The 288,358-nt window shown below is 49.0% G+C and overlaps 1 protein-coding gene across 5 annotated transcripts; it reads right to left on the bottom strand.

Annotated features, from left to right (window-relative positions):
- Nucleotides 1-50,978: 50,978 nt before the first annotated feature.
- LOC141167088 (NXPE family member 3-like) lies at nucleotides 50,979-210,354 on the bottom strand. Of its 5 annotated transcripts, XM_073654430.1 has the most exons (8): nucleotides 210,018-210,354; nucleotides 96,148-96,657; nucleotides 79,952-80,172; nucleotides 79,242-79,322; nucleotides 72,572-72,642; nucleotides 62,471-62,686; nucleotides 61,491-61,694; nucleotides 50,979-51,567 (listed from the first exon to the last, which is right to left on the bottom strand). In XM_073654430.1, exons 1-8 carry the CDS (start codon nucleotides 210,072-210,074, stop codon nucleotides 51,035-51,037), a joined length of 1,893 nt encoding a protein of 630 aa, XP_073510531.1. In that variant the 5' UTR covers nucleotides 210,075-210,354; the 3' UTR covers nucleotides 50,979-51,034. The 5 variants fall into 5 exon arrangements, with proteins under 5 accessions (XP_073510531.1, XP_073510532.1, XP_073510533.1 ...); XM_073654431.1 differs by lacking the exon at nucleotides 79,242-79,322; XM_073654432.1 differs by lacking the exon at nucleotides 61,491-61,694 and having other exon boundaries at nucleotides 50,981-51,567.
- Nucleotides 210,355-288,358: the final 78,004 nt, after the last annotated feature.

Genomic DNA, 288,358 nt, shown 5'->3' with positions numbered 1-288,358 from the left:
GCCCAGCCGTGACTCCTGCCCACTATTAAAACCCATGAATATTCACTAAAACCCACTCCCATGGGAGTGGGGAGTAGTGACTATTCATGCTCTTTAATATCGGGCACCCGCGACCGCCGAATCACAGCAGGAGCCGCGGCTGGGCTCACACTGTCCGCGCTATTAAGGAGAGTGAATATTCACTGCTCCCCATGTCCATAGTGCAGGGGGAGCAGTGACTATTCCAGCAGCTTATCTGACCGTGTGAGGGCGCACGGCAGTGACATCATGCGCGGCTCACACGTTGAGATCAGTGCTGGCAGCGGAGCAGGATACAGCACTGGAGCAGAGGGAAGGAAGGTGAGTAGAATTGTTTATTTTTTTGCGTGCAGCGTAATGGGGATGGAGGTGCCAAGCATACCAGGAAGAAGGATGAGTGGTGCCATGCATACCAGGATGAGGGGTACCAAGCATACCAGGTAGAGGGATGAGGGGTGCCATGCATACCAGGAAGAGGGATGAGGGGTGCCATGCAAAACAGGATGAGGGCTGCCATGTATACCAGGAAGAGGGATGAGGGGTGTCATGCATACCAGAATGAGGGCTGCCATGCATACCAGGATGACTGATGAGGGGTTCCATGCATTCCTTGAAAAGGGATGAGGGAGGCCATGCATACAAGGATGAGGGGTGCCATGCATACCAGGATGAGGGATGAGGGGGGGCATGCATACCAGGATGAGGGGATGCCATGCATACCAGAATGAAGGGGGGCCATGCATACCAGGATGAGGAGAGCAATGCATACCAGGATGAGAGGGCCATGCATACCAGGAAAAGGGATAATGGGTGCCATGCATACCAGAATGAGGGGTGCCATGCATACCAGGATGAGGGGTGCCATGCATACCAGGATGAGGAAAGAGGTGGCCATGCATACCAGGATGAGGAATACTCTGACAACATTGTTCACAGCAGTGACCTGGGAGTCAGAGATGCTTCCAAGGGTCTTCCTCATGCTGTTCCCATGTCATTTGAGCACTGTCTCCATTGATTTGACCAATTTTTAGGCCCTCTGCAGACCGCCGGTGGGGCCGCCGGAAAAATGCTCCAGTTTCCCATAGACTTACATTGGACTCGTTGCTCAGGTTGAGCACCCAAGCTGCTAAAGAAAATGAATATTCACTGCTCCCCACTCCCATGGGCATGTGGAGCAGTGAATATTCATTTTACTTAATAGAGCGTACAGTGTCAGCCCAGCCGCGGCTACTGTCCACTATTAAAACCCATGAATATGGGAATATGGGAGTGGGGAGTAGTGACTATTCATGCTCTTTAATATCGGGCACCTGCGACCGCCGAACCGCAGCAGGAGCCGTGACTGGGTTGACACTGTCAACGGTATTAAGGAGAGTGAATATTCACTGCTCCCCATGTCCATAGTCCGGGGGAGCAGTGACTATTCCGGCAGTTCATCTCACCGTGTGAGGGCGCATGGCAGTGATGTCATGCGCGGCTTACACGTTGAGATCAGTGCTGGCAGCAGATCAGGACATAGTGCTGGAGCAGAGGGAAGGAAGGTGAGTAGAATCGTTTATTTTTTGTGTGCAGCGTAATGGGGATGGAGGTGCCAAGCATACCAGAAAGAGGGATGAGGGGTGCCATGCATACCAGGATGAGGGGTACCAAGCATACCAGGAAGAAGGATGAGGGGTGCCATGCATACCAGGAAGAGGGATGAGGGGTGCCATGCATATCAGGATGAGGGCTGATATGCATACCAGGAAGAGGGATGAGGGGTGCCATGCATACCAGGAAGAGGGATGAGGGGTGCCATGCATACCAGGATGAGGGCTGCCATGAATACCAGGAAGAGGGATGAGGGAGGCCATGCATACAAGGATGAGGGCTGCCATGCATACCAGGATGAGGGATGAGGTGGGCCATGCATACCAGGATGAGGGGTGCCATGCATACCAAGATGAGGGGTGCCATGCATACCAGGATGAGGGATGAGTGATGCCATGCATACCAGGATGAGGGGTGCCATGCATAACAAGATGAGGGATGCCATGCACACCAGGATGAGCGAAGAGGGGGCCATGCATACCAGGATGAGGGATACTCTGACAACATTGTTCACAGCAGTGATCTGGGAGTCAGAGATGATTCCAGGGGTCTTTCCCATGCTGTTCCCATGTCATTTGAGCACTGTCTCCATTGATTTGACCAATTTTTAGGCCCTCTACAGACCGCCGGGGGGAGTTGACGGAAAAATGCTCGAGTTTCCCATAGACTTACATTGGGCACGTTACTTGGGTCGAGCACCCGAGCATTACGATTTGCTCGACTCGAGCAACGAGCACCCGAGCATTTTAGTGCTCGCTCGTCACTAGTGGCAAGTCAAAAACAGCAAATTTTGTCGTTTTGAATTTTTTCCGGGTTAATCAGTGCAATATTTCAGTAGATCCGACTTTTCTGCAAGCGGCGATGCCACATGTGTATTTCTTACATTTTTTAAATATCTTTATTTTTATCGGAGGAAAATCTGGTAATTCGAACTTTTATGGGTTTTTTTATTTTTACTTTTTATTTTTTGTGTTTTTAAAATCTTTTTTTTTACTTACTTACTTAATAAGTAAGGCTTAAGAATCCCAATCCGAGGTAGATTTTTTTGGTAAAGTTGCACGGGGTTTGGAATGTTACTAAGCATTTTTATGGTAAGACAAAAGGTAAAAGGTTGGAAGAAGGAGAGAGCAGTCCCCGACTTCAGAGGCTCCATAAGCTTACTCTTGCAGTTACGTCTGTAAGATAATCAGGAGGTGGTTTGTATGGATTTTTGGGAAGTCGGTTTGCTCAGAGTAGCCTTTTAGTCACTTTCTTTGGGGTATTGCACTTGATATCAAGTGAAGCAGAGGTTAATGTTAAGGGATTTGGTAGTTTTGGAGGATTCCATAAAGATCTGCATATGAAAATCCAAGACAGATATATTCGGCAGAGGTACGTGATTTGCGATACAAGCTTTGGGGTCACTGTGGTGCCTGGTATTTCTAGTGATGTATTTTGGATGGTTGAGAGGAGTATATGGCCCTACTTTGGTAAAACAAAATCAGGGTTATCTTGGACTGTTTGCTCTGAAAGCCTGCATAAGAGAGCGAGGGCTGAATGAGTCAGAATTAGCGCCCCGTTCTTTCCTCGTTGGTGCAGCTACTATGGCGGATATTTGTGAGATGTGGTTAATGTGGTTAAGAGGTTAGGGCGTTAGAGAACTGATTGCTACAAATGTTATAGTAGGCCAGATATTCTGACCAGTTAATATACATTGACCCTCTTTAGGTCATGACCTCCACGGTATCCAATACAATACTAAAAATGTTCCTACCATGCCATCCCCCAAATATGCTAAAACCATGACACTTTCCGTCCTAATGAATTATAACCACCACTCCTTCTTCATTTATGAACTATGATCTCCATGCTGCCCCCACTTCACTCTGTCCCCCTCACACTACCCCCTTTCTATACTTAGCCCCACATGCTAACCTTCTCTATAATGAGCCCCCTATGCTGTCTCTTCTCTATACTGGATCCCCAAAATTACCCTTCCTGTATACTGAGCCCCTCAAACTACCACTCTACATATTGGGCCAACATGCCGCTCTTTCTCCATACAGAGCCCCCTGCTGTCCCTTCTTTATACTAAGCATCCCATGCTTCTCCTTGTCCATACTGACCCCACCAGGCTGTCAATTTTCCATACTAAGCCCGTTATGTTACTCTCTCTCTATACTGCGCCTCATGCTGCCCACTCTCCAAACTGAACCCCCATTCTAACCATTTTCCATACTGAGTGCCTCATTCTGCCCCTTCTCCATACTGAGCCCCTCATGCTTCCCTCTCTCCATACTGAATCCCCATGCTGCATCTTTTACATACTGAGCCCCTCATAATGATTCTTCTCCTTACCGAGCCCCTATGCTGCCCCTTCTTCATAATGAGCTCCGCATACTGCCCTCTCGCTATACTGAGCCCCCATGTTGTTCCATCTCCATACTGAGCCCCTTCTATGCTGGCCATTCTCCATACTGACCCCCCTATGCTGTCCTTTCTCCGCAATGAGTCCCAAAAGCTACACCTTCTCCATAGTGATCCCCCATGCTGCCCTCTCTTCATACTGAATCCCCTATGTTGCCCCTTCTCTATACTGAGCCCCCCATAATTACCTTTCTCCATATTAAGCCCCCATGCTGTTCCTTCTCCATACTGAGCCCTCCAAGCTTCCCTCTCTCCATATTGAATACCCCATGCTGCCCATTCCCCATACTGAGCCCCCAATAATGCCCCTGTTGCATACTGAGCTTCCATGCTGCCCATTCTCCATACTGAGCCCCATGCTGCACTTTCTCTATTATCAACCCCCATGCTGCCCTCTCTACATACTTAGCCTTCCAAGCTATCTTCTCTCCATATTGAGCCCGCCATGCTGACCATTCTCCATATTGAGCCCCCATATAGCCCTCTTTCCATACTGAGACCCCATGCTGCCTTCTTACCATACGTAGCCTCCATATTGAACTCTCTCCATGCTAAGTCCTCATACTGCCTCCATTTCATAATGAGCCCAATATACTAGACTCTCTCCATACTGAGCGCCACATGCTGCCCTTTCTTCATAATGAGCCCCTCATGATGCCCCTTCTCTATACTAAGCCCTACCTAATAACCCTTCTCCATACTGAGCCCCATATATTGCCTTCTCACCATACTGAGCACCCATGTTGTTCCATCTCCATACTGAGCCCTCCATGCCTCACTTTGTCCATACTGAATCCTCTATTCTTCCTATTCTCCATACTGAGCTGCCTATGTTGTCCTCTCTCCATATTGAGTTCCCCATGCTCCAGCTTATCCATAATGAGCGCCCATGCTTCACTATCTCCATACTGAGAAGCCATACTGCTTCCCTTCATATTGAGTCCCCCAAACTGCCCTCCTCTCCATATTGAACCCACAATGTTGTCCTCTTTCCATACTGAGCCTCCTATTCTGCCCTCTCTCCATACTGAACCCTCCATGCAGCTCCTCCATACTAAGCCACCCAAGCTACCCATTCTTCCTACTGAGCCCCCAATGCTTCCCCTTCTCCATAATGTCACCTATGTTAACCACTCTCCATACTGAGCCCCCCATGATCCCCCTTCCCCATACTGGGGACAATTTTTATTTTTACTTAAATGAATATCTTTGCAGCTAAAAATTGGGTTTCATTAAAAATGTTATACCATTTTGTTTTTACATATTTTTTTTGTTTTCCTGCATGTTCTACTTTGATGTGGTATGTGGTCATAAATCTGCTGAGAGGAGCTCAGAAAAGACAGAAAAAAAAGTTACAAACTCGCCATGAGATGTCATAGCATGTGACTGATTTTCAGCTTTCTGGTAACCTGAAAGGAGGACTTTGTTCTCAGAAACCCAATGTTTTATTGTAAAATTAAAAAACAACAATTGACTCCACAAGACTGGAGGATTTCTACTATCTATGAATGAGTACACCACTGAGGATTTGCAAGTGTTGTGTTATCTGCAGCACAATCGATCAAGGTGATCACCGGGGATAAAAGCTACCGCCTTATTTATCGCATATTACACACTGACCTGATGTGGTGCCTTTCTTCTCCTTCCTTCCTTTTTTTTCACTGACCGCGTCCTCCGGTGTAGTCTCGTACTAAACAAGGAATGGGCTGCGGACTGCGAGGGAGGTTTCAAAAAAGGGGAGGGTTAAATATGGAGGGACTCTTTAAAAGGGGAGATTAGATGGGGTTTAAAAGGAGAAACGAGGTGAAGACATTCACCTTTGGCCATTCTGGTTTCAAGTTTAGATAACAACGTGTCTATGGTCCAGGAGTTGGATGCACAATCGTCGTCATCCTTATCGATCTTGTCGGTCCTTAGACATTTGATGTTACATTGTTTCCAGAATAACATATGGTTTAATGCTAAGTTCTTGTGCCATGTAGCCAGGACCCAGAAGCCGTTTACACTTTCTGCAGATTTGGTAGCTTCGCGAACGTAGAGAGTGAGGGAACCGGTTACCTGGTGATCTTATGGGATCCGGTAGAGAAGAGCATCAGAAATCGTTGTGGTGGTTAGTTAGCACCAGGGAACAGTTATCATCAGCAATGAAGGAACTTTATTGTGAGCCGGTTTAGATTTCTTGGTCTGGTTTTGTCCCCAAGGTGCTTCAGAGAGAAAAGTTCAACTTTTTTGGTAAAGTTATACTGGGTTAAAGATGTCATTAAGCATTTTTGCTAAGACAGGGTTGAAAGAAAGAAAAAGCAGTCCTAGAAGCTATATACCCCTACAATTGCGCGAGGACGGGGGTGAAGGGTTAGGGCATTGGAGACCCAATTGATACCTGCTTCACATTAGGCTGGATTTGCTGACACAGAGGCAAAGGCCATTCTGTTTGCCATTTGTTCGGTTTGGTCTCTACAGGTGCCGTCTCATCACCGCAGGGGGTTGACTGTATCATGGGGCATTATTTTATTTATTTTTTATTTTTTGCTGAAAAGAGAGCAGGAGTGCGCCCAGGGCAGCTTAACTTGAGTATGCCAACTGTGCAAGTCCGTTGGAAAGGGGTGAGAGGCGTGCGCTGGGTGTGGGTTCTAGATAGTTAAAACTAGCAAGTGCTACAGTGAAGTCCTTCTTATCGTAAATTCTTTGGAGAACGAATTGGGTAAGGGGAAAGTTGGGAGTTGATGACACTGATGAGACAAAACTTTAGCCAAGTTTTTTTGATAGAATTATGTTGGTGTGGTGTGAGATGATCCCAAGAAGAGAGTGGAGAGAAATAAGTAAAGTCATGGCAATCGAGAGGGCGGGGAGGGTGTTAAACGTTCAGGTATAGAAACATGTACAGTCCCTGGGTGGTATTTTGATCAGGCACTAGGAGCTTCAAGCTGATCGCTCTCTTTTCCTGGGGGGACAGTGTTCACCTCAGCCCTATAGGTTTAGATATCCTTTATGTTAGGTTTGCAGGAGGGTCAGTAACGAGTGCTGATGGTGACCGGTGGGGTTGAACGCAGGTCCACCTGTGGACAACAGTCCTGTTGTCGATCAATGGGGGGTCTTCTCAGACTGCTGGGATTTAGCAGATAAGCATCGACATATCAAGAATAAAATTGCCGGTTCCAACCTTCTTGAAATAAAAGCATATCTCTTCGGTTTTTATCAGTTAGGATTGGCTTGGTGTTGCTCAGAGGTGGAGTGTTGTTCTTGGAGTGGTCCATCCGGCGGTATAGGTTAACATGTAGCAATGTCCTACCCTGTAGTGCAGATTCAGAACAGGCCGGCGTGAGGAGAACGGACAGGTCTGGTAGTGACAATGGGGTCTTCTGAGAAGGGTCTAGATTGGCGGGAGAGGCGGATTACTGGGGGGATCACATCTGTACAGTGTTGTACAGGTCCTGGAGACACAAATGATTTTGGTGAGTCCTCCACACAAATTCTCCCACAATCAGCTGCTGTTACTCAAGGGAAATGTATGTAATATCTACAGAAGAGTAAATGACCTTCTACAGCTGTCAGTAATACAGGGGTCCTGGTAGAAGATCCCTGTCTTATTACCTTTATTTTTTTCCAATATGGTAGGAATAAAAGGGTCATCCAAATTTTAGTATTTACCTTGGTGGCTTTCTCTCACCTCTGCTGCTTCTGCTGCTAGGGAAAGATAAGAACACAGATAAATAGGATCTTTCTTTCTGTCGCCACTAGATGGAGCTCACCACAGACTGGTTTCTATACAGTGCAATGGAAGGAGTATAGAGGGTCAGGGACATCCCCATGATCAGTATTGCTTGTTATCACAGGGAGATTATCAGCGTATTATACTTTATATAATATGGGGGAAACAAAAATAGTGCAAAATGAACAACATGACTGCTGCTCTTATTAATATAAAGTCACATGGAAAATTGTTCAAATTAATGTCTAAAATGTTACATTGATATACAAATAAATACATACAAATATTGCTGATGAGTTTTATTGTCTATTTGTTCTTCATCTTCTGTCTTTGTCTCCTCCAATGTCTTCTGGTCTTTGACATTGATCTCTTCCACATTCTCCTCCTTAGTTTTCTCCTTCTTATTCTACTCCTCAATGTTATTCTCCACTTTCTCCACCACTTCCTCCTTCTCCTCCTCATTGTTATCCACCTCCTCTTTCTCCACCACCTCCTCTTCATTGATGTTATCCGCCTCTTTCTTCACCACCCCCTTTACCTCCTCAGTGTTATCCTCCTCTCTCACCACCACCCCCTCCTCGATGTTATTCTCCTTTCTCTCCACCACCTCCTTCTCCTCCTCTGTTATCCTTCTCCACTACCTCCTCCTTGATGTTATCCTCCTCTCTCTCCGCCACCTCCTTCTCTTCCTCGATATGATCTTCCTCTCTCTCCACCACCTCATTCTCCTCCTTGATGTTATCCTGTTTCTCCACCAGTCATCATCTCCTACTCAATGTTTTCCTCCCTAGAAGTAGATAAGACAGAGATGGCTAATCGCCCAGGGCTCCCACTTTCATAAGGGCCCCCAGCATTTCTATTCAAAGGTTAAATCCAAGGTGACATCAAAAGTCTATTAACTGCAGAATTCTATAGGAACTAAATAGGAGACAGGCTAGTATGCAGGGCCATCATTAAGGGGAGGGAGAACTGGGCACCCACAGAGAGGAGGTAACGACAATCTTAGGAAGCTGACAGCCCATTGAGGTACGTGACCAGGTGACCAGACGGTCCTAACCTTGCTTCTCCGAATGTCTCTCATGGCAGCGACTGTCCTTCGGTACTCAGTCCCCAGCCACCACTATTTCTCCTGGTGTGCTGTCCCCGCCTTACACAAGCATGTGTTCCAGAACATTAGCCATGCCCTCAACAACCCAGCTACTGGGAAGGTCCACGTAACCACAGATAAGTGGACAAATGCTTGTGGCCAGGGATGGTACATCTCGCTGACAGCATGCTGGGTTAATATTGTGGAAGCCGAAACCCAGTCGGACCCTGGGCCAGACACGTCCCCCCGATGCCGAGGGTTGCGGTCCCTGGGTCAATCAGGTTTGCCACCACATTCTACAGCTCCTGCACCTCCTCCTCCTCCTCAGCCTCCATCTCCGAAATTACCACATCAGTCCGAAGCTGGAAGCACTGCAGCACTGCCTCAAGCGGCAACAGGCTGTGCTGAAGCTAATATGCTTAGGTGGCAAACAGCACACCACTGCAGACTGGTTGTAAGCTGTAACAGAGTAGGCAGATCTGTGGCTCTCACCGCTGAACCTACAGCCAGGTATGGTTGTGTGTGACATTGGACCGGAATCTGGTGGCTGTGACGCACCCCCAGGGCAGTGGGGTACTCGGTGGCCAGGCCTATGGATGCTGGGGGAGAATATCTCACAGTGGCTGGCCCAGTCCGTGGCCCAGGGTGGTCAACAAAAAGGGGATAGTTTATATGGGATTTGTAGTTTGATCGTAACGCCACCTGTGGTTTCTGGTAATTTGTACCAGCGCTGCTGCAGACCTCTGAGGCAGTTGATAGGCAGCTAGGATGGAAAAGCTCCCCACAGGTGGAGCGGGCCTCAGGGCAGTGTAGAGTGTGATGGTGGGTGGTGATGCTGGGACTTGTGGTGCAGGAGAGATGGCGCAGCTGAAATAACTGACGGAGGCAGTGCAGTGCAGTCATCCTAGTTTTACTCACAGTTCTTGTTCAAAGTTCTCAGGTACACTGTACGGGTGTCCGCCTCCACGTCGCACTGCGTCTACCAGACCAGGGGTTCAGCTCTTCCTCAGATGTGTCAGGAGCGCTTGACAGAACCCCGCATTCTTTATGTTCCTTACTAGACCGACTTCTCACGCTGGGTCTTCTCCCTCCTGCCCTGCGCTTCCCACACTCAGTCCCGCTCGGGTGCTCTGAAGTCCCTCTGGGCAACCTGGAGTTCCCAGACCTGCTTGACCCTCACGGTGAGTAGGATGAGACTGTGGCGACTGCACCATGGAAGTGCAGAAGCCTCCGGTTTTTCCAGCCGAGACCTAGAGTAACCTGGCCAGTCCCCTTCTTGCGGCCTGATCCCTCTGACACCAGGCAGATTCGGGGCATACGGGTGCCGTCCTGCACTCACAGTACCCCCTGGGATCCCTTCTATAGAACGGAGCCTTCCTCCTCTGCTCCCCTCCTGGGCCTCTATCAGTAGGCCCCACTTGTGGAGCAGAGCTCCTGAAGGCACTCTGCTCCCCTCCTTACTGCTCACTGACTGACTAGCCTCTCCTGCCACCCTAAGATGGCTTCCCTTTATATACCTCCTACAATGGTGCTCCCCTACTCTACATCCTCCACCCACACCCACTATTGGTTCCCCCTACCTTTGGTTCCCCCCACTCCAGCCACGGACAGGGCTCAACAGGAAACATAGTGCATCTTGCCCTTCCAGCCGGCCTGGAGTAGTGTAGTGATGAATGCGGGTGTTGGGGTTCCGGGCGGCACTCCCTCCTTACCTGAGAGAAGGAGACACCACACCTCTGAGTGAGGTGCAGTACCTCTGTGGCGACTGAACCCTCTGGAGTGCCACAGCTGCTCTGAAGCTAAGCAACCTCACACACATATCATGTCTGGCCCATGTGCTCAACCTAGTGGTTCTCAAAACCTACCCGGATCTGCCTGAGCTGCTTGTGAAAGTACACCACGTGTGTGCCCATTTTAGAAAGTCAGCTACAACTTCCACCGCCCTCGCCGTGCTTCAGCAGCATTTGCAGCTTTCAGCTCACTGACTAGTGCCTAATGTCACTGTAACGCCCCGAGGGTTCAGTTGCTACAGGGGTATTGCACCTCAACCAGAGGTGTGATATTCCACTCCCAGGTAAGGATGGAGTATGGACCAGGGCTCAGGTAGCTGCATGCAGCACACATACCCCATTTCTGGGGGACAGCTCTACGGTGCTCCCATTTATATATATATATACAGGCACATCTGACCATGTCCCTGGCTGGAGTGGGGAGGGGGGGAGAGAACCCAGTGGTGTAGGAGCAGAAGGGGACGGTTTCTGGAGCATAGGAAGGAGCTCATTGGTTGCAGGTCACCTGAGCTCAGACACAGTGAAGCAGATGGTGGGGGCCATCTTAGGAGGGAGTTCAGTGTTCTGTGAGAAGAGAAGGCAGAGAGTAGAGCTGCTGCATGGGCTCTGCTCCCTGGGCAGGCCTAGCACAGAGGCCGGAGCCTGAGGGAAGAGAGAAGAAGGAGAAGGAAGGAAAGAGGACAGACAGAGGAGTAGAAAGGCTCCAGAAACAAGAAGGCAGAAGGAACCCTAAGAACCCACGAGATAACGGGTGAAGGGTCGGGCAGAATAAGGGTACCGGATTCCCAAGTTGGTGGAGGTAAATTATCCCTCAGCCAAAGACCGGAGGGCGTGATCATCTATTGGTGCGACCCCCTGCTACACCCACTAGGAAGGCACCACATAGGGTCAGGGAAACCGGCGATAGGTTTCACCAAGAGAAGGCCCGAGGCAGCTGGACAGAAGTGTGGTCACTGGTGGGGCACGAGAGGCCGGAGAAAGGACAGAAGGGGGTCCTGTGCCATACTCCTCAATTGCCTGGGGGTCGACCGAGCTCCTCACCTGGTGGACGCAGCACGGCTTGGGCAGTCATTCACTGCAGAAGTGACTTGGATAACAACTGTGAGTAAAAGACCCTGGACTGCAACACGTTGTCTCTGTGTTTCTTACCGCGCCAGCACTAACGGTACTGGGACGCCCTGCACCACAACCCCCACCATTTTCGTTCACTGCCCTGAGGCTACACTCCTCCCGTGGGGAGTTATACTATTCTCTGCTGCACCCACAACACCAGCCTTAGCGGTCTGCCTTGTAGCGGCGGTTCACTCTGACCGCAATCCACGGGTGGCGTAGTCGGACATTCATAACTATACTAATAGACTGCCACAGCATTTGGTCTGACCACCCTGAGCCACGGGACCAGGTTGCCACTACTATCCCCATCAGCACCGTACACTAGAAGGCCCGGTTCCAAGTACCCCACGGCCCAGGGGGCGAGTCATCACCACGCATTGGAACTCAATGTTGCATTTGTTGGGAAGGATTTGTGAGCAGCAGAGGGCATTTGTTGAGTACCAGATTCAACATACCCATTGGTATTCAGTTCAGACTCCACACATAGGACCTCAGGAGTGGGCATGAATGTCTGACATCTGTGCTATCTGTTAGAACCCTCCTGTTTGTTTTTTTCCATCTTGTGTTTTGCGGTCACGTGACCACCTGCCTTTACATTCCAGCTCCGCCCTTTTGGCTGTGCTGGACTTCAGTGTTTGACTGTTTCTCTGGCCAGGTGCTTCTGTGCCTATCTCTGTCAGTTCGCTTGGTCCTTTTGGGACCTCTAGTACCTTTTTGTCAGTTTGTCTTTTTGTGTTCTGCAACAACTTTCTCTGTTTTGGAGGTGTCCCATTTTTATTCCAGTCCTTAGTTCTTTTAGGGACTCCTTTCTTTATGCTATAGGTCTTCGTTCAGACTAGCCGAGGACTAAGGCGGGTCTGTTCGCTAGGAACAGGCAGCCCTCTATATCGTAGGGATTCAGCTTAGTCTTACTGTAGGGACAGCTTTCCTCTTTCTTTTCTTAGTACATGTTGCAGATCATAACACTATCCTCCAAAACTTTGAGGACTCCACCAAGATGGTGAGCGGCGATGACGTCATAATTAGTGTCACCATCCTGCTTCTCTGTTTACTGAAACGCTCGCTGCTCACAATTAAAGAGGAGGCATTGCAGGTGGAGCACGATGAGATGGAGCAAGGAACTCTACAGGGTGATGCTACACAGCGCAGCCTTATCTCATTTCAACGTGGATTGGGTGATAACGAGGAAGAGGAGAAGGAACAGGAGCTGGTTTCCTGCGCTACAGACGGTACTACCCACACAACATTCATATCGTCTGTTCAGCTTGGATGGCCTGAGTAGAGGGTGAACTAGGAGGAGGACGAGGAGGAAGATGAGTAGGAGGAAAGCATAGACAGTCATCCTCTTGGTCAGAACAGGGAAGTCTTGGCTGTTGGCAGTCAGGCACAGACAGCTGACATTATATTCCGCTGCCTTTCCCATAACCCTTGCAATGTACGCATTTTGGGCGACAGTAATTAGTAGTTGATCACACTTCTAGACCCATGCTGCAAGGAGCACTTTCTAGCTCACCTTCCCATGGTGGAGAGGTCTAATAAAATGTTGCAGTTCCAGAAGGCCCTTGTTGCGGAATTATTAAAAAAATCCGCAGCTGACAATGCTGGCGGCAGAGGTCACAGTTCGTTGGACAACCAAGGAGTACAGGCGAGGGAGGCACAAACCAGATGCAGTAGAGGCAGAGGAACACTGTCAAAGGTCTGGGACAGTTTTCTCAGCCACTACTAGCGCCCAGGCCATGGGGTACTCTGACAAGGAGGGAAGAGTTTTGGAAGATGCTGAAGGAGTACCTCGCCGACTGTACCAGTGATGCCGGGGGTATTATAACTGATAGGCGCATCCGCCTGTCAACTGACTGTTATCAAAATGAACAAGGGCTGGATTGGGACAGACTTCTCAACACCACTGTATGATAGCAGCAGAACATAAAGTCAAATATAGTGGTTATTTTTGGTGGGTCTATTCCCATGCACCTCTTCACACCCAGACATGGGTATATGTAGCACCCCGAGGGCTCGGCTGCTACAGGGGTATTGCACCTCAAACCAGAGGTGTGGTATTCCACTCCCGGGTAAGGATGGAGTGTGGACCAGGACTCAGTAGCTGCATGCACCACACACACCCCATTTCCGAGGGACAGCTCAATGGTGCTCCCACAAGATAGAAGTGCAGGCACGACAGTTACTGTCCCTGTCTGGAGTGGGGAGGGGAAAGTACACCCAGTGGTGTAGGAGCAGATAGGGGTGGGTCTCTGGGCAGAGGCAGGAGCCCATTGGTTGCTAGTCACCTGGGCTCGGGTGTCAGAAGGAGGTATATAAGGTGGGCACCATCTTAGAAGTTCAGTAAGAGTGAGAGGAGAAGACAGGAAGCAGAGCCTCTGCATGGGCTCTGCTCCGCAGGCAGGCGTTGTCAGAAGGCTGGAGCCTGAGAGAGAGAAGAAAGAACAGAAAGGAAAGTAAGAAAGGAACTGGAACAGAGGAGAAAGGAAGCAAGGAACACAGAGAAAGGCCCAGAGACACGAGGACAGAAGGAACCCCATATGCCCAGGAGATACAGGGTGAAGGGTTGGCAGAACAGGGTACCGGAACCCAAATTGGTGGAGGCAACAGATTCCTCAGCCAAAGACCGGAGGTTGTTACCACATCTTGGTGCGACCCCTCACTACATCCACCAGGAAGGCATACCATATAGAGTCAGGGACGCAGAGATCAGCGTGCCCAGAGAAGGCCCGAGGGAGCTGGACAAAGGTGGGTCACTGGTGGGGACGGCCAGAGAAAGGAAAGGAAGGGAGCCCTGTGCCACGCACTGGAATTGCCTGGGAGTTGGTCGAGTCCCTTGCCTGGTGAATGCAGCACGGCTCAGGCGGTCCCTCAATTGCACAAGTGACCAGAATAACAACTGTGAGTAAAGCTTTGGAAACTGCAATTACAAGTCTCTGTGTTTCATCGCCGCACCAGCACCGTCAGTACTGGGACGCTCACACCATCACTGCCATCATCCACATTAGCTGCCCTGAGGCAATACTTCTCCAGTGGGGAGTTATCCCATACTCGGCTGCGCAAACAACATCAGCCTCAGCGGTCGGCAGCGCAGCGGCGGTCCCCACTGACCGCAATCCACGGGTGGCGTAGTCGGACATTGTTAGTACTTAAGACTGCCACTGGTTTGACCGCCCTGGGCACGGACCGGGTCACCGCCACGGAGAACTACAACCCCCAGTGATCCGGCTCCGGGTATCCCCCTGCACAGCACAGGCCCAGGGGGCGCGTCAACTTTGGCGTAGTCGGCAGGATCATTACCAACCCGCCACAAGCGGGTATTGCGTGCCTGAAGAAAACTGCACATGTACCTTAAAAAGAAGTCTCCTGCCATTTCCAGAAGTTTCCCGCCGTCCGGAGTCGTTTCCCGCCATCCGGAGCCGATTCCCGCCATCAGACGCCATCTTGGACCGTTTCCCGCCATCTTCATCAGTTTTTCCCGCCCTGGCAGAGCGGACGCCATTATGTGCGCACCAAAGGACAGCAGGAGGCCACCTCCCATCGTGGGCCAGGTCGCAGAGTGGCGCCAAAGAAGGAGCCCGCCCCCACCAGCCATGAATGCAGCAGTGGAGATGTCCATCAGCGTGGGGGGGCTGCCCCTGAAGGTGATTGTCAGCAGATGCCCCCAAGACCCACCCCCATGGGGGCGGATAGGAAAGAAAACTGAGGGGCTGGGTGCGGTCTGGATCAGTCTGGACAGACCGCACCCGGAAATGGAGGAAGCGTCCAGCAGTGCCAACACCTTGGTCCGGAGCCTGCTGCAAGCCGCACCGCCATACAGCCTGGTGGAGATCCTGGCGCAGCTCCCCAGAGACCCGGAGCGTGCACAGGCTGCGCTGGAGGACTTGGACGGGAGGATGGTCCGGGCGCAGCAGAATGCGCTGGCCGAGTGGAGAAGAGAGATGGCCCGGCAGGCTGGAACCCGCCAGCAGGAGGCGCCACCCGCAACCTGGAGCACGCCTGCCTCTGAGGATGGTGCAGGAGGGACGAAGGCCGGAGACGACGCCGCGGAGGGAGCCGCGAGGACTGAGGCAGGTAATGGGGACGTCACCACCCCGAGCCCAGCAGCTGTAAGTCTGCCTCAGCCTCCCGTCGCAGAGCCCGAAGCCCTACTCACCACACCCGTTGCCGCGCCGCCACTGCTCTCAACTAGGCCTCAAGCGGCAGGAGCCGCGGTCACGCCCCATTCCGCGCCACGCCCCTCGACCCCGGGCGCGGCAAAAGAGGAAGTACCACCGGCCTGGTCGCAAGGCCTGGTGAACCCGGGCGCCGCTGCCCCTCCAGCGCCCTCTTCCTCAACAGTGCCACCCCCAGGCCCAACCGGAAATTCCCCGGCCTGGTCGCAAGGCCGAGTGCCCCCGGGCGCTGCTCCCCGACCGAGGCCTGTGGTGCCAGCCCTGGGCACTGACCTCTTTGCGCAACATACCAGCCCGGACGGGCTGCCCTTCGTGTGGCCACCGGAGTATGTCAACACCCGTTTCCGGAGAGAACAACCCCTGCGTGAGCCTCTGATCCCGGCTCCGGAGCCCGCCAAAATCACTCCGCTCCCGCTGGAGGACACTCAATTTGCATGGGATCCCACCGGTGAGAATCTCATGGGGTTCACCCAGGAGACCCGGGCGGACACAGCCCGGTGTGAGGAGAGCTGCCGTCAACAGCTGGAGGTATTTGAGAGGGAACGGCGGGAGAGGCGGATCCGAGAGGAACAGCTGCAGGCCCGGAGCGCGGAGCAGAAGCGCAGGGCCCGACAAGACCCCCGAGCCGCCCGCGGTCCCCGAGTCAACGGGACCGTAATAAAGTTCCAGCTGGAGCATGGCTGGGGCTTTATCCGAGACCATAGAACCCCCGGCTACGTCTTTGTCACCCGCAGGGACATAGAGAGCCACCTGCCGGAGGGACACCGCGGACGCGATCTCTACCCGGGTGATGTGGTCACCTTCACCCGGCACAAGGGTGCAAAGGGACCATACGCCCTCCACGTTCACCGGCTCACGGAGGAGGAACTGCAGTACCGCCCAGACACTGAGTACACTGAGGGTCCGGACGGACCAGAAGATTACCCGGAAGAGCAAGGAGCATCAGGAGGACACCGTTACCAGTGAACGGTAAAGTGGAACTGTATATAGTTACCCGTCAGGTAACTTGCTGAAACTGTTAAATGATTGAAGTGTGGTCCCCGTTGGGACTAGTGTGGAGTTATTAAAGGGACTGTTACCTGTGTGCCCCTAATCCCTAACCAGGCTGAGGACTGTGAGCAGCCATTCCCCTATCCCCACTGGCCGAGGACTGAGAGCGGCCACCCCTGTAAATAGTTGCGCTTCCTAAAGCGCCCCCTACTGGTTTTATACAAAAACCGCAACGTCTACCTCAAGGCAGATTAAATGGACTGTTGCACCTTTTCCTGGTCGCAAGTTGCACAGCGGCCAGAGTTCAAGAATCTGCTTGAAAATGTTTTACTTGAAAATGTTTTTGTTTAAGAATGTCTTATACTGAAAAAGTTTCATATGCTGCTAAAGGAGTTTATAGTATTCTATATGTGTGTGAAGAAAGTCTTATAATGTTTTACGATGTTTATACCAGTAACGTTTAAAGGGAAAAGAGTACCTCCCATAAAGGGATGGGTTAATTGTTATATGTCTTATATGCGAATGCATTCTAAAAATTTTGTATGTCGAAAATTGTTTTATTCTTTTCCAGCCCGAGGACGTGCTGTGATTTACCAGGGGGGAATGTAGCACCCCGAGGGCTCGGCTGCTACAGGGGTATTGCACCTCAAACCAGAGGTGTGGTATTCCACTCCCGGGTAAGGATGGAGTGTGGACCAGGACTCAGTAGCTGCATGCACCACACACACCCCATTTCCGAGGGACAGCTCAACGGTGCTCCCACAAGATAGAAGTGCAGGCAAGACAGCATCTGTCCCTGTCTGGAGTGGGGAGGGGGAGGAAAACCCAGGGTGTAGGAGCAGATAGGGGTGGGTCTCTGGGCAGAGGCAGGAGCCCATTGGTTGCTAGTCACCTGGGCTCGGGTGTCAGACGGAGGTATATAAGGTGGGCACCATCTTAGAAGTTCAGTAAGAGTGAGAGGAGAAGACAGGAAGCAGAGCCTCTGCATGGGCGGCCTTGTCAGAAGGCTGGAGCCTGAGAGAGAGAAGAAAGAACAGAAAGGAAAGTAAGAAAGGAACTGGAACAGAGGAGAAAGGAAGCAAGGAACACAGAGAAAGGCCCAGAGACACGAGGACAGAAGGAACCCCATATGCCCAGGAGATACAGGGTGAAGGGTTGGAAGAACAGGGTACCGGAACCCAAATTGGTGGAGGCAACAGATTCCTCAGCCAAAGACCGGAGGTTGTTACCACATCTTGGTGCGACCCCTCACTACATCCACCAGGAAGGCATACCATATAGAGTCAGGGACGCAGAGATCAGCGTGCCAGAGAAGGCCCGAGGGAGCTGGACAAAGGTGGGTCACTGGTGGGGACGGCCAGAGAAAGGAAAGGAAGGGAGCCCTGTGCCACGCTCTGGAATTGCCTGGGAGTTGGTCGAGTCCCTTGCCTGGTGAACGCAGCACGGCTCAGGCGGTCCCTCAAGTGCACAAGTGACCAGAATAACAACTGTGAGTAAAGCATTGGAAACTGCAATTACAAGTCTCTGTGTTTCATCGCCGCACCAGCACCATCAGTACTGGGACGCTCACACCATCACTGCCATCATCCACATTAGCTGCCCTGAGGCAATACTTCTCCCGTGGGGAGTTATCCCATACTCGGCTGCACAAACAACATCAGCCTCAGCGGTCGGCAGCGCAGCGGTGGTTCCCACTGACCGCAATCCACGGGTGGCGTAGTCGGACATTGTTAGTACTTAAGACTGCCACTGGTTTGACCGCCCTGGGCACGGACCGGGTCACCGCCACGGAGAACTACAACCCCCAGCGATCCGGCTCCGGGTATCCCCCTGCACAGCACAGGCCCAGGGGGCGCGTCATATACACGTCATGATTTTGTCTATTTTATGTCACCCTCCTCCTTCTCCTTCTCCTCATCCTCCACCACCATATCAACAGGGTGACCATCATACAACACATAATTTTTTTAAGGGTTTTTATGATGCCTGTAGGAACTATTTTTGAGGCCTACTTCTAACATTTGGTATGTTATACAGTATGTTCATATATACAGTATGTTCATGTATACCCACCAGGGGTAAATGTTTTTCAGCCCATGCACTTGGTGCATGGGCATTACCAGTATGGGAGACCCACTCCTTAATAATGGGAACAATTTTTATAATGAGGCCGCCTCTATGTCTCTTCAAAGGGGTATTGAAGTACATCCTAATTTTTGCCAGCCCTTGCAGTCACTGCATATACAATAACAATATAGGAGACCCACTCCTTTAAAATGGGAACATTTTTTAATGAGGCCCTCCACTATGTGTTTTCAAAGGGGTATTGGAGCGCGTCCTACTTTTTGGCAGCCCTTGAATTTGTTGCATACGTAATAACAGTATAGGAGACCCACTCCTTAAGAAGGGGAAAAAAAAAGTACTGGGGCACTTCACTACGTCTATTCAAAGTGGTATTGGAGTGCATCCTAATTTTGAGCAGCCCTTGAACTTGCTGCATATGCAATAACCGTATAGGAGAGCCACTCATATGTTGTATGTTGCTGTACGAGATAGCCCTTGTTGAAGAATTATTAAAAAAAATCCCATCTGACAATGCTGGCGGCAGTGGTCACATTTTCTTGGACAATCAAGGAGTACAGGCGAGGGAGAAACAAACCAGATGCAGCAGAGGCAGGGGAACGCTGTCAAAGGTCTGGGACAGTTTTCTCAGCCCCTCCCAGCGCCCAGGCCCTGATGCGCGGGTTACTGTGGCAAGGAGAGAAAAGGTTTGGAAGATGCTGAAGGACTACCTTGGCGACTGTACCAGAGTCCTCCATGATTCTTCTGTGCCTTACAACTATTGGCTATCCAAGCTGGACACGTGGCATGAACTGTCTGTCTTTTCCAAATGGTCAGATGCCTCCCTGTCGGCTTTTTCCTGATGCGTTGGAGGTGGGGGTTGGTGCTGTGTTGTCTTAGGGTCCGTCCCCTGGTAAATGTCATCCATGCGCCTTCTTTTCTAAGATATTGTCTTTGGCTGAGAGATATTATGACGTGGGTAATAGGCAACTTTTGGCGATCAAATTGGCGTTCGATGAATGGTGACATAGGTTGGAGGGGGCTGCCTATCCTCTTATTACTGACCATAAGAACCTGTCATATCTTCAATCAGCTAAATGTCTCAACCCTAGGCAAGCTAGATGGTCCCTGTTTTTTACTAGGTTCAATTTTGTTGTCCCTTTTCCTCCAGGAGTCAAAAATATCAAGGTTGATGCTTTGTCCTGAAGCTTTCCTGGTGGTGGTGACGATGAGAACCCTGTCCCGATATTACAGATGAGGGTAGACATTTCGGCATTGTCCCCTTAACTGGAGGGTGAGGTGTTGGAGGCCCAGGGGGACGTCCCTGCCTCCTGCCCTTCAGAAAGGTTATTTGTACCATCTAATCTGTGCCGCAAAGTAATTAAGAAACATCACAACTCTGTGTTTGTTGGTCATCGAGGTGGTAAGGCAACCACGGACCTCCTCTCTCTTAGTTTTTGGTGGCCGGGGTTGCATCGGGATGTGGTTGAACACGTAGCTGCTTGTAGTATTTGCGCGCGTTCTAAGGTTTCACATACCCGTCCGTCTAGTACTCTTCTTCTGCTACCTATCACTAGCAGGCCATGGACACACTTGTTCATGGATTTTATTACTGACCTGCCAGTTTCCACAGGAAAAACTGTGGTTTTGGAGGATGTACATAGGTTCAGTAAAATGGTTCACTTCGTCACATTACCGGCACTTCCAAATGCCAAGACTCTTGCTCGGGTATTTACAAATGAGATCATGAAGCTTCACGGGGTTCCCTCCAATGTGGTGTCATATTGGGGGATCCAGTTTGTTTCCAAGTTCTGGAAAGTATTCTGTTATCGACCACGGGTGCAGCTGTCCCTTTCCTCTGCCTTCCATCCTTAGTCAAATGGACAGACCAAGCGAGTTAATCAGAATTTGGAGACCTACCTCAGGTGTTTTGTCTCCGAAAATCAGAAGGATTGGGCATCGTACTTACCGCTGGCAGAATTTGGTATTAATAATCATCGTTAAGAATCTACTGGCAGGTCACAGTTCTTTGGTGCATATGGTTACCATCCACAGTTTTGTACCTTTAGTGAGGGAGGAGCTTCGGGAGATCCTGAGGAGGAGCGTTTTGCTTCGTTGCTCTCTTCGGTGTGGCGGGGGGTTCTGAGTAATTTGAAGATCATGGGAGAAAGGTACAAACGTATGTCTGTCCGAACCTGAATGTGAATAACTTTGTGTGGATGTCTACCAGGAATATCAAGTTGAAGGTTCCTTCTTGGAAGATGAGACCTAGGTTTATTGGTCCCTATAAAATAACCACCATCATTAACCCAGCAGCGTTTCGTCTTGAGCTACTTTAGGCCCTTAAGATCCACAATGTCTTTCACAGATCTCTACTCAAGAAATATGTGAAGTCCTCACTAGAGATGAGCGAATGTTTCAATATTTGATTAGGATTACGATTGCCGAATATTCGCCGATTTATTCGTCGAATGATCGCCGAATGTTACCGAACGCCATAAGATTCAATGGGGGGGACACAACTGAGCAGATTAACCCATGCTCCGATTAATATGAAAGCGTAAGGCTTCTTTTTAATGACTGCAGGAGTGGGAGGAATCAGACTCTGCGGTTTTCTGGCTCCTCTCTGTCACGGTAAACCTTGCAAGCTTCAACACAATGTTTACAAGGTAGACAGCAGCAGTGGTCGGTCTCCTAGATAACGAGCTAACTCCTTTATGATGATAGAGGACAACATCTGCAAGTAGTTTGTATGTTCTCCCCGTGTTTGTGGGGATTTCCTTCAGGTTCTCCAGTTACCTCCTCAGTAAAAAAGCAGCCATACAGGAGTGTTAATAAATCAAAAAATTAGGGCCTGACACCACCATTTCCGTGGCCAACAGATTGGAGATGGTGGATTTCCACCTCTTAGCTTTGTCGTGTGTGGGAGGAAACAATTTTTTTGCGTGACCACAAATGCGGGACCCAGGGCTGGCTGCGGTGCTGAGAGAGGGCGGAGTACGGTGAAATGGACAAACTGCTGCTCGATGAAACAAGCACAGCATGCATGTCCGCTTCCATTACAGCTGACGGGCTCTCACTCAGCCTGACTGGAGCAGGTAGAGAAGCAGAGGTTCTTCAGTGGGAGAGGCGGATGAGGTTGATGGGGCAGCTGATGGTTGTTGTGGTCTGCTGGTCCGCATTTTATCACAGTGAGATTGCCAGAGTAACGCATGTTGATTCTGCATGTGAATGCTCATGCATGTAGTAGTCAAATTATTGCACTTTTTCCCTCTACTGAGTTTTTTATCTCCAAGTTTTCAGATAACGTGAGTTGGCTCATCCTCTGCGGTCTCAAGGTAACCCTTGCCACCCCTGCAAGCTGCTGACCCGCGACCACTGCTGGTCACTACCACAGTTGTGGCTAAGGATGCAGTGCTTGCATCACTCCGTGTCTGCGCTATAAGAAGCAACGTAACCTCCTCATCTTCCTCCTCCTCCTCCTCAGATGAGCTACTCAGCTAAGTGCCTCTGGGTTGGATGGGCAACCTCGTTGGATGGGCAACTTCGTCATCATCCTATGTGATATCCCATTCCTCGCCCTCAGAGTCACCATCCTTTTGTTTGTGTCCTGACAGCACAGTACAGTCGAGGGTCAGGAAGCTACTCGGACCCAACCTTTTTTCCCCCCTCTGTGGAGAAGAATATCTGCCCCAAACAATTTTAAGCTGATATTCAGTCTGCTTTGTATACCCATGTTGAGTTTATCAGGTCTCTCCTGTGTGGAGATCAATATCTGCACTAAAAAATTATTTTCACTAGCGTATAACTATTGTAAAGGAGATCAAAACCTCTTCCACTGCAGCCAATCCAGCACATGGAGACCCAATCAGGAATGTTCACATTTTCCAAATTAGGTCCTAATACCACCGAAGTGGCATCAATTTCAGTACAGTAGAAATTGTACAATTAGGAATGACACCTCTTCCCCTACAGCCAACCCAGTAGATGGAGACCCAATCATGACTGTTCCCATTGGAAAACATTTGGGCCTAAAGCCACCAAAGTGGCATTAATTTCACTAGAGTATAAGTAGTATAATGGGGACCGACACCTCTTCCACTACAGCCAGCCCAATAGATGGAGACCCAATCAGGATTCCCCACATTTCCAAAAATTACTGGCAGAGACCAACAAAGTGGCATAAATTTCAGTACAGTAGCAATTGTACAATTAGGAATGACACCTCTTCCACTACAGCCAGCCCAATAGATGGAGACCCAATCAGGATTCCTCACATTTCCAAAAATTAGGGCCTAAAACCTGCAGCCGCAGCAAGCGCAGGCACACAAGCCATATCACAGACTGCAATTCCGCAAGATCAATGCAGCTCACTAAAAACTACAACATCACCTACTGTGTATAGTCTGCAATTGGGGTGCAAAAGTCGTTTGAGATCCATGACTTATTCATCTTGATGAAATCTAGGCGGTCAACACTTTCATGGGACAGCCGGGTGAGCTTATCTGTCACCACCAGCAAAGCTGAACACATGTTCTGAGAGAACGCTGGCTGCCGGAAATGATAACACCTTCAAGGTGTGACAGGCGAGCTCAGGCCATTCATCCATTTTTGAAGACCAAAATGTAAAAGGGTCAAAATCCTCACTGATGGTATTCAAATTGAGCTCTAGATAGTCCTCCACCATCCTCTCCAGTCATTCTTCACGTGTAAGACTTGCACTCTGCTGTGCTGGTGCATGAGTTGGTCTAAAAAATGTGTGAAAGGACTCACAGAAATAGCTTCTGACACTTTCTCTGCTGCTGCTAATGTTTTGGCATTGACAAACTGACGTACCAGAGGTTGAAAGACTACAGCTGCTATGCACTGTGTGCTTCACTCATATTTTGGGTAAAAGCTCTGTTAAGATTGCATAAAAGATTGTTTCGATACTCCAACATGAGGGTGTCCCTTTCCAGGGCGGAAGCATTCGGCAAAATTTACTCTTATAACGTGGATCTAACAGAGTGGCAACCCAGTAGTCAGCATTATTTTGAATACTAACTATACGGGGATCATGTTGCAGAAAGTGTCGGGCTCTTCCAGGTGGTCCAAAGCCAGACTCTATTGTTGGCTGCGTAACACTGATGCATGTTTCCTCCGTCCCCTCCTGCCAACCACGTTCAACAGAGAAGGGATGATTATCCTCTTCACATCTTCTGACTGTTGCTCGCCCATCACCTCTTCCTCCTCTATTTGTTTCTCGGCTCTTGCACCTTCACTAACAGTATGTCTGGTATCACCAAACCCCCTTGATCGCAGGAAGCCATCGTCTCTTGGCATCTGCCTGTGTGACGACAGTCTGGAACTTTGAGACATTCTTATCCCTTCCACATCCTCCTCTTCTTCTGGGACAGCCACCTCCTGCCGCACGCTATTCAAAGTCTTCTCCAGCATGTAGATGACTGAAATAGTGATGCTGATGACGGCATTATCAGTGCTAACTAGTTTAGTAGCCATTTCAAAACTGTGCAGAAGGGTGCAGAGGTCCTTAATCTTTTCCCACTCCGTAAACGTGATATGCCCCACGTCCTTACTGCGTTTGTTTAGACTATACGATATGACATACTGCGTCAGGGCTCATTGCTGCTGACACAGTCTCTGCAACATGTGCAGAGTGGAATTCCACCTCGTCGGCACATCGAATATCAACCTGTTAACTGGCACAGAGAAAGACCTCTGTATCGATGCAAGTCGATGACATGAGGGATGCGAATGGCGGATGTGAGCACAGATCTTCCGTACTTTCGGAAGCAGCTCATGCAGGCCGGTATAGTGGTGGAGAAATCGCTGTACCACCAGCTTGAGGACATGAGCCATACAAGGCACGTGTGTGAGTTCGCCTCAGCATAGGGCCGCCAACAGGTTCGCACCGTTATCGCACTCGGCCTTCACTGTCAGTGGAGACAGCCATTGCTGAAACTGTGCCTGGAGAGCTGTCCACAATTCTTCAGCTATATGACTGCGATCTCCAATACATATTAATTTGAAGACTGCCTGATTGCAGTGAGCCCTGGCTGCGCAGTACAGAGGTGGTGTTGATTTCTTTCTGCACTGTTGGAACGCGTGTCTTGTTAAGGCAGAGGTTGAGAGCGCAGGTGGAGTTCCTAGAGGAGGTGGAGGACACAGAAGCAGTGGAGGAAGTGTGAAATACAGAGGTTTTTTCTGCAAGCCTTGGGGATCCCAAGATTTGTGGAGCAGCCCCTTCCCCACCTGTCCCCACAGCCACCAGAGTCACCAAGTGCCCTGTCAGCGAGACGTAACGCCCTTGGCCATGCTTACTCATCCAGGTGTCTGTGGTGAAATGCACCCTGGCAGATATAGATTTAGTCAAGGAGCGGGTGATGTTGTCTATGACATGCTGGTGTAGTGCAGGCACAGCTTTCTTAGAGAAGTAATGGTGACTGGGCAACTGGTACTGGCAGACTGCGACGGCCATCAGCTTTCGGAAACTGTCTGTATCTACCAGGTTTAAAGGCAGCATTTACGCTACCAACAGATTTGAGATGGTGGAGTTCAACCTCTTAGCTTTGTCATGCTACTTCATCCTTTGGACTTACTCAGTGGTCCTCCTCAGCCACCCACAAAGATGGACACACACTAGACGTGATCTTCACCCGACTCTGCTCCCTATCTAACCTCACAACCTCCCCCCTACCCCTATCTGACCACCATCTACTCACATTCTCATCCCTGTCCTCCTCACCTGTCACCCATGTCCGGCAACTAGCACACCCCCGCAGAAACCTTGCACATCTAGACACTCACACACTCTCTGACTCTGTTCTACCCCTGACATCCATATCCTCACTCCATGACACAGACAGCGCCACCGCTTTATACAATGCCACTCTTGCATCAGCTATTGACTCGGTCGCCCCTCTTGTGCATGACAGAGTGTGACGAGTCAACAGGCAACCCTGGCACAACAACCTCACTAAACAGCTTTGACAAGCGTCCAGGGTTGCGGAGCGGCGTTGGAAGAAAACACATTCGCGAGATGACTTCACTGCATTCAAACAAGCAACACTCGCATTCAAATCAGCACTCACCTCTGCTAAACAGGCCTACTTCACAACCCTCATATTCTCCCTATCCTACAAACCCCAAACAGCTATTCAACACTTTTAACTCTCTCCTCCGCCCTCCACTGCCCCCTCCGACCTCCGTCATCTCTGCTGAGGAGCTTGCCACACATTTCAAAAACAAAATTGACCAAACACGGCAAGTCTTTACTGTCCGACTACCACAACCCCTTTGTTTTCCACACCATTTCCCTACCCCCATAACTTCCCTTCCCAACATCATGGAAAGAGACCTTACTCGTCTCCTCTCTAAATCACACCTCACCACATGTGCACTCGACCCCATCCCATCCCACCTCCTCCCCAACCTCACCCCCACACTCATCCCATTCCTAACCCATCTCTTCAACCTATCACTATCTTCTGGTACTTTCCCCGCTGCCTTCAAATGTGGCGCCCCTAAGGGTTCGACCGCCACAGGGATGCTGCACTTCTCTAAGGGAGTGTAGTGTTCCTCCTCTGAGGTAAGAACAGTGTGATGGTCAGGACCCTTCCTTTACATCCAACACCACTCTTCTCCCACCAGAGGGGGCTAGAATGCACTAGGTGCTGCCCTCCTGGTTATCGGGAGACTGGGGAACCAAGAGATAGGGGAACCATTTAGTGGGTGAGGGTGGTGGACTCACATTTTAGTGACACTGTAAATTTCATATTTAATACACAGCCATTTTGGTTCTTGGTTTTTTGGATTGTGATCTCCCACGCTGAACGTGGATCCTGTGTGGGCCTGCAGCGGAGGGAGACACGGCCTTCGTACCCTGGCCTTGGGTCGAGGGGCAGGTTGCAGATAATGGATGTCTCAACCCGGTCAAGGACCATGACCAAGAAGGACTGGAGCTTAAGAGTGTAGCTCCACCGCAAATGGATCCCAGGGAGGATGCAGACGGAGTGGTATACTCCACCTGTCCTCGCCAACCTGATATATTCAGAGGGATTCTGGCTGCAAGAGGGGTATGGGCCCCCGACACCCGACCTTGCTACTCCACGTCCTGGTCGGGAAAGCCCGGTAGGCCCTTAGGATCCCACCGGGTAACGGAAGGAGCGGAGCTGCCACCCGTACCCTTTTTCTGAGAGGAGTTCAGAGGGAGACCCGGCCTATTTACACACACAGACAGGAAAGGTACCCGGTCTGAAGTCTAGGAACACTCGGGTCCTGATTGAACACTGGACTTACTCGGAGGTTGTCGGACCCCCCCGTCTCTGGTGACCGCAGAACTCCGCGAGGAGCAGGGAGAAGCTTTGCAGCTGTACTCTACAACGTGAGTAAAAAAAATCCCTGGAAGTTAACCCCTATGGCCTCCGGACTCTTTATTCTGCATTACACCACACTACGCAGCACCAGACAACCTAGACTACTACCCCCCTCCATCCTGTCCCTCTGCCCTGAGGCCCTGCTCCGCCTGTGAGGAGTAGTAACAATGACGGCTGCCATAACACCATGCCTCGGCGGACTGCAGCAGTGCTGGTGGCCTTCACCAGGTGCCACAGGTAGCGTAGTTGAGATCAGCCACTCAACCCGGATAAGCCCGTACCATCTCTTTTGTGTTAGTGTGACGACCCTGGGCACGGGTCGGGACCGGGCCACGGCTGCACCCCATCTCTACTAGTGTTGAGCCACCCCCGTAGTGTTCGAGTTCGGTTCGGTTCGGCGAACACCCGTGTGTTCGCCGAACTGTTCGTCGAACTGTTCGTCGAACACCTTCGAACACCGTTAAAACCAAAGGCAGGCAAACAAAAACACATAGAAACACATAGAAAACACCTTCAAAGGTGTCCAAAAGCTGACAAACTGCTCAGAAGACACAACTAACACATGGAAAAGTGACAAGTACATATAGTCATGAGAAAAGAAAAGAGGTGGAGGAGTAAAAGGAGGGGGAGACACAGATATAGGCATGTCATGCCCTTCTAAAATCCAAAAAGTGAGAAGCCGACAAGTTCAGTCCGCTCCTGCCCGTGCCACCTCCGTGTCGCCGGGTTTGTGCCAGAGCCGCGGTGAACCCTGACGGCCAGCCCCCCTCTCCCAATACTGGTGCCTGTCCGCTGGTGGGTCGAGCTAGCCCCCCTGCGGTGGAGGCAGCTCTAAGCTTTTTAATTTAAATTGTCTCTCTAATTTGAATGAATACACTTTAAATCCATTTACAAGGATCTAATGGAGGGCAAGTCTGATGCCAGCAGCCGCGTAATTCCAGCTCCAGTAGCGTCCACTAAAGCTGCTGCAGTTAAAAAGCTTTTATAAGGATCGAGCTCGGCTGTCCACCGCAAGGCATCCTACTGCCAGTCCCAGCCCCTATGCCTTGGGGTGCCTCTTGATGCTCTTCACTGAGTATCCCATGGTCCCGAAGCATTTCCTTTGAAAAAATTAAGTGTCCAAACTACAGGTGGTGTAGCTTGCTTAACAGCCGGGATAATCCGCTGACTAGCAGACACTGCTACTAGGCACAAAGTATTTCCTGGGCTAGATGCAGTTAAAAATTTGTAACTAGATACTCTCGTTGGATGCTGAGAAAGCATTCCATAGAGTCTCCTGGCACGCCATATATTATTCTCTTAAAAAGTTTGGGGTAGGGGTCTAGGGGACCCTTTTATAGCCCAAATCACGGCCCTGTATCGCAATACGTCACCTAGGCTGAAGATAAATGGAACTGTAGCACCCTGAGGGCTCGGTTGCTACAGAGGTATTGCACCTCACCCAGAGGTGTGATATCTCACTCTCAGGTAAGGATGGAGTGTGGATCAGGACCCGACACCTGCATGCATTACACCACATTGCTGTGCGGCAGGGTGACCAATATGCCCCTGAGATGGGCACGACAGTCCCTGTCCCTGGCTGGAGTGGGGGGAGGGAACACTGAGGAAGGGGAACCCTGTAGTGCAGGAGCAGGGAGGAAGCAGTTCCTGGGTGCATTGAGAAGGGAGTATAAAAGGTGGGCACCATCTTAGTTCAGTGCAGAGAAGTCTGAGCAGAAGTGACAGGGAGCAGGGGCTCTGCATGAGCTCTGCTCCGGAGGCGGGCCTAGTAACAGAGGCCCAGGCCTGGAAGAGGGAGAAGGAAGGAAGAGGAGCGGAGAAGGCTCCAGGAACGAGGAACGAAGTGATCCCAGGGGTGCGGACGGGCGAGTCGCCACCGCACGCCCGAATCCACCTGCGTGGAGGGGTCAGGCCAAAGGGGGAGACCGGTCCCCGAAACTAGTGGAGGCGGGAAACGACCCTCAGCTAGAAACCGGAGGCTGTGACATTTTATGTGGCGCAGCCCCTCGCTACACCCGCTAGGAAGGCACCACATAGGGTCAGGGAAACTGGCGCCAAGTTTACCAAGAGGAGGCCCGAGGCAGCCGGACAGAAGGGTTGATAAGAAAGGCCAGACAAAGGACACACAAAGGGGGTCCTGTGAAGCGCTCCAAAGTTATCTGGGAGTTGTCTGAGCCCCTCACCTGGTGAGCACAGTACGACGTGGGCAGCCGTTACCTGCAGACGTGGTCTGGATAATAAGAACTGTGAGTAAAGGCCCTGGACTGCATCACTGACTCCGTGTCGTTACTGCTGCTGCCCTGCACCATCACCCCCATCCTCCGCATACACTGCCCTGAGGCTATACTCCTCCCGTGGGGAGTTATGCTACGCTCTGCTGCACCCACAACATCAGCCTCAGCGGTCTGCCCTGGAGCGGCGGTTCACTCTGACCGCAATCCACGGGTGGCGTAGTCGGACATTTAAACATCAAAACCACATAAATAGTTCCGCCACTGGTTTGACCGCCCTGAGCCATGGAACCGGGTCGCCGCCATGGAGACTACAACCACCAGCACCCACCAAAAAGGGTCCGGCTCCAGGTGTCCCAAGGCCCAGGGGGCGCGTCAGAACATTTTCATCACCTTTCATAATCACCAATGGGACAAGGCAGGGATGTTCTCTGTCCCCTCTCTTATACATCCTAGTGACGGAGCACCTGCTCTCATCAATTCGCCATAACCCCAATATTAGGTGGATTGAGGTGGGAGGCACCGAGTACAAGTGCTCTCTATTTGCTGATGATGTCCTAGTATATATCACTCAATCACATATATCCATCCCTGATGTTATGGCTGAAATAAATCACTTTGTTACATGGTCAAATTTTAAAATCAATGCAGCGAAGTCTGAGGCCCTCGATGTCTCCCTCCCCAAATCCATACAGGATTCCATCCAGTCCAACTTTCCCTTTGCCTGGCCCTCACAGGGTATCAAATACTTAGGAATTCCTATTCATAGAGACCTCTCCCGTCTATGTTATCTTAATTTTGGGCCCTTTATTGAACAACTCCATACAGACCATGGTTGGCAAGCTAGAACTGTAAGATTCACTACGTGAACCACTGGTGTTTTGTGGAAAAGCACATGTACACTGTGTTCCAAATTATTATGCAAAAAGTGTTTAGGAGTGATAAGGGAAGAATTTGTTTGTTTGTCAGTTAAACTCATTGATGGTGATGTGTGTCAGGGCTCTTTATATCACTGTAAGCAATTGCAGACACCTGTGCTAATTAGTTTGGCAGGTGTGTCCAATGAAAGGCAAGACTACTTAAGAAGGCTGTCCCACATTATTAAGCAGCCTACATTTTCTGCCAAAATGGGAAAGAAAAAGGATGTGTCGGATGCTGAGAAGCAACAAATTGTGGAGTGTTTAGGTCAAGGCATGACTACAATCAACATTGTGCGATGATCAGGATGAAGTGTCTTGGCAATCAAGAAGTATGTAGCTGATTCACAGTACACACGTGTGCGTGCTGATAAGGACAATTGAGGACTCTTTCCTACAGGCAATTACGTCAGGTTAAAAGAGCAGCGGCAAAAAAGCCTTGTCATAGCAGCAGACAAGTTTTTGAAGCTGCTGTTGCCTCCAACGTCCCCCTAAGAACAAGATGCAGGGTCCTTCAGAGGTTTGCAGCTGTGCATACGCCATCCTGTCGACCTCCTCTATCCACTTCACACAAGCAGAAACGGCTCCAGTGGGCCAAACATTACATGAAGACTGATTTCAAAACTGTTTTGTTCACGGATGAGTGCCGTGCAACGCTCGATGGTCCAGATGGATGGAGTGGAGGATGGCTGGTTGATGGACACCCCACGCAAACACGGCTACAGCATCAACAAGGAGGAGGTGGAGTAATGTTTTGGGCTGGAATCATGGGGAGAGAGATTGTCGGCCCCTTTAGGATCCCTGAAGGGGTAAAGATGAACTCCATAATGTATGTGGAGTTTCTCAAACAGCACTTCCTGCCATGGTTCAAGAAGAAGAACCGTGTATTCCACAGCAAGATCATTTTTATGCATGATAATGCACCGTCTCATGCTGCACATAACACATCTGCATCTCTGGCTGATATGGGCATAAAAGGGGACAAACTTATGCTGTGACCCCCATGCTCCCCTGACCTCTACCCCATTCAGAACCTCTGGAGCATCATCAAAAGGAGTGTCTATGATGGCGGGAGGCAGTTCACATCTAAGCAACAGCTCTGGGAGGGTATTCTGTCCTCATGCAAAACAATTGAAGCAGAAACCATCCAAAACCTGACAAATTCAATGGACGAGAGAGTTCAGAAGCTCCTTTCGAACAAGGGGTCCTATGTGCAAATGTAACATCACCTAGAATAAAGTTTTGAGTTGAAAACTGTTTGATTTCAGTTTATAATAACCTGCTAATGCTTATAATTTCAAAAATGACCATTTTTTTGGTCTTTATTAAAATGAAAAGGTTGATCGAAGAGTGTGGGGTATCTAAGAGTGTGGCAACCCAGTAGTCATGATTACTTCGAATTCTGACAATATGAGGGTCATGCTGCAGGTAGTGCAGCAAGAAGGCACTTATGTGTCTTGCGCATCTCGGAGCCCCAAAATTATTTTCCGGGCTAGATGCAGCTAAAAATTATTATTAATTTTAAATCTGGTGGAGCTTAGTATAGATGGCCTAATAGAATCAGTGCTGCACACTGCTACAAAGCCCAAATTATTTTCCAGCCAAGATACAGATAAACATGATTAGTAATTTTAAATCTGGTGGAGCTTAGTATAGATGGCCTAATAGAATCAGTACTGCACACTGCTACAAAGCCCAAATAATTTTCCAGCCAAGATACAGATAAACATGATTAGTAATTTGAAAGCTTAAAATGGTTGGTGAGGTGATTTTAACCAATCATCAAGCTTTTACTCTCCCCAGGATGACACAGGGGTAGAAAAGTCATTTTGGATCCATGATTTGTTCATCTTTATGAACGTGAGTCTGTCTACATTATCAGTGGAGAGCCGCGTGCGCTTATCTGTCAGCACACCACCAGCAGCGCTGAACACACGTTCAGACAGAACGCTGGCTGCGGGGCATGACAAGATCTCCAAGGCGTAAGTGGCTAGCTCCGGCCATTTATCCAGATTGGAAGCCCAAAAAGAACAAGGGTCCAGTGACACAGTCATGGCTTCAATGTTTACTTGGAGATACTCCTGTACCATCGTCTCTAGGCGTTGACTATGTGTCAGACTTCTTGTCTCCTGTGGCCTTGCAAAGGATGGGCTAAAAAAGTGGTGAAATGATTCCGCAAAATTGATGTTACCAGCAGATACTGTGTTTCTGTTACGGTTTGAGTGCTGAACACTCGACGGTCCCACGGTTGGCAAGTTGGAACTGTGAGATTCAGTACGTGCACCACTGGTGTTTTGTGGAAAAGCACATGTAAGATTCTGCAACAGTCTCTGCTGATACTCCTGCATGCGTGCATCCCTTTCTATGGCAGGAATAATTTCTGCAAATTTACTTTTGTACCGGGGATCTAACAGTGAGGCAACCTAGTAGTCAGGATTATTTCTAATTCTCACAATTCGAGGGTCATGTTGCAGGTAGTGCAGCAAGAAGGCACTCATGTGTGTTGCGCATCCAGGAGCACCAAGTCCCTGTTGTGTTGGTGGCGAGGTAACAATCATGCTTCCTTCCTCTGTCCTCTAACCCCAACCTCGCACAACAGAAATGTGATCAAGGTCTCCCTCATCTGATGAGTCTTCCATCAGTTCGTCCTCCACTTCTTCCTGGGCTCCTGCACCTTCCTCACTAGTTTGGCTGCTACCATGCGCCCTGGTAAAACCATCTCCCCCACCCTCACATGCCTGCCGCCTTGGTGCTGCCGACCGTCTGGACCTTGCAGATGTTAGCCCTTCCGCATACAACTCCTCCTCCTCTACTTCCTCCACCTCCTCTTGTGCCACCACCTGACTCCGAATTCTGTTTAACATGTGCTCCAGCATGTAAATCACCGGAATAGTCATGCTGATAATGGCATCGTCAGCACTAAACATCTTCGTCGCCATTTCAAAACTGTGCAGAAGGGTGCATAGGTCCCTGATCTGAGACCACTCCTCCAGCGTGATTTGCCCCACCTCTGGATCTCGTTGGCCCAGGCTATACGTCAGAACGTATTCCACCTGGGCTTATCGGTGCTGCCACAGTCGCTGCAACATGTGCAGAGTTGAATTCCACCGGGTAGGCACATCGCATTTTAGCCGGTGAAGTGGCAGGCCCAACGACTTCTGTAGAGATGTAAGCTGCGGGATGCGAACGGCGGAAGTGAGCACACAGCGACCGTGCCCTCTGCAGAAGGCCATCTAGTCTGGGATAGTGGGCTAAAAATTGCTGGACAACCAGGTTCAACACGTGAGCCATACAAGGCATGTGTGTGACATTGCCCCGGCGAAGGGCCGCACCCAGGTTTGCAGCATTGTCGCACACGGCCTTCCCTGGTTTCAGGTCCAGTGGAGACAACCATTCATGAAATTGGTTCTCCAGAGCTGACCACAACTCCTCAGCTGTGTGACTCACATTTCCCAGACATTTCAAAGTAAAAACCGCCTGATGACGTTGAGCCCTACTGCCAGCATAGTAAGGAGGTGTGCAGGATCCCTTCTGCGCAGTTAGAAAGCTTGTGGCATGACCAGACAGGCTTTGGGTGCAGGTGGAGGACCGAGAGGAGGTTGAGGAGGCAGAAGCAGTGGAGGAACTTTGAGATAAAGAGGATTGACGCACAACTCGTGGGGACGGCAAGACTTGGACAGCAGCCCCTTGTCCTGCTGTCACCATAGTTACCCAGTGCCCAGTCAGCGACATGTAACGCCCCTGTCCATGCCTACTCGTCCAAGTGTCTGTGGTGAAATGCACCCTGTCACACACAGAGTTTCTCAAAGAAGCGGTGATGTTGTGTGCGACATGCTGGTGGAGCGCAGGCACACCTTTCTTTGAGAAGTAGTGCCGACTGGGCATCTGGTACTGGGGCACTGCGACGGACATAAGGTCTCGAAAATCCTCTGTGTCCACCAGGCGGAAAGGCAGCATTTCTGTAGCCAAGAGCTTGCAGATGGTGAAATTCAACCTCTTAGCTTTCTCATGGCTAGGAGGAAATGGTCTTTTACTTGTCCACATCTGAGGGACCGAGGGCTGGCTATTGTGCTTAGATGGGGTTGATAAGGGTGTCCCCGGCAAACTGCCGGTCTGTGAGGAAGATGCAGGCGGACATGTTAGGTTGCCTTGATCCAAAGGTGGTGCTATCGATGTCGGACAGCGCTCAACACCAGCTGGTGTTACCACCTCCAAAGAAAATGATGACCTGCCAATCACGCTGGCTGTTGCGGGTAAAGAGGTGGCAGGTCTGCGCCCCAAAACAGGTGTGACTGCTGTCCCCCCAGTCACAGAGGATGAAGAGGCCACGGATGCACAAGATATGGCAGACGGTGGTTGGCCCGGCCGGCTAGGCCGCATTGTAGCACAGAGAGCTTCCCACTGCAACTTATGCTTCATGTCCATGTGCCGGTTCATGCATGAAGTACTCAAACTATGTATTTTTTGGCCTCTACTTAGCTTTTGCTGACAAATGTTACAGATAACACGAGTTGGGTCATCTTTATCGATCTGAAAAAATGCCCAGGCTATGCAAGGCTTAGCACCCATGCGACCTGAAGAGCCACCATGACTTGTGGTGAGAGGCAGAGTTGTGTTTGAGGATGCAGTTGTTGACGTGCTTCCAGTACTACGTCTCTGTCCAGGAAGGCGCAACCTGACCTCATCGTCACTAGCATTCTCCTCCACCTCCTCTGCTGACCTCATCTCTTGGCTGACTGTGGGTTGACAGTAAGTATGATCTCCAACCTCATCATCATCACCCTGTGCGTTATCACACCCGTCGTCCTCAGAGCCAACCTGTTCCTGCCCTGACAAAAAACTAAAGTTGTCGCTCCAATCCGGTATTTGAGTCTCATCATCGTCTTCCTCATTGTCTCCACCAACAGGAGTTACAGTTTGGGAATGAGGGTCTACATTATGGTCAGAACCTTCAGCGTCTGGTCCTGGATCCGACTCATAAAGATTCTGGGCATCAGTGCAGATCATTTCCTCGTCTGGATTCACAGAAGCGCTGGAGTCGACCTCTGATTCCCAGGCTATAGTATGAGTAAACAGCTCTGCAGACTCAACCATCTGTTCTACCTCATACTCAGACTTGCAGCTGGAGATTTGGGAGCTGTGAGGAAGCAAGTGCGATTGGGGTGACACCTTTGAGGACTGGAGTATTTGTGATGTTGAAGTTGATGTGGAGGAGAGCCCACTTAAAGGAACATTTGATATCCGTTGAAGCACCTGCTGTTTTTGTGCCTCATCTGGAATTTGTAGCGATTGGCGTGGCCGTAAGAAATGGATCTTACCACATTGTCCGCTAAAAGAAGTAGACATTTTAGTTTGGCTGGAAGATGGTCTTTCTTCTGCAGATGTTACTGTTGCTTTAACACCTACCCCACGGACACAACCTTTTTTCCCCTTCCCAACACGCCTATTCCCCTTTCCACCAGCAGCAGGCCTTTTTCCACTCATTTTGGTGGTTAACTAATTCACAACTCTGGAGTTGTTTGCACAAAAAAACAATGGATGGGAACCGAGCAGAACTGAGTGGCCAAACTGTGGTATTAGGCCAAAACTATTGGCTGGGTTAGATGCAGAAAAAAATTATATTGAATTTGCAACCTGATGGAGGTCAGTATAGATGGACTAATAGAACAAGTCCCACACACAGCTAGAAGCCCAATATTTTTTCAGAGCTAGATGCAGAAAAAAATTATATTGAGTTTGCAACCTGATGGAGGTCAGTATAGATGGACTAATAGAACAAGTCCCACACACAGCTAGAAGCCCAAATATTTTTTCAGAGCTAGATGCAGAAAAAGATTATATTCAATTTGCAACCTGATGGAGGTCAGTATAGATGGACTATTAGAACAAGTCCCACACACTGCTAGAAGCCCAATATTTTTTCAGAGGTAGATGCAGAAAAAAATTATATTCAGTTTGCAACCTGATGGAGGTCAGTATAGATGGACTAATAGAACAAGTCCCACACACTGCTAGAAGGCCAAATATTTTTTCAGAGGTAGATGCAGAAAAAAATTATATTCAGTTTGCAACCTGATGGAGGTCAGTATAGATGGACTAATAGAATGATGCTATGCCCAAAATGTTTTACTTCACTAGGTGCAGTAAAAAAATTGGTATTCTATACACAGGTGGTATATCTTGCAACACAGATAGGCTACTCCACTGACTAACACACTCTGCAATAGGCCAAAAAGGATTAGCTTTGCTAGATTCAGCCAAATGCTGTGAAAAAAACTTGCACAGCACTGGCACAGACCTGCATGGCAAAAACTGATAGGAACTGATGTAACTTAGTCCTGAAAAGGACTGCAATTACAATTAGTCTTTACTTCCAAGCTATCTGTAGATTTGTGCGAAAATTGGCTTGAAATTAACAAGGTATAGCGCACACAGCAACAGCGGTGCCGTCTAACACGCAGCTGCAGCAGTGAGAAAATGGTGGCGACGGGGAAAATGGCTGGGTGTTATAGGGCAAGGACATGTGACATACACTGCCAATGACACATGCCCTTGCTTGTGTGAAAAAAAGCACTTCGCTCCGTGTGTGCGCTGCTGATAGGCTGACAGATTGCACCTCCCCACTGTAAATGCGGGAAAGAGAAAAAAAAATGGAGATCTTCATTATTCCTGCAGAGATCCATCCCCTGCCCCTCCCCCCGCTCCGCTGTACACTCAAACTGCGTATTAACATTAATTTTCATCATTACTGAGAAAAAATCCAGTTATGATTTTGGTGCACGAACAGTTATCGAACATAACCTCGAACAGCCGAATTTTTCTCAAATCGTTCGTGTTCGCCGAGCGGCTCGAACACCGCCCAAAACAGCTCGAATTTTAGATTGGCGAACAGTTTGAGTCGAACAACGCTCATCTCTAATCTCTACATCAAAGGACCCGACTCCGAGTCCCCCATCTCCCAGGGTAGGGCTTGCAGAAGACGAGTGTCGTCTGGGGTCACACAAAACTTGGCGTAGTCGGCAGGATCGCGTGCCCACAGCAAAGGAAGGAATTACCCATTGCTACCGGGTACTGTGTGCCTTACACCTTGGACTGTCGTTTTCACTTAAAATGGCGCCTGCCCAAGAAGAACAGGCACCATAACGCTGTGGAAAGATGGCCTTCCAATACCTCCCATCGTGGGCTGGGCTCCCGCGTGGCGCCAAAAGTGCGGACCGCCCCTTCCATCAGAGACTGTCCGCGGGGTAATGCCCGTCAGCCCGAATGGGCTGAAAGAAGGCGGGCCTGTCAGCATACCGCCCAGGAACCGCTCCGAAAGAGGAGGAAGAAGAAAAACAACAAGGTGCGGCCATTGCAGTTGGAGTTTGGCGACCTTCAGGAGCGGACATGGACGCTGCTGGAGCGCTACAAACGGAGCCTTCCGAACCCGGTCCAGGTCCTTCCCCCAGCAGGGAGCGAAGCGGCACCAGACTCACAGCGGGAGATATAGCATTTCTCCATCAGGAAGCCCCGGGTCTTGCACGGAGACTGGATGAGGCCCAGAAGGCGGCGTCTGCTGCGTGGCGCGAAGACATGCTGCTGCGCATCCGGACCCGCCGCCAAGGAGCTGGAGCTCAGGGAGAAGCGGTGACAGAGGTCGCGAGTGGCCCAGAGGTGGGTGAGTGTACTGCCCCTGCCCTGGCTGATGAGCCTACCGTACTCATACTGGACCTCATAGCCGAATATCTCCTGCCCGGCGCGGTCACCTGGGAGCAGGTCTTTGCCCCAGAGCTGCAAACTTCAGCCATAGGCGGAGACCTACACTGCCGCCCAACTCCCGAATCGGAAGCGCCTGAGGCTGCTGGGGTGTCCACCGACCCCAACCCGGACTGGTCCACTCTTACAGAGGGCCCGCAGCAACCCCTTATGATACCGCTACCCGCACCGACAGTCACCTGGCCGGAGGCTGAGTAGTGGGCCTGGGACAACCGGGGGGGGGGGTCTGATGGGCTTCCCTCGGGAGACCCGGGCTGAAGCGCAGAGGAGGAGCGAGCGGTGGCGTGAGCAGATTCTCCAACTCACTCGGGAGCAACGCCAGAGGGAGATCCGCTGCGAGCGCCTCGAGGTGCGGGCCAAGGCTGCCAAGTCCCGGGCCCGACAGGAAGAGGCAACCCGTCCAAGTCCCCGTTTGGAAGGGCAAGTCGTCCACTTCCTCCATGAGGTGGGGTGGGGGTTCAGAAGGAGTCCCCAGTACCAGGACGACGTCTTTGTCAGCAGGCGGGACGTCGAGCCGCGTCTAAAGAAGTGACACCCTGGCCGGAACCTCTTCCCGGGTGACGTAGTTACTTACACCCGCCACCATGGGGTGCGGGGGTGGTACGCCCTGGATGTCCACAAGGTGTCCGGGAGCGACGCCCCCTCGCGCTCGGCCTCAGAGGACCGGTCAGCCTCCGTCGGGAGGAACGAGCCTTTTTCCAGGAGGGAACCCAAGATCTAAGCAGCCCCGGCGGCTGTAACCTGTTTAAAGTTATTATGTTGACGTTTATGCTTTGATTTGTTTAATCCCGGTTTCTAGAGACATTGGTCCCTGCGGACTTGCAGCAGACAGACTCTTACTCTGTAAATAGTTTGCATCTCTTTAGGTGCTCCTTATTGGTTTTATGTAAAACCGCGGATATTTCTACGTCAGACCTCAGAAGAAAAACCTGTCAGGGTGGCTCTCCTGGAGGTCCAACTCGGGATCTTCATGCCCTGCAGCCACCCCAGGGCCCACGTTGGGGGTTTGGGACAGGTCCCTCGCGCTTCTGAACTGACTCTTCGTCCTTGCACTTTAACCCGTCTGTCTGTGCACAAATGTCTCTGGAAAATGCTAGCACTTTTATAATTTTATATTTTTATACTTTTGTACCTTTGTATTATACTGTATATTATGTTTGAAACGTTTAAGAAGATGTGCCTCCCATAAAGGGAAGATGGTTTATTGTTATATAAAAAGAAAACTTTCCTAGGTATTACTCTTTTGCAGCCCACGGAAATGCTGTGTTTCACCAGGGGGGAATGTGGCGCCCCTGAGGGTTCGACCGCCACAGGGATGCTGCACTTCTCTAATGGAGTGTAGTGTTCCTCCTCTGAGGTAAGAACAGTGCGATGGTCAGGACCCTTCCGTCACATCCAACACCACACTTCTCCCACCAGAGGGGGCTAGAATGCACTAGGTGCTGCCCTCCTGGTTATCGGGAGACTGGGGAACCAAGAGATAGGGGAACCATTTAGTGGGTGAGGGTGGAGGACTCACATTTTAGTGACACTGTAAATTTCATATTTAATACACAGCCATTTTGGTTCTTGGTTTTTTGGATTGTGATCTCCCACGCTGAACGTGGATCCTGTGTGGGCCTGCAGCGGAGGGCCTTGGGTCGAGGGGCAGGTTGCAGATAATGGATGTCTCAACCCGGTCAAGGACCATGACCAAGAAGGCCCGGAGCTTAAGAGTGTAGCTCCACCGCAAATGGATCCCAGGGAGGATGCAGACGGAGCGGTATATGCCACCTGTCCTCGCCAACCTGATATATTCAGAGGGATTCCGGCTGCAAGAGGGGTACCGGCCCCCGACACCCGACCTTGCTACTCCACGTCCTGGTCGGGAAAGCCCGGTAGGCCCTGAGGATCCCACCGGGTAACGGAAGGAGCGGAGCTGCCACCCGTACCCTTTTTCTGAGAGGAGTTCAGGGGGAGACCCGGCCTATCTACACACACACAGACAGGAAAGGTATCCGATCTGAAGTCTAGGAACACTCTGGTGCGGGGTCCTGATTGAACACTGGACTTACTCGGAGGTTGTCGGACCCCCCCCGTCTCTGGTGACCGCAGAACTCCGCGAGGAGCAGGGAGAAGCTTTGCAGCTGTACTCTACAACGTGAGTAAAAAAAACCCTGGAAATTAACCCCTATGGCCTCCGGACTCTTTATTCTGCATTACACCGCACTACGCAGCACCAGACAACCTAGACTACTACCCCCCTCCATCCTGTCCCTCTGCCCTGAGGCCCTGCTCCGCCTGTGGGGATTAGTAACAACGACGGCTGCCATAACACCATGCCTCGGGGGACGGCAGCAGCGTTGGTGGCCTTCACCAGGTGCCACAGGTGGCGTAGTCGAGATCAGCCACTCAACCCGGATAATCCCGTACCATCTCTTTGGTGCTAGTGTGACGACCCTGGGCACGGGTCGGGTCCGGGCCACGGCTGCACCCCATGTCTACATCAAAGAACCCGACTCCGAGTCCCCCATCTCCCAGGGTAGGGCTTACAGAAGACGAGCGTCGTCTGGAGTCACACACAAACATGCCACAATCACGCCCATCCTCAAAAAGCCATCCCTCGACCCAACTGCCTTGTCCAGCTATCGCCCCATATCGCTGCTCCCATTTGCCTCCAAACTCCTTGAGCAACACGTGTACACTGAACTTTCCTCCCACTTTTCATCTAACTCTCTCTTTGACAACCGACAATCCGGCTTTTGCCCCCACCATTCCACCCAAACTGCCCTTACCAAAATCACCAATGATTTACTTACAGCCAAAGCTAACAGACTATTCTCTGTACTCCTTCTTCTTGACCTGTCCTCTGCTTTCGATACAGTTGACCACTGTCTCCTACTACAGATCCTCTCTTTCTTTGGTGTCAAAGACCTTGCCCTATCCTGGATCTCCTCATGCCTTTCTAACCACACATTTAGCGTCTCCCAGTCCCACACTACCTTCTCACCCCGCCCCCTCTCTGTTGGAGTCCCTCAAGGCTTTGTCCTAGGACCCCTACTCTTCTCAATCTGTACCCTTGGCCTGGGTACCTCATAAAGTCCCATGGCTTCCAGTACCATCTGTATGCTGATGACGCCCAGATCTACCTCTCTGGCCCAGATGTCACCTCTCTGCTGTCCAGAATCCCAGCATGTCTAGCAGCCATATCCTCCTTCTTCTCCTCCCGCTACCTCAAGTTCAATGTGGGCAAAACTGAACTCATTATCTTCCCACATCTCGCATATCTTTCCCACCTGATCTTTCTATCACAATAAATGATAACATTCTTTCCACTGTACCGACAATCCGCTGCCTCGGAGTAACCCTTGACTCTGCCCTGTCCTTCAAACCCCACACCCAAGCTCTCGCCACCTCCTGTCACCTCCAACTCAAAAATATTTCCAGAATCCATCCTTTCCTCAACCCTCAATCTACTAAACTGCTTGTGCATGCCCTCATCATCTCCTGCCTCGAAAACTGCAACATCCTCCTCTGTGGCCTACCTGCTAACACTCTCGCACCCCTCCAGTCCATCTTTAACTCTCCTGTGCGACTTGTTCATCTCTCGCCTCGCTACTCCTCTGCTCCCCCCCTCTGCAAATCTCTTCACTGGCTCCCATTTCCCCAGCGTATCCAGTTCAAACTACTAATATTGACCTACAAAGCCATCCATAACCTCTCTCCTCCATACATCTCTGAACTAATCTCCCGATACATTCCCTCACGAAATCTCTGATCCTCCCAAGACCTCCTTCTCTCCTCCACAGTTATTCGTTCCTCATGCAATCGCCTCCAAGATTTCTCCCGAATATGCCCCATCCTATGGAATTCGGTGCCTCAACACGTCCGATTATCCACCACATCTGGATCCTTCAAACGGAACCTGAAAACCCATCTCTTCAAACAAGCTTACAGCCTGCCATGACCCCACTGCCACCTCAACAAAACCGGAGCTACCGCAACCCCTCAACCTACTGTCTCCTCCCCGTTCTTGTAGAATGTAAGCCCACAAGGGCAGCGTCCTCTTCCCTCTGTACCAGTCTATCATTGTTAGTTTGTTTACTGTAAGTGATATCTGTATCTGGTATGTAACCCCTTCAGCGCCATGTACAGCGCCATGGAATCAATGGCGCTATATAAATTAATAATAATAATGTGTAGGATGAAACAATCTTTTATGTGACCACAACTGCGGGATCGAGGGCTGGCTAAGATGCTGAGAGAGGACGGAGTACGGTGAAACGGACAAACTGCTGGACTGTGAGTGAGGTGCAGGTGCAGAGGTTACGGTGGATTGAGAAACATGTGGTGTGCTCAGTGAATCAAACACAGCAGGTATGTCCGCTTCCATTACAGCTGACAGGCTCTCACTCAGCCTGACTGGAGTGGGTAAAGAACCAGAAGTTTTCCGGTGGGAGACCTGCGTGCCAATACTTGGCATGGTAACAGAGGAGGAGGAAGAAGCAGCGGATGCGGTTGATGGGGCAGCTGATGGTTGTTGAGGTGCGCTGATCTGCATTGTAGCGCAGTGAGATTCCCAGCGTAACGCATGTTGTGTGCGCATTTGAAGGTTAATGCATGTAGTAGTCAACCTATTGCACTTTTTCCCTCTACTGAGTTTATTCTTGCAGATAATGTGAGTTGGCTCATCCTATGCAGTCTCAAAAAAGGCCCAGGATAGGCCCTGTGAGCTGCAGACCTGTGACCACTGCTAGCCACAGCCACAGTTGTGGCTAAGGATGCAGTGCTCCTCGTGCTTGCATCACTCTGTGTCTGCGCCGTAGGGCGGAAGGTAACACCCTGGTCTTCCTCCTCCACCTCCTCAGATGACCTACTGCGTGACTCTGGGTTCACACCAAGTAGGATCTTCAACCTCGTCATCATCCAATATGTTATCCCATTCCTCACTCTCAGAGTGTCCCTTCTCCTCTTGTTGCCCTCACAGCACAGTACAGTCCGCATGAGCCTCAGGTATCTGAGTCTCATCAGGATCACCTTCCTCCCGATGGTTAACGTCTGGTGACGAGGGTCAGGAACCTGCTTGGATCCTACTCCGTCCTGCCCCGAATCCAGCGTAAAAAAAATTTGGGCATCAGTGCAGAGGCTTTCCTCCTCTTCTTGATTCTGTGAATGTTTGAAGTACACGTCTGATGCCCATGGTATAGAATGGGTGAACAGTTCTACAGACTCGCCCATCTGTGGTTCGCTACAGTCACTCAGGCGCTTGGGCAGATGTGACACGGGGGGAAGAAAGGGTAATTGCCACCTCTGTGGACTGTACTGTGTGTGATGTTGAGGTGGAGGAAGAAGAGGAGAGGCCACTTGAAGTTGCACTTGCCTCCACTGGAGCACCTGCTCTTTCTGGCCCTTATCAACAAGGCGTATCGCTGTGCAGCTGCCAAAGAAAGGGAGTGGAGTAGCCCATCCAGTAACAGAAGTTGTCAGTTGTCTTTGGATAGGACATGACGGTGTTGGTTCACTCGTGCATTCACTAACATTACCACCTACCCCACGTATACTTTGAACACCAAGCCTATTCCCCCTTCCACCACAATCTCTCTTTTTACCACTCATGTTACTCAGATACTGTAGTAGGAGCACGCTATTAGCAAAACAAAAATAGATTTTTTTCCTCTGCAACAGCTCTGCACACAGCTGAATTTCAGCAGCACTAAATGACAAGGTAAAATATGGCTTGCTGTATTACGTTACTAACCGAACAAAGTATTTTTTTTTACTGTGGATGACGCCTGTATAACATAAGAGATTTTCTCCAAACTATTTCAAAGTGAGATGTTCCTGCTGTATATTGTTAAAAACCGAACAAAGTATTTTTTTTTACTGTGAAAGATGCCTGTATAACATAGGAGATATTCTCCAAACTATTTCAAACTGAGATATCCCTGCTGTATAACGTTAGGAACCAAACAAAGTATTTTTTTTTACTGTAGATGAGGCCTGCATAACAAGGGAGATATTCTCCAAACTATTTCAAAATGAGATGTTCCTGCTGTATGACATTAGGAACCAAAGTATTTATTTTACTGTGGATGACGCCTGTATAACATAGGAGATATTCTCCAAAATATTTCAAACTCAGATCTAGCCTGCTGTATAACGTTAGTATGACTCGTCCCTTGGGCCGTGCGGTACCCGGTGCCGTGCCGGTGGATGCTGGGGAATGTCACAGTGGCGGTGACCCGGTCCGTGACCCAGGGTGGTCAATAAAAAGGGGAATATATTTACAGGGGATTTTTATAGTTTATATTAAAGTTCGTGACGCCACCTGTGGAATGCGGCTAAAGGGAGCCGCTGCAGCGAAGCAGTCCTCTGAAGCTGATGTTACTGCAGCAGGGATGGTGTGGCTCTCCACAGGTAGAGCTTAGCTCCAGGGCAGTGTAGATGTTGCAGGTTGTGCTGGGCGTTGTAGTGCAGGGGTTGATGGCGCAGCAAGAAACACAGAGACAAGATAGTGCAGTCCCAGGGTCTTTACTCACAGTTGTTGCAGTCCAGATTACAGGGATCCATATAACTGCCCTCGTCGTCCTGTGTTTACTCAGGGAGGGGTTCAGTCTACCCCTAGGTAACTCTGGAGTACTTAGCAGGACCCCCTTCTGTGTGTCCTCACTCTATGGCCTTCTTCCTGCACCTCACACCTAGTGTCTCCAATCCGGTACCGGCGGGCCTTGGTGGGCGACGTCTGTTCCGTCCCCTGGGTCCTATATGGCTACCTTCTCGGTGAGACTGGCGTGGACTTATGGCTACAGGACATAAAGTACTGCAGCCTCCGGTTTCTAGTTGGGCATAAAGTCCTCCGCTTGTTGAGGGACCGGTTCCCCTTGTGTGGCCTGACCCCTCCACCTCCTGGTAGATTCGGGCGTACGGGTGGCCTTCTGCACAGATCTTGGTTCCTGGAGCCTTTCTGCTCCCTCTCCTCTCTTCTTTCCTTCTCTTCAGACTTGGGCCTCTCTGGCTAGGCCCGCCTCTGGAGCAGAGCTCCTGCAGAGCCTCTGCTCCCCTCACTTCTCCTCCTCTGTCTGAACCCGAACTCCAACCACTCTCTAAGATGGCTTCCCATTTTATACCTTCCTCTCCTGTGCTCCCCTGAGCTACTTCCTCCACCCACACCCACTACATGGTTCCCCCTCTCTAGGTTCCCCTCCACTCCAGCCAGGGGCCAGGGACTGTGCTCTCCCTTAGGAGCAATCTCGCCCTGCCCTGCTGAAGTGGACGTGTTGGATGCAGATGTTAGGGTCCTGAGCTGTACTCCTTCCTTACCTGAGAGTGAGATGCCACATCTCTGGCTGAGATGCAACACCACTGTGGTGATCGAACCCTCAGGGGTGCCACATTAGCAGCAGCAAAAAATAGATTTTTTTGACTCTGCACAAGCTCTGAATACAGCTGAATTTCACTGCCACTAAAAGCACTTTGTGGCTTTTGGCAGAGTGTAACACGTCTGCGATACAAAAAAATCTTTGATGGACTGTGGATGGCAACAGCAAAAATATATTTGCTTTACTGTGCATAAAGCTGAAGTTCATCCACAAAAAAATGACAAACTGGGCTAACACAGCTTGCACTATCATTATCATATTAGCAAATGAAAAAAAAAGTTTTTTGACAAGCTCTGCAGCTGATTTTCAACTCCACAAAAACAAAAAGTGGCCTAGAAGGGCTTGCTTGCTTTATCCCTTTAGCAAGTGCAAAAATAGACTGAAGGTCTGCATGGAGCACAATACAACTGATACACAGCATGGTTCTGAGCCATAGGTCCTGCTCTTGACGCGCCCAGGGGATGGGGACGACTCGGCGCCCGGGCCTTGTTGTTGGTTTTGGGGGATGTCGCGGTGGCCGGCTCCCGGGCCCGTACCCTAGGGTCACTCTTAAAAGCAAGGGAAGGAATGGGGGAAAGGTGTATGGGAAAGGGGAAAGTTCGTGATGCCACCCATGGTGTCTGGTGAGGATCACCAGCGCTGCTACAGTCCTCTGAGGCAGGTGATCAAGCAGCTTAGTTGGTACGGCTCCCCACAGGTGGAGCAGGGCCTCAGGGCAGCGTAGGAGAAGGGATGCAGAACAGAGCGCTGGCGGGTGCAGAGCCGCGGAGGAAAGAGCAGACAGAGGCAGGATTTGAAGCCATCCAGTTCTTCACTCACGGTAGTGCTTTCTCAGCCCAGAGTTTCTCTCTCTGCTGTCACATGGCGAGCTGCGGCCACCAGGGTGGGGTTCGGCACACTCCAGGTAGTTCAGGAGCACTTGACAGAACCCCCGCTCTAAAGTGTTCCTCTCCTTGGTAAGTTTTTCCTGCCTTGTGTCCCCCACTTTGTCCCGTACGGGTACTGCGATGTCCTTGATGGGTAGCTTGTAGCTCCCGGACCGACTGGGTGCCCTTCTTGGTTACTAGTGGTGAGAACTTGGCGTAAGGCCGGGTCCCTCTGGATGAACTCAGATTAAGGAATACAGGTGGCAACTTCGCTCCGTCCATATCCCCCTGGGACCCACATCAGCCTCCGGACTTTTCCGACAGAGACGTGAAGTGCAAAGTCAGATAATCGGGGACCGGTACCCCCTCTTGCGGCAGGGTCTCTCTGGCAGGGCCAGAATAAGGTATGCATGTAGCGACTCCGCTCCGTCCGCACCCCCTGAGATCCTTTCGCCTGTGGAGCTTAACTCCTCTGCTCCCCTCCTGGGCCTTCTTGGTTGGACTCTGACCGGGGACAGAGCCGGGTATACTCTGCCCCAATCCCCTGTCTCGAGGCCTGAGACCGGGAATCGTGGACCCCTCAGCCTGTTGCAGCTTACTGCTGACTTGCCGTCCCAAAGACCCACGACTAAAGACCCGGTTATTAAAATGGCCTCCAATTATATATGATTCTATTAAGTGCTAAAGTAAAGTGCTTCCTCCACCCTCACTCACTACTTGGTTCCCCCTAACTTTGGTTCCCCCAACTCCTCCATTCCGGAACGGGGCAGCACTATGGTGCTTTTTAAGCCCCCTGCAGAACTGGAGTGGTGTAGTGTTGAGTGTGTTGGTTGGGGTCCTGTGTGGTGCTCCATCCTTACCTTGGAGAGGAGATACCACACCTCATTTTGAGATGCAGTACCCCTGTGGCGACTGAACCCTCAGGGGCACCACACTCTTTCTGTGAGAATCTCAGTAATTGCACAAAAACAAACAAAAAAGGCTGCAAGGTCGAATGAACAGGTACACAGCACAGGACTTATCTACACTATCTGACTTCCACAAAAGCGCACATCTATCTAGCTAATATGTCTCATTACACAGGACAGCGCACACTGAGCAGCGTCTATCTCCTTCAGTGACATGCATAAAATGGCGCTGTGGGAACATGGCCAGTTTTTATATGGAGAGGACATGTGTTTTCAGCAGCCAATTGCAGAAGCCCTTGTGTCTGGGACACTGTGGATGCTTCCTGCGCTCTGATTGGCTAGCTGCGCTTTCCTGACTTAAAGTTACCGCCTACAGGAAGGAAAAGAAAGAACAAAAAAAAACAGTGCGTCGCTGATCTGACCTGTTCTGAGCTTTCACCAGCCCCACCACTCATCTGCCACGTCTTCCCGCTCATCATACGCAAGCACTGTGGTAGCAAAACGCAGTAGTTGCCCCGCCATCACGTAACCACGTAAATTCGCCGAATGTTACCGATTTTCCCGAATTTAACAAATTTTGCTCACCTTTCCGATCATGAATCCGAATGTGCCACATTTGTGTCGAACTTAACATTTGAGATCGGATTTTGAACATATTCGCTCATCATTAGTCCTCACCTCTACCGCCGCCCCCAATAATGGGTGATGGTAATCTGGAGTTTCAGATTTCGAGGATTGTAGATTCTTATCTTCAACGTCGTTCCCTACATTACTTGGTGCGCTGCAAGGGTTATGGTCCAGAGAAAAGGCTGTGGATTTCAGCATCAGACGTGAATGCTCTCAGGCTGGTTTGTTCATTCCACACTTCTTATCCAGAGAAACCTGGTCCTTTGTGTCCGGAGGCCACTCGTAGAAGGGGGGTACTGTCACGGGTGTGTCAGACAGTCACTCTGCAGCAGGTTGTAGAAGGCCACTTCTTTTGGCATTGCAGATACCTTTTTAAATCTGTCTTTCTTTAGGACACAGCGGCTACCTCCCTCCTGCTCTGATTAACACCCTGGCTGGGTGTTTAAATACTTTCAGTTCGTTACAGGGAGGCGTCTGTGATATTCACATGTTCCGTCGTGAAGGCTTGGAGCTAATGCAGTCAGATTACTTCCTCTCTGGTGCTCTGGAGGACGTTTGGTGCAATTTCTCTAAAGTCTGCTCAAGCTAAGTTTCTTTCCCCTTTGTCTCCCTTGTTGTCTTTAGTTTATAGTGGGGACTGACCAGTGCTCATCTTCCCCCCTTCACTATCCAGGGCCTAGCTCTAGGGATATACAGAGCTTAGGTTTCCTGTTCGGCGATTGGTGAGGAACCAATATAGGAACGGTAGAGGAGACAGGAAGATATCAGATCAGTCTAAGGGCCTCCACTCCCCCTTTCCCTAGTGTCTTGGCTCCCTTCCTCTCATCCCTTTGTGTTGCACTTTTCTTTCCTACACTGTGCGTGACAGGCAGATGTTGCAAATGGCCTTTTTTGGGTTAACTGGACAGTCTTTTAAAAACAGCCAGACTCGGGAAGGCTTAACAGTTGGACTGGCAGCTTCCCTCGTATTGGTGTTTTGAGGAACAGTTGCCCGCCTTGTGTCTGTGGCCACCCCACTGCTTCTTCCTGCCTGTTGTGGTGCTATGCCTTCCTCCCCCTGTGTGTTGCTGTCCTCGCTATGCATGTCACCTTGCCAGGTTGGGTCAGTGACTTCACCGTCCACCACCTCATCTTCCACGTACGCACCCTGGGCCTCCCCCTGACTTGCTGGCAATTGTGTGTCATCATCATCATCATCATCATCATCCACCTCTTGTGACAGTAATTGCAGTTTCCCACTGTTGCCTTCGTGTGACCGTGGCTGCTCAAATATTTGGGCATCGCTACATGTGATCTCCTCTTGCCCCGCTTGAAGCGTGCCGAACGAGAGAACCACATCTATAAATGGAAAAGTGAACAGCTCTTCGGGGTGTCCAGTGTGGGATCAGTTGTATCCGGGCACTCGACATGGTGGGAGAAAGGAGAATCAGGGTGAGGAATATGCGGTTCAGATTCATGGCTGCTGAGACTTGACTGTGTGGAAAACAGGGTGGTGGTGGCAAAGTGACTGGAAGCATTATCTGCTATCCAACCAACAACTTTTTCACACTGCTTCAGCTTCAAGAGTAGTGTTCCATGACCCCCTAGAAAGTAGGACAGGAAGGTAGTTTGACATGATGTGGGTGCTTGTTGTGCTCCCTCAGCAGGCACAGTTTCATCTTGCCTCGGCCTCTGTGTGCACCATCACCATCACGTCCACTTCCCCATCCCTTGCCACGCGCCTTGCTCATTTTAAAAGGAGTATAATCTTTTGCAGGTTGCAAAAAAATGTCAGAATTAATACTGCAGTATTTGATCACGTCTGATGACCAATTCTTTTGGGCAGTGCCAGTATAGCGATGCTATTGGTCAACGAACAAGTGTAAATATATTTTGGACACACAAGTAGCAGACTTTTAATGGAGTATAATCTTTTGCAGATTGCAAAAAAAATCAGGATTAATACCACAGTAATATTTGACCACCTGAGATGATGGACAAGTTTCTCTGCTTCCACAATACAGCAGTGCTATTCAAATCAACCAAATCTGGCTGTATGCTGCTAACAAGCAAATGGAGCAGTAAAAATAGTGTATTATATTGCTTTTCGCCAAAATTAGCAGGATTAAGAGCAAAAAAAAATATTATCAGCCCTGATATCTAAGGCTATTGATAGGAGTTCCAGCAGCAGAAAGAACGTGCAATGGACCCTATTCTGTACTATACTAGCTCTCCACAAACTAGTGCTATCAGCAGGATTAATATTTTCTTCAGAATGAGCCCTTACAAGGACTGTTAACAGTAGATTGATAATAGTGGTTTGGAATCTCTGTTTAAAATAATCGCCAATTCTCTCCCTCGCTCAGCAGCTCTCCCTACTATGCCTGTTTGATGGGTAGACTGTGACGAGCAGAGGGTCCCGGGTCTTATGTCACAACCAACATGGATACGACATTACAGTGCATGGCAAGCAATCCGTGCATGGTAATTGGCTGCCTAATATGCGCCAAACATGCAGGGAGGGGACTCGAGCTCCCGCCCGAACATTCAAAAAATACTCCCCGAGCATCTCAAGCACTGTGATGCTCAGGCGAGTAATGAATAGTGACGAGCATGCTTGCTCATCACTAGTTGACATCCTACTATAAGTGTTGTTTCAAACACATGAAAAAGCTTCAAATATAATATCCATATCATTACTGAATTAAAACCTAAAAAGTTACCGAGGTTTTTGAGGTAAATGGTATTAAGGAGAGAGACTTGGTGATGGACACCTTTCAATTGTTCAACAGGGCATCTTCTAATATGGGCAGACAGTCCAGGGTGCTTTGAAGGACCTCTGCGGTGACTGACCATATTTCCTGTTTTAGAGGGATATTCATGTATTCCTATAAGCTAATTACATTATAAGTGAAAAAAAAAAAAAAAAAGTAAAATAAATAAAATCCTGAAAAAATTGTTATTACTTTTTTTAAAAAAAGAAATGTATTTTATTCAACTTTTATACATAAATTAATTTACAGACATTTGTTATCACCAGGACCACAACAACCAGAAAAATAAAAAAGTATTTTTTTTTCCATTAATGTGGACATATATAGGACAACATAAGGTCCACCTCGTTCTTAATGACAGGGGGTCCCGGGTGGATGTTGTCGGGAAGATAATGGCAGGATGTCATGTCCCAGACATCCAGGATTATCACCCCCATTCCCTTGAAGGCCGCCCTTAATAAAATGTCCAGCTGAAGAGTCAACCAGTCACTGCCGTATATTGATTTATAACCGGTATTGGCCGATTTGATGATCACCGTTGTCTCGGGACTTCGGAAAAACAGAGATGAGATTGCCCTCCGGACTTTCTCCAGCCGTTCTAGATAAACCCTCACAGGGAAGGTGGTAAAGTGAGCGCATAAGGTGAGCATGATCACAGTGTGGGGTCCTCCACCAATCCCAGCCAAGTCAGCCGATTCATAGTGGAGGTCGGACATCATGGTCTTGGTGGTCCTCAAGGGCAGTCCATGAGCTTGCCATCGCACGACCAAACCAGCATTGGTTTCTACAGCTATCAGAGGTCCTGACTGGTAGTTGACATGCAGGTCTATCCTCTTGAGGCCTGCAGAGAAAATAAAACATTTTGAGCTTTATGGGTTTTGTTTTAAGTCTTTATCTCCTTCTTGTTGAGGTAAAAACAAATGTTTATCCAGTTATCTATGTGCATTGCTGGTTAACCACTCCAGGACTTGGTCATGTTCCTGATCAAGCACATTGTCAAGTTTTTTGTACATGCAGCTAAAAGAGCTTTCAATTTTTTTTCTTGTTTGGATATTCAAATAATTTTTAGATCTTTTTTTTGAGATACGCAGGGTGTGAATTTCTTTTATGCCGATTTTTGGTGAGAAAATAAAGGAAATGCATGTCAATTTTTCACATTTTTTTTATTACGACATAGGAAAACTAAAATACATTTTAAAACACACATATTTTTTTTTATTTGAGGAGGCGGGCCAGTAACAGCAAATTGGATTAGCACTGGCTTTTTTTAAATTATTTTCTTTCTGCTTTTTATTTATTTTTTATTTATTTCACACTTTGTGCCCTCTCCCAAAGATCAGAAAATACCTTGGGGAGGGTGGGGCATTTCAACATTTAAACATTTCAATATTTAAATATTTCTTTCTAAATTAGTTTTGCTCTGTAACAGGGGCAGATATATTAGTTACAGTTACAGGAAAAATATAGCCTCCTGCCTGCATAGCAGAACTGATTGGGTCTCCTAGGACCCAGCAGCTCTTGCTCCCTTCCTACAACTAGAGATCACATGATCAATGGGTCCAGAGGAGGAAGCACTGTCGGTGCTTCCTAATCTGTAGAAATGGGTGTTTAGTATGAAGAAGCAGTGGAGGGAAGGCAGGGGGAAACGGTATGGAGAGGTGGGAGCATAGGGGACAATATGGGGGAACAGAATGGAGAATTTGGAGCATCTGAATACCATATGAAGAAGTGGGAGTGTGGGGGGGATTCTATGGAGAAGTGGGTGTACAGTATAGAGAAGTGGGAGTATAGGGACAATATGGAGAAATCGGGGTACATGATGAAGAACTGGGAGTGTGTTGCTACCATATGGAGAAGTATGCGTGCGAGGGGATTGTAAGGAGAAGTGGGGAACAGTATGTAGAGATGGGGTAGTGGGGGGACAGTATGGGGAGGTGAGATCATGGGAGAGAATGTGGAGAAGTGGGGGAACAGTCTAGAGATGGGAGCGTGAAGGGACAGTATGGAGAGGTGAGAGCTTTGGGAACAATATAGTGTAGTGGGGGCATAATATTTAGAGATGGGACCATGGGTGGACCGTATAGAGAGTTGAGAGCTTTGGGGACAATATGGAGAAGTGGGGGCACAGTATGGAAAAGTTGGATTCATGTACTGACAGTGGATCTGGTAATGGATTCATGTGCTGACCCTGGTCCTGATCGTGTACAAATGTACCAATCCATAACTGATCAGAGATCGTCACCCAGCTGAGGCGGTCAACTTTCTGCCACTGGTTCCCTACTGTGGCTGTAACCCTGCTGCTGCCATCACCCTGCTGCCGAAGTGGGAAAGGTAAGCGCCTTATAGAGCCGAAGGTTATAGGACTTTTATTGTATATGAGGGATGTTAAAGTGAAGGCACAGTATCTTGTAGGCAGTATGCAGAGGAAGAAAAGTGTGGCTGTAGTGCTGTATTCAGCTACTGAGGGTGGTTCTGGCACTGCATTAATATAACAATAGTGGTTCTGGTGCTGCATTCATGTACTGACAGTGGTTTTGTGTATATGGGAGCTGTGAGCCCACCATACTGTACATAGGGGAGCTGTGGGGCCTTATATTGTGTATAGGGGAGCTATGGGCCCATCATACTGTATATAGTGGAGCTGTATATTGGGGACCAAGTGGACATTATGAAATGTCTAGTGGACACTTAAGAAGCATTACTGTTGTAGGGGCACTCAGAGTATTGTAACCATCAAAGGGGCAAAATGTGGACACTTTTCTAGGGTATTTGCACAGGGCATTAATCTTTTCAAGAGAGCAATTTTACCATCTAGAGGGCACAAAGGAGGCATTGTTACATTTAAGGGACACAGTGTTGGGTATTATTATGTGGGGCAGTAAGAGGATCCCTGCTTTTTTGCCACACAGCAGGTGCAGTAAAAGGGACTCATACAGCATCAAAGGCACAGTATTGGGGTATCAGCAGGATGAGGAGTTTGTGCAGGTTGGGAATAGATGGGGACGGGGCTAGTAATGTGAGAAGTCAAATATGTTTTCGTTGTAATCTGTGCAGATGAGACCTGGCTGGAAGAAGTTGTCGTAATGGTCTGGGCTAGATGGAAAAGACGGGAAAATGAACTACTCCACCACAAAGAACGTCAACTGTAAGTTACTATATATATAGTGGATATGGAAAGTATTCAGACCCCTTTAAATTTTTCAGTCTTTGTTTCATTGCAGCCATTTGGTAAATTCTAAAAAGTTCATTTTTTTTCTCATTAAAGTACACTCTGCGCCCCATCTTGACTGAAAAAAATAGAAATGTAGAAATTTTTGCAAATGTATTAAAAAAGAAAAACTGAAATATCACATGGTCATAATTATTCAGACCCTTTGCTTAGTATTGAGTAGAAGCCCCCATTTGAGCTAGTACAGGCATGAGTCTTCTTGGGAATGATGCAACAAGTTTTTCACACCTGGATTTGGGGATCCTCTGCTTTCTTCCTTGCAGATTGTCTGGAGTTTTGTCAGGTTGGATGGTGAACGTTGGTGGACAGCCATTTTCAGGTCTCTCCAGAGATGCTCAATTGGGTTTAGGTCAGGACTCTGGCTGGGCCAGTCAAGAATGGTCACAGAGTTGTTCTGAAGCCACTCCTTTGTTATTTTAGCTGTGTGCTTAGGGTGATTGTCTTGTTGGAAGGTGAAACTTTGGCCAAGTTTGAGGTCCAGAGCACTCTGGAAGAGGTTTTCAGCCAGGATATCTCTGCACTTGGCCGCATTCATGTTTCCTTCAATTGCAACCTCTCGTCCTGTCCCTGCAGCTGAAACACCCCCCCATAGCATGATGCTGCCACCACCATGTTTCACTGTTGGGATTGTATTGGGCAGGTGATGAGCAGTGCCTGGTTTTCTCTACACATACCGCTTAGAATTATCACCAAAAAGTTCTATCTTCGTCTCATCAGACCAGAGAATCTTATTTCTCATAGTCTGGGAGGCCTTCATGTGTTTTTGAGCAAACTCTATATGGGCTTTCATATGTCTTGCACTGAGGAGAGGCTTCCGTCGGGCCACTCTGCCATAAAGGCCCGACTGGTGGAGTGCTGCAGTGATAGTTGACTTTGTGGAACTTTCTCCCATCTCCCTACTGCATCTCTGGAGCTCAGCCACAGTGATCTTGGGGTTCTTCTTTACCTCTCTCACCAAGGCTCTTCTCCCATGATTGCTCAGTTTGGCTGGACAGCCAGGTCTAGGAAGACTTCTGGTGGTCCCAAACTTCTTGCATTTAAGCATTATGGAGGCCACTTTGCTCTAAGGAACCTTGAATAATGCAGAAATTCTTTTGTAACCTTGGCCAGATCTGTGCCTTGCCACAATTCGGTCTCTGAGCTCCTTGGGCAGTTCCTTTGAACTCATGATTCTCATTTGGTCTGAAATGCACTGTGAGCTGTGAGGTCTTATATAGACAGGTGTGTGCCTTTCCAAATCAAGTCCTATCAGTTTAATTAACACAGCTGGACTCCAATGAAGGAGTAGAACCATCTGAAGGAGGATCACAAGGAAATGGACAGCATGTGACTTAAATATGAGTGTCTGAGCAAAGGGTCTGAATACTTATGTCCAAGTGATATTTTAGTGTTTCTTTTCTAATACATTTACAAAAATTTCTACATTTCTGTTTTTCCAGTCCAGATGGGGTGCAGAGTGCACTTTAATGTGAAAAAAATGAACTTTTTAGAATTTACCAAATGGCTGCAATGAAACAAAGAGTGAAAAATTTCAAGGGGTCTGAATACTTTCCGTACCCACGGTACCTGTACTGTTATTACTTGTATGTTCTGCACGACTGATATCTACCACTGTTGGTCTTTGTGTAGAGATTTATTTTCATTAACAGCGAGGTCATCTGCTGAGGTTCCTCTATTTCCACGATGAGGGTTCACCACCATAGTTGTAATCAGAGTTACCTGGTTAGGGACCCACTCAGATGTTTCGCTCCCCCTGAGCTGAACCCCTAGCTACTCCTCTGCTTCATATACATATCCTATGTGATTTGAGTAGTCATCATTTGACCGCACATGTGGAATTTTCACATTTACAGTCACGTACCGAGGAGCTGCTCTTCCTAATTCTCTCAATGTTCAGTGAATAACTACAGCCCCGGCTTCATTGAGAGAAGTGTGAAGAGAAGCGAGCGAGCATGGGAACGTAAGTGTGAAAATCACATATGAGTGTCATATTATAACCACTGGAATCGACAAGCACTGTTGACTGCTTTGCTAAAGTGCCGCCCCATCAGAGAATCTTTAACCTGCCCCCGACGCAAGGTGTTCATCTCGCCTCATGACAGAAGTGGACGCCTACCCTCTGCTCTTGGAGCACATATCCTCCTGCTCCTCTTCCCCAGATACATGCCTGCTCTAAGATCATATTGAGAGAACATTAATAGGTGTGAGAGAAGATTTGAGTTTGGGAACAGTGGTCTATCGTGAAGTTGTTTCCAGTCTATTGGCCACTGTACTACAGATTCATCTAGGAATGACTCAATGTCAATGTAGCGCCCCGAGGGTTCGGCCGCTACAGGGGTATTGCACCTCAGACCAGAGGTGTGATATTCCACTCCCAGGTAAGGATGGAGTATGGACCAGGGCTCAGTTAGCTGCATACAGCACACACACCCCATTTCCGAGGGACAGCACAACGGTGCTCCCACTAGACAGAAGTGCAGGCATGACCAACTATGTCCCTGTCTGGAGTGGGGAGGGGGGTGGAACACCCAGTGCTGTAGGGGCAGATAGGGGTTGGTTCCTGAGCGTAGGTAGGAGCCCATTGGTTGCTGGTCACCTGGGCTCATGGTCAGAGGGAGGTATAAAAGGTGGGCACCATCTTAGATCTAGGTTCGTTCAGTCAGAGGAGAAGACCGGGAGTGGAGGCTCTGTAGGAGCTCCACTCAGGAGCGGGCCTAGAGAGAGGCCGGAGAAGAGAGAGAGAGGAGGTGAAAGGGAGCTGTGATTAAGTCTCATCCCAGCTCCACGAGAAAGGAACAGAAAGAAACAGAGAAAGAGAAGAAGAGACAGAGAGACAGAAGGGCTCAGGAACAAGAAGGTGGAAGGGACCCTAAGAACCCACGAGAATCCAGGGTGAAGGGTCAGGCAGATTAAGGGTACCGGATCCCAAGTTGGTGGAGGAGAAACTACCCTCAGCCAAAGACCGGTCGTCGTGATCATTTATTGGTGCGACACCTCATCAAACCTGCTAGGAAGGCACCATATAGGACAGCGGAGGACGGGGCCCACGTTTAACCGCACAAGTCCGCGGCAGCTGGACAAAAGTGGGTCACTGGTGAGGCAGGCCAGAGAAAGGATTAAAGGGGGTCCTGTGCCATGCTCCTGAACTGCCTGGGAGTTGACCGAGCCCCACACCTGGTGGACGCAGCACGGCTCGGGCGGTCACTACGTGTACAGAAGTGACCGGGAGTACCTGAACTGTGAGTAAAAGACATTGGACTGCAGTACGTTGTCTGTGTGCTCTTTCGCTCCTCCAGTACTATCAGCACGGTGACTCTCACCACCATCACTCCCACGATCCACTACACTGCCCTGGGGCCGCACTCTTCCCGTGGGGAGTCACACCATCCCAGCTGCATTCATCATCGGCCCCAGCGGACTGCCTTGCAGCGACGGTTCCTAATAACCGCAATCCACGGGTGGCGTAGTCGGACATTATCTGAAGCGCATAACAGACTACCATTGGCCTGACCGCCCTGAGCCGCGGGACCGGGCCGCCACTACTACTCCCAGCGTCTCCCTATTGCCCAGTTCCGCGTGCCCCACGGCCCAGGGGGCGAGTCAGCTTTGGCGTAGTCGGCAGGATTTCGTGCCCGTTAACAACGGGTACTGCGCGCCTGAAAAGAGACTGTTTCGTTGTACTAAAGATGGCGCCCGCCCTAGAAGAATGAGCGCCATAATGTGCGCGCCAAAAGACCACAGGAGGCCGCCTCCCATCGTGGGCCGGGTCCCAGAATGGCGCCAAAGAGGAAGCCCGCCCCCAACAACCATGAGCACGGCTGTGGAAATGTCCGTCAACGTGGGGGGGCTGCCCCTGAGAGTGATTGTCAGCAGAATGCCCCAGGACCACCCCCCATGGGGGCGGAAAGAGAAGAAAACTGCGGGGCAGGGGGTGGTCTGGATCAGTCCAGACAGACCGCACCCGGGGATGGACGCCCTCAGCAGCACCAGCCTCCTGGCCCGAAGCCTGCTGCAGGCCGAACCGCTCTGCAGCCTAGCAGAAGTCCTAGCGCAGCTCCCCAGAGACCCGGAGCGTGCGCAAGCTGCACTGGAGGACCTGGAGCGGAGGATGGTCCGAGCACAGCGAGGTGCACTCACCGAGTGGAGAGAGGAACTGGCCCGGCAGGCCGAGACCCAACAGCGACAGGCCTCAGCCGCACCCCGGGGTTTGCCTGCCTCTGAGGATGGCGCAGGAGGAGAGAGGACCGGAGGCGACGCCGCGGAGGGAGCCACGAGGACTGAGGCAAGTGAAGGGGACGTCACCACCCCAAGCCCAGCACCCGCAGGCCTGCCCCAGCCTCCCGTCGCAGCACCAGAAGCCCCACTCACCGCACCTGTTGCCGCGCCGCCACTGCTCCCGGCTAGGCCTCAAGCGGCGAGTGCCGCGGCCATGCCCCGCCCAGCGTCACGCCCCTTGACCCCGGGCGCCGTAAAGCGTCCGTAAAGGAAGCATCATCGGCCCGGTCGCAAGGCCTGGATGACCCGGGCGCCATCGCTAAGCCTGCGCCCCTGTCCCGGATGGGACTGCCACCTAGCGCAGCCACAAGACCCCCGGCCTGGTCGCAAGGCCGAGTGCCCCGGGTGCTGCTCCCAGATTAGGTCCCCCCACTATACCATCGCTGGGCGTGGATCTATTGGCACATCATACCGGTCCGGATGGACTGCCGTTGGAGTGGCCGGCGGAAGTGACCGGCAATCAGCCATGGAAGGCCCAGCCCCCGTGCGAGCCTCTGATACCGGCTCCTGAACCCGTAGAGGTCACCCTACCCCCACTGGAGGACGTCCAATTTGCGTGGGACCCCACCAGCGAGACCTTGATGGGGTTCTCTCAAGAGACCCGGGCAGACGCGGTCCGTCGTCTGGAGGCCTGTCATCAGCAACTGGCGACCTTTGAGCGGGAGCAACGAGAGAGGCGCGTCAGAGACGAACGGTTCCAAGCCCAGAGTGCTGAACAAAAGCGCAAGGCCCGCCAAGACCCCCAAGCAGCCCGTGGTCCCCGAATCACCGGGACCATAGTCAAATTCCACATGGAGAACGGCTGGGGCTTCATCAGGGGCCCAGAAACCGCAGGCGACGTCTTTGTGACCCGCAGGGACGTTGAGAGTCATCTACCTGAGGGACATCGTGGCCGTGACCTATACCCTGGTGATGTGGTCGCCTTTACCCGCCACGTAGGTACAAAAGGACCGTACGCCCTACATGTTCATCGGCTCACCGAGGAGGAACTACAATACCGTGGCTATGAGGAGAGCCAAGAGGACCCGGACGGGTCTGAAGAACCATATGAGGAGGAAGAAGGAGCATATGGAGGACACCGCTACTAGTAAGTAGCAAAGTACCTGCGTACATAGTTACTCGTCAGGGTATCAGAACTGTTTTTGGGACTGTTCCTGTCTTGAAAGTGTGGTCCCCGTTGGGACAAGTATTGAACTGTTACCTGTGTGCTCCTCATCCCCTATCAGGCTGAGGACTGTGAGCAGCCATTCCCTTCCCAAAACTGGCTGAGGACTGAGAGAGGTCAATCCCTTGTATATAGTTGCGCTTCCTAAAGCGCCCCCTACTGGTTTTATAAAAAGACTACCACGTCTACCTCGGGACAGCAAGTCCCTCGTGTTTACAAGTTTGCCAAAAGTTCCTGCACTTACAAGAAGAGTGCACACCTGGTCGCAAGTTGCACCGCCGCCAGGATCCAAGAATGTGTTGTAAAAATGTTTTCCTGCAAATGTTTTATATGAAAAGCTTTTATATGCTTCTAGATAGTAATGTGAATGTTTTCTAATAGTGTTTATATGTCAAAAGAGTTCCAGAAGTATTAGTATATGTTTTATAATAGTGTGACAAGAAAAGAAAAGTGTTTCCCATAAAGGGAATTGAACCATGTTGCCTGTTTTCTGATGTGAAAAGTTTTAAAAAGTTTGCATGTCCTGTAATTAACTGTTTTTGCTCTTTTCCAGCCCGAGGATGTGCTGTGCTTTACCAGGGGGGAATGTAGCGCCCCGAGGGTTCGGCCGCTACAGGGGTATTGCACCTCAGACCAGAGGTGTGATATTCCACTCCCAGGTAAGGATGGAGTATGGACCAGGGCTCAGTTAGCTGCATACAGCACACACACCCCATTTCCGAGGGACAGCTCAACGGTGCTCCCACTAGACAGAAGTGCAGGCACGACCGACTATGTCCCTGTCTGGAGTGGGGAGGGGGGTGGAACACCCAGTGCTGTAGGGGCAGATAGGGGTTGGTTCCTGAGCGTAGGTAGGAGCCCATTGGTTGCTGGTCACCTGGGCTCATGGTCAGAGGGAGGTATAAAAGGTGGGCACCATCTTAGATCTAGGTTCGTTCAGTCAGAGGAGAAGACCGGGAGTGGAGGCTCTGTAGGAGCTCCACTCAGGAGCGGGCCTAGAGAGAGGCCGGAGAAGAGAGAGAGAGGAGGTGAAAGGGAGCTGTGATTAAGTCTCATCCCAGCTCCACGAGAAAGGAACAGAAAGAAACAGAGAAACAGAAGGAGAGACAGAGAGACAGAAGGGCTCAGGAACAAGAAGGTGGAAGGGACCCTAAGAACCCACGAGAATCCAGGGTGAAGGGTCAGGCAGATTAAGGGTACCGGATCCCAAGTTGGTGGAGGAGAAACTACCCTCAGCCAAAGACCGGTCGTTGTGATCTTTTATTGGTGCGACACCTCATCAAACCTGCTAGGAAGGCACCATATAGGACAGCGGAGGACGGGGCCCACGTTTAACCGCACAAGTCCGCGGCAGCTGGACAAAAGTGGGTCACTGGTGAGGCAGGCCAGAGAAAGGATTAAAGGGGGTCCTGTGCCATGCTCCTGAGCTGCCTGGGAGTTGACCGAGCCCCACACCTGGTGGACGCAGCACGGCTCGGGCGGTCACTACGTGTACAGAAGTGACCCGGAGTACCTGAACTGTGAGTAAAAGACATTGGACTGCAGTACGTTGTCTGTGTGCTCTTTTGCTCCTCCAGTACTATCAGCACGGGGACTCTCACCACCATCACTCCCACCATCCACTACACTGCCCTGGGGCCGCACTCTTCCCGTGGGGAGTCACACCATCCCAGCTGCATTCATCATCGGCCCCAGCGGACTGCCTTGCAGCGGCGGTTCCTAATAACCGCAATCCACGGGTGGCGTAGTCGGACATTATCTGACGCGCATAACAGACTACCATTGGCCTGACCGCCCTGAGCCGCGGGACCGGGCCGCCACTACTACTCCCAGCGTCTCCCTATTGCCCGGTTCCGCGTGCCCCATGGCCCAGGGGGCGAGTCATCATCTTCATGATTCATGTTCCTCTCATGTTACTTGTTCTATATCCTGTTAATGGTCCGGATGGTGGAACCACTGTGCCGTGGTACAAGGAGGAACCAGAGGGGCGTAACCAAGTGCCAACCCGGACAAACCTAGATACATGGCGGCTTAGTTGACTCCATGAACTGAGGAGAGACTGGGAAAGTGGACTAGGTGCCACTCTGGGACCGACCTTGTGCGATAGCAGGCGACTCCCACGGAACTGACAGCCAAAGCTGACATGCACGCCAGTGGGCTGGCAGCACTGGATGACAGGCTGGTGGGCACAGCTGGTAGACAGGATGGCGGGCACAGCTGGTAGACAGGCAGGCGGGCACAGCTGGTAGACAGGCTGGCGTGCACGGCTGGTAGACAGGCTGGCGGGCAGCATGGGGACCTGAGGAGTGGAGAGGCTGTTTAATGCAAACAAACTTCAACATTGCACAGACACCTCCATTTTGGAGGAGGTGCCTTATATAGGAGCAGTCCTCCGGCCATTGTCTGGGAACATTTTAGGATGGCGCATGTGGCCCCTTTAAGAGATAGGGAGCGCGCGCCCTAAGTACAGTGCCCCGGGATCTGCGTGCACAGCGCGCACCCCGGACAGACACGGCGAGGGAGCCAGGAGGAGGAGCGGAGGACGCCGGACTGGAGCCGCGGCGGTGAGGAGATCAGCATCTCTGCCGGGCGGGAGGCTGAGACGCCAATGCTACATATCCTCTTCTGTTGGTTCACTTCAGACCTGACTTGTTTCCATTGTAGTGTCAATGGACTCGATGAGCGGAGACCCCCGTATCTCTAGAATGTAGCAGCCACCATGGCTAAGACATTCCTGAGCCATGGTGAGTTCCCGCTGAAATCAATGGGATCATAATGAAAAGTGGTGAATGTAAGACAGAAAAATTCATACAAGTGTGACTGCGCCTGGTATACTGCAGCTCAGCCCTGCTCAACCCATTCATTCAATTAGGCCTAACTGCAGTACCAGGTACGGTCATATGGATGTCACTCTGTTGGGTAGAGAGATTGGGGCACTCAGCTAAGGGTTGCTGCCTCTTTGTTTTCCTCATTGGTGGGAGTCGTGGAAATAAGACTGCCATCAATCACGTATTTATGTCCTAACCTTAGGAGGATTAAGCTGATGTTAAATCATAACAAATATATTGTTCTTACTAGGTATGAACCTCTCCAGGTACTCAAACCACTGCCGCAGGGTTGAGTCCCCAAACATATGGATGCTTTTCCCCTTAAGACAGTCAAGGGCACCAGAAGGATGAGGAAAATGACGTCCCTGGCACACTAAGGATGTCCAATGGTCTCCATTATAAAATCCAGATGGTTGGGAAGCGTTTAGTCCAGATTTACAGGTGGGAAGCTTGGAGAGGAGATCTGAAAAACAATGGAATAACCAAGGTTAGGAGATGGGGCATGGAACTATGGCGTAACCATGGCCCTCCTTGGGCTTCCTGATATTATGGACTCTAGGGAATAATGTCACCAGATTTTTCTTCTGTGGTGGGATCATTAAATATTATGATCACGTACTGAATTTGAAGTCATTTCAAAAACAAGTAAAACCTTTGCCTGACGGACATGGATCTCTTCTTGACACTTTTCCCAATATAAATGTAGTCTTTACAGTTACTAAATGTTCCCGAGGCAGGGTAAACAAAATGAAAATTCGTAGTACCAAGCCGTCGGTCACGTTGGCCCAAATCAATCCAGGGCATCACGTCCTTGATTTCTAGTATATCTTGGACATCTTTTATTTTTGAGTAGCTGATAGATGGAAAACCATGAACTTTGGGCCTATGCCACCACATGAAAAGATTCAAAAACAAAAGCCATGTCTTTATTAATACATAAAAGTAAAATAAAATAGGATTGCAAAAATATGTAAAACTAAAGATAGCAAGTAAAAAACAAAAAAGAAACTTGGATTCAAATGGCCAGCTGTAATGCACACGCCCGGGCTGAGCGGCGTGTGTGTGTGATTCCACTGGACCGTGCCGGAGAGTGAATGCCTGGAGGGGCGTAACTAGGTATTCACCCGATCCGACCAGGATCACACGACGGCATACGACGCCAGTGCACCAAGGAGGAACCGAGCAGAGGGACCAGGTGCTACTCCAGGACAGACCCCGGACACGGCTGTTGACCCACACAGGGGAATACAGGAACAGACTGGTTAGGCTGGCGCACAGACTGGTGGGAATAGGCACGACTGGTATGCAGGCAGGCGGGTATGCAGGCAGGGGGGTACAGGTAAGCACGGCTAGAGTGCAGACAGGAAGGCACTAGCAGGTAGGAACACAGGCGGGATAGGACCCAGTACACACTGGGACTCTGGAACAGAACCACAGATGTGGCGGACAAACACAGCAGAGTGAGGCCGCCCAGAGAGGTGAGCGAGAGCAGGGCAGGACGAGACCGCCTGGAGCGGTGAGCGAGAGCAGAGCAGGACGAGACCGCCTGGAGCGGTGAGCAAGAGCAGGGCAGGACGAGACCGCCTGGAGCGGTGAGCAAGAGCAGGGCAGGACGAGACCGCCTGGAGCGGTGAGCAAGAGCAGGGCAGGACGAGACCGCCTGGAGCGGTGAGCAAGAGCAGAGCAGGACGAGACCGCCTGGAGCGGTGAGCAAGAGCAGAGCAGGACGAGACCACCTGGAGCGGTGAGCAAGAGCAGAGCAGGACGAGACCGCCTGGAGCGGTGAGCAAGGAGTCAGAGCAAGACTGCCGGAGCAGTGAGCAAAAGGATAAGAGCGGAGCGAGACTGCCGGAGCAGTGAGCAAAAGGGTCAGAGCGGAGCAAGGCTGCCGGAGCAGTGAGCAAGGAGTCAGAGTAGGACGGACAGGGCTCTGTTCACACGGAACAGACAGGAAGGGAAAGGCAGAGCCAGATACCCACAGGGTATTTGCAGTGAAGTAGCAAGTGGACCACAAACTCACAAACGGGAGTACAGAGACAACAAGCAGGAGTTAGGTACGAGTTCAGACTCTGCAGAAAAAGGAAAGGAACGGACATAGAGGCAAAACAGGTAAAGGATAGGAGCAGGGCCGGCATCAGCATCCGGCGCACCCGGGCAAATGCCGGGGCCCTGAACAGGCGGGGGGGCCCCTCACGGTCGGGCACCCCACGCGCTATGCTCAGGGCCCCGGCACCCGGCACAATACTAACCCCTCCCTGTGCCTCCGCAGCAGCTCCTGCATCCTCCGCGGCTGCTGCACTGTGAAGTCTCAGGTCAGAGGGCGCGGTGATGTCTTTACACCGCGCTCTCTCCTGAGCAGTCACAGCGCAGAGTGGGATGAGGCCGGCAACGCTGTAGTCCGGAGCAGCGGCAGCAGGTGGGACGTGAGGTGAGTATTTGATATATATATATTTTTTTTATTTTATGGAGGCCTGTGGCAGTATAAGGGAGGGGGGTCAGGTGGGGGTGTGTGACATCCTGCATGGGGCATTATATGGGGTAGATGTGTGACATCATGCATGGGGCAGTATAAGGGAGGGGGGTGTGTGACATCCTGTATGGGGCATTATAAGGGGTGTGTGTGTGTCATCCTGCATGGGGCATTATAAGGGAGGGGGGTGTGTGTGTGACATCCTGCATGGGGCATTATAAGGGAGGGGGGGGTGTGTGTGACATCCTGCATGGGGCATTATAAGGGAGGGGGGGTGTGACATCCTGCATGGGGCATTATAAGGGGGGGTGACATCCTACATGGGGCATTATAAGGAAGGGGGGTGTCATCCTGCATGGGGCATTATAAGGGGGGGTGACATCCTACATGGGGCATTATATGGGGGGGAACAGCCTGCGTGGGGCATTATGTGGGGGGAACAGCCTGCGTGGGGCATTATGTGGGGGGAACAGCCTGCATGAGGCATTATGTGTGGGGAACAGCCTGCATTGAGCATTATATGGGGGCCAGTATTCTGTATGGAACGTTATATGGGGGCCAGTATACTGCATGGAGCGTTATATTGGGGCCAGTATCCTGCATGGAGCGTTATATGGGGGCCAGTATTCTGTATGGAGCGTTATATGGGGGCTAGTATCCTGTATGGAGCATTATATGGGGGCCAGTATTCCGTATGGAGCGTTATATGGGGGCCAGTATCCTTTATGGAGCATTACATGGGGACCAGTATCCTGTATGGAGCGTTATATGGGGGCCAGTATCCTGTATGGAGCGTTATATGGGGACCAGTATCCTGTATGGAGCATTTTATGGGAGCCAGTATACTATGTGGAGCAATTCACTGGTTTCTGAGCTATTGTGGAATTTACAGTAGATATCACTCATGTAATGTAAGAAGTGAAATCTTTGCATTGTACTATATATATATTTCTCTTTGGTATCTGTGCATCATGAATCGTGGTATGTGTTAAAGGGGCCCACTGAGACTCTTTCGCCCGGGGCCCACAAAAACCTGGAGCCGGCCCTGGATAGGAGAGAGTTCAGACTGGAACTGAGTGTACGGAAGAGACCGACACTGCAGCGGGATACAGGAGCGGGTCTGGGAATACGGCCCCCAGAGTGGCGGGACGAACAGGCAAGGAGCGTGTTCAGACAGGACAGACAAGATACAGGAGCGGGTCTAGGTAATCGGCCCCTAGAAGGCGAGAGGAACAGGCTAGGAGCGTGTTCAGACAGGACAGACAAGATACAGGAGCGGGTCTAGGTAATCGACCCCTAGAAGGCGGGAGGAACAGGCTAGGAGCGTGTTCAGACAGGCCTGGAAATACAGCCTCCAGGATAGGCAGACAAGAGAAACACAGAACAGGACCTGGCACCTTCAGAGTGCAAGCACACACTGAATGAAACACAATGCTCAGGCAGGGATTGATTGGAGCAGCTGGGTTATATACCAGGTGACAGACAGCAATAGGCTGAGGACGCACAAGGGGTGTGACCCACAGCAGGTACAAAAAGCAGGAAGTGATCGGGCGCCGCCCTTAAGCAGCAGAAACAGACACAAACAGACAGCATGGAGGGAAGCCAGAGAGACATTCTGGACTGGAGATCAAGTGCGCGCTCTTGCACAGTGGGAGATGGACCACCATGCAAGGGCGCCGCCAGGTATGTTACAGTACCCCCCCCTTACGCCCCCTCTTCTTCAGGCCTGCCAGAATCTTCCGCAGGGAATTCAAGGGCCAATCCTTCACTTCAAGGAGATCACTCCCACTGTCCACAGGAAAAACTGGTCTCATCTGGTTAGCTAGGATGCTACCTCCTATCCAGCCATCCTCAGCAACAGATGAAACGGGTGGAGTACCAGGAACAGCACACAAGGAAGTCTCTCTCCACATATTTTCAGGTGGCACCCCAGAGGGTACAGGAGACAACTGGAAGTCCTCCACCGGGTTGGAGGGGAGCAGAGACTTGGGGGTAAACTCTGCTTCGAGGTACATCTTGTCAAGCTCACAGGAAGAAATAGACGGGTTATCAGGTACAGGATGAGGAAAAATCACTGTCTCTTTGTTATCTGGTGGTACCCCAGAGGATTCAGGAAACAACTGGAGGTCCTCCACCGGGTCAGAAGAGTGCAGAGGCTCGGAGAAAACATCTGCTTCAGAGTACACTAGGTCGGACTCACTGGACGAAGCAGGCGAGGTATCGGGTACCGAGTATAGGAAAGTCTCTGTCCATTCACCACCAGGTGGCACCCCGAAGGGTTCTGGAGACAACTGGAGGTCCTCCGCCCGGTCGGAGGGGTGTAGAGACTCGGGAGTAACCTCTGCTTCGGAGTACACTAGGTTGGACTTACTGGACGAAGCGAGCGAGGTATCAGGTACAGAGTATAGGAGAGTCTCTGTCCTTTCGCTACCAGGTAGCACCCCGAAGGGTTCTGGAGACAACTGGAGGTCCTCCACCTGGTCAGAGGGGTGTAGAGACTCATGGGTAACCTCTGCTTCAGAGTACACTAGGTTGGACTCACTGGACGAAGCGAGCGAGGTATCAGGTACAGAGTATAGGAGAGTCTCTGTCCTTTCGCTACCAGGTAGCACCCCAAAGGGTTCTGGAGACAACTGGAGGTCCTCCGCCTGGTCAGAGGGGTGTAGAGACTCGGGGGTAACTACCACTTTGGGGTACCTATTGTCAGGCTCACAGGACGGAGCGGACAAAGTATCGAGTACCAGGTGTAGAGAAGTCTCTCTCCATTTGTCATCGAGTGGTATCCCGGAGGATTCAGGAGGCAACTGGGGGTCCTCCGCCAGGTAGTAGAGGTGCATAGACTCTGAGGTAATCACAGCTTCGGAGCATCCTTGGACATGCACACCGGTTAAAGTGGGTGAAGCATCTGATGCCGGGTGCAGGAAGTTCTCCTGTGTGGAGTCTGGATGGGCAGTAGTCTCTTCGGGCAGAAGAACTGGTGCACTACCCACGCACATTACCCGTTGGGGCTTCTCCGGGATACAGGGAGATGAAGCTTCAGTAGGGACTTCAAGGTTGGGGTCAGGAGGTCTCAGGGAGGACAGACCCTGGCGTGACAGCTTGCCTCTACGTCTAGCACGTCTGGACTGCCTCTTGAGGTTGGGAGAAGTATTCCGGAGAGCGTAGTCACCCTGTGAGGATTCTGGGTGGGCAGTAGTCTCATTGGGCTGGAGGACTATTGCGCTACCCACACACATTACCCATCGGGGCTGCTCCGGGATACTGGGAAGTGAAGCTTCAGCAGGAGCCTCCGGGTTAGGATCATCGAAGACCATTAGAAAGGCCACCAGGAAGGCCATTATGTCTAGGACGATAGGATCCTGTGCGTCCCATAGGGGAATGATCCAATTCAAGGCATCACCCGCTAGGTAAGACATCATGAATCCCACCTTAACCCGATCTGTGGGAAAACATAGAGGGTAGAACTTGAAGTGTAGCATGCATTGCTCCACAAATGCACGACTCTGTCTTGGATCCCCATAGTAACGTGGCGGATCTGCAGGAACGAGAGCTGATAGATCCATCTGGACGGGTGCGTAATTCGCCTGGAACTCAGCTAAGGGAAAAAAAATTTATTTATTTATTTTTAATGCATGTATTCGCTGGAAAACGTCTCAGAGAGCGAAGGCCGTGGGCTGTAATGCACACGCCCGGGCTGAGCGGCGTGTGCGTGTGATTCCACTGGACCGTGCCGGAGAGTGAATGCCTGGAGGGGCGTAACTAGGTATTCACCCAATCCGACCAGGGTTGCACAACGGCATACGACGCCAGTGCACGAAGGAGGAACCGAGCAGAGGGACCAGGTGCTACTCCAGGACAGACCCCGGACACGGCTGTTGACCCACACAGGGGAATACAGGAACAGACTGGTTAGGCTGGCTCACAGACTGGTGGGAATAGGCAGGCACGACTGGTATGCAGGCAGGGGGGTACAGGCAAGCACGGCTAGAGTGCAGACAGGAAGGCACTAGCAGGTAGGAACACAGGCGGGATAGGACCCAGTACACACTGGGACTCTGGAACAGAATCACAGATGTGGCGGACAAACACAGCAGAGTGAGGCCGCCCAGAGAGGTGAGCAAGAGCAGGGCAGGACGAGACCGCCTGGAGAGGTGAGCAAGAGCAGGGCAGGACGAGACCGCCTGGAGCGGTGAGCAAGAGCAGGGCAGGACGAGACCGCCTGGAGCGGTGAGCAAGAGCAGGGCAGGACGAGACCGCCTGGAGCGGTGAGCAAGAACAGAGCAGGACGAGACCGCCTGGAGTGGTGAGCAAGAGCAGAGCAGGATGAGACCGCCTGGAGCGGTGAGCAAGAGCAGAGCAGGACGAGACCGCCTGGAGCAGTGAGCAAGAGCAGAGCAGGACGAGACCACCTGGAGTGGTGAACAAGAGCAGAGCAGGACGAGACCACCTGGAGCGGTGAGCAAGAGCAGAGCAGGACGAGACCGCCTGGAGCGGTGAGCAAAAGGATAAGAGTGGAGCGAGACTGCCGGAGCAGTGAGCAAAAGGGTCAGAGCGGAGCAAGGCTGCCGGAGCAGTGAGCAAAAGGGTCAGAGTGGAGCAAGGCTGCCAGAGCAGTGAGCAAAAGGGTCAGAGCGGAGCAAGGCTGCCGGAGCAGTGAGCAAAAGGGTCAGAGCGGAGCAAGGCTGCCGGAGCAGTGAGCAAAAGGGTCAGAGCGGAGTAAGGCTGCCGGAGCAGTGAGCAAGGAGTCAGAGCAGGACGGACAGGGCTCTGTTCACACGGAACAGACAGGAAGGGAAAGGCAGAGCCAGATACCCACAGGGTATTTGCAGTGAAGTAGCAAGTGGATCACAAACTCACAAACGGGAGTACAGAGACAACAAGCAGGAGTTAGGTACGAGTTCAGACTCTGCAGAAAAAGGAAAGGAACGGACATAGAGGCAAAACAGGTAAAGGATAGGAGAGAGTTCAGAATGGAACTGAGTGTACGGAAGAGACCGACACTGCAGCGGGATACAGGAGCGGGTCTGGGAATACGGCCCCCAGAGAGGCGGGACGAACAGGCAAGGAGCGTGTTCAGACAGGACAGACAAGATACAGGAGCGGGTCTAGGTAATCGGCCCCTAGAAGGCGGGAGGAACAGGCTAGGAGCGTGTTCAGACAGGACAGACAAGATACAGGAGCGGGTCTAGGTAATCGACCCCTAGAAGGCGGGAGGAACAGGCTAGGAGCTTGTTCAGACAGGCCTGGAAATACAGCCTCCAGGATAGGCAGACAAGAGAACACAGAACGGGACCTGGCACCTTCAGAGTGAAAGCACACACTGAATGAAACACAATGCTCAGGCAGGGATTGATTGGAGCAGCTGGGTTATATACCAGGTGACAGACAGCAATAGGCTGAGGACGCACAAGGGGTGTGACCCACAGCAGGTACAAAAAGCAGGAAGTGATCGGGAGCCGCCCTTAAGCAGCAGAAACAGACACAAACAGACAGCATGGAGGGAAGCCAGAGAGACATTCTGGACTGGAGACCAAGTGCGCGCTCTTGCACAGTGGGAGATGGACCACCATGCAAGGGCGCCGCCAGGTATGTTACACCAGTTAGATTGTTATGTGTCCACATGCTGGAGCAACTCAGGCTTTATTATATTTATTTTATTTGGAGCAACCTCAGCAGCATGAGCACCTCTGTCCCTTTCACAACTGAGCTGGCTGAAGTGGACCAGGCCATGGATTCTCTTTGATATGGTACTGCATTAGGGATACTACCTGTCACCATCAGGACACCCAACCATGGGATGCTTTACCCAGTAGATGCAATTACCAATCTAATATATCTTACTGTAGTGCTTTATAGCTTGCAATTTGAGTGGGTGCTCTCTGTTCAATGGTATTCTGCCAGAACCAAATATGCCACATGTACCTTTCACTCATTATAGCAGCCATAGTCCAAAGCCTTGAGTCTCAGCAGAAGCAGACGGACAAAGATCAGCCTCGATTTCCTCTAGAGAGATAAACACCTGCCACTAGTTCCTCTAGAGAGACAAAGTCACATCTCTACTTCCTGTAGAGAAACAAAGATAGTTCTCCGCTTCTTGTATAGCAGGGATGTCAAACTCAAACACACAGAGGGCCAAAATGAAAATCTTGGACAAAGGCGTGGGCCAACCGGTATACTGTATAATGAGCCACACAAGGTTCTCCAAACAGAAGAATAAGCCCCACAAGGTCCTCTATACAGAATAATGGGTCCCACAGGGTCCTCCATACAGAATAATGGGCCCCATAAGGTCCTCCATACAGAATAATTGACCCCACAAGGTCCCCCATACCGAATAGTGGGCCCCACATAGTCCTCCATACAGAATAATGGCATACAAAGTCCTCCATACAGAATAATGGCTCCATATAGTCCTCCATACAGAATAATGGTCCCACATAGTCCTCCATACACAATAATGGTCCCATATAGTCCTCCATACAGAATAATGGCCCCATATAGTCCTCCATGCAGAATAATGGCCCAATATAGTCCTCCACACAGAATAATGGCCCCATATAGTCCTCCATGCAGAATAATGGCCCCACAAAGTCCTCCATACAGAATAATGGCCCCATATAATCCTCCATACAGAATAATTGGCCTCACAAAGTCCTCCATACAGAATAATGGCCCCATATAGTCCTCCATGCAGAATAATGGCCCCACAAAGTCCTCCATACAGAATAATGGCCCCATATAGTCCTCCATACAGAATAATTGGCCCCACAAAGTCCTACATACAGAATAATGGCCCCATATAGTCCTCCATGCAGAATAATGGCCCCACAAAGTCCTCCATACAGAATAATGGCCCCATATAGTCCTCCATACAGAATAATGGCCCCACAAAGTCCTACATACAGAATAATGGCCCCATATACTCCTCCATACAGAATAATGGTCCCACAAAGGGGTGGTAATTCTAGTGTCACGGGCCAAATAAAATCACCCTGCGGGCCAGATTTGTCCCACGGGCCAGTGTTTGACATGTATGCTGTAGAGAGTAAAAAATCGAGGCGGACCAGACAAGAGAACGGGCAGTGGACAGCAAGTTAGACAGAAGGGAGACATCTAGTGCCTGGCATTTTGGAGCAATTTTTCAAAACAAATAGTTTGTTTTCAAAAAAGGAAGGACTTTTCAATATTATTTGTCACTATATTGGCCTCTAGAAGAGCCTACGTTACCATGTTAGAGAAAAGATGTCCATAACTATAACAAGCCTAGCCAACTCTTAGGAATTGGCCCCTGGGAGTATACTGATCATGGCATGCCTAGTCTGCTGTCAATAATTTATACTCATTGCCACATCTCCTTTTTCAGGTTACGTCTCTTCCAAACTGCTTCCATGTCTCTACTTTTTGCCCTGTATGTGTATTCGGCCACTGGGAATCCATCATCAGAGTAATGCACAAGAAACTTTCCAAGAGATATTAGGTATGCAATTTCAGGGCTATCGTGAGAATGGCTGCTATAAGGAGGATGAGTAGGACTGATCAGACGTGCTGGAAAAATTATTAGGTGGACAGACCGGATCAATATCCTAATAACTGAAAACTTGCATGGACTCATAAAAACAGATCATGTCTCACCGCCATTCTAAGACTGGACATAACTAAATCATATCCAATCTATAACTGCATAGAGTCGAGGCAATCATCTGTGAACTAAGCAGAGACTGATTCATTGTCCCACAACAGGACAGGACAGGACTTATATACAGTATTTTATTCATTGGCTTGAAGAAGAGATCTTGGATATGTTAAGGAAACGACTAAAATAATTTAACCTTTTTTATGTAAGACATAATGTAAACTTATCGTGGCCTACAACCTTACCAGAGAAGCGCTCATCAGGCTTGATGATGATTGGTGGAACGGAACCAGATATAGTCTTGGCGGTGACAGAGCTAAAGGAGGAAACCACAAATTACAATGTTCTACAGCCAAATTGGTTCAGAGACGAAAACAGTTGAACGTAACTAATGTTTTGGTTTTCCATCTGCAATACACTCAGTACCACATACAGAAGAACTGCCGGTTCCAAAAGCACCAGTCAAGTGAGGAAGAAGAGAGTGCTTGATGTCACTGACCTATAAAGCCATCCATAACCTTTCCCCTACGTACATCTCTGAACTAATTTCCCAATATATTCCCTCATGTAATCTCCAGTCCTCCCAAGACCTCCTTCTCTCCTCCACACTTATTTCATTCCTCACCCAATCGCCTCCAAGACTTTTCCCAAATATCCCCCATCCTATGGAATTCTGTGCCTCAACACGTCTGATTATCTGCCACATTTGGATCCTTCAGACGGAACCTGAAAACCCATCTCTTCAAACAAGCTTACAGCCTGCCATAACCTTGCTTGCTGCCACCTCAACACCACTGGAGCTGCCACCTCACCACCACCAGAGCTGCCTCCTCACCACCACTGGAGCTGCCTCCTCACCACCACTGGAGCTGCCGCCTCACCACCACCAGAGCTGCCACCTCACCACCACCAGAGCTGCCTCCTCACCACCACTGGAGCTGCCACCTCACCAACACCGGAGCTACCGCAACCCCCCAACCTACTGTCTCCTTCTCCATTCATGTAGAATGTAAGCCCGCAAGGGCAGGGTCCTCTTCCCTCCTTACCTGTCTATCATTGTTAGTTTGTTTACTGTAAGTGATATCTGTATTTTGTATGTAACCCCTTCTTATGTACAGCACCATGGAATCAATGGCGCTATATAAATAAATAATAATAATAATAATAATAAAATAATAATGTCATGAAGCATCTTCGTTTCATGACCCAGACTTTCTGTCAGCAACCTCAACTGAACCGCATCTTATCACACAAAGTAAACTGAATGATCTTGTTAGAGATTTGGATCTGCCGAAGAATAGGCTGAACTCTTAGGTTCCCGGCTACAGCAGTGGATTCTCCTAACGGGTGATGTTTGGATTTCTGCGTTACGCAACCGTGATAAAGATCTTGTCCAATACTTCTTCATGGAGGGCAATTGTGGCACCCCAGGGGTCTGGTTACCACAGTAATAGAAATATTATGTCTGAGAGCAAGTGGGAGGTTTCTCTGGTCAGGAGCCCTAAGCATGCAACACTGCCCGCCCAGACCTGGGAGGGGAAGAATTTGCCCTTTATAAACTGGGTCTGGGGCGGGATTAGGGGAGACAGAGCCTGAAGAGGGAAAGTGAGAACAGGAGCTCTGTAGAAGCAGAAGCAGAAGTCCAGGGACTGGAGCTGAGCAGAGATATAGCTCGCCCTGGCCGAGGACACTAAAACTGGACACAGGAGTCCGAGGCTGTGGGGACTGATATATACCCAGCAGCAGAAACCAGCCGGCAGGGGATTCCAGGTCCTCTGGCCATAGAAGCCCGGAGGCTCAGTCACAAAGAAGAGACCAGCGCCGCGATCCAGGAGCGGAGGCTAACAGAAGGCCCCAAGTCACCAGCCATACGGGTGAGCACCACACGGTATACTCAGGGACGTGGGCTACTTGTAACAGCTTACAGCAAGGTAGCCAGGAAGAGTGCAGATAAACGGGGAGGCCTACAACTCCACCTGGCCAGGGGAACTCCTGCTTGCTCGCAGACTGACCAGGCCCTTTATACTAGCCAGTACTCCCGGGAGGGTCTGCTTATACCATCAGTAAAGACCCTGAACTGCACCACACGTCTCTGTGATTCCTTGTCGCACCAGCACCATTAGTACTGGGACGCTCACACCATCACTCCCATCATCCACATTAGCTGCCCTGAGGCAATACTTCTCCCGTGGGGAGTTATCCCATACTCGGCTGCGCAAACAACATCAGCCTCAGCGGTCTGCAGCGCAGCGGCGGTCCCCACTGACCGCAATCCACGGGTGGCGTAGTCGGACAATTATTATACCAATAGACTGCCACTGGTTTGACCACCCTGAGCCACGGACCGGGTCACCGCCACACGGAGACTACAACCCCCAGCATCCTACAACAGGCCCGGTTCCGGGTTCCCCAGCACAGGCCCAGGGGGCGAGTCACAATCTTGGGGCATGCAACAACAGCAACAGTTTAATGGAAACTCTGAAGATAATTCATAATCCAGAGGAAAGGAGGCTCTTCACTGATTCATCCAAAACGAGCCTAAAAGCCATCCTGCACCATAATGGCAATGTGCTGCCTTCAATTCCAGTTGGTTATGCAGTCTACATGAAAGAAATCTATGGCAACATATGACCAACATTTGTGGCCCGTCTATGGGGACTTAAAGGTGGTTGACCTATAACTTGGTCTCCAGGGAGGATACACAAAGTACTGCTGCTTTCTGTGTGAGTGGAATAGTCACGCAAGAGAATATCACTACAATAAGAGACTGGCCTCTCAAACATTCACTTCAGCCAGGAAAGAGTAAAAATGTCCTACATCCAGCACTTGTTCACCCACATAAGATTTTATTACCACCATTGTATATCAAGTTGGGCCTAATGAGGGTTGTAAAGTCAATGGATAAAAATGTAAAAGCATCAAGTATCTCAATAATACATTTCCAAGGTTGAGTGAAGCAAAGATAAAGGAAAGAGTCTTTATTGGACCTCAGGTTCGTAAACTTCTTCAAGATGAGGGGATTCCCCATTTGTTGCAGGGCAAGGAAAAGGCTGCATGGGTAGCATTCACATTAGTGGTAACTAATTTAACTATTTTTTGGGGAAACTCAAAAGCAGATAACTATGAAGAGTTGGTGGAAAATCTCCTCAAAACATATAAGGATCTTGGCTGTAACATGTCTTTAAAGATTAATTTCTTACAGTCGCATCTAGACTTCTTGCCATCAAACTGCGGAGCAGTGAGTGATGAGCACGGTGAAAGATTTCTCCAAGCTAAAATAACAAAGGAGTGGCTTCAGAACAAATCTGTGACCATTCTTGACATCTCTGGAGAGACCTGAAAATGGCTGTCCACCTATCCATCCAACCTGACGGAACTGGAGAGGATCTGCAAGGAAGAATGGCAGAGGATCCCCAAATCCAGGTGTGAAAAACTTGTTGCATCATTCCCAAGAAGACTCATGGCTGTACTAGCTCAAAAGGGGGCTTCTACTCAATACTGAGCAAAGCGTCAGAATACTTATAACAATGTGATATTTCAGTTTTTCTTTTTTAATAAATTTGCAAAAATGTCTACATTTCTGTTTTTATTCAGTCCAGATGGGGTGCAGAGTGTACTTTAATGAGAAAAAAAAATGAACTTTTTAGAATTTACCAAATGGCTGCAATGAAACAAAGAGTGAAAAATGTAAAGGGGTCTGAATACTTTCCGTACCCACTGTATATCAGAAAATTGGCATAAGACTAAGACCTACACCTCTAAATACTAAGTCACCAATCAGCAGTGCAGGGCATCTGTATTGTATGGATCAAGACTTTTTACACGGATTAAAATGGATCTATTTCAGTAATTTGTAGAGCTTTCCAGGCCAAATCCAGTGATAGGTGATAGATAAAGACTATATAGTGCACTCCTGAGAATTGGTGCAGCATAAGAAAAGTCTTGGGATAGGAGGTTCAAACTTTGAAGGTATCTTAGATCATTAAAAGAAGGGAAAGCATGAGTGGGGTGGTAGACAGAAATGAGGGAGAAGCGGTGCAGCACTGTCAGGACAACGGGTATTATGGTAGAAAGGGGTGCCTGTCCTCCTCACCTGTCACCCATGTCCAGCAACTAGCACACCTCCGCAGAAACCTTGCACATCTAGACACTCACACACTCTGACTCTATTCTACCACTGACATCCATATCTTCACTCCACGACACAGACAGTGCAACTGCTTTCTACAATGCCACTCTTGCATCAGCTATTGACTCGGTCGCCCCTCTTGTGTGTGGCACAGCACGTCGAGTCAATAGGCAACCCTGGCAGAACAACCTCACTAAACAGCTTCGACAAGTGTCCAGGATTGCGGAGCGCCGTTGAAAGAAAACACATTCTCAAGATGACTTCACTACATTCAAACAAGCAACACTTGCATTCAAATCAGCACTCACCTCTGCTAAACAGGCCTACTTCACAACCCTCATATCTTCTTTATCCTACAACCTCAAACAGCTATTCAACACTTTTAAATCTCTCCTCCGCCCTCCATTGCCCCCTCCGACCTCCGTCATCTCTGCTGAGAAGTTTGCCACACACTTCAAAAACAAAATTGACCAAACAAGGCAAGTCTTTACTGCCGAACCACCACAACTCCCTTGTTTTCCAGACCATTGCCATACCCCCATAACCTCCCTTCCCAACATCACTTAAGGAGATCTTACTCATCTCCTCTGCAAATCACACCTCACCACTTGTGCACTCGACCCCATCCCATCCCACCTCCACCCCAGCCTCACCCCCACACTCATCCCATCCCTAACCCATCTCTTCAACCTATCACTAACTTCTGGTACCTTCCTTGCTGCCTTCAAACATGCCACAATCACGCCCATCCTCAAAAAGCCATCCCTCGACCCAACCACCTTGTCCAGCTACCGCCCCATATCACTGATCCCATTTGCCTCCAAACTCCTTGAGCAACACGTTCACGCTGAACGTTACTCTCACTTATCATCTAACTCTCTCTTCGACAACCGACAATCCGGCTTCCGCCCCCACCATTCCGCTGAAATTGCCCTTACCAAAATCACCAATGACTTACTTACAGCCAAAGCTAACAGACAATTCTCTGTACTCCTTCTTCTTCACCTGTCCTCTGCTTTCGACACAGTTGACCACTGCCTCCTACTACAGATCCTCTCTTCCTTTGGCATCAAAAACCTTGACCTATCCTGGATCTCCTCATACCTTTCTAACCACACATTTAGCGTCTCCCACTCCCATACTACCTCCTTACCTCGCCCGCTCTCTGTTGGAGTCCCTCAAGGCTCTGTCCTAGAATCCCTACTCTTCTCAATCTATACCCTTGGCCTGGGACAGCTCATAGAATCCCATGGCTTCCAGTACCATCTGTACGCTGATGACACCCAGATCTACCTCTCTGGCCCAGATGTCACCTCTCTGCTGTCCAGAATTCCAGCATGTCTAGCAGCCATATCCTACTTCTCCTCCTGCTTCCACAAGCTCAATGTGGACAAAACTGAACTCATCATCTTTCCCCCATCTCGCATATCTTTCCCACCTGACCTTTCTATCACAATAATTGACATCACACTTTCCCCTGTACTGGCAGTCCGCTGCCTCGGAGTAACCCTTGACTCTGCCCTGTCCTTCAAACCCCACATCCAAGCTCTCGCCACCTCCTGTCGCCTCCAGTTCAAAAATATTTCCAGAATCCGTGCTTTCCTCAACCCTCAATCTACTAAACTGCTTGTGCATGCTCTCATCATCTCCCACCTTGACTACTGCAACATCCTCCTCTGTGGCCTTCCTGCTAACACTCTCGCACCCCTCCAGTCCATCCTTAACTCTACTGCGCGACTGGTCCATCTCTCACCTCGCTACTCCTCTGCTACCCCCCTTAGCAAATCCCTTCACTGGCTCCCATTCCCCCAGCGTATCCAGTTCAAACTACTAACACTGACCTACAAAGCCATCCATAACCTCTCTCCTCCGTACATCTCTGAACTAATCTCCCGATACATTCCCTCACGTAATCTCCGGTCCTCCCAAGACCTCCTTCTCTCCTCCACACTTATTCGTTCCTTGCCCAATCGCCTCCAAGATTTCTCCCGAATATCCCCCATCCTCTGGAATTCTGTGCCTCAACACGTCTGATTATCCGCCACATCCGGATCCTTCAGACGGAACCTGAAAACCCGTCTCTTCAAGAAAGCTACAGCCTGCCATGACCTTGCTTGCTGCCACCTCAACAAAACCAGAGCTACCGCAACCCCCAACCTACTGTCTCCTTCCCCATTCCTGTAAAATGTAAGCCCACAAGGGCAGGGTCCTCTTCCCTCTGTACCAGTCTATCATTGTTAGTTTGTTTACTGTAAGTGATATCTGTATTTTGTATGTAATCCATCCTTATGTACAGCACCATGGAATCAATGGCGCTATATAAATAAATAGTAATAATAATAATAAAAAGGGGTGAATGAGTAGATATCGGATGGTGCAGCACTGTGGAAAGCAGGGGTAGGTTGGCAGATAGATGAGGGAGGAGATGTAGGTATGTGCATCACTCTGGAGAGGACAGGTAGTGTAGTAGACAGGGATGAAGGAAGAGATTTAGGGCAGTGCTGCACTGTGGAGAGGACAGGTAGGGTGGTAGACAGAGATGATGAGGAGATGTAGGGCGATGAGGCACTGTGGAGAGGATGGGTAGAGTAGTGGGCCGAGATGAGGAGGAGATGTAGGGTGGTGCAGCACTGTGGAGAGGACGGGTGGGGTGGTAGACAGAGATGAGGAGGATTTTTTTACATTTAGTTGCCCCTTAACAGCATTTTCTTGATAATGTAAACCCCCTTTTCCATTATAGTCCACCTCTGAACCTATTCATGACTGTTGTAGGGTTTGGTACTCACTCAGCCGCGTTAGAGGTAGGCACAGGAGTCGGTTTCTTTAAAAATGTCCAAGGCAGGTTTATTGTATCTTCATACACCGCACTTTTAGAAGTAAACAAATACAGCCTTGTCTGGCACAGAGTAACAAAAGCAGAAATTAAACAGTCCATACAATATGGCGGGTTTGCCTGCTCACGGTCAGTGTCCTTTAGCACAAAACACTCTGGAGGTCTCCACACCTCCAGCCACAGACACTGAATGAGACACTTGATCTCCATTTTACTTACTCGCCCTGGGGTGGGGATATGTGAGCAGCCAATCCTCCAAACTCTTATGACTACTCGTAAAAAACTGCCCTGATATGCCCAATTAAACCTCTAAGCACTACGTGTGCTGGAGCATGCTTTTCCCGGGTTTACATCACCAAAGCTACCAACCTCAGTGATACATATCTCCCCTCAAGGACCTGTCTGGTGGCCATCTTACACTGTATATATTTTAGGATTGCTTATACAACCTGACTAATGTTTTGAGATAAATACCGTACTGTATATCGATTTGATGCATGCTATGATTTTGTTCACCTTGACAGCAGCTGCCTGACGCTGATTACTTTATATTGCCTAACAAGTCTTTGTAGTTGATTTTTCCACTAGAAGACTTTATTGGACTTTTCTATCTACTGAATTAAAGGTATGATGGAATTTTTGTGGAAAGTAGGCATCACTCACCCACTAAGTAGAGAGTCCTCCAGAGCGTTTGTCACTTTTCGGTATCCACCCACGGAGTGAAAGATTAGTGAATGGCACGGCATGTTCTGAGGTCTCTCACAATGCCACCTGTCACTGCTAACAGGATCTATATATGTGCAGACATCATTTCCAGTAATCTGAACATTGCACTCTGTCACTGCACTGCTGCCATTATAGCGGAAATATCCAATGAAATAGACCTAAAAGTCAAAAAAACATTGAGACAAGCCATTACTGGAAGAATGGAATTGTGCAAATTCGAGACATTAATGGGGTCATACAGGAGTAGTGTTACTCAAGGCTATATACAGTAATCCTGCTCCCTGCTCATTCCTTTGCTAGTGTTAGCATTAGGCTTTGCTATTACAGCAGGGTTTTCTCATTTTCTCTTTTGGTTACGCTTTCTGGGGATCCTGTAGAGGTACTCACCTAGTCCTAGACTGGGCACCAGCCGCGTCACCAGACTCCGGCTGTCCAGCGACAGTGGGCCTGGGAAGAGCTCTGCCAAAGTCCCTCTTCCATTTAATCGGAGCTGGGTGAAGAGTATTCCCGGCCCTCAAGGACACTCCTAGCTGGGCAGCTTGTTCCAAGTGCGTCTGTGTCACGCAAGGTCTTGGAAAGGCTTAGTGCAACACAGAGGGAAGAGAGAAAGGGAGCCCAGACACTAGGGAAAGGGGGGAGTGGAGACCTCCTAGTCTGATCTAATGTCACCCTGTCTCAACTACCGTCCCTATATTGGCTCTTCAGCAATCGCTGCGCGCGGGCCTCGCCCTGACTTTCCCTGGCATATGGCAAAGGCTAGGGAAGGAAGGAGATGAGCACTAGTCGATCTCCACTAAACTCTATAGACAACAAGGGTAGACAAATAGGGGGGAATTGCTTAGCTTTAGACTCCAAACAAATGCGAACACGGCCTCAAGCTCCAGAGAGGACGAAGTACTGCTCTTCCTAAAGCCTCACAAGTAGTAATGAATATCAGCAGTGTCTCGCCCAGAGGGATATATGGGGGGAGACTCGGTACCCGGGCCTTTACCTTCTGCGGGATGTCACGGCAGTCGGCTCCCGGGCCCGTCCTCTGGGTCACTCTTTTAAAAGGGTTTATAGTGTTGACAGTTTGTCTCGCGACGCCACCTGTGGTTTCCGATAATGGTTACCGGCGCTGCTGCAGACCTACGGGGGTGATGGGATGGCAGCTGGGATGTTTCTGCTCCCCACAAGCGGATCGAGCCCCCGGAGCAGGGTTGATGAATGGGATGCAGGTGTTTTGGTGTAGGAGGGATGATGGTGCAGCGGCAATAACCGACAGAGACAGTCAAGTGCAGTCCTTTGATTTTTACTCACTGTTGACAAGTTCCTCAGGTTACAGTGCACAGGTTACGGCTTCCCGCGTCGCGCTGCGTTCACCAAGCAGGGGTTCAGAAGTCCCTCCGGCAATTCGAGAGTACTTAACGGGACCCCCTTTCTATATGTTCCTTTCCTCAGCCGACTTTCCGCGCTGGGTCTTCTCCCTCCTGCGCTTCCCCACACAAAGTCCCGATAGGGTGCTCTGAAGTCCCTCTGGGCAACCTGGAGTTCCCGGACCTACTTGCTGCCCTCCTCGGCGACTAGGGTGAGGCTGTGGCAACTGCACCATGAAAGTCAGAAGCCTCCGGTTTCCTAGCCGTGACTTAAAGTGACACGACTAGCCCAGGGACCGGTTCCCTTCTTGCGGCCTGGTCCCTCTGACACCTGACAGATTAGAGCGTACGGGTGGCTTCCTGCTCCTTCCGTACCCCTGGGACCCCTTCAGTTACCGGAGCCTTCCTCCTCTGCTCCCCTCTTCTTCCCTTCTCTGCTGGGCCTCATTCACTAGGCCCTCTCTGGAGCAGCGCCCCTTCCGAGCACCTGCTCCTCTCAGACTTCACTCTCCATTTTCCTTTCTTAGTACTTCTCCCCACTAACTAAGATGGCTCCCCTTTTTATACTTCTAACAAATGCTCCCCTAAACTCCTTCCTCCATCCACACCCACTACTTGGTTCCCCCTCACTCTGGTTCCCCCCACTCCAGCCAGGGACAGGGCTCAGCAGAACACAGTGCATCTTGCCCTTCCAGCCGGCCTGGAGCAGAGTAGTGTTGGATGCAGGTGTTGGGTTCCCGGGCTGTACCCTTTCCTTACCAAAGAGTGAGGCACCACCAGTTGTAGCACCTCTGTGGCGACTGAACCCTCAGGGGTGCCACACCAGCACCTCCCTCTCAGACACACCAGGTATTTATACACCCAGGCCAGGGAGCTAATTAGCCAGATGGAGGTAGTTGCTGGGTCCTAGAGACAGCCTCTCATCTAAGAAGATGTCTGTAATGCCAAACGTAGATCTCCTGCAACCAACTGCAGGGCGACTGTCTGTCACATCTGACACACTCGTGACAGTCTGTGGCTGCGCCTATGCTGGTTTGGTGCCAGTCTTTTTGGGTCCCTCTTTGTAGCGTATAACAGTTTCCAAAGCTTTTATTGAGCTGCTTTGATCTGTGTGTGACTCGCCCCCTGGGCCGTGTGTGCGAGGGAATACCCGGAGCCGGGTCTCTGTGTAATGCTGGGGGTTGTAGTCTCCGTGGCGGCGACCCGGTCCCGTGGCTCAGGGTGGTCAAACCAGTGGCGGATCTGTTTCTTTGGTTTTGTAATGTTTAAATGGCCGACTACGCCACCCGTGGATTGCGGTCACTGAGAACCGCTGCTGCGGGGCAGACCGCTGAGGCTCATGTTATGTGCGCAGCAGAGGGTAGTATAACTCTCCACGGGAGGAGTATAGCCTCAGGGCAGTGAGTGCAGATGGTGGGGGTGATGGTGCGCGGGAGCAGCAGTAATCAGAGTCCAGTGATGCAGTCCAGGGTCTTTACTCACAGTTTTACACTCCAAGCCACTTCTGCAGGTAATGGCTGCCCACGTCGTACTGTGCTCACCAGGTGAGGGGCTCGGCCAACTCCCAGGTACCTTTGGAATGCTTTTCAGGACCCCCTTCGTGTGTCCTTTCTCTGGCCTGTCGTACCCCACAATTGACCACGTTTCTGTCCAGCTGCCTCGGGCCTTGGCGGGCAAACATATGTTCCGTTTCCCTGGGTCCTATATGGTGCCTTCCTAACGGGTGTAGTGAGGGGCAGTACACGTACAATGCCACGGCCTCCGGTTACTAGCTGAGGGTAGTTGCTATCCTCCACTAGATGAGGGATCTGGCTCCCTTTCGTGGCCTGACCCCCCTACTCTGGTAGCGGCGGGCGTGCGGTGGCGGCTGGCCGGTCCGCACCCCTGGGGTCCCTTCACTCCACTCCTGGAGCCTCCTCCATTCCCCTCCTTTCCTTCCTTCTCCTCCAGGCCCAGGCCTTAAGACTTGGCCTGCCTGCGGAGCAGAGCCCATGCAGAGCCCCTGCTCCCAGCCTCCTTCTCTCTCTGCTCTCTCTCACTTTCTTTCTATTCTGACTCTAAGATGGTGCCCACCATATATACTCCTCTATACAGTGCACCCGGGATCTACTCTCCCCACCCACACACTACCAGGTTCCCCCTTTCTAGGTGTTCCCTCCCCCCACTCCAGCCAGGGACAGGGGCAGTTGTGCTCACACCCGGGAGCATTGTCGCCCTGTTCCCCGGAAATGTGGTGTAGTGCATGTGGGTGTTAGGGTCCTGAGCCACACTCCATCCTTACCTGGAAGTGAGATATCACACCTCTGGGTGAGATGCAATATCTCTGTAGCAACCGAACCCTCGGGGCGCTACATTGGCATCAAACTATTTTTTGCTCAACTTTTCTATCAGTAAAACAGATAGTCCTCCGAATGAATCAAGGGTATTGAGATGTTTACTATGAGATTATTTTCATTGCCTTAGAAAAAAAACTCATCCTGTGAATAGTTTCACAGACCAGGTGCCAAAATAAATTTAAATCCCCGGTCTAGAACTCCTCTCCCAAAATATTATCTGTATGGCGCCATTGGACTTGTTGATGTTCTCAAACACATTATGGTCAATATTCAACTTTTTTGAGCACTTATATATCCAGTGTTGATTATAAGGGGCTTAAGAATCCAACACGCCCAACTGGTGTTCTTAACTGTTATGAATGTTCATCCATCGGTCGTCGGTCGACATGAACGATCACCGGGTTCAATGAGGCAGCCTTCAAACATCTAAGGTTGAAATTGACCTTTTAATTTAAATTTTATCCAATGTGTAGACAAGGCTCTAGAATTAACCCAGGCCCATCCATTTACTTATCACCGTTTTCTTCCAGGTAATATTGAGTTCTGCTCACCTCCATCAGGATGTGGACAGCAATGAATGTTCCAGCAGTGTCCCATGATGAGTGTCCCAGTGGAAAATCTCTATAGTCTACAGACCCTATGAGATTGGCTCTTTATAACTCCGTCACACAACATTATAACTTTGCTGCATAATAGTTGGTGGCAAAACCCTTGTTGGCAAACACAGCAGTCAGACGTTTTTTCTAGTTGATGATGAAGTTTGCGCACATGTCGGGAGGAATTTTGGTCGGCTCCTCTTTGCAGATCATCTCTAAATCATTAAGATTTTGAGGCTGTCGCTTGTCAACTTGAAGCTTCAACTCCCTCCATAAGTTTTCTATGGGATTAAGGTCTGGAGACTGGCTAAGCCACTCCATGACCTTACTGTGCTTCTTTTTGAGCCACTCCTTTGTTTTGGGTCATTGTCTCGCTGGAAGACCCAGCCACGACCCATCTTCAATGCTCTTACTGAGGGAAGGAGGTTGTTGGCCAAAATCTCGCAATACAATTGTGCTCAAAAATTTACATGCCCTGGCTGAATTTTTCCTGTCTTGGCCTTGTTTCAGAGAATATGAATGATAACAAAAAAACTTTTTCTCCACTCATGGCTATTGGTTGGGTGAAGCCATTTATTGTCAAACTACTGTGTTTTCTCTTTTTAAATCTTAATGACAACCAAAAACATCCAAATGACCCTGATCAAAAGTTCACATACCCTGGTGATTTTGGCCTGATAACATGCACAGAATTTGACACAAACGGGTTTGAATGGCTACTAAAGGTAATATCCTCACCTGTTTGCTTGTAATCAGTGTGTGTGCATAAAAGCTAAGTGAGTTTCTGGGATCCAGACAGACTCTTGCATCTTTCATCCAGCCACTGACGTTTCTGGATTTGGGAAAGCAAAAGAATTGTCAACAGATCTATGGAAAAGGTACTTGAACTGTATAACACAGGAAAGGGATACTAAAAGATATCCAAGGAATTGATAATGGCAGTCAGCAGCGTTCAAACTGTGATTAACAAATGGAAAATCAGGGACTCTGTTAAAACCAAACCATGATCAATTAGACCAACAAACATTTTGGCCACAACTGCCAGGAAAATTGTTCGGGATGCAAAGAAAAACCCACAAATAACATCAGCTGAAATTCAGGACTCTCTGAAAACTAGCTGTGTGGCTGTTTCAAGATGCACAATAAGGAGGCACTTGAAGAAAAATGGGCTGCATGGTTGAGTCGCCAGAGGAAAGCATTACGGTGAAAATGCCACAAAGTATCTTGCCTACAATACGCCAAACAGCACAGAGACAAGCCTCAAAACCTCTGGAACAAGGTAATTTAGAGTAATGAGAACAAAATTGAACTTTTTGGTCACAACCATAAACATTACATTTGGAGAGAGGTCAACAAAGCCTATGATGAAAGGAACACCATTCCTACAGTAAAGTACGAAGGTGGATCGCTAATGTTTTGGGGATGTGTCAGCTACAAAGGCACAGAAAACTTACTAAAAGTTGAAGGAAAGATGAATGCAGCACGTTATCAGCAAATAATGGAGGCAAATTTGCACTCATCAGCCCGGAAGCTGCGCAAGGGATTTACTTGGACGTTCCAACATGACAATGATTCAAAACACAAGGCCAAGTCGACCTGTCATTGGTTACAGCAGAACAAAGCGAAGGTTCTGGAGTGGCCATCTCAGTCGCCTGACCTCAATATCATTGAGCCACTCTGGGGAGATCTCAAGTGCGCAATTCATGCTAGACAGCCCAGGGTTTTACAGGAACTGGAGGCTTTTTACCAAGAAGAATGGGCAGCTTTACCATCTAAGAAATTAAAGAACCTCATCCACAACTACCACAAAAGATTTCAAGCTGTCATTGATGTTAGAGGGGGCAATACATGGTATTAAGAACTGGGGTATGTGAACTTTTGATCAGGGTCATTTGGATGTTTTTGGTTGTCATTAAGATTTAAAAAGAGAAAACACAGCCAAATACCATGAGTGGAGAAAAAGTTTTTTTGTTATCATTCATATTCTCTGAAACAAGGCCAAGGAAGGAAAAATTCTGCCCGGGTATGTAAACTTTTGAGCACACCTGTACATAACCCCATCCATCTTCCCTCCAGTACGGTGCAGTCATCATGTTCCCTTTGCAGAAAAGCACCCCCAATGTATAATGTTTCCCACACCATGCTTCACGGTTGGGATAATGTTCTTAGGGTTGTACTCATCCATCTTCTTCCTCCAAACACGGCGAGTTGAGTTAATGCCAAAGAGCTCAATTTTTGTCTCATCTGACCACAACACCTTCTCCCAATAACTCCCAGAATCATCCAGGTGTTAATTGTCAAACTTCAGATGGCCTGCACATGTGCCTCCTTGAGCATGGGACCTTGCGGGCACTGCAGGATTTTAAACCTTTAAGGTGTAATGTGTTACCAATGGTTTTCTTGGTGACTGTGGTCCCAGCTGCCTGGAGATCATTAACAAGTTCCCCCAGTGTAGTTTTAGGCTGATCTCTCACCTTCCTCATGATCAAGGACACTCAATGAGGTGAGATTTTGTATGGTGCCCCAGATCGATGTCGATTGACAGTCATTTTGTATTTCTTCCATTTTCTTACTATTGCACCAACAGTTGTCTCCTTCTCACCCAGCGCCTTACTTACGGTTTTGTAGCCCATTCCAGCTTTGTGCAGGTCTATGATCTTGTCCCTGACATCCTTAGAAAGCTCTTTGGTCTTGCCCATGTTGTAGAGGTTAGAGTCTGATTGATAAATTGAGTCTGTGGACAGGAGTCTTTTATACAGGTGACTATGTAAGACAGCTGTCATTAATGCAGGTAACGAGTTGGTTAGGAGCGTCTAACTGGTCTGTAGGAGCCAGAACTCATAATGGTTTGTAGGGGATGTCACCATTGGAGCTTTCCTCCTTTATGAGGCTCTCCGCCTTTACTGCAGCTGACTTTAGTTGTTGTTTGTTTCTGGGTCTTTCTGCCCTAAGTTTTATCTTAAGCCTGTGAAATGCCGCTCGATGGGGCTGAGATCTGGTGATGAATCGGCCATTGCAGAATATTCCAGGTCTTTTTTAACTTAGATACTGAAGCTCCTATTTCCTGGAGAGCATTCTTCACTTGGGTCGATGTTGTGAAGGTTTTTTTTTTCACCATGAAAGGATTCTGTGATTATCCACCACTGATGTCTTCTGTGGACATCCTGGCCTTTTGATTTCCCAATTTCACTAGTGCGCTCTTTTTTTTTGCAGAATGTACCAAACTGTTGATTTGGCCATTTCTAATATTTCTGCTATCTCTCTGATTGATTTTTTCAGCGAAATGATGTCTGTTTCTCTTCCATTGAGATCTCATTTGATCGCATGTTGTGGGTTCACAGCAACAGCTTCCAAGTGCAAATGCCAAACCTGGAATCAACTCCAGACTTTACCTGTTTAATTGATGATGGATTAATGAGGGAATAGCTCATTAAATAGCTTTTGAGATAATTGTCCAATTAACTTTGGTCCCTTTAAAAAGATGCTGCTACATATTAAAAAGCTGTAATTCCTAAACCCTTCCTCCAATTAGGATGTGAATACCCTCAAATTAAAGCTGACAGTCATCACTTTAAGCTAATATTGATTATATAACTGTATCTTGAATATGTTTTGGAAAACAGCGAAAATGCCCAAACTTGTGTCACTATCCAAATATTTCTGGACTTAACGGTAAGCCCATGTGAACCTCAAGCTTTAGTCCCAATTATCTTTAGACACTTTTGTCTAAGTTTGCACCATTTATAGATGGGCTTACTGTGAGGTCACCATTTCCTCCACATTGTGGCATTGTCACGGGTGTGTCGCCACGAAGATCGTCACGATTACACAGCCTGACTTCTCGCAGCTGACTTTTTGGTGCTTTGTGTTTTCGGCAGTGAGGGAGTTAATTCTCTCTCTCTCTGTGCTAGACGAGGTCCAGCCTCGCCCAGCTGCAATCAATGCTGCTGTAGTGAGTCTCTTTCAAATGCCTGCTGGTCTGTTTGGGAAGTGTCGGTGAAAGCATTTCATACAGACTTACAGAGCGGATCGTGGTATTTGGAGTTTCTGAGATAAGTGTATTTGGAGTGGTTTTTCCCTTCCTCGCTTTATCATTTATCTCCTTTCCCGTTGGTGTTCCCTCTGTTGTAGTTGTGTAGTTTTTGTATGCAAGGTGGTTTTGGTTTTTCCCTTGTACTGTCTTGTTCGTCTAAGTACTGTGTGTGGGCATATTATTACTTGTCCTCTTTTGTTGTGATCGGGGTCCTTCTCAGGACTAGATTACTTAGGTGCAGGGATCCTCAGGAGGTAGGGGTTACGCTGGCGGCCTGGACCTCTGTACCTTTAACAGTACCTCCAGGTTGAGGGATTAGTCAGGGCCCCAGCTTAGGGTCAGCTTAGGCCCCCTACCTCCAGTATACAGAGACAGCGTGACATTTTCACCGACCCACTTAGTTTTTCTCCAGCTACCATGGATCCAGTAGCCGGTCTAGCTCGGCAGTTGCAGAGTTTGTCCATGGAGCTGGCGGACGTTAGGTCCAAGGTTTTGCATCCTCAGGAGCAAGCCGGACCAGAACCTAAAGTAGCTCTCCCTGACAGGTTCACTGGGGGGCGGGACAAGTTTTTTGTTTTCCGGGAGGCATGCAAATTGTACTTTCGGCTGCGGCCTCGGTCATCGGGGAGTGAAGAACAAAGGGTGGGAATTGTCATCTCGCTCCTACAAGGGGACCCACAATCTTGGGCGTTCTCTCTTCCCCCGGGCTCCCCGGCTCTCCAGTCAGTGGATAGGTTTTTCGCTGCTCTGGGACTCGTATATGATGACCCAGATCGGATCTCCCTTGCTGAGTCTAAGTTACGTAGGATCCAGCAGGGAGATCGTCCGGCGGAGGAATTCTGTTCGGAGTTCCGTAGGTGGGCCACGGACACCCAGTGGAATGACCCGGCTCTTAGGAGCCAGTTTTGTCAAGGTTTATCCGACAAATTACAGGATGTGTTGGCACAGTATGACTCTCCCGCGTCACTGGAAGCCGCTATGGCCCTGGCTATTCGCGTTGACAGACGGCTTCGGGAGAGGTGCGGGATAACTCGACCCCCTGTGATGACTCCACCTCCTACAAGGTCCCCTCATATGGTGGTTCCCCTGGTCAGTCCAGAGGAGCCTATGCAATTAGGAGGGACATCATTTCGGGGGAGGGGACCGGTGGTGTGCCATAAGACAGGCAGGTGTTTCTTCTGCGGGAGAAAGGGACATTTTATTGGGGGGTGTCCATCCTGTCCCTTGCAGAGTGAAGAGTCATCGGAAAACTGTTGATCCCAGGTTGTGTGGTGGACGGCAATCTGGGAGTAGGTATTTCGTCCCTAGGTTCGTCTCAGTTTCTCGTACCAGCGGAGGTGGTGGTGGGTACGAGAACTGAGAGGATATCTGTTCTTCTGGATAGTGGGGCCGGGGCTAATCTGGTTGATGCTCGGTTTGCCCGGGTTCAAGGTATGCGATTGAGTGAGTTGGCTAAACCCATCCCCATATTCTCGATCGATGCCAGGCCTCTCGGTCAGGGAAGTTTTTTGCAAGCTTTGCATGATGTAAAACTTCAAGTGGGGGCGATACATAAAGAACTGTCGTCTTGCTACGTGTTGGAGGGTCTTCCCACTTCTATAGTGTTGGGCCTTCCTTGGTTAACTAAGCATAACCCGGTTATTAATTGGCAAACCAGAGAGATAAGCCAATGGAGTAAATTCTGTAATAAAAACTGCATGAACACTGTCATCGGTGCGGTTACTCCTTGGGTCTTACCTCCATTTCTGACGGACTTTGAGGATGTATTCTCGGAGAAAGGGTGTCAGGAACTACCTCCTCATCGCGAGTATGACTGTTCTGTAAAACTGCTCCCTGAGGCCAAGTTACCTAAAGCTAGGTTGTATAACCTTTCTGGTCCTGAGAGGCAGGCCATGAAGGATTATATTTCAGAAAGTCTGGCTAAGGGGCATATTAGACCTTCATCTTCACCGGTGGCTGCGGGGTTCTTCTTTGTTAAGAAGAAAGATGGAGGCCTACGCCCTTGCCTGGATTTCCGTGAACTTAATCGGATTACGGTCCGAGATCCGTATCCACTCCCACTTATTCCCGATCTCTTTAATCAGATCGTGGGCGCCAAATGGTTCTCTAAGTTGGATCTCAGGGGGGCGTACAATCTGATTAGGATGAAGGAGGGGGATGAGTGGAAGACGGCGTTTAACACTCCGGAGGGGCATTATGAGAACCTTGTCATGCCATTCGGTCTGACTAATGCCCCGGCGGTGTTCCAACACTTTGTTAATGACATTTTTCGCCACCTGGTGGGACAGTTTGTTGTCATATATCTGGATGATATCTTAATTTACTCGCCGGATCTGGTGTCTCATCAGGAGCACGTTAGGCAGGTGTTACAGATCTTGCGGGATAATAAACTGTATGCCAAATGGGAAAAGTGTGTGTTCGCCGTACAGGAACTCCAGTTTTTAGGCTTCCTGGTTTCAGCGTCCGGTTTTCGTATGGACCCTGGGAAAGTGCGGGCAGTTCTTGAGTGGGATCGGCCAGAGAATCTTAAGGCACTACAACGTTTCCTGGGGTTTGCTAATTATTACCGGAAGTTCATTCGTAATTTCTCGTCCATGGTTAAGCCTCTCACAGACATGACTAAAAAGGGGACGGATTTTTCTAGGTGGTCTGACAAGGCTTGTCAAGCATTCTCCTGCTTGAAAAAATGTTTTGCCTCGGCACCCATACTCATTCAACCTGATGCGTCACAGCCATTCATTGTAGAGGTAGACGCTTCTGAGGTAGGGGTGGGAGCAGTATTGTCACAAGGTTCGTCCCCTGGTAAGTGGCATCCGTGCGCCTTTTTCTCTAAAAAATTGTCGTCCGCTGAGAGGAATTACGATGTCGGCAATAGGGAACTCTTGGCCATTAAGTTAGCTTTTGAGGAGTGGCGCCATTTTTTGGAGGGGGCAGTCCATCCGGTCACCGTCATCACCGATCACAAGAACCTGCTATATCTGGAGTCCGCGAAACGTCTGAATCCCAGACAAGCTAGGTGGTCATTGTTTTTTACCAGGTTTAATTTTGTCGTTACATATCGTCCTGGGTCAAAAAATGTAAAGGCGGATGCCTTATCTCGCAGTTTCCCTGGGGCCGGGAATACGGACGACCCGATTCCTATCCTTCAGGAGGGGGTGGTGGTTTCGGCAGTATGCTCTGAGCTGGAGGAGGAGGTATTGGAGGCTCAGGGGGACGCCCCTGTTGGACCTCCGGGGAGACTGTTTGTTCCAGATCAGTTGCGACAAAAGGTGATCGAGGCACACCATAACTCAGTTTTGGCAGGACACCCGGGGAGTAAAGCAACTGTGGATCTCCTCTCGCGTCGGTTTTGGTGGCCTAACTTACATAAGGAGGTGGTAACTTTTGTCGCGTCCTGTGGGGTTTGTGCGCGCTCTAAGACCTCACATACCCGTCTGTCTGGGGCCCTCTTACCTTTGAAGATCCCGGAGCATCCTTGGACTCATCTGTCTATGGACTTTATTACGGACCTCCCTCCGTCTTCGGGTAAAACGGTCATACTCGTTGTAGTGGACAGGTTCAGCAAGATGGCACATTTTATCGCTCTTCCGGCTCTCCCTAATGCTAAAACTCTTGCGCAGGTGTTCATTGGGGAGATTGTGAGGCTTCACGGGGTACCCTCCGATGTGGTGTCTGATCGGGGGTCTCAGTTTGTGTCCAAGTTCTGGAAGGCGTTTTGTGCACGGCGGGGGATGCATTTGTCATTCTCATCGGCTTTTCACCCTCAGACCAATGGTCAGACGGAACGTATGAACCAGAGCTTGGAGACATATCTCCGGTGTTTTGTGTCAGAGAACCAGGAGGACTGGGCTTCTTTCTTACCTCTGGCAGAGTTTGCTCTTAATAATAGGCGGAGCGAGTCCACTGGTAAGTCCCCGTTTTTTGGGGCATATGGTTTTCACCCCCAGTTTTGTACTTTCAGTAGGGGGGGCTCTTCGGGGGTTCCTGAGGAGGAACGATTTTCCTCATCACTCGCTTCAGTATGGAGAGGGGTGCTGAAGAATCTGAATACTATGGGGAACCGATACAAACGTATGGCTGATAGGAGGAGAGTGTCTGGTCCGGACCTAAGTGTGAACGATCGGGTATGGTTGTCTACCAGGAATATTAAACTTAAGGTTCCCTCCTGGAAACTGGGTCCCAGGTTCATCGGGCCGTACAGAATCAGTTCTATTATTAATCCGGTGGCATTCCGTCTTGACCTCCCCCCTACGTTTAAAATTCACAACGTGTTCCACAGATCGTTGCTTAAGAGGTATGTGTCGCCGGTGGTACCGTCACCTTTACCTCCCCCTCCAGTGGTGGTCAATGGTAACTTGGAGTTCCAGGTATCAAGGGTCATCGATTCACGTTTTAATCGCCGGTCCCTTCAGTACCTGGTTCATTGGAAAGGGTATGGTCCTGAGGAGAGGATGTGGGTTCCTGCGTCGGATATTAACGCAGACCGATTAGTTCGGGCCTTCCACACGACTCACCCGGATAAACCTGGCCCTGAGGGTCCGGAGGCCCCTCGTAGAAGGGGGGGTACTGTCACGGGTGTGTCGCCACGAAGATCGTCACGATTACACAGCCTGACTTCTCGCAGCTGACTTTTTGGTGCTTTGTGTTTTCGGCAGTGAGGGAGTTAATTCTCTCTCTCTCTCTGTGCTAGACGAGGTCCAGCCTCGCCCAGCTGCAATCAATGCTGCTGTAGTGAGTCTCCTTCAAATGCCTGCTGGTCTGTTTGGGAAGTGTCGGTGAAAGCATTTCATACAGACTTACAGAGAGGATCGTGGTATTTGGAGTTTCTGAGATAAGTGTATTTGGAGTGGTTTTTCCCTTCCTCGCTTTATCATTTATCTCCTTTCCCGTTGGTGTTCCCTCTGTTGTAGTTGTGTAGTTTTTGTATGCAAGGTGGTTTTGGTTTTCCCCTTGTACTGTCTTGTTCGTCTAAGTACTGTGTGTGGGCATATTATTACTTGTCCTCTTTTGTTGTGATCGGGGTCCTTCTCAGGACTAGATTACTTAGGTGCAGGGATCCTCAGGAGGTAGGGGTTACGCTGGCGGCCTGGACCTCTGTACCTTTAACAGTACCTCCAGGTTGAGGGATTAGTCAGGGCCCCAGCTTAGGGTCAGCTTAGGCCCCCTACCTCCAGTATACAGAGACAGCGTGACAGGCATGTTCTCCTCTTTTCCCGGTGAGTGACTGTCTCCATTTCTTTACTGTCCAAGTTTTGCATAACATAGAAGTCTCGTTTTGTAGACTCGGTCAATTTAAGTTTTGGAGAAGAGAAAGCTTTTGCTTGGTTTACGCATCCCAGTGTCAACCTTATTTTTAAGAAAAAAATTAAAGAAGAGAATGTCAGAATGTCATTCCAACGACTGAAGGTTACTAAGTGGCCAAAGCATCGACATTGTTAAAGAAATCTTCAAAAAATAAACCTTTAGTACTAAAGCACCACTCCTGTGTTTTATTTCAATGCTTAAGTGGTGCCAAAAATATAAGTTCCCTACCCCTAGTACTATATTTACTAGCTGCTGTCTTTTTCTGTTCCTCCCGGTGGCACTCCGATACTGATCAGCCATCTTGTGACTGTAACTTCTGACTGACCAATAATCAGAGGTAATGGTCACAAGCGCTCAATTAAGTCTTTGAGGTCCTCGTTCTGGCCTCTTTGTGGCTCTCATAGAGTTACATTGAGTTGTGACTTCCAGTTCGCCCAGCAAACACTGGAGCGATCCTGCAGAAGGTGACCGAAACGGCACCAATAACAGAAAAAGATGGGTGGATAAGGGTCCTAAGCTCTGGAGGGGACAGCACACCCAATACGTACTACAAAGTTGAAGGTGAAGTAACAGGGCTTCATAATGCAGCTTGTTTTCACAGTGATCTTATTAAATAACTAATCCTAATCAAGTAAAGATTTTAGTAAAAAATTATTATTTTTGCCCAAAAAAAAGAAAAATGTTTCTGTCAGGATTCCTGCATAGATTCTCAAAATTTTCCTTTATGTAGGTCAACATTTTCTTGGTCTCTAGTACAGAAATAGAATATACCCGACATGTGAAAAGTGTATGATCTGGAAGCGATGTGATGATGGAATCGTAGAGAAGATACTCTGGGTGATTCTGCTTGTTTTTGGGACAAAAAAACATTACAAACTACAGTATAAGTATGGAGGTGGAATTATTTCGGAGTGGATTAATGCTGCCTGGGTCAGGTAGGCAGTTCCAGGAACAGGAGTCACCCAACATCTGGTTGGACTCTCATTGAGTAGATGTGGAACGTCAGCTAAAGCAGGCGAACTCCAAGAGCAAAAAACAAGTAAAAAGCTGAAGAACTTGGAATGTAACCTCTTCAGAATGAGGAACACGCATTCCGACATTTACTGGTACATGTGTGGCCATCTGGCGTCTCTGGGCTGTGCCAGCAGTGGGTAATTTTAGTCTTTCTACCTGACAGCCCACCACTCACCCTGAGTATCGCACACGTCCTGCATGTCACACATTATTACAGTCAGTGGGCATAGTGGGCTGTGTAATACAACAAATGCACAGTACAGAAAAAGTGCGGCCCGCTATCCTTCTTCCATCCCCAAGCCCTCAGGATCCACCTCATTGTGGCCTTGATCATGTATCCCCAACACATGCCTATATCCTTCATCCCTAACGGCGGAATCAATTTGCAGAACTTAAAGGGGTTGTCCAGGCTTGGGATTCAAGTCTGCAGTCATTCTATGTGACTGAAGACTTGGAAATCCTGACAGTGCTGACTGTCATGATTCTCCAGTGTTGGCGCCAGGAACGGACAGTATGCGATTTGCAAACTTCCGTCCATATTTCTACTAGACATGTCTGGCACCACTGAGTTCACTTATATTGAGCAAGGCTGCACACGTCTGGTTGGCACATGATCGCATGTACGCAAATCACATACTTACAGTCACGCATCTGCCAGCTCCCGACGCCGGCACCAGAGAATCCTGACAGCGTGCACATTGCGTGATGTGAGGACTTACAAGTTTGCTGAGTGACTGCAGACTTGAACCCCAAGCCTGGACATCCCCTTAAGGTAAATAATATGATAAAAGGCAAGGGCTGGCAACAGGTATGCAGAAGTTAGACCTTCAGGACCGGATGGGAGTTCTTGTTTTCCCCACAGATTGCATTCAGCTACATTAAAATAGCCTATGGAGAAGATCTCAATGTTCCTGAAAAGAAGTGCTAGCTTTCTTCCTTAAACAGTAGGTCCATGCTTACATCAAGTTAATTTAATGGCTCCAATGCAGCTAAAATGAAAAACAGGATGTTTACAGAAATCTACAAATTTTTGTGTCTTCAGATCCTATGCAGATCTGCGAGTCTTCCTGCCAATGGACTGCCAATAAATCTTTCAATGTCTGATCCTGCAGATATGCTCACCTCCATCTATCCACTATTTCTGTTTTCTTAGAACTTGCCTGGTAAAATGGATTCACAAAGCCGCAGGTCAAGGTGAACACACGGGCAGAGTTATTTCCAGTTTTGCAAAAAGCAGTGGAGAGTTGTGTGATCTTGTCCGGCATGGCTGCAGGACAAGATCACGCAAGGATTGTTTGAAGTTTGTAACCATGAAGACCCTAAAGGCCTGTTCAAGCAAATCGCTAGGTTCATGCAGTGACACATCAAGTCATTCTAGAGACTAAAAAAGGCTTGTAGACAACCCTTTATAGTAGGCACTTTATGGGGTCATATTGGTTGTCACTCAAGGTTAGGCTACATTAATAAGATATATGCTGTAACCTTCATGGATCACCTTTCTGGGATGGCTTTCCCTCTTCTTCTTCAGAACATCCACGGCCTCGCTAGAATGAATGAGCCTGATGTGCACTTCAGCTTCCCCTGCCCATGGAAGGAGGAACGTGGCTGCATAACTACCATTACCATGGTCCTTCACCTGTCCGGTCACTCCGGCCTTCACTTTTTTGGAATGAAGCTTAGCCTGGAAGAAATCTCCACCATAGTTTTTAGGTTTTCCATAGTGATCCCGAGCCGTGATTAGCACTTCCAAGGACTCGCCAACCTTATATATATCCCGTGGATTTAACAAGTGGTAATCACAATTCTGGGGACTTGTCGAGAAATTAACATGACTGACAGTTGATGGAGGCTCAGGCCAGTCAATGAGCACAAGAAGTTCTGATAGACTAGACTTCATTGGAAAGACTGTCGTAAAAGAGATGCTGATGTTCGGTTGTTTGAAGACCTTGAAAGGTGGAGGTCTGTATTTATCCAAAGTGTCCACCATTATGTACCTGTAGAAAAACTGAAGACACCAGTAAATTAGGTGTTGGAATAGACAACCTTCGAGAAGTTTATATGACTTGTTCAAAAGGCCGTCCCATCATCCTATCAGACCAACTATTAACTTACATCTTCTCATATGTCCACTTGTGGTCCTATCATTTACATCGAGCCTTCTAATTAATTTAATCAGTGTTGGCTGCAGTGTAAGGGCCCAGATATGGTCTGTTAGGCCACGGCCCCACTGTCAGTAATTGGTCAGTATTCGATCAGTATTTTTTCTCAGGAGTGGGAGCCAAAACCAGGTGAGGAACAATCAGAGAAAAGGTATAATAGAAACAAGTCACCAATTCTGCATTTATCACCCACTCCTGGTTTTGGCTCCGACTCCTGAGAAAGAATACTGACCGAATACTGACCAAATACTGATAGTGGGGCCATAGCCTTACTCTGCATGGTTTGTTGGAGTCTGCAATCCAACTTATGTCTAATGTCAGACCTGGGATAATTATTGACCCCTCGCCCATATTCACACTGCAGCTCTTATTGTTCAGATTGCCCATTGTCTATGACCGTGAGCCCACCCAACTGCTTGGGAGCCACTGGTCTAGTCTGCCATCATTACCTTGTCTTATTGTAAGGATTTCTCATCGATTATCAGTCAATTTTCTGTTCCATATGTATGCATGAGTATTAAAGGGTTACCTGTACCATTAAAGGTTAACCGTTGTTTTTTTCTTTCTTTCTTATTTTTACATAAATCAATAGTAGACGTGAAAATAAGAAACTCTGTAATATATTTTATCAAAAAAAATCTGCATCTTTCTCCTCCTGGATGGATCTTTCATTCTCAAAATTCTCAATTCAGAGGTAAAATCTGTCTTTCAGGAATACAGATTTTTCAATTACTGAGATAGGCGATGAGAGTTGGTGCTCATGAAGTTCTAAAGAGAGGGATGAGCTAGAGGCAGTCACAAAAGGGAGGAGCTGGAAGCAGACATAGATATAGGGGAGGAGATAGACTCAGACACCGACAGAGGGGGAGGAGCTAAACATAGGCAAATACATAGAGGGGGAGGAGCTAGAGGCAGAAACATAGAGGGGGAGGAGCTAAATGCAGAGACAGACATAGAGGGAGGAGCTAGAGGCAGAAACATACAGAGGGGGAGGAGCTAAAGGCAGATACAGACATACAGTAGAGACCAAAAGTTTGGACACACCTTCTCATGTGAGCTTCAAGAGGTAGTCACCGGAAATGGTCTTCCAACAATCTTGAAGGAGTTCCCAGAGATGCTTAGCACTTGTTGGCCCTTTTGCTTCCACTCTGCGGTCCAGCTCACCCCAAACCATCTCGATTGGGTTCAGGTCTGGTGACTGTGGAGTCCAGGTCATCTGGGGTAGCACCCCATCACTCTCCTTCTTGGTCAAATAGCCCTTACACAGCCTGGAGGTGTGTTTGGGGTCATTGTCCTGTTAAAAAATAAATGATGGTCCAACTAAACGCAAACCGGATGGAATAGCATGCCGCTGCAAGATGCTGTGGTAGCCATGCTGGTTCAGTATGCAGTGTCACCAGCAAAGCACCCCCGCACCATCACACCTCCTCCTCCATGCTTCACGGTGGGAACCAGGCATGTAGAGTCCATCCGGTCACCTTTTCTGCGTCCACAAAGACACGGTGGTTGGAACCAAAGATCTCAAATTTGGACTCATCAGACCAAATCACAGATTTCCACTGGTCTAATGTCCATTCCTTCTGTTCTTTAGCCCAAACAAGTCTCTTCTGCTTGTTGCCTGTCCTTAGCAGTGGTTTCCTAGCAGCTAAAAGTTGTTGAAGAGATGTGTCTGCTGCTAGAACTCTGTGTGGCATTGACCTGGTCTCTAATCTGAGCTGCTGTTAACCTGCGATTTCTGCGGCTGGTGACTCGGATAAACTTATCCTCAGAAGCAGAGGTGACTCTTGGTCTTCCTTTCCTGGGGCGGTCCTCATGTGAGCCAGTTTCTTTGTAGCGCTTGATGGTTTTTGCAACTGCACTTGGGGACACTTTCAAAGTTTTCCCAATTTTTCGCACTGATTGACCTTCATTTCTTAAAGTAATGATGGCCACTCGTTTTTCTTTACTTAGCTGCTTTTTTCTTGCCATAATACAAATTCTAACAGTCTATTCAGTAGGACTATCAGCTGTGTATCCACCAGACTTCTGCACAACACAACTGATGGTCCCAACCCCATTTATAAGGCAAGAAATCACACTTATCAAACCTGACAGGGCACACCTGTGAAGTGAAGACCATTTCCGGTGACTACCTCTTGAAGCTCATCAAGAGAATGCCAAGAGTGTGCAAAGCAGTCATCAAAGCAAAAGGTGGCTACTTTGAAGAACCTAGAATATAAGACATATTTGCAGTTGTTTCACACTTTTTTGTTAAGTATATAATTCCACATGTGGTAATTCATAGTTTTGATGCCTTCAGTGTGAATGTACAATTTTCATAGTCATGAAAATACAGAAAAATCTTTAAATGAGAAGGTGTGTCCAAACTTTTGGTCTGTACTGTAGAGGGAGGAGCTAGAGGCAGACACAGACACAGAAGAGAATGTGCAAGAGACAGACACAGAAGGGGAGGTGCTAGAGGAAGACACAGAAGGGGAGGAGCTAGAGGAAGACACAGAATGGGAGGAGCTAGAGGCAGACACAGACACAGCAGGGGAGAAGCCCAAATATGTACCCAAAAATAATGCCACTGACAAATACAACTTGAAAAAAAAACAAGCCCTCATACAGCTTAGTCGATGAAAAAAAAAACATATATATATTATGGCTCCTGGAATGGGACAATGAAAAAAACTAAAGCCCTTAAAGGGTTAATTGATTTGTGCCCAATCAAGCAGGGCTCATCAACTGGATCCTTCAATTACTTTTTTTTGCCTTTTTTTCTGTGTTTCTGTTGTTGTTTCAAGGATATAGACGCCATTGGAGGCTTTCTTTTAAGTACAAGTATTATGGGCTAAAAAACAACGTAATAATTTGCACTATTTGGCTTTTTCGTGATCTTGGCTGGTTGCAGAATGAGTTACCTGAGAATTCAACAGTGAGCTCATTATGATAAGGATTATGTAACTGTGATTCTTATCTGTCCTCTCCACTGATTTCTGACCACAAAGTTCTAGTTCAACTTTGATGTGGTGTGTGCTCCTAAACTAGCTAAGAAGGTCAGAAAAAGACAGATAAAGTGTTGCAAACTCACTCCTCACAATGAGTTCCCTGAACAATTATCAGTTAACTCATTCTGCAGCCAGCAATAGACAGTCCAACATAAAGGCTATAAAAAGCAACAGTGCATAGTGTTTTCTGAAACCTAATTGCAAAAATGATTGATTGCCAAAAAATGTATTTATTTAAGCAAAAACAATTCCCACACTTCACTTATTGAAGAGAATGGCAACATCATTTTCTAACTGAAATCCATGGAAAAAAAAGCTCAGATTAAAAATACCCTTAAAGAATAGAGGCCAAATCAGATGTTTACATACATAATGCGCAAAAAGCCCCGTACACGGTGCTGCGCCGCCAACTCGTGCAGAAAGTGATGTTATTACACACAGAGTGATCAATTTTAAGTGTCTATTTCTGTTAATGTTGATGATTATGGCTTACAGCCAATGAAAACACAAAAGTCATTATCTCAGTAAAATTAGAATAATTAACAAAAAACACCTGCAAAGGCTTCCAAAGCATTTAAAAAGGTCCCTTAGTCTGTTTCAGTAGGCTTCACATTCATGGGGAAGACTGCTGACTTGACAGATGTCCAGAAGGCAGTCAATGACACACTCCACAAGGTCCCAGAGTCTGGAGGAGGAGTGGAGAGGCCACAATCCAAGCTGCTGGAGGTCTAGTGTGAAGTTTCCACAATCAGTGATGGTTTGGGGGGCCATGTCATCTGCTGGTGGAGGTCCACTGTGTTTTATCAAGACCAAAGTCAGCGCAGCCGTCTACCAGGACATTAGAGCACTTCATGCTTCCCTCTGACGACAAGCTATTTGGAGATGGAAATGTCATTCTCCAGCAGGACTTGGCCCCTGTCCACACTGCCAAAAGTACCAATACCTGGTTTACACACAACAGTATCACTGTGCTTGATTGGCAGCAAACTCGCCTGACCTTAACCCCATAGAGAATCTATTATAGAGAATCTATGGGGTATTGTCAAGAGGAAGATGAGACCCCAGAGCCAACAATGCAGACGAGATGAAGGCTGCTATCAAAGCCACCTGGGCTTCCATAACCCCTCAGCAGCCACAGGCTGAACGCCTCCATGCCACATTGCCGCATTGATGCAGTAATTGATGCAAAAGGAGCCCGACCAAGTATTGAGGCATTTACTTAACATACATTTCAGTAGGCCAACATTTCGGATTTTAAAAACATTTTTCAAGCTGTTGTTATAAAGTATTCTAATTTACTGAGATAATGACTTTTGTGTTTTCATTGGCTGTAATGTAGCACCCTGCTATTACAGGTACCACAGGACCCAAAAGGGTGCATGGACGGACTTCTCCACAAGAGGCCCTCACTACATACAAACACCTCCACCCTTCCACCTCATACCACCAGAGGGAGCCTGTTAGGGATATATATACTGGAGGGTGGAGTTAGAAAGTCAGACAGTGTGCTGGCACTTAGACCAGTGAAGAAGCAGCACGTGAGCTGCTGTGTACTGAGGGCCCCGAGTGTGGCTGGAGGCAAAGAGGAGAGGAGAAAGGAGTTAAGGGGGCAGAGGATCATCACAGGCACACCCCAGAATACAAACCGGACACCGGGTCCGTGCCTACAGGGTCCTCTACACCCAGTAGGGATTACCGGCATACCAGGAGGATTACAGATCCCTGGTCGACCTGAAACTAAACCCTTTACAAGACTAGGAACCACGAAGGCCCCAGCGTCCAGGGATAGTGGTTGCCAGAGAAAGGTCCTACTACCAAGTGACAGGTGAGAGAACAACACAACACAGAAGCTAGGCCCAGATGCAGGCTGGCCAGGAGCTTAGAGAGAGGGAGAAACGGACCAGGAGGCCCTATACCCGCTCACTGGGGAGAAGTCCTCAAGTGCACCCATCCTACTGAGTACCCTGGACCGTACCTGACATCCGCACCAGTAAAGGTATTGAAGTGAATCTCCTGTCTCTGTCAGTTACTCCTGCTGTGCCATCTCTTCTGCACTACAATGCGCAGCATCACCATCTGCACTTACACTGCCCTGGGGCTGTGCTCTGCCTGTGGAGAGCCGCACCAACCCAGCTGCCCTAACACCTGCCCCGGAGGTCTGCAGCAGCGCTGGTATCCGTTACCAGAAACCACAAGTGGCGTCACGAGACAAAAACTGTTACCAACCAAAAACCCCTTTTTCAAGAGAGACCCCAGAGTACGGGCCCGGGAGCCGACTGCCGTGACATCCTAAACAAGGTAAAAGGCCTGGGTACCGAGTCCCTTATATCCCCCTGGGCAAGACAGTAAGCCATAATCATCAACATTAACAGAAATAAACACTTGAAATAGATCCCTCTGTGTGTAATGACTCTATATAATAGATCCCTCTGTGTGTAATGACTCTATATAATAGATCCCTCTGTGTGTAATGACTCTATATAATAGATACCTCTGTGTGTAATGACTCTATATAATAGATCCCTCTGTGTGTGATGACTCTATATAATAGATCCCTGTGTGTGATGACTCTATATAATAGATCCCTCTGTGTGTAATGACTCTATATAATAGATCCCTCTGTGTGTAATGACTCTATATAATAGATCCCTCTGTGTGTAATGACTCTATATAATAGATCCCTCTGTGTGTAATGACTCTATATAATAGATCCCTCTGTGTGTAATGACTCTATATAATAGATCCCTCTGTGTGTAATGACTCTATATAATAGATCCCTCTGTGTGTAATGACTCTATATAATAGATCCCTCTGTGTGTAATGACTCTATATAATAGATCCCTCTGTGTGTAATGACTCTATATAATAGATCCCTCTGTGTGTAATGACTCTATATAATAGATCCCTCTGTGTGTAATGACTCTATATAATAGATCCCTCTGTGTGTAATGACTCTATATAATAGATCCCTCTGTGTGTAATGACTCTATATAATAGATCCCTCTGTGTGTAATGACTCTATATAATAGATCCCTCTGCGTGTAATGACTCTATATAATAGATCCCTCTGTGTAATGACTCTATATAATAGATCACTCTGTGTGTAATGACTCTATATAATAGATCCCTCTGTGTGTAATGACTCTATATAATAGATCCCTCTGCGTGTAATGACTCTATATAATAGATCCTTCTGTGTGTAATGACTCTATATAATAGATCCCTCTGTGTGTAATGACACTATATAATAGATCCCTCTGCGTGTAATGACTCTATATAATAGATCCCTTTGCGTGTAATGACTCTATATAATAGATCCCTCTGTGTGTAATGACTCTATATAATAGATCCCTCTGTGTGTAATGACTCTATATAATAGATCGCTCTGTGTGTAATGACTCTATATAATAGATCCCTCTGTGTGTAATGACTCTATATAATAGATCCCTCTGTGTGTAATGACTCTATATAATAGATCCCTCTGTGTGTAATGACTCTATATAATAGATCGCTCTGTGTGTAATGACTCTATATAATAGATCCCTCTGTGTGTAATGACTCTATATAATAGATCGCTCTGTGTGTAATGACTCTATATAATAGATCGCTCTGTGTGTAATGACTCTATATAATAGATCCCTCTGCGTGTAATGACTCTATATAATAGATCACTCTGCGTGTAATGACTCTATATAATAGATCTCTCTGCGTGTAATGACTCTATATAATAAATCCCTCTGCGTGTAATGACTCTATATAATAGATCCCTCTGCGTGTAATGACTCTATATAATAGATCGCTCTGAGTGTACTGACTATATAATAGATCGCTCTGTGTGTAATGACTCTATATAATAGATCACTCTGTGTGTAATGACTCTATATAATAGATCGCTCTGTGTGTAATGACTCTATATAATAGATCCCTCTGTGTGTAATGACTCTATATAATAGATCACTCTGTGTGTAATGACTCTATATAATAGATCGCTCTGTGTGTAATGACTCTATATAATAGATCCCTCTGTGTATAATGACTCTATATAATAGATCCCTCTGTGTGTACTGACTCTATATAATAGATCCCTCTGTGTGTACTGACTCTATATAATAGATCCCTCTGTGTGTACTGACTCTATATAATATAGGAGTTTCACTTTTTGTATTGAAGAACTGAAATAAATTAACTTTTTGATGATATTCTAATTTAGTCTTCTATCGGGAGACAAACAAAGCCACACACACCAGGTTGTCCTACAGAGAATCTCAATTATTATGGCAAAAAAACATGTTTTTACAGGTTTTATGGTTACTAAAAAGTTGTATACGTGGTGATACGTGGTGGTAGAAACATTGATTTGACAGAAAATATGCATCCGTGTTATGATGGATAGACTTTATAACGACTGAATTACGTGTCAAAAACCATTGTAAGCAATTTGCCCTTGGTCACATTCTCCATCCATCAAGGTCAAGTGTTGTAAAACAAGGATGTCTCCGGATGTCAAGTCGCAGTACAAAGACATTAATACATAGGGGCAAAATTTGATTAGCCTTATAACCTGGTTCAATCCATGATCACCTGGTAGCTCTAATTGAGCTTTCACAGACAGGTTTTGCACTATTTACTCCAACTATCAGGACCAAGAAGAACCCCGGCCTTCACCCTTTAACCCGTATACAGGATTGTGGATTTACACAGAGGCACTAAGTCCTCGTAGTAGCTGCTGGCCTGTGGAGTGGTGTGATAGGGAAGGTCAGAGCCAGGAGGGAAAACAGGTTTTGCACTATCTACTCCAACTATTAGATCCAGGGGAAACCTGGCCTTCACCTTTTAACCCATGTAAAGGATTGTGGACTTACACAGAGGCACTAGGTTAAGTCCTCGTAGTAGCTGCTGGCTTGTGGAGTGGTCTGGTAGGAAAGGTTAAAACCAGGAGGGAAAACAGGTTTTGCACTATCTACTCCAACTATCAAGACCCAGGGGAATCCTGACCTTCACCCCTTAACCTGTGTACAGGATTGTGGAATTACACAGAGGCACTTGGTTAAATCATCGGAGTAGCTGCTGGACAGTGGAGTGGTCTGGTAGGAAAAGTGACTCAGAACCAGGAGGGAAAACAAGACACAAGATTGTAAGAAAGAAGAAATGTCAGAAAATAGGTCAAGGTCGGAATGAGAATCAAACAGTCTGAACAGGAGTTGAACAATAAAAGTGAACCAAAGCTAGTAAAAACTATAACTGGCAAATCCCAGCAGTAAGCTGGAAGGTTAGTAGGGTGTGGTGTTTTCTCATTGGCCACAGCTGGACAGTACACACACCCGTGCTATCAGGCACTACAGATCCTATCCACACTAGTCTCTGAGTGCAGCTTCTGTAAATACAGTATATACAGTATATATAGGCATTACATTGCTGTCTGCCAGTATCCTGAACATGAAATGAGCAAAACATATTATCCAGTGCCATCATGCTAAAATCCCATAGGCTCCAAAGGTAAAGTCTATATTACTTAAGGCACTTGGGAATATTAGGTCATTGTGTATATATGTGGATGAACATCACATGAAAAGATCACCTAATGATAACACAGAATAAGTGTGGATACATATCTAGGCAAGAGTATATACCAGGTAACATTCCCAAGTGCCTTAAGTAATACAGACTTTACCTTTGGAGCCTATGGGATTTTAGCATGATGGCACTGGATAATAGACACTGAGCTACAGGACATTAGTTAAATATATTTTTGTGGGCTTCTTTTCATTATGGACCGTGTTGATCCTACTTATGATGGATTTTTAACAATGTATGTGTCTGCACCCCTCATACTAGATATCTATTTCTGATTTTAATGAAATTATAAATAAAGGTTAATTTTTATTATGAACACTTTTTGGGCTGTGTTTGATCGCATGTTTTTTCTTCAATTGAACACTTTTTGATTTTGTGGGGTTGAAATTCAGCTGTCTGCAGAGCTTGTCAGCGCAGAGCTTCTGAGTGCAGAGCACAAAAACCTTTTTTTTTCATTTGATAATGTGATAGTGCAAGCTGTGTTAGCCCAGCTTCTCATTTTTTTGGTGGGTGAAATTCAGCTGTTCTCCAGAGCAAAAAAATAGATATTTTCTGCTGCCAGCCACAGTCCACCAAAGATTTTTTTGTGTGGCAGACGTGTTACACTCTGCTATAAGCCACCTAGTGCTTTTAGTGGCGATGAAATTCAGCTGTTTTCAGAGCTTGAGCAGAGCCAAAAAATCTATTTTTTGCTGTTGGTAACGTTATACAGCAGCCTAGATCTGAGTTTGAAATAGTTTGGAGAATATCTCGTATGTTATACAGGCGTCATCCACAGTAAAAAAAATACTTTCTTCGTTTCCTAACGTTATACAGCAGGGACATCTCAGTTTGAAATAGTTTGGAGAATATCTCCTATGTTATACAGACATCAACCATAGTAAAAAAAATACTTTCTTCGTTTCCTAACGTTATACAGCAGGGACATCTCAGTTTGAAATAGTTTTGAGAATATCTCCTATGTTATACAGGCATCAACCATAGTAAAAAAAATACTTTATTCAGTTCCTAATAGTGATGAGCGAGCTCTAAAATGCTCGGGAGCTCGATGCTCTGGTCGAGCACATTGGAATACTCGAGTGCTCGGTCCGAGTAACGAGCCCAATGTAAGTCTATGGGAAACTCGAGTATTTTTCTGGCGACCCCCATCCCCCCCCCGGCGGTCTGCAGAGGGCTTAAAAATTGCCAAAATCGATGGGAAAAGTGCTCAAATGACATGGGAACAGCATGGGGAAGACCCCTGGAAGCATTTCTGACTCCCAGGTCACTGCTGTCAACAACGCTGTCACAGTATTACACCACTTTTACGGATTCACAATAAAACATACAAAAACGAAACCAAAGTGCATTTTTCTCGGAAATATGTTAAGGAACATCCTTTCCAGGTTAATGACTTGTATATAAGGCAAAATAAATATACAAAAACAAAAATGCTCCTCCACACCTTGGGCTATGTGCACACGTAGCGTTTTTGATACGTTTTTGCACTTTTGCATTGCTTTCAACCAAGACAAATGCATTTACCAGGAAATGCCATTTTAACATTTTACAACCTTATCTGGCCATGTGGTGTGTGACACATCATCAGATGCATCCTGTTTCATTTATGAAGGAGGAACTCTGAAAGTCACAAAGCCTATTTTTATAGGGCCATCAGGAGGCCCTTACTATTCTTAAAGGGCCAGTAGTCGGCCCTCGCTATTGTTAGAGAGCCATCAGCCAGCTATGCTTTGTTGTTCCCATTATTAATGAGTGGGTCTCCTATACTGTTATTGCATATGCAGTGACTGCAAGGGCTGCCAAAAATTTGGACACAACCCAATACCCCCTTGAAGAGATATAGAGGAGGGTCTCAGTAAAAAAAAAATTCCCATTAAAAAGGAGCGGGTCTCCAATAGTGGTAATACCCATGCTGTGACTGCAAGGGCTGCCAAAATTTGGGTAAAACCCCACTAACAATTTAAAGACACATAGTGCAGGGCCACAGTAACGAGTATGACATGTTCCCATTAGAAAGGAGAGGGTCTGCTATTCAGTTATAGGGTATGCAGTTGGTCCAACGGCTGACCAAATTTGGGAAAAACCCTACTAACAATTTAAAGACACATAGAGCAGGGCCACAGTAACAACATGTTCCCATTAGAAAGGAAAGGGCCTCCCATACTGTTTGCCTATGCAGTGACTGAAATGCCTGTCAAAAATTTGGAGGCACTCCATGCCCCTTGCAAGAGACGTAAGGGTCGGAGTGCCTCCTGAAAACAATGTTCCTATTATTAGGAAGTGTAGACACACTGCAACGGAATGAAAATGGAAGAAATTTCAGATTTTGGAACACTCTTATAGGTGATATGTCTGATAGAGAACCACGGTTTTAAATAGTAGCCTGTAATTTACTAATACTATTCTTCCCAGACACCTAGTGTGAATTGCTTGACCAACACAATGCAACAGAATGGAAAAGGAGGCCAATATTTCCCATGTTCAGTTTAAATTTCGGGATTTTTATCGCTAAAATATGGAACAGATCTGGCTGCATTCTGCAGTGAGAACAAGCAAATGGAGCAGAAAAATGGTGTACTCGGAATTGCTTTTTAAGCAAATAAGCAGGATTAAGATCAATTTTTTTTTTCCCTGGCCCCTGATACCTGGGGCTATGTCTACTAATATCTGTAAAAACAGCAGCAGCAGACAGGATGTTCAATGGACCCTCTTGCATTATATGCACTGCAGTCTGCCACATACCCTGCCTGCCTGCCTAACTCCTGCTATCACCACTGAATATAAGCAGCTGGATTAGTCCTCAGAAGGACTGTTAGTTCAGTTGGATATATATATGTATATTGTGGAATACCTATACCAATTATAAAGAAGCAAATCTCTCCCTGAAGTAACTGCACCTCTCCCTACTCTGCCTGATTCCGGGATAGACTGTGATGAGCACGGCGGCGCCCGGTCTTATATACACCTGATGACGCTGTGCGGCCAGCCAATCACTGTAATGTCCACAACCAACATGGCTACGGCATTACAGTGCGTGGCAGGCAATCACTGCATGTTCATTGGCTCTCTAAAGAGCGTCTAACCTGCAGGGAGGAGACCCGAGTTCCCACCCGAGCAACCCCGAAATACTCGCCGAGCACCGAGCTCGTCGAGGACAGTTATGCTCGGGTGAGTACGGAGCAGGGGCAAGCACGTTCGCTCATTACTATTTCCTAACACTATACAGCAGGAACATCTCAGTTTGAAATAGTTTTAAAGAAAATCTCCTATGTTATACAGACCTCATCCACAGTAAAAAAAAAAATACTTTGTTCGGTTAGTAACGTTATACAGAAAGCCATATCTTACCTTGTCATTTAGTGCCGCTGAAATTCAGGTGTGTGCAGAGCTGTTACATAGGAAATAAATCTAATTTTGTTTTGCTAATAGCGTGCTCCTACTACAGTACCTGAGCAACATGAGAGGTAAAAAGAGAGATTGTGGTGGAAGGGGGAATAGGCTTGGTGGTCAAGGTATATGTGGGGTAGGTGGTAATGTTAGTGAATGCACTAGTGAACCAACACCGTCATGTCCTACCCAAAGACAACTGACAACTTCTGTTACTGGACAGGCTACTCCACTCCCTTTCTTTTAGCAGCCGCACAGCGATACGCCTTGTTGATAAGGGCCAGAAAGAGCAGGTGCTCCAGTGGATGGCAACCGCTGCTTCAAGTGCCCTCTCCTCTTCTTCCTCCACCTCAACATCACACACAGTACAGTCCACAGAGGTAGTGTGGCGCCCCTGAAGGTTCAGTTGCCACAGAGGTACTGCACCTCACCCAGAGGTGTGGTGTCTCCTTCTCTTAGGTAAGGAGGGAGTGCTGCCCGGAACCCCAATACCTGCATCCAACACTACACTGCTCCAGGCTGGCTGGAAGGCCAACAGCTGCTGAGCCCTGTCCCTGGCTGGAGTGGGGGGAACCCAGAGGTAGGGGGAACCAGTAGTGGGTGTGGGTGGAGGAAGCAGCCACCGTGATATCCCCCAGCCACCAGAGGCCCGGCTGCCGAGTACCCCACGGCCCAGGGGGCGCGTCAGCTCTGGCATCACGAACAGGATACGTGACCAACCCGTTATCGGCGGGTAAAGTGTGCCTAAAGAACTGTGTTTTTTTATACTGAATGTGGTGCCCGCCCCAGAAGAACGGGCGCCATTATGTGCATGATCAAAGACAACAATATGGAACCTCCCATCGTGGGCCGGGTTCCAGAATGGCGCCAAAAGCCCACCCTGCCCCTTGCAACAGTGACTGTCCGCATAGATGTGTCCGTCAAGGCAGGGAGGACGTCACAAGGAGTGACCGACAGCAAACAGCCATGGGACCGCCCCCGAAAGGGGAGGGTAGGAAGAGAGAAGGAATGGAGAGAGGGTGTGGTCTTAACCAGTCTAGACAGACCGCACCCGGCAGCCAGCATGGACGGACGCCAAGGACAAGCCTCCGCCTCTGGCCTGCTACAGTGGCAAGCGACCCCCCTCACCCTGCAGGGAGAAGCTGGAAAACTATCCCCGGAGGACGCGAAGTTCCTCCAGAGTGAAGTCCTAGAGCTGAGCCGACAAGTGGAACAGGCCCAGCAAGCAGCGGTCACCAAATGGAGGAGCAAGCTGCTAGAGAAGTTGGCAGCACGGCGGAGAGCAGAACTGGATGCCAGCAGCGGCACCCCAGCCCCGGCGGAGCCAGAAGAGCACCAGGAGGCCTCTTTCACCAGCACTCCCCGTATTCCGCCATGCCCTCTCTGGAGCAGCTGCTCTGCCCGGAACCTCCACCCCCGGGCGCTGACACTGAGGACCTTGCACTTAGTGCCCTCCCGGAACCCCCACTCCCGGGCACTGAAGCCAGGAACCTTCTGCTTGGTTCCCTCCCGGAGCCTCCACCTCCGACACCAGAGTGGGTGTGCGGCTCGCCGGCTTTTGATTGGTCCGCCCGGCTCGAGGACCAGCAGCCGTGCCCACTACTCCCGACACCAGTGCCCCCGGTTGCCTACTCCAGCGGAGAGGAGTTTTGCTGGGACAACCGGGGGGGGACCTGATAGGGTTCCCGCAGGAGACCCAGGCGAAAGCCCTGCGGAGGAAGGAATTCTGCAGGCGGGAGCTCCAGCAGCTGGAGAAGGAGTGGCGCACTCGGCGGGCACGCTGCGAGCGTTTGGAGGCCCGGAACAAGGCCGCAAAGGCTCAAGTGCGCCAGGCGGAGTCAGCCCACCCCAGCCCCCGCAGAAAAGGACTCGTAGTGAAGTTTGACCTGAAGGCTGGGTGGGGCTTCATACGGATGTTGAGCCCGAGCTGGAACAGGGCCATCCCGACCGGAATCTAAACCCCGGTGACTGAGTCACCTATACACGTCACCACGGGGAGCGCGGGTGGTACGCCCTGCAAGAGTACCGCGTCATCGAGGACACCCCCCCGCAGGACATACCCTATGACCCGGCTGGGTCAGGTAAAAATCAGCAGTACCCCAGGCGGGGACCCCACTACTAGTCCAGTAGGTGGGACTAAGAACTGTACAGTAGTTGAAAGTTTGAAATAATGTTTTCTTGTTTCTATTAGTGTGTGTGCATAATTACCCATAAGGGTATACAAGACTCCAGGCTGGGGACTGTGAACAGCCAAAGACTGATATTGTAAATAGTTCCGCGCTTCTTAAAGTGCTTCCTATTGGTTTTATAAGTGCAACACATGACCTCAGAAGAAAAACCCGTTTGGCGTGGCGGAAGACGTGGTCCAGCACCTGGATCACCTATGCCCTGCAGCCACGCCCAGGGCCTACGTTGAGGGTTTGCGGACGGGTCCCTCATGCTGCTACATTTGCATTCGTTTACCAGGAAAATGGACACCTTGTTACAGAACGTTATTGAAAGTGTTTTATAATGTTTGATAAATATACCCTGTAACGTTAAAGTGATGTGCCTCTCATAAAGGGAAGAAAGTTTTATGATCTTATATGCGAATGCATTCTAAAAATTTGCATGTCTGTAATAACCCTGTTTTACTCTGTTCCAGCCCGCGGACGGGCTGTGTTTTACCAGGGGGGAGTGTGGCGCCCCTGAGGGTTCAGTTGCCACAGAGGTACTGCACTTCACCCAGAGGTGTGGTGTCTCCTTCTCTCAGGTAAGGAGGGAGTGCTGCCCGGAACCCCAACACCTGCATCCAACACTACACTGCTCCAGGCTGGCTGGAAGGGCAACATGCAGAGCGCAGCTGCTGAGCCCTGTCCCTGGCTGGAGTGGGGGGAACCCAGAGGTAGGGGGAACCAGTAGTGGGTGTGGGTGGAGAAATCAGTTTAGGGGAGCACTATAGAGTGAGATATAGAAAGGAAAGCCATTTTAGGGGGGCAGGTCAGTTCAGTAAGAAGAAGAAGTCAGTCAGGGAGCAGAGTCTCTTTAGGAGCTCTGCTCCACAAGCAGGGCCCAGTCCTAGAGGCCCAGGTGGGGAGCAGAGGAGTAGGCTCCATTCTAAAGAAGGGATGACAGGGGGTACGGCGAGTGCAGGACGGCACCCATACGCCCTGCATCTATCAGAAGACAGAGGGATCGTAGGCCGCAAGAAGGGGACCGGCCCCTGGTCCAGCCGTGTTACTCTACGTCTCAGCTGGGAAAACCGGAGGCTTCTGACTTATATAGTCAGTTGCCGAAGCCGCATTCTAATCCCCAGGAGGGTCAAGCAGGTCCGGGAACTCCGACGAGACAGGAGGGACTTCAGTGCACCCGAGCGGGATAGAGAGTGGGAAGCGCAGGGCAGGAGGGAGAAAGACCCAGCGTGAAGACGGTCTAGCTAGGAACACAAGGAAGTGGGGTTCTGTCAGGTACTCCTGATCTGCCTGAGGAAGTGCTGAACCTCTGCCTGGTGATCGCAGTGCAGGGGTTCATAAGAACCGTCATAAGAACTGTGAGTAAAAACTCGGATGACTCCATCGCACTGCCTCCGTCCCTTCTTTCATCTGCGCCATCTCTCCCTCACGGCACTACAATGTCCAGCGTAACCTACACGTCCTACACTGCCCTGGAGCTAGCTCTACCTGTGAAGAGCCACACTATCCCTGCTGCCGTAACACCAGCTCCAGAGGACTGCTCCGCAGCGGCGGCACCCTCTAGCCGCATTCCACAGGTGGCGTCAAGAACTTTTCCAATTCCCCTATAAATATGCCCCCTTTTTACTGACCGCCTTGGGTCACGGACAGGCCAGCCACCGTGATATCCTCCAGCGACCAGAGGCCCAGCTGCCGAGTACCCCACGGCCCAGGGGGTGCGTCAGTGGCACCCCAATTACCCTTTCTTTCCCTCGTGTCACAACTGTCCAAGTGCCAAACTGACAGTAGCGAACCACAGATGGGCGAGTCTGTAGAACTCTTCACCCATTCTACACCATGGGCATCAGAAGTGTACTCCAAACATTCATAGAGTCAAGAAGAGAAGGAAAGCATCTGCACCGATGCCCAAATTTTTTTTAGCTTGGATTCGTGGCAGGACGGAGTAGGATCCGAGCAGGTTCCTGACTCTCGTCACCAGACGTTAACCACCGGGGAGGGAGGTGATTCTGATGAGACTCAGATATCTGAGGCTCATGCGGACTGTACTGTGCTGTCAGGGCAACAAGAGGAGGGGGGGTCACTCTGAGGGCGAGGAATGGGATAACACATTGGATGATGACGAGGTTGAAGATCCTACTCAGTGTGAACCCAGAGTCACGCAGCCGAGTAGCTCATCTGAGGAGGTAGAGGAGGATGATGAGGAGGTTACCTTTTGCCCTACGGTGCAGACACGGAATGATGCAAGCACGAGGAGCACTGCATCCTTAGCCACAACTGTGGCTATGGCCAGCAGCGGTCGCGGGTCTGCAGCTCGCAGGGGTGGCAAGGGTTGCCTAGCCTGGGCCTTTTTTGAGACCGTAACGGATGAGCCAACTCACGTTATCTGCAAACTTTGCAAGAAAAGTCGGAAAAAGAGGGAAAAAGTACAATAATTTGACTACTACATGCATGAACCTTCACATGCGCCCACAACATGTCTTACTCTGGCAATCTCACTGCGATAAAATGCTGACCAGCGCACCTCAACAACCATCAGCTGCCCCATCAACCGCATCCGCTTCTTCTTCCTCCTCCTCTGTTACCATACCAAGTATTGGCATTCAGGTCTCCCACCGCAAAACTTCTGGTTCTCTACCCGCTCCAGTCAGGCTGAGGGAGAGGCCGTCAGCTGTAACGGAAGCGGACATGCCTGCTGTGTTTGTTTCACCGAGCACAGCACACATTTCTTAATCTTCTGTAACATCTGCGCCTGAACCTCACTAACGATCCAGCAGTATGTCCATTTCACCGTACTCCGCCCTCTCTCCACACCTTAGCTAGCCCTCGGTCCTGCAGTTGTGGTCACGCAAAAGATTGTTTCATCCTACACATGACAAAGCTAAGAGGTTGAACTCTACCAGCTCCAATATGTTGGTCACGGACATGCTGCCTTTCCACCTGGTAGATACAGACAGTTTCCGAAAGTTGATGGCCATTGCAGTCCCCCCGTACCAGTTACCCAGTCGCCATTACTTTTCTAGGAAAGCTGTGCCTGCGCTACACCAGCATGTTGCAGACAACATCATCCATTCCTTGTCTAAATCTACGTGTGCCCGGGTGCATTTCACCACAGACACCTGGACGAGTAAGCATGGCCAAGGCCGTTACATCTCGCTGGCTGGGCACTGGGTGACTCTGGTGGCTGTGGGAACAGGCGGGGAAAGGGCTGCTCCACAAATCTTGGGATCCCCAAGGCTTGCAGAAGAAACCTCTGTATTTCACACTTCCTCCGCTGCTTCTCTGTCCTCCACCTCCTCTAGGGCCTCCACCTGCACACTCAACATCTGCCTTAACGAGACACGCATTCCAACAGTGCAGAGCGAATCCACACCACCTCCGTACTGCGCAGCCAGGGCTCACTGCAATCAGGCAGTCTTCAAATTAATATGCCTTGGAGATCTCAGTCATATAGCTGAAGAGTTGTGGACAGCTCTCCAGGCTCAGTTTCAGCAATGGCTGAATGGCTGAACAGTGTGAACCTGTAGGCGGCCCTACGCCGAAGCGAACTCACACACGTGCCTTGCATGACTCACGTCCTCAACCTGGTGGTACAGTGTTTTCTCCACCACTATCCCGGCCTGGATGAGCTGCTTCAGAAAGTACGGAAGATCTGTGCTCACTTCCGCCATTCGCATCCCTCATGTCATCGACTTGTATCGATACAGAGGTCTTTGTCTGTGCCAGTTAACAGGTTGATTTGCGATGTGCCAATGCGGTGGAATTCCACTCTGCTCATGTTGCAGCGACTGTGGCAGCAGCAACGAGCCCTGACACAGTATATCATGTTGTATAGCCTAAGCAAAAGCAGTGCGGACGTGGGGCATATCACGTTCACGCAGTGGGACCAGATTAAGGACCTCTGCACCTTTCTGCTCAGTTTTGAAATGGCTACCAAACTAGTTAGCGCTGACAATGCCGTCATCAGCATCACTATTCCGGTCATCTACATGCTGGAGAAGACTTTGAATAGCATGCGGCAGGAGGTGATTGTCCCAGAAGAAGAGGAGGATGTGGAAGGGATAAGAATGTCTCAAAGTTCCAGACTATCGTCACACAGGCGGATACCAAGTGATGGTAGCTTCCTGCGATCGAGGGGGTTTGGTGATACCAGACATACTGTTAGTGAAGGTGCAAGAGCCGAGTAACAAATGGAGGAGGCAGAGGTGATGGGCGAACAACAGTCAGAAGATGAAGAGGATAATCATCCCCTCTCTGTCCAATGTAGTTGGCAGGAGGGGGCGGAGGAAACATGCATCAGTGTTACGCAGTCAACAATAGAGTCTGGCTTTGGACCTCCTGGAAGAGCCTCACATATGAGTGCCTTCTTGCTGCACTTTTTGCAACATGATCCCTGTACAGTTAGGATTCAAAATGATGCTGACTACTGGGTTGCCACTCTGTTAGATCCATGTTATGAGAGTAAATTTTGCCAGATGCTTCCCGCCCTGGAAAGGGACACACTAATGTTGGAGTATCAAAACAAGCTTTTAAGCAACCTTAAAAGTGCTTTTCTCCAAGACAGGAGTGAGGCACACAGTGTGCATCGCTGCTGTAGTCTTTCAACCTCCGTCACGTCAGTCCGTCAATGCCAAAACATTAGCAGCAGCAGCAGAGAAAGTGGCAGAAGCAATTTCTGTGAGACCTTTCACACATTTTTTAGACCAGCTCGTGCACCAGCACAACAGAGTACAAGTCTGACACATGGAGAATGACTGGAAAGGATGGTGGAAGACTATCTAGAACTCAATACGAATACCATCAGTGAGGATTTTGACCCTTTTACATTTTGGTCTTCAAAAATGAATGAATGGCCTGAGCTTGCCTATCACGCCTTGGAGGTTTTATCATGCCCGGCAGCCAGCGTTCTCTCAGAACATGTGTTCAGCGCTGCTGGTGGTGTCCTGATGGATAAGCGCACCAGGCTGTCCCATGAAAGTGTTGACCGCCTAACTTTCATCAAGATGAAAAGTCAAAAATGCTATAGGATTTTTACAGGATGAAAATGGTGAACTGGTAAGAAAGGATGTTGAGAAGGCCGAACTTTTTAATTACTATTTTGCATCTGTTTTCTCTCAGAAAGAAAATGTAACTAGAGATGAGCGTTGTTCTACTCGAACTGTTCGCCAATCTCAAATTCGAGCTGTTTTGGGCGGTGTTCGAGCCGGTCGGCGAACACGAACAATTTGAGAAAAATTCGGCTGTTCGAGGTTATGTTCGATAACTGTTCGTGCACCAAAATCATAACTGGATTTTTTCTCAGTAATGATGAAAATTAATGTTAATACGCAGTTTGAGTGTACAGCGGGGCGGGGGGAGGGGCAGGGGATGGATCTCTGCAGGAACAATGAAGATCTCCATTTTTTTTTCTCTTTCCCGCATTTGCAGTGGGGAGGTGCAATCTGTCAGCCTATCAGCAGCGCACACACGGAGCGAAGTGCTTTTTTTCACACAAGCAAGGGCATGTGTGATTGGCAGTGTATGTCACATGTCCTTGCCCTATAAGACCAAGCCATTTTCCCCATCGCCACCATTTTCTCACTGCTGCAGCTGCGTGTTAGACGGCACCGCTGTTGCTGTGTGCGCTATACCTTGTTAATTTCAAGCCAATTTTCGCACAAATATACAGATAGCTTGGGAGTAGGGAATAGTTGTGATTGCAGTCCTTTTAAGGACTAGGTTACATCAGTTCCTATCAGTTTTTGCCAGGCAGGTCTGTGCCAGTGCTGTGCAAGTTTTTTTCACAGCATTTGGCTGAATCTAGCAAAGCTAATCCTTTTTGGCCTATTGCAGAGTGTGTTAGTCAGTGGAGTAGCCTATCTGTGTTGCAAGATATACCACCTGTGTATAGAATACCAATTTTTTTACTGCACCTAGTGAAGTAAAATCTTTTGGGCATAGCATCATTCTATTAGTCCATCTATACTGACCTCCATCAGGTTGCAAACTGAATATAATTTTTTTCTGCATCTAGCTCTGAAAAAATATTTGGGCTTCTAGCGGTGTGTGGGACTTGGTCTATTAGTCCATCTATACTGACCTCCATCAGGTTGCAAATTAAAAATAATTTTTTTCTGCATCTAGCTCTGAAAAAATATTTGGGCTTCTAGCAGTGTGTGGGACTTGCTCTATTAGTCCATCTATACTGACCTCCATCAGGTTGCAAATTAAAAATAATTTTTTTCTGCATCTAGCTCTGAAAAAATATTTGGGCTTCTAGCGGTGTGTGGGACTTGGTCTATTAGTCCATCTATACTGACCTCCATCAGGTTGCAAATTAAAAATAATTTTTTTCTTCATTTAGCTCTGAAAAAATATTTGGGCTTCTAGCAGTGTGTGGGACTTGTTCTATTAGTCCTTCTATACTGACGTCCAGCAGGTTGCAAATTGAATATAATTTTTTTCTGCATCTAGCTCTGAAAAAATATTTGGGCTTCTAGCGGTGTGTGGGACTTGGTCTATTAGTCCATCTATACTGACCTCCATCAGGTTGCAAATTAAAAATAATTTTTTTCTGCATCTAGCTCTGAAAAAATATTTGGGCTTCTAGCAGTGTGTGGGACTTGGTCTATTAGTCCATCTATACTGACCTCTATCAGGTTGCAAATTGAATAAAAAAATTTTCTGCATCTAGCTCTGAAAAAATATTTGGGCTTCTAGCGGTGTGTGGGACTTGGTCTATTAGTCCATCTATACTGACCTCCATCAGGTTGCAAATTAAAAATATTTTTTTTCTGCATCTAACCCAGCCAATAGTTTTGGCCTAATACCACAGTTTGGCCACTCAGCTCTGCTCGGTTACCATCCATTGTTTTTTTGTGCAAACAACTCCAGAGTTGTGAATTAGTTAACCACCAAAATGAGTGGAAAAAGGCCTGCTGCTGGTGGAAAGGGGAATAGGCGTGTTGGGAAGGGGAAAAAAGGTTGTGTCCGTGGGGTAGGTGCAGAAGAAAGACCATCTTCCAGCCAAACTAAAATGTCTACTTCTTTTAGCGGACAATGTGATAAGATCCCTTTCTTACGGCCACGCCAATCGCTACAAATTCCAGATGAGGCACAAAAACAGCAGGTGCTTCAACGGATATCAAGTGCTCCTTTAAGTGGGCTCTCCTCCACATCAACTTCAACATCACAAATACTCCAGTCCTCAAAGGTGTCACCCCAATCGCACTTGCTTCCTCACAGCTCCCAAATCTCCAGCTGCCCGTCTGAGTATGAGGTAGAACAGATGGTTGAGTCTGCAGAGCTGTTTACTCATACTATAGCCTGGAATCAGAGGTCGACTCCAGCGCTTCTGTGAATCCAGACGAGGAAATGATCTGCACTGATGCCCAGAATCTTTATGAGTCGGATCCAGGACCAGACGCAGAAGGTTCTGACCATAATGTAGACCCTCATTCCCAAACTGTAACTCCTGTTGGTGGAGACAATGAGGAAGACGATGATAAGACTCAAATACCTGATTGGAGCGACAACTTTAGTTTTTTGTCAGGGCAGGAACAGGTTGGCTCTGAGGACGACGGGTGTGATAACGCACAGGGTGATGATGATGAGGTCGGAGATCCCACTTACTGTCAACCCACAGTCAGCCAAGAGATGAGGTCAGCAGAGGAGGTGGAGGAAGATGCTAGTGACGACGAGGTCAGGTTGCGCCTTCCTGGACAGAGACGTAGTACTGGAAGCACGTCAACAACTGCATCCTCAAACACAACTCTGCCTCTCACCACAAGTCGTGGTGGCTCTTCAGGTCGCATGGGTGCTAAGCCTTGCATAGCCTGGGCATTTTTTCAGATCGATAAAGATGACCCAACTCGTGTTATCTGTAACATTTGTCAGCAAAAGCTAAGTAGAGGCCAAAAAATACATAGTTTGAGTACTTCATGCATGAACCGGCACATGGACATGAAGCATAAGTTGCAGTGGGAAGCTCAGTGTGCTACAATGCGGTCTAGCCGGCCGGGCCAACCACCGTCTGCCATATCTTGTGCATCCGCGGCCTCTTCATCCTCTGTGACTTGGGGGACAGCAGTCACACCTGTTTTGGGGCGCAGACCTGCCACCTCTTTACCCGCAACAGCCAGCGTGATTGGCAGGTCATCATTTTCTTTGGAGGTGGTAACACCAGCTGGTCTTGAGCGCTGTCCGACATCGATAGCACCACCTTTGGATCAAGGCAACCTAACATGTCCGCCTGCATCTTCCTCACAGACCGGCAGTTTGCCGGGGACACCCTTATCAACCCCGTCTAAGCACAATAGCCAGCCCTCGGTCCCTCAGATGTGGACAAGTAAAAGACCATTTCCTCCTAGCCATGAGAAAGCTAAGAGGTTGAATTTCACCATCTGCAAGCTCTTGGCTACAGAAATGCTGCCTTTCCGCCTGGTGGACACAGAGGATTTTCGAGACCTTATGTCCGTCGCAGTGCCCCAGTACCAGATGCTCAGTCGGCACTACTTCTCAAAGAAAGGTGTGCCTGCGCTCCACCAGCATGTCGCACACAACATCACCGCTTCTTTGAGAAACTCTGTGTGTGACAGGGTGCATTTCACCACAGACACTTGGACGAGTAGGCATGGACAGGGGCGTTACATGTCGCTGACTGGGCACTGGGTAACTATGGTGACAGCAGGACAAGGGGCTGCTGTCCAAGTCTTGCCGTCCCCACGAGTTGTGCGTCAATCCTCTTTATGTCATTTTTCCTCCACTGCTTCTGCCTCCTCAACCTCCTCTCGGTCTTCCACCTGCACCCAAAGCCTGTCTGGTCATGCCACAAGCTTTCTAACTGCGCAGAAGGGATCCTGCACACCTCCTTACTATGCTGCAGTAGGGCTCAACGTCATCAGGCGGTTTTTACATTGAAATGTCTGGGAAATGTGAGTCACACAGCTGAGGAGTTGTGGTCAGCTCTGGAGAACCAATTTCATGAATGGTTGTCTCCACTGGACCTGAAACCAGGGAAGGCCGTGTGCGACAATGCTGCAAACCTGGGTGCGGCCCTTCGCCGGGGCAATGTCACACACGTGCCTTGTATGGCTCACGTGTTGAACCTGGTTGTCCAGCAATTTTTAGCCCACTATCCCAGACTAGATGGCCTTCTGCAGAGGGCACGGTCGCTGTGTGCTCACTTCCGCCGTTCGCATCCCGCAGCTCAGCGACTTACATCTCTACAGAAGTCGTTGGGCCTGCCACTTCACCGGCTAAAATGCGATGTGCCTACCCGGTGGAATTCAACTCTGCACATGTTGCAGCGACTGTGGCAGCACCGACAAGCCCTGGTGCAATACGTTCTGACGTATAGCCTGGGCCAACGAGATTCAGAGGTGGGGCAAATCACGCTGGAGGAGTGGTCTCAGATCAGGGACCTATGCACCCTTCTGCACAGTTTTGAAATGGCGACAAAGATGTTTAGTGCTGACGATGCCATTATCAGCATGACTATTCCGGTGATTTACATGCTGGAGCACATGTTAAACAGAATTCGGAGTCAGGTGGTGGCACAAGAGGAGGTGGAGGAAGTAGAGGAGGAGGAGTTGTATGCGGAAGGGCTAACATCTGCAAGGTCCAGACGGTCGGCAGCACCAAGGCGGCAGGCATGTGAGGGTGGGGGAGATGGTTTTACCAGGGCGCATGGTAGCAGCCAAACTAGTGAGGAAGGTGCAGGAGCCCAGGAAGAAGTGGAGGACGAACTGATGGAAGACTCATCAGATGAGGGAGACCTTGATCACATTTCTGTTGTGCGAGGTTGGGGGGAGAGGACAGAGGAAGGAAGCATGATTGTTACCTCGCCACCAACACAACAGGGACTTGGTGCTCCTGGATGCGCAACACACATGAGTGCCTTCTTGCTGCACTACCTGCAACATGACCCTCGAATTGTGAGAATTAGAAATAATCCTGACTACTGGGTTGCCACACTGTTAGATCCCCGGTACAAAAGTAAATTTGCAGAAATTATTCCTGCCATAGAAAGGGATGCACGCATGCAGGAGTATCAGCAGAGACTGTTGCAGAATCTTACATGTGCTTTTCCACAAAATACCAGTGGTGCACGTAGTGAATCTCACAGTTCCAACTTGCAAACCGTGGGACCGTCAAGTGTTCAGCACTCAAACCGTAACAGAACCACAGTATCTGCTGGTAACATCAATTTTGCGGAATCATTTCACCACTTTTTTAGCCCATCCTTTGCAAGGCCACAGGAGACAAGAAGTCTGACACATAGTCAACGCCTAGAGACGATGGTACAGGAGTATCTCCAAGTAAACATTGAAGCCACGACTGTGTCACTGGACCCTTGCTCTTTTTGGGCTTCCAATCTGGATAAATGGCCGGAGCTAGCCACTTACGCCTTGGAGATCTTGTCATGCCCCGCAGCCAGCGTTCTGTCTGAACGTGTGTTCAGCGCTGCTGGTGGTGTGCTGACAGATAAGCGCACGCGGCTCTCCACTGATAATGTAGACAGACTCACGTTCATAAAGATGAACAAATCATGGATCCGAAGCGACTTTTCTACCCCTGTGTCATCCTGGGGAGAGTAAAAGCTTGATGATTGGTTAAAATCACCCTACCAACCGTTTTAAGCTTTCAAATTACTAATCATGTTTATCTGTATCTTGACTGGAAAACAATTTGGGCTTTGTAGCAGTGTGCAGCACTGATCCTATTAGGCCATCTATAATAAGCTTCACCAGATTTAAAATTAAAAATAATTTTTAGCTGCATCTAGCCCGGAAAATAATTTTGGGGGCTCCGAGATGCGCAAGACACATAAGTGCCTTCTTGCTGCACTACCTGCAGCATGACCCTCATATTGTCAGAATTCGAAGTAATCATGACTACTGGGCTGCCACACTCTTAGATCCCCCAAACTTTTCGATCAACCTTTTCATTTTAATAAAGACCAAAAAAATGGTCATTTTTGAAATTATAAGCATTAGCAGGTTGTTAGAAACTGAAATCAAACAGTTTTCAACTCAAAACTTTATTCTAGGTGATGTTACATTTTCACATAGGACCCCTTGTTCGAAAGGAGCTTCTGAACTCTCTCGTCCATTGAATTTGTCAGGTTTTGGATGGTTTCTGCTTCAATTGTTTTGCATGAGGACAGAATACCCTCCCAGAGCTGTTGCTTAGATGTGAACTGCCTCCCGCCATCATAGACACTCCTTTTAATGATGCTCCAAAGGTTCTGAATGGGGTAGAGGTCAGGGGAGCATGGGGGTCACACCATAAGTTTGTCCCCTTTTATGCCCATATCAGCCAGAGATGCAGATGTTTTATGTGCAGCATGAGATGGTGCATTATCATGCAGAAAAATGATCTTGCTGTGAAATACACGGTTCTTCTTCTTGAACCATGGCAGGAAGTGCTGTTTGAGAAAATCCACATACATTATGGAGTTCATCTTTAGCGCCTTCAGGGATCCTAAAGGGGCCGACAATCTCTCTCCCCATGATTCCAGCCCAAAACATTACTCCACCTCCTCCTTGTTGGCGCTGTAGCCGTGTTTGCGTGGGGTGTCCATCAACCAGCCATCCTCCACTCCATCCATCTGGACCATCGAGCGCTGCACGGCACTCATCCGTGAACAAAACAGTTTTGAAATCAGTCTTCATGTAATGTTTGGCCCACTGGAGCCGTTTCTGCTTGTGTGAAGTGGATAGAGGAGGTCGACAGGATGGCGTATGCACAGCTGCAAACCTCTGAAGGACCCTGCATCTTGTTGTTCGGGGGACGTTGGAGGCACAAGCAGCTTCAAAAACTTGTCTGCTGCTATGACAAGGCTTTTTTGCCGCTGCTCTTTCAACCTGACGTAATTGCCTGTAGGAAAGAGTCCTCAATTTGCCCTTATCAGCACGCACACGTGTGTACTGTGAATCAGCTACATACTTCTTGATTGCCAAGACACTTCATCCTGATCATCGCACAATGTTGATTGTAGTCATGCCTTGACCTAAACACTCCACAATTTGTTGCTTCTCAGCAGCCGACACATCCTTTTTCTTTCCCATTTTGGCAGAAAATGTAGGCTGCTTAATAATGTGAGAGAGCCTTCTTAAGTAGTCTTGCCTTTCATTGGACACACCTGCCAAACTAATTAGCACAGGTGTCTGCAATTGCTTACAGTGATGTAAAGAGCCCTGACACACATCACCATCAATGAGTTTAACTGACAAACAAACAAATTCTTCCCTTATCACTCCTAAACACTTTTTGCATAATAATTTGGAACGCGGTGTACATGTGCTTTTCCACAAAACACCAGTGGTTCACGTAGTGAATCTTACAGTTCTAACTTGCCAACCGTGGTCTGTATGGAATTGTTCAATAAAGGGCCCAAAATTAAGATAACATAGATGGGAGAGGTCTCTATGAATAGGAATTCCTAAGTATTTGATACCCTGTGAGGGCCAGGCAAAGGGAAAGTTGGACTGGATGGAATCCTATATGGATTTGGGGAGGGAGACATCGAGGGCCTCAGACTTCGCTGCATTGATTTTAAAATTTTACCATGTAACAAAGTGATCTATTTCAGCCATAACAGCATGGATGGATATATGTGATTGAGTGATATATACTAGGACATCATCAGCAAATAGAGAGCACTTGTACTCGGTGCCTCCCACCTCAATCCACCTAATATTGGGGTTATGGCGAATTGATGAGAGCAGGTGCTCCGTCACTAGGATGTATAAGAGAGGGGACAGAGGACATCCCTGCCTTGTCCCATTGGTGATTGTGAAAGGTGATGAAAATGTTCTGACGCACCCCCTGGGCCTTGGGACACCCGGAGCCGGACCCTTTTTGGTGGATGCTGGTGGTTGTAGTCTTCGTGGCGGCGATCCGGTTCCGTGGCTCAGGGCGGTCAAACCAGTGGCGGAACTATTTATGTGGTTTTGATGTTTAAATGTCCGACTACGCCACCCGTGGATTGCGGTCAGAGTGAACCGCCGCTACAGGGCAGACCGCTAAGGCTGGTGTTGTGGGTGCAGCAGAGCGTAGCATAACTCCCCACGGGAGGAGTATAGCCTCAGGGCAGTGTATGCGGAGGATGGGGGTGATGGTGCAGGGCAGCAGCAGTAACGACACGGAGTCAGTGATGCAGTTCAGGGCCTTTACTCACAGTTCTTATTATCCAGACCACGTCTGCAGGTAACGGCTGCCCACGTCGTACTGTGCTCACCAGGTGAGGGGCTCAGACAACTCCCAGATAACTTTGGAGCGCTTCACAGGACCCCCTTTGTGTGTCCTTTGTCTGGCCTTTCTTACCAACACTTCTGTCCGGCTGCCTCGGGCCTCCTCTTGGTAAACTTGGCGCCAGTTTCCCTGACCCTATGTGGTGCCTTCCTAGCGGGTGGAGCAAGGGGCTGCGCCACATAAAATGTCAGAGCCTCCAGTTTCTAGCTGAGGGTCGTTTCCTGCCTCCACTAGTTCGGGGACCGGTCTCCCCCTTTGGCCTGACCCCTCCACGCAGGTGGATTCGGGCGTGCGGTGGCGACTCGCCCGTCCGCACCCCTGGGATCCCTTCATTCCTCGTTCCTGGAGCCTTCTCCGCTCCTCTTCCTTCCTTCTCCCTCTTGCAGGCCTGGGCCTCTGTTACTAGGCCCGCCTCCGGAGCAGAGCTCATGCAGAGCCCCTGCTCCCTGCCACTTCTGCTCAGACTTCTCTGCACTGAACTAAGATGGTGCCCACCTTTTATACTCCCTTCTCAATGCACCCAGGAACTGCTTCCTCCCTGCTCCTGCACTGCAGGGTTCCCCTTCCTCAGTGTTCCCTCTCCCACTCCAGCCAGGGACAGGGACTGTCGTGCCCATCTCAGGGGCATATTGGTCGCCCTGCCCCACGGCAATGTGGTGTAATGCATGCAGGTGTCGGGTCCTGATCCACACTCCATCCTTATCTGAGAGTGAGATATCACACCTCTGGGTGAGGTGCAATGCGTCTGTAGCAACCGAGCCCTCGGTGCTACAGTTCCATTTATCTTCAGCCTAGGTGACGTATTGTGATACAGGGCCGTGATTTTGGCTATAAAAGGGTCCCCTAGACCCCTACCCCAAGCTTTTTAAGAGAATCATATATGGCGTGCCAGGAGACTCTATGGAATGCTTTCTCAGCATCCAACGAGAGTATCTACTTACAAATTTTTAACTGCATCTAGCCCAGGAAATACTTTGTGCCTAGTAGCAGTGTCTGCTAGTCAGCGGATTATCCCGGCTGTTAAGCAAGCTACACCACCTGTAGTTTGGACACTTAATTTTTTCAAAGGAAATGCTTCGGGACCACGGGATACTTAGTGAAGAGCATCAGGAGGCACCCCAAGGCATAGGGGCTGGGACTGGCACTAGGATGCCTTGCGGTGGACAGCCGAGCTCGATCCTTATAAAAGCTTTTCAACTGCAGCAGCTTTAGTGGACGCTACTGGAGCTGGAATTACGCGGCTGCTGGCATGAGACTTGCCCTCCAATAGATCCTTGTAAATGGATTTAAAGTGTATTCATTCAAATTAGAGGGACAATTTAAATTAAAAAGCTTAGAGCTGCCTCCACCACAGGGGGGCTCTCTCGACCCACCAGCGGACAGGCACCAGTATTGGGAGAGGGGGGCTGGCCGTCAGGGTTCACCGCGGCTCTGGCACAAACCCGGCGACACGGAGGTGGCACGGGCAGGAGCGGACTGGCCGTCTCGGCTTCTCACTTTTTGGATTTTAGAAGGGCATGACATGCCTATATCTGTGTCTCCCCCTCCTTTTACTCCTCCACCTCTTTCCTTTTCGCATGACTATATGTACTTGTCACTTTTCCATGTGTTAGTTGTGTCTTCTGAGCAGTTTGTCAGCTTTTGGACACCTTTGAAGGTGTTTTCTATGTGTTTCTATGTGTTTTTGTTTGCCTGCCATTGGTTTTAACGGTGTTCGAAGGTGTTCGACGAACAGTTCGACGAACAGTTCGGCGAACACACGGGTGTTCGACGAACCGAACCGAACTCGAACACTACGGGGGTGGCTCAACACTAAATGTAACATCAACTGATCTTCACTGTCCTATTAAAGGGATAGAAGAATCCAAGTTATCTGTAAACAGAGAGATTGTGAGGGAATATTTAGCTAACATAAATGAGTTCAAGTCTCCAGGTCCAGATGAATTACACTCCAGAGTACTGAAGGAGATTGTAGAAGAAATTTTAGAATCACTCTCCATAATCTTTGAAAATTCTTGGAGAACAGGAGAAGTCCCAGAAGACTGGAGAAGAGCAAATGTTGTTCCTATCTTCAAAAAGGGGAAGAAGGTGGACCCAGGGAATTATAGGCCGGTGAGTCTGACTTCTATACCAGAAAGATCTTTGAACAAATTATTAAACAACATGTATGTAAGTACCTGGATAAGAATGAAGTGATTAACCAGAGTCAGCATGGGTTTGCAACTAACAAGTCATGTCAGACTAACTTACTTTCCTTCTATGACAGAATCACTGACTGGGTGGATCAGGGAAATGCTGTAGATATAGTATATCTTGACTTCAGCAAAGCATTTGACAAAGTATCTCACACCATCCTTATTGAGAAAATGACCAAGTATGGAATGGACAAGGCAACTGTTAGGTGGATTCATAACTGGCTTAGTGATCGGACTCAAAGAGTGGTCGTAAATGGCTTCACATCCAGTTGGATGAATGTCTCAAGTGGGGTACCACAGGGCTCTGTCCTGGGACCTGTACTGTTCAACATCTTTATCAATGATTTAGATGAAGGAATTGAGGGTAAACTGATTAAATTTGCTGATGACACAAAGCTAGGAGGGATAGCCAACATTAGAGAAGAGAGAGAGAGGATTCAAAAAGACCTAAATAAACTGGAGCAGTGGGCAGTAACTAACAGAATGGTTTTTAACAGAGAAAAATGCAAAGTCCTACATCTGAGCAATAAAAATGAAAAAAGCATATACAAAATGGGAGGAATATAGCTAAGCAACAGTACATGTGAAAAAGACAGGTATACTAATAGATCATAGACAGAACATGAGTCAACAGTGTGATGCAGCAGCAAAAAAGTCAAATACAATTCTGGGATGTATTAGGAGAAGCATACAGTCTAGATCACGTGAAGTTATTATCGGACTTTACTCCTCTTTGGTCAGACCCCATCTGGAATACTGCGTCCAGTTTTGGGCACCACAGTTTAAACATTTTAAAAAAGACATCGACAAACTGGAGCAAGTTCAGAGAAGAGCGACCAGAATGCTGACCGGTCTGCAAACCGTGTCCTATGAGGAACGGTTACAGGATTTGGGAATGTTTAGCTTGCAAAAAAGAAGACTGAGAGGAGACTTAATAGCTGTCTACAAATATCACAAGGGCTGTCACATTGTAGAAAGATCATCTTTATTCTCATTTGCACAAGGAAAGACTAGAAGCAATGGGATGAAACTGAATGGGAGGAGACAGAGATTAGATATTAGAAAAAACTTTTTGACAGTTAGGGTGATCAATGAGTGGAACAGGCGGCCACGAGAGGTGGTGAGTTCCCCTTCAATGGACGTCTTCAATTAGAGGCTGGACAGATATCTGTCTGAGATGATTTAGTGAATCCTGCTTTGAGCTGGGGGTTGGACCAGATGACCCAGGAGGTCCCTTCCAACTTTAACATTCTATGATTCTATGATGAGATGAACAAGTCATGGATCTCAAAGGACCCCAATTGCAGACTCTGCAGAGTAGGTGATGTTGTAGTTTTTAATGTGCTGCATTGATCTTGCGGAATTGCAGTCTGTGATATAGCTTGTGTGCCTGCTCTTGTTGCGGCTGCAGGTTTTAGGCCCTACTTTTTTTATATGTGGAGAATACAGATTTGGTCTCTGAATCCATTGGGTTTGCAGTAGTGGAAGAGGTGTCGGTCCCCATTATACTACTTATACTCTAGTGAAATTGATGCCCCTTTGGTGGTTTTAGGCCCAAATGTTTTCAAATGGGAACAGTCCTAATTGGGACTCCATCTATTGGGTTGGCTGTAGGGGAACATGCGTTACTCTGGCAATCTCACTGCGATAAAATGCTGACCAGCGGACCTCAACAACCATCAGCTGCCCCATCAACCTCATCCGCTTCTTCTTCCTCCTCCTCTGTTACCGTGCCAAGTATTGTCACTCAGGTCTCCCACTGAAGAACCTCTGCTTCTCTACCCGCTCCAGTCAGGCTGAGTGAGAGCCCGTCAGCTGTAACGGAAGCGGACATGCCTGCTGTGTTTGTGTGACGCCTCTCAAGCCCTGCCCTGGGAAGATGGGGTACTCGGAGCCGGGTCAGGTGTTGAGAAGGGGGATGCAGTCGTGGCCTTGACCCGTTCCGTGCCCAGGGCCGTCACATTAAAAGTGATGTTAGGGCTATTCGGGTTGAGTGGTAATTGTCGACTACGCCACCTGTGGTGTCTGGTGATGCGCCACCAGCGCCGCTTCAGTCCGCTGAGGCCCGGTGTCATGGCGGCTAAAGTTCTCGCTGCTCCCCACAGGCGGAGCGCGGCCTCAGGGCAGGCGAGGCGGGATAAAGGGGGGTAATAGTGCGGGAGTAGGGCACCGTGTCGCGTTGTGTGGCGCGTAATGAACAGTCTGGTGGCCATAGGGATGAATTTCCAAGGCTTTACTAACAGTTCTCTTAAGCAGCGCAAGGCTTATCCCTGCTCCTCGCGGAGTCCTGCGGCCACCAGGGATGGGGGTCCGACTACCTCCGAGGAAGTCCAGTGTCCGGCGGCGTCCCTACACCAGAGTGTTCCTGCACTACAGACTTTACCCCTTCCCGTCTATGCGTGTGTAGATAGGCCGGGTCTCCCTCTGAGCTCCTCTCAGGTATATGGCTCAGGTGGCAATTCCTCTCCATCCCAAGCCCGGCGGGATCCTCAGGGCCTAACCGGGCTTTCCCGTCCTGGACATAGAGTACGAGGTCGGGTGTCGGGGGCCGGTACCCCTCTTGCAGCCGGAATCCCTCTGAATAGATCAGGTAGAAGAGGACAGGTGGCGAACTCCGCTCCGTCTGCATCCTCCCCGGGACCCATTTGCTAGGGAGCCACACTCTAAAGCTCCCGGGCCTTCTTGATCCTGGTCCTTGGCCGGGTTGAGACATTCCTTGTCTGCAACCTCCCTCTCGTCCCATAGATCGGGGTACGAGGGCTGTGTCCCATGCCGGTGCAGGCCCACACAGGATCTGCGCTCCCGGAGGGAAGTCACTTTACACACAGTATTTTGACTGCACAGTACGACCACTTGACAGACACACTGTCAGAGACCACACAGGTCAGATGGACCAACTCAGAACCACCGAAGAACCAAGATCAAAGATGGCATTCTATTAAATATAAAATTAGAAGTGTCACTAACTAACTGTTCCTCCACCCACACCCACTAACAGGTTCCTACTACTTTGTGTTCCCCAGTCTCCCTATAACCAGGGGAGCAGCACCTAGTGCATACTAGCTCCCTCTGGTGGAAATGTGGTGTTGGATGCAAAACTAGGTAACTACCATCACACCGGACTTACCTCAGAGGAGGAACATCACACTCCATTAAAGAAGTGCAGCATTCCTGTGGCGGCCGAACCCTCAGGGACGCCACATTTGTTTCACCGAGCACACCACACGATTCTCAATCCACCGTAACATGTCCCGCTGCACCTCACTCACAGTCCAGCAGTTTGTCTGTTTCACCGTACTCCGCCCTCTCTCAGCACCGCAGCCAGCCCTCGGTCCCACATTTATGGTCACGTAAAAAATTGTTTCCTCCCACACATGACAAAGCTAAGAGGTGGAAATCCACCATCTCCAATCTGCTGGCCAGGGAAATGGCGGTGTCAGGCCCTAATTTTTTGATTTGTGAATGTGGCACCCCAGGGGTCTGGTTTCCACAGTAACGGCAATGTTATGTCTGAGAGCAGGTGGGAGGTCTCTTGGTCAGGAATCCTATGCATGCCACACCTCCTGCCCAGTCCTGGGAGGGGAAGAACTTCCCCTATATAAACCTGGGGCTGAGGCAGGGTTAGAGAGTTGAGAGGGAGAGTTCAGCCAGGAGGGCTCACAGGGAGCTGTGGCTCCGGCTGGGCCCAGCTCCTGGGCCATGCCAGAAGTAGAGAAGAGAAGCAGCATGGGAAGAAACAACAGGAGCTCTGTGGGAGCAGTGTTACAAGGAGTCAGGGGCTGGCAGCTGCAGAGCTCGCCCTGACTGAGAAGATTTCTTACCGGACCCGGAGTCCGAGGCTGTGGGGACTAACTCCTACCCAGCAGCAGAATCCGTCAGGCAGGGGATTTCAGGTCCTCTGGCCAAGAAACCCGAAGGCACGGTCACACGCATGGGACCAGCACCGCCGTCGTGGAGCGGAAGCTACTAGAAGGCCCCGAGTCACCGGCAATACGGGTGAGCACCACACGGTACACTCAGGGACGTGGGCTACTTATACCCGCCTCTAGCAAGGTAGCCAGAAGAGTACAGTTAGTTTGGGAGGCCTACAACTCCGCCTGGCCAGGGGAGATCCCATCTGCTCAAGGACTGACCAGGCCCCAATTGCTAGCCAGTACTCCGGGAGGGTCTATCTTTGTCACCAGTAAAGACCCTGAACTACACCGTACCGTCTCCGAGTGGTTCCTGCTACCCCCATCCTCCACGTCAGCTGCCCTGGGGCCATACCCCTCCCGTTGGGGGTTATACTATCACGCTGCACAATCCTACCACCGGCCTCAGCGGTCTGCCCTGCAGCGGCAGCTCCATAGCTGCATTCAACGGGTGGCGTAGTCGTCCATCATCTACCGCTGATACAGCGCCACTTAGTCTGACTCCCTGGGCACGGACCGGATCACCGCCATGAGACTACAACCCTCAAGAGATCCGGCTCCGGGTAAGCTCCCGTGTGCGCAACGCAGCGCGACACAGGCCCAGGGGCGCGTCAACTTTTGGCGTAGTCGGCAGGATTTCGTGCCCGCAACCACCGGGTACTGCGTGCCTGAAAAAGACTGTTCAAACTTACCTGTGGTGAAGATTCCCGCCATCCGGCGCCATCTTCCGCTTCCTTCCCGCCATCGGTGGAGTTTTCCCGCCATCCGGCGCCATCTTCAGCCTTCTTCCCGCCATACGTGGAGTTTTCCCGCCATTGGACGCCATCTTGAGGACGCCGCGCGGGAAGAAGAGGGGCGTGGACTCCGAAAGCGCGCGAGAACTGAAGCCCCGCCTCACGTCCGGACGTTGCGTAAGGTCCTGGAAGGGGCCCAGCAGACGCCGACGTCACAGGAGCGCGACGGAAGGTCCTCAACCCTGACGATCCACTGCGGAGCCGCGGCCTACGGAAGAGGATCATCGCAAGGTAGGCCACGGTCCACTAGGGGGGAGAAGGATGTCGGATACGGAGGAGAGCTTCACCGCTTCAACCCCCGCCAGCGCCACCGCTGTTGCGGTCATGCCTTTCACCATGCCCTATATCCCGGGGGCAGCCTGGCTACCCCAGTACTCAGGGGAGTCACATACCCTGCATGACTTTAGAGAAAAGCTGGATAGCCTCTTCCAGGTGTACCCCCTCACAGAGGAGCAAAAAGTGAGCATCCTGGTGGCCCAATTAACCGGGGCAGCCCAAAGGGAGGTAAAGTCCTGGCCACCTGGGAGGAGGACTGTCGCAGAGATACTAACCCAGCTAACCGAGGAGGAGCTGCAGTACTACCAATACGAGGAAAGCCAAGAGGACCCGGACAGGTCTGAGGACTACCCTCAGGAGGGAGCACAAAGAGGACATAGCTACTGAAGGGAAGTAGCGTGAATAAAGAGCTGTAAATAGTTACCCGTAAGGGTACAAGGACTGCTGCTAATTAAAATATGGTCCCCGTTGGGATTAGTGAATTGTTCACCATGTGCCCCTATCTTAAACCAGGCTGAGGACTGTGAGCAGCCATTCCTTATCCCCCACTGGCCGAGGACTGAGAGCGGCCATATCCTGTAAATAATTATGTGTTTCTAGTAATTTATGGGAGTCTTTGGTGGATTTACCGGGAATCCTTTGTACATGGTTGGAGCGTAACCCAGGAATGGACTAAAGACTGTTAAGGACTCGGGGCAGGACAGACCCCTACCTGGTTACGTCTCCCTGTTTTGGTGAAATGGACACCTTGCTTTTCTTCAAAAACTGCACCCGGTTGCGGACACGCCGTAACCATCTTTATGTGTTTTTCTTATTGTATTATTATTGTTTATACCTTGTTATGTTTTTCTAAAAATATGTTTAGTCCCGGAGTACTAAATTTCACTAGGGGGGAATGTGGCACCCCAGGGGTCTGGTTTCCACAGTAACGGCAATGTTATGTCTGAGAGCAGGTGGGAGGTCTCTTGGTCAGGAATCCTATGCATGCCACACCTCCTGCCCAGTCCTGGGAGGGGAAGAACTTCCCCTATATAAACCTGGGGCTGAGGCAGGGTTAGAGAGTTGAGAGGGAGAGTTCAGCCAGGAGGGCTCACAGGGAGCTGTGGCTCCGGCTGGGCCCAGCTCCTGGGCCATGCCAGAAGTAGAGAAGAGAAGCAGCATGGGAAGAAACAACAGGAGCTCTGTGGGAGCAGTGTTACAAGGAGTCAGGGGCTGGCAGCTGCAGAGCTCGCCCTGACTGAGAAGATTTCTTACCGGACCCGGAGTCCGAGGCTGTGGGGACTAACTCCTACCCAGCAGCAGAATCCGTCAGGCAGGGGATTTCAGGTCCTCTGGCCAAGAAACCCGAAGGCACGGTCACACGCATGGGACCAGCACCGCCGTCGTGGAGCGGAAGCTACTAGAAGGCCCCGAGTCACCGGCCATACGGGTGAGCACCACACGGTACACTCAGGGATGTGGGCTACTTATACCCGCCTCTAGCAAGGTAGCCAGAAGAGTACAGTTAGTTTGGGAGGCCTACAACTCCGCCTGGCCAGGGGAGATCCCATCTGCTCAAGGACTGACCAGGCCCCAATTGCTAGCCAGTACTCCGGGAGGGTCTATCTTTGTCACCAGTAAAGACCCTGAACTACACCGTACCGTCTCCGAGTGGTTCCTGCTACCCCCATCCTCCACGTCAGCTGCCCTGGGGCCATACCCCTCCCGTTGGGGGTTATACTATCACGCTGCACAATCCTACCACCGGCCTCAGCGGTCTGCCCTGCAGCGGCAGCTCCATAGGTGCATTCAACGGGTGGCGTAGTCGTCCATCATCTACCGCTGATACAGCGCCACTTAGTCTGACTCCCTGGGCACGGACCGGATCACCGCCACGAGACTACAACCCTCAAGAGATCTGGCTCCGGGTAAGCTCCCGCGTGCGCAACGCAGCGCGACACAGGCCCAGGGGCGCGTCATGAACACTCCTGTATGGCTGCTTTTTTACTGAGGAGGTAACCGGAGAACCTGGAGGAAACCCCCACAAACACAGGGAGAACATACAAACTACTTACAGATGTTGTCCTCTATCATCATAAAGGAGTTAGCTCATTGTCTAGGAGACCGAACACCGCTGCTGTCTACCTTGTGAACATTGTGCTGAGGCTTGCAAGGTGTTAAGGTTTAACCGTGACAGAGAGGAGCCAGAAGACCGCAACATCTGATTCCTCCCACTCCTGCACTCATTTAAAAGAAGCCTTGCGCCTTCATATTAATAGAGATGAGCGTTGTTCTACTCGAACTGTTCGCCAATCTCAAATTCGAGCTGTTTTGGGCGGTGTTCGAGCCGGTCGGCGAACACGAACAATTTGAGAAAAATTCGGCTGTTCGAGGTTATGTTCGATAACTGTTCGTGCACCAAAATCATAACTGGATTTTTTCTCAGTAATGATGAAAATTAATGTTAATACGCAGTTTGAGTGTGCAGCGGGGCGGGGGGAGGGGCAGGGGATGGATCTCTGCAGGAACAATGAAGATCTCCATTTTTTTTTCTCTTTCCCGCATTTGCAGTGGGGAGGTGCAATCTGTCAGCCTATCAGCAGCGCACACACGGAGCGAAGTGCTTTTTTTCACACAAGCAAGGGCATGTGTCATTGGCAGTGTATGTCACATGTCCTTGCCCTATAAGACCAAGCCATTTTCCCCGTCGCCACCATTTTCTCACTGCTGCAGCTGCGTGTTAGACGGCACCGCTGTTGCTGTGTGCGCTATACCTTGTTAATTTCAAGCCAATTTTCACACAAATATACAGATAGCTTGGGAGTAGGGAATAGTTGTGATTGCAGTCCTATTAAGGACTAGGTTACAGCATTTCCTACGACTTTTATCAGGCAGGTCTGTGCTCTTAAATAGATAGGTTGTGGGAGTAAAGACTAATTGTAATTGCAGTCCTTTTCAGGACTAGGTTACATGAGTTCCTATCAGTTTTTGCCAGGCAGGTCTGTGCCAGTGCTGTGCAAGTTTTTTTCACAGCATTTGGCTGAATCTAGCAAAGCTAATCCTTTTTGGCCTATTGCAGAGTGTGTTAGTTAGTGGAGTAGCCTATCTGTGTTGCAAGATATAACACCTGTGTATAGAATACCAATTTTTTTACTGCACCTAGTGAAGTAAAATCTTTTGGGCATAGCATCATTCTATTAGTCCATCTATACTGACCTCCATCAGGTTGCAAACTGAATATAATTTTTTTCTGCATCTAGCTCTGAAAAAATATTTGGGCTTCTAGCGGTGTGTGGGACTTGGTCTATTAGTCCATCTATACTGACCTCCATCAGGTTGCAAATTAAAAATAATTTTTTTCTTCATTTAGCTCTGAAAAAATATTTGGGCTTCTAGCAGTGTGTGGGACTTGTTCTATTAGTCCTTCTATACTGACCTCCAGCAGGTTGCAAATTGAATATAATTTTTTTCTGCATCTAGCTCTGAAAAAATAGTTGGGCTTCTAGCGGTGTGTGGGACTTGGTCTATTAGTCCATCTATACTGACCTCCATCAGGTTGCAAATTAAAAATAATTTTTTTCTGCATCTAGCTCTGAAAAAATATTTGGGCTTCTAGCGGTGTGTGGGACTTGGTCTATTAGTCCATCTATACTGACCTCCATCAGGTTGCAAATTAAAAATAATTTTTTTCTGCATCTAGCTCTGAAAAAATATTTGGGCTTCTAGCAGTGTGTGGGACTTGGTCTATTAGTCCATCTATACTGACCTCCATCAGGTTGCAAATTAAAAATAATTTTTTTCTTCATTTAGCTCTGAAAAAATATTTGGGCTTCTAGCAGTGTGTGGGACTTGTTCTATTAGTCCTTCTATACTGACCTCCAGCAGGTTGCAAATTGAATATAATTTTTTTCTGCATCTAGCTCTGAAAAAATAGTTGGGCTTCTAGCGGTGTGTGGGACTTGGTCTATTAGTCCATCTATACTGACCTCCATCAGGTTGCAAATTAAAAATAATTTTTTTCTGCATCTAGCTCTGAAAAAATATTTGGGCTTCTAGCGGTGTGTGGGACTTGGTCTATTAGTCCATCTATACTGACCTCCATCAGGTTGCAAATTAAAAATAATTTTTTTCTGCATCTAGCTCTGAAAAAATATTTGGGCTTCTAGCAGTGTGTGGGACTTGGTCTATTAGTCCATCTATACTGACCTCCATCAGGTTGCAAATTAAAAATAATTTTTTTCTTCATTTAGCTCTGAAAAAATATTTGGGCTTCTAGCAGTGTGTGGGACTTGTTCTATTAGTCCTTCTATACTGACCTCCAGCAGGTTGCAAATTGAATATAATTTTTTTCTGCATCTAGCTCTGAAAAAATAGTTGGGCTTCTAGCGGTGTGTGGGACTTGGTCTATTAGTCCATCTATACTGACCTCCATCAGGTTGCAAATTAAAAATAATTTTTTTCTGCATCTAGCTCTGAAAAAATATTTGGGCTTCTAGCAGTGTGTGGGACTTGGTCTATTAGTCCATCTATACTGACCTCCATCAGGTTGCAAATTAAAAATAATTTTTTTCTGCATCTAGCTCTGAAAAAATATTTGGGCTTCTAGCAGTGTGTGGGACTTGTTCTATTAGTCCTTCTATACTGACCTCCATCAGGTTGCAAATTAAAAATAATTTTTTTCTTCATTTAGCTCTGAAAAAATATTTGGGCTTCTAGCAGTGTGTGGGACTTGGTCTATTAGTCCATCTATACTGACCTCCATCAGGTTGCAAATTAAAAATAATTTTTTTCTGCATCTAGCTCTGAAAAAATATTTGGGCTTCTAGCGGTGTGTGGGACTTGGTCTATTAGTCCATCTATACTGACCTCCATCAGGTTGCAAATTAAAAATAATTTTTATCTGCATCTACAGTACCTCTGAAAAAATATTTGGGCTTCTAGCAGTGTGTGGGACTTGTTCTATTAGTCCATCTATACTGACCTCCATCAGGTTGCAAATTCAAAATAATTTTTTTCTGCATCTAACCCAGCCAATAGTTTTGGCCTAATACCACAGTTTGGCCACTCAGCTCTGCTCGGTTACCATCCATTGTTTTTTTGTGCAAACAACTCCAGAGTTGTGAATTAGTTAACCACCAAAATGAGTGGAAAAAGGCCTGCTGCTGGTGGAAAGGGGAATAGGTGTGTTGGGAAGGGGAAAAAAGGTTGTGTCCGTGGGGTAGGTGTTAAAGCAACAGTAACATCTGCAGAAGAAAGACCATCTTCCAGCCAAACTAAAATGTCTACTTCTTTTAGCGGACAATGTGATAAGATCCCTTTCTTACGGCCGCGCCAATCGCTACAAATTCCAGATGAGGCACAAAAACAGCAGGTGCTTCAACGGATATCAAGTGCTCCTTTAAGTGGGCTCTCCTCCACATCAACTTCAACATCACAAATACTCCAGTCCTCAAAGGTGTCACCCAAATCGCACTTGCTTCCTCACAGCTCCCAAATCTCCAGCTGCCCGTCTGAGTATGAGGTAGAACAGATGGTTGAGTCTGCAGAGCTGTTTACTCATACTATAGCCTGGGAATCAGAGGTCGACTCCAGCGCTTCTGTGAATCCAGACGAGGAAATGATCTGCACTGATGCCCAGAATCTTTATGAGTCGGATCCAGGACCAGACGCAGAAGGTTCTGACCATAATGTAGACCCTCATTCCCAAACTGTAACTCCTGTTGGTGGAGACAATGAGGAAGACGATGATAAGACTCAAATACCTGATTGGAGCGACAACTTTAGTTTTTTGTCAGGGCAGGAACAGGTTGGCTCTGAGGACGACGGGTGTGATAACGCACAGGGTGATGATGATGAGGTCGGAGATCCCACTTACTGTCAACCCACAGTCAGCCAAGAGATGAGGTCAGCAGAGGAGGTGGAGGAAGATGCTAGTGACGACGAGGTCAGGTTGCGCCTTCCTGGACAGAGACGTAGTACTGGAAGCACGTCAACAACTGCATCCTCAAACACAACTCTGCCTCTCACCACAAGTCGTGGTGGCTCTTCAGGTCGCATGGGTGCTAAGCCTTGCATAGCCTGGGCATTTTTTCAGATCGATAAAGATGACCCAACTCGTGTTATCTGTAACATTTGTCAGCAAAAGCTAAGTAGAGGCCAAAAAATACATAGTTTGAGTACTTCATGCATGAACCGGCACATGGACATGAAGCATAAGTTGCAGTGGGAAGCTCAGTGTGCTACAATGCGGCCTAGCCGGCCGGGCCAATCACCGTCTGCCATATCTTGTGCATCCGCGGCCTCTTCATCCTCTGTGACTGGGGGGACAGCAGTCACACCTGTTTTGGGGCGCAGACCTGCCACCTCTTTACCCGCAACAGCCAGCGTGATTGGCAGGTCATCATTTTCTTTGGAGGTGGTAACACCAGCTGGTGTTGAGCGCTGTCCGACATCGATAGCACCACCTTTGGATCAAGGCAACCTAACATGTCCGCCTGCATCTTCCTCACAGACTGGCAGTTTGCCGGGGACACCCTTATCAACCCCGTCTAAGCACAATAGCCAGCCCTCGGTCCCTCAGATGTGGACAAGTAAAAGACCATTTCCTCCTAGCCATGAGAAAGCTAAGAGGTTGAATTTCACCATCTGCAAGCTCTTGGCTACAGAAATGCTGCCTTTCCGCCTTGTGGACACAGAGGATTTTCGAGACCTTATGTCCATCGCAGTGCCCCAGTACCAGATGCCCAGTCGGCACTACTTCTCAAAGAAAGGTGTGCCTGCGCTCCACCAGCATGTCGCACACAACATCACCGCTTCTTTGAGAAACTCTGTGTGTGACAGGGTGCATTTCACCACAGACACTTGGACGAGTAGGCATGGACAGGGGCGTTACATGTCGCTGACTGGGCACTGGGTAACTATGGTGACAGCAGGACAAGGGGCTGCTGTCCAAGTCTTGCCGTCCCCACGAGTTGTGCGTCAATCCTCTTTATGTCAAAGTTCCTCCACTGCCTCTGCCTACTCAACCTCCTCTCGGTCTTCCACCTGCACCCAAAGCCTGTCTGGTCATGCCACAAGCTTTCTAACTGCGCAGAAGGGATCCTGCACACCTCCTTACTATGCTGGCAGTAGGGCTCAACGTCATCAGGCGGTTTTTACATTGAAATGTCTGGGAAATGTGAGTCACACAGCTGAGGAGTTGTGGTCAGCTCTGGAGAACCAATTTCATGAATGGTTGTCTCCACTGGACCTGAAACCAGGGAAGGCCGTGTGCGACAATGCTGCAAACCTGGGTGCGGCCCTTCGCCAGGGCAATGTCACACACGTGCCTTGTATGGCTCACGTGTTGAACCTGGTTGTCCAGCAATTTTTAGCCCACTATCCTAGACTAGATGGCCTTCTGCAGAGGGCACGGTCGCTGTGTGCTCACTTCCGCCGTTCGCATCCCGCAGCTCAGCGACTTACATCTCTACAGAAGTCGTTGGGCCTGCCACTTCACCGGCTAAAATGCGATGTGCCTACCCGGTGGAATTCAACTCTGCACATGTTGCAGCGACTGTGGCAGCACCGACAAGCCCTGGTGCAATACGTTCTGACGTATAGCCTGGGCCAACGAGATTCAGAGGTGGGGCAAATCACGCTGGAGGAGTGGTCTCAGATCAGGGACCTATGCACCCTTCTGCACAGTTTTGAAATGGCGACGAAGATGTTTAGTGCTGACGATGCCATTATCAGCATGACTATTCCGGTGATTTACATGCTGGAGCACATGTTAAACAGAATTCGGAGTCAGGTGGTGGCACAAGAGGAGGTGGAGGAAGTAGAGGAGGAGGAGTTGTATGCGGAAGGGCTAACATCTGCAAGGTCCAGACGGTCGGCAGCACCAAGGCGGCAGGCATGTGAGGGTGGGGGAGATGGTTTTACCAGGGCGCATGGTAGCAGCCAAACTAGTGAGGAAGGTGCAGGAGCCCAGGAAGAAGTGGAGGACGAACTGATGGAAGACTCATCAGATGAGGGAGACCTTGATCACATTTCTGTTGTGCGAGGTTGGGGGGAGAGGACAGAGGAAGGAAGCATGATTGTTACCTCGCCACCAACACAACAGGGACTTGGTGCTCCTGGATGCGCAACACACATGAGTGCCTTCTTGCTGCACTACCTGCAACATGACCCTCGAATTGTGAGAATTAGAAATAATCCTGACTACTGGGTTGCCACACTGTTAGATCCCCGGTACAAAAGTAAATTTGCAGAAATTATTCCTGCCATAGAAAGGGATGCACGCATGCAGGAGTATCAGCAGAGACTGTTGCAGAATCTTACATGTGCTTTTCCACAAAATACCAGTGGTGCACGTAGTGAATCTCACAGTTCCAACTTGCCAACCGTGGGACCGTCAAGTGTTCAGCACTCAAACCGTAACAGAACCACAGTATCTGCTGGTAACATCAATTTTGCGGAATCATTTCACCACTTTTTTAGCCCATCCTTTGCAAGGCCACAGGAGACAAGAAGTCTGACACATAGTCAACGCCTAGAGACGATGGTACAGGAGTATCTCCAAGTAAACATTGAAGCCACGACTGTTTCACTGGACCCTTGCTCTTTTTGGGCTTCCAATCTGGATAAATGGCCGGTGCTAGCCACTTACGCCTTGGAGATCTTGTCATGCCCCGCAGCCAGCGTTCTGTCTGAACGTGTGTTCAGCGCTGCTGGTGGTGTGCTGACAGATAAGCGCACGCGGCTCTTCACTGATAATGTAGACAGACTCACGTTCATAAAGATGAACAAATCATGGATCCGAAACGACTTTTCTACCCCTGTGTCATCCTGGGGAGAGTAAAAGCTTGATGATTGGTTAAAATCACCCTACCAACCGTTTTAAGCTTTCAAATTACTAATCATGTTTATCTGTATCTTGACTGGAAAATAATTTGGGCTTTGTAGCAGTGTGCAGCACTGATCCTATTAGGCCATCTATAATAAGCTCCACCAGATTTAAAATTAAAAATAATTTTTAGCTGCATCTAGCCCGGAAAATAATTTTGGGCTCCGAGATGCGCAAGACACATAAGTGCCTTCTTGCTGCACTACCTGCAGCATGACCCTCATATTGTCAGAATTCGAAGTAATCATGACTACTGGGTTGCCACACTCTTAGATCCCCCAAACTTTTCGATCAACCTTTTCATTTTAATAAAGACCAAAAAAATGGTCATTTTTGAAATTATAAGCATTAGCAGGTTGTTAGAAACTGAAATCAAACAGTTTTCAACTCAAAACTTTATTCTAGGTGATGTTACATTTTCACATAGGACCCCTTGTTCGAAAGGAGCTTCTGAACTCTCTCGTCCATTGAATTTGTCAGGTTTTGGATGGTTTCTGCTTCAATTGTTTTGCATGAGGACAGAATACCCTCCCAGAGCTGTTGCTTAGATGTGAACTGCCTCCCGCCATCATAGACACTCCTTTTAATGATGCTCCAAAGGTTCTGAATGGGGTAGAGGTCAGGGGAGCATGGGGGTCACACCATAAGTTTGTCCCCTTTTATGCCCATATCAGCCAGAGATGCAGATGTTTTATGTGCAGCATGAGATGGTGCATTATCATGCAGAAAAATGATCTTGCTGTGAAATACACGGTTCTTCTTCTTGAACCATGGCAGGAAGTGCTGTTTGAGAAAATCCACATACATTATGGAGTTCATCTTTAGCGCCTTCAGGGATCCTAAAGGGGCCGACAATCTCTCTCCCCATGATTCCAGCCCAAAACATTACTCCACCTCCTCCTTGTTGGCGCTGTAGCCGTGTTTGCGTGGGGTGTCCATCAACCAGCCATCCTCCACTCCATGCATCTGGACCATCGAGCGCTGCACGGCACTCATCCGTGAACAAAACAGTTTTGAAATCAGTCTTCATGTAATGTTTGGCCCACTGGAGCAGTTTCTGCTTGTGTGAAGTGGATAGAGGAGGTCGACAGGATGGCGTATGCACATCTGCAAACCTCTGAAGGACCCTGCATCTTGTTGTTCGGGGGACGTTGGAGGCACAAGCAGCTTCAAAAACTTGTCTGCTGCTATGACAAGGCTTTTTTGCCGCTGCTCTTTCAACCTGACGTAATTGCCTGTAGGAAAGAGTCCTCAATTTGCCCTTATCAGCACGCACACATGTGTACTGTGAATCAGCTACATACTTCTTGATTGCCAAGACACTTCATCCTGATCATCGCACAATGTTGATTGTAGTCATGCCTTGACCTAAACACTCCACAATTTGTTGCTTCTCAGCAGCCGACACATCCTTTTTCTTTCCCATTTTGGCAGAAAATGTAGGCTGCTTAATAATGTGAGAGAGCCTTCTTAAGTAGTCTTGCCTTTCATTGGACACACCTGCCAAACTAATTAGCACAGGTGTCTGCAATTGCTTACAGTGATATAAAGAGCCCTGACACACATCACCATCAATGAGTTTAACTGACAAACAAACAAATTCTTCCCTTATCACTCCTAAACACTTTTTGTATAATAATTTGGAACGCGGTGTACATGTGCTTTTCCACAAAACACCAGCGGTTCACGTAGTGAATCTTACAGTTCTAACTTGCCAACCGTGGTCTGTATGGAGTTGTTCAATAAAGGGCCCAAAATTAAGATAACATAGATGGGAGAGGTCTCTATGAATAGGAATTCCTAAGTATTTGATACCCTGTGAGGGCCAGGCAAAGGGAAAGTTGGACTGGATGGAATCCTATATGGATTTGGGGAGGGAGACATCGAGGGCCTCAGACTTCGCTGCATTGATTTTAAAATTTGACCATGTAACAAAGTGATCTATTTCAGCCATAACAGCATGGATGGATATATGTGATTGAGTGATATATACTAGGACATCATCAGCAAATAGAGAGCACTTGTACTCGGTGCCTCCCACCTCAATCCACCTAATATTGGGGTTATGGCGAATTGATGAGAGCAGGTGCTCCGTCACTAGGATGTATAAGAGAGGGGACAGAGGACATCCCTGCCTTGTCCCATTGGTGATTGTGAAAGGTGATGAAAATGTTCTGACGCGCCCCCTGGGCCTTGGGACACCCGGAGCCGGACCCTTTTTGGTGGATGCTGGTGGTTGTAGTCTTCGTGGCGGCGACCCAGTTCCGTGGCTCAGGGCGGTCAAACCAGTGGCGGAACTATTTATGTGGTTTTCATGTTTAAATGTCCGACTACGCCACCCGTGGATTGCGGTCAGAGTGAACCGCCGCTACAGGGCAGACCACTGAGGCTGGTGTTGTGGGTGCAGCAGAGCGTAGCATAACTCCCCACGGGAGGAGTATAGCCTCAGGGCAGTGTATGCGGAGGATGGGGGTGATGGTGCAGGGCAGCAGCAGTAACGACACGGAGTCAGTGATGCAGTTCAGGGCCTTTACTCACAGTTCTTATTATCCAGACCACGTCTGCAGGTAACGGCTGCCCACGTCGTACTGTGCTCACCAGGTGAGGGGCTCAGACAACTCCCAGATAACTTTGGAGCGCTTCACAGGACCCCCTTTGTGTGTCCTTTGTCTGGCCTTTCTTACCAACACTTCTGTCCGGCTGCCTCGGGCCTCCTCTTGGTAAACTTGGCGCCAGTTTCCCTGACCCTATGTGGTGCCTTCCTAGCGGGTGTAGCGAGGGGCTGCGCCACATAAAATGTCAGAGCCTCCGGTTTCTAGCTGAGGGTCGTTTCCTGCCTCCACTAGTTCGGGGACCGGTCTCCCCCTTTGGCCTGACCCCTCCACGCAGGTGGATTCGGGCGTGCGGTGGCGACTCACCCGTCCGCACCCCTGGGATCCCTTCATTCCTCGTTCCTGGAGCCTTCTCCGCTCCTCTTCCTTCCTTCTCCCTCTTCCAGGCCTGGGCCTCTGTTACTAGGCCCGCCTCCGGAGCAGAGCTCATGCAGAGCCCCTGCTCCCTGCCACTTCTGCTCAGACTTCTCTGCACTGAACTAAGATGGTGCCCACCTTTTATACTCCCTTCTCAATGCACCCAGGAACTGCTTCCTCCCTGCTCCTGCACTACAGGGTTCCCCTTCCTCAGTGTTCCCTCCCCCCACTCCAGCCAGGGACAGGGACTGTCGTGCCCATCTCAGGGGCATATTGGTCGCCCTGCCCCACGGCAATGTGGTGTAATGCATGCAGGTGTCGGGTCCTGATCCACACTCCATCCTTACCTGAGAGTGAGATATCACACCTCTGGGTGAGGTGCAATACGTCTGTAGCAACCGAGCCCTCAGGGTGCTACAGTTCCATTTATCTTCAGCCTAGGTGACGTATTGCGATACAGGGCCGTGATTTTGGCTATAAAAGGGTCCCCTAGACCCCTACCCCAAGCTTTTTAAGAGAATCATATATGGCGTGCCAGGAGACTCTATGGAATGCTTTCTCAGCATCCAACGAGAGTATCTAATTACAAATTTTTAACTGCATCTAGCCCAGGAAATACTTTGTGCCTAGTAGCAGTGTCTGCTAGTGAGCGGATTATCCCGGCTGTTAAGCAAGCTGCACCACCTGTAGTTTAGACACTTAATTTTTTCAAAGGAAATGCTTCGGGACCATGGGATACTTAGTGAAGAGCATCAGGAGGCACCCCAAGGCATAGGGGCTGGGACTGGCAGTAGGATGCCTTGCGGTGGACAGCCGAGCTCGATCCTTATAAAAGCTTTTTAACTGCAGCAGCTTTAGTGGACGCTACTGGAGCTGGAATTACCGCGGCTGCTGGCATGAGACTTGCCCTCCAATAGATCCTTGTAAATGGATTTAAAGTGTATTCATTCAAATTAGAGAGACAATTTAAATTAAAAAGCTTAGAGCTGCCTCCACCACAGGGGGGCTCTCTCGACCCACCAGCGGACAGGCACCAGTATTGGGAGAGGGGGGCTGGCCGTCAGGGTTCACCGCGGCTCTGGCACAAACCCGGCGACACGGAGGTGGCACGGGCAGGAGCGGACTGGCCGTGTCGGCTTCTCACTTTTTGGATTTTAGAAGGGCATGACATGCCTATATCTGTGTCTCCCCCTCCTTTTACTCCTCCACCTCTTTTATTTTCGCATGACTATATGTACTTGTCACTTTTCCATGTGTTAGTTATGTCTTCTGAGCAGTTTGTCAGCTTTTGGACACCTTTGAAGGTGTTTTCTATGTGTTTCTATGTGTTTTTGTTTGCCTGCCATTGGTTTTAACGGTGTTCGAAGGTGTTCGACGAACAGTTCGACGAACAGTTCGGCGAACACACGGGTGTTCGACGAACCGAACCGAACTCGAACACTACGGGGGTGGCTCAACACTACATATTAATAGGTGCAGGGTTTAATCTGCTCAGTTGTGAGCTCCTGGAAGCTTAATGTGATTTAGGCTCTCGAAAGATTTGTTCTGATTGTCGCCTACCCTTGGAAACCTTGAAAAGGAAGCTGAAGACCCACCTCTTCCGACAAGCCTACAACTTGCAGTAACCCTTGCTCCCCCATACCGCTGCATGACTAGCTTTATCCTCACCTACTCTATCCTCCCCCATCCCTTGTAGATTGTTTGTGCACCCTGGCGGGCAGGGTCCTCTCTCCTCTTGTACCAGTCGTTGACCCCTTTTCACATGTAAAGCGCCATGGAATAAATGTCGCTGTAATAGTAATAATAATTATAGTACTTGTACTCTGGGTCAATTGATGGCACTTTCCAGGTGTCTACCCCTAATTTGATGTGTTTTGGCAGCTTTTGGGCCCGTTTGAAGGTTTTGTGTATGCATTTTTTTTGTCCCCCCATTGAATCTTATGGTGTTCAGTAACGTTCGACAAACATTCAACGAATAAATCGGCGAATTTTGCAAATTCGACTATCGTAATCCGAATCGAATATTGAAACATTCGCTCATCTCTAATAATGAATAAGTGACAAGAGAGACAGGAGACAATAAAGAGGCTCCATAGACTTTAAGCAGTGACAATGACGGCCCCAGTCTGGGAAACCAGGTTAGATGAGATGTCACATGGGTTGCCAGCTACCAGGCCCCACACCCCGCTGACAGTCAGCTCAACCCTAGAAAGTGTAGGAACAATATATATCACTTCTATAAGTTTGTACTAATACTTCCCCACATTTTATGGTTTCCATCTTTATAGATGCACATTGCCACGGTTTATTATTCTCTGTTCTGCACTGTTAATTTCCTTTTTCACTTCTCTTTCTGCTATTCTCAGCACCAGGCACTTGATATATTACTCATCTGTTAAGGAACCTTAAAGAAAACCTGCCACCAGGTCACAAGAGGACAGATTATGGTCTTATTTCATTATTGCTGCTCCCCTGAGTATTCCGTTTTTTTCTTTGTTTTTATCCAACGCACAGTTCCAGAGATTTCCGCCTTTACATTTAGTGCTAACTTTTATAGTCTTTACCAAGAGGGCGTGGCTTACAGGATCCTCAGGGGGGGTGTCTTTAAGGTACTCGGTATTACCACCCTGCGAGCCACGCTCCTTTGTAAAAAAAATCATAAAAGTTAGCAATAATGTAAAAAAGGTTCATATCTCTGGAATCATACGGCATCTTTAGAGAAATAAAAACTGGAATACTCAGGAAAGCAGCGGGAATAAAATAAGAGCAAAAGCTGTCCACGTCATGTAATAAATAGGACAATCAGTCTGCAGATGAATCATTCACAGTCTTTATGATCAATGCAGGGAGTGGGAAGAGGTGAGCTGTGACATCACCTTTTGTGAATAGTGGATCATGTTTTATCTACCGTATATAGAAGTGTTATCAGTCATTTTACAGCGGGAGGAGGAGGTGAGCTGTGACATTGCCTATTGTGAATGGTGGATCCTGTGTTATCTACTGTATATAGAGGTGTTATCAGTTATTGTACAGGAGGCAGAGGAGGTGAGCTGTGACATCACCTATTGTGAATGGTGGATCCTGTGTTATCTACTGTATATAGGTGTTATCAGTCATTGTACAGGAGGAGGAAGAGGAGGTGAGCTGTGACATCACCTATTGTGAATGGTGGATCCTGTGTAATCTACTGTATATGGAGGTGTTATCAGTAATTGTAAAGGAAGAGGAAGAGGAGGTGAGCTGTGATATAACCTATTGTGAATGGTAGATCCTGTGTTATCTGCTGTATATAGATGTTATCAGTCATTGTACAGGAAGAGGAGGAGGTGAGCTGTGACATCACCTATTGTGAATGGTGGATCCTATGTTATCTACTGTATATAGGTGTTATCAGTCATTGTACAGGAAGAGGAGGAGGTAAGCTGTGACATCACCTATTGTGAATGGTAGATCCTGTGTTATCTGCTGTATATAGCGGTGTTATCAGTCATTGTACAGGAGGGCGAGGAGGTGAGCTGTGATATCACCTATTGTGAATGGTGGATCCTGTGTTATCTATTGTATATAGAGGTGTTATCAGTTATTGTACAGGAGGCAGAAGAGGTGAGCTGTGATATCACCTATTGTGAATGGTGGATCCTGTGTTATCTACTGTATATAGGTGTTATCAGTCATTATACAGGAGGAAGAGGAGGTGAGCTGTGACATCAGCTATTGTCAATGGTGGATCCTGTGTTATCTACTGTATATAGAGGTGTTATCAGTCATTGTACAGGAGGGGGAGGTGAGATGTGACATCACCTATTGTGAAAGGTGGATCCTGTATTATCTACTGTATATAGAGGTGTTATCAGTCATTGTACATGAGGAGGAGGTGAGCTGTGACATCACCTATTGTGAATGGTGGATCCTGTGTTATCTACTGTATATAGAGGTGTTATCAGTCACTGTACATGAGGAGGAGGTGAGCTGTGATATCACCTATTGTGAATGGTGGATCTGATGTTATCTACTGTATATAGAGGTGTTATTTGTCATTGTACAGAAGGAGGAGGAGGTGAGCTGTGACATAACCTATTGTGAATGGTGGATCCTGTGTTATCTACTATGTATAAAGGTGATATCTGTCATTGTACAGGAGGAGCAGGTGAGCTGTGACATCACCTATTGTGAATGGTGGATCCTGTGTTATCAGCTGTATATAGAGGTGTTATCAGTCATTGTACAAGAGGAGGAGGTGAGCTGTGACATCACCTATTGTGAATAATGGATCATGTGTTATCTACTGTATATAGAGGTTTTATCAATCATTGTACAGGAGGAGGAGGAGGTGAGCTGTGACATCTTCTATTCTGTATAGTGGATCCTGTGCTATCTACTGTATATAGAGGTGTTATCTGTCATTGGTAGTGCATTGAGCTGTAGGGTGGATTCTTGCTAAAAGGGAAAAAAAAAAACCTCTTCAAATCTTCTTCCTTAGCGAGTGTGAATGAGCTGAGTGTGACCGGAGCGTAAGTGCAAACGGAAGTAAGTGTGTGACTTGTTGCTCAGTGAAGAGGTATTTGGGTTAATTAAGGGTGAGGGGTCATAATTAAGAGTTTATAAGCGGCAGCTGGTTGGGACATCCAGTCCTTTGGAAGTGCATTGAGCTGTAGGGTGCATTGCTGCTAAAAGGGGAAAAAAAAAAAAAAACTCTTTAAATCTTGTTCCTTAGTGAGTGTGAACAGAGTGTAAGTGCAAACAGAAGTAAGTGTGTGACTTGTTCAGTGACTTGGATTCAGGGAGTTTGGAAGGGAGGAATTTGGACTGAATTGCTGATTGTATTTTATTAATTATTTACAATTCTTTTTACCTAACATTTCTGTCTAGTGCAATCCCCATTAGGAAATGAGCTCCATTATTGGCAATGCTATCCAGTGTACATCTTGCCACATGTATGCAATCCTTGAACAGTCGGTCGGGGTTGCTTACTGCTGCGCGATATGTGTGCACGTTGTGCGTTTGGAAGCCCAGGTACTGGATCTAAAAGAGCAGCTGGCAACACTGAGATCCATTGACAACATGGAAAGGAGTCTGCTGCTCACTGAGCAGCAGCTCACTGGGGTAGATGTGGGGGAGGGTGGTAGTCGGGAGCTGCAGGACAGTGAGGCAGCTAGTTGGGTGACAGTTAGAAGGGGGGAGGGTAGAGGGAAGAGTGCCAGGGAGGCTAGTCCTGATCTGGCACACCCCAATAAGTTTGCAAAGTTGGCAGATGAGGGGAGTGACGGTACAGGGGTAGCACTGCTGCAGCAAGGCATGTCCTCAGAAAGCCGGAGGAGTGTCAGCTCGAGTAAGGAGGGAAATAGAAGAGCAGAGCAGGCCAGGCAGGTGCTGTTAGTGGGGGACTCAATTATTAGGGGAACAGATAGGGCAATCTGTCACAAAGACAGGGATCGTCGAACAGTGTGCTGCCTAGCTGGCGCTCGAGTCCGGCACATCGCTGATCGGGTTGACAGATTACTGGGAGGGGCTGGTGAGGACCCAGCGGTCATGGTGCACATTGGCACAAATGAAGTTAGAAGTAGGTGGAAGGTCCTTACAGATGATTTCAGGAAATTAGGCTGCAAGCTGAAAGCAAGAACCTCCAAGGTGGTATTCTCTGATATACTGCCTGTACCACGTGCCACACCAGAGAGGCAACGGGAGATTAGGGAGATAAATAAGTGGCTCAAGAACTGGTGTAGGAAGGAGGGGTTTGGGTTCCTGGAGAACTGGACCGACTTCTCAGTTGGCTACAGATTCTACCCTATGGATCGGCTGCACCTTAATGGGGAGGGTGCAGCTGTGCTGGGGGAGAAAATGGCTAGAAGGTTGGAGGAGTGTTTAAACTAGGGATTGGGGGGGGGGTATTCATTTTATAGGTGGGGAAGATAGTGCAGATAGTGACATGGGCACAAATAAAGAAATTGGGGGTGGGGTTAGAACAGTCAATAAAGTAAGAAGGAATAGAGGTACAGAGAGATACATAAAATGCATGTACACTAATGCCAGAAGCCTCACCAACAAAATGGAGGCATTAGAATTAATTTTGTTGGAAAATAATTATGACATGGTTGGGATATCTGAGACGTGGCTGGGCAAGAGCCATGACTGGGCAGTTAGTTTACAGGGTTATAGTCTGTTCAGAAATGACCGTACAAACAAGCGAGGGGGGGGTGTTTATATGTAAAATCATCCTTAAAACCTGTCTTGCGTGAGAATATATGTGAATCTAATGAAAATGTAGAGTCCCTGTGGGTGGAGATAAGGGGAGGGGGAAAAAGTAATAAATTACTGATAGGGGTTTGTTATAAGTCTCCAAAAATAATGGAAGTAGCGGAGAATATCCTCATAAAGCAAATAGATGAAGCAGCGACTCAAGGAGAAGTCATTATTATGGGGGACTTCAACTACCCTGAAATACATTGGGGAACAGAAACATGTAGTTCAAGCAAAGGAAATAGGTTTTTGACAACTATGAGAGACAATTACCTTTCACAACTGGTTCAGGACCCAACAAGAAGGGGGGCACTGCTAGACCTAATATTAACCAATAAGCCAGACCGCATATCAAATATACGAGTTGGGGGTCACTTGGGTAGTAGTGATCACAAAATAATAAATTTTCATGTATCTTTTAATAAGATGTGTAGTAGAGGGGTTACAAGGACACTAAACTTCAGGAAGGCAAATTTCCAACGGTTGAGAGATGATCTTAGTGCAATAAACTGGGACGATATCCTGAGACATAAAGCTACACAAAGCAAAAGGGAGACATTTATTAACATCCTGAATAGGACCTGTGCACAATATATACCCTATGGGAATAAACATGCTAGAAATAGGAGGAAACCACTATGGCTAAATAAAGCTGCAAGGGGCGCAATAAGTGACAAAAAGAAAGCATTTCGAGAACTAAAGCAAGTAGGTAGTGATGAGGCATTAAATAAATATAGAAAATTAAATAAATTCTGTAAAAAACAAATCAAGGCGGCAAAGATTGAGGCAGAGAGAATCATTGCCAGAGAAAGTAAAAATAACCCCAAAATATTCTTTAACTACATAAATAGTAAAAAACTAAAAAATGATAGTGTTGGCCCCCTTAAAAATAGTCTGGGTGAAATGGTGGATGAGGATGAGGAAAAAGCCAATATGCTAAATTATTTTTTTTCAACCGTATTTACACAAGAAAATCGCATGACAGAAAACATGATTAGTGATAACAAAAATTCTCCATTAAATGTCACTTGCTTAACCCAGCAGGAAGTACGGCGGCGTCTAAAAATCACTAAAGTTGACAAATCCCCGGGCCCGGATGGGATACACCCGCGAGTACTGCAGGAATTAAGTAACGTCATAGATAGACCATTATTTTTAATCTTTAAAGATTCCATAATAACAGGGTCTGTACCACAGGACTGGCGTATAGCAAATGTGGTGCCAATATTCCAAAAGGGGACAAAAACTGAACTTGGAAATTATAGGCCGGTAAGCTTAACCTCTACTGTGGGTAAAATCCTGGAGGGTTTCCTAAGAGATGCTATACTAGAGTATCTGAAGAAGAATAACCTCATGACCCAATATCAACATGGGTTTACGAGGGACCGTTCCTGTCAAACTAATCTGATCAGTTTTTATGAGGAGGCAAGTTCTGGATGGGACCAAGGAAATGCAGTGGATGTTGTGTATATGGACTTTTCAAAAGCTTTTGATACGGTTCCACACAAAAGGTTGATACATAAAATGAGAACAATGGGGATAGGGGAATATATATGTATGTGGGTTAAGAATTGGCTCAGTGATAGGAAACAAAGGGTGGTTATTAATGGAAAACACTCAGACTGGGTCTCAGTTAACAGTGGGGTACCACAGGGGTCAGTATTGGGCCCCCTACTTTTTAACATATTTATTAATGACTTTGTAGGGGGCATACAGAGTAATATTTCAATATTTGCAGATGACACTAAACTCTGCAGGGTAATCAATACAGAGGAGGACAATTTTATATTACAGGAGGATCTATGTAAACTAGAAGCTTGGGCTGATAAATGGCAAATGAGCTTTAATGGGGATAAATGTAAGGTAATGCACTTGGGCAGAGGAAATACAATGTATAATTATATGCTTAATTGTAAAACACTGGGCAAAACTGTAACTGAAAAAGACCTGGGTGTATTGGTGGACGACAAGCTCACGTTTAGTGGCCAGTGTCAGGCAGCTGCTGCAAAGGCAAATAAAATAATGGGATGCATTAAAAGAGGCATAGATGCTCATGAGGAGAACATAATTTTACCTCTATACAAGTCATTAGTGCGACCACACTTAGAATACTGTGTAGAGTTCTGGTCTCCGGTGTATAAGAAAGACATAGCTGAACTAGAGCGGGTGCAGAGAAGAGCGACCAAGGTTATTAGAGGACTGGGGGGTCTGCAATACCAAGACAGGTTATTAGAGGACTGGGGGGTCTGCAATACCAAGACAGGTTATTAGAGGACTGGGGGGTCTGCAATACCAAGACAGGTTATTAGAGGACTGGGGGGTCTGCAATACCAAGACAGGTTATTACACTTGGGGTTATTTACTGTGGAAAAACGAAGGCTTAGGAGTGATCTTATTACTATGTACAAGTATATGAGGGGACAGTGCAAAGACCTTTCTACTGATCCTTTTACTCTGAGGCCTGAGACGGGGACAAGGGGGCATCTTCTACGTCTGGAGGAAAGAAGGTTTAATCATAATCACAGACGGGGATTCTTTACTGTAAGAGCAGTGAGACTATGGGGCTCTCTGCCGCATGATGTTGTAATGAGTGATTCACTAATAAAATTTAAGAAGGGCATGGATGCCTTTCTAGAAAAGTATAATATTACAGGTTATAAATACTAGATTCCTTGATAGGGCGTTGATCCAGGGAACTAGTCTGATTGTCGTATGGAGTCGGGAAGGAATTTTTTTCCCCAATGTGGAGCTTAGTGTTTGCCACATGGGTTTTTTTGCCTTCCTCTGGATCAACATGTTAGGCTATGGGTTGAACTAGATGGACTTAGTCTTCCTTCAACCTTAAAAACTATGTTACTATGTATTGTACAGGAGGAGGAGGTGAGCTGTGACATCACTTATTGTAAATCGTCGATCCTATGTTATCTACTGTATATAGAGGTGATATTAGTCATTGTATAGGAGGAGGAGGTGAGCTGTGATATCAACCATTGTGAATGGTGCATCCTGTGTTATCTACTGTATATAGAGGTGTTATCAGTCATTATATAGGAGGAGGTGAGCTGTGACGTCACCTATTGTGAATAATGGATCCTGTGTTATCTACTGTATCTATATACAGTAGATAACACAGGATCCATTATATGAATTGTTATCAGTCATTGTACAGGAGGAGGAGGAGGTGAGCTGTGACATCACCTATTGTGAATGGTGGATCCTGTGTTATCTGCTGTATATAGAGATGTTATAAGTCATTGTACAGGAGGAGGTGAGCTGTGACATCACCTATTGTGTATGGTGGATCATGTGTTATCTGCTGTATATAGAGGTGTTATAAGTCATTGTACAGGAGGAAGAGAAGGTGAGCTGTGACATCACCTATTGTGTATGGTGGATCCTGTGTTATCTGCTGTATATAGAGGTGATATCAGTCATTGTACAAGAGGAGAAAGTGATCTGTGATCCTGGTGGATCCTGTTATATCAGTACTAGCTACTTAACCTGATCTATGCTCGGGTGGCGAACATTTTTATTGGTATGCGCTGCCCCCATCCTGGTATTTGTGTGCCCCCATCCTGTCCTGGTATGCATGGCACCCCTCATCCCTATCCTGGTATGCATGGCACCCCTCATCGCTATCCTGGTATGCATGGCACCCCTCACCCCCAATCCTGGTATGCATGGCACCCCTCACCCCCAATCCTGGTATGCATGGCACCCCTCATCACTATCCAAGTATGCATGGCACCCCCAAATCCCTATCCTGGTATGCATGGCACCCCTCATCCTTATCCTGCATGGCACCCCTCATCCCCAATTTTGGTACCCATGGCACCCCTCATCCCAATCCTGGTATGCATGGCACCCCTCATCCCCAATCCTGGTATGCATGGCACCCCTCATCCCCAATTCTGGTATGCATAGCACCCCTCATCACCAATCCTGGTATGCATGGCACCTCTCATCCCCAATCCTGGTATTCATGGCACCCCTCATCCCCAATCCTGGTATGTATGGCACCCCTCACCCCCAATCCTGGTATGCATGGTACCCCTCATTCCAAATCTGGTATACATGGCACCCCTCACCCCAATCCTGGTGTGCATTGCACCCCATCTCTCATCCTGGTAAGGATGGCCCCCCTCATCCCAAATTTGGTATATATGACACCCCTCATCCCAATCCTGGTATGTATGGTACCCAATCCCTCATCCTGGTATGCATGGCTTCCTCATCCCCAATCCTGGTATGCATGGCACCCCTCATTCCAAATCTGGTATACATGGCACCCCTCATCCCAATCCTGGTATTCATTGCACCCCATCTCTCATCCTGGTAAGGATGGCCCCCCTCATCCCAAATTTGGTATATATGGCACCCCTCATCCCAATCCTGGTATGTATGGTACCCAATCCCTCATCCTGGTATGCATGGCTTCCTCATCCCCAATCCTGGTATGCATGGCACTCATCATCCCCAAATCCTGGTATGCATGGCACTCCTCATCCCCCAATCCTGGTATGTATGGTACCCCTCATCCATATCCTGGTATGTATGGTACCCCGCATCCCTGTTCTGGTATGTATGGCACCCCTCACCCCAATTCTTGTATGTATGGCACCACACATCCCCCAATCCTGGTATGTATTGCCACCTCATCCCTCATTCCTTCTCATACATATGGGAAGGAAAAATGGAAGTCACCAGTACTCACTGAATGGGAAATCATTGGGGAATTCAGAGATGGAGAAGGACTTGGGCATCTTAATTGATAGTAAACTAAATTGGAGTGCCCAAAGTCAGGCCGCTGCTGTAAGGGCAAACAGGGTAATGGGATGTATCAGAAGAGGTATAGCTGCAAAGGATGAGAACATTGTTCTTCCACTGTACAAAGCACTGGTCAGACCACACTTGGAATACTGTGCTCAGTTATGGGCCCCAATATATAGAAAGGATATAAATGAGCTTGAAAAGGAGGGCAACAAAATTAATAAAGGGAATGGAGGGACTGCAATACCCAGAGAGGTTGGCAAAACTAGGACTATTCAGCCTGGAAAAGAGAAGGTTGAGGGGGGACATAATAAATGTGTACAAATATGTTAGGGGACAGTATAGAGATCTTGCCCGGGATTTGTTCAAAAGGAGGGATATTACGGTAACAAGAGGGCATTCACTAAGACTGGAAGAGAAAAGGTTTCAGCACCAGCATAGGAAGGGGTTCTTTACGGTAAGAGCAGTGAGAATATGGAATTCACTGAGTGAGGAGACGGTAATGTCGGATTCACTACACCAGTTCAAGCGGGGACTGGATGCATTTCTAGATACCAGGCAGATTTCAGCATATACTTAAAAATAAAATAAAATAGTAGGTTGATACAGGGATTTATTCTGACTGCTGGTTTCAGAGTCGGGAGGGAATTTTTCCTCAGGTGAAGATTGGCCAAATCATTTGGGGTTTTTGCCCTCCTCTGGATCAACTTTAGCAATTACAGAACTAACAGGTCGAACTTGATGGACGCAAGTCTTTATTCGGCTTTACAAACTATGTTACTATGTTACTATGTTACAATCCTAGTATGCATGGCACCCCATCCCTCATCCTGGTATGCATGGCACCCCACCCCTCATCCTGGTATGTATGGCACCCCTCATCCCAATCCTGGTATGCATGGCCCCCTCATCCATAATCCTGGTATGCATGGGGCCCTCACCCCCCAATCCTGGTATGTATGGCTGCCCTCACCCCCCAATCCTGGTATGCATGGTCCCCTCACCCCCCAATCATGGTATGCATGGCCCTCTCATCCTCCAATCCTGGTATGCATGGTCCCCTCACCCCCCAATCCTGGTATGCATGGTCCCCTCACCCCTCAATCCTGGTATGCATGGTCCCCTCACCCCCCAATCCTGGTATGCTTGGTACCCCCTCATCCCTATCCTGGTATGCATGGGCCTTTCACCCCCCCAATCCTGGTATACATGGCACCTCTCATCTCCCAATCCTGGTATCTATGGCATCCCTCACCCCTCAATCCTAGTATGCATGGGCCCCCCCCCCCCAATCCTGGTATGCATGACACCCCTCATCCCCCAATCCTGGTATGTATGACACCCCTCATCCCTATGGCTGTGTGCCCACGATGCGGATTTAATGCGTTTCTGCAGCTGCATTTCCGCCACGAAAAGGCATTTAAAACGCTTGTTAAGTTGTCTGCCATGCTTCCCAATGACAATCCACATGTGCTGGGCACATGCTGCTGAAATTTCCGCTGTGGATTATCATTGCGGAAAAATCCGCAGCACTACCATTTCTTGTGTGTAATCACAGCCATTGACTTGCATTGAACCGCATAACATCCGCATATATACTGGTATGTATGGTACCTAATCCCTCATCCTGGTATGCATGGCTTCCTCATCCCCAATCCTGGTATGCATGGCACTCCTCATCCCCAATCCTGGTATGCATGGCACTCCTCATCCCCCAATCCTGATATGTATGGTACCCCTCATCCATATCCTGGTATGTATGGTAGCCTGCATCCCTATTCTGGTATGTATGGCACCCCTCACCCCAATTCTGGTATGTATGGCACCACTCATCTCCCAATCCTGGTATGTATGGCCTCCTCATCCCCCAATCCCCCAATCCTAGTATGCATGGCACCCCATCCATCATCCTGGTATGCATGGCACCCCATCCCTCATCCTGGTATGTATGGCACCCCTCATCCCAATCCTGGTATGCATGGCCCCCTCATCCCCAATCCTGGTATGTATGGCACCCCTCACCCCCCAATCCTGGTATGTATGGCACCTCTCACCCCCCAAACTTGGTATGCATGGTCCCTCACCCCCAATCCTAGTATGCATGGCCCTCTCATCCTCCAATCCTGGTATGCAAGGTCCCCTCACCCCCAATCCTGGTATGCATGGTCCTCTCACCCCCCAATCCTGGTATGCATGGTCCCCTCACCCCCCAAACCTTGGTACCCCCTCATCCCTATCCTGGTATGTATGGCCTCCTCACCCCCGATCCTGGTATGTATGGCACCCCTCATCCCCCAATCCTGGTATGCATGGCACCCCTCATCCCCCAATACTGGTATGTATGGCACCCCTCATCCCTATGGCTGTGTGCCCACGATGCAGATTTAATGTGTTTCTACAGCTGCATTTCCGCTGCGAAAAGGCATTTAAAATGCTTGTTAAGTTGTCTGCCATGTTTCCCAATGATAATCCGCATTTGCACATGCTGCTGAAATTTACTGCTGTGGATTATCATTGCAGAAAAATCCGCATCACTACCATTTCTTGTGTTTAATCACAGTCATTGACTTGCATTGAACAGCATAACATCCGCATGTATACATGTATACATGCGGATTTTAGGCGGTTCAATGCGTGGATGGTACCCGGGTCTCGAGAAAATGAGACTCTCATCCGACTCAGGTACCATTAGTAAAAAAAGAATTAAAACGTAAAAAAATAAAAAAAAACATTATACTTACCTCTTCTGCGGCCCCCGGTCTCCTCTCCGGTGGCGTCCTCTGTCCTCGACGTCATTCAGTGATGTGATGGTCACACGGTCGCTGACGTCGGCAGTCGCATGACCTGTCAGCTGACTAAATGACGTCACCGCAGGTCCTTTCAGAACGCCGAGGACAGAGGACGCCACCGGAGAGGAGACCGGGGGCCGCCGGAGAGGTAAGTATAATGTTTTTTTTTTATTTTTTACGTTTTAATTCTTTTTTTTACTATTGATGCTGCATTTAAAGCAGCATAAGTTGGTCACAAAATATAAATCCATGCCGATTGCATGGATTTATATTGTGTGGCCAACTAGTCAAGCACTTTTCCAAGTGATGCTCAAAATCGCTTGGAAAAGTGCTTGAAGAAAACACATGCGGAAATGTATGCGAAAACGCTTCTGTGTAAAATCCGCATGCGTTTTTTTTTGCCAGGGAGAGGCAGAAACGCTCAGGAAAAATCCGCATCAATTCTGCATCGTGGGCACATAGCCTTATACTCACCTTTCTTCCCTGTGCTCCTGCCTATACCGCGCTGAAAATGTGTTTTCAGTAAAATGGCGCCGGATAGCGCTATGCGCATGCGCCAATTCCGATGCCTCACTCCTGCCCCGGCGAGAAGAGAGGCGCCGCGGCAACGCTCCTCCCGGTCAGGTAAGTATGTAAGTATGGCGCCGGAGATTGCAGTATGCGTTCAGTGTCTACACATACCGTGATCTCCGGCGCCATACACTCCTCTTACCTGTAACGGCTGGATGCCTGCTTCTGTCTGGAGCCAGACTACGTGTCGCGCATGCGCAGTCTATAGAGGCGTCAGACAGATGGACGCTTGCAGCGTTATATTATAGTTATCGGTCTCTCCTGTCTGTTTACGCTTATGAGATTATTTAATATCAATAGTAAAAAATACAAATATGCCTTTTTCGGCATTTATAAACCATAACTTTCCTTACTTTTCCATTGCCATATCAGGATTTGTTTTTCTTGTGAGCTCAGTTGTATGTGTTATTATGGCAGCAGCATTCATTTACCATGTAATAATGATCTCATGGGCTGTTTTGCTCTCGCAATGTTTGAGAATCTGCCAACGACTGCAGAACCGATTCAGAGAGAGACTAGAAAGACGTCGTCATTCTTCCCCAGTATATGGGAGACATTGTGCAGGTCTGGAGCCATAGGGTCTTCATAACCTCCATATCAACACCAACATAATGGGGGACGTCTAGTTTGTGAGCTCAAGTGATAGAGGCCGTATAGGATTAAAGCACTAGGCGGAGGCCTTTTATAGTGACCTGGAGTCAATGGAACAGCTAACTGAGTGATAGATACAAAACATGGCAGAAACAGCGCTAGACAGGAGTGCCATTAGGAATTTCTGAAAAAAAAAAAAAAAGAGAGCGCGCTATGTAAAAAACCATATGAGGGGATTGTAAGGTATACGGGGCCAAATCCAAACCTTCAGGGGCTAATGTACCCAGTTTAAAAATCCAGAAGCTCTCCTTATTAATTAGACTCGCCAACCGATCTGGAACAGTATCTATTACATGATCAATGATAGTGAGCCTCATAAATTTTGGATCTTTTTGGTGGACAATACTATAATGTTTAGCTACACTATGTAATTGATGACTAGTGTTGAGCATTCCGATACTGAAATATCGGGTATCGGCCGATATTCGCGGTATCGGAATTCCGATACTTAGTTCCGATACTTTTGCAATATCGTATACCGGAATCGGAAGTTCCCATAATGCAATGAGCCATTTTCATTTTATTCAGCCAATGAGGATCCTAAGAAGTGTGGGCACATCCTGTTAGGCATGTAGGCATCTTAACTAATGGCATGGCTGTGATTGGCTGCTGAAATGATGTCATGATGCACTATAAAAGCCGCCGCCGCCATTTTGAGCTCACTCTGCTGTGAATTCAGTTAGGGATAGGACGCTGTTGTTCTGAGGGACAGTTTAAGCTACCTATTTGGTCTATTCTGCTTTACCCAAGCTACTTTATAAATCGCTGTGCCTTGCAGTGCTAGTGCACAGTTCTCTGTGGTGTTCACCGCTGTCTGCAAGGTCTGGTGTGTGAGTGAAGCTCATGCTGTAGTGTGTGCTTTAGCCACGTCTGGTTGTAGTGCACTCAGTGTGTGTCACTGCCTCATACATTGTCCTTTTTTGCCAATTCATAATTTTTCCTGATTTCTCCTATTAGTGTGGTGGTTCCATCCGTATTCAGCTAAATTGGTTCCAAACACACTATATAGGAGTAGATAGAGGAGCCTTTCTGCAGCATTGGGCCCTGCAGCCCCAGCCAGATTAGTATTAGCCTATTTTTTGTAGCCTCATCTATTGCATTGTAGGTTACCTTCCTACATTGTAATAGCTACAAAAAGTTTGTGATACTATCGTTATTACATCTTTGGGCACATCCAGTGTCTTTTTGTGACACAAAAAACCTAAATAAAGTTCACCAAACACTCCACTTTACAGTTGTGTAGGCCACATTAGCTCATATTAAAGTCTAGTCCACACTTTATAAAATTAGTGTTTCTTATACCTGTTAGCAGCTGTTCAGGAATAAGCACACTAAGCCCTTAGTACTTTTCTGCCTATCTTTATCAGTCTACCAAGATGAAGAAGGCAGGGAGTAAGGCATGTGGTCGTGGGCGTGGGCGTGGAGTTTCTGCAGGGAGAGGACGTGAGGATTCTGTGCCTGCAGGGAGAGGACGTGGGGATTCTGTGCCTGCTGCGGGCACCAGTGACTCAGCATCCCCCAGTTTTACCAGGGAACAGTCCTTTATGCGCAGCTTTGTAGGAGCTAGCCGTACCCCACTGCTGCGGGAGGACCAAATTGAAGCCGTTGTCGGATGGATGGCAGCTAACGCATCGACTTCAATTAGTTCCAGATCCTCTCAGGTCCTGAGCACTGAAGAGCACCCATCTGTCTCTTCACCACCTGCCAAATTGCCCAGGCAGTCAGAGAGCCCTGGACAGGAGCCATCTCTACTTCTGTTCTCTGAATCTCTTGGCTTGGAAAGAGGGGGCCAGCCAAGCAGAATTTGAGAATTTGAAGAAGAGGTAGTATGCAGTGATGCGCAACCGTTTTGTCTCTCTGAATCTGAAGAGGCGGGTGGCCCAGTGCCTATGGTCAGCAGCACACCTCAGTACGCATCTGATGATGAGACTCAGGTGCCACTTTCTGGTGCGTACTGTGCTGTCGAGACTACCCAGGAGAAGAAGTTGTTTGAAGAGGGTGGTGTAGATGATGAGGTCCTTGACCCATCATGGCGTGAGGGACAGGAAGGTGGTGGGAGCAGCTCTGAGGAAGAGATTCCCCGAACAGCCCAAATAGGAGGGAGAGGGAGGGGGCAGACTTGGTTGCCTGTAGCCTCCACTTCGGCACCCATTAGGAGCATGGCTCTTCCAAAATCCAAAGCGGGCGCTCCCAAGACTTTGCAGTGCCTGGTCCTTTTTTGACACAGTTGCAGATGACATTTGCTTTGTCAAATGCAAGCTGTGTAATCAGAAGGTGAAAAGAGGGAAAAGTGTCAGCAACCTCAATACCACAAATATGTGGAAACATGTGCGGACCAAGCACGTGGTGGAGTTACAAAAACACACTGAAGACCTAGGCCAACCAACAGCGCCACCTACCACCTCTTCAGCTCGTGTTGTAGCCTCTTCCTCCAGCTCACACACAGCTGGTTCGGCTTCCTCACAGAATCGCCATGGAAGAATCTCTGGCACTGTTGTACAGAGACACAGTGTAATTCCACCCACAGCACCACTTTCCCAGTCATCCTCACACTCCCAGGCCAGTCTACAGCCATCGTTAGCACAGGCATGGGAGAAAAGGCGCCCATACTCGGCAAACCACCCCCGAGCACAGGCTCTGAATGCTGGCATTGCTAAACTACTGGCCCTTGAAATGCTATCATTCAGGCTGGTGGAGACTGACACATTCCGTAACTTTATGGCATTGGCAGTCCCACAATACAACGTGCCCAGCCGCTTTTATTTCAGCAGGCAAGCCGTCCCTGCCCTGCAACATCATGTGGAGGGAAAAATTAAACATGCGCTACAAAACGCCGTCAGTAGCAAGGTCCACCTGACCACCGATGCGTGGACCAGTAAGCATGGACAGGGACGATACCTTTCCCTCACTGCCCATTGGGTAAATGTTGTGGAGCTGGGTACAGATCTTGAGAGTGGCGCTGTACATGTTCTGCCAACTCCAAGCATTGCAGGAATCCAGTCTGTACACATTGACTCCTCCTCATACTCCAGTTCCTCTGAATCAGCGCTGCAGGAGCCGTCACGGTCTACCTCCACATCGACCCGTGAACGGTTACCTGTTATGGTGACCAATATGATCACAGCCGTGGCCAAACGTCAACAGGCCGTATTAAAATTAATTTCTTTGGGGAATCGAAGCCACACAGCGCAGGAGCTCTGGAATGCCATCAAGCAGCAGAGCGACGTGTGGTTTGTGCCAGCGAATCTCCAGCCAGGTATGGTAGTGTGTGACAATGGCCGAAATCTGGTGGCAGCTCTGGGCCTAGGCAACCTCACTCACATCCCATGTCTGGCACATGTGCTCAACTTTGTCGTGCAGAGTTTTTTGAGGGACTATCCGGATCTTGATGCACTGCTTCACAAGGTCCGCATAGAGTGCGCTCACTTGCAGCGTTCCAGCAATGCAAGATCACGCATTGCAGCTCTGCAGCGCCGATTACGTCTTCCGGAATATCGCATCATATGTGACCTACCCACCAGGTGGAATTCAACGTTACATATGTTGGAGAGGTTGTGTGAGCAGCAGGCAGCAGTAATGGAGTACCAGCTGCAGCAGGCGCAAACAAGTCGCAGTGCGCGCCGTTCACACTTCACCACCACTGAGTGGGCCTCTATGAAGGACATTTGCCACGTTTTGCGTGCCTTCGATTATTCCACGCGGATGGCGAGTGCAGATGATGCACTAGTCAGCATGACTATCCCCCTTATCTGCCTGCTTGAAAAAACACTGCAAGCACTAAGGGACGAGGTTTTGGAAGAGGTGGAGGATGAGGAGTCACAAATGCCATCTGCTTCTCTACAGTCTGCGCAACGTGGTTCCTCACAAAGGCCTAGGCAGGGGACACTTTGTGAGGAGGATGAGGAGTAGTCAATGGATGAGGAAGACATCTGTCCAGAGGAGGGAGGTACACAATGCTCTAGTAGTCAGTATCTAGAGTGAGGGTGGGGTGATGCAGAGCAGACAGAGATCACGCCTCAAGCAGGGGACAGCGTTTCTTGGCCAGTTGGCAGTCTGCAGCACATGGTTGATTTCATGCTGCAGTGCCTGAGAAACGACCGCCGCATCGCCCACATTCTCAACACGGCTGATTATTGGGTGTCCACCCTCCTAGATCCTCGCTACCGGGACAACTTACAAAGCCTCATAACATCGTTGAACCGGGAGCGTAAAATGTGGGAGTACCAAGACGCACTGGTGCATTCCATCATGTTCTCCATTCCAACCGAGAGAAGTGCTGCTAGTGCTTTACAAAGCAGCTCAGTGCGTCGAGGCAGTGGAGGAAGCTCTGCACAAAGAGGGAGCAGAAACAGCGCCTCAGCACAAGGCAAGACCAGTATGGCCGAAATGTGGCAAAGTTTTGTGTCCCCGCCGCCACAAATGTCTACACCATCACAGACGGCTCCAGTCAGCAGGAGGCAACGTTTCCGTCAGATGGTAACAGACTACATGTCTTGCCCTCTTAGTGTACTCCCAGACGGCTCTTCTCCCTTCAAGTTTTGGGTCTGTAAGCTGGATACATGGCCAGAGCTTAGTCAGTATGCATTGGAGGTGCTAGCTTGCCCTGCTGCTAGTGTATTATCGGAACGCGTCTTTAGTGCCGCAGGTGGTGTACTAACAGACCGTCGCATGCGACTATCCTCCGATAACGTTGACCGGCTTACTTTTCTCAAAATGAACAAGGCCTGGATCTCTCATGAATTTGCCAGTCCTCTTCCAGAATAAATAATTGGTTGGCAACAGTATCCAGATCTCCTGTTTTGTTCATGTTTCTACCACCTGAACTGTAATCCCAGAGCTCCAACACCGCCAGTTGGCGCTCAGAAGTGCCGTCTGCACAGTCAACACTTGCTGCCGTGTTATTGGGGTTCAGTAACGTCAGCTGTTCCCCTGCTGTGCGGACGGCAATTTCTCCTGCTCTGTCCACATCCACTGTACTACTGATTTAAAACCTCCTCCAAATACACCTCTGGCTCCTCTGTTTTCAGTATTATCCCTGAGCTCCAACACCGCCAGTTGGCGCTCGGAAGTGCCGTCTGCACAGTCAACACTTGCTGCCATGTTATTGGGGTTCAGTAACGTCAGCTGTTCCCCTGCTGTGCGGACGGCAATTTCTCCTGCTCTGTCCACATCCACTGTACTACTGATTTAAAACCTCCTCCAAATACACCTCTGGATCCTCTGTTTTCAGTATTATCCCTGAGCTCCAACACCGCCAGTTGGCGTTCGGAAGTGCCGTCTGCACAGTCAACACTTGCTGCCGTGTTATTGGGGTTCAGTAACGTCAGCTGTTCCCCTGCTGTGCAGACGGCAATTTCTCCTGCTCTGTCCTCATTCTCACTACTACAGATTTTAAAGTTGCTCCAATTACACCTCTGGCTCGTCTGTTTTCAGTATTATCCCTGAGCTCCAACACCGCCAGTTGGCGCTCGGAAGTGCCGTCTGCACAGTCAACACTTGCTGCCGTGTTATTGGGGTTCAGTAACGTCAGCTGTTCCCCTGCTGTGCAGACGGCAATTTCTCCTGCTCTGTCCACATCCACTGTACTACTGATTTAAAACCTCCTCCAAATACACCTCTGGCTCCTCTGTTTTCAGTGTTATCCCTGAGCTCCAACACCGCCAGGTGGCGCTCGGAAGTGCCGTCTGCACAGTCAACACTTGCTGCCATGTTATTGGGGTTCAGTAACGTCAGCTGTTCCCCTGCTGTGCGGACGGCAATTTCTCCTGCTCTGTCCACATTCTCACTACTACAGATTTTAAAGTTGCTCCAATTACACCTCTGGCTCCTCTGTTTTCAGTATTATCCCGGAGCTCCAACACCGCCAGTTGGCACTTGGAAGTGCCGTCTGCACAGTCAACACTTGCTGCCGTGTTATTGGGGTTCAGTAACGTCAGCTGTTCCCCTGCTGTGCGGACGGCAATTTCTCCTGCTCTGTCCACATCCACTGTACTACTGATTTAAAACCTCCTCCAAATACACCTCTGGCTCCTCTGTTTTCAGTATTATCCCTGAGCTCCAACACCGCCAGTTGGCGCTCGGAAGTGCCGTCTGCACAGTCAACACTTGCTGCCATGTTATTGGGGTTCAGTAACGTCAGCTGTTCCCCTGCTGTGCGGACGGCAATTTCTCCTGCTCTGTCCACATCCACTGTACTACTGATTTAAAACCTCCTCCAAATACACCTCTGGCTCCTCTGTTTTCAGTATTATCCCTGAGCTCCAACACCGCCAGTTGGCGTTCGGAAGTGCCGTCTGCACAGTCAAAACTTGCTGCCGTGTTATTGGGGTTCAGTAACGTCAGCTGTTCCCCTGCTGTGCGGACGGCAATTTCTCCTGCTCTGTCCACATCCACTGTACTACTGATTTAAAACCTCCTCCAAATACACCTCTGGCTCCTCTGTTTTCAGTGTTATCCCTGAGCTCCAACACCGCCAGGTGGCGCTCGGAAGTGCCGTCTGCACAGTCAACACTTGCTGCCATGTTATTGGGGTTCAGTAACGTCAGCTGTTCCCCTGCTGTGCGGACGGCAATTTCTCCTGCTCTGTCCACATTCTCACTACTACAGATTTTAAAGTTGCTCCAATTACACCTCTGGCTCCTCTGTTTTCAGTATTATCCCGGAGCTCCAACACCGCCAGTTGGCACTTGGAAGTGCCGTCTGCACAGTCAACACTTGCTGCCGTGTTATTGGGGTTCAGTAACGTCAGCTGTTCCCCTGCTGTGCAGACGGCAATTTCTCCTGCTCTGTCCACATCCACTGTACTACTGATTTAAAACCTCCTCCAAATACTCCTCTGGCTCCTCTGTTTTCAGTATTATCCCTGAGCCCCAACACCGCCAGTTGGCGCTCGGAAGTGCCGTCTGCACAGTCAACACTTGCTGCCGTGTTATTGGGGTTCAGTAACGTCAGCTGTTCCCCTGCTGTGTGTCCGGCAAATTCTCCTGCTTTGTCCACATCCACTGTACTACTGATTTAAAACCTCCTCCAAATACACCTCTGGCTCCTCTGTTTTTAGTATTTACCCTGGGCTCCAATACCGCTAGTTGCTGCTCAGAAGTGCCGTCTGCACAGTCAACGCTTGCTCCAGTGTTATTGGGGTTCAGTAACGTCAGCTGTTCCCCTGCTGTGTGTCCGGCAAATTCTCCTGCTTTGTCCACATCCACTGTACTACTGATTTAAAACTTGCTCCAATTACACCTCTGGCTCCACTCTGTTTTTAGAATTTACCCTGGGTTCCAGCACCGCCAGCTGGTTCTCGGTAGTTCCAATTGCTCTTGTACCTTCTACTACCCATCCGGGTTCCAGTACCGTCAGCTGGTTCTCGGCAGTGCCTTTGGATTAGGTGCCTCCTTCTCGGTATCCAAGTTCCACCAACGTCTGCTGGTTCTTGGTAGTGCTTTCTGGCACAGGTACCTCCTGCATAGTAACCGAGTTCCAGTACCGTCAGCTGGTCTTCGGCAGTTCCATTGGCTCTTGTACCTTCTGCTACCCATCCGGGTTCCAGTACGGTCAGCTGGTCTTCGGCAGTTCCATTGGCTCTTGTACCTTCTACTACCCATCCGGGTTCCAGTACCGTCAGCTGGTTCTCGGCAGTGTCTTTGGCACGGGTACTCCCTCCTGCCCTGCCTGGTTCCAGCACGCCAGCTGTTTCCAGGTAGTGTCAACGTCACTTTGCCTCCAATGCGTTGTCCTGTCGTGTTGCGGTCGGGTTAGCCGACTCTATGGTGCCTGCAGTTTAGGTGACTCCTATGTGGGCTGCGGGATCTGGCAATGAAGGCTGGTTCCATAGTGCCAATAGGACAAGCACCCCCTGTAGGACTGTGGGTTTTGGTAACTGCGGCCGGCTCGCGGCCTTGAACTTTTTTTTACATGGTTACCTTCTGCTACCCATCCGGGTTCCAGTACCGTCAGCTGGTTCTCGGTAGTGCCTTTGGATTAGGTGCCTCCTTCTCGGTATCCAAGTTCCACCAACGTCTGCTGGTCCTTGGTAGTGCTTTCTGGCACAGGTACCTCCTGCTTAGTAACCGAGTTCCAGTACCGTCAGCTGGTCTTCGGCAGTTCCATTGGATCTTGTACCTTCTACTACCCATCCGGGTTCCAGTACCGTCAGCTGGTTCTCGGCAGTGTCTTTGGCACAGGTACTCCCTCCTACCCAGCCTGGTTCCAGCACGCCAGCTGTTTCCGGGTAGTGTCAACGTCACTTTGCCTCCAATGCGTTGTCCTGTCGTGTTGCGGTCGGGTTAGCCGACTCTATGGTGCCTGCAGTTTAGGTGACTCCTATGTGGGCTGCGGGATCTGGCAATGAAGGCTGGTTCCATAGTGCCAATAGGACAAGCACCCCCTGTAGGACTGTGGGTTTTGGTAACTGCGGCCGGCTCGCGGCCTTGAACTTTTGTTTACATGGGTACCTTCTGCTACCCATCCGGGTTCCAGTACCGTCAGCTGGTTCTCGGTAGTGCCTTTGGATTAGGTGCCTCCTTCTCGGTATCCAAGTTCCACCAACGTCTGCTGGTCCTTGGTAGTGCTTTCTGGCACAGGTACCTCCTGCTTAGTAACCGAGTTCCAGTACCGTCAGCTGGTCTTCGGCAGTTCCATTGGCTCTTGTACCTTCTACTACCCATCCGGGTTCCAGTACCGTCAGCTGGTTCTCGGCAGTGTCTTTGGCACGGGTACTCGCTCCTGCGCAGCCTGGTTCCAGCACGCCAGCTGTTTCCGGGTAATGTCAACGTCACTTTGCCTCCAATGCGTTGTCTTGTCGTGTTGCGGTCAGGTTAGCCGACTCTATGGTGCCTGCAGTTTAGGTGACTCCTATGTGGGCTGCGCGATCTGGCAATGAAGGCTGGTTCCATAGTGCCAATAGGACAAACACCCCCTGTAGGACTGTGGGTTTTGGTAACTGTGGCCGGCTCGCGGCCTTGAACTTTTTTTTACATGGGTACCTTCTGCTACCCATCCGGGTTCCAGTACCGTCAGCTGGTTCTCGGCAGTGCCTTTGGATTAGGTGCCTCCTTCTCGGTATCCAAGTTCCACCAACGTCTGCTGGTCCTTGGTAGTGCTTTCTGGCACAGGTACCTCCTGCTTAGTAACCGAGTTCCAGTACCGTCAGCTGGTCTTCGGCAGTTCCATTGGCTCTTGTACCTTCTACTACCCATCCGGGTTCCAGTACCGTCAACTGGTTCTCGGCAGTGTCTTTGGCACGGGTACTCCCTCCTGCCCAGCCTGGTTCCAGCACGCCAGCTGTTTCCGGGTAGTGTCAACGTCACTTTGCCTCCAATGCGTTGTCCTGTCGTGTTGCGGTCGGGTTAGCCGACTCTATGGTGCCTGCAGTTTAGGTGACTCCTATGTGGGCTGCGGGATCTGGCAATGAAGGCTGGTTCCATAGTGCCAATAGGACAAGCACCCCCTGTAGGACTGTGGGTTTTGGTAACTGCAGCCGGCTCGCGGTCTTGAACTTTTTTTTACATGGGTACCTTCTGCTACCCATCCGGGTTCCAGTACCGTCAGCTGGTTCTCGGCAGTGCCTTTGGATTAGGTGCCTCCTTCTCGGTATCCAAGTTCCACCAACGTCTGCTGGTCCTTGGTAGTGCTTTCTGGCACAGGTACCTCCTGCTTAGTAACCGAGTTCCAGTACCGTCAGCTGGTCTTCGGCAGTTCCATTGGCTCTTGTACCTTCTGCTACCCATCCAGGTTCCAGTACCGTCAGCTGGTCCTCGGCAGTTCCATTGGCTCTTGTACCTTCTACTACCCATCCGGGTTCCAGTACCGTCAACTGGTTCTCGGCAGTGTCTTTGGCACGGGTACTCCCTCCTGCCCAGCCTGGTTCCAGCACGCCAGCTGTTTCCGGGTAGTGTCAATGTCACTTTGCCTCCAATGCGTTGTCCTGTCGTGTTGCGGTCGGGTTAGCCGACTCTATGGTGCCTGCAGTTTAGGTGACTCCTATGTGGGCTGCGGGATCTGGCAATGAAGGCTGGTTCCATAGTGCCAATAGGACAAGCACCCCCTGTAGGACTGTGGGTTTTGGTAACTGCAGCCGGCTCGCGGTCTTGAACTTTTTTTTACATGGGTACCTTCTGCTACCCATCCGGGTTCCAGTACCGTCAGCTGGTTCTCGGCAGTGCCTTTGGATTAGGTGCCTCCTTCTCGGTATCCAAGTTCCACCAACGTCTGCTGGTCCTTGGTAGTGCTTTCTGGCACAGGTACCTCCTGCTTAGTAATCGAGTTCCAGTACCGTCAGCTGGTCTTCGGCAGTTCCATTGGCTCTTGTACCTTCTGCTACCCATCCAGGTTCCAGTACCGTCAGCTGGTCCTCGGTAGTTCCATTTGCTCTTGTACCTTCTACTACCCATCCGGGTTCCAGTACCGTCAGCTGGTTCTCGGCAGTGACTTTGGCATGGGTACTCCCTCCTGCCCAGCCTGGTTCCAGCACGCCAGCTGTTTCCGGGTAGTGTCAACGTCACTTTGCCTCCAATGCGTTGTCCTGTCGTGTTGCGGTCGGGTTAGCCGACTCTATGGTGCCTGCAGTTTAGGTGATTCCTATGTGGGCTGCGGGATCTGGCAATGAAGGCTGGTTCCATAGTGCCAATAGGACAAGCACCCCCTGTAGGACTGTGGGTTTTGGTAACTGCGGCCGGCTCGCGGCCTTGAAATTTTTTTTACATGGGTACCTTCTGCTACCCATCCGGGTTCCAGTACCGTCAGCTGGTTCTCGGCAGTGCCTTTGGATTAGGTGCCTCCTTCTCGTTATCCAAGTTCCACCAATGTCTGCTGGTCCTTGGTAGTGCTTTCTGGCACAGGTACCTCCTGCTTAGTAACCGAGTTCCAGTACCGTCAGCTGGTCTTCGGCAGTTCCATTGGCTCTTGTACCTTCTGCTACCCATCCGGGTTCCAGTACCGTCAGCTGGTCCTCGGCAGTTCCTCAGCTTTCTTGTACCTTCTGCTACATTTCCAAGTTCAAGCTTTTTGAAATGGTTCTTGGTAATCACTCTGGATCTCCCTGACGAGGACCCTGAAGACCAACCCTAAGAAGACGAGGACCCCGAAGACGACGACCCTGAAGACGAGAACCCTGAAGACCACCCCGAAGAAGACGAGGACCCTGAATACCACCCCGAAGAAGACGAGGACCCTGAAGACCACCCCGAAGAAGACGAGGACCCTGAAGACCACCCCGAAGAAGACGAGGACCCCGAAGACGAGGACCCAGAAGACCAACCCGAAGAAGACGAGGACCCCGAAGACGAGGACCCCCGAAGACGACGACCCCGAAGACCACCCCGAAGAAGACCAAGAAGATGACCCTGAAGAAGTTGACCAAGAGGACAAAGATGAGTAGACAAGCACCAAGATACAGAAGAACAAGAGACAGAAAACCAAGAAGAAATACAAGAAGCTGCAGAACAAAAAGCGGAAGAACATTAAGCATAAGACTAAAAATCAGAGCAAAAGATAATATCTAAATTATAAGCAGAAGATGACTAAGCAGTGTATGGGGGTGAGTCCGTTCCTCCTCGTGGTGCCCCTGGAAAAGACCTGCTGCTGCAGGCCAAACTGAACGCGGACAAATCCTGTTGTAAATCTTTTGTGACGGGCAGAACGAAAGGTGTAATGTCCAACCTTTTATAGATAACAACTACAGGAATGTCTGTCACAAATAAGAATATGATGAAGAAGAAGAATATGAAGAAGATGAAGAAGTAGAATATGAAGAATGTAAAATAAAAGAATAATACGAAGAAGGTGAAGAAGAAGAAGATGAAGAAGGTGAAGAAGAAGTGGATGAAAAAGATGCTGATGATGATGAAGGAGAAAGTGTGGGAGAAGTAAAAAAGAAGGTGAAGAGCATGGAAGTAGTGAAACATAAATATCTGACAAAATATAAAAATACTTAACATAGTCAATATTTCCGTAACTCAGAACGTCTTAAAAAAAATATTAATTCCTGCTATTCCATTTGATTGGGCTAAACCTCTATGCCTTTATTGTCTCCCCCACCTCCCCCAATACATTCTACATTATTCTTAGTTGTTTTCCTTCATGTAGAATTAACCTACAAGGAAAGAAAGGGTTTATTTTCATTCCGATATTTCTGTCCCATTGACTTGCATTGGTTTCCGGTATCGGAATCGGCGATATCCGATACTTTTTCGGTATCGGTCCGATCCAATCCGATCCGATATTTCTCGATATCGGAAGGTATCGCTCAACACTATTGATAACCTATTGGTGTGGCGCCCATGAGGGTTCAGTCGCCACAGAGGTACTGCACCTCACCCAGAGGTGTGCTGTCTCCTTCTCTTAGGTAAGGAGGGAGTGCTGCCCGGAACCCCAACACCTGCATCCAACACTACACTGCTCGAGGCCGGCTGGAAGGGCAAGATGCATTATGTACCTGCTGAGCCCTGTCCCTGGCTGGAGTGGGGAGAAAGTTCAAAGTGTGCAATAATGTTTTTTTTAGTATGTGTGCATAATTACCCGTCAGGGTATACAGACTCCAGGCTGGGGACTGTGAACAGCCAAAGACCGACCTTGTAAATAGTTCTGCACTTCTTAAGGTTCTTCCTATTGGTTTTATAAGTACGATCACATGACCTCAGAAGAAAAACCTGTTTGGCGTGGCGGAAGACGTGGTCCAGCACCAGGATCACCTATGCCCTTCAGCCACGCCCAGGGTCTACGTTGAGGGTTTGCGGACGGGTCCCTCATGCTGCTACATTTGCACTCGTATACAAGAACGTTATGAAAAATGTTTTATGATGTTATGATACTCTGTAACGTTAAAGTGATGTGCCTCCCATAAAGGGAAGAAAGTTTTATTATCTTATATGTGAATGCATTCTTAAAAATTTGCATGTCTGTAATATCCCTGTTTTACTCTGTTCCAGCCCGTGGACGTGCTGTGTTTTACCAGGGGGGAGTGTGGCGCCCCTGAGGGTTCAGTCGCCACAGAGGTACTGCACCTCACCCAGAGGTGTGGTGTCTCCTTCTCTCAGGTAAGGAGGGAGTGCTGCCCGGAACCCCAACACTCACATTCAACACTACACTACTCCAGGCCGGCTTGAAGGGCAACATGCTTGGGCGCAGCTGCTGAGCCCTGTCCCTGGCTGGAGTGGGGGGAACCCAGAGGTAGGGGGAACCAGTAGTGGGTGTGGGTGGAGGAAGCAGTTCAGGGGAGCACTATAGAGTGAGATATAAAAAGGCAGTAAGGGAGAGGAGTCAGTGGAGAACAGTCAGGGAGCAGAGTCTCTTTAGGAGCTCTGCTCCACAAGTAGGGCCCAGTCCTAGAGGCCCAGGTGCGGAGCAGAGGAGTAGGCTCCGATCTACAGAAGGGATCCTAGGGGGTACGGCGAGTGCAGGACGGCACCCGTACGCCCCGCATCTGTCAGAAGACAGAGGGATCGTAGGCCGCAAGAAGGGGACCGGCCCCTGGACCAGTCGTATAACTTCAAGTCTCAGCTGGGAAAACCAGAGGCCTCTGGCTTCTTTAGTCAGTTGCTGAAGCCTCATTCTAATCCGTGTGAGGGTCAAGAAGGAACACAAGAAAGTGGGGTTCTGTTAGGTATTGCCTGAGGAAGTGCTGAACCCCTGCCTGGTGAACGCAGAGCGACGTGGAAGGCTGACATCTGTACAGTGCACCAGTGGAACTGTCATACGAACTGTGAGTAAAAACTCAGATGACTGCACCGCACTGCCTCCGTCCCTTCTTTCATCTGCGCCATCTCCCCCCTCCCGGTACTACAACGCCCAACGCCACCTACCCTATCTACACTGCCCTGGAGCTAGCTCTACCTGTGGAGAGCCAAACCATCCCTGCTGCCGTAACACCAGCTCCAGAGGACTGGGAGTCAGAGCCTGGAAAGGGAGAGTTACAACAGGGGCTCTGTAGGAGCAGGAGCGAGTGCCAGAGGCTGGAAGCTAGATAGCTCGCCTTGGCTGAAGACACTAAACCCGGACACGGAGTCCGAGGCTGTGGGGACTTCTAGGTCCAGCAGCAGAATCCAACCGGCAGGGGATTCCATGTCCTCTGGCCATAGAAGCCCGAAGGCACGGTCACAAGCAAGGGACCAGCGCCGCCATCGTGAAGCGGAGGCTAACGGAAAGCCCCAAGTCACCGGCCATACGGGTGAGCACCACACGGTATACTCAGGGACGTGGGCTACTTCTACCCGCACACAGCAAGGTAGCCAGGAAAGAGTGCAGATAGTCGGGGAGGCCTACAACTCCACCTGGCCAGGGGAGATCCTACTTGCTTACAGACTGACCAGGCCCCTACTGCTAGCCAGTACTCCCGGGAGGGTCTGCGTTATACCATCAGTAAAGACCCTGAACTGCACCACACGTCTCTGTGTTTCATCGCCGCACCAGCACCATCAGTACTGGGACGCTCACACCATCACTCCCATCATCCACACTAGCTGCCCTGAGGCAATACTTCTCCCGTGGGGAGTTATCCCATACTTGGCTGCGCATACAACATCAGCCTCAGCGGTCTGCAGCGCAGCGGCAGTCCCCACTGACCGCAATCCACGGGTGGCGTAGTCGGACATTTGTCACATTACTAATACTGCCACTGGTTTGACCGCCCTGGGCACGGACCGGGTCACAGCCACGGAGGACTACAAACCCCAGCGATCCGGCTCAGGGTATCCCCTGCACAGCACAGGCCCAGGGGGCGCGTCACAGACACCAGAGGAGAAACATCAACTGTTCTCCAAGGGCACCAGAGAAGAAGCTAACCGACTGCTAGTGCTCCAAGCCTGCACAAAGGTATAAAGAAGTATCACTGGCGATTCCCTGGGGCAAACTGAGTGCTTTTAACTCTCAGGCAAGGGTGTGTCAATCAGAAAGCAGGAGGGAGGTCGCCAATGGGTCCAAAAGGAAGAAGGATTAAGAAGGCTTCTGTAATGGCAAGCACAGTGACCGTCTACAGCCGTGACAGAGCTCCTCGGAGTGTCTGAGTGTGGGATCATTTGTTTCCTGGGACTCGCCATGGTGGGAGGAAAGAGGATCAGGGTGAGGATTATATGGTTCAAACTCTTGGCTAGTGAGAAGGGCCTGTGTGAAAGACAAGGTGGTTCTGGGAAACATACTGGAAACATTATTTGCCATTCAAACGACCACCTGTTCGCACTCTTCTGTCTTCAAGAGTGGTGTCCCGTGCCCCCCTGCAAAGTGGGACAGGAAGCTAGGTCTTGTGAATAACTATGTTTGTTGCACTTCCGTTGCAGGCACAGTTTCACCTGTCCCTCAGCCTCTGCATGCACCATCAGCAGCACGTCCGCTTCCTTGTCCTTTACCGCACGCCTTGTGCATTTTAAATTAGGTATATAATATATGCCTGCAAACTTTCCGGTATTAATAGGGAAAAGAAAATATCTAGCCCTGAAAAGGAATTTTGTTTTAGTTTGCAGCAGTATACCTATAGAAGTACTGTAAGGCAATAAACCCTGCCTATATGCCTCTAATCCAACACTATCCCTCCTCCACCAGCTATCCCTACACTGAATGCAGGTAAGAATGGTTTTATTATAGAAAGGACAGTATGTAGCCCTGAAAAGTACTGTTGTTTTAATAGTGCAGCAGCGGTATGCAAGTTCTGAAATAGCATTTAAACATTGCCTATATGCCTGCTCTAATCTAAGCTCTCCCTCCTACAACAACTATCTCTGAAATACATCCTGAGGACAATGGGCTGAGCATCGCAAAATATTGGTTTGTGAATAATGTTTTGCATGGATCATGCAGGCAGAAAGGAGTTACTGCTCATCAGGTACACAGCTCCAGAGAATGTGGAGGAGTTAGTTCATATATGGGGAACATTCTAGATTTTTGAGCAGCTGAAGGCCAGCCTGAAAGAGACAAGAACAGCTATGGAAGAAGGAAGGGAGTGTAGAGTTAGTGGCTTCGAGCTTCAGAGGGACTGGTGAGAGAGACACTCTAGTACCTCCCAAAATAGAGACAGAAGGGGATGAAGGGTTCAGCTGAGTGAAGAGAAGTCCACCATCTTGTATGGTTTGAGAACAAGTCACCCTGGAATAGTGAGGCGGAACCGAGACCCAAGTGTTGGCCGGGCTGAGGATGTTACTGTAAAGAGATGCTGAGTAGTGATGAGCGAACGTGCTCGCCACTGTTAGGTACTCGCCCGAGCATCATGGTGCTCGACAAGCTCGGCGAGTATTTTCTGGTTGCTCGGCGGGAGCTCAGGTCTCCTCCCTGCATGTTTGGCGTTCTTTAGAGAGCCAATGAACATGCAGGGATTTCCTGCCACGCACTGTAATGCCGTAGCATGTTGGTTGGGGGCATCACAGTGATTGGCTGGCCGCACAGCATCATCAGGTGTATATCAGACCTGGCGCCGCTATGCTCGTCACAGTCACTCCGGAAACAGGTAAAGTAGGGAGAGGTGCTGCTGCGTCAGGGAGAGATTTGCTTGTTTATAGTTAGTAAAAGTATTCCACAGCATATATCTATACATCCATCTGAACTATCAGTCCTTCTGAGAACTAATCCAGCTGCATATATTCAGTGGTGATAGCAGGAGTTAGGCAGGCAGGCAGTGTATGTGGCAGACTGCAGTGTATATAGCGCAAGAGGGTCCATTGCACGTTCCTGCTGCTGCTGTTCTTACAGATATTTGTAGACATAGCCCCATATATCAGGGGACAGAGCTAATTCTTTTTTTTATCTTAATCCAGGTTATTTACTTAAAAAGCATTCCAGTACGCCATTGTTCTGCTCTATTTCCTTATGTTTCCATTTGAACTGAAAGTGGAAAATATTGGCCTCCTTTTCCATTCTGTTGCAGTGTGTCAGTCAAGCTATTCACACTAGGTGTCTGTGAAGAATAGTATTAGTAAATTACAGGCCTACAATTTAAAACCGTGGTTCTCTATCAGACGTATCACATATAACAACATTCCAAAATCAGCCATTTATGCCTTCCATTTTGTTGCAGTGTGTCAGTCAAGCTATTCAGACTAGGTCTCTGTGTAGAATAGTATTAGTAAATTACAGGCCTGCTATTTTTTTAGGCCATTTGTAGTGAACGTGGAAAATATTGTCCTCCATTTATAGATTGTAGCAGTGTGTCAGTGTACACCGTTTTACAGCTCCATTTGATTGTTCGCGGAATACAGCCAGATTTTTTTTAGTTTTATTCATTTTACTGTATTGTGGAAGCAGAGGAACTTGTTTCAATAATCAGACGCACGTGATCCATATGACTGCCGTAATAATGCAGAAATTTTGTGGAGCGTGGCAAATATTCCACTCCATTTAAAGTCAGTCACCTGTGTTTTCTTGAACCAATTGACACTTGGTCACTGACAAATACCATACTATTAGGTGACTGTTATCCCATAAGCACTTTATCCCATATAACTGCCTAATAATCCAGCAATTATTGTGAGAGTGTCAAATATTACACTCCATTTAAAGTATTGCAGTTGTGGGTTCAAACCTATTCACAGTTGGCAACTGACAAATAGCATATCTGTGAACAATGTTGTCAGAGTATTATTCCACTTTTGCGGACTGAAAAAAAAACATACAAAAAACAAGCTAAAATGGAAAAAATGTTAAGAAAAATTCTTTCCAGGGCAATGACTTGTATATAAAGCCAAAGAAATAAAAAAAAATAAAGTTATGGACTGTGGAAGACATTTATGTGACCAGAATGAACACTCATTTGTAGCTGGTAATGATACCACCTAGCAGCACCTGTCCCTATTGTAAATTCATCTAACCGAGTTATCGATAGGGAATAGAATAGATTGTAATTTTTTGGGGGTTCCAGCAGCACGCAGTATAAGGCAATAATACCTGGCTGGATCGATGTAATACGTTATCCGTACTGCGATACCTCACCCGTAAAAGAATTTCAGATAAGACAGTTAACATTCTAGAATATAGACTCTATTTGAATTGACCTTCCCATTGTTAAGGAGGGTGTTTCCTATACTGTTATTCCATATGCAGCAATTTCAAGGGCTGCCAAAATTAGGACGAACTCCAATACACATTTGAAGAGACGTAAAAAAAAAAAAAATAAATAAATAAAAACACAGTAGGATCTTTTCAGTATAAAATCCAGACTCGCCAATATAACCTCAATATAATCACGTTGTTCAGCTCCTGCACCTCTTCCTCTAGTTCAGCATCCATCTCCGAAATGACCACATCAGTCACAAGTTGGAAGCACTGCAGCACTGCCTTCGCCAAGTAGCAACAGGCTGTGCTGAAGATAACATGCTTAATGCTTACGTGACAAACCGCCCAGCGTTGTAGAGTTGTTAAAAGCTGTAACACAGCAGCCTGATCTGAGGCTCTCACCGCTGAACATACAGCCAGGCATGCTCGTGTGTGACAATGGGCGGAACCTGGTGACAGAGAAATGACAGCCGGGGTACATACAGTTTCCCTCTATGCCAGTCGTTTCACCAAGCTAAAGAATATGACTGTGGTGAAATACAACTCTCACCGAGAAGCAGTGTCAGACTGAAAAACATTGGGCCCACCAGAGGATTTGATTCTGAAGGCTAACCTTTCTCCTCCGCTCAAGAGCCCCATAGCAGCTGCAAAGTTTGAGTTATCATGAACTCTCCTGATGGAGAAGCCAGGGCCCACCCAAAGATACTCTGATGGGCCCATCCAACCCTGCCGAGAAGCAGTCCTGGCTAAGAAAAATCTGTAGGAAGGTTCCCGAACACTCCATGGCTGCTTTTTCACTGAGGGGGAAACCCATGCAAACACAGGGAGAGCATACAAAATCCTTGTAGATGTTGTCCTTGGTGAGATTTGAACCCAGGACCACAGCGCTGCAAGGCTTTAGTGCTAACCACTGAGCCACTGTGTTGCCCTCGCTGTTCTCCCACTGATATCTAATATGCTGGAGAAACTTGCACCTACTGCCACTCAGTGTCTTCAGCTCCTTTGTGAGAAACTAATGTACTGTATTTGGATTTGGGTAGCCACTCAGTCTACCAAATAAAATTCCTGAGAAGGAAATTATGGATGGCTTCACTACTGGTACTGGCGGCATTGCTAATACCATGGCGTCGTGCTATAGTTCACTGGAAATATTCCAGGCTGGTTGGAGCCAAGCATAGAAAAGTACCAGCAGCAAGCTAAGGAGATGGTGGCCTCTATTGTCATCACAATCTCACCTCGACACTATGAAGCCAGGGCCCACCGGAGGATTCTACGGTTCTCTGGTGGGCCCATCCAACCCTGCCGAGAAGCAACCCTGGCTAAGAAAAGTGCGTGGGAAGGTTCCCGGACACTCTATGGCTATTTTTTTTACTGTGGTCTGGCTCCATACCATCACCTGTCCACGTGTTTGTGGTTAGGTGGTCCTTCCCATTAAGTGCACTGGGTAGGGCACGGGTAATGTTCTGGGACCCGCGCTTGTAGACAGCGGAGATGATACTGGGAGAAATAGTGGGGGCTGGGGACCAAGTATGGACACCCGGCCACCGCCATCCTTAAGGTTGTGGAGGGCTTCCGCCTCCACGAGCCTAAAAGGCAACATTTCAAGTGCAAGCAGTCCAGAAATTTGTCAGTTTAGTATTGCAGCCTGTGGGTGGGTGGCTGGCTGCATACTTGCGCTTGCATTCCAAGGACTGTGGTAGGGACAACTGAACACTGCAAAGGAACAAGGATGTGGACGGTGATGGTTGCAAGTCTGCAATGACAGGTGCAGGGCGGGATCTATCTTTGTATGTGCCATGGACAAGGGATTGGCATGCATGCACAACAGTGGAAGAGGCAGTGGTGTCACCCATGGACACTGTTTCTGGACCTTGGTGTTCAGCCCAGCTAGTCGGGTGCTTTGCTGTCATGTGTCTGAGCCTGCTTGTGGTGGTCAGCCTGGTAGTTTTGGTGCACTTGCTGATGCTGGCCTGGCAGATGTTGCAAATGGCCTTTTTGGAGTTATCTAAGCAGTCTTTAAAACAGAACCAGACTCGGGAAGACCTAACAATTGGTGTTCCGGGGAGCAGTTGCCCGCCTTGTATCCACCACACTTCTTGTTCCTGCTTGTTGTGGTGCTATGCCTCCCTACCCCAGTGTGCTGCTGTCCTCACTCTACATGTCCCCTTGCCAGGTTGAGTTAGTGACTTCATCGTCCACCACTTAGTTTTCCACTTCCGCAACCGGGTCCTCCTCCTGACTTTCTGTTCATTGTGTCTCATCATTATCCACTTCTTGCGACAGTAATTGCACTTTCCCACCATCACTTTCGGGTGACCATGGCTGCTCAAATCGCTACATGCGATCTTCTGTTGCCCTCCTCGAAGCTGGCCGGTCGAAAGGCCCAAATTTATCGATGAAAAAGTGAACAGCTCTTGGGGTAACCCTAGACTCTAATCTCTCCTTCAAACCACATATCCAAGCTTTTGCCACTTCCGAGCGGACCGAGCGAGAGGCCAGAATCTATAAGTGGAAAGATGAACAAAACAGCTCTTTGGAGTGTCCAAGTGTGTGATCAGTTATCTCAGGGCACTTGGAATGGTGGGTGGAAGGAGGATCAGGGTGAGGGAGATGCCGACTCCAAGTAAAAAAAATCTCCCAGATCCGCGCATTCCTCAACCACGAATCTACAAAACCACTAGTACACACCCTCATCATCTCCCTTCTCGACGACTGCAACCTACTTCTCTATGGCCTCCCTTCTAACACTCTCGCATACCTCCAATCTATTCGAAACTCTGTTGCCCGACTAGTCCACCTATCCCCTCGCTATTCCCCGGCCTCTCCTGTCTGCCAATCCCTTCACTGGCTCCCCATTACCCAGAGACTCCAATTCAAAACCCTAACCTAGGCATGCAAAGCCATCCACAACCTGTCTCCTCCATACATCTGTGACCTAGTCTCCCGCCACTTACCTGCACGCAACCTCTGATCCTCACAAGATCTCCTTCTCTACTTCCCTCTTATCTCCTCTTCCCACAATCACATACAAGATTTCTCCCGTGCATCCCCCTTCTCTGGAATTCTCTACCCCACCATTTCTGATTCTCATCTACTGTTGAAACCTTCAAAAAGCACCTGAAGACCCACCTCTTCCGACATGCGTACAACCGGCAGTAACCCTCGCTCCACCATCCCGCTGCACTACCAGCCCTATCCTCACCTACTGTATCCTCACCCATGCCTTGTAGACTGTTAGCCCTCGCGGACAGGGTCTTCTCCTCTCCTCTCCTGTACCAGTCGCTGTCACATTTTTGTTCAAAATTATTGTAATTGTTTTTGCGATGTATACCCCTTTTTCACATGTAAAGCGCCATGGAATGAATGACGATAAAGTAATAATAATAATGTGATCCAGACTCACATCTACTGAAACTGGACCATGTGGAACATAGGGTGGTGATGGTGGTGGCAAACTGATTGGAAGCTTTATCTGCTATCCAATCAACAACATTTTCACACTGCTCTGGCTTCAATAGTGGTGTTCCGCGACCCCCTAAAAATTGGGACGGGAAGTTCGAAATGACGTGGGTGTTTGTTGTGCGCCCTCAGCAGGCACAGTTTCATCTTGCCCACGGCCTCTGCGCGCACTATCACCATCACCATAACGTCCACTTCCCCGTCCGTTGACACATACCTTACCCATTTTAAATGGCGTTTAAGATTTGTCACATTGCCAAAAATATCTGTATTATTACCGCAGAAATATAGGATCACGTCTGATGAGATGACCACGGTTTTAGGACTGGGAGTCAGAGATGCTTCCAGGGGTCTTCCCCATGCTGTTCCCATGTCACACAATACATGGCCAGATAAGATAGTAAAATGTTAAAATGACATTTCCCAGTGAATGCATTTGTCTTGGTTGAAAGCAATGCAAAAGTGTAAAAACGCATCAAAAACGCTACGTGTGAACATAGCCCAAGGTGTGGAGGAGTATTTTTGTTTTTGGTTATTTATTTTGCCTTATATACAAGTCATTACCCTGGAAAGGATTTTTCTTAACATTTTTGCCAGGAAAATCCATTTTGGTTTCGTTTTAGTATGTTTAATTATGAGTCCCTAAAAGTGGTGTAATACTCTGACAATGTTGTTGACAGCAGTGACCTGGGAGTCAGAGATGCTTCCAGGGGTCTTCCCCATGCTGTTCCCATGTCATTTGAGCACTGTTCCCATTGATTTGGGCAATTTTTAGGCCCTCTACAGACCGCCGGGGGGAGCCTCCTGAAAAATGCTCGAGTTTCCCATAGACTTACATTGGGCTCATTACTCGGACCAAGCACTCGGGCAGGGGCGGAACTACCGCCCGTGCAGCCGGTTCATTGAACGGGGGCCCCGAGGGAGAGGGGGCCCCTCCAGCCTCCAGCAGGGCCGCCATCAGGGCATGACTGCCCTGACTCCAGTATGGGGCCCGGCCGGTAGGGGCCCCCTCGGGGGCCCCCCTCTTGTGCGTCTCTCTCCTCATGGGGCCCCCGGCCCCATGCTATGCGCCGGATCCGGGACATTTCAGCGCTGAGCTGCGCTGTTGCAGCAGCGCCTTCATGATTCCCCTGACTTCCGGTCATGTGACGGTGCCGTCACATGGCCGGAAGTCAGGAGAACCTGCTGTCAGTGATTTGGACGAGCGCCAGGATTCTGCAGGGATCGCATGGGGGTAAGTATAACAAGTTTTATTTTTTTTAAAATACAATTAACTAGGAGTGGAGAGATGGGAGATGAACATGTGTGTGTGTGTGGGGGGGAGATGGGAGATGCACATGTGTGTGTGTGGGGGGGAGATGGGAGATGCACATGTGTGTGGGGGGGGAGATGGGAGATGCACATGTGTGTGGGGGGGGATGGGAGATGCACATGTGTGTGGGGGGGGAGATGGGAGATGCACATGTGTGTGGGGGGGAGATGGGAGATGCACATGTGTGTGTGGGGGGGGATGGGAGATGCACATGTGTGTGGGGGGGGAGATGGGAGATGCACATGTGTGTGGGGGGGAGATGGGAGATGCACATGTGTGGGGGGGGGAGATGGGAGATGCACATGTGTGTGGGGGGGGGATGGGAGATGCACATGTGTGTGGGGGGGGAGATGGGAGATGCACATGTGTGTGGGGGGGAGATGGGAGATGCACATGTGTGGGGGGGGAGATGGGAGATGCACATGTGTGTGGGGGGGAGATGGGAGATGCACATGTGTGTGTGGGGGGAGATGGGAGATGCACATGTGTGGGGGGGGGAGATGGGAGATGCACATGTGTGGGGGGGAGATGGGAGATGCACATGTGGTGGGGGGGGATGGGAGATGCACATGTGTGGGGGGGGGTGAGAGAGGTGCACATGTGGTGGAGGGGGATGAGAGAGGTGCACATGTGGTGGAGGGGGATGAGGGAGGGGCACATGTGGGGGAGGGGGATGAGAGAGGGGCACATGTGGGGGAGGGGGATGAGAGAGGGGCACATGTGGGGGAGGGGGTGAGAGATGTGCACATGGGGGGGATGTGAGCTGCACATGGGGGGGTTTGAGAGCTGCACATGGGGGAATTGGGAGTAGGGGGATAATGAGCTGCACATAACGAATGTGGGGTGGGGGAGAGTAAATGATAAATGATGATGGGGTGGGGAGAGCACGGACATGATATAATGAATTGGGGCAGGGGGTGCATGTAAATATTGAATGCGGGGAGCAGGAAGTATAGAGTAGGGGGCGTTGCGGATGCAGGAGTGTGACTGGTAACAAATTGGCGGAAAGAGTAGAGGTTCTAATTAAATTATATATTAAGTGCCTATTTACAGTTAATGGGGGCACAGTGGTGGATTACAATTTATATTTGGAATGGTAGGTTGCATAATAACTAACCATATATTGATGGTGGATGCACGTCTGTATTCAGCTGCGTAATGTAGAAGTTGGGGAATGTGCTCTAGATAACTGTGTTATTTTATGCAGAGACGAGTCCTGGCTGGAAGACGTGATGGCGGTCTGTGCTGGATGAAGGAGAAAAGCGAAGATGAAGGACTTCACCTAGAGACGTCACCGGTGAGTCAGTCTATTACATGTACACTGTGTATAATGTCACTGGTGATCACTGTATTACCTGTACACTGACACTATATACAGAGCTCCTGTGTATAATGTCACTGGTGATCACTGTTTTACCTGTACACTGACACTATATACAGAGCTCCTGTGTATAATGTCACTGATGATCACTGTATTACCTGTACACTATATACAGAGCTCCTGTGTATAATTTCACTGGTGATCACTGTATTACCTGTACACTGACACTATATACAGAGCTCCTGTGTATAATGTCACTGGTGATCCCTGTATTACCTGTACACTGACACTATATACAGAGCTCCTGTGTATAATGTCACTGATGATCACTGTATTACCTGTACACTATATACAGAGCTCCTGTGTATAATGTCACTGGTGATCACTGTATTACCTGTACACTGACACTATATACAGAGCTCCTGTGTATAATTTCACTGGTGATCACTAGATTACCTGGACACTTACGTTATACATACCATGTATAGAGCTCCCGTGTATAATGACACTTATGGTAATATTAGTAATGTGGTGGTAATATTAGTAATTTAGTGGTAATATGTGGTCTGGTCATGGTGTGGCAGTTTTTCTCCCTTCTGTGTGGTATTATTCAGTCACTATGTTGTGGTAATATGTGGTCTGGTCATGGTGTGGCGGTATTCCCTGTATGTGGTATTATTGGTCATTTAAAAAAAAAATGTATATGACACATTCCCTTAAAGAAAACTAAATAAAAATATATCTAAAAAGAGTATTGGATATTTTAAGAAAATTTTAATAGGTTAGAGTAGGGCCCGCCCAGAAGAGTCTACCTTATCGTGGTGGCGGCTTTAAAAATCTTTTGGCCAAAACAAAAGCTGATGGCTATGTATGTGGCGCCGTCACATGGCCGAACGTCAGGAGAACCTGGTGGCAGCGACGTGGACGAGCGCCAGGATTCTGCAGGGATTGCATGGGGGTAAGTATAACAAGTTTTATTTTTTTTAAATACAATTAATTAACTAGGAGTGGGGGGAATCAGAGATGCACGGGGGGGATGAGAGATGCACATGGTGGGGGTGAGAGATGCACATGGGGGGGTGAGAGATGCACATGGGGGGGTGAGAGATGCACATGGGGGGTGAGAGATGCACATGGGGGGGTGAGAGATGCACATGGGGGGGTGAGAGATGCACATGGGGGGGTGAGAGATGCACATGGGGGGATGAGAGATGCACATGGGGGGGATGAGAGATGCACATGGGGGGATGAGAGATGCACATGGGGGGGATGAGAGATGCACATGGGGGGGTGAGAGATGCACATGGGGGGGATGAGAGATGCACATGGGGGGATGGGAGATGCACATGGGGGGGATGAGAGATGCACGGGGGATGAGAGATGCACGGGGGGTGAGAGCTGCACATGGGTGGGATGAGAGCTGCACATGGGGGGGTGAGAGATGCACATGGGGGGTTATGTTTACATAACTTTGTTGCCTTATGAAGGGCAGGGGGGGCCCCCCAAAATTTCTTGCACAGGGGCCCACTACAGTCTGTGTCCGCCCCTGCACTCGGGCATTTCAATTTGCTCGACCCGAGCAACGAGTACCCGTGCATTTTAGTGCTCGCTCATCACTAATGCTGAGCTCACTAGAAAGAAGTTTCATCAAATGTTTTATTCCATAGTCTGCCCTAATTATTTATGTCATAAAGTAGCACATCCCTCTCTCTGAGCCAAGGTAGAAGGAGTGCGTCAGATGTCTGGTCACACCGTTCTTTTTTATGAGCTGGATTTTCACAGAACATCCAATAAAATATTGACGGATCGCTTTCTTATCCAGTTTCCAGCTCTGCTCCGCTCCTCTTCTGGCCAAAGTGACTTGAAATCAGACTATCCGGCTCACACAGAGGTGTGTTGGTGAACCAGAAGACAGTTTCCTGGTGTCCGTCTATCGAGCCTCCTTCAGAGTATCATAGACGTACACCAAGAAGGCAGCACAAAGTCGGCAAAGCTGCAGAACGGTCAAGTGGGACCGGAGTGGCGGTGAGGATCTGAGAACACTGATCCATGAGGATTATCATGCACTTACCCTCCATTACATGGATAATAAGGAGAGAATACAGAATAAACATTCAGATGAGATGTCTTATTTTCTTCTTTAAAGGTTGTTTTTTATTTAGCCTTTGTAAAGTAATGAATCTTTGAAATAGAGGGAAAAGTGGAAGTGGGCTCTGTATAAGGACGGGGGAGACAGTAGGTGGGTGGGGGCTCTGTATAAGGACGGGGGAGACAGTAGGTGAGAGGGTGCTCTGTAAAAAGACGGGGAGACAGTAGGTGAGAGGGGGCTCTGTATAAGGACGGGGGAGTAAGTAGGTGGGATGGGGCTCTGTGTAAGGACAGGGGAGTCAGTAGGTGGGAGGGGGCTCTGTATAAGGACGGGGGAGACAGTAGGTGAGAGGGGGCTCTGTATAAGGACGGGGGAGACAGTAGGTGAGAGGGGGCTCTGTATAAGGACGGGGGAGACAGTAGGTGAGAGGGGGCTCTGTATAAGGACGGGGGAGACAGTAGGTGGGTGGGGGCTCTGTATAAGGACGGGGGAGACAGTAGGTGAGAGGGTGCTCTGTATAAGGACGGGGGAGACAGTAGGTGAGAGGGGGCTCTGTATAAGGACGGGGGAGTAAGTAGGTGGGATGGGGCTCTGTGTAAGGACAGGGGAGTCAGTAGGTGGGATGGGGCTCTGTATAAGGACGGGGGAGTCAGTAGGTGGGATGGGGCTCTGTATAAGGATGGGGGAGTCAGTAGGTGGGTTGGGGCTCTGTATAAGGATAGGGAAAACAGTAGGTGGGAGGGGTCTTTGCATAAGGACAGGGGACAGGGGAGACAGTAGGTGGGAGAGGGCTCTGTATAAGTTAGGGGGAGTGAGTAGGTGGGATGGAGCTTTGTATAAGGAGGGGGGGACAGTAGGTGGGAGGGGTCTCTGTATAAGGGCGGGGAGACAGTAGTTGGGAGGGGTCTTTGTATAAGGACAGGGGAGCCAATACGAGGGAGGAGGCTCTGTATAAAGATGAGAGGAGACAGTAGGTGGGAGGGGTCTTTGTATAAGGACGGGGGAGTCAGTAGGTGGGAGGGGACTCTGTATGAGGACGAGAGGAGACAGTAGGTGGGAGGGGACTCTGTATAAGGGCGGGGGAGTCAGTAGGTGGGAGTGGTGTTTGTATAAGGACGGGGGAGTCAGTAAGTGGGGGGGCTCTGTATAAGGATGGGGGAGTCAGTAGGTGGGAGTGGTGTTTGTATAAGGACGGGGGAGTCAGTAGGTGGGAGGGGGCTCTGTATAAGGATGAGAGGAGAAAGTAGGTGGGAAGGTTCTTTATATAAGGACGGGGGAGTCAGTAGGTGGGAGGAGTCTTTGTATAAGTATGAGAAGAGACAGTTGGTGGGAGGGGTCTTTCTATAAGGATGGGGAGACACTAGGTGGGAGAGGGCTCTGTAGAAGGACGGGGGAGACAATAGGTGGGTGGGGGCTCTGTATAAGGAAGGGAGAGACAGTTGGTGGGAGGGGGCTCTGTATAAAGAGGGGAGACAGTAGGTGGGAGGGGGCTCTGTATAAGGACGGGGGAGTCAGTAGGTGGGAGGGGGCTCTGTATAAGGATGGGGGAGTCAGTAGGTGGGAGGGGGCTCTGCATAAGGACGGGAGAGTCAGTAGGTTGAAGGGGCTATGTTTAATGGCGAAGGAGACAGTAGGTGGGAGGGGGCTCTGTATAAGCACAGGGGAGATAGTAGGTGCGAGGGGGTTCTGTATAAGGATGAAGGAGACAGAAGGTGGGTGGGGGCTCTGTATAAGGATGGGAGAGACAGTAGGTGGGTGGGGGCTCTGTATAAGGACAAGGGTGGTAGTAGGTGAGAGGGGCTCTGTATAAGAATGGGAAGACAGTAGGTGGGAGGGGGCTCTGGATAAGGATGTGGGAGTCAGTAGGTGAGAGGGGGCTCTGGATGAGGATGTGGGAGTCAGTAGGTGAGAGGGGGCTCTGGATGAGGATGGGGTAATCAGTAGGTGGGAGGGGGCTCTGTATAAGAATGGGGAAGACAGTAGGAGGGAGGGGCTCTGAATAAGGATGGTGGAGTCAGTAGTTGGGAGGGGGCTCTCTATAAGGGCAGGAAAGATAGTAGGTAGTAGTGGACTCTGTAGGTGGGAGGGGGCTCATAAAGACGGGGACAGTAGGTGGAAAGGGGCTCTGTATAAGGACGTGGGAGACAGTAGGTGGGAGGGGGCTCTCTATAAGGGCAGGAAAGATAGTAGGTAGTAGTGGACTCTGTATAAGGACAGAGGAGGTAAAATTAAAAATATCTCTTTATTAGATAAAATCCATTAAAATATGGCAATAGTTCCGACAAATTCATTTAGTCAAAGTGGAGGAAAAAAGGTGCCAGTGAAGAATAAATGTACACACTTCGAGTACCCTATGTGCTCATAAACTCAGTTTGACCAGGGTGCTCGAAAGTTTCAACCTTCAAGCTGCTATTCACGTCTGACATAGGCGTCTTTCCGTGCTCCAAGGATTGAATGGACTCAGATACAAGGGTGAGCTGAAAATATTTTCTGTTTCCTGCATAAGGACAGGAGAGACATTAACCACAGCAGTGCACACAAGCGATGCACTTTAGCGCCCCGAGGGTTCAGTCGCTACAGAGGTATTGCATCTCACCCAGAGGTGCGATATCTCACTTCCAGGTAAGGATGGAGTGTGGCTCAGGACCCTAACACCCACATGCATTACACCACATTTCCGGGGGACAGGGCGACAATGCTCCCAAGAGTGAGCACAAATGTCCCTGATCCCTGGCTGGAGTGGGGGAAGGGAACACCTAGAAAGAGGGAACCCGGTAGTGTGTGGGTGGGGAGAGTAGATCCTGGGTGCACTGAGTAGGAGCATATAAAAGGGAGGAGCCATCTTAGGTTCGATGGTCAGTCTGAGGAGAAGTGACAGGGAGCAGGGGCTCTGCATGAGCTCTGCTCCAGAGGCGGGCCTAGTAAGGAGGCCTGAGCCTGGAGGAGAAGAAGGAGAGCAGGAAAAGCTCCAGGAGAGGAGTGAAGGGACCCCAGGGGTACTGGCCGTGCAGCAAGCCGGCCGTACGCCCGCCGCTACCAGAGTAGGGGGGTCAGGCCAAGAAAGGGAACAGGATCCCTCATCTAGTGGAGGAGAGCAACTACCCTCAGCTAGTAACCGGAGGCCGTGGCATTGTACGTTCGCGGCCCCTCACTATACCCGTTAGGAAGGCACCACATAGGACCCAGGGAAACGGAACATACGTTTGCCCGCCAAGGCCCGAGGCAGCTGGACAGAAACGAGGTCACTTGTGGGGTACGACAGGCCAGAGAAAGGACACACGAAGGGGGTCCTGAAAAGCATTCCAAAGGTACCTGGGAGTTGGCCGAGCCCCTCACCTGGTGAGCACAGTACGACGTGGGCAGCCATTACCTGCAGAAGTGGCTTGGAGTGTAAAACTGTGAGTAAAGACCCTGGACTGCATCACTGGACTCTGAGTCATTACTGTTGCTCCCGCGCACCATCACCCCCACCATCTGCACTCACTGCCCTGAGGCTATACTCCTCCCGTGGAGAGTTATACTACCCTCTGCTGCGCACACAACATCAGCCTCAGCGGTCTGCCCCTCAGCGGCGGTTCCCAGTGACCGCAATCCACGAATGGCGTAGTCGGACATTCAACATATAGACTATCCCTTTGGTTTGACCACCCTGGGCACGGATCGGGTCGCCGCCACGGAGACTACAACCCCCAGCATTACACAGAGACCCGGCTCCGGGTATTCCCCCACACACGGCCCAGGGGCGCGTCACACTGATGGGACTTTTTGGAATAACTGGCGTTCCTGGGTAGTTTGTCAGGTACCACAAGCCCCAGTTTGTGCCAAAACATCTCCAAGCATTTTTAATACTAAATGAAACATGACACATATCTGCACAAGATCCCACTGGTTACCTATCCTAGAAAGATTTGTTGGCCTCATATTCTGGCTCAGAAATTTGCTGGGGTTTTTTGTCCTTATGAAAATGTAAAATATTCTACTATAAATGAACCTCCTGCAGTGTTTTGTTCTGGTTTGTTCTCTTCAGACAGAGCTAAAGAAAACTGCATAAAAAATAAAGGGATAATCCCATAAAGGAATGTGTAAGCCGCATGTGGGACATACTGTTCTGGGAAGGAATTACAATGGAGAACACTGGCAAGATCATGGCACAATCTGATCTACGTCAGACAAGGTCTCTCCTGGAGTTACCTAGAGCAGCGTCCGGTGGACCTGGTGGCTATGACTGTGACTGGTGAGACCTGTTCAGACAAAATCTCCATTGGAGACATCCACCTTGTAGATGAGCCCATCTCCCTTAGCCCCCCTGAAAATCGACTGCTGGGTGCCAATGGCACTATCATGGCAGCCAGGAGCCTACTGAAAGCCCCCCATGTCTGCCATGTTTGCACGCCTATGTTTGGCTCAGCTTGTGGCCGGATGGAAATGTAACAATACACTGCAATATTAAAGTAGTGCAGTGTATTGTACAAGCAATCACAGGTTCAAGTCCCCTAGAGGGGACTAATAAAAAATGTACAAAACATCTATTAAAAAATATGTATGAAAGTTCATATATCTGTCTTGTTGCCAGGACATTAATAAAATATAAAATAAATTAATTAATTAACATATTTGGTAATGTTGGGTACAAAACCGGTGGGAAAAAATGTTTACAATATTTATTCCAAAATGGAAAAAAAAGAGCAAAAAAAAGCTGTTTTTGGTCACTTTAGGAACAAAAAATGATCAGAAAGTTGGATGGACCCCAAAATAATACTACTAATAATAGAAACTACAACTTACCCAGCAAAAATGTTTTATGTATTTCATATTCACCCACTTTTAACATCTGGCTGCAGCAATTTTTGGCAAAAAAAATAAACAGACTTTTCTTGAAAAAAAAAATCAGAATCTACACTTAGTCTTTACATGCAGTTTTTGAGAAAAATAACTGCGTTTTATTAGTGTTTCTTCTTTTATTCTTTATTAGTGTTTCCATTTTTTTGCCTTATGTTTGGAGAGAAAAAAAAAATTTGTACATTTTCTTTTTCCTTTTTTTCTTGCATTTTTTAAGCTTGTGTCCTTTTTTACCTTTTTCAGGGCAGGGCTTTTGTCACGTTATTGACATTACAAACCGTTCTATCTGAAAGTCTATGAAGAATTACATGATTTTGTATTAACAAAAATTCACCATAAATTAAGAAAAAAAATGCAAAAAAAGCAAGTAAAAAGAGCTGCAGTTTTACATGTATTGTTTAGAATCAGAAACACAAAAAGAGTGTGTGTGGACATAGTCCAAGGGTGTGTTCACACCGGGCTGTTGGGGTTTTTCAGCCGGTCCGCGGGGAGAGGGGGCCCCTCCAGCCTCCAGCAGGGCCGCCATCAGGGCATGACTGCCCTGACTCCAGTATGGGGCCCGGCCGGTAGGAGCCCCCTCGGAGCCCCCCTCTTGTGCGTCTCTCTCCTCATGGGGCCCCCGGCCGCATGCTAAGCGCCGGGTCCGGGACATCTTAGCGCTGCGCTGCTGCGGCAGCACCTTCATGATTCCCCTGACTTCCGGTCATGTGACGGCGCCGTCACATGGCCGGAAGTCAGGAGAACCTGGTGTCAGCGATTTGGACGAGCGCCAGGATTCTGCAGGGATCGCATGGGGGTAAGTATAACAAGTTTTATTTTTTTTAAAATACAATTAACTAGGAGTGGGGGGAATGGGAGATGCACATGGGGGGAGGGGAGAGATGAGAGATGCACATGGGGGAGGGGAGAGATGAGAGATCCACATGGGGGGGAGGGGAGAGATGAGAGATGCACATGGGGGAGGGGAGAGATGAGAGATCCACATGGGGGGGAGGGGAGAGATGAGAGATGCACGGGGGGGTGAGAGATGCACGGGGGGGTGAGAGATGCACGGGGGGGTGAGAGATGCACGGGGGGGATGAGAGATGCACGGGGGGTGGATGAGAGATGCACGGGGGGTGGATGAGAGATGCACGGGGGGTGGATGAGAGATGCACGGAGGGGATGAGAGATGCACGGAGGGGGATGAGAGATGCACATGGGGGGTGGATGAGAGATGCACGGGGGGTGGATGAGAGATGCACGGAGGGGGATGAGAGATGCACGGAGGGGGATGAGAGATGCACGGGGGTGAGCTGCACATGGGGGGGTGAGAGATGCACATGGGGGGGTTATGTTTACATAACTTTGTTGCCTTATGAAGGGCGGGGGGGGCCCCCAAAAATTTCTTGCACAGGGGCCCACTACAGTCTGTGTCCGCCCCTGGGATGAAGTAAATGCAGCTGAACAGCAGCTGTCAGGACAGCTGCCCTGTCCTGCTGCAGGGCGTGATGGGGCCTCAGTGATGCGGCTCCTGGCACAGCACATTATGTGGGGCTCCTGGCATAGCTCCTGGCGGGGACCTGGTCTACACTATATGATAAGTATGCACTAAACTCCAAATCCCTCCATTACCCCGCCCCCATATGACCAAAGCCCCGCCCACCCCACCCCCTCCTTGCTGGGCCATGGAAAAATGATCTTGCTTCAAGCCGGTCCCTGGTGCAAAAAAGGTTGGGGACCACTGCTCTATTGGATAGATAAGTGTATATTATATGTTATCTTCCCATTGTTTGTCTTACCTTCCTTGTGTTGTCCTATTGTAGTGGTGAGACTAGTGTGTAAGGGCTTAGGCACGTGATTGTGAACGGGAGGGATAGGACCCGTCTGGGACGATAGGGGAGCTTAGGGACAGACATAGGTTGGTGTCAGGAGGTGTCCCTTCCCTTGTTCCTTACTGCTAGGGCCCTCCTTTCCCCTCTATCTCCCGTTGCATCCGTGTGTTGTGCCATCTGCCAGACATCCCCTTGTCATTCCATGACACTGGTACTTTTCTGTGGGAATGCACTTGTCTCCAACCAGTCAGGAATACCCAGTGAATTATGGCATGCCATGGTTAGGTATTAGCACCCAATACCAGAAGCAAAGCCATCCACAATTTCCATCTCAGAAATTTTATTTGGTAGATTGGCTGCCCAAACATTAGTTTCTCACAAAGGAGCTGAAGACACTGAGTGGCAGTAGGTGCAAGTTTCCCCAGCAGGACCTGTTTGTTACTTATCAGAGGGAGAACAGAATTGGGCTTTGCCAAGGTGCCAGATTGCAGATCTTAAGTCCTATAGTTTGCTAGAGCCCGTCAACAGTAAAAAAAAAACAGCCACCAGGGTCGGCGTCAGCACCCAGCGCATCCGGGTAAGTGCCGGGGCCCTGAGCAGGCGGGGGCCCACTCGCCGTCGGGCACCCCGCCGTGCTATGGGACCCGTGAGCGGAGAAGAGTGGTGTCAGTGCCCGCTCCCCCCCGCTTACTCAGGGCCCCGGCACAATACTTACCTCTCCCCGTGCCTCCTCAGCAGCTCCGGTCTCTTCCGCGTCCTCTGACTGTGACGTCTCAGGTCAGAGGGCGCGGTGACATCTTTCCACCGCACTCTCTCCTGAGCCGTCACAGCACAGAGCGGGAAGACACCGGCGCGTGTGAGGAGTCCAGGTCAGCAGCAGGTGAGAAGCGAGGTGAGCATTTGATCTTTTTTTTTTAATGTATGGAGGCATGGGGCATTATATGGGGGTGGGGAGTGGCATCCTGCATGGGGCATTATAAGGGAGGAGGGGTGCGACATCCTGCATGGGGCATTAAAAGGGGGGAAGTAACATACTGCATGGGGCATTATAAGGGAGGGGGGTGTGACATCCTGCATGGGGCATTATATGGGGGGTGGAAGTCACATCCTACATGGGGTATTATAAGGGAGGTGGGGTGTGCGTGACATCCTGCATGGGGCATCATAAGGGGGGGGTGACATCCTGTATGGGGCATTAAAATGGGGGGATTGTGACATCCTGCGTGGGGCATTATAAGGGAGGGGTGTGTGACATCCTGCGTGGGGCATTATAAGGGAGGGGTGTGTGACATCCTGCATGGGGCATTATAAGGGAGGGGTGTGTGACATCCTGCATGGGGCATTATATGAGGGGGAGAGGTGACATCCTGCATGGGGCATTATATGGGGGGTGGAAGTGACATTCTACATGGGGCATTATATGGGAGGGGGGAACAGCCTGCATGGGGCGTTATAAGGGGGGAACAGCCTGCATGGGGCATTATAAGGGGGGAACAGCCTGCATGGGGCATTATAAGGGGGGAACAGCCTGCATGGGGCATTATGTGGGGGGAGCAGCCTGCGTGGGGCATTATGTGAGGGGAACAGCCTGCATGATCATTATGTGGGGGGAAAAGCCTGCATGGAGCGTTATATCGGGGCCAAGTATTCTGTATGGAGCGTTATATGGGGGGAACAGCCTGCGTGGAGCATTATGACGGGGGAACAGCCTGCATGAGGCATTATGTGGGGGGAAAAGCCTGCATGGAGCATTATGTGGGGGCACAGCCTGCATGGGGCCTTATGTGGGGGCCAGTATTCTGTATGGAGCGTTATATGGGGGCCAGTATTCTGTATGGAGCGTTATATGGGGGCCAGTATCCTGTATGGAGTGTTATATGGGGGCCAGTATCCTCTATGGAGCATTATATGGGGGCCAGTATCCTGTATGGAGCATTATATGGGGGCCAGTATCCTGTATGAAGCATTGTATGGGGGCCAGTATTCTATATGGAGCGATTCGCCGCTTTCTGAGCTACTGTGGAATTTACAATAGATATCGGTCATGTAATGTAAGAATTGAAATCTTTGGCATTGTACTAATATATATATATATATATATATATATATATATATATATATAATATATATATATTTCTCTGTGGTATCTGTGCATCATGAATCGTGGTATGTGTTAAAGGGGCCCACTGAGACTCTTTCACCCAGGGCCCACAAAAACCTGGAGCCGGCCCTTGCAGCCATAGAGTGTCCGCTAATCTTCACACAGACTTTTCTTAGCCAGGGCTGCTTCTTGGCAGGGTTGGATGGGCCCACAAGAGAGCCGGAGAATGCTCCGGTGGGCCCTGGCTTCTCCTTCAGGAGAGTTCATAGTGCAAACCTTGCAGCTGCTATGGGGCTCTTGAGTGGGGGAGAAAGGTGGGCCCTCAGAATCAAATCATCTGGTGGGCCCAATATTCTTCAGTCTGGCACTGCTTCTCGGTGAGAGTTGTATTTCACCACAGCCATATTCTTTAGCTCGGTGAAAGGACTGGCATAGAGGGAAATCATATCTACTCCGGCTGTCATTTCTCCTGGGAAGTCCTCTAATGCAGCTTGTTCCATAAGCAACAGCAGCCCGTCCAACATCAGCTCGCACTTCTCGGTGGTGCTTCGACACACAAAGATCTTTCTTTACGCCTTGAATTTCATGACTGCAGAGTTGGGCAATGCAAAGGAGAGGAGAACCACCGAATGTCAGGTCCAAAAATCAATCAAACATTGGCTATATATAAAAGACCTTTATTCACAGAATGGTCATAGTGGTATTACAGACACAAGATTGTCCGCAATCACAAGCATATGCATACGTCGATATGGTGAATAGGCATAATCAAATTGGATCACAATAAACAGGTGTACAATAATTGCAATATACATAATCAATTTGGATCCCAATAGGATAATAAAATAATTTGGTATATAACAATAGCAATGAATATGTCAAAGCCAGTCTAGCAATTATAACACAGATGGCAGTGCTTGGTGCACAATAATATATGCGGTGACACGTTTGTATTATGATTTAATAATTGATGTTATGATTCGATATCTGGACTATATCCTCTTATGTATGTTCACATAAGGCTACTTACAAGCCTTGTCTGTTCAGTGCGCTTGCGCAGCCTGTGCTCCAGGTGCCGGCTGGCTCCGTATCTTTGTGTCCGGAGGCTCGGGTCACATGGACCTGACGCAATCGGTCACATGACGCGGGTACCCGCAGGTCCTGGTCCCTCCTGGCTGCGCACGCGCAATTATCCTGATGGACCACATCACATGGTCTAGGACATACATCGCAGATACTGTTAGACAGGTTCAAGTGTCCGCCCCCACTGACTGACATACTAGGGCACTTCCGGTTTCAGTTTAGACGGCCGGATACACGCTCATTCTGCCGGCACCTCATGTGATTGGCCACACTCACCTTTTTTAATCGTAGTTGGTTCTAAGAAACAACACTCCCTGACGAAGGACGCTCTGTCCGAAACGCGCGTCGGGGTTGTGCCGCAATCCCTTCATTTGGACCCAACAACCGGGTATAGTCAGTCATTTTGGCCTCCTCCCTTGTTATATTGCATGAGCACTATATAGTTACAATATCCCCCTTTATAACAGCACATCTATATGAGCGGATAGATATTGACTTATATATCACAGTTGGTTGTGTATGGTGCCTGGTGACATCATTACTCATATACTTACTTGAAGTAGCCATTATATATCATTGGTACTATTATTATTTTTTGTCACCACATATATTATTGTGCACCAAGCACTGCCATCTGTGTTATAATTGCTAGACTGCTTTGACATATTCATTGCTATTGTTATATACCAAATTATTTTATTATCCTATTGGGATCCAAATTGATTATGTATATTGCAATTATTGTACACCTGTTTATTGTGATCCAATTTGATTATGCCTATTCACCAGATTGACGTTGTATGCATATGCTTGTGATTGCGGACAATCTTGTGTCTGTAATACCCCTATGACCATTCTGTGAATAAAGGTCTTTTATATATAGCCAATGTTTGATTGATTTTTGGACCTGACATTGGGTGGTTCTCCTCTCCTTTGTGTTCTCATCTGAATAGTCTGCCATTTATTGTGTCCACACAGTATACAATCTACTTGTATGGATCTTTTATATTGACCAATGAGTCTCTATTGAAATTTCCCATTATTGTGGATTTTCTTAAGAGCCTCTTGTGCTAAGAGTTGGGCAATGGCCTGATCTGCAATGCGATGCTTTTTGAGAAATAACTTGCATAAGCAAATCCATTGTTTAGGCCACTGAAGGTCATCATTAAGTGAAACTCGTACAGCTTTCCCGCAGAGTGAAAGAGGGGTATCAAGACTTCCAAGACAGACAAGACTTCCCTGTCCTCACCAAAAGGATGACTGTCCATGTTTTCTTCCTCATCCTCCTCCTCCTTCTTCATCACCCAATCAGCATTGAGATGAGATGAGGCTTGGCTGTGTAACATCACCCTGTATAGTTCCGTGCTCAGCCTGCACTGCCTCCTCTTTAACTGTGAGCAGAGAGCATTTCAGTAGACAGAGAAGCGGCATGGTGACGCAAATTATGGTGTCATTGCCGCTCACCATCTTGGTGGAGTCCTCAAAGTTTTGGAGGACAGCACAGATGTCAGACATCCATGTCCACTCCTGAGGTCTTATGTGCAGAGGCTGACCTGAATGCCTATGGGCATGTTGAAGCTGGTACTCAACAACTGCCTTCTGCTGCTCACAGAAGTTGTGGCTGATTTTCTGAAATGGGCTCACACGTGGCGTACTTTCACAAGCAGCTCTGGCAGATCTGGGTAGGTTTTGAAAAATCGCTGAACCACTAAGTTGAGCACATTTAGTGCTTGCTCATCACTAATGTGTACCCCTGTATGGAGAACAATATCAGCACCAAAGAAATAAACAATGAAATACAGCCTGCTTTATATACCATGGTAGTAAGAAAAACAATTTTGATTTTCATCATGTTGTGTGGAGAACAATATCAGCACCCAAAAATTTGAAACTAACGTCTGGCCTGCTTTATGACGTTACTAACAGAAGAAAGTATTTTTTAGTGTGGATGAGGCCTGTATAACATCATCCTGTGTTATCCCATTCCTCGCCCTTAGAGTCACCCTCCTTCTCTTCCTGCCCTGACAGCACAGTACAGTCCATGTGACCCTCAGGTATCTGAGTCTCATCAGGATCACCTCCCTCCCCGGGGGTTAATGTCTGGTGATGAGAGTCAGGAAGCTGCTCGGACCCTACTTCGTCCTGCCCCGAATCCAACCTAAAAAAATTTTGGGCATTGGTGGAGATGCTTTCCTCCTTTTTACTCTGCAAATCGTTGGAGTACACTTCTGATGCCCATGGCATAAAATGTGTGAACAGTTCTGCAGACTCACCCATCTGTGGTTCCCTACAGTCAGTTGGGCGATTGGACAGTTGTGACGCGGGGGGAAGCAAGGGTAATTGGGTGCCACCTCTGAGTACTGTACTGTGTGTGTGATGTTGAGGTGGAGGAAGAGGAGGAGAGGCCACTTGAAGCAGAGCTTGCCATCCACTGGAGCACCTGCTCTTTCTGGTCCTCATCAACAAGGTGGATCGCTGTGGAGTAGCCCGTCCAGTAACAGAAGTTGTCGGTTGTCATTGGATAGGACGTGACAGTGTTGGTTCACTACCAGTGCTTTCACTAACATTACCACCTATCCCACATATACCTTGAACACCAAGCCTATTCCCCATTCCACCATGACCTCTTTTTTTCCCACTGATGTTGCTCAGATAGTGTGATAGGAGCACACTATTAGCAACAAAAAATTAGATTTTTTCTTTTACTGTGCACCAGCTCTGCAGACAGCTGAATTTCAGCTGCACTAAATGACTAGGTGAGATATGGCTTACTGTATCATGTTAGTAACAGGAGAAAGTATTTTTTCCCCTGTATGGAGAACAATATTTGCAACAAAGAATTAAAAGATGAAATGTAGCCTGCTTTATATACCACTGTAGTAAGTAAACCAATTTCAATTTTATCATGTGTACCCCTGTGTGGAGAGCAATATCAGCACCCAAAAATTTGAAACTGACATCTGGCCTTTTGGGCTTCTGTATGACGTTAATAACAGAAGAAAGTATTTTTTTTAGTGTGGATGACCCCTGTATAACATAGCAGATATGTTCCAAACAATTTCAAACTCAGATCTAGCCTGCTGTATCAGGTTTGTCACAGAAAAAAAAATATTTTTTTACTCTGCATGAGCTCTGTACACAGCTGAATTTCACCGCCACAAAACAACAAGGTGAGATATGGCTTGCTGTAACTGAAAAAAATATGTTTTTTTACTCTTCAACAGCTCTGCACACAGCTGAATTTCAGCGGCACTAAATGACAAGGTGAGATATGGCTTGGTGTATTACATTACTCACAGAAAAAAAAATATTTTTTTACTCTGCATACAGCTGAATTTCACTGCCACAAAATGACAAAGTGGGCTACTATGGTGTGCTGTATCACGTTAGCAACTGAAAAAAATAGATTTTTAAAGGTGAACTCGTGCATGGAGTATAATAGAAGCAGTGCACAACAGAGTTCTATGACATGGGCCCTGCTGTCTTTGTCTGGACCTTAGTAATGGCACAAGAAAAAAAAATCTACTGGAAGGTCGATTTCACTGCCACACAGGACACTAGCTATCTAAACTATATGACTTAGAAGCAACCGCCTATCTAGCAAGATTAAATCTCTAATGAATCCAGGAGCAGCGTCAGCAGAACCATCTGTGACCTGTTATAATGACAAAATGGCACTAACATAACATGTCTGCTCTTTATATAGACATGTGATTTCAGCAGCCAATGGCACAAGCCCTTGTGCCTGGACAGAGTGGATGCTTCCTGCGCCCTGATTGGCTAGCCGCAATTTGCACACATAAAGTTAGGAAAAAGGGTGGTCAAACCAGTGGCAGTCTTGATGTAAAGCAAATGTCCGACTACGCCACCCGTGGATTGCGGTCAGTGGGGACCGCCGCCGCGCTGCAGACCGCTGAGGCTGATGTTGTTTGCGCAGCTGAGTATGGGATAACTCCCCACGGGAGAAGTATTGCCTCAGGGCAGCTAATGTGAGAGATGATGGGAGTGATGGTGTGAGCGTCCCAGTGCTAATGGTGCTGGTGCGGCGAGGAACCACAGAGACGTGCGGTTGCAGTTTTCAATGCTTTACTCACAGTTGTTGTTCATGTCAATGCTGCAGGCGATGACTGCCCGAGCCGTGCTGCGTCCACCAGGCAAGGGACTCGGTCAACTCCCAGGTAATTCCAGAGTGTGGTTCAGAGCTCCCTTCTCTACCTTTCTCTGGCCGTGCCCACCAGTGACCCACCTTTGTCCAGCTTCCTCGGGCCTTCTGTTGGCGAAACCTCTCCCGGTTTCCCTGACCCTATACGGTATGCCTTTCTGGTGGATGTAGTGAGGGGTCGCACCAAGATGTGGTAACAACCTCCGGTCTTTGGCTGAGGAATCTGTTGCCTCCACCAATTTGGGTTCCGGTACCCTGTTCTGCCAACCCTTCACCCTGTATCTCCTCTGGGCATATGGGGTTCCTTCTGTCCTCGTGTCTCTGGGCCTTTCTCTGTGTTCCTTGCTTCCTTTCTCCTCTGTTCCAGTTCCTTTCTTACTTTCCTTTCCGCTCCTTCTCCTCTCTCTTTCTGCTGTTTCTGGCCTCCACTCCAGGCCTGCCTCTGGAGCTGGGCCCAGACTGAGCCACAGCTCCCTGTCAGCCCTCTCTGGCTGAACTCCTGTCTTCTTCTCCTCCTCTCTGAACTGGCTGGACTGAACTGGTCTGAACTCTGTTCTAAGATGGTGCCCACCTTATATACCTCCTTCTGACACCCGAGCCCAGGTGACTAGCAACCAATGGGCTCCTACCTATGCCCAGAGACCCACCCCTATCTGCTCCTACACCACTGGGTTTTCCTCCCCCTCCCCACTCCAGCCAGGGACAGATGCTGTCGTGCCTGCACTTCTATCTTGTGGGAGCACCGTTGAGCTGTCCCTCGGAAATGGGGTGTGTGTGGTGCATGCAGCTAACTGAGTCCTGGTCCACACTCCATCCTTACCCGGGAGTGGAATATCACACCTCTGGTTTGAGGTGCAATACCCCTGTAGCAGCCGAGCCCTCGGGGTTCTACATTTCCATTTTTGAGATCGGGCTGAAGGAGCGATCGTTTTTTTGCTCTCTGAGCTGTAGTTTTGATACATTTTGGGGAAGATGCAACGTTTTGATCTCTTTTTATTGCATTTTTTGGATGTGCGGCAACCAAAAACCCACATTTCTGGCATTTTGATTTATTTTTCTGATCAATTTGTATTTAAGAAATTAATATTTTAATAGATCAGACTTTTTTGGACCGGGGAATACCAAACATTAGTGTTGAGCGAGCATGCTCGACACTGCTCGTTACTCGCCCGAGCATCACGCTACTCGGGATGTTCGGCGAGCACTGAGGATTTCCGGGTTACTCGGACGGGAGCTCGGGTCTCCGCCATGCACGTTTGGCGCTCTTTACAGAGCCAATGAACATGCAGGGATTGCCAGCCAGTCACTGTAATGCCGCAGCCATGTTGTTTGTGGGCATTACAGTGATTGGCTGGCCGCATAGCGTCATCTCAAGTATTTAAAACCGGGCGCCGCCATCTTGGACATAGTCGCTCCGGATCAGACAGTGTAGAGAGGGTGCTGCTGAGTTAGGGAGAGATATATAGTGCGAAATAGTTAGTGTAGGGTCTGTAAAGGCTGCCAAATCAAACAAACAGTCCTTCTCAGGATTAATATCCATCCCAGATATCAGGCAGGCAGGCTGTATAGGAGACACAGTGGTTATACCAGCAAACGCTGCATTACAGTCCTGTGTGCTCCTGTTGGTCAAATTGCTAGACTTATCACCCGGTCTCAGGGGCCAGGAAAATTTTTTTTTTTTTTCATCTAAATCCTGTATTTTTTTTTTCCTCAGTCAGACTGTCCAAATACGTGTCTTATTAACCTTTTGGCATTCCCCCCCCACCCCTCCAAAAAAAATTGAGTGTTTCTGTGACTGGTCAGACACCAATATATCTGTTTAAAAGAGTCTGGTGTAGGCCAGAGAAAAAGATCTGTGGTTTTGCAGTTCCACGGGTCAAATCTCTGTATTATCCTGTTTTTGGCATTTTTTGCCGTAAAAAAACCCTGTAATAGTGTCTCCCTGACTGGTCAGATACCAATATATCTGTTTAAAAGAGTCTGGTGTAGGCCAGAGGAATAGAACTGTGGTTTTCCTCTTCCACAGTTCTAATCTACTTTTTATTACCCTTTTCCCATTGATAGTGCGAGTGTAAGCTATTTTAATTCATTTACAATGGGCAAGGCGTGTGGCAAGTGATGTGGAACTGGACGTTCTGGTGATGGTGCATGTAGAGGACGGGGCCGTGGCCAAGGTGAAAATGTGCCACAACCAACAGTCACATCTTCTCGCTCCCACTTCTTGACCGAATTACTAGGGAAGCACACTACAACACCAGTATTGCGAACTGATCAGTGTGAACAGGTTATTAATTGGATAGCAGACAATACTTCCAGTTACCTGGGCACCACCACCTCCGGTCTTTCCTCCACACGGTCAAGTTTTAGTAGCCGTGAGTCTCGACCGCATACTCCTCCTCATCCTGATGCTCCTTCCTCTCACCATGCCGAGTGTCGTCAGACAGCAACTGATCCCACACTTGGACACTCTGAAGAGCTGTTCACTGGTACATTTCCATATTTGTGCCCCTCGCCTGCTCCGCTTGAAGTGGTGGAAGAGGAGATCCCATGTAGCGATGCCCAAATATTTGAACAGCCACGGCCACAGGAAGTCGACGCTGGAAATTTGTCACAAGAGGTGGACGATGACGAGACACAATTGCCACGAAGTGAGTAGGAGGATCATAGTGACCAAGTTGAAGAGGAGGAGGTGGTGGATGATCTAGTAACTGACCCAACGTGGCAGGAGGACACGCAGAGCGAGGCCAGCAGCACACAGGGTGAGGGAGGCAGAGTACCCCAACAGGCAGAAAGAAGCAGTATGGTGGCCGCAGACAAAAGGCGGGCAATAGTTTCCCGTAACACCAACACGAGGGACGTTGCCAGTGCAACCGGTTGGTCTTCCAGAGTCTGGAATTTTTTTAAAGACTCTGCTGATAACCCCAAAAAGCCATTTGTACCACCTGCCATGCCAGCATAAACAGGGGTGACAAAACTACCAGCCTGACCACCACCAGCATGATCAGGCACATGGCAGCAAAGCACCCGACTTTATGGGGCGAACCCCAGGGTCCACGACCAATGTCAGCTGGTGACACCACTGCTTCTTCCACTGTTGTGCGTGTAATAGAACCCCCTGTTGTGCTTGCAAGGCAATCCCCTGTCCATACTGCATGCAAAGATGCCCCCTCCTCTCAGTCTTCACTTGTGATGGCAGTTTCTCAAGAAACAGCATCAACGTCCACGTCCCACCGCAGCGTTCAATTGTCCATATCCCAGAGCTTTGAACGAAAGCGCAAATTCACAGCCAACGCCCCACAGGCCACAGTCCTAAATTCGCACATTTCACGACAGCTTGCATTGAAAATGCTGCCTTTTAGGCTGATGGAGACGGAATCCTTCCGCAACTTATGGCGGTGGCCGTCCCTCAGTACTCGGTCCCCAGCCGACACTATATTGCCCGGTGTGCCATCCCCGCACTACACAAGCAAGTGTCCCAAAACATCTGCCGTGCCCTCAACAACACAGTTACTGGGAGAGTCCTCATGACAACGGACACGTGGACAAGTGCTTGTGGCCAGGGACGGTACATATCTTTGACGGCACACTGGGTAAACATAGTGGAAGTGGGGACCCAGTCGGACCTTGGGACGCAACATCCTCCCCACACCAAGGATTGCGGGCCCTATGTCAGTCAGAGTTGCCCCCACAGTGTACAGCTCCTGCGCATCATCCTCCTCCTCCTCCTCCTCATGTTCAGCCTCCATCTCAGATATCACCACATCAGTTACAAGCTGGAAGCACTGCAGTACTGCCTCCGCCAAGCGGCAACAGGCTGTGCTGAAACTCATAAGCTTAGGTGAGAAGCCTCACACTGCTTGTGAGTTGTGGACAGCTGTGAAAGAGCAGGCAGATCTGTGGCTGAGACAGCTGAACCTACATTCAGGCATGGTCATGTGTGACAATGGACGTAACCTGGTGGTGGCTCTGAGGCGAGGCGAGATCACACACGTACCATGCCTGGCTCATGTGTTTAACCTCGTGGTTCAGCGGTTTCTTAAATCGTACCCCGAGTTGCCAGATCTGCTCGTCAAAGTACGCTGCCCCTCAGCTCATTTTCGCAAGTCGGCTACAGCTTCCGCCGCCCTTGCTGTGTTGCAGCACCGTTTGCAGCTTCCATCACACCGACTGGTGTGTGATGTCCCCACATGTTGGAACTCTACCCTCCATATGTTGCAAAGGATTTGTGAGCAGTTGTGGAGTACCAGCTGCAACAAGGCCGTCGATATTCAGGTCAGACTCCACACATAAGACCTCAGGAGTGGACCTGGAAGTCGGACATATGTACCATCCTGACAAACTTTGAGGAGTCCACCAAGATGGTGAGTGGTGATGACGCCATCATTAGCGTCAGCATCCCACTTATCTGTCTTCTTCAACGTTCTCTGCAGAGAATTAAAGAGGAGGCATCGCAGCCAGAGTATGATGAGATGGATCAAGAACCTGTACTGGGTGATTACACACAGCCCAGCCTCATCTCATCCCAATGTACATTGGGGGACAATGAGGTAGAGGAGGAGGAAGAACAGGAGCTGGTATCATGCGCTGTAGACGGTAGTACCATTACAACTGTCATACAGACGGTTCAGCATTGGTGGCCTGAGGACAGGGGGGAGGAGGAGGAGGAGAGCATGGTCAGTTGTCATCTTGGTGAGGACACGGACATCTTGCCCGTTACCAGTCTGGCACGCATGGCTGACTTTATGTTACGCTGCCTTAACCGTGACCCTCGCGTTGTCAAAATGTTGGGTGACAGTCATTACTGGTTGGTGACACTTTTAGACCCCCGCTACAAGGAGAACTTTCACTCTCTTATTCCTGAGGTGGAGAGGTCTACAAAAGTGGGGCTGTACCAGAAGGCCCTTGCTACAGAACTGTTAAAAAAAATTCCCATCTGAACATGCTAGCGGCAGAGGTCACAGTTCGTTGACCAACCAAGTCGTACAGGTGAGAGAGACGCAACTCCAATCCAGCAGAGGCAGGGGAACACTGTCAACATTCTGGGACAGTTTTCTGGGACCCGCCCAGCTTACAGGCCCTGAGGCGCGGGGTACTCTCACAAGGAGTGGAAAGCTTCAAAAGATGAGGGAGTACCTTGCCGACCGTACCAGCGTCCTCCGTGATTCCTCTGTGCCTTTTAATTATTGGGTATCCAAGCTGGACACTTGGAATGAACTCGCTCTGTACGCCTTGGAGGTCCTGGCCTGCCCTGCCGCTAGCGTGTTATCGGAGCGTGTTTTTAGTGCCGCTGGCGGAATTATAACTGATAAGCGCACTCGCCTGTCAACTGACAATGCTGACAAGCTCACCCTTATCAAAATGAACAAGGGCTGGATTGGGCCAGACTTCTCATCACCACCAAATGACAGCAGAGTAACATAAAGTCAAATCCACTGTGTTATTTCGGGAGGTGTATTCCCATGCACCACTTCACACCCACACATGGGTATATGTATACGCTTCCTCATTTCGGCTGTATTTTTGCTCTTCTCCTTATCCTCAGCCTCCACCCCCACTATACCACCAGGGTGACCGTGGTCCGTGTTGCCAGCATTGCAAGTTCCTCCGTCCTAATTTTTGGCAGCTTTTGCTTGGAAGGCATAGGCAAAGACTATGGGAGACCCACTCCCCAATAATGGGAATAATGATTTTAATTAGCTGTACTGCATGGCTCTTGTAAGGGCATGAAAACCGTCTTGTTAAGCTACTGCGACCTCCATAATTCTTCCAAGGGGCATTGATATTGTCTTTTTATTCCACTGCGAACTCCACGTCTCTTCCAAGGGGCATGAAAACCGTCTTGTTAAGCTACTGCGACCTCCACCACTTTTTCAAGGGGCATTGATATTGTCTTTTTATTCCACTGCGAACTCCACCATTCTTCCAAGGGGCATGAAAACCGTCTTGTTAAGCTACTGCGTCCTCCACCATTCTTCCAAGGGGCATTAAAACCTTCTTGTTAAGCTACTGCGACCTCCACCACTTTTCTCAGAGGAATTGATATTGTCTTTTTATTCCACTGTGACCTCCACCACTTTTCCCAGGGGCATTGATATTGTCTTTTTATTCCACTGTGACCTCCACGTCTATTCCAAGGGGCTTAACACCGTCTTGTTAAGCTACTGTGACGTCCACCACTTTTTCAAGGGGCATTGATATTGTCTTTTTATTCCACTGCGACCTCCACCACATTTCCCAGGGGCATTGATATTGTCTTTTTATTCCACTGCGACTTCCACGTCTCTTCCAAGGGGCATTAAAACCGTCTTGTTAAGCTCCTGCGACCTCCACCACTTTTCCCAGGGGCATTAAAACCGTCTTGTTAAGCTACTGCGACCTCCACCACTTTTTCAAGGGGCATTGATATTGTCTTTTTATTCCACTGCGAACTCCACCATTCTTCCAACGGGCATTGCATCTCCTCCTAATTTTAGTCAGCTTTTCTTTTCAATGCAACACTAAGGGAGACCCACTCCCCAATAATGGGTAGAAGGTTTTTAGTATGCTGTAATCCACGTCTGTTTCAAGGGGCATTGCAGTTCCTCATAATTTTTGGAAAGCCTTCCATTCACTGCTTAGGCCAACAGTGCACAGGAGACCCAGCTGCTATAAATGGAAAAAACGGTTTAGTTAAGGCCCTCTGACCTCCATGTCACTTCCAAGGGGCATTGGAGTGCCTCGAAATTTTTGGTAGGCATTGCACTCACTGCATGCACTATAACTGTGTAGACGAACCGATCCTTTTGGTACAGAAACATATCCTACAAGACATGTGTGGTTGACTGGTCTGATATTGAAGTGAATGGTCCCTGTTCCTCCTGCTCTTTCTCCTTTGCCACCACCTCATCCATCGTTCATCACCTGAAGCTTTGTTTTAATGGGAGTCATAGAACTGGGATAGTAGCAGGAAAACATCCAGCAATCCTCGGAGAAGGTAGGATATGCGCCAAAACGCTGACCACCTCAGGCCTATTCGCTACTACATACATGCATTTGCATTCCAAGAAAACAAAGCAGATGCTAACTTTCATCATCATCATGTTCCTCACCTTGGCACTCTCAACTCCCCTGATGGAGAAGCCAGGGCCCACTGGAGGAGTCTGGTTCTCTGGTGAGCTCGTCCAATGCTGCCCTAAAGCAGGCCGGGCTAAGAAAAGTGTGGGCGGAAGTTCCAAGGAGAAATAGGGGCGGCTGGGGACCGTTTATGGACACCCGGACCGTGTGTGGACGCCCAGCCTCGGGGCGGCTGGGGACCGAGGATGGACACCCGGCCACCCCCTGGCGACTGGGGACCGAGCGTGGACACCTGGCCGCCGGGCGGCTGGGGACTGAGAATGGATACCTCGCTGCCAAAGCAGCCATGAGGTAGTGGCCAGCTTCGGCCTCCTCCAAACTAAAAGGCCCCATTTCAAGTACAAGCTAGCAGTATGGCATTGCAGCCTGGGGGTGGGTGGGTGGCAGGCTGCACACTTACGCTTGCATTGCAAGGAATGGGGGAGGTACAATTGAACACTGCCCTGGGACAAGGACTTGCACGGGGATAGTTGCAAGTCTGCATCTTCTGATGCTGAAAGGATCACTTCTGATGGGCACACTTTTAGGCTGTGACCTGGGAGTCAGAGATGCTTCCAGCGGTCTTCCCCATGCTGTTCCCGTGTCTTTTCAGTACTGTATGCATGTGTCACACAGCACATGGCCAGATAAGGTTGTAAAATGTTAAAATGACATTTCCCGGTGAATGCATTTGTCACGGTTGAAAGCAATACAAAAGTGCAAAAACGCATAAAAAATGCTACTTGTGAACATAGCCCAAGGTGTGGAGGAGTATTTTTGGTTATTTATTTTACCTTATACACAAGTCTTTACACTGGAAAGGAACTTCCTTAACATATTTCACAGGAAAGCAGTTTCAGTTTCGTTTTTGAACGTTTTATTGTGAGCCTGTAAAAGTGGCTTAATACCTCTGACCATGTTGTTGACAGCAGTGACCTGGGGGTCATAAATGCTTCCTGGGGCAATCCCCATGCTGCCCCCATGTCTTTTGAGCACCGTCACTATCGTTTTGGGCACTTAGGCTTTCTACAGACTGCCGGGGGTGCCGCCGCAAAAATGTTCGAGTCTGCCATAGACTAACATTGGGCTCGTTGCTCGGGTCCAGCACCCGAGTATCACGGCGAGCTTTGAGCACCCGAGCATTTTAGTGCTCGCTCAACACTACCAAACATGCTTCTTTTTTTATTTTTTTACATTTCTTTATTTTTGGATGTGGAAAATCGGGGTGATTTAAACTTTCAAGTTTTGTTTGGTTTTAATATTTTTAACAATATTTTTTTTCATCTTTTACTTTTCACTTTATCTTTTGGCCCCTTACAGGACTTAAACCTGTGATCATCTGATCGCTTCTACTATGTGCAGCGTTTATTTGGAATTGTATCTCGCAGTAATAACCACAATCCTCAATGAAGTCCATCCTATGTCTGGCCTTCACTGGAGTGCCAAGAGGGCAGAGACAGAGAAGGTCCTCAGCCGTCATGGCAAACCATTGAGACCCCGTGCTCTCATGGTAAGTAAGGCGATGGGAACCCGAACTGACGCCCCAGCTGGACTGTACTGTTTAAATGCCTTTGTCAGAAACTAGCAGCAGCATTTAAGCAGTTAACAGCAGCAATCGACGCTCTGGTTGCTGCTATTCGAAGCAGGTGCCAGCTGTATAACACATCTGGCACTCACTGTGTATGGTGCAAGCTCAGCTCCTCAGACCACTCTGTACACCTTCTCCATAGCAGTTTATATGTCATGGAGTGGGATAGCATTAAAGGGGTATTTCCGGTCTACACAAATTATCATCTATTTACTTGTTAGGGGATAGCTGTTATATCGGACCCCATAGATGGTCAAATTGGAGGATTTGTGGCCTCTTTTTTCCTGGCTGCCAGACTGTGGCGATGTATGGCACAGCACATCGCATGCCCATCCTGCGCTTCATTGGTCGCCTCCTGCTCACGGCCATTGGAGAATGTTCTGGTGATCGGTGGGGAGACCCAATGAAAAAGTGATCAATTGATAAAAGAATAAATAAAAATATAATTATATAGAAATAATAAGTTCTGATTTTCAAACACTATTAACCCCTTCACGTCCCGGCCAAACTTACATTTCTGCATTTCCATTTTTTCCTCCCCTTCTTCCCCAGAGCCATAATTCTTTTATTTTTCTGTCCAAATAGACATATCAGGGCTTGTTTTTTTCCGGGACGTGTTAGACTTTCGAATGGCACCATTCATTTTACCACACAGTGTACTGGAAAACGGGAAAAAATTCCAAGTGGGGAAAAATTGTGAAAAAAAAAACACAATTCTGAGATTTTGTTTCTTGGGAATTGTCTTTACAGTGTATATGTTGTCATAAAAATGACCTCCCAATATGATTTTGCCCATCAGTACGATTATGGCGATACCAAACATGTCCAGTTTTTTTTATTATTTTAGAGGTGAAAAAAAAACAAATTTGCCCCAAAAATTATTTATGGGTTGTGTCGCCATTTTCTGAGACCCGTAAAGTTTTTATTTTTCTATTGTTTTTTTCTTATTTTTTCCTAGGTGAGACAAAGTTTTTATTGATGCCATTTTGGAATAGATATAACTTTTTGATCACTTGTTACATCATTTTTTGTGGAATTGCAGCAACAAAAAAAAATAAATGTAATTTTGGCGTTCTTGATTTTTGAATGTTTATGGTGTTTTACCGATCAGGTAATTATTTTTATATTTTTATCCGACTTTTCTGAATGCGATGACACCACATATGGACATTTTTTATATAGTTATTATTAACGGGGGAAAGAAGGGTAATTTGAGCTTTTATGTTTTTTTATTTATTTATTTTTTAAAACATTTATTTTTTTACTTTTCACTGTCCTTTTAAGTCCCCTTAGGGGACTTATGCTATACACAGCAATTCTATAGTATAGCTACATGTAGTAAAAATCACAGTCTCCTTTGAAGTCCGCCTATGACAAGCCCGGAGGTCTTCAATAGACCTCTGGCTGTCATGACAAATCCCTCGGTGACCCACGATCACATCATGGGCACGCCGATGGGCGCATGTTAAGATTTTGACAGCGGTATTTAACAGGTTAACAGTTGCGGGGGGAATTTTTTCCCCCATCCCAGAGGAACATGAGCTGTAAATTAACCCAAATAAAAACTACTCAGTTTTTACATCAGGTGTGAATTCAGACTAAGAAGCCACCAAGGTGTTTACAGGATATGAAGTTAAAGTTTAATTAGATCAATAAAAACAGTAATAAATGTCCCCACCCAGCGAGACCCCTCCATGATTTATACTCGTCTTCACCAAAACGGAAGTGATACTGATATAGAAATGATGACTGGAAAATTAAAAAACAAACCACAAGATGAGACAACCTGGAGGCACCAAGAGCGACACGACAATGCTACACCTAACAGAGAAGACTGTATGGATATTTTTTCTCAGAAATTATTGCTGTCTTTTATCCATTTTTTTGGGGTGAGGGGGTTCAAATTTCTGTGGATTTGCTTTTACAACTGTAATAATTGCATGTAAGTGTAGGTTATTTATATTCTATATCTATAGGATCAGAAAATACTTTGTTATTGCACCAAGTCACTTTTTTCTTACACCTTTTCAAAGTATATTTCATTACACCTTGCCTCTGATTCATCTCCTAAATGGGGGGTCTGCAGTTTAGCGCGTTGTCAAATGCATGCCGCCAATTTTTAGCCAATTTTTAGCCCTTTTTTGTGCTGTTGTGCTTGTGCCACACACTTGCTTTTACCCCTCTTGCTTTTACCCCTCTTGCTTTTACCCCTCTTGCTTTTACCCCTCTTGCTTTTACCCCTCTTGCTTTTACCCCTCTTGCTTTTACCCTACACACTTGCTTTTTCCTCTCTTGCTTTTACCCCTCTTGGCTTTCACCCCTCTTGCTTTTACCCCTCATGTCTGAGCCTTTAGGTGCGGTGTTCTCCGTCGCCCCCCCCCCCCATTTGCACCAATTTCCAATTTTTACATGTGTTAAAATTAAGCAATTCTTCGTCTTATTTTTGCAGCTTTCTTTAACATTTCTTCATTTCCGATGACCAATCACTCTCTGATAGTTGCATCTATCCTCTGTGGTGGGCTCCCGGCTCTTGGACAATTTCCTACTTTCTCTTTCTTTTCTTACTATGTAATCTGTCATTTTTCATGAGTACAGGGTTAAGCTGTTCTTCCGTTCTCTGGAAATGATTCCAGTTTGCATCTGTTTTTCTCACTACAAAACAATCGCTCTCCTCTTTCTACGCACTCAGTCTTTTAGTGATATTTGTGTTTTTAGCCGTTCATTAATACTTTATCTAGAATTAGTCTTGCACTTGTATTTCCAGCGGCGCTGACCCCCAGGGGTGAGTAATATGTCTCGTTACTTATGTAATAAACTTCTGCTATATACGGTATAAAACACATCGTTACTCTTCCCGACACCGGAAGTCAAAAATTAATCAGTCATATTTTAGCTAATTTTTACTCTTGCAGAAAACCTAAAAACACAGTCCTGGACTACAACCCCCATCAAGTATTAGAGCCCATCCCTTACACTATGTTGCCCCACGTACTTACCCCTCCAATCCATCCCATACAGCAGAGCAGGAGCAGGAGTCGCTTGCTGGTCCACATCTGTGACTGTCTGAGGACGGGTGTATGACAGCCAGAGTCACTACCCCGGACACACCTAACTTTCCCCGCAGCTGATATAGCTGCCAGCACTTTATCTGCTCACACTCAGCCCCACAGTATGCTCACACAGCTCGGCTGATATTTTTGGATTTGTTTATAATGATGAGAAGCTGGTAATAAAACTTCTCAATGTTAAAGCAAAATTAATAATTTGCATGCTGTGCCACACAGGTAAGACACTTATACTTTGGGGCTATACCATGTAAATCGTGTGGCTCCATGAAAAAAGTGCAAACTGCCCAACCCCGAATTAAAAAAAGTTCAGTGGAGTAGGTAGGGTCACAGCACAGAGGGGCAAACCTCCCAATCTTTAAAGACAAACAGAGGGACATGTATTGTGGCACTGACACAAAAATGGTGCAGCCGCTGGAGCCCCTCAGTGTTCTCACCCACTACAATTCCACTTTCATGGAATGCATGAATAAGAAGCCTCCAAAAATGCTCCCCACACACAGCATGATGCTGCCTACAGTCCCCACCACACGCTGATTATGATGCTCCCAATTAAGAAAGGTGTTCCTACAGTGACCCCAACACAGTATGATGTCCGCACAGTCACCCCAGCAAAGTATGATGCTCCCATATTGGCCCCAACACAGAAGTATGCCCCCACAGTACCAACAATACAAAATTTTGCCCCCACAGTACCAACAACACAGAATTATCCCCCACAGTACCAACAACACAGAATTATGCTTCCACAGTACCAACAACACAGAATTATGCTCCCACAGGGCCCCCAACACAGTATGATGTCCACACACTGCGCTGACAGGGTATGATGCCCCCACATTGGCTCCAATACAGAATGATGCTCCCACAATACCAGCAATATAGAACTACAGTACAGACCAAATGTTTGGACACACCTTCTCATTTAAAGATTTTTCTGTATTTTCATGACTATGAAAATTGTACATTCGCACTGAAGGCATCAAAGCTATGAATTAACACATGTGGAATTATATACTTAACAAAAAAGTGTGAAACAACTGAAAATATGTCTTATATTCTAGGTTCTTCAACGGAGCCCCCTTTTGCCTTGATGACTGCTTTGCACACTCTTGGCATTCTCTTGATGAGCTTCAAGAGGTAGTCACCGGAAATGGTCTTCCAACAATCTTGAAGGAGTTCCCAGAGATGCTTAGCACTTGTTGGCCCTTTTGCCTTCACTCTGCGGTCCAGCTCACCCCAAACCATCTCGATTGGGTTCAGGTCTGGTGACTGTGGAGGCCAGGTCATCTGGCGTAGCACCCCATCACTCTCCTTCTTGGTCAAATAGCTCTTACACAGCCTGGAGGTGTGTTTGGGGTCATTGTCCTGTTGAAAAATAAATGATGGTCCAACTAAACGCAAACCGGATGGAATAGCATGCCGCTGCAAGATGCTGTGGTAGCCATCCTGGTTCAGTATGCCTTCAATTTTTAATAAATCCCCAACAGTGTCACCAGCAAAGCACCCCCACACCATCACACCTCATCCTCCATGCTCCACGGTGGGAACCAGGCATGTAGAGTCCATCCGTTCACCTTTTCTGCGTCGCACAAAGACACGGTGGTTGGAACCAAAGATCTCAAATTTGGACTCATCAGACCAAAGCACAGATTTCCACTGGTCTAATGTCCATTCCTTGTGTTCTTTAGCCCAAACAAGTCTCTTCTGCTTGTTGCCTGTCTTTAGCAGTGGTTTCCTAGCAGCTATTTTACCATGAAGGCCTGCTGCACAAAGTCTCCTCTCAACAGTTGTTGAAGAGATGTGTCTGCTGCTAGAACTCTGTGTGGCATTGACCTGGTCTCTAATCTGAGCTGCTGTTAACCTGCGATTTCTGAGGCTGGTGACTCGGATAAACATCCTCAGAAGCAGAGGTGACTCTTGGTCTTCCTTTCCTGAAGCGGTCCTCATGTGAGCCACTTTCTTTGTAGCACCTGATGGTTTTTGCAACTGCACTTGGGGACACTTTCAAAGTTTGCCCAATTTTTCGCACTGACTGACCTTCATTTCTTAAAGTAATGATGGCCACTCATTTTTCTTTACTTAGCTGCTTTTTTCTTGCCATAATACAAATTCTAACAGTCTATTCAGTAGGACTATCAACTGTGTATCCACCAGACTTCTGCACAACACAACTGATGGTCGCAACCCCATTTATAAGGCAAGAAATTCCACTTATTAAACCTGACAGGGCACACCTGTGATGTGAAAACCATTTCCAGTGACTACCTCTTGAAGCTCATCAAGAGAATGCCAAGAGTGTGCAAAGCAGTCATCAAAGCAAAAGGTGGCTACTTTGAAGAACCTAGAATATAAGACATATTTTCAGTAGTTTCACACTTTTTTGTTAAGTATATAATTCCACATGTGTTAATTCATAGTTTTGATGCCTTCAGTGTGAATGTACAATTTTCATAGTCATGAAAAATCTTTAAATGAGTGTGTCCAAACTTTTGGTCTGTACTGTATGTATCCAAATGAGGGTTTCGTCCAGGTGGAGGTGTCCAATCTGACCTGTTCTTGGTTGTCAAGATCCCTTTTCCTTCAGTTAGGGTGGGTTCTGAATCTTCTGTAGCATTGAAGTATTCCCTCAGGCGCAGTCTCCTGAAATAATTTTCCATATCACTACAGAGTTCAGTTTTATCTAGGGCCTTAGTAGGACAAAATGAGAGTCCTCTAGAAAGCACAGCCAACTCCGCTTTGTTGGGTGTATAATCTAAGAGATTGATGACACAGATGCTTCTGTGTCTGGAATGGAGTGGTTGTCCAAATTGTCAGGTTTTGGCTTTGTTTTGTAACTGTTTTCATAGTGTCCTGAGTTTAGGCGCAATCTGTGCAGCTTCTTTTCCTTATTATGAATCAGAAGGGTCCGTAGTTTGTTTTAGTATTGCTGTAATTTTTGTGTGGCGCCCCTGAGGGTTCAGTCGCCACAGAGGTACTCCACCTCACCCAGAGGTGTGGTGTCTCTTTCTCTCAGGTACGGAGGGAGTTCTGCCCGGAACCCCAACCACCTACATCCAACACTACACTGCTCCAGGCCGGCTGGAAGGGCAAGATGCATGTGCACAGTGCTGAGCCCTGTCCCTGGCTGGAGTGGGGGAAACCCAAAGGTAGGGGGAACCAGTAGTGGGTGTGGGTGGAGGAAGCAGTTTAGGGGAGCACCATAGAAGGAGATATAAAAAGGGAAGCCATCTTAGGGTGGCAGAAGAGTGAGAGAGGACAGTCAGTCAGGGAGCAGAGTCTCTTTAGGAGCTCTGCTCCACAAGTAGGGCCCAGTCCTAGAGGCCCAGGTGGGGAGCAGAGGAGTAGGCTCCGATCCAAATAAGGGATCCTAGGGGGTACGGCGAGTGCAGGACAGCACCTATACGCCCCGAATCTGTCAGAAGACAGAGGGATCATAGGCCGCAAGAAGGGGACCGGCCCTTAGTCCAGCCGTGTTACTCTACATCTCGGCTGGGAAAACTGGAGGCTTCTGGCTTATATAGTCAGTTGCTGAAGCCTCATTCTAATCCCCGTGAGCAGGGCCGGCGTCAGCACCCGGCGCACCCGGGCAAGTGCGGTGGGGTGCCGGTGTCAGCTCCCGCCACACCCCCCCCCCCCAGCGCTTGCTCAGGGCCCCGGCAGCCGGCACAATACTTACCCCTCCCCGTGCCTCCGCAGCGTCTTCCGCGTCCTCTGACTGTGACGTCTCGGGTCAGAGGGCGCGGTGATGTCTTTACACTGCGCGCGCTCTCTCCTGACCTGTCACAGTGCAGAGCGGGAAGGCGCGGGTGACGCTGGAGTCCAGAGCAGCACCAGCAGCAGGTAAGAAGTGAGGTGAGTATTGGATTTTTTCTTTTTTTCATGTATGAGGGCATGGGGCATTATATGGTGGGGGTGTGTGTGACATCCTGCATGGGGCATTATAAGGGAGGGGGGGTGTGTGACAGCCTGCATGGGGCATTAATTATAAGGTGAGGGGGGGTGCGACATCCTGCATGGGGCATTATAAAAGGGGGAGGGGGGGGAAGTGGCATCCTGCATGGGGCATTATAAGGGGCGGGGGGGTGACATCCTGCATGGGGCATTATAAGGAGGGTGGGTATGTGACATACTGCATAGAGCATTATAAGGAGGGTGGGTGTGTGACATCCTGCATGGGGCATTAAAGGGGGTGAAGTGACATCCTGCAAGGGGCATTATATGGGGGGGGAGGTGACATCCTGCATGAGACATTATATGGAGGGGGGAGAGGTGACATCCTGCATAGGGCATTAAAAGGGGGGGTTACATCGTGCATGGGGCATTATAAGGGGGGTGACATCCTGCATCGGGCATTATAAGGGGGGAACAGCCTGCATGGAGCGTTATATGGGGGCCAATATTCTGTATGGAGCGTTATATGGGGGCCAGTATCCTGTATGGAGCGTTATATTGGGACTAGTATCCTGTATAGAGCGTTATATGGGGACCAGTATCCTGTATGGAGCGTTATATGGAGACCAGTATCCTGTATGGAGCTTTAAATGGGGACTAGTATCCTGTATGGAGCGTTATATGGGGACCAGTATCCTGTATGGAGCGTTATATGGGGACCAGTATCCTGTATGGAGCTTTATATGGGGACCAGTATCCTGTATGGAGCATTTTATGGGGGCCAGTATTCTGTATGGAGCTTTATATGGGGACCAGTATCCTGTATGGAGCATTATATGGGCGCTAGTATCCTGTATGGAGCATTATATGGGGACCAGTATCCTGTATGGAGCATTTTATGGGGGTCAGTATCCTGTATGGAGCATTATATGGGGTCCATTATACTGTATGGAGGACTATACTGTCCAGTCTGCACTGTGCGCTGTGAGGATTCGCCGGTTTCTGAGCTATTGTAGAATTTACAATAGATTTCGCTCATGTAATGTAGTAAGTGAAATCTTTGCATTGTACTATATATATAAATTTCTCTGTGGTATCTGTGCATCATGAATCGTGGTATGTGCTAAAGGGGCCCACTGAGACTCTTTCGCCCAGGGCCAACGAAAACCTCGAGCCGGCCCTGGCCGTGAGGGTCAAGCAGGTCCGGGAACTCCAACAAGACAGGAGGGACTTCAGAGCACCCGAGCGGGATTGAGAGTGGGAAGCGCAGGGCAAGAGGGAGAATGACCCAGCGTGAAGACGGTCTAGCTAGGAACACAAGAAAGTGGGGTTCTGTCAGGTGCTCCCAATCTGCCTGAGGAAGAGCTGAACCCCTGCCTGGTGAACGCAGCGCGACGTGGGAGGCTAGCACCCATATAGTGCACCAGTGGAACTGTCATAAGAACTGTGAGTAAAGACACGGATGACTGCAACCGTACTGCCTCCGTCCATTCTTTCATATGCGCCCTCTTGCCCCCCAGCACTACAACGCCCAGCACAACCTACACATCCTACACTGCCCTGGAGCTAGCTCTACCTGTGGAGAGCCACACCATCCCTGCTGCAGCAACACCAGCTCCAGAGGACTGCTCCGCAGCGGCAGCTCCTTTTGGCCGTATTCCACAGGTGGCGTCACAAACACTTCCAAAAACTACAAAACCCCATATAAATAATATTCCCCTTTTTGTTGACCGCCCTGGGCCATGGACCGGTCCAGCCACCGTGATATCCCCCACCAGCATCCATAGGCCCGGCTGCCGAGTACCCCATGGCCCTGGGGGCGCGTCATTTGCTCTGTGTTTTCTGTAAGTGTTTTCCTCCGAGTTTCAAATTGCCCTTGGACTTTACTCTTGATGCTGTAGAAGACATGCAAAAGGTGGCTCCTTAGTCTCTCAGAAGTCCTGTGGCAAAGGTTTTGTGCATAATGAGTATTGTAGGTATGAAGAATTGGGTTTGTAATCCAGAGTCCTTTGGGAATTAGATTCTCCTTTTTTGCATTTAGATAAGAAAAAAATGTCACTGTCCAATTGTGCACGTTTCTTCAGAAGTGGCTTAAGTTCCATGAAGATGCGGTACATTCTGGTATCCTCCATTTTGATATAGGGAAAATATATATTCTTGCACCGTGTTAGCCAGTAGATAGAAAAATATTTAGATTTGAGAGTCCTCAGTGGTTGATACCTTTTAATGGCTAACTGAAAAGATGGTAACAAATTGCAAGCTTTCGAGACTACTCAGGCCTCTTCATCAGGCATAGTATACCACAAAATCTGGTAAGTCACATATTTATACACAATAAGACACACAAGAAAAAAAAATGCAATAGGTAAGACAGGTGGTGGAAAACAGAGTTATCATGGAAGAGATAAACAGTTCCGGCTATAAATATTTTAGCAGTTAATAGATAAGGAGTGTGAAGGTTTTATTGCCCTGTGACCAGGTCCAGTGTTGTGATGGCCTCAGAAGTCTTTCTCTTTGAGATTTGAAGTTACCTTTTAATACCAGTAATTTCATATCTTTTCTGCTGTGATCAGGGGAACAAAAATGCTTGGCTACAGGTAGATCTATTCTTTTCTCTTTTATTGTGTGGTGATGATGATTCATCCTTGTTCTAAGTTTTTGCCCTGTCTCCCCTACATAAAGACCCCCAGCTGGACATTTGGTACATATAATTAAGTACACTACATTAGATGTGATACAGCTGAACGTACCTGGGATCTTATAGTCCTGATGTAAATTGGGGATCTTTATCTTGGTTGTGGTCATTATAAACGGACAGGTTTTACATTTTTTTCTGGTTGCAAGGAAAGGTACCTGTAGCTGGTGGAGATGACAGGGAGCTTCTGACAATGATGCTTCTTAGATTTGGGGGCTGCCTGAAACACAGAAGTGGGGGGTCTGGAAATATGAATTGTAATCGGGCATCTTTTTGTAGTAAGTGTGGCACCCTGCTGCGCACAGGTACCACAGGACCCAGGGTGCATGGACGGACTTCTCCACAAGAGGCCCTCACTACATACAAACACCTCCAACCTTCCACCTCACACCACCAGAGGGAACCCGTTAGGGATATATATGGAGGGTGGAGCCAGGCAGTTAGTTAGTTGTAGTCAGACTGAGAGAGAGTCTGGGAGCGTGCTGACGCTGAGAGCAGCGAAGACGCAGCTCGTCTGCTGCTGAGTTCTGAGGGCCCCGAGTGTGGCCGAAGGCAAGAGGAGAAAGGAGAGATGAGTTGAGGGGGCAGAGGAGCATCATAGGCTCACTCCAGTATACAAACCGGACACTGGGTCCGCGCCTACAGGGTCCTTTATACCCAGTAGGGATCACCGGCATTCCAGGAGGACTACAAGTCCCTGGACGACCTGAAGCTAGACCCATTACAGGACCAGGAACCACAAGGCCCTAGCATTCAGGGAGAGTGGTTACCAGCAGAAGGTCCTACTACCGAGCGACAGGTGAAGGAACAGCACGACACATAAGCTAGGCCCAGTTGCAGGCTGGCCAGGAGCATATAGAGAGGCAGACATGGACCAGGAGGCCTTACACCCGCTCACTGGGGAGAAGTCCTGAAGTGCACCCATCCTACTGAGTACCTTGGACCGTACCTGACATCCGCACCAGTAAAGGTATTGAAGCGAATCCCCTGTCTCTGTCAGTTACTCCTGCTGCGCCATCCGCCTGCACTACAAGTCCCAGCATCACCACCATCAAACTTCACACTGCCCCGGGGGCCCGCTCCACCTGTGGGGAGCAGAAACATCCCAGTTGCCATCCCATCACCCCCCGGAGGTCTGCAGAAGCGCTGGTAATCCTTACTAGGTACCACAGGTGGCGTCACAAACTATTTATTTATTTTTATCCAAGTTACAATTCCCCCTTTTTGGTTGACCGCCCTGGGCCACGGACCGGGCCAGCCACTGTGACCTATCCCCCACCAGCATCCATAGGCCCGGCTGCCGAGTACCCCATTGCACCCGGGGCGCGTCATAAGGGTTGTAGTTTCCGTGCAGCTCTTCTTAGCGCCTCCAGATTTGGATTGTAGGTGACTACTAGAGGCACCCAGTTGTTTTCTTGTTTGGTTTTGTAATGTAGGAGATGATTCCTTGATATAAGATGCCCGATTACAATCCATATTTCCAGACCCCCCACTTCTGTGTTTCAGGCAGCCCCCAAATCTAAGAAGCATCATTGTCAGAAGCTCCCTGTGATCTCCTCCAGCTACAGGTACCTTTCCGTGCAACCAGAAAAAATGTAAAACCTGTCCGTTTATAATGACCACAGACAAGATGAAGATTCCCAATTCACATCAGGACTATAAGATCCCAGGTACGTTCAGCTGTATCATATCTAATGTAGTGTACTTAATTATATGTACCAAATGTCCAGCTGGGGGTCTTTATGTAGGGGAGACAGGGCAAAAAATTTAGAACAAGGATGAATCATCATTGTGTATAAATATGTGACTCTTCAGATTTTGTGGTATACTATGCCTGATGAAGAGACCTGAGTAGTCTCGAAAGCTTGCAACCTGTTACCATCTTTTCAGTTAGCCATTAAAAGGTATCAACCACTGAGGACTCTCAAATCTAAATATTTTTCTATCTACTGGCTAACACGGTACAAGAATATATATTTTCTGGTGTAGGCCAGAAAAATATAACTGTGGTTTTGCAGTTCCACGGGTCAAATCTCTGTATTATCCTGTGTTTGGCATTTTTTTGCCATAAAAAAACCTGTAATAGTGTCTCCCTGACTGGTCAAACACCAATATATCTGTTTAAAAGAGTCTGGTGTACGCCACATAACTATAACTGTGGTTTTGCAGTTCCACGGGTCAAATCTCTGTATTATCCACTTTTGGGCCTTTTTTACATAAAAAACAGTTTGAGTGTGTCGCTGACTGTTCAGCCCCAAATATATCTATTTAAAAAAGTCTGGTATACGCCTGTAAATTAGAACTGTGGTTTTGCAGTTCCACTGTTCAAATCTCTGTATTATCCTGCTTTTGGCCTGTTTTACGTTAAAAAAAACTGTAATAGTGTCTACCTGACTGTTCAGTCACAAATATATCTGTTTAAAAGATTATGGTGTAGGCCAGAGAAATAGAACTGTGGTTTTCCTCTTCCACGGTTCTAATCTCCTTTTTATTACCCTTTTGCCATTGATAGTTTAAGCTATTTTACTTCATTTACAATGGGCAAGGCGCGTGGCAAGGGATGTGGAACTGGACGTTCTGGTGATGGTGTGTGTAGAGGACGGGGCCGTGGCCAAGGTGAAAATGTGCCACAACAACAGCCACATCTTCTCGCTCCCACTTCTTGACCGAATTACTAAGGGAAGCACAGAACAACACCAGTATTGAGAACTGATCAGTGTGAACAGGTTATTAATTGGATAGCAGATAATACTTCCAGTTACCTGGGCACCACCACCTCCGCTCTGTCTTCCACACGGTCAAGTTTTAGTTGCCGTGAGTCTCGACCACATACTCATCCTCACCCTGATGCTCCTTCCTCCCACCATGCCGAGTGTCGTCAGACAGCAACTGATCCCACACTTGGACACTCTGAAGAGCTGTTCACTGGTCCATTTCCATATTTGGGCCCCTCGCCTGATACGCTTGAAGTGGTGGAAGAGGAGATCCCATGTAGCGATGCCCAAATATTTGAACAGCCACGGCCACAGGAAGTCGACGTTGGCAATTTGTCACAAGAGGTGGATGATGACGAGACACAATTGACACAAAGTGAGGAGGAGGATAGTGATGCGCAAGTGGAAGAGGAGGAGGTGGTGGATGATCTAGTAACTGACCCAACGTGGCAGGAGGACACGCAGAGCGAGGCCAGCAGCACACAGGGGGAGGGAGGCAGAGTACCCCAAAAGGCAGGAAGAAGCAGTGTGGTGGCCGCATAAAGAAGGTGGGCAACAGTTCCCCGTAACACCAACACGAGGGACGTTGCCAGTACAACATGTAGGTCTTCCAGAGTCTGGAATTTTTGAAAGACTCTGCTGATAACCCCAAAAAGGCCATTTGTACCACCTGCCATGCCAGCATCAGCAGGGGTGGCAAAACTACCAGCCTCACCACCACCAGCATGATCAGGCACATGGCAGCAAAGCACCCGACTTTGTGGGGCGAACCCCAGGGTCCACGACCAGTGTCAGCGGGTGTCACCACTGCTACTTCCGCTGTTGTGCGTGTAATAGAACCCCCTGTTGTGCGTGCAAGGCAATCCCCTGTCCATACTGTATGCAAAGATGCCCCCTCCTCTCAGCCTTCACTTGTTATGGCAGTTTCTCAAGAAACAGCATCAACGTCCACGTCCCACTGCAGCGTTCAATTGTCCTTATCCCAGAGCTTTGAACGAAAGCGCAAATTCGCAGCCAACGCCCCACAAGCCACAGTCCTAAATTCGCACATTTCACGACTGCTTGCGTTGGAAATACTGGCTTTTAGGCTGGTGGAGACGGAATCCTTCCGCAACCTTATGGCGGTGGCCGTCCCTCAGTACTCGGTCCCCAGCCGACACTATTTTGCCCGGTGTGCCATCCCCGCACTACACAAGCACGTGTCCTAAAACATCTGCCGTGCCCTCAACAACGCAGTTACTGGGAGAGTCCACCTGACAACGGACACGTGGACAAGTGCTTGTGGCCAGGGAGGGTACATCTCCCTGACGGCACACTGGGTAAACATAGTGTAAGCCGGGACCCAGTCGGACCTTGGGACGGAACACATCCTCCCCACACCGAGGATTATGGGCCTTATGTCAGTCAGAGTTGCCCCCACAGTGTACAGCTCCTGCGCATCATCCTCCTCCTTATGTTCAGCCTCCATCTCAGATATCACCACATCAGTTACAAGCTGGAAGCACTGCAGCACTGCCTCAGCCAAGCGGCAACAGGCTGTGCTGAAACTCATAAGCTTAGGTGATAAACCTCACACTGCTTGTGAGTTGTGGACAGCTGTGAAAGAGCAGGCAGATCTGTGGCTGAGACCGCTGAACCTACATCCAGACATGGTCGTGTGTGACAATGGCCGTAACCTGGTGGCGGCTCTGAGGCGAGGCGAGATCACACACGTACCATGCCTGGCTCATGTGCTTAACCTCGTGGTTCAGCGGTTTTTTAAATCGTACCCCGAGTTGCCAGATCTGCTCGTCAAAGTACGCCGCCTGTCAGCTCATTTTTCCGTTGGAACATGTTGCAAAGGATTTGTGAGCAGAAGAGAGTAGTTGTGGAGTACCAGCTGCAACAAGGCCGTCAATATTCAGGTCAGACTCCACACATAAGACCTCAGGAGTGGACCTGGATGTCTGACATATGTACCATCCTGACAAACTTTGAGGAGTCCACCAAGATGGTGAGTGGCGATGACGCCATCATTAGCGTCAGCATCCCACTTGTGTGTCTTTTGCAACGCTCTCTGCAGAGAATTAAAGAGGAGGCATTGCAGCCAGAGTATGATGAGATGGCTCAAGAAGCCGTAGTGGGCGATTACACACAGCCCAGCCTCATCTCATCCCAACGTGCATTGGGGGACAATGAGGGAGAGGAGGAGGAGGAAGAACAGGAGCTGGTATCATGCGCTGTAGACGGTAGTACCTGTACAACTGTCATACAGTCGGTTCAGCGTTGGTGGCCTGAGGACAGGGGGGAGGAGGAGGAGGAGGAGAGCATGGTCAGTCGTCATCTTGGTGAAGACACGGAAGTCTTGCCCGTTACCAGTCTGACACGCATGGCTGACTTTATGTTACGCTGCCTTAACCGTGACCCTCGCGTTGCCAAAATGTTGGGTGACAGTCATAACTGGTTGGTGACACTTTTAGACCCCCGCTACAAGGAGAACTTTCACTCTCTTATTCCTGAGGTGGAGAAGTCTACAAAAATGGGGCAGTATAAGAAGGCCCTTGCTGCAGAACTATTAAAAAAATTCCCATCTGAACACGCTAGCGGCAGATGTCACAGTTCGTTGACCAACCAAGGCGTACAGGTGAGAGAGACGCAACTCCAATCCAGCAGAGGCAGGGGAACACTGTCAACGTTATGGGAAAGTTTTCTGAGACCCGCCCAGCTTACAGGCCCTGAGGCACGGGTTACTCTCACAAGGAGTGGAAAGTTTCAAAAGATAGTGAGGGAGTACCTTGCCGACTGTACCAGCGTCCTCCATGATTCCTCTGTGCCTTTTAATTATTGAGTATCCAAGCTGGACACTTGGAATGAACTCGCTCTGTACGCCTTGGAGGTCCTGGCCTGCCCTGCCGCTAGCGTGTTATCGGAGCGTGTTTTTAGTGTCGCTGGGGGAATTATAACTGATAAGCGCACTCGCCTGTCAACTGACAATGCTGACAAGCTGACCCTTATCAAAATAAACAAGGGCTGGATTGGGCCAGACTTCTCATCACCACCAAATGACAGCAGAGTAACATAAAGTCAAATCCACTGTGTTATTTCGGGAGGTGTATTCCCATGCACCACTTCACACCCACACATGGGTATACGCTTCCTCAATTCGGCTTTTTTTTGCTCTTCTCCTTATCCTCAGCCTCCACCACCACTATACCACCAGGGTGACAGTGGTCCGTGTTGCCAGCATTGCAAGTTCCTCCGTCCTAATTTTTGGCAGCTTTTGCTTGGAAGGCATAGGCAAAGACTTTGGGAGACCCACTCCCCAATAATGGGAATAATGTTTTTAATATGCTGTACTGCATGGCTCTTGTAAGGGGCATTAAAACAGTCTTGTTAAACCTCTGACCTCCACGTCTCTTCCAAGGGGCATTTAAACCGTCTTGTTAAGCTACTGGGACCTCCACATCTCTTCCAAGGGGCATTAAAACCGTCTTGTTAAGCTAATGCGACCTCCACCTCTTTTCCAAGGGGCATTAAAACCATCTTGTTAAGCTACTGCGACCTCCACCACTTTTCCAAGGGGCATTAAAGCTGTCTTGTTAAGCTACTGCAACCTCCACCACTTTTCCAAGGGGCATTAAAACCGGCTTGTTAAGCTAATGCGACCTCCACTACTTTTCCAAGGGGCATTAAAACCGTCTTGTTAAGCTACTGCAACCTCCACATCTCTTCCAAGGGGCATTAAAACCGTCTTGTTAAGCTAATGCGACCTCCACGTCTCTTCCAAGGGGCATTTAAACCGTCTTGTTAAGCTACTACGACCTCCACGTCTCTTCCAAGGGGCATTTAAACCGTCTTGTTAAGCTACTGCAACCTCCACGTCTCTTCCAAGGGGCATTAAAACCATCTTGTTAAGCTAATGCGACCTCCACCACTTTTCCAAGGGGCATTCAAACCATCTTGTTAAGCTACTGCAACCTCCACCACATTTCCAATGGGCATTAAAGCTGTCTTGTTTAGCTACTGCGACCTCCACCACTTTTCCAAGGGGCATTAAAACCGTCTTGTTAAGCTAATGCGACCTCCACTACTTTTCCAAGGGGCATTAAAACCGTCTTGTTAAGCTACTGCAACCTCCACGTCTCTTCCAAGGGGCATTAAAACCATCTTGTTAAGCTAATGCGACCTCCACCACTTTTCCAAGGGGCATTCAAACCATCTTGTTAAGCTACTGCAACCTCCACCACTTTTCCAATGGGCATTAAAGCTGTCTTGTTTAGCTACTGCGACCTCCACCACTTTTCCAAGGGGCATTAAAACCGTCTTGTTAAGCTAATGCGACCTCCACTACTTTTCCAAGGGGCATTAAAACCGTCTTGTTAAGCTACTGCAACCTCCACGTCTCTTCCAAGGGGCATTAAAACCGTCTTGTTAAGCTAATGCGACCTCCACGTCTCTTCCAAGGGGCATTTAAACCGTCTTGTTAAGCTACTACGACCTCCACGTCTCTTCCAAGGGGCATTTAAACCGTCTTGTTAAGCTACTGCAACCTCCACGTCTCTTCCAAGGGGCATTAAAACCATCTTGTTAAGCTAATGCGACCTCCACCACTTTTCCAAGGGGCATTCAAACCATCTTGTTAAGCTACTGCGACCTCCACCACTTTTCCAATCGGCATTAAAGCTGTCTTGTTTAGCTACTGCGACCTCCACCACTTTTCCAAGGGGCATTAAAACCGTCTTGTTAAGCTACTGCAACCTCCACGTCTCTTCCAAGGGGCATAAAAATCATCTTGTTAAGCTAATGCGACCTCCACCACTTTTCCAAGGGGCATTGATATTGTCTTTTTATTCCTCTGCGACCTCCACCACTTTTCCAAGGGGCATTTAAACCGTCTTGTTAAGCTACTGCAACCTCCACGTCTCTTCCAAGGGGCATTTAAACCGTCTTGTTAAGCTACTGCAACCTCCACGTCTCTTCCAAGGGGCATTAAAACCATCTTGTTAAGCTAATGCGACCTCCACCACTTTTCCAAGGGGCATTCAAACCATCTTGTTAAGCTACTGCAACCTCCACCACATTTCCAATGGGCATTAAAGCTGTCTTGTTTAGCTACTGCGACCTCCACCACTTTTCCAAGGGGCATTAAAACCGTCTTGTTAAGCTAATGCGACCTCCACTACTTTTCCAAGGGGCATTAAAACCGTCTTGTTAAGCTACTGCAACCTCCACGTCTCTTCCAAGGGGCATTAAAACCATCTTGTTAAGCTAATGCGACCTCCACCACTTTTCCAAGGGGCATTCAAACCATCTTGTTAAGCTACTGCAACCTCCACCACTTTTCCAATGGGCATTAAAGCTGTCTTGTTTAGCTACTGCGACCTCCACCACTTTTCCAAGGGGCATTAAAACCGTCTTGTTAAGCTAATGCGACCTCCACTACTTTTCCAAGGGGCATTAAAACCGTCTTGTTAAGCTACTGCAACCTCCACGTCTCTTCCAAGGGGCATTAAAACCGTCTTGTTAAGCTAATGCGACCTCCACGTCTCTTCCAAGGGGCATTTAAACCGTCTTGTTAAGCTACTACGACCTCCACGTCTCTTCCAAGGGGCATTTAAACCGTCTTGTTAAGCTACTGCAACCTCCACGTCTCTTCCAAGGGGCATTAAAACCATCTTGTTAAGCTAATGCGACCTCCACCACTTTTCCAAGGGGCATTCAAACCATCTTGTTAAGCTACTGCGACCTCCACCACTTTTCCAATCGGCATTAAAGCTGTCTTGTTTAGCTACTGCGACCTCCACCACTTTTCCAAGGGGCATTAAAACCGTCTTGTTAAGCTACTGCAACCTCCACGTCTCTTCCAAGGGGCATAAAAATCATCTTGTTAAGCTAATGCGACCTCCACCACTTTTCCAAGGGGCATTGATATTGTCTTTTTATTCCTCTGCGACCTCCACCACTTTTCCAAGGGGCATTTAAACCGTCTTGTTGAGCTACTGCAACCTCCACGTCTCTTCCAAGGGGCATTAAAATCATCTTGTTAAGCTAATGCGACCTCCACCACTTTTCCAAGGGGCATTAAAACCATCTGGTTAAGCTACTGCAACCTCCACATCTCTTCCAAGGGGCATTAAAACCATCTTGTTAAGCTACTGCGACCTCCACTACTTTTCCCAGGGGCAATGATATTGTCTTTTCATTCCACTGCGACCTCCACGTTTCTTCCAAGGGGCATTAAAACCGTCTTGTTAAGCCACTGCGACCTCCACCACTTTTTCAAGGGGCATTGATATTGTCTTTTTATTGCACTGCAAACTCCACCATTCTTCCAACGGGCATTGCATTTCCTCCTAATTTTAGTCAGCTTTTCTTTTCAATGCAACACTAAGGGAGACCCACTCCCCAATAATGGGTAGAAGGTTTTTAGTATACTGTAATCCACATCTTTTTCAAGGGGCATTGCAGTTCCTCATAATTTTTGGAAAGCCTTCCATTTACTGCTTAGGCCAACAGTGCACAGGAGACCCAGTTGCTATAAATGGAAAAAACGGTTTAGTTAAGGCCCTCTGACTTCCATGTCACTTCCAAGTGGCCTGAGAGTGCCTCGAAATTTTTGGTAGGCATTGCACTCACTGCATGCCCTATAACTGTGTAGCCGAACCTCTCCATTTGGTACAGAAACATATCCTGCTAGACATGTGTGGTTGACTGGCCTGATATTGATGTGAATGGTCCCTGTTCCTCCTGCTCTTTCTCCTTTGCCACCACCTCATCCATCATTCATCATCTGATGCTTTGTTTTAACGGGAGTCATAGAATTGGGATAGTAGCAGGAAAACATCCAGCAATCCTTGGAGGAGGTAGGATATGCGCCAAAACGCTGACTACCTCAGGCCTAGCCGCTACTACATACATGCGCTTGCATTCCAAGAAAACAAAGCAGATGCTAACTTCTATCATCATCATCATCATCATCATCATCATCATGCTCCTCACCTTGGCACTTTCAACTCCCTTGATGGAGAAGCCAGGGCCCACCGGAGGAGTCTGTTTCTCTGGTGGGCTCGTCCAATGCTGCCCTAAAGCAGGCCGGGCTAAGAAAAGTGTGAGGGGATGTTCCAAGGAGAAATAGGGGCGGCTGGGGACCGTTTATGGACATCCGGCCGCCCCCAGGCGGCTGTGTACACCCGGCCGCGGGGCAGCTGGGGACTGGGTATGGACACTCGGCCGCCCCCTGGCGGCTGGGGACCGAGCGTGGACACCCGGGCAGCTGGGGACTGAGTATGGATACCTCGCTGCCGAAGCAGCCATGAGGTGGTGGCCAGCTTCGGCCTTCTCCAAACTAAAAGGCCCCATTTCAAGTGCAAGCAAGCTAGCAGTATGGTATTGCAGCCTGCGGGTGGGTGGGTGGTTGGCTGCATATTTGCTCTTGCATTGCAAGGAATGGGGGAGGTACAATTGAACACTGCCCTGGGACAAGGACTTGCACTGGGATAGTTGCAAGTCTGCATCTTCTGATGCGGAAAGGATCACTTCTGATGGGCACAATTTTGGGCAGTGACCTGGGTGTCAGAGATGCTTCCAAGGATCTTCCCCATGCTGTTCCCATGTCTTTTCAGCACTGTATGCATGTGTCACACAGCACATGGCCAGATAAGATTGTAAAATGTTAAAATGACATTTCCCGGTGAATGCATTTGTCACGGTTGAAAGCAATACAAAAGTGCAAAAACGCATAAAAAATGCTACTTGTGAACATAGCCCAAGGTGTGGAGGAGTATTTTTGTTTTTGGTTATTTATTTTACCTTATACACAAGTCTTTACCCTGGAAAAGAAGTTCCTTAACATATTTCTCAGGAAAACAGTTTCAGTTTCATTTTTGAACGTTCTATTGTGAGCCCGTTAAAGTGGCTTAATACCTCTGACCACTTTCTGGACAGCAGTGACCTGGGGGTCAGAAATGCTTCCTGGGGCGATGCCCATGCTGTCCCCATGTCTTTTGAGTACTGTTACTATCGTTTTGGGCACTTTTTAGGCTTCCTACAGACTGCTGGGGGTGCCGCCGCAAAAATGCTCGGGTCTCCCATAGACTAACATTGGGCTCTTTGCTCGGGTCGAGCACCCGAGTATCACGGCGAGCTCGGCCCGAGCTTCGAGCACCCGAGCATTTTAGTGCTCACTCAACACTAATGGTGACGAAAAATATGGCGTTATCGCCGCTCACCATTTTGGTGGAGTCCTCAAAGTTTTGGAGGATGGTACATATGTCTGACATCCATGTCCACTCCTGAGGTCTTATGTGTGGAGTCTGAACTGAATACCGACGGCCTTGTTGATGCTGGTACTCAACAACTGTCCTCTTCTGCTCAAAAATCCTTCCCAACATCTGCAGTGAAGAGTTTCAACGCGTGGGGACATTACATACCAGTCTGTGAGCCGGAAGCTGCAAACGCTGCTGAAACACGGCAAGGGCGGCGGAAGCTGTAGCTGACTTTCTAAAATGGGCACACAGGCGGCGTACTTTAACAAGCAGATCCGGAAACTCCAGGTAGGATTTGAGAAACCGCTGAACCACGAGGTAAAGCACATGGGCCAGGCATGGTACGTGTCTGAGCTCGCCTCGCCTCAGAGCCGCCACCAGGTTCCGGCCATTGTCACACACGACCATGCCTGGCTGTAGGTTCAGCGGTGTGAGCCACAGATCTGCCTGCTGTTTCAGAGCTGTCCACAACTCTTCAACATTGTGCGGTTTGTCACCTAAGCATATTATCTTCAGCACAGCCTGTTGCCGCTTGGCCGAGGCAGTGCTGCAGTGCTTCCAGCTTGTGACTGATGTGGTCATTTCGCAGATGGAGGCTGATGAAGAGGAGGAGGCTGAGGAGGATGATGTGCAGGAGCTGTAAACTGTGGGGGCAACCCTGATTGACCTAGGGCCCGCAATCCTTGGCGTCGGGAGGACGTGTTCCATCCCAAGGTTCGATTGGGTCCTGGCTTCCACTATGTTAACCCAGGCTTGCAGTTAACAGTTGTACTGGCAACTTCCTTCGTGTTGGTGTTACTGGGAACCGTTGCTTGCCTTCTGTCTGCGGCCACCACACTGCTTCTTCCTGCCTTTTGGGGTGCTCAGCCTCCCTCTCCCTGTGTGCTGCTGTCCTCGCTCTGCATGTCCTCCTGCCAGGTTGGGTCAGTTACTATATCATTCACCACCTCGTCTTCCACTTCCGCACCCTGGTCCTCCTCCTCACTTTTTGGCAATTGTGTCTCATCATCGTCCACCTTTTGTGACACTTTCCCACCGTCGCCTTCGTGTGACCGTGGCTGCTCAAATATTTGGGCATCGCTATACGCAATCTCCTCTTGCCTCGTTTCAAGTGGACCAGGCGAGTTTCCCGAATCTATAAATGGAAAAGTGAACAGCTCTTCAGAGTGTCCAAGTGTGGGATCAGTTGTCTCCAGGCACTCGGCATGGTGGGAGGAAGGAGCATCAGGGAGAGGAATATGCATTCCAGACTCACGGCTACTGAGACTTGACCGTGTGGAAGACAGGGTGGTGGTGTTGGTGGTGGCTAAGTGACTGGAAGCATTATCCGCTATCCAACCAACAACCTTTTGACACTGCTCTGGGTTCAATAGTGGTGTGCTGCGGTCCCCTAGGAATTGGGACAGGAAGGTCAGGCGAGAAGATGTGGGTGTTTGTTGTGGCACAATTTCAGCTTGCCCAAGGCCTTGTCCTGGGCCTCTGCATGCACCATCACCATCACGTCCAGTTCCCCGTCCCTTGCCATGTGCCTTGCCCATTTTAAATGGAGGACAGTATCTTCCACGCTCACTACAAATGACTGAGTTTGGAGCGAACTTTTATGTGATCTGTGTGACGGAGAAAACAGAGTTTTAAATACCTGGCCTGTAGGTAAGTAGTTTGACCAGCAAACTGCTGTGAATTGCTTCACTGACACACTGAAAGAATTTTTTTAATGGAGGCCAGAAATGGCTGTATTTTCTGAAAACGTATATGTGATCCGTGTGACGGAGAAAACACAGTTTTAAATAGCTGGATTTCTAGCGCTGTAATATGGAAAGAACCTGGCTGTATTCTGCAGTGCCAACAAGCAAATGGCGCAGAAAAACGGTGTTCTCTGGACTGCTTTTTAAGCAAATAATGAGGATTAAGATCCAAAAAAAAGTATTCCTGGCCCCTGAGACCTGGGCCTTTGTATAGAAATATCTAGCAGCAGCAGCAGACAGAACTAGAATGGAGCCTCTTTTGCTATATGTGACACTCCCCCCAGAGCAGTGGGGTACTCGGTGCCAGGCTTATAGATTCTGGGGAAAGGATATGTCACAGTGGCGGCGGCCCGGTCCGTGGCCCAGGGCGGTCAACAAAAAGGAGGAGGAAAATATTTATATGGGATTTGTAGTTCTTAGGAAGTGTTTGTGACACCACCTGTGGTTTCTGGTAATAGGTACCAGTGCTGCTTCAGACCTCTGGGGCGGTTGATAGGGCATCTGGGTTGGAACGGCTCCCCACAGGTGGAGCGGGCCCCAGGGCAGTGGGGTATAGATGATGGTGATGCTGGGGCTTGTGGTGCAGGATAGATGGCGCAGCGGAAATAACTGACGGAGGCAATGGAGTGCAGTCATCCGAGTTTACTCACAGTTCTGTTCAAGTTCCTCAGGTACACTGTACGGGTGTCAGCCTCCCGCGTCGCACTGCGTCTACCTGATAAGGGGTCCAGCACTTTCTCAAGTATATCAGGAGCGCTTGATGGAACCCTGCTTTCTTTATGTTCCTTACTAGACCGACTTCTCGCACCGGGTCTTCTCCCTCCTGCCCTGCGCTTCCCCACACACAGTCCCGATCGGGTGCTCTGAAGTCCCTCTGGGCAACCTGGAGTTCCCGGACCTACTTGACGCCCTTCACAGCGACTAGGGTGAGACTGTGGCAACTGCACCATGTAAGTGCAGAAGCCTCCGGTTTTCCAGCCGAGACCTGGAGTAACACGGCTGGTCCAGGGACCAGTTCCCTTCTTGCGGCCTGATCCCTCTGACACTTGGCAGACTCGGGCATACGGGTGCCGTCTTGCACTCACCGTACCCCCTGGGATCCCTTCTGTTAACGGAGCCTTTCTCCTCTGCTCCCCTCCTGGGCCGCTATTACTAGGCCCCTTTCTGGAGCAGAGCTCCTGAAGAGACTCTGCTCCCCTCCTCTCCTTTCACTGAATCCACTCTCACTCTCTGTCCTGCCATCCTAAGATGGCTTCCCTTTATATACCTCCTATTATGGTGCTCCCCTACCCTACATCCTCCACCCTCACCCACTACTGGTTCCCCCTCTCTTTGGTTCCCCCCACTCCAGCCAGGGACAGGGCTCAGCAGGAACACAGTGCATCTTGCCCTTCCAGACGGCCTGGAGTAGTGTAGTGTTGGATGCTGGTGTTGGGGTCCCGGGTCCCGGGCAGCACTCCCTCCTTACCTGAGAGAAGGAGACACCACACCTCTGGGTGAGGTGCAGTACCTCTGTGGTGACAGAACCCTCAGGGCGCCACATATGCACTGCAGTCTGCTATATACCCTGCCTGCCTATACACTGTCTGCCTGCCTGCCTATATACACTGCTTGCCTGATATTTCTGCAGATGGATTAGTCCTCAGAAGAACTGTTTGTTAAGATGGATATGTGTAATGTACTTTTTCCTCCCTACACTACCTAATACACAAGCAAATCTCTCCCTAGCTCATCAGCAGCAGCTCTCCCTACACTGTCTGATTCCTGAGTGACTGTGGCATTACCGTGGCTGCGGCATTACTGTGAGTGGCAGGCAATCCCTACATGTTGATTGTCGCTCTAAAGAGTGCCAAACATGCAGGGAGGGGTCCCGAGCTCCCGCCGAGCAACCCCGGAAATATTGGGCAAGCGCCGAGCAGTAGCAAGCATGCTCGCTCATCACTAGTTTTGCTGTGTCATGCTCTGCCCCCCATAGTCGCACTTGGTATAATACAACCTTTGAGCTTTGTGTGCTTTAATGATGCTGGTGCATTGACGTAGCGTGGGGTGCCAGTGCAAGTATGGTCACCACTAACCCAATAATGTCCTCTTATAAAAAAGCAATAATGCCACCAAAAATATAAAATATGTATAACGCACTTAATCCAAGCAACCGAGTCCTCTCCTTTGTGCACAGAGCGGCACGGCATAGGCAGCGCAATACCAGTGACATCACCAGTGACGTGCCGTCCATAGCGGCAGACTACCCCACTTCTGTGGGGCCCAAGGGTTCAGAGGGCCCGGTGTCGGCTGTCCTGTCCATAGACATGCCCCTCTAGATCACTGCGCTGGGTGCAGTCACTAGAGAGGAGCTGAGCAGCCTGAGCGTGGTGATCATTGGAGCCTGGCTAATGGAGACAGGGAGTGTCCTGTATGCAGGGGTGCTGACTGACTCACTGCGTGTTAAACAGCGCAGCACTGTGCACTCTGTGTCAGGAAGCCTCCTTCACATCGAGCAACTGTTTCTGTCCTGTGTCACCACAGGACCAGAGGTGGAACTCTTGAACCTGGGACCAGAGGGGATTATAGCTGAACATGACACCTGTGTCAATGGAAGCTCATTAGTAACTTGTATACATTACTGCTCTGCGCACATTTATCTGCACTGCAGGTCGCTCTCCTAGTGGAGGATTAAAGAGGTTGTCCACTACTTTTTGATTGATGACCTACTTTTAGCCAATGCTTCTATTGTCACAGGTGTCATGTTCAGTTATAATCACCTCTGGTCACTTGGGATAGGTCATCAATGTCTGATCGGTCGAGATCCAGCACCCGGCACCCCCCGCCGATCAGCTATTATCGGTGCTGGCCAGAAGTATACATTGGCGGAGCCGGCCATCTTCTTGTAGTGGTTGAAGCTTAGTATTACACATCCGCTTCCTATTCAAATATATAGACAACCAGCTCCACAAGTGAGTACTTCCGGCCGGCACAGATAATAGCTGATCGACAGGGGGTGTCGAACCCAGACCGACAGAGTCGGACTGGCCTGGCGGGGTATCGGTGAAATGCTCGGTGGGACCCGGCCTCCAACCCATAGAAGGAGAAAAAAAACGAAAAAAAAAATTTTCAGGCCACGGGCCCTTTAAAGTCCGAAGACGGGGCGCGCGGACGCAGGGTTCTTACCTGGCCCGTCGCGGCGATGCAGGATGCAGGACCAAGATGAACGCAGGCTGCAGCGGTAAGAAGGTGCTCTGCTCTGATAGGCCGCGCACCGACGTCACATAGCAGTGACATTAAATGGCCGCTGGCCTTGTCAACTTGCGGTCAATGCTCCTTCTATGTGTCGTCAGAGTGCGGCCTGTCAGAGCAGAGCGCCCTGACACAGCTGCAGCCGGCGGCCATTTAAAAGACCGCGCCAAATATGAAGCAGCAAGAGAACACTGGGGTAGCACAGGAAGGTAAGAAGAATGTTTTTTTTATTCCCCCCACCCTCTATGACTGGACAGGGTAGAGGATATGGGGTCTGACAGACGGCCTCAGGATGAAGACAACAAAGCATCCCGGGATGGGGACATTACTAGGTGGAGGGGCCAAGGATGGGGACATTACTAGGTGAAAGGGCCCAGGATGGGGACATTAGTAAGTGGAGGAGCCCAGGATGGGGACAATACTAGGTGCAGTGGCCCAGGATGGGGACAATACTAGGTGCAGGGGCCCAGGATGGGGACATTACTATGTGGAGGGACACAGGATGGGGACATTACTAGGTGGAGAGGCACAGGATGGGGACATTAGTAACTGGAGGGGCCCAGGATTGAGACATTACTAGGTGCAGGGGCCCAGAATGGGAACATTACTAGATGGAGGAGCCCAGGATAGGGACATTACTAGGTGGAGGGGCCCAGGATGGGGTCATTAGTAACTGGAGGGGCCCAGGATGGGGTCATTACTAGTTGGAGGGGCCCAGGATGGGGACATTACTAGGTGGAGGGGCCCAGGATGGGGACATTACTAGGTGGAGGGGCCCAGGATGGGGACATTACAAGGTGGAGAGGTCCAGGATGGGGACACTGCTAGGTGCAGGGGCCCAGGATGAAGAAATTACTAGGTGGAGGCGCCCAGGATAGAGACACCACTAGGTGCAGGGGACCGGGATGGGGACACCAGTAGGTGGAGGGGCCAAGGATGGGGACACTACTGGGTGCAGAGGCCAAGAATGGGGACACTACTGGGTTCAGGGGCTCAGGATGGGGACACTACTGGGTGCAGGGTCCCAGGATGGGGACACTACACTGTGCAGGGGCCCAGGATGGGGACACTACTGGGTGGAGGGGCCCAGGATGGGGACACTACTGGGTGCAGAGGCCAAGAATGGGGACACTACTGGGTTCAGGGGCTTAGGATGGGGACACTACTGGGTGCAGGGTCCCAGGAAGGGGACACTACAGGGTGCAGGGGCCCAGGATGGGGACACTACTAGGTGCAGGGGCCCAGGATGGGGACACTACTAGGTGCAGGGGCCCAGGATGGGGACACTACTAGGTGGAGGGGTCCAGGATGAGGACACTACTAGGTGGAGAGGCCCAAAATGGGAACATTACTAGGTGGAGGGGCCCAGGATGGGGACATTACTAGGTGGAGGGGCCCAGGATGGGAACACTGCTAGGTGCAGGGGCCCAGGATGAAGCAATTACTAGGTGGAGGGGCCCAGGATAGGGACACCACTAGGTGCAGGGGCCAAGGAGGGGGACACTGCTGGGTGCAAGGTCCCAGGATGGGGACACTACAGGGTGCAGGGGCCCAGGATGGGGGCACTACTGGGTGCCGGGGCCAAGAATGGGGACACTACAGGGTGCAGGGTCCCAGGATGGGGACACTACAGGGTGCAGGGGCCCAGGATGGGGACACTACAGGGTGCAGGGGCCCAGGATGGGGACACTACTAGGTGGAGGGGGCCAGGATGGGGACACTACTAGGTGCAGGGGCCCAGGATAAAGAAATTACTAGGTGGAGGGGCCCAGGATAGGGACACCACTAGGTGCAGGGGCCAAGGAGGGGGACACCACTAGGTGGAAGGGTCCAGGATGGGGACACCACTAGGTGCAGGGGCCCAGGATGGGGACACCAGAAGGTGGAGGGGCCAAAGATGGGGACACTACTGGGTGGAGGGGCCCAGGATGGGGATACTACTGGGTTCAGGGGCCCAGGATTGGGACACTACTGGGTGGAGAAGCCCAGGATAGGGACACTACTGAGTGGAGAAGCCCAGGATGGGGACACTACTGGGTGGAGGTGCCCTGGATGGGGACACTACTGGGTGGAGGGGCCCTGGATGGGGACACTACTGGGTGGAGGGGCCCTGGATGGGGACACTACTGGGTGGGGGGGCCCAGGATGGGGACATTACTAGGTGGAGGGGCCCAGGATGGGAACATTACTAGGTGGAGGGGCTTAGGGTGGTGACATTACTAGGTGGAGAAGCCCAGGATGGGGACACTACCAGGTGGAGGGGCCCTGGATGGGGACACTACTGGGTGGAGGGGCCTAGGATGGGGACACTACTGGGTGCAGGGGCCCTGGATGGGGACACTACTGGGTGGAGGGGCCCAGGATGGGGACACTACTAAATACACGGGCTCAGGATGGGGACATTACTAGGTGAAGGGGCCCAGGATGGGGACATTACTAGGTGGAGGGGCTTAGGGTGGGGACATTACTAGGTGGAGGGGCTCAGGATGGGGACATTACTAGGTGGAGGGGGCCAGGATGGGGACATTACTAGATGGAGAGGCCCAGGATGGGGACATTACTAGGTGGAGGGGTAAAGGATGGGGACATTACTAGGTGGAGGAGCCAAAAACACGGACATTACTAGGTGGGGGGCCCAGGATGGGGACATTATAAGGTGTAGGGGCCCAGGATGGGAACAATACTTGGTGGAGGGGCCAAGGATGGGGAGATTACTTGGTGGACGGGCCCAGCATGGGGACACTACTAGCTGCAGGGGCCCAGGATGGGGACACTATCATGTGGAGGGGTGTAGGATGGGTACATTACTAGCAGGAGGGGCCAAGGATTGGGACATTAATAACTGGAGGGGCCCAGGATGGGGGCATTACTAGGTGTAAAGGCCCAGGATGGGGATATTACTAGGTGGAGGGGGCCAAGGATGGGGACACTACTGGGTGGAGGGGCCAAGGATGGGGACACGACTGGGTGGAGGGGGCCAAGGATGGGGAAACTACTGGGTGGAGGGGCCAAGGATGGGGACACTACTGAATGGGGGGGCCAAGGATGGGGACACTACTGGGTGCAGGGGCCCAGGATAAGTACACTACTGGGTGCAAGGGCTCAGGATGGGGACACTACTGGGTGCAGGGCCCCAGGATGAGTACACTACTGGGTGCAAGGGCTCAGAATGGGGACACTGTTGGGTGCAAGGGCTCAGGATGGGGACACTGTTGAGTGCAGGGTCCCAGGATGGGGACACTACTGGGTGTAGGGGCCCAGGATGGGGACATTACTGGGTGCAGGGGCCCAGGATGGGGACACTGCTGGGTGCAGGGGCCCAGGATGGGGACACTACTGGGTGCAGGGGCCCAGGATGGGGACACTACTGGGTGCAGGGGCCCAGGATGGGGACACTACTGGGTGCAGGGGCCCAGGATGGGGACACTACTGGGTGGAGGGGCCCAGGATGGGGACACTACTGGATGGAGGGGCCCAGGATGGCGACACTATCAGGTGGAGGGACCAAGGATTTGAACAATATTAGATGAAGGGGCCAAGGATGGGGAGATTACTTGGTGGAGGGGGCCAAGGATGGGGACACTACTGGGTGGAGGGGGCCAAGGATGGGGACACTACTGGGTGGAGGGGGCCAAGGATGGGGACATTACTCAGTGGAGGGGCCAAGGATGGGGACACTACTGGGTGCAGGGTCCCAGGATGGGTACACTACTGGGTGAAAGGTCTCATGATGGGAACAGTGTTGGGTGCAGGGTCCAAGGATGGGGACACTACTGGGTGGAGGGGCCAAGGATGGGGACACTACTGGGTGGAGGGGCCCATAATGGGGACACTACTGGGTGCAGGGGCCCAGGATGGGGACACTGCTGGGTGCAGGGGCCCAGGATGGGGACACTACTGGGTGCAGGGGCCCAGGATAGGGACACTACTGGGTGGAGGGGCCCAGGATGTGGACATTACTAGGTGAAGGGGCCAAGGATGGGGACAGTATTGGGTGGAGGGGCCCAGGTTGGGGACACTACTTGGTGCAGGAGCCCAGGATAGGGACACTACTGGGTGCAGGGGCCCAAAATGGGGACACTACTGGGTGGAGGGGCCCAGGATGGGGATACTACTGGGTTCAGGGGCCCAGGATTGAGACACTACTGGGTGGAGAAGCCCAGGATAGGGACACTACTGAGTGGAGAAGCCCAGGATGGGGACACTATTGGGTGGAGGGGCCCGGGGTCAGGACACTACTGGGTGGAGGGGCCTAGGATAGGGACACTACTAGGTGCAGGGGCCCTGGATGGGGACACTACTGGGTGGAAGGGTCCAGGATGGGGACACTATTAAATGCACAGGCTCAGGATGGGGGCATTACTAAGTGGAGGGGACAAGGATGGGGACATTACTAGGTGGCGGGGCCCACGATGGGGACATTACTAGGTGGTGGGGCCCAGGATGGGAACATTACTAGGTGGAGGGGCTTAGGGTGGGGACATTACTAGGTGGAAAAGCCCAGGATGGGGACACTACCAGGTGGAGGGGCCCTGGATGGGGAAACTACTGGGTGGAGGGGCCTAGGATGGGGACACTACTGGGTGGAGGGGCCCAGGATGGGGACACTACTAAATGCACGGGCTCAGGATGGGGACATTACTAGGTGGAGGGGCCAAGGATGGGGACATTACTAGGTGGTGAGGCCCAGGATGGGGACATTACTAGGTGGAGGGGCCCAGGATGGGAACATTACTAGGTGGAGGGACTTAGGGTGGGGACATTACTAGGTGGAGGGGCTCAGGATGGGGACATTACTACGTGGAGGGGCCCAGGATGGGGACATTACTAGATGGAGGGGCCCAGGATATGGACATTACTAAGTGGAGGGGTAAAGGATGGGGACATTACTAGGTGGAGGAGCCAAAAACAGGGATATTACTAGGTGGGGGGGCCCAGGATGGGGACATTATAAGGTGTAGGGGCCCAGGATGGGAACAATACTTGGTGGAGGGGCCAAGGATGGGGAGATTACTTGGTGGACGGGCCCAGCATGGGGACACTACTAGCTGCAGGGGCCCAGGATGGGGACACTATCATGTGGAGGGGCGTAGGATGGGGACATTACTAGCAGGAGGGGCCAAGGATTGGGACATTAATAACTGGAGGGGCCCAGAATGGGTACATTTCTAGGTGCAGGGGCCCAGAATGGGGACATTACTAGGTGCAAAGGCCCAGGATGGGGATATTACTAGGTGGAGGGGGCCAAGGATGGGGATACTACTGGGTGGATGGGGCCAAGGATGGGGACACGACTGGGTGGAGGGGGCCAAGGATGGGGAAACTACTGGGTGGAGGGGCCCAGGATGAGTACACTACTGGGTGCAAGGGCTCAGGATGGGGACACTACTGGGTGCAGGGGCCCAGGATGAGTACACTACTGTGTGCAGGGGCTCAGAATGGGGACACTGTTGGGTGCAAGGGCTCAGGATGGGGGCACTGTTGGGTGCAGGGTCCCAGGATGGGGACACTACTGGGTGGAGGGGCCAAGGATGGGGACACTACTGGGTGTAGGGGACCAGGATGGGGACACTACTGGGTGCAGGGGACCAGGATGGGGACACTACTGGGTGCAGAGGACCAGGATGGGGACACTACTGGGTGCAGGGGGCCCAGGATGGGGACATTAGTAATTGGAGGGGCCCAGGATGGGTACATTACTAGGTGCAGGGGCCCAGGATGGAGACATTACTAGGTGCAGGGGCCCAGGATGGGGATATTACTAGGTGGAGGGGCCAAGGATGGGGACACTACTGGGTGCAGGGGCCCAGGATGGGTACACTACTGGGTGCAGGGTCCCAGGATGGGGACACTACTGGGTGGAGGGGCCAAGGATGGGGACATTAGTAACTGGAGGTGCCCAGGATGGGGACATTACTAGGTGCAGGGGCCCAGAATGGGGACATTACAAGGTGAAGGGGCCAAGGATGGGGACAGTATTGGGTGGAGGGGCCCAGGTTGGGGACACTACTGGGTGCAGGAGCCCAGGATGGGGACACTACTGGGTGCAGGGGCCCAAAATGGGGACACTACAGGGTGGAGGGGCCCAGGATGGGGATACTACTGGGTGCAGGGGCTCAGGATGGGAACACTACTGGATGGAGGGGCCAAGGATGGGGACACTACTGGGTGCAGGAGCTCAGGATGGGAACACTACTGGATGGAGGGGCCCAGGATGGGGACACTACAGGGTGGAGGGGCCCAGGATGGAGACACTACTGGGTGGAGGTGCCCAGGATGGGGACACAACTGGGTGGAGAGGCCCAGGATGGGGACACTACAGGGTGGAGGGGCCCAGGATGGAGACACTACTGGGTGGAGGTGCCCAGGATGGGGACACAACTGGGTGGAGAGGCCCAGGATGGGGACACTACCGGGTGGAGGGCCAAGGACGGGGATACTATTGGGTGGAGGGGCCCAGGATAGGAATCCTACTGGGTGGTGGGGCCGAGGATGGGGACACTACTGGGTGGAGGGTCCCAGGATGGTGACACCACTAGGTGCAGTGGCCAAGTATGGGGTCATTACTAGATAGTGGGGTGCAGGATGGATACATTACTAGGTGGAGGGGCCCAGCATGGGGACATTAGTAATTGGAGCGGCCCATGATGGGGATATTACTCGGTGTAGGGGCCAAGAATGTAGACATTACTAGGTGGAGGGGCGAAGGATGGGGACAATAGTAACTTGACGGACCCAGTAAGGGACATTAGAAACTCGAGGCGCCCAGGATGGGAACATTACTAGGTGGAGGGTCCCAGGATGGGGACATTACTAGGTGGAGGGGCACAGGAAATGGACATTAGTAACTGGAGGGGCCCAGGATTGAGACATTACTAGGTGCAGGGGCCCAGAATGGAAACAATACTAGATGGAGGAGCCCAGGATGGGGACATTACTAGGTGGAGGGGCCCAGGATGGGAACATTACTAGGTGGAGGGGCCCAGGATGGGGACATTACTAGGTGGAGGGGCCCAGGATGGGGACATTAGTAACTGGAGGGGCCCAGGATGGGGTCATTACTAGTTGGAGGGGCCCAGGATGGGGACATTACTAGGTGGAGGGGCCCAGGATGGGGACATTACAAGGTGGAGGGGCCCAGGATGGGGACATTACAAGGTGGAGGGGTCCAGGATGGGGACACTGCTAGGTGCAGGAGCCCAGGATGAAGAAATTACTAGGTGGAGGGGCCCAGGATAGGGACACCACTAGGTGCAGGGGACCGGAATGGGGACACCAGTAGGTGGAGGGGCCAAGGATGGGGACACTACTGGGTGCAGAGGCCAAGAATGGGGACACTACTGGGTTCAGGGGCTCAGGATGGGGACACTACTGGGTGCAGGGTCCCAGGATGGGGACACTACAGTGTGCAGGGGCCCAGGATGGGGACACTACTGGGTGGAGGGGCCCAGGATGGGGACACTACTGGGTGCAGAGGCCAAGAATGGGGACACTACTGGGTTCAGGGGCTTAGGATGGGGACACTACTGGGTGCAGGGTCCCAGGAAGGGGACACTACTGGGTGCAGGGGCCCAGGATGGGGACACTACTAGGTGGAGGGGCCCAGGATGGGGACACTACTAGGTGGAGGGGGCCAAGGATGGGGACACTACTGGGTGGAGGGGGCCAAGGATGGGGACACTACTGGGTGTAGGGGGCCAAGGATGGGGACACTACTGGGTGGAGGGGGCCAAGGATGGGGACACTACTGGGTTCAGGGGCTCAGGATGGGGACACTACAGTGTGCAGGGTCCCAGGATGGGGACACTACAGTGTGCAGGGTCCCAGGATGGGGACACTACAGTGTGCAGGGGTCCAGGATGGGGACACTACTGGGTGGAGGGGCCCAGGATGGGGACACTACTGGGTGCAGAGGCCAAGAATGGGGACACTACTGGGTTCAGGGGCTTAGGATGGGGACACTACTGGGTGCAGGGTCCCAGGAAGGGGACACTACAGGGTGCAGGGTCCCAGGAAGGGGACACTACTAGGTGGAGGGGCCCAGGATGGGGACACTACTAGGTGGAGGGGGCCAAGGATGGGGACACTACTGGGTGGAGGGGGCCAAGGATGGGGACACTACTGGGTGTAGGGGGCCAAGGATGGGGACACTACTGGGTGGAGGGGGCCAAGGATGGGGACACTACTGGGTGGAGGGGGCCAAGGATTGGGACACTACTGGGTGGAGGGGGCCAAGGATGGGGACATTACTCGGTGGAGGGGCCAAGGATGGGGACACTACTGGGTGGGGGGGCCAAGGATGTGGACATTACTGGGTGCAAGGGCTGAGGATGGGGACACTACTGGATGGAGGGGCCCAGGATGGGGACACTACTAGGTGCAAGGTCCCAGGATTGAGACATTACTAGGTGGAAGGGTTCAGGATGGGTTCATGAGTAACTGGAGGGGCCCAGGATGGGAATATTACTTGATGGAGGGGCCCAGGATGGGGACATTAGTAACTAGAGGGGCCCAGGATGGGTAAATTACTAGGTGCAGGGGCCAAGAATGGAAACATTACTAGGTGAAGGGACCCAGGAATGGGACATTAGTAACCGGAGGGGCCCAGGATGGGGACATTACTAGGTGGAGGGGCCCAAGTTGGGGACATTACTAGGTGGAAGAGTCCAGGATGGGGACACTACTAGGTGCAAGTGCCCAGAATGGGGACACTACTAGGTGCCGGGGCCCAGGATGGGGACATTACTAGGTGGATGGGCTCAGGATGGGGACATTGCTAAGTGGAGGGGCCAAGAATGGGGATATTACTAGGTGCAGGGTCCCAGGATTGGGACACTACTAGGTGGAGGGGACCAGGATGTGGACAGTACTAGGTGCAGGGGCCCAGGATGGGAACACTACTGGGTGGAGTGGCCCAGGATGGTCACAGTACTGGGTGGAGGGGCACAGGATGGGGACATTAGTAACTGGAGCGTCCCAGGATGGGGACATTACTACGTGCAGGGGCCCAGAATGGAGACACTACTAGGTGGAGGGGCCCAGAATGGAAATACTACTAGGTGGAGGGACCCAGGATGGGGACACTACTAGGTGGAGGGGCCCAGGATGGGGACATTACTAGGTGGAGGGGCCCAGGATGGGGACATTAGTAATTGGAGGGGCCCAGGATGGGTACATTACTAGGTGCAGGGGCCCAGGATGGAGACATTACTAGGTGCAGGGGCCCAGGATGGGGATATTACTAGGTGGAGGGGCCAAGGATAGGGACACTACTGGGTGCAGGGGCCCAGGATGGGTACACTACTGGGTGCAAGGTCTCATGATGGGGACACTGTTGAGTGCAGGGTCCCAGGATGGGGACACTACTGGGTGGAGGGGCCAAGGATGGGGACATTAGTAACTGGAGGTGCCCAGGATGGGGACATTACTAGGTGCAGGGGCCCAGAATGGGGACATTACAAGGTGAAGGGGCCAAGGATGGGGACAGTATTGGGTGGAGGGGCCCAGGTTGGGGACACTACTGGGTGCAGGAGCCCAGGATGGGGACACTACTGGGTGCAGGGGCCCAAAATGGGGACACTACAGGGTGGAGGGGCCCAGGATGGGGATACTACTGGGTGCAGGGGCTCAGGATGGGAACACTACTGGATGGAGGGGCCAAGGATGGGGACACTACTGGGTGCAGGGGCTCAGGATGGGAACACTACTGGATGGAGGGGCCCAGGATGGGGACACTACAGGGTGGAGGGGCCCAGGATGGAGACACTACTGGGTGGAGGTGCCCAGGACGGGGACACTACTGAGTGGAGAGGCCCAGGATGGGGACACTACCGAGTTGAGGGGCCCAGGATGGGGACACTACCGGGTGGAGTGGCCAAGGACGGGGATACTATTGGGTGGAGGGGCCCAGGATAGGAATCCTACTGGGTGGTGGGGCCGAGGATGGGGACACTACTGGGTGGAGGGTCCCAGGATGGGGACACCACTAGGTGCAGTGGCTAAGTATGGGGTCATTACTAGATAGTGGGGTGCAGGATGGATACATTACTAGGTGGAGGGGCCCAGCATGGGGACATTAGTAATTGGAGCGGCCCAGGATGGGGATATTACTCGGTGTAGGGGCCAAGAATGTAGACATTACTAGGTGGAGGGGCGAAGGATGGGGACAATAGTAACTTGAGGGACCCAGTAATGGGACATTAGTAACTCGAGGCGCCCAGGATGGGAAAATTACTAGGTGGAGGGTCCCAAGACGGGGACATTACTAGGTGGAGTGGCCCAGGATGGGGACATTAGTAACTGAAGGGCTTAGGATGGGGACATTACTAGGTGTAAGGGTACAGGATGGGAACACTACTAGATGCAAGGGCCCAGAATGGGGACACTACTAGGTGCAGTGGCCCAGGATGTGGACATTAGTAACTGGAGAGGCCCAGGATGGGGACATTACTAGGTGCAGGGGCCCAGGATGGGGACATTACTAGGTGGAGGGGCCCAGGATGGGGAAATTGCTAGGTGCAGGGTCCCAGGATGGGGACACTACTAGGTGCATGGTCCCAGGATGGGGACACTACTGGTTGGAGGGGCACAGGATGGGGACATTAGTAACTGGAGCGGCCCAGGATGGGTAAATTACTAGGTACAGGGGCCCAGAATGGAGACATTACTAGGTGCAGGAGCCCAGGAAGGGGACACTACTAGGTGCAGTGGCCCAGCATGGGGACATTACTAGGTGGAGGGACCCAGGATGGGGACATTACTAGGTGGAGGGACCCAGGATGGGGACATTACTAGGTGGAGGGGTCCAGGATGGGGACATTATTAATTGGAGGGGCCCAGGATGGGGACATTACTAGGTGCAGAGGCCCCGGAAGGGGACATTACTAGGTGCAGGGGCCCAGGATGGGGACATTACTAGGTGGAGGGGCCAAGGATAGGGACACTACAAGGTGGAGGGGCCCAGGATGGGGACATTAGCAATTGGAGGGGCCAAGGATGGGGACATTAGTAATTGGAGGGGCCCAAGATGGGGACATTACTAGGTGGAGGGGCCCAAGATGGGGACAGTATTGGGTGGAGGGGCCCAGGATGGGGACACTACTGCGTGGAGGGGCCCAGGATGGAGACATTACTAGGTGGAGGGGCCCAGGATGGGGACATTATTGGGTGGAGGGGCCCAGGATGGGCACACTACTGGGTGGAGGGGCCAAGGATTGTTACACTACTGGGTGCAGTGGCCCAGGATAGGGACACTACTGGGTGCAGGGTCTCAGAATGGGGACACTACTGGGTGCAGGGGCCCAGAATGGGGACACTACTGGGTGCAGGGGCCCAGGATGGGGACACTACTGGGTGCAGGGGCCCAGGATGGGGACACTACTGGGTGCAGGGGCTCAGAATGAGGACACTACTGGGTGCAGGGGCTCAGAATGAGGACACTACTGGGTGCAGGGTCTCAGAATGGGGACACTACTGGGTGGAGGGGCTCAGGATGGGGACACTACTGGGTGCAGGGGCTCAGGATGGGGCTACTACTGAATGCAGGGGCCAGGGATGGGGACTCGCACTTGTGCACTGTATGCTGTCACCCACGCTTGCGCAATTTGTATTGTAAAGCCGCGTGTCGCCGCGACGATCGATCACTGCGTACGCTCGGCTTTGCAATACACATTGCGCAAGCATGGGTGACAGCAAACAGTGCGCAAGCGCGAGACCACAACAAGCCTATTCATGTGACGTTGGCGTAAACCAGGGACAATTCAAATTGAGTGGACGGCGACAAGCCGGACTGCTGAAGAATGCAAAGCAGAGCAAAAAAACAAGGCTTTTAGAAACAGTAAATCTGACCCCCAGAGCATCAGTAACCACTAGTCTATCTGCTGCATCTAGCTTAAAAGGGTAGTCCAGGTTTGAGATGAAAGTCTGCAATCACTTTATATGACTGCAGACTTCTGAATCCTCACAGCTCACACATTGCACACTATCAGGATTCTCCGGTTCCAGCGGCGAAAATGGGCAGTCATACGACCACAAGTAAGCGATTTGCATGCTTCCAGTCACATTCCGACTAGAAGGTCTCAGTCTCGATCAATAAAAGTGAACTGAGTGAGGCCGAGTATGTATTATAGGCACGAGATCACATATATGCAAATCACATACTTGTAGCCACGTGACCGGCTGCTCTTGCCACTGGCATCAAAGAATTCTGACAGCATATGATGTGAGGATTCAGATGTCTGCAGTCATATAGAGCGATTGCTGACTTTCATCCCAAGCTTGGACAACCCCTCTGTCTGTCTGTGTGTGTGTGTGTATGTGTGTATATATATATATATATGTAAAAAGAACTGACCAGCACATCCTAAATGTGAACAGGTGCAAGCTGCAGAAACTGAATAAGATATATAAAAAGAAAGCGCAGCAGCACTCCATTATGGCCAAAATACATAAAGACAATAAAAACATTTGATTTAAACTGTGTTATTACTCAATGAACTTTACTTACAAAAAACGGAGGTTTTTAGCGCATAAATTGGCCAGTTCATGTGTGCCCATCAACCGCTGCACATGTTCTGTCCAGAGTTATAGGCTTGTAACCCAAGAGAGACATGTAGGCAGAGTAGTACCCATCAGATGGGAGGTCACTAGTGTTGATCGAGCACTAAAATGCTCGGGTGCTCGAAGCTCGGGCCGAGCTCGCCGTGATACTCGGGTGCTCGACCCGAGCAACGAGCCCAATGTTAGCCTATGAGAGACCCGAGCATTTTTGCGGCGGCACCCCCGGCAGTCTTTTAAAAGCCTAACAAGTGCCCAAAACGATAGTGACAGTGCTCAAATGACATGGGGACAGCATGGGGATCGCCCCAGGAAGCATTTCTGACCCCCAGGTCACTGCTGTCAACAACGAGGTCAGAGGTATTAAGCCACTTTTAAGGGCTCACAATAAAACGTTCAAAAACGAAACTGAAACTGCTTTCCTGTGAAATATGTTAAGGAACATCCTTTCCAGGGAAAAGACTTGTGTATAAGGTAAAATAAATAACCCCCCCAAAAAAATACTCCTCCACACCTTGGGCTTTGTTCACAAGTAGCATTTTTTATGCGTTTTTGCACTTTTGTATTGCTTTCAACCGTGACAAATGCATTCACCGGGAAATGTCATTTTAACATTTTACAACCTTATCTGGCCATGTGCTGTGTGACACATGCATACAGTGCTAAAAAGACATGGGAACAGCATGGGGAAGACCCCTGGAAGCATCTCTGACACCCAGGTCACTGCCTAAAAGTGTGCCCATCAGAAGTCATCCTTGCCGCATCAGAAGATGCAGACTTGCAACTATCCCCGTGTAAGTCCTTCTCCCAGAGCAGTGTTCAATTGCACCTCCCCCATTCCTTGCAATGCAAGCGCAAGTATGCAGCCTGCCACCCACCCACCCCCAGGCTGCAATACCATACTGCTTGCTTGCACTTGAAATTGGGCCTTTTAGGCATGTGGAGGCGGAATCTGGCCACTACCTCATGGCTGCTTCGGCAGCGAGGTATCCATACTCAGTCCCCAGCCGCCCCTATTTGTCCCGGTGTGCCTTATACATAAGATTAAGCGCGTATACCAAAACATTACCTGTGCCCTCCCCAGTGCATTTAGTGGGAAGGACAGCCTATTCCGCTGTAGTGTGTGCATGCCAAACCCCTGTTCATGGTACATGCGAAGATGCCTCCCACCATGCACCTGTCGTTGCAGACTTGCAGCTATCCCCGTTCAAGTCCTTGTCCCAGGGCAGTGTTCAATTGTACCTCTCCTATTCCTTGCAATGCAAGCGCAAGTATGCAGCCTGCCACCCACCCACCCCCAGGCTGCAATACCATACTGCTTGCTTGCTTGCACTTGAAATTGGGCCTTTTAGGCATGTGGAGGCGGAATCTGGTCACCACGTCATGGATGCGTTGGCGGCCTGGAATCCATACTCAGTCCCCAGCCGCCTGGCGGCCGGGTGTCCACACTCAGTCCCCAGCCGCCTGGGGGCAGCAGGGTGTCCATAAACAGCCGCCCCTATTTCTCCTTGGAACATCCCCCCACACACTTTTCTTAGCCCGGCCTGCTTTAGGGCAGCATTGGACGAGCCCACCAGAGAACCAGACTCCTCCGGTGGGCCCTGGCTTCTCCATCAGGGGAGTTGAGAGTGCCAAGGTGAGGACCATGATGATGATGATGATACAAGTTAGCATCTGCTTTGTTTTCTTGGAATGCAAGCGCATGTATGTAGTAGCGGCTAGGCCTGAGGTGGTCAGCATTTTGGCGCATATCCTACCTCTCCGAGGATAGCTGGATGTTTTCCTGCTACTATTCCAGTTCTATGGCTCCCGTTAAAACAAAGCTTCAGGTGATAAATGATGGATGAGGTAGTGGCAAAGGAGAAAGAGCAGGAGGAACAGGGACCATTCACATCAATATCAGGCCAGTCAACCACATATGTCTTGTAGGATATGTTTCTGTAACAAAAGGAGCGGTTCGGCTACACAGTTATAGGGCAAACAGTGAGTGCAATGCCTACCAAAAATTTCATGGCACTCCAATGCCCCTTGGAAGTGACATGGAGGTCAGAGGACCTTAACTAAACCATTTTTTCCATTTATAGCAACTGGGTCTCCTGTACACTGTTGGCCTAAGCAGTGAATGGAAGGCTTTCCAAAAATTATGAGGAACTGCAATGCCCCTTGAAACATACGTGGATTACAGCGTACTAAAAAACCTTCTACCCATGATTGGGGAGTGGGTCTCCCTTAGTTTTCGTCTTTGCATTGAAAAGCAAAAGCTGACTAAAATTAGGAGGAAATACAATGCCCGTTGGAAGAGTCATGGAGGTTAGAGGTAATTAAAAACAACATTTCAATGCCCCTTGGAAGAGCTGTGGAGTTCAGAGTGGCTTAAGAAGACTATTTTAAGGTCACAGTAGCTTAACAAGACAGTTTTAATGCCCCTCGGAAAAGACGTGGAGGTCCCAGTAGCTTAACAAGACGGTTTGAATGCCCCTTGGAAGAGACGTGGAGGTCACAGTAGCTTAACAAGACGGTTTTAATGACCCTCGGAAAAGTGGTGGAGGTCGCAGTAGCTTAACAAGACTGTTTTAATGCCCCTCTGATAAGTGGTGGAGGTCACAGTAGCTTAACAAGACGCTTTTAATGCCCCTTACAAGAGCCATACAGTACAGCATCTTAAAAATATTATTCCCATTATTGGGGAGTGGGTCTCCCATAGTATTTGCTTATGCCTTCCAAGCAAAAGCTTCCAAAAATTAAGACGGAGCAACTTGCAATGCCCCTTACAAGAGCCATGCAGTACAGCATATTACAAACATTATTCCCATTATTGGGGAGTGGGTCTCCCATAGTATTTGCTTATGCCTTCCAAGCAAAAGCTTCCAAACATTAGTACGGAGCAACTTGCAATGCCCCTTACAAGAGCCATGCAGTACAGCATATTAAAAACATAAGTCCCATTATTGGGGAGTGGGTCTCCCATAGTATTTGCTTATGCCTTGCAAGCAAAAGCTTCCAAAAATTAAGACGGAGCAACTTGCAATGCCCCTTACAAGAGCCATGCAGTACAGCATATTACAAACATTATTCCCATTATTGGGGAGTGGGTCTCCCATAGTATTTGCTTATGCCTTCCAAGCAAAAGCTTCCAAAAATTAAGACGGAGCAACTTGCAATGCCCCTTACAAGAGCCATGCAGTACAGCATATTACAAACATAAGTCCCATTATTGGGGAGTGGATCTCCCATAGTATTTGCTTATGCCTTCCAAGCAAAAGATTCCCAAAATTAAGACGGAGCAACTTGCAATGCCCCTTACAAGAGCCATGCAGTACAGCATATTACAAACATTATTCCCATTATTGGGGAGTGGGTCTCCCATAGTATTTGCTTATGCCTTCCAAGCAAAAGCTTCCAAAAATTAAGACGGAGCAACTTGCAATGCCCCTTACAAGAGCCATGCAGTACAGCATATTACAAACATTATTCCCATTATTGGGGAGTGGGTCTCCCATAGTATTTGCTTATGCTTTCCAAGCAAAAGCTTCCAAAAATTAAGACGGAGCAACTTGCAATGCCCCTTACAAGAGCCATGCAGTACAGCATATTACAAGCATAAGTCCCATTATGTGGTGGAACCTCTGTGCCGAGGTGCAAGGAGGGACCCAGAGGGGCGTGACTAAGTATCCACCCGAACCGACCCTGATTGTACGACAGCTAACGACTAGTGTTGAGCCACCCCCGTAGTGTTCGGGTTCGGTTCGGTTCGTCGAACACCGGGATGTTCGAGGAACTGTTCGTCGAACTGTTCGTCGAACACCTTAGAACACCGTCGAACACCGTTAAAACCAATGGCAGGCAAACAAAAACACATAGAAACACATAGAAAACACCTGCAAAGGTGTCCAAAAGCTGACAAACTGCTCAGAAGACACTCTCTTTAAAAAAGCCGGCCGGCAAATTCAGCAGCGGCATACACCGGTACCCGACAATTTAGACAAGAAGGAATAGAGCATCACACATAGATTAGATAGATAGAAACATGTCAGTCACACATATAAGAAGCACAGTGACAGTGTTGGTTACTGCACTTGTCATTTAGTGTAAAGGATTTATTAAAAAAAATATTAGTGTTTTCATGCACCGTCTCTTTAAAAAAGCCGGCCGGCAATTCAGCATCTGTACCCGACAATTTAGAACAGAAAGAATAGAGCTTCACACATAGATTAGATAGATAGAAACATGTCAGTCACATATATAATAAGTACAGTGATAGTGTTGCTTACTGTACTTGTCATTTAGTGTAAAGGATTTATTTAAAATAATAATAGTGTTTTCATGCACTGTCTCTTTAAAAAAGCCGGCCGGCAATTCAGCAGCGGTACCCGACAATTTAGAACAGAAAGATAGAGCATCACACATAGATTAGATAGATAGAAACATGTCAGTCACATATATATGAAGTACAGTGATAGTGTTGGTTACTGTACTTGTCATTTAGTATTAAAATAAAGGATTTATTATTAAAAAAATTGGTGTGGGGTTCCCCTTAATTTTAGGCTCTAGCGGAGGTTAAGCAGACGGCTGGGGCAGATGTTTGAAGCCTGGGAAGGGGGTAATACCCACGGAGCTTCCCAGGCTACTAATATCAGCCCCCAGCTGAATACATAGCCTTTACTAGCTATTAAAATGGGGGACCCCCCAAAAAAAATGACGTGGGGTCCCCCCTAATTTAATAGCTAGCAAAGGCTAGGCAGACAGCTGGGGGCTGATATTAATAGCCCAGGAAGGGAGCCATGAATATTGGCCCCCTCCCAGGCTAGAAACACCAGCCGTCAGCCGCCCCAGAAATGGCGCATTCATAGGATGCGCCAATTCTGGCACTTAGCCTCGCTCTTCCACGCTGCCCTGGTGCGGTGGCAGGGGGTAATAGGGTTGGGGTTGATGTCAGCTTATAATGCCAGCTGACATCAAGCCCAGGTTAGTAATGGAGAGGCGTCTATAAGACACCCCCATTACTAACCCCATAGTCAAAGTTAAAAAAAACACAAACACCCAGAATAAAGTCCTTTAATTGAAATAAAGACACAATCCTTTATTGTTCTAAATTAAACCATACTTACCATCACGCCCATTCCAGCTGAAGCCAACGATCTCCTGCAATAAAAGAAAAATAATAAAGCAACCTCATCCTTACCTTTCCATGGTTCCCACGACAGCTTCAGCTCTGCTACATCGAGATGACAGGCTGGACCGCAGCAGAACGCTGCCATCCAGCCTGTCATCCCGCAGACACTGAGAAGCGCAGGCTTGCTTGCGCTGCTCAGCGTCTCTCTGTGACGACATCCAGATGAGCCGAGTTCATGTCCAATGAACTCGGCTCACCTCATGCACGTCACTGACAGCGTGGGAAAATTCTCACGCTGAAGCGCTGATTGCAGGAGAATTTTCCCACGCTGTCAGTGACGTGCAGGAGGTGAGCTGAGTTCATTGGACATGAGCTCACCTCATGCACATCACTGACAGCGTGGGAGAATTCTCCTGCACTCAGCACTTCAGCGTGAGAATTTTCCCACGCTGACAGTGACGTGCATGAGGTGAGCTGAGTTCATTGGACATGACCTCGGCTCATCTGGATGCCGTCACAGCGAGACAGTGAGGAGCGCAAGCATGCCTGCGCTTCTCAGTGTCTGCGGGATGACAGACTGGATGGCAGCGTTCTGCTGCGGTCCAGCCAGTCATCTCGATGTAGCAGAGCTGAAGCTGTCGTGGGAACCATGGAAAGGTAAGGATGAGGTTGCTTTATTATTTTTCTTTTATTGCAGGAGATCGTTGGCTTCAGCTGGAATGGGCGTGATGGTAAGTATGGTTTAATTTAGAACAATAAAGAATTGTGTCTTTATTTCAATTAAAGGACTTTATTCTGGGTGTTGTGTTTTTTTTAAATACTTTACTAGAAATTCATGGCGGTCATGTCTAATACTGGCGTGACCCCATGAATTTTGGGCTTGGGGCCAGCTGATAATACCAAGCTGGCCCTAACCCCTTTTTTACCCAGTGAGCCACCGCACCAGGGCCCTGGATGAGTTGGGTACAGCGCCAGAAGATGGCGCTTCTATGAACGCGCCATTTTCCGGGGCGGCTGCGGACTGCAATTTGTAGCGGGGGGGGCCCAGAAAGCTTGGGCCTCCCTGCGCTGCGGATTCCAGCCCCCAGCTGCCTAGTTGTACCTGGCTGGACACAAAAATAGGGCGAAGCCCCACGTACTTTTTTTTTAATTATTTCATGAAATTCATGAAATAATTAAGAAAAAAAGGACTTCCCTATATTGTTGTGTCCGGCCAGGTACAAATAGGCAGCTGGTGGATGGGGGCAGCCCGTTCCTGCCTGCTGTACCTGACTGGACACAAATATAGGGCGAAGCCCCACTTCAATTTTTTTAAATTATTTCAGGAAATTCATGAAATAATTTAAAAAAAATTGACGTGGGGCTTCGCCCTGTTTTTGTGTCCAGCCAGGTACAACTAGGCAGCTGGGGGCTGGAATCCGCAGCGCAGGGAGGCCCAAGCTTTCTGAGCCACCCCCGCTGCAAATTGCAGTCCGCAGCCACCCCGGAAAATGGCGCGTTCATAGAAGCGCCATCTTCTGGCGCTGTACCCAACTCATCCAGGGCCCTGATGCGGTGGCTCACTGGGTAATAAAGGGGTTAGGGCCAGCTTGGCATTATCAGCTTGCCCTAAGCCCGAAATTCATGGGGTCACGCCAATATTAGACATGACCACCATGAATTTCTAGTAAAGTATTTAAAAAAAACACAACACCCAGAAAAAAGTCCTTTAATTGAAATAAACACACAATTCTTTATTGTTCTAAATTAAACCATACTTACCATCACGCCCATTCCAGCTGAAGCCAACGATCTCCTGAAATAAAAGAAAAATGATAAAGCAACATCATCCTTACCTTTCCATGGTTCCCATGACAGCTTCAGCTCTGCTACATCGAGATGACAGGCTGGACCGCAGCAGAACGCTGCCATCCAGCCTGTCATCCCGCAGACACTGAGAAGCGCAGGCTTGCTTGCGCTCCACAGTGTCTCTCTGTGAGGGCATCCAGATGAGCCGAGTTAATGTCCAATGAACTCGGCTCACCTCATGCACGTCACTGACAGCGTGGGAAAATTCTCCTGCACTCAGCGCTTCAGCGTGGGAGAATTCTCATGCTGAAGCGCTGAGTGCAGGAGAATTCTCCCACGCTGTCAGTGACGTGCAGGAGGTGAGCTGAGTTCATTGGACATGAGCTCACCTTATGCACGTCACTGACAGCGTGGGAGAATTCTCCTGCACTCACCGCTTCAGCGTGAGAATTTTCCCACGCTGTCAGTGACGTGCATGAGGTGAGCCGAGTTCATTGGACATGAACTCGGCTCATCTGGATGTCGTCACAGAGAGACGCTGAGCAGCGCAAGCAAGCCTGCGCTTCTCAGTGTCTGCGAGATGAGAGGCTGGATGGCAGCGTTCTGCTGCGGTCCAGCCTGTCATCTCGATGTAGCAGAGCTGAAGCTGTCGTGGGAACCATGGAAAGGTAAGGATGAGGTTGCTTTATTATTTTTCTTTTATTGCAGGAGATCGTTGGCTTCAGCTGGAATGGGCGTGACGGTAAGTATGGTTTAATTTAGAACAATAAAGGATTGTGTCTTTATTTCAATTAAAGGACTTTATTCTGGGTGTTTGTGTTTTTTTTAACTTTGACTATGGGGTTAGTAATGGGGGTGTCTTATAGACGCCTCTCCATTACTAACCTGGGCTTGATGTCAGCTGGCATTATAAGCTGACATCAACCCCAACCCTATTACCCCCTGCCACCACACCAGGGCAGCGTGGAAGAGCGAGGCTAAGTGCCAGAATTGGCGCATCCTATGAATGCGCCATTTCTGGGGCGGCTGACGGCTGGTGTTTCTAGCCTGGGAGGGGGCCAATATTCATGGCTCCCTTCCTGGGCTATTAATATCAGCCTCCAGCTGTCTGCCTAGCCTTTGCTAGCTATTAAATTAGGGGGGACCCCACGTCATTTTTTTGGGGGGGTCCCCCATTTTAATAGCTAGTAAAGGCTATGTATTCAGCTGGGGGCTGATATTAGTAGCCGGGGAAGCTCCGTGGGTATTACCCCCTTCCCAGGCTTCAAACATCTGCCCCAGCCGTCTGCTTAACCTCCGCTAGAGCCTAAAATTAAGGGGAACCCCACGCCAATTTTTTTAATAATAAATCCTTTATTTTAATACTAAATGACAAGTACAGTAACCAACACTATCACTGTACTTCATATATATGTGACTGACATGTTTCTATCTATCTAATCTATGTGTGAAGCTCTATTCTGTCTGTTATAAATTGTCGGGTACCGCTGCTGAATTGCCGGCCAGCTTTTTTAAAGAGACGGTGCATGAAAACACTATTATTTTTTTTGATAAATCCTTTACGCTAAATGACAAGTACAGTAAGCAGCACTTTCACTGTACTTCGTATATATGTGGCTGACATGTTTATATCTATCTAATCTATGTGTGATTCTCTATTCTTTCGGTTCTAAATTGTCGGGTACCGGTGTATGCCGCTGCTGAATTGCCGGCTTTTCATGTTTCACTGTTGGCACTGTTCCCATCGATTTGGGCAATCACTGTAATGCCACAACCACCATGGCTGTGGCATTACAGTGAGTGGCAGACAATCCCTGCATGATTGGTGCTCTAAATAGCGCCAGACATGCAGGACACGCTTTTGGTGCACGAACAGTTATCGAACATAACCTCGAACAGCCGAATTTTTTGCAAATCGTTCGGGTTCGTCGAACAACTCGAACACCGCCCAAAACAGCTCGAATTTGAGATTGGCGAACAGTTCTAGTCGAACACCGCTCATCTCTACTAACGACACCGTGACCAGGGAGGATCCGGGCAGAGGGACCAGGTGCTTCTCTGGGAACGACCTTGTAAGAGAGCAGGTGGCTCCCATGGGTCAGAGGGCTGGGACTGACCGGTATGGTGCATGGACACAGCAAGCAGGCGGAAGTCTCTGGTAGCTGACAGGAGGTCACAGTTCGAGAAAGCAGGGCAAGTAGCAGTCTTTAGGTTTACCAGGAAGGTGGTCACAGCAAGTGAAGGCAGGGTCTCCAGGCAGGCTGGCAGAAGTCAGGCTAGCAGCGGAACCTGAGGGCTGAAGCACAGGTAAGACACAGTGCAGACAACTTTCCTCGGGCACCTCCATTTTGGAGGAGGTGCCTTAAGTGTGGGAAGTGCTCTGGCCATTGGCCGGGGACTCTTTAGGAAGACGCACGCTGTCCCTTTAAGAGGGGGGGAGTGCGCGCGCGCCCTAAGCACTCTGCTGGAGGAGGAACGCGCGCCGGCCACAGCAGGGAACGGAGCGCAGGGAGAAGCCGCGCCAGGATCCCTGTCTAGCAGAAGGCAGGGACGCCGATGCTACATTGGGGAGTGGGTCTCCCATAGTATTTGCTTATGCCTTCCAAGCAAAAGCTTCCAAAAATTAAGACGGAGCAACTTGCAATGCCCCTTACAAGAGCCATGCAGTACAGCATATTACAAACATTATTCCCGTTATTGGGGAGGTCGCAGTAGCTTAACAAGACGGTTTTAATGCCCCTTACAAGAGACGTGGAGGTCAGAGTGGTATAACAAGACGCTTTTAATGCCCGTCAGAAGAGACGTGGAGGTCAGAGTGGTATAACAAGACGCTTTTAATGCCCCTTACAAGAGACGTGGAGGTCAGAGTGGTATAACAAGACGCTTTTAATGCCCCTTACAAGAGACGTGGAGGTGAGAGTGGTATAACAAGACGCTTTTAATGCCCCTTACAAGAGACGTGGAGGTCAGAGTGGTATAACAAGATGCTTTTAATGCCCCTTACAAGAGCCATACAGTACAGCATCTTAAAAATATTATTCACATTATTGGGGAGTGGGTCTCCCACAGTCTTTGCTTATGCCTTCCAAGCAAAAGCTGACAAAAATAAGGACGGAGGAACTTTCAATAATGGTAACACGGACCACGGTCACCCTGGTGGTATAGTGGTGGTGGAGGCTGAGGATAAGGAGAAGAAGATTAAACAGCCGAAACAAGGAAGCGTATACCCATGTGTGGGTGTGAAGCGGTGCATGTGAATACACCTCCCGAAATAACACAGTGGATTTGACTTTATGTTACTCTGCTGTCATTTGGTGGTGATGAGAAGTCTGGCCCAATCCAGCCCTTGTTCATTTTGATAAGGGTCAGCTTGTCAGCATTGTCAGTTGACAGGCGCGTGCGCTTATCAGTTATAAGTCCCCCACTAAAAACACGCTCCGATAACACGCTAGCGGCAGGGCAGGCCAGGATCTCCAAGGCGTACAGAGCAAGTTCATTCAAAGTGTCCAGCTTGGATACCCAATAATCAAAAGGCACAGAGGAATCAGGGAGGACGCTGGTACGGTCGGCAAGGTACTCCCTCACCATCTTTTGAAACTTTCCACTCCTTGTGAGAGTACCCCGCGCTCAGGGTCTGTCCGAAGGGGGGGTCTGAAAAAACTGTCCCAGAACGTTGACAATGTTCCTCTGCCTCTGCTGGATTGGAGTTGCCTCTCTCTCACTTGTACGCTTTGGTTGGTCAACGAACTGTGACCTCTGCCGCTAGCATGTTCAGATGGGAATTTTTTTAACAGTTCTGTAGCAAGGGCCTTCTGGTACTGGCCCATTTTTTTAGACCTCTCCACCTCAGGAATAAGAGAGTGAAAGTTCTCCTTGTAGAGGGGGTCTACAAGTGTCACCAACCAGTAATGACTGTCACCCAACATTTTGACAACGCGAGGGTCACGGTTAAGGCAGCATAACATAAAGTCAGCCATGCGTGCCAGACTGGTAACGGGCAAGATTTCCGTGTTCTCACCAAGATGACGACTGACCATGCTCTCCTCCTCCTCCTCCTCCTCTCCCTCATTGTCCCCCAATGCACGTTGGGATGAGATGAGGCTGGTGTGTCACCCTGGCCTGGATGCCACAAATGTTTAATAAAGCTGTGTCTGAGAGCAAGGGGGAGGCTCCCTGGTTAGGGACCATTAGCATGCAGTACCTCCTGTCCCAGGCCAGTAGGGGGAGCAGGCTGCCCCTATAAAAGCTGGAACTGGGGGCAGGGTTAGGGAGAACTGGGCGACCTGTCTCTGAAGTAAGAGGCGTCCCAGAGAAGGGAGAGTCAGTTCGGCTGTAACTAAGGAGGTCGTGTGGCAGTAGGAGAGCCACGAGCCAGGGGCAAGAGGCGAAGCGAGCCTGTCCTGGCAGATAGAGAAACTAACCTACCAGACTTTGGTGTCTGAGGCTGTGAGGATTCCAAGTCCTACAGCAAATAACCAGTCCGCAGGGGATTGTATGTCCCTTGGCCTAAGAAGCCCGGAGGTTCCGCCACAGCAGAAGGGACCAGCAAAGCTGTAACAGGCCGGGAGTAGAAAGGGACCCAAGTTGCAAGCCATACGGGCGAGAAGGCACGGCGAGCTCAGGAACGTGGGCTATTACACCACGAAGAGGGAAATAGCCAGAAAGAGCGCAGAGAGCATGGTAAGCCTCACCCTGACCAGGAGGGCTTCCCACCTGTTCTCAGACATCCAGGCCCCCTTCTAGCCGGGACTGTTTTTGGGTCGTCTCACCTGTTCCAATAAAGACCCTGAACTGTTCAAGAGGCCTCCGTTTCCTGGCTATTGCGATCGGAATCATCCCCTCCATCATCTACTTACACTGCCCTGGGGCTACACTCTTCCCGTGGGGAGTTATCCTACCCCTGTGCTGCACACCAACACCAGCCTCAGCGGTCTGCCTAGCAGCGGCGGTTATCCCTGACCGCAATCCACGGGTGGCGTAGTCGGACATTCAAAACATTGATAAATAGACTGCCACCATTTGGTCTGACCACCCTGAGCCACGGGATCGGGTTGCCACTACTACCCCAGCATCGTATAGAAGGCCCGGTCTCGAGTACCCCACGGCTCAGGGGGAGAGTCACTGGGCTGTGTGTAATCGCCCACTACGGCTTCTTGATCCATCTCACCATACTCTGGCTGCAATGCCTCCTCTTTAATTCTCTGCAGAGAGCGTTGCAAAAGACAGACAAGTGGGATGTTGACACTAATGATGGCATCATCGCCACTCACCATCTTGGTGGCCTCCTCAAAGTTTGTCAGGATGGTACATATGTCAGACATCCAGGTCCACTCATGAGGTCTTATGTGTGGAGTCTGACCTGAATATCGAAGGCCTTGTTGCAGCTGGTACTCCACAACTGCTTTCTTCTGCTCACAAATCCTTTGCAACATGTGGAGGGTAGAGTTCCAACGTGTGGGGACATCACACACCAGTCGGTGTGCCGGAAGCTGCAAACACTGCTGCAACACAGCAAGGGCGGCGGAACCTGTAGCCGACTTGCGAAAATGAGCTGACAGGCGGCGTACTTTGACGAGCAGATCTGGCAACTCGGGGTACGATTTAAGAAACCGCTGAACCACGAGGTTAAGCACATGAGCCAGGCATGGTACGTGTGTGATCTCGCCTCGCCTCAGAGACCCCACCAGGTTACAGCCATTGTCACACACGACCATGCCTGGACGTAGGTTCAGCGGGCTCAGCCACAGATCTGCCTGCTCTTTCACAGCTGTCCACAACTCACAAGCAGTGTGAGGTTTATCACCTAAGCTTATGAGTTTCAGCACAGCCTGTTGCCGCTTGGCGGAGGCAGTACTGCAGTGCTTTCAGCTTGTAACTGATGTGGTGATATCTGAGATGGAGGCTGAACAGGAGGAGGAGGAGGATGATGCGCAGGAGCTGTACACTGTGGGGGCAACTCTGACTGACATAGGGCCCGCAATCCTCGGTGTGGGGAGGATGTGTTCCGTCCCAAGGTCCGACTGGGTCCCGGCTTCCACTATGTTTACTCAGTGTGCCGTCAGGGAAATTTACCGTCCCTGGCCACAAGCACTTGTCCACGTGTCCGTTGTCAGGTGGACTCTCCCAGTAACTGCGTTTTTGAGGGCACGGCAGATGTTTTGGGACACGTGCTTGTGTAGTGCGGGGATGGCACACCGGGCAAAATAGTGTCGGCTGGGGACCGAGTACCGAGGGATGGCCACCGCCATAAGATTGCGGAAGGATTCCGTCTCCACCAGCCTAAAAGGCAGCATTTCCAATGCAAGCAGTCGTGAAATGTGCGAATTTAGGACTGTGGCCTGTGGGGCGTTAGCTGCGAATTTCCGCTTTCGTTCAAAGGTCTGGGATATGGACAATTGAACGCTGCGGTGGGACGTGGACGTGGACGTTAATGCTGTTTCTTGAGAACCTGCCATAACAAGTGAAGACTGAGAGAAGGGGGCATCTTTACATGCAGTATGGACAGGGGATTGCCTTGCACACACAACAGGGGGTTCTATTGCACGCACAACAGCGGTAGAAGCAGTGGTGACACCCACTGACACTGGTCGTGGACCCTGGGTTTCACCCTACAAAGTCGGGTGCTTTGCTGCCATGTGCCTGATCATGCTGGCGGTGGTCAGGCTGGTAGTTTTGTCACCCCTGCTGATGATGGCATGGCAGGTGGCACAAATGGCTTTTTGGGGTTATCAGCAGAGTCTTTAAAAAAATTCCAGACTCTGGAAGACCTACCGGTTGTACTGGCAACGTCCCTCGTGTTGGTGTTATGGGGAACGGTTGCCCGCCTTCTGTCTGCGGCCACCACACTGCTTCTTCCTGCCTGTTGGGGTACTCTGCCTCCCTCCCCCTGTGTGCTGCTGGCCTCACTCTGCATGTCCTCCTGCCATGTTGGGTCAGTTACTAGATCATCCACCACCTCCTCCTCTTCCACTTGCGCACCACGATGCTCTTGCTCACTTCCTGGCAATTGTGTCTCGTCATCGTCCACCTCTTGTGACAACTTGCCAGCGTCGACTTCCTGTGGCCGTGGCTGTTCAAATATTTGGGCATCGCTACATGGGATCTCCTCTTCCACCACTACACGCGGAGCAGGCGAGGGGCACAAATATGGAAATGGACCAGTGAACAGCTCTTCAGAGTGTCCAAATGTGGGATCAATTGCTGTCTGACGACACTCGGCATGGTGGGAGGAAGGAGCATCAGGGTGAGGAATATGCGGTCGAGACTCACGGCTACTAAGAGTTGACCGTGTGAAAGACAGACCGGAGGTGGTGGTGACCAGGTAACTGGAAGTATTATCTGCTATCCAATTAATAACCTGTTCACACTGATCAGTTCGCAATACTGGTGTTGTTCTGTGCTTCCCTAGTAATTCGGTCAAGAAGTGGGAGGGAGAAGATGTGGCTGTTGGTTGTGGCACATTTTCACCTTGGCCACGGCCCCATCCTCTGCACGCGCCATCACCAGAACGTCCAGTTCCACGTCCCTTGCCACGCGCCTTGCCCATTGTAAAGGAAGTAAAATAGCTTACACTCGCACTATCAATGGAAAAAGGGTAATAAAAAGTAGATTAGAACCGTGGAAGAGGAAAACCACAGTTCTATTTCTCTGGACTACACGCAACTCTCTTAAACAATCTGAACAATCAGGGAGAAACTATTACTGTTTTTCCTTACGGAAAAAATACCAAAACCTGAATAATAGAGATTTTTTACCGTGGAACAGCAAAACCACAGTTATTGTTTACTGGGGTATACCAGACTTTTTTAAAAATATAGATTTGCGGCTGAACAGTGAGCGACACACTCAAACTGTTTTTTTTTAGATACCAAAGGCCCAAAACTGGATACTACAGAGATTTTACCCGTGGAACTGCAAAACCACACTACTGTTTCTGTGGCCTATACCAGACTCTTTTCAACAGATATATTTGTGTCTGAAAAATCAGAGACACACTTTTTTTTTGGGGGGGGGGGGGGCGGGGACACCAATAGGTTAATAAGACGGGTATTTGTATAGTGTGTAGGAGGAAAAAAAAAATACAGGATTTAGATGAAATGATGATTTTTCCTGGCCCCCGGGACCTGGAGCTAAGTCCAGCAATTTCAGAAACAGGAGCACACAGGACTGTAATGCAGCGTTTGCTGGTATAACCACTGCGTCTCCTATACAGCCTGCCTGATATACCTGATATCTGGGATGGATATTAGTCCTCAGAAGGACTGTTTGTTTGATCTGGCAGCCTTTACAGACCCTACACTAACTATTTTGCAGGATATATCTCTCCCTGAATCAGCAGCGCTGTCCCTACACTGTCTGATCCGGAGCGACTGTGTCCAAGATGGCGGCGCCCGGTTTTAAATACTCGAAGTGACGCTGTGCAGCCAGCCAATCACTGTAATGCCCACAAACAACATGGCTGCAGCATTACAGTGACTGGCTGGCAATCCCTGCATGTTCATTGGCTCTGTAAAGAGCGGCAAACAAGCAGGGCGGAGACCCGAGCTCCCGCCCGAGTAACCCGGAAATGCTCGGTGCTCGCCGAACATCCCGAGTAGCGTGATGCTCGGGCAAGTAACGAGCAGTGTCGAGCATGTTCGCTCAACACTAGAGGTCACCTTGCAGCGGTTGATGGGCACACATGAACTGGCCAATTTATGCGCTAAGAACCTCAGTTTTTTGTAAGTAAAGTTCATTGAGTAATAACACAGTTTAAATCAAATGTTTTTATTGTCTTTATGTATTTTGGCCATAATGGAGTGCTGCTGCGCTTTCTTTTTATATATATATATATATATATATATATATATATATATATATCATAGAATCATAGAATCATAGAATGGTAGAGTTGGAAGGGACCTCCTGGGTCATCTGGTCCAACCCCCTGCTCAAAGCAGGATTCACTAAATCATCTCAGACAGATGTCTGTCCAGCCTCTGTTTGAAGACGTCCATTGAAGGGGAACTCACCACCTCTCGTGGCAGCCTGTTCCACTCATTAATCACCCTAACTGTCAAAAAGTTTTTTCTAATATCTAATCTGTGTCTCCTCCCATTTAGTTTCATCCCGTTGCTTCTAGTCTTTCCCTGTGCAAATGAGAATAAAGATGATCCTTCTACAATGTGACAGCCCTTGACATATTTGTAGACAGCTATTAAGTCTCCTCTCAGTCTTCTTTTTTGCAAGCTAAACATTCCCAAATCCTGCAACCGTTCCTCATAGGACATGGTTTGCAGACCAGTCACCATTCTGGTCGCTCTTCTCTGAACTTGTTCCAGTTTGTCTATGTCTTTTTTAAAATGTGGTGCCCAAAACTGTACACAGTATTCCAGATGAGGTCTGACCAAAGAGGAGTAAAGACCGATAATGACTTCACGTGATCTAGACTGTATGCTTCTGTTAATACATCCCAGAATTGTATTTGCCTTTTTTGCTGCTGCATCACACTGCTGACTCATGTTCAGTCTATGATTTATTAGTATACCTAAGTCTTTTTCACATGTACTGTTGCTTAGCTCTATTCCTCCCATTCTGTATATGCTTTTTTCATTTTTATTGCCCAGATGTAGTACTTTGCATTTTTCCCTGTTAAAAACCATTCTGTTGGTTGCTGCCCACTGCTCCAGTTTATTTAGGTCTTTTTGAATCCTCTCTCTCTCTTCTCTAGTATTAGCTATCCCTCCTAGCTTTGTGTCATCAGCAAATTTAATCAGTTTACCCTCAATTCCTTCATCTAAATCATTGATGAAGATGTTAAACAATACAGGTCCCAGGACAGAGCCCTGTGGTATCCCACTTGAGACATTCATCCAGCTGGATGTGAAGCCATTTACAACCACCCTTTGAGTCCGATCACTAAGCCAGTTATGAATCCACCTAACAGTTGCCTGGTCCATTGCATACTTGGTCATTTTTTCAATAAGGATGGTGTGAGATACTTTGTCAAATGCTTTGCTGAAGTCAAGATATACTATATCTACAGCATTTCCCTGATCCACCCAGTCAGTGATTCTGTCATAGAAGGAAATTAAGTTAGTCTGACATGACTTGTTAGTTACAAACCCATGCTGACTCTGGTTAATCACTTCATTCTTATCCAGGTACTTACATACATGATGTTTAATAATTTGTTCAAAGATCTTTCCTGGTATAGAAGTCAGACTCACCGGCCTATAGTTCCCTGGGTCCACCTTCTTCCCCTTTTTGAAGATAGGAACAACATTTGCTCTTCTCCAGTCTTCTGGGACTTCTCCTGTTCTCCAAGAATTTTCAAAGATTATGGAGAGTGGTTCTAAAATTTCTTCTACGATCTCCTTCAGTACTCTGGGATGTAATTCATCTGGACCTGGAGACTTGAACTCATTTATGTTAGCTAAATATTCCCTCACAATCTTTCTGTTTACAGATAACTTGGATTCCTCTATTCCTTTAAAAGGACAGTGAAGATCAGTTGATGTTACATTTTCTTTCTGAGAGAAAACAGATGCAAAATAGGAATTAAAAAGTTCGGCCTTCTCAACATCCTCTCTTACCATTTCTCCATTTTCATCCTGGAAAAATCCTATAGCATCTTTGACTTTTCTTTTACTTTTGACATACCCCCAAAATCCTTTTTTATTGCTTTTGACATCTCTTGCAAGCCTTAATTCATTGTCAGCTTTAGCTAACCTGATACATGCCCTGCAGGATCTGCAGACTGCATTATAATCTTCTTTAGATATGCCTCCCTCTTTCCATTTAATAAACATTTCTTTCTTTCTTTTTAGCATGTGTTTAAGTTCTGTGTTCATCCATCCTGGTTTCCTTAAATGCTTCCCATTCTTCCTACTTTTCGGGATTGTTAACGATTGTGCTTTGAGAATCTCATTTTTAAAAATTTCCCATCCTTCCTGGACATTTTTCTCCTTAAGGACATCCAGCCATTGGATCCCTCCTATTCTCTTTCTGAGTCTCTTAAAATCTGCCTTTCTAAAATCTAACCTTGAAGTTTGAGTCTTCACATGTCTTCCTCCTCTAGTTATCCAAAATTCTATAATAGCATGATCGCTGCCTCCTAGGGTCCCAGCCACCTTTACCTCCTCAACCATTTCCTCCCTGTTTATAAGGATTAGATCCAAAGTAGCAGATCCCCTTGTTTTCTCCCCTACCTTTTGGAAGATAAAGTTGTCAGCAAGAGAGGATAAGAATTTGCTTGACCTGTTAGTTTTACTTGAGAGAGATTCCCAACAAATGTCTGGATAGTTGAAATCTCCCATGACCACTACGTCATATTTTTTGGAGAACTTGGTCATTTGATACATAAAGAGTTCATCCATATCTTCAGCTTGCCCAGGTGGCCTGTAGTAAATGCCTACAATGGTGTCCTTTCCGTTGTTCTCTCCTTGTATTCTTACCCAAACAGTTTCCACAGAACTCCCAGTCTCTGAAGCTTCAATCTCTGTGCAGATATACGCTTTTCTAACATACAATGCAACACCTCCTCCTCGTTTATCAATTCTGTTTCTTGCAAATAAGTTGTATCCTTTTAGCCTTTTATTCCAATCATGTGTATCGTCCCACCAAGTTTCAGTGATTCCAATGACATCATATTCCTTTTCCTGCATTAGTAGTTCCAATTCTCCTTGTTTGTTGCCCATGCTTTGTGCATTTGTATAAAAACATTTTAGTTTGTGATTGGTTTCTCTTCCTCCCATATTTTTATTTAGATTTTTTTGTCTTTGTTCTTTCTTTCCACTTCCAGTAGCAGAGATCTCAATAGTATTTGTCAGCTGTATGGCTTTTTCTGGCCTTTTGCTTCCCTTCCCACATTGTTCTAGTTTAAAGCTCTCCTGATGAGTGTAGCAAGGCGACTTCCAAATACATGTTTTCCAGTCTTCGTAAGGTGCACCCCATCTCTAGCAAGTAGTCCATCGTATAGGTAATTCATCCCGTGATCCAGAAATCCAAATCCTTGTTGACGGCACCATCGACGTAGCCAGTTGTTCACCTGTAGAATCTTATTCCACCTCATTGTTCCATGGTCATCCACTGGGAGGATGGATGAGAAGATATATATATAGTACAGACCAAAAGTTTGGACACACAACAGGACAATGACCCCAAACACACCTCCAGGCTGTGTAAGGGCTATTTGACCAAGAAGGAGAGTGATGGGGGGCTACGCCAGATGACCTGGCCTCCACAGTCACCAGACCTGAACCCAATCGAGATGGTTTGGGGTGAGCCGGACCGCAGAGTGAAGGCAAAAGGACCAACAAGTGCTAAGCATCTCTGGGAACGCCTTCAAGATTGTTGGAAGACCATTTCCGGTGACTACCTCTTGAAACTCATCAAGAGAATGCCAAGAGTGTGCAAAGCAGTCATCAAAGCAAAAGGTGGCTACTTTGAAGAACCTAGAATATAAGACATATTTTCAGTTGTTTCACACTTTTTTGTTAAGTATATAATTCCACATGTGTTCATTCATAGTTTTGATGCCTTCAGTGTGAATGTACAATTTTCAAAGTCATGAAAATACAGAAAAAACTTTAAATGAGGTGTGTCCAAACTTTTGGTCTGTACTGTATATATATGTGAATAATAAACAAAAAAATACTGTTGCCTCTGTAAGCGCAGAGATAGGCAAAATGAAGGTACTTGGTGCATAAATTGGCCAATTCATGGGTGCCCATCAACGACAAGATATACCATTCTGTCATGAAACCTAACCAAATTTTAAGGGCAGGTAGGATCCACCTCTAATTAAAAACAGCCTTTCACCCTTCTGATTTTTTCACATACAAGAAAAATGAACCAATTATTATGATCAGACTTTGATCAGAGTGTGGTCCACGTGCATCTGTCATCATTGTCCCCTGCTTGTGCTGTGATCAGCACCAGCAGGTTACAATGTTGAGAGTTGTATTGTGACCCCGCTGTGTCCAGCAAGTGTAAAAATAAGAATAAAACAAAAAAAAAACACTAATACTCACCTGTCTGACATACTTTCCCATGCTGTAATCCATCTGACCAACAATTCTGCATCAGTGTGTGCAGTGGCTTGAAGAGACCGCATTCGCTGAGGAGCAGAGGAGAATACTTCCAGCCCGCTCACTGGAATTATTCTCCTCTGCTCCTTAGCATTTGCGGGGGGCACACGGTAGTCACACAGGTGCACATGGACACGGATATCTCCAGGACTGGTTTTTCCAGTACCGGAAATATCTGGACACATGAAAGAGGATTTAGACTGATGAGAGGAAATAAGTATAATATTGGGGATGGTGGGTGACTGCCTCCATATCTGACTGATCCCGTCCCATCAGCCTTAGGCCTCATTCACACATCAGTATTTTTAATCAGTATTTCATCAGTACTTCTATGCCAAATCCAGGAGTGTCTCTAAAACACAGAACAGGTGTCAATCTTTCAATTATAGTTTTTCTCTATAAGCTCCACTCCAATTTTTCGCTAACAAACACTGATGCAAAACACTGACCAAATACTGACGTGTGAATGAGGCCTTAAGCTGTTTTTAATTAGTTCTGGATCCCACCTGCCCTTTATATTTGTAGCTTTTAGACTGGGAGAGATATGTCTGAAAATGATTAGGTTATGGTCCCATCGAAGAAAGATATGGCTTTTTGCGGTTGGTGGGCTCTCTTGAATTGGCCAATTTATGTGCTTCATTTTATAAGTATATTCTATATAGCAGTAATGAAGTTGAAATGTCACATATTCAATGTTTGCACATCTCAGCGCTTACAGAGGCGGCTGCATTCTTCTATATAAACCATACATTCTTGGCAGGCCAGTCTTCACAGCCAGCTGATGTGCTGGTACTGATGATCAGAGGATTTCATCCATGATGTTGATATTTGGACAAAGGTTGTCTTTATGAGTGAAACTCTGCACCATGCATATATCATTTCATGATTGTAGTAACATGGACTTCACTATACATATTTATATACATAAAAATGTCAATGTGTAAAATAGCGCTTACTATAGTACCAGTGGCATACCACTAATAGCGGCAGACTTTATGGCCATTTTTGAGCCTTGAGTTGTGGAGACCCGGTGCTAAAAGGTTCTACTGTACCATTAAGCCCTGAGTCTGTGTCTCAGCGCAGCAGGCATGATGATGTCACTGTATCACGTCTGCTGTGCATAGCCTCAGTTCACACGGTGCAGCTCATTGGGGAAACTGGGCTGGGGGGTAAGTTTTTATATTTTTCATACATCAGTAATTGTAGGGATTTGTGGGGCCTTATATTGTGATGGGGACTACTGAAAGGGGGTCATCATATTGTGTGGTGGGTTTGTGGGGACCATCATATTGTGATGGGGACTACTGTGGGGGCCAATTTTACTGTGTGTGGGGGACCTGTGCTGACCATCATACTGTCGGAACCTTCATCATATTGTATGGGGGTTCTGTGGAGGACCTGTGGGGCCATCATACTGTGTGGGGGCTGTGAGGGCCATCATACAATGTGGGTCTATGGGGATCATCATACTTTGCGGGACTATCATACTATGTGAGGGGGGGTTGCTGTGGGGGGTTTGTAAGGGCCATCATACTTTGTTGGTACGTGAGGGCCATCATACTTTGTTGGTATGTGAGGGCCATCATACTTTGTTGGTATGTGAGGGCCATCATACTATGTTGGTATGTGAGGGCCATCATACTATGTTGGTATGTGAGGGCCATCATACTATGTTTGTATGTGAGGGCCATCATACTATGTTTGTATGTGAGGGCCATCATACTATGTTTGTATGTGAGGGCCATCATACTTTGTTTGTATGTGAGGGCCATCATACTTTGTTGGTACGTGAGAGCCATCATACTTTGTTGGTATGTGAGGGCCATCATACTTTGTTGGTACGTGAGGGCCATCATACTATGTTGGTACGTGAGGGCCATCATACTATGTTTGTATGTGAGGGCCATCATACTTTGTTTGTATGTGAGGGCCATCATACTTTGTTGGTACGTGAGAGCCATCATACTTTGTTGGTATGTGAGGGCCATCATACTTTGTTGGTATGTGAGGGCCATCATACTATGTTGGTATGTGAGGGTCATCATACTTTGTTGGTATGTGAGGGCCATCATACTTTGTTTGTATGTGAGGGCCATCATACTTTGTTGGTACGTGAGAGCCATCATACTTTGTTGGTATGTGAGGGCCATCATACTTTGTTGGTATGTGAGGGCCATCATACTATGTTGGTATGTGAGGGTCATCATACTTTGTTGGTATGTGAGGGCCATCATACTTTGTTTGTATGTGAGGGCCATCATACTTTGTTGGTACGTGAGAGCCATCATACTTTGTTGGTATGTGAGGGCCATCATACTTTGTTGGTATGTGAGGGCCATCATACTATGTTGGTATGTGAGGGTCATCATACTTTGTTGGTATGTGAGGGCCATCATACTTTGTGGGGGCCATACTGTGTGGGTGGTTGTGGGGACATCATACTTTGCTAGGAGGACTATGGAGCCATCATACTGTGCGTGTAGGGGTTACAGCAGGAAATTTACTGTAGGGGGTATCATACGGTGTGTTAGATGAGTTTTTGGGAGTATTTAAATCTATAAGTCGATAAAAGGGGTGAGAACACCTTTCAGTCTGTTTCACAATGTCCACATTTACGATAGATGTGCCACAAGACATGTCCATTTCACTGTCTTCAAACGTTGAGAGAAATGCCCTTTTGTGACTGCGCCTATACACTGTGATCCACTTACTTTGCAGAATTTTTTTTTTTATAGGGGGGCCAATTTGGACTTTTGCTATGGGGCCCCATGATTTCTATGTACGCCCTGATGAGATACTGAAGATGTGAACATGGCCTCCACGTGAGCTCCGGGTCACTTGGCCATTAGTCCGGGGCGTGTGCTCTGCTGTGGATCTAGCAGTGAAGTAATACTGACATCATCCTCCAAGCGTTACATTCCCGGAGATTGCTCCGTCAGTGTCAGTGGCTGGAGTTACTGCTTTTTTTACAGTAATTGCTGTATTAATTGCTGACATCAATCTGCAGCCGTTACATTCCCGGAGATTACTCCATCAGTGTCAGTCGCAGTGGTTTCTGCGGTTTTTGACAGCAATAAAAGTGCAGTCTACAGGACTATGACAGATGTGTTGATTTTCTATGGGGGTTGAATACTTTTACAAGGTAGCACATTTCTGAAACTTTGCATAAATCAATAGTACAAGCAAAGATGCAAGAAACTTAGTAATATACAGTTGAAACCAGAAGTTTCCATACACTAATCTAAAGACACATATACATGTTTTTCTCAGTATCTGACATGAAATCAGAATAAACCTTTCCCGTTTTAGGTCTATTATGATTACCATTATGTTTAATATTTGCCAAATGCCAGAATAATGAGAGAATGTTTTAAGGCATTTTTATTACTGTATCTTATAAACAATGCCTTGCATATGGATTGATGTCTTCCTACAGATTTGGATCCTAGATGACTATTAGAAGCAGCCGGTGGCTTCCTTGTTTCGCTCGGTATTGTAGGAGTTGGTTTCTTGATGTTCTTTTAATTTAGTTTTCAATTGTTCTTGGTTTTTTTTTCTGGAGTTCTTAGGGTTAGAAAATATCCGATTGTACTCTCTACGGCTTGGCTGTAGACCGTAGAGAGTTCTTTTATGTGTTTTGGATGAAGACTGTCTCATCTGAGATACGTTGGACGGTCAATTGTCTTCTGGTACAGGGACGTCTCTATTTTATTGTTCTGTATCTTGATAATAAAAAAGTTTTATTTTTTTTTCATAAATTAATAGTACACATGAAAATAAGCATAATATAATAATATATCTTACCTGTTAAATCTGCTTCTTTCTCCATCAGGACTTACTCCTAGTTTAGTAATGTCACATTCTGAATTGAGAATTTTGAGAATGAATGATGAGTCCAGGTGGAGACAGAAGCAGATTTCCCTGATTACATATACTACAAAGTTACTTATACTGTTAATTTATGAAAGAAAAATGAAAATGAAGGATAGTCTCTAAGTTCATAGTTGGAAGAAACTGATTGAAGTCTTCAAGGAACATATTTAGCTGTTGCTCAGACTCTATCCAGATGATTAAAATATCGTCAATTTAATAATAAAAGGGCATACGGGACAAGATGACTGAAAGTCATCTTCAAGCCTGGCCATGAAAACATTTCCATATTGTGGAGGCATTTTACTTCCCATCGCGGTACCCGTCTGCTGTAATTATATGTTGTTAACAAACAAAAAATAATTATGGTGGAGGATGAATGATGTAAGTTTCAACAGAGAAACAGCCTCAATTCCTGTATTTTCAGTGAAGACTTTGCAGATATTTCCTCCATCCTAGTGGAAATACTTGTGGAAATGTAGCAGAGCCCAGCGAAGTAACAGAGCTGAGTTTTTTAGGAAACACACATTTGATGATGTACCAGAGTTCTTCTATACATCATAGCTGACTATGTCAGGAGAAACACTTATGTAAATGTAGCAGAGCCCAGCGATGTAGCAGAGCTGAGTTTGCCAGGAGGCACACATCTGATGATGGTAGCGGAGTTCATCGGTAAGTCTGAGCTGACTACGTCAGGGAAAGCACATGTGGAAATGTAGTTAACGACAATAAAATAAGGCCAGATATAAAAACAAAATCCACAGGTCTCAGGTATACAGGAGGCAAATGGGCAGTAGCAGAAATGTAACAGAGCACAGCAATGTAGCAGAGCTGGGTTTCTCAGGTTGGACACCAGTAAAGAGACAGACACCAAAACAGCAAAAAAAATAACTAAAGACCAAAAGTTAAGATTTCCAAAGAATACTTTATTAAATATATTAAAAAACATTTAAAAATGAAGACACCACAGATACAAAAATCTATCTATATGGTAGGGAAAATATATATTCTTCTACCGTGTTAGCCAGTAGATAGAAAAATATTTAGATTTGAGAGTCCTCAGTGGTTGATACCTTTTAATGGCTAACTGAAGAGATGGTAACAAATTGCAAGCTTTCGAGACTATGCAGGTCTCTTCATCAGGCATAGTAAGAGCCTCACTTAGGCAAGGCTGGAGTGGCCAAACAATATAGACCGATATCAATCAAAGTATAAAGTGCAAAGTATAACATCAAGTGTTTTAAATAACAAAAATCAGTGCATATAGTAATAAGACCCATAGGTATGGGGATATACTAATTAATCACTCCATATATGACACCCATGTAAAAGGCCAGTACATATAGTAATTAATACATCATAGCAAGTGAAATACCCATAAGTATGGGGATATATTAATTGATAACTCCATATATGCCACCCATGTAGAAAACTGATACATATAGCTAGTGATGGACGAGCACTAAAATGCTCGGGTACTCATTGCTCTGGTCGAGCACATTGGAATACTCGGGTGCTCGACCTGAGCAACGAGCCCAATGTAAGTCTAAGGGAAACTCGAGCATTTTTCCGCCTGCTCCCCCCGGCAGTCTGCAGAGGGCCTAAAAATTGCTCGATGGAAACAGTGCTCAAATGACATGGGGACAGCATGGGGAAGACCCCTGGAAGCATCTCTGACTCACAGGTCACTGCTGTCAACAACGTGGTCAGAGTATTACTCCACTTTTATGTACTCACAATAAAACATACAAAAACAAAATGGATTTTCCTGGGAAATATATTAAGGAACATCCTTTCCAGGGTAATGACTTGTATATAAGGCAAAATAAATAACCAAAAACAAAAATGCTCCTCCAGACCTTGGACTATGTTCACACGTAGCGTTTTTGATGCGTTTTTGCACTTTTGCATTGCTTTCAACCAAGACAAATGCATTCACCGGGAAATATCATTTTAACATTTTACAACCTTATCTGGCCATGTGGTGTGTGACACATCATCAGACACATGCATACAGTGCTGAAAAGACGTGGGAACAGCATGGGGAAGACTTCTGGAAGCATCTCTGAGTCCCAGGTCACTGCCTAAAAGTGTGTCCATCATATGTGATCCTTGGCACATGCGAAGATGCCTCCCGCCATGCACCCGTCATTGCAGACTTGTAACAATCACCGTCCACGTCCTTGTCCCAGTGCAGCGTTCAGTTGTCCCTACCCCATTCCTTGTAATGCAAGCACAAGTATGCAGCCAGCCACCCACCCACCCACAGGCTGAAATACTATACTGCCAAATTTTTTACATCTGCTTGCACTTGAAATGTGGCCTTTTAGGTTCATGGAGGCGGAAGCTTTTCATAACCTCATGCCGGCGGCGGCCGGGTGTCCATACTCGGTCCTCAGCCGCCACTATTTCTCCCAGTATCGTCTCCCCCTTCCACAAGCACGGGTCCCACAACATTACCCGTGCCCTCCCCAGTGCACTTACTGGGAAGGACCGCCTAACCACAAACACGTGGACAGGTGAATGTGGCCAGGGACGGTACGGAGCCAGTCCACAGCTTTTTTTGGTGAGAGTTGTATTTCACCACAGCCATATTCTTTAGCTCGGTGAAAGGACTGGCATAGAGGGAAATCGTATCTACTACGGCTGTCATTTCTCCGTCACCAGGTTCTGCCGATTGTCACACATGACCATGCCTGGCTGTATGTTCAGCGGCGAGAGCCACAGATCAGGCTGCTGTGTTACAGCTTTCAACAACTCTGCAGCACTGGGCGGTTTGTCACCTAAGCATTAAGCATGTTATCTTCAGCACAGCCTGTTGCCGCTTGGCCAAGACAGTGCTGCAGTGCTGTCAGCTTGTGAATGATGTGTTCATTTCGGAGATGGAGGAGGAGGTGCAAGAGCTGAACAATGTGATTACATTGAGGTTAAATTGGCAACTCTGTTTTTTATACTAATACTATTTTTTTTTTTTAACGTTATTTTTTAAGACAAATGCATTCACCGGGAAATGTCATTTTAACATTTTACTACCTTATCTGGCAATGTGGTGTGTGAGATATCATCAGACACATCCTGTTTCATTTATGATGGAGGGACTCTAAAAGTCATAAATCCTATTTTTATAGGGAAATCAGACGGCCCTTACTATTCTTAAAAGGCCAGCAGTCGGCCCTCGCTATTGTTAGAGAGCCATCAGCCGGCTATGCTTTGTTGCTCCCATTATTAACAAGTGGGTCTCCTATACTGTTATTGCGTATCCAGTGACTGCAAGGGCTGCGAAAAATTTGGATGCAACCTAATACCCCTTTGAAGAGACATAGAGAAGGGTCTCAGTAAAAAAATGTTCCCATTATAAAGGAGCGGGTCTCCTATAGTGGTAATGCTCATGTTGCGACTGCAAGGGTTGCCAAAATTTGGGAAAAACCCCACTAAGAATTTAAAGACACATAGAGCAGGGCCACAGTAACAAGTATGACATGTTCCCATTAGAAAGGAGAGGGTCTGCTTTACAGTTATAGGATATGCAGTGAGTCCAACGGCTGACTAAATTTAGGAAAAACCCCACTAAGAATTTAAAGACTCACAGAGCAGAGCCACATTAACAAGTACGACATGTTCCCATTAGAAAGGAGAGGGTCTGCTATACAGTTATAGGGTATGCAGTGAGTCCAACGGCTGACCAATTTTAGGAAAAACCCCACTAAGAATTTAAAGACACACAGAGCAGGGGTACAGTAACGACAAATTCCCATTAGAAAGGAGAGGGTCTCCCATAGTGTTGACCTATGCAGTGAATGCAAGGGCTGCCAAAAATTTGGAGGCACTTCAATGCCCCTTGGAAGAGACATGTAGGAGGGCTTCATAAAAAAAATTTCCCATTAGAAAGGAGCAGGCCTCCTATACTTGTAATGCCCATGCACTAAGTGTATGGGTTGACAAACATTTACCCCTGGGGGGTATACATGAACATATGGTACACATTTTTTTTTTACGGGCATCATAAACACCCTTTAAAAAAATTATGTGGGTGTTGCTTCACGGACCACGGTCACCCTGGTGATATGGTGGTGGAGGATGAGGATGGGAGAAGGAGGAGGAAAAGAGCAAATAGCCCAAATCAGGAAGCGTATACCCATGTGTGTGTGTGAAGAGGTGCATGGGAATACACCTCCCACAAAAAGACACTGGATTTGAGTTTATCTTACGCTGCTATCATTTGGTGGTGTTGAGAAGTCTGGCCCAATCCAACCCTTGTTCATTTTTATAAGAGTCAGCCTGGCAGCATTTTCAGTTGACAGGCGGATGCGCTTATCAGTTATAATTCCACCAGCAGCACTAAAAACCCACTCTGATAAAACGCTAGTGGCAGTGCAGGCCAGGACCTCCAAGGCATAGAGAGCCAGTTCATTCCACGTATCCAGCTTGGATACCCAATAATTATAAGGCACAGAGGAATCACGGAGGATGTTGGTATGGTCAGCAAGGTACTCTCTCAGCATATTCCCAAACTTTGCACTCCTTGTGAGAGTACCCCACACCTCAGGGCCTGTGCGATGGGAGGGTCTGAGAAAACTGTCCCAGAACCTTGACAGTGTTCCCTTGCCTCTGCTGGATTGCATTTGAGTCTCTCTCGCTTGTAGTCATTGGTTGTCCAACGAAGTGTGCCCTCTGCCACCAGCATTTTCAGATGGGAATTTTTTTAATAGTTCTGCAACTAGGGCCTTCTGGTACTGCCCCATTTTTGTAGACCTGTCCGCCTCCGGAATAAGAAATATAAAGTTCTCCTTGTAGCGTGGGTCTAGAAGTGTCACCAATCAGTAATGACTTTCACCCAAAATTTTTAGAACGCGAGGGTCATGGGAAAGGCAGCATAACATAAACTCAGCCATGCCTGCCAGACTACTAACAGGCAAGACTTCCATGTCCTCACCAAGAGGATGACTGACCATGCTCTCCTCTTCCTCTCTTTCCTTTGGCCATCCACGGTGAACAGACGATATGACAGTTGTGCAGGTTGTACCGTCTATAGCGCATGAAACTAGCTACTGTTCTTCCTCCTCTTCCTCATTGTCACCCAATTCACATTGGGATGAGATGAGGCTTGGCTGTGTAGAATCACTCGGTATGGTTCCATGCTCCATCTCATCATTCTCCACCTGCAATGCATCCTCTTTGATTGTGATCAGAGAGCGTTTCAGAAGACAGAGAAGCAGGATGGTGACGCTAATTATGGCGTCATTGGCGCTCACCATCTTGGTGGAGTCCTCAAAGTTTTGGAGGATGGTACATATGTCTGACATTCATGTCCACTCCTGAGGTCTTATGTGTGGAGTCTGAACTGAACACCGACGGCCTTGTTGATGCTGGTGCTCAACAACTGCCCTCTTGTGCTCACAAATCCTTCCCAACACCTGCAGTGTAGAGTTCCAATGCGTGGGGACTTCACACACCTGTCTGTGAGCCGGAAGCTGGAAATGCTGCTAAAGCATGGCAAGGGCAGTGAAAGCTGTAGGTGATTTTCTAAAATGGGCACACAGGCGGTGTACTTTAACAAGCAGATCTGGCAGCTCCGGGTAGGATTTGAAAAACCGCTGAACCACGAGGTTAAGCACATGGGCCAGGCATCGTACATGTGTGAGCTCGCCTCGCCTCAGAGCCGCCACCAGGTTGCGGCCATTGTCACACACGACCATGCCTGGCTGTAGGTTCAGCGGTGTGAGCCACAGATCTGCCTGCTCTTTCAGAGCTGTCAACAACTCTTCAGCATTGTGCGGTTTGTCACCTGAGCATATTAGCTTCAGCAGTTGCCACTGGCCAAGGCAGTGCTGCAGTGCTTCCAGCTTGTGACTGATGTGGTTATTTTTGAGATGGAGGCTGAAGAGGAGGATGAGGCTGAGGAGGAGGAGGTGCAGGAGCTGTAGACCGTGGGGGCAACCCTGATTGACCTAGGGCCCGCAATCCTAGGCGTCGGGAGGACGTGTTCTGTCCCAAGGTCCGACTGGGTCCCGGCTTTCACTATGTTAACCCAGTGTGCCATCAGCGAGATGTACCATCCCTGCCCACAAGCACTTGTCCACGTGTCCGTGGTTAGGTGGACTTTCCCGGCAACTGTGTTGTTGAGGGCACGGCTAATGTTTTGGGACACGTGCTTGTGTAATGCGGGGACGGCACACCGGGAGAAATAGTGGCGGCTGGGGACCGAGTACCGAGGGACGGCCGCCACCATCAGGTTGCAGAATGCTTCTGTGTCCACAAGCCTTAAAGGCATTATTTCGAGCGCAAGCAGTCGTGAAATGTGGGAATTTAATAGTGTGGCCTGTGGGGCGTTGGCTGCGTATTTGCAATTGCGTTAAAAGGACTGGGGTATGGACAATTGAACGCTGCGAGTGATCCACCTTATTCTTCTTCTGCTCTTTATTCCTGACGTGGGCTTTCTCCATATGTTATATTTATCCAGGCATCCCCACCATATAGATATATTTTTGTATCTGTGGTGTCTTCATTTTTAAATATTTTTTTAATATATTTAATAAAGTATAAATCTTAACTTTTGACCTTTAGTTATTTTTTGCTATTTTGGTGTCTATTGTTCAGATTTGGTCTTGTGGGATTTATTCATATAGGTGTATATACTGTACTAGTAAAGAGATGCAAAGCCCAGCAGTGTGGTGGTGGCATAGTGCCACCTGAGCTGGACCTATAACATATGAGCGTATGAAATTAGAGGTGCATGTCCGGGTTATCATGGTAATCAGATACACAAGGGATCAAGAGACATTAGGGAAGGAGGAGGCAAAGCCCGGCTCTAGAGCCAGGACAGGTATTGATTCTGAAATGACAATTATACTTTAATGCTATTCCATTAAAATGATGTAACAATCTGTACGGTTTTATTAGTTCCCTGCTATTATTGTTGTTTGTGATTTTTTAATATATACTATTAAAATTCATGTAAATAAAATTACAATAAAGGCGCTGATAGGCTGATCACTGCAACAGCTGCGAATTAGAGACAAATACCACTAGTTGTCAAGAATAGGGGTAAACCACGGATAAAAAATCTATAGTTAATTCGCGCTAAAATAGTGGAGAGGACTCAGAGCAAATAAGTTAAAAATATTTGATTTAATTAAATTTTCCATTAAAAAATGATAGTATTGGTATCAATAAAAATAAAAAAAGTTTTACATGATCACTTGAAACAGGTATATGTGACCTATATGTGATGTGATGGTCCTACATTAATTGAATCCACATATACCTGGTTTGGTGGCAAGTAGAACACCGGGTCCAGTAGATAAGGAGCCCCTGGGCAGTTCTGGGCAGGAGCTGGGCTAAAAAGGGGGATCAAGGCATATAAGAATTATTTAGAAAAACCACTGTAGCATCGGCGTCCCTGCCTCCTGCTAGGCAGGGACGCCGTTCCCCTCACCTCTCCGCTCCGTGCCCGGCGGCTTCCTCCCACTCTGCTGGCAGCGTGCGCAGCTTCCCGGCCTCTGTGCTTCTGGCGTGCGCGCGTGCGCTCCCCCTCTCTTAAAGGGGCCGCGCGCGCCGTCCTAAGGAGTCCCCGGTCAATGGCCGGAGGACCTCACCATATATAAGGCACCTCCTCCAAACTGGAGGTGCCCGAGCAATGTTGTTGCAAAGCCTTTCAACTCTGCTTCAGCCCTCAGGTCCCGTTACCAGATACCTGCCAGTTACCTGCCAGATCTCTGCTTGATACTTACCTGATTCCTGCCTATCTGCTTGCATTCCTGCGGTCCAACAGTCTGCCTTCCAACACCTGTCAGTCTGTCTATGGATCTGCCCGCCCGCTCACCTGGGAGCGCTCACCTGCTACCTGCCTGCTAGCCAACCTGGAGGCTCTGCGTCACTTGCCGTGACCACCTGCCTGTCCAGAGACTCCTGCCCGCTCACCTGGGAGCGCTCACCTGCTACCTGCCTGCTAGCCTACCTGGAGGCTCTGCCGTCACTTGCCGTGACCACCTGCCAGTCCAGAGACTCTTGCCCGCTCACCTGGGAGCGCTCACCTGCTACCTGCCTGCTAGCCTACCTGGAGGCTCTGCCGTCACTTGCCGTGACCACCTGCCTGTCCAGAGACTCTTGCCCGCTCACCTGGGAGCGCTCACCTGCTACCTGCCTGCTAGCCTACCTGGAGGCTCTGCCGTCACTTGCCGTGACCACCTGCCAGTCCAGAGACTCTTGCCCGCTCACCTGGGAGCGCTCACCTGCTACCTGTCTGCTAGCCTACCTGGAGGCTCTGCCGTCACTTGCCGTGACCACCTGCCTGTCCAGAGACTCCTGCCCGCTCACCTGGGAGCGCTCACCTGCTACCTGCCTGCTAGCCTACCTGGAGGCTCTGCCGTCACTTGCCGTGACCACCTGCCAGTCCAGAGACTCTTGCCCGCTCACCTGGGAGCGCTCACCTGCTACCTGCCTGCTAGCCTACCTGGAGGCTCTGCCGTCACTTGCCGTGACCACCTGCCTGTCCAGAGACTCTTGCCCGCTCACCTGGGAGCGCTCACCTGCTACCTGCCTGCTAGCCTACCTGGAGGCTCTGCCGTCACTTGCCGTGACCACCTGCCAGTCCAGAGACTCTTGCCCGCTCACCTGGGAGCGCTCACCTGCTACCTGTCTGCTAGCCTACCTGGAGGCTCTGCCGTCACTTGCCGTGACCACCTGCCTGTCCAGAGACTCTTGCCCGCTCACCTGGGAGCGCTCACCTGCTACCTGCCTGCTAGCTTATCTGGAGGCTCTGCCGTCACTAGCCGTGACCACCTGCCTGTCCAGAGACTCTTGCCTGCTCACCTGGGAGCGCTTACCTGCTAACTGCCTGCTAGCCTATCTAGAGACTCTTATCCTGCTGTCACTTGCCGTGACCACCTGCCTGTCTAGAGACTCTTACCCTGCTGTCACTTGCCGTGACCACCCGCCTGTCAAGAGACTGTCCCCGTCACTTGCCGTGACCTCCTGCCCTTCTACCCAGAGACTGTCCCCGTCACTTGCCGTGACCTCCTGCCCTTCTACCCAGAGACTGTCCCTGTCACTTGCCGTGACCTCCTGCCCTTCTACCCAGAGACTGTCCCTGTCACTTGCCGTGACCTCCTGCCCTTCTACCCAGAGACTGTCACTGTCACTTGCCGTGACTACCTGCCCGTCTTCCCTGGGAGCCACCCGCTTCCTTACAAGGACTGCCCCTTTGTATAGTTGCTCAGAGGTTCCACCTCGCAGACCTGTTACAACCACCAGGGGAGAGAAATACCTTTTACATGATTAATCCGGTGCAGAGGCGGTTTTTAGTATATATAAAGATGTAGCTTGTACGGACTATTGGATGACACTACGTGTGTATCAAGGTTCTGCCTTAGAATTCTTATGGAGTCCAAGAAAGGGATAAGGAAGTCCTGGAGAGTCCTTCTTATAGCTGATGGATAAACATATCATGTAGGCCTATAAGTTTAAAATAAAAATTAAAAAAAATTTTGTAGGTGAAATGTGTGTCAATCTAGAGTCCTAGAAACACTACGCATAGTTTAACTAAGTGATTGGTTTAAATTGGTACCTGATAGTGAGTTGGTGTTGCTAGGAGGATCCAGAGATGTTTTGTTGAAAGTTTTTTGTGTACTCACAATTGCGAAGGGAGCGGAGTGGAGTGTCTGGATGCCGGAGCGAGAGCGGAGTCCCGGCCGGTGACTGCCGCCGCTCACGTGCTTCCGGATTAGTGTGCGCGCTGCTCGATGAGAGTCTGCCAGGACCTGTGTGACATAGCGGCACGTGACACACACGTGGTCCAGATGATACAGCAGCTGAATAGTACTGAATTAAGCTGGGTTCAGGAGTAGTTCCAACGCGTTTCGGAAGCTCCTGCTTCCTTCCTCAGGGATGGTCTTATCCAGCTATAGGGTGCCCTTATATACCACATAGTGATAGGGGGCACCTGTCAATCATTAAAAGCAAATAGTTCAATCTCACTGTTTAGTCCTCTTGGCTTAAGAGTATCCAGCTTAAAAATCCATTGACTTTCCGTCCGTGACATCATTTTAATAAAATCTCCTGATCTCCAGTGTTCTGGTACAACTTGGATACCTGTCACTGGATCCCTTGAATGGATCCATTATGTTTCTCTACAAAATGTTATTTATGTTTGATATTACATAGGTGCTCGTTAATCCTAACGTTCATGGGACGTTTGGTTCATCCTACATACATTTTCTTACAGGGGCACTTCAAACCATAAATCACTCCTGTAGTAGTGCAGGTCATGAAATCTAGAATGGGATATGTCTCCTCTCCATGGCTCACGGTTTTCTGTTTATGTGTATCTATTGTTTTGCACATTTTAAACTTCTTACAGGGAAAATACCCTTTGATTTTTTGGTTAAATGGAGTGAGGGGATTGTTACTTAATTGGCGGCCCTTTATAGTAGGTGCTATGATGCTTCCCAAATTTCAGGCTTTTTTAAATATAAAATTTGGCCTATTGGACATGACGTGCCCCCTGGGCCGTGGGGTACCCGGTGCCGGGCCGGTAGATGCTGGGGGATGTCACAGTGGCGGTGACCCGGTCCGTGACCCAGGGCGGTCAATAAAAGGGGTTATTGATAGGGGATTTATAATGTTTATAGAGTTCGTGACGCCACCTGTGGAATGTGGCTAAAGGGAGCTGCCGCTGCGGAGCAGTCCTCTGGAGCTGATGTTACTGCAGCAGGGATGGTGTGGCTCTCCAAAGGAAGAGCTAGCTCCAGGGCAGTGTAGATGTTGCAGGTTGTGCTGGGCGTTCTAGTGCAGGGGTTGATGGTGCAGCAAGAAACACAGAGACAAGGAAGTGCAGTCCCAGGGTCTTTACTGTTTGTGATTTAGGCATGCCGGGACTAGGGTACCGGCTAGAAGTGGAAGTCCGGGCAGTCTGGAAGCAAACAAAGAATCCTCCTTGCCAGGTGAAGTTGGAGGCCTTCCCTTTCCACTAAACTCTTTGGCCCTGCTACTTGTAGCAGTGCGGTGGCCCTCGTCCCTGAGTACGACATTTCTGTGCTCACCCGTATGGCAGGCAGCTCAGGCCTTGCTGGTGCGTCGCTTCCTCATGGCGGTGCTGGACCCTGCGGTGCTGCTGAGCCTCCGGGCGTCTGATGGGGCCAGGAGACCTGCAGTCTCCTGCCCTCCGGTTTCTGCTGCTGGGCCTTCAGTGCCCCACTACCTCGGACTCCGGTGTCCGGTTCTTGTGTGCTGGTGCTTCCTCTGGGGTGAGCTGCCGCGCAGCTCCAGTCCCCAGCTCCTCTCTCCTCGATGTCCTCTCTTCAACTCCTCACACTAAGACTCACTAACCCCGCCCCCAGATCCCAGTTGCCAAGTGGAGGAGCTCCCCTTGCTGGTCTGGAGCCAGGAAAGTGTTGCATGTTTAGTATACCTGACTAGGGGATCCCTGCTTGCTTCCAAGCATGGCATTACCTCTTTTGAGGGAGGCAGTGTCACTGTGGCAACCGGACCCCTGGGGTGCCACAGACATCTGGTCGCCGATCACTTTATCGTTTTTTAATATGTGCCAATGTTTTTCTACAATTTTTCTAATTAGATACGTGTTTGAACAATATGGAGTGATGATAGGAATATCCCAGGTATATGTATTGCTTTCAGATTTAGTATTAATAGATTTACTCAGAAGTTTTTCCCGTGGTATAGCAGCCACCCTGTTCACGGCATTGTTCAAGAATCGTGCATCATATCCTTTTTCCAGGAATTCTTTAGTAAGATCATTTGCTTCCTGTTTAAAGACAAATTTCTAATCCTTCCCAGCAGGAAAATTTGGAAAAAACTCCAGTCACTATTCAAAATAGGTTTGTACCATTAAGAACCATTGTAGAAACACAAGAGAACCAGCAAACCCCTCAACATTCAACAGAGAGAACGTCTCCTCTACTCCCCCCTGAATCTACAAACTTACGTCCATTGATACGCAAACGTACTAGTAACTCTGATTTTTTTTCATATAGTTTTTCATATAGTTACAAGAAAAAACGCCAAAGGGGCAGTAGGGGTGGGAAACTCGCCCAAAAGAAAAAGAACAAACCGCAAAAGGTAAAAGACATTCAATCTATTTTTAACCTTAGTCGACATACACTCACACATAGCGAAATCTCTCTATTAAATAAAGGCCTTAAATACGCACCATCCACTAAGTTGGATAAATTTCAAGCGTTTGTAGGTGTCAAAAAATTCATGAGACATTTAGCTTTGAAAAAATACTATACAAAAAAAGATGGGGGTAAATCAACCATGTGAAATGGAAAGCTCATCTCAAATATACATACTACTTTAAAGAATAAATCCAATTTCCATCCCATTCAGGAGTACTCAGACGCCTTTAATACCTTTGAGAAAAATGTTACGGATGATATCCGTCGAATTAATAATAAAAAGTGTCTTAAATTTAAAAAACAATCTTACTAAATCTGAAATAGCTGCTATGAAACACTTGCAGCGTAATAAGGAGATCGTAATTCGTCCAGCAGGTAAAGGAGGAGGTATAGTTATTCTAGACCAGGACAACTATCATAAACAGTCCCTGAGACTTCTCAGTGACTCCCGCACTTACCAAATTATTCCCTCCAATCCACCTAAAATTTATCTAGACGAATTAAAAACTTTGACTAAAAAAGGACTGAATGCAGGGTTCCTTAATAAAGATGAATACGAGTATATCAATATCCAACACCCCAGAATTGCCGCCTTTTATCACTTACCAAAGATTCACAAAAATTTGTCAAACCCCTCGGGGAGACCGATTATTTCCGGAATTTAGTGCCTTACAGCCAATCTCTCTAGGCTAGTGGATCATCATCTTCAAGATTTAGTACCCTTACTGCCCTCCCATCTAAAAGACAGTAAACACGTTATCCAGTTATTAAATGAGATCTCGTGGCAGGATCATATCCTGGGTACTATGGACATCACCTCCCTATATACCAACATCCAACACAAAAAAGGATGCGAAGCCTCCAATCATTTCCTTCAACAAAAAATGCCACTAGAACAAAGTACATTCCTTACTGAATGTATGTAATTTATTCTTACCCATAATTATTTTCTATATGAGGGGGACTACTACTCTTAGCAGTGGGGGACCGCCATGGGGACCAGATTCACGCCCAGTTACGCTAACCTGTATGTGGGCGAATGGGAGGCTACTACCATCCACCCGAGTGGTGTCCTGCGCGCGGGCCTGGTCCTATGGCGCAGATTTATAGATGACATTCTGTTTATCTGGTCAGGAGACCAATTATCCCTACAAGAATTTCTTCAGGAAATAAACAATAATGTATTTTATTTAAATTTTACGTCTACTTGTAGCACTACAGCAGTCAATTTTCTGGACCTCAATGTTTACATGCCAAGAGTGAGCAAAGCAGTCATCAAAGCAAAAGGTGGCTACTTTGAAGAACCTAGAATATAAGACATATTTTCAGTTGTTTCACACTTTTTTGTTAAGTATATAATTCCACATGTGTTCATTCATAGTTTTGATGCCTTCAGTGTAAATGTACAATTTTGAAAGTCATGAAAATGTGGCACCTTACCTGAGAGAAGGAGACAGCACACCTCTGGGTGAGGTGCAGTACCTCTGTGGCGACTGAACCCTCAGGGGCGCCACACCAATACTATCATTTTTAATGGAAAATTGAATTAAATCAAATATTTTTAACTTATTTGCTCTGAGTCCTCTCCACTATTAAAGTGCGAATTATCTATAGATTATTTAATAAAATTCATGATTTTAAACTCATAAATTCTCTTTGTTTTTGCTGAGCCAATTTTTCTTGGGTTCAACATAGTGTTGTGATACAGAGGTAATTTGGTTGTCCATAGAAATGTTCGTCTTTCCTCACATCCAGCCCATATACAGCGGACTGGGGTAAGTGCACATTACCAGTATACCAGCACCAATGTGATTGATGACCCCACTATGCACTGGGCACATAGACCGGGTGCACACAGGCAGAATGCATAACTAGGACAGGATCAGTCCTGACATTTCTGTTATAATAAATATTTATGGGATATTTCTCCTTCCACTTCTATCAGTGGTATAAAAACAGCAGAGCAGAAAATACCTCCCAAGAAGCATCATGCAAATGCCACAGTGCAGCAGAGCTGACTCAATGAAGAGGAGTCGGTGTGGCAGAGCTATGTTTGCAACAATGGCTAAATGCAATAGAGCTGACCCAGCAATGTAGCAGGGTTGACTCATCATTGAGGAAACGATGTAGCAGAGCTGAGATTTCAACACAGGCTTAGTGCAGCAGAGCTGGCAGATTGTTGTAGCAGAGTTGTACATAGGAGTTTGATGTAACCATAATGACTGGAATATCAGAATTGAACAGCAGAGCATGATGTAGCAGTGTTGTGACCACGATGACTGGAATAGCAGAGTTGAGTTTATAGTGATAGTGCAGTGTAGAAGCAGGAATGGCAACTACTGGAATACTCAGGCGGCACTCTGCTGCCTGAGCAGGGTTTAAATGAATTGGGTGGATGATGTCAATAAAAGGGCAACCTGAGGCGCAGAAAAAGGGACAGGACTGGTCAAACACAACAGTGGAAGTGGGACAAATGAGTAATGGGTATAATGTTGGAACAGCAAGATAGATACAGATGACACCTGCCCACTAGGGGCAGCTTAGGTGGAATAAATATGAGGATGGACCAAATAATGTATTTCAGCAGAACAAGGACCCAGAGTAAAGACTAACGGGGAGTCTTGGAAGTGATGATCTGCCCCCACAGAGCACCGATCTCACATAATCCTTTCTGGCTGGAATCACATGAAGAGACAGAAGGATCTGCACAAGCCTCATATACAGAAGATCTGGGGTCAGTTCTCCAAGATGTTTGGAGCAACCTCCTGCTGAGATCCTCCATAACCCGTGTAAAAGTGACGAAGTGATGGAGGCAACGGGCAATCACTAGATACTAATTGTAACATACCTGGCGGCGTCTTTGCATAGTGGTCCATCTCCCACTGTGCAAGAGCGCGCACTTGATCTCCAGTCCAGTCTGCTAGCCTGGCTTCCCTCCATGCTGTCTGCTTGCCTCTGTTTCTGCTGCTTAAGGGCGGCGCCCGATCACTTCCTGCTTCTTGTAGCTGCTGCAGGCACACCCCTTGTGCATCCTCAGCCAATTGCTGTCTGTCACCTGGTATTTAACCCAGCTCCTCCCTGGAATCCATGCCTGAGCATTGTGTTCTGTCAGTTGGCTTCCAGTCACTGATGTGCAAGGTCCAGTCTATGCTTCCTGCCTTGCGGTATCAGTTCCCGTGTCTGAACTGTGTCCTGTCTGAACTATCTTCTAGCCTGTTGTCTTCTGCCTATCCTGGAGGCTGTATTTCCAGGCCAGTGTGAACACACTCCTAGCCTGTTCTTTCTGCCTTCTAGGGGCCGCATACCTAGACCCGTTCCTGTATCTTGCCTGTTCCTGTCTGAACACGCTCCTAGCCTGTTCGTTCCGCCTTCTAGGGGCCGCATACCTAGACCCGCTCCTGTATCTTGCTGCTGTGTCTGTTCTTGTCTGAATACTCTCCTAGCCTGTTCCCTGTTTTTCTCTATGTCCATACCTTCCCTTTTCCTGCAGAATCTGATCCCGTACCTAACTCCTACTCGTTGTCCCTGTACTCCCGTTTGTGAGTTTAGAGTCCACTCGCTACTTCACTGCAAGTATCCTGTGTGTACCTGGTTCTGCCTTTCCCTTCCAGTCTGTTCCGTGTGAACAGAGCCCTGTCCCCTCTGCTCTGCCTTGCTCACCGCTCCTCGGCAGTCTCGCTCTGCTCTGACCCTTTGCTCGCTGCTCCGGCAGTCTCCCTCTGCTCTGACCCTTTGCTCGCTGCTCTGGCAGTCTTGCTCTGCTCTGACCCTTTGCTCGCTGCTCCGGCAGTCTCGCTCTGCTCTGACCCCTTGCTCGCTTCTCCGGCAGTCTCGCTCTGCTCTGACCCTTTGCTCGCTGCTCCGGCAGTCTCGCTCTGCTCTGACCCTTTGCTCGCTTCTCCGGCAGTCTCGCTCTGCTCTGACCCTTTGCTCGCTGCTCCGGCAGTCTGCCTCTGCTCTGACCCTTTGCTCGCTGCTCCGGCAGTCTCGCTCTGCTCTGACCCTTTGCTCGCTGCTCCGGCAGTCTCGCTCTGCTCTGACCCTTTGCTCGCTGCTTCGGCAGTCTTGTCCTGCTCCTCTCTCGCTCAACGCTCCAGGCAGCCTTGTCCTGCTCTTCTCTCACTCACCACTCCAGGCGGTCTCGTCTTGTTCTGCTCTTGCTCAGCCCTCTGGGCGGCCTCACTCTGCTGTTTGTCCACCGCATCTGCGGTTCTGTTCCTGAGTCCCAGTCTGTACTGGGTCCTATCCACTCTGTGCTCCAACCTGTCGTACCTGCCAGTACCTCCCTGCCTGCATACCAGTCGTGCTTACCAGCAACCGCCAGTCTGCATACCAGCCATGTCTGCCTATACCCAACAGTCTGTGTGACAGCCTAACCTGCCTGTTCCTGTATTCCCCTGTGTGGGTCAACAGCCGTGTCCGGGGTCTGTCCTGGAGTAGCACCTGGTCCCTCTGCTCGGTTCTTCCTTGGTGCACTGACGTCGTATGCCGTCGTGCGATCCTGGTCGGATCGGGTGGATACTTAGTTACGCCCCTCCAGGCATTCACTCTCCGGCACGGTCCAGTGGAATCACTACATATACACGCACACGCCACTCAGCCCGGGCGTGTGCATTACACTAATGATCGAGGTGACAGGCGGTCACCAGATACTGATGATGGAGGAGACAGGCCAGTCACCATATACTCATGATGGAGGCAACGGGCAGTCACCAGATACTGATGATGGAGGCGACGGGCGATCACCAGATAACTGATGATGGAGGTCGGCAGGATTACGTGCCCGCAACCACCGGGTACTGCGTGCCTGAAGAAAAGTTCACATTTACCTCAAAAAGGAGTCTCCCGCCAATTCCAGAGGGTTCCCGCCATCAGACGCCGTCCGGAGTCGTTTCCCGCCGTTTGCCCGCCATCTGCAGCCTTTGCCCGCCATCAGCGAAGTTTCCCGCCATCAGGAGACGATTCCCGCCATCTTGGACAGTTTCCCGCCCTGGCAGAGCGGACGCCATTGTGGGCGTGCCAGAGAGTGGCCTGAGACCACCTCCCATCGTGGGCATGGCCCCAGAGTGGCGCCAAAGGAGGCGACCGCCCCCACCAGCCGAGACTACCACCATGGAAATGTCCATCAAAGTGGGGGGTCTGCCCCTGAAACTGACTGTCACTAAGTTGCCCCGGGACCACTCCCAAGGGGGGCGGATAGAGAACAAAACGGAGAAGATGGGTGCAGCCTGGAGAAGTCTGGACAGATCGCACCCGGGGATGGAGGAAGAGACAAGCAGTACCGACCCCGTGGTCCGGGGCCTGCTGCAGGCCGCCACCCCAGAAGGCCTGGTGGAGATCCTGGCACAGCTCCCCAGAGATCGGGAGCGTGCACAGACCGCGCTGGAGGCCTTGGCCCGGAAGATGGCCCGAGTACAGCAGGAAGCACTGGCCGAATGGGGGAGGGAGATGGCCCAGCAGGCTGGAACCCGCCAGCAGAGGACGACACCCGCAACGTGGAGCATGTCTGCCCCTGAGGATGGTGCAGGAGGGACGAAGGCCGGAGACGACGCCGCAGAGGGAGCCGCAGGGATGGAAGCAGGTAATGGGGACGTCACCACCCCGAGCCCAGTAGCCGAAAACCTGCCCCAGCTCCCCGTCGCAGAGCCCGAAGTCCCACTCACCGCGCCCGTTGCCGCACCGCCACTGCTCCCATGTAGGCCTCAAGCGGCCGGAGCCGCGGTCACGCCCCCTTCCGCGCCACGCCCCTTGACCCAGAGCGCGGCAAAAGAGGAAGTGCCACCGGCCTGGTCGCAAGGCCGAGTACCTCCGGGTGCCGCGGTCTCCACAGCACTCTCCTCCCGGAAGGTGCCATACTTGGGCCCAGATAGGATGCCTCCGGCCTGGACGCAAGGCCGAGCACCCCCGGGCGCTGCCGCCCTTACGGCGCCCTCAACCTCCACAGTGCCACCCCTGGGCGCCGATCTGTTTGCACAACATACCAGCCCGGACGGGCTGCCCTTCGTGTGGCCACCGGAGTACGTCAACCCCCGACTCCGGAAGGAACGGCCCCTGTGCGAGCCTCTGATCCCGGCTCCGGCGCCCGTCAAAATTGTCCCGCTCTCGTTGGAGGACGCCCAATTTGCATGGGATCCCACCGGTGAGGACCTCATGGGGTTCACCAAGGAAACCCGGGCGGCCGCAGCCCGGCGTGAGGAGTGCTGCCGTCAACAGCTAGAGGTCTTTGGGAGAGAACGGCGAGAGAGGCGGATCCGCGAGGAACAGCTGCAGGTCCAAAGCGCGGAGCAGAAACGCCGGGCCCGACGAAACCCCCGTGCGGCCCACGGTCCCCGCGCCAACGGTACCGTAATAAAGTTCCAGTTGGAGCATGGCTGGGGCTTTATCCGGGATCACCGAACCCCCGGCGACGTCTTTGTCACCCGCAGGGATGTTGAGAGCCACCTGCCGGAGGGACACCACGGACGTGACCTCTACCCGGGTGATGAGGTCACCTTCACCCGGCATCAGTGTGCCAAAGGACCGTACGCCCTTCACGTACACCGGCTGACTGAGGAGGAGATACAGTATGGGGAAAGCCAAGAGGACCCGGACGGGTCTGAAGACTACCCTCAGGAAGGAGCACGAAGAGGACACCATTATTAGAGAGTGGTAAAGAAGGACTGTATATAGTTACCCGTCGGGGTACAAGAACTGTCGTAAAATTGGTGTTTATGTGAACTGTTACCTATGTGCCCTTAATCCCTTACCAGGCTGAGGACTGTGAGCAGCCATTCCCCTATTCCCACTGGCCGAGGACTGAGAGCGGCCACCCTGTAAATAGTTGCGCTTCTTAAGGCGCCCCCTACTGGTTTTATAGAGGAACTGCGTTTCTACTTTAGAACTAGAGACTGTTGCACTTTACCTGGTCACAAGTTGCACGGTGGCCAGAGATCAAGAACGTGTTGGTCAAGAATGTTTTATATGACAAAGTTTTATATGATGCTAAAAGAGTTAATGGTATTTTATAAGTATGTGAAGAAAGTCTGATAATGTTTCCGTAATGTTTTATACCTGTAACGTTAAAAGAAGAAAAGAGTACCTCCCATAAAGGGATGAGTTGTTGGTTAACGTCTTATATGTCAGTGCACTTTAAAAATTTTGTATGTTGTAATTTGCTTTTGCTCTATTCCAGCCCGAGGACGTGCTGTGGTTTACCAGGGGGGAATGTAGCACCCCGAGGA

The sequence above is a fragment of the Phyllobates terribilis genome, unplaced genomic scaffold (assembly GCF_046119375.1).
Source record: "Phyllobates terribilis strain yellow unplaced genomic scaffold, ASM4611937v1 Scaffold_11__3_contigs__length_659146591, whole genome shotgun sequence".
NCBI lineage: Eukaryota > Metazoa > Chordata > Amphibia > Anura > Dendrobatidae > Phyllobates > Phyllobates terribilis.
The sequence above is the reverse complement of the archived record's forward strand: the minus strand, read 5'-3'. Positions and strand labels throughout refer to the sequence as shown.

What these genes read in the sequence shown, in the direction of transcription:
- LOC141167088 (XM_073654430.1), bottom strand. Translation starts at nt 210,074, where the DNA reads ATGTGGACCAGCAAGCGACTCCTGCTCCTGCTCTGCTGTATGGGATGG. An exon ending in CCTACCTCTAACGCGGCTGA is followed by an intron (nt 72,643 to 79,241) that starts GTGAGTACCAAA and finishes TTCCTCCTTTAG; the next exon opens with CTCTGTCACCGCCAAGACTA. An exon ending in GTCGCCTGCTATCGCACAAG is followed by an intron (nt 51,568 to 61,490) that starts GTCGGTCCCAGA and finishes TTTTCTCTGCAG; the next exon opens with GCCTCAAGAGGATAGACCTG.